At 37.5% G+C, this 288,358-nt stretch overlaps 3 protein-coding genes across 4 annotated transcripts; 1 reads left to right on the top strand and 2 right to left on the bottom strand.

Moving 5' to 3' along the window:
* Positions 1-63,688: 63,688 nt before the first annotated feature.
* On the top strand, positions 63,689-81,903 carry ZSWIM2 (zinc finger SWIM-type containing 2). Its single transcript, XM_037136826.2, is given in 12 exon segments — positions 63,689-63,909; positions 65,464-65,540; positions 67,645-67,685; positions 73,525-73,735; positions 74,781-75,032; positions 77,961-78,045; positions 78,433-78,542; positions 79,629-79,782; positions 81,127-81,590; positions 81,592-81,735; positions 81,737-81,781; positions 81,783-81,903. Coding segments are annotated over 12 exon segments (1,869 nt in total). The 5' UTR covers positions 63,689-63,744.
* Positions 81,904-116,005: 34,102 nt separating this feature from the next.
* Positions 116,006-186,070, bottom strand: FAM171B (family with sequence similarity 171 member B). Its single transcript, XM_037136827.2, has 8 exons — positions 185,722-186,070; positions 143,963-144,196; positions 139,779-139,871; positions 135,888-136,046; positions 131,909-132,079; positions 125,847-125,963; positions 120,977-121,100; positions 116,006-120,752 (listed from the first exon to the last, which is right to left on the bottom strand). The coding sequence occupies exons 1-8, from the start codon at positions 185,942-185,944 to the stop codon at positions 119,411-119,413; spliced, it is 2,463 nt and encodes an 820-aa protein (XP_036992722.2). The 5' UTR covers positions 185,945-186,070; the 3' UTR covers positions 116,006-119,410.
* A 7,106-nt stretch (positions 186,071-193,176) lies between these two features.
* On the bottom strand, positions 193,177-277,105 carry ITGAV (integrin subunit alpha V). 2 transcript variants are annotated; one of them, XM_037136822.2, is made up of 30 exons: positions 276,677-277,105; positions 266,574-266,704; positions 248,494-248,585; positions 247,402-247,516; positions 242,200-242,261; positions 240,066-240,111; positions 237,263-237,388; positions 236,325-236,369; positions 235,192-235,235; positions 235,045-235,101; positions 232,868-232,920; positions 232,266-232,468; positions 227,804-227,995; positions 225,254-225,299; positions 223,667-223,774; positions 221,657-221,715; positions 220,052-220,206; positions 214,300-214,437; positions 209,449-209,516; positions 208,638-208,785; positions 208,002-208,094; positions 205,929-206,008; positions 205,483-205,563; positions 204,886-204,991; positions 204,143-204,301; positions 203,405-203,518; positions 198,043-198,156; positions 197,844-197,951; positions 197,109-197,231; positions 193,177-196,856 (listed from the first exon to the last, which is right to left on the bottom strand). In XM_037136822.2, exons 1-30 carry the CDS (start codon positions 276,859-276,861, stop codon positions 196,761-196,763), a joined length of 3,147 nt encoding a protein of 1,048 aa, XP_036992717.2. In that variant the 5' UTR covers positions 276,862-277,105; the 3' UTR covers positions 193,177-196,760. The 2 variants fall into 2 exon arrangements, with proteins under 2 accessions (XP_036992717.2, XP_036992718.2); XM_037136823.2 differs by having other exon boundaries at positions 266,574-266,701.
* Between the last annotated feature and the right edge of the window lie 11,253 nt (positions 277,106-288,358).

The following is a 288,358-nucleotide window of genomic DNA, read 5'->3' as shown; positions in this document are numbered from 1 at the left end:
TTCTTTTTAAAACAATATGTTTGCCCTGGCCAGTGTGGCTCAATTGGTTGGAGCATTGTCCCATAAACTGAAGTGACCCAGTTCGATTCCCGATTCCCATCAGGGCACGAGCCTGGTTTGGAGAACTGGACACTGGTCAGGGCACCTGTGAGACAACAGATCCATGCTTCTCTCATATCGGTATTTCTCTGTCTCTCTCCCCTTCCCCCCCCCAAACTATCAATAAGCATGCCCTCAGGTAAAGACAAAAAAAGTTGCATTTGTAAATGTATGTACACATACATAATGAAAATACTTTGAATAACAAATATCAAGATGTAAATGACAGCTATGTATGATTTGAAAGTTGAATGATTATTTTCTTTTTTGTTTATGCTTTTATAAAAATTGCTTTCTTCAAAGAGAAAACACTGAGTTTACATTGGGAAAAATCAAACAAATGCAAGCACAGTCTATGCTTTGAAAAAGCAAATGTTCCTATATTGGATTATATATCTAAGTTATTTTCCTTTCTAATCTTTTATCATTCTAAGATAATTAAAATACTTTAACATTCATCAACCAAGAGTCAATTATAAGATATCTTTATTTTTAGAGCACAATATCTAAAATCCAAAGATTATTGAAAGATAAACTTATACAAGTATTTTAAGTACTTTTGATATATGAATTTCTTATTAATGAGGCAAGCTTTTCAAATTATATCCTGTAAAACATATCTAAATTTTCCCCATTCTTTTGTCTTTTTCTTCTCTCTCCTTCTTTTATCTCTTCTCTACCTTTCTACAACTTTATTCCAAAATTGTCCCATGTTTCATTAAGCCCTCAATGAATTTCTAAACTTATGGTACACAGAGATCCCTGAAATTGTGGTATTTTTATGCTAGCAAATTGAGGATAATAAAACACTTAATTATGCCTCCCTATGAAAATGGGAATTTAATAACATTTTCACTTTCTCTTTAAATATTCACATTATTATATATTTTTCATAACTATAATGGATTTCTTTAGAGTAGCTTTCCAAAAGCATTTTGTATCCAGTAATTACGTACTCTCACAGAGCATGACATAGTTCCTATTTAATGCAAGCTTCTTAATGAAAAGTTATATTAGTATTACCATATGTGACTATAATAACTAGACATTTGCTATATACCAAATGATTTGATTTACCTTCATCGCGCGTTTAATCTTCCTTACCCCATGTTTGTTTTTCTTAAGAGAGAGAGAGAGAGGAAGGGAGGGAGGGAGGAAGAGAGGGAGATAAAAACTGAGGTGGGAGAGAAATATCAATTGGTTGCCAAATCAGGATGATGCTCAACCAACTGAGCTGCATCAGCCGGGGCTTCCCTACTCCATCTTAAAGATAAAAACGCTGGGGCTTTGAACAATTTCACAATTTGCTTGAATTGAATATTTGAATAATAAAAGGGTCATGTGAGAGGTTCACAGTATATTGTAAGATTATTTTTTTAAATAACACTATAACCTCGGTTTCTATAATAAAAATTGTCAGAATTCCTTTCAGGGCTCTACTTGGGAATAAAAGAAAATGCTAAATGCTCAAACTTTACAACTTGAATGTATACCAAACAAGCCATTCTCAGTAGATTTTGCTCCCTATTTTTGAATAAAACTTTGACAGAGAGTGAACTTCATTCACAAATAAGTATTGGTAATTTTATGTCGACTTAACCCATATCTTAAAATAAGAATGAAAAGTCTGGAATGATTTGCTTTTCTCTCACCAACAGTGCTGCCAAAGCTGTCAAGGTTAGTGAGAAAGGGTGGGGAGTTACTTGGAAATGCAAGGAGGAGTCGGACATACATGTTAACTGTTATGCTTCATAACAATGTCAGTTTCATGTAGTTTAAATTACCTAGAAAACTACCGGAGTGGAGTATGACCCAGAGGGAGGGGCGAACCACCTGAGATTAGGAAAGAGGCACGGAAAGATTTCCACACACTCCAAATCTCTCATGGGCACAGTCTATAAATTATGATTATATTTAGATTGGTAGTTTCCTCTTCTACAATGAAATTCTCCCAGCAGAATAATTGCACCAGTTTTTCCCATTTTCATGTCAATGGCTTCATGGGGGGCTAAGATGGGAAACCTGGGAAACGAGTGTGATAAAATAAGGAGGAGAATATTCATAATTGAGAACAGTTGATAGGAGGAGATTATTAGTGATAAAAGTGGTAAGTTATGAAGAACTAAAGGACTTGGTAATTCGGGGAGGGAGAGTGGAGAGACCCAGGAATAACAAGATAAGTTTGATAAGACAGGTTGAGAAGATAAGTGAAATTGTATCAAAGTCAAATATCTGCCACAGGCAATCTTGCCTAGGGCCCTGGTGTTAGCCCTCTCATTTTACCCCAATATCAAAAAACCTCTCTTTCCTGGCTGGTGTGGCTCAGTGGACTGACTTCTGGCCTGCAAACCAAAGGGTCACTGGTTCAATTCCCAGTCAGAGTACATGCCTGGATTGTGGGTCAGGTTCGCAGTAGGGGGTCTATGAGAGGCAACCACACATTGGTGTTTCTCTCCCTCTCTTTCTCCCTCTGACTAAAGTAAATTTAAAAAACCCCACAACCTCTAACTCTCTGTCCCAGTTGTTTATTCTCAAAGAATTTTTCTGACTATGTCTCTTCCTCCTCTAAATAATTAATATTTATTATTAGTTTTTCTCATGGGCAATACTACCATTCGATTTTCACAACTGTTGCCTTGTACACAAGTGGGAGCTGGAACACCAGAATATCAGGATAGGAAAGCCAGGGCTCTGGTAGCTGCAAGGGAGGAGCAGTCACTCTCCTAAGAGCACTGCGGGGTCCAAACCACAGTGACTAACAGCCAAGGCCCCAGAGAAAAGCTAAGCAAAGGCCAAACAGGAAGTCATCGATCCTAGTGGGAAGGACAGAAAAAGAAACTGCCGAAATCTGTGGGCTCCAAGGAGATCAAAAAGTTCACAGTGGAGAGTGATCCAGGGTCAGAGATTTGAGATCAAGCCTAAAGGAACAAAGCTGACACAGTCAAAAAGGTCCAACTTGGTCTGGCCACTTAGTTACTGTTGCATTGGTTTTGCTTTGCTTCTTCCATCAGACTTCCAAGGAGTGTTCCACTGAAAATTTCCACACTTCTTTCTGTAACGATGAGGAAGCAGCAGCTGAGCAGCCTTCAGAAGCCACTAACACAGACAACGAACCTAAATCGAGAACAAACCATGAATGTCATCGACACCAAGCTTACTCTGACCTAGTTTTGGGATATATAAATCTCTGCAATTTCTCATCACCTTTTTTTCCCAGAATCACAAAATTGTCCTTTTAATAACTATATAACTGCCAAAAAATCATGCCATAGTCTTTTGTCTTCTTTCAGCCCAGCCCATGTTTCCTCTTCCCCAGTAAGAGTTTACATTACCCGATTGGATAAAAATCCCCCCATCAGTATAAGACACAGAGGTAGGAAATTAGGGACGATGGCACTGAAATAAAGACTCAGGTGATGTTAACAGAGAAATCCCAAAGAGCAATCTATTTATGTAATCCCTTTATTTTACAAAGGAAGAATTTAAGGGAAATGAAGGCGCTGTGGTTAAACTGCAAGTCTCTTGGCCCCTGCATTTTAAAAAAATTGTCGCTTGGGAAGCTGTTTTAAAATCTTAGTTATCAAAAATAATTTTCACCAAAAATGTTAGTTAAGTGCATAAAGTCAAAATGGAGGACATTTTCTAGTTTAAAAAAGTGATGGAGCTAATGGTACCCCCCAAGTAGGGGTCCATATTACTTATTATGCTGCAAGAGGCCAGACACATCCACCATTTGTTTTACTTGTGTTTGAAAGTTACTTCTCAAAATATAGACAGGTACGCGGCAACAGCAATATGATGGAACCAGGAGAGAGATTTGTACCTTCACCTGACTGAAGAGCAGAGAGAGAGACTTTACATGTCCAATGGCATGACAGCTAACCAGGGGAGGAACCGGAACCAGAACACAGGTCACCGCCCTGTCCTGACTTGTCACTTTTACCTCTCCTGAGGGTAGTCACAGATGTGCTAAGACAGAGACATAGATGCTGCTCATATTAATATAATGCCACAGAAAACTAAGGGAAAAATTATTAGGAAAATCAAGTGTTTCTTTGATCTTTTTTTTCCAAGCAAGTTCTAGGACTAAGTTACTCAGGTAGGTAGACTGATTTAAAACTTACAGGGCTGTTCCCCAAAGCTGAGTAATCCTGCACAAAATGGGGCAGGGGAGGGACACAAGGGCTTTAGCTGTGGGGGGGGGGGGGGGCGGTTCCCAATTGTCTCATCCCTAATGCAGGAGCAGACAGAGCAACTGATGTCCAACAAAGAAAAAAATACTTTTGAAATTACACCAAATACTTTAAATCATCTCACTCACTCCAAATTGTAGCTGCCTCCAAGTGTAAATGCCACAATTATCTTAAGGATCCAGGATATCTGAATCATAAAGGTCTGCTCAGCATTTCTTTCGCTGTAGGAAACTGTAAAATTCCACGGACGCACTATACAATGTGGCTCTTATTTAGAAAAGGAAGAGAAACTGAAGACGTGAGACAATATATTATTTGTTTTTAGTGTTTCTTACACTCAAATTATTTGACTTCAGGCTGCAAGAAGCAAAGAGAGATAACCACATATAAAGCTCCTCCTAAACTTCAAAACTCTGCAGGAGTTTGAAGACTGACATAGGATGTCTGCTGGCTTTGATAAGAAACTGTGAAAGAAAGGACAGAGCCTTAGGAAGTGGAAAGAAACATAAAAGTGTATTCATTACCCAACTTAGTCAAATTATGATAAAGAACAGCTGCCTTGTTTGTGTAAGAAGAAAGCTAAAATTCCTAACTACGGAGCACAAATCTTTGTTACAGCAGCAATCTCAGTTTTAATAACAAGTAGACATTCTTTTTTAAAGAACACTTTTATCAGTCTTGAAAATGTATAAACCTTTCTGTCATGGATATTGCTACATAGTCGTTGTGAGAATAAATCATTTGTGGGACAAGCTACCTAAAAAATGTGAGTATTTTATTATAAAGAACTTTCTTTCAACTGAACTTTCACCAGAGGTTATGCGGAGTGTACACTTCAAAACCTGTTTCTCTTTGGTGGGAGCTAGAGGCAACTCACAACCTAGCTGTCTAGGGCTCGGAATTCATTCCCAACCCACTTCTTAATCTGTTAAAAATGTTTATTGAACAGCTACTGTGGACCCATATTGCTTGTTATATAAAGAAAAAAAAGGTGTCTCTCTCAGTTCTGATCTCTAAAGCTTTCGCTGTAGTTCTGAATTCCTCTACACTTCACTCTTCATTGATAAGCAAGTAAGGAAGTGAGCAGCAGGATATGTTTATCCAGAGAGCCCTTGTAAATTATTTCGAGCTGGGCCAGTTTTCTTTCATATTTATAGCTTAAGACAGCAGCCTAAAATAAAGTGAAGGTTTTGCTAAACCCTGCATGTTTGATTTGTACAAAGAGGAAATAATCCACAATTCTAAAATCAAACCATGTAACTGGCAATTTTTTACTTTACTTGATTGGATTAGAAAGTTGTACATTATTTTATTTATTATAAAATAGTTTATTTGATTGCATTGCTTTCATATTTTGATTACTTCTTTGAACTTTATAACTATCAAAGTTTTAAGAACATAAGATTTATGTATCCTTACTAAATAAGCACAAGAAAAGCTCAATATGTCATTTAATATAGATAGATGTAAGTTTTTCATTTTAAATTTTAATTTTTACAGTATAACTTTAATAGAAAATTTTGAAATATAATTAAAAGTATACCTTTTAAAAGCAAGTTATCTACCTAGCTTAAGCTGCTTGACTTTTCAGAATTTGAACTAAGTTTTTGGTTTAACTTAAATATTGAATCAGTTTCTCTAACTAAAAATGGTATGGAATTATATTTCAACTTAAAACACTGACATAACAATCATATTATTAATGTATTAACCTGGAAATACATTTTCACATTAACTATTGTAGTCAGATGTATTTAGTTTAAAACTTTTAGTTAAACAATAGAATCAAAAGAAAATTAGAGTAGATTTGAGTACTACGAGTAAGTTTCGCTTCATTTTTTAAAAGTAGATAGTAGAAACACAGGCATGTGTTGCTTAGCGATGGGGATACACCATGAAAACGGCATCAGTTCTGTGGTGCAAACATCGTGGAGGGCACTCATCCAAACCGAGGCAGTGCAGCCTATCACACACCTGGCAACGTGGTGTAGCCTGTTGTTCCTAGGCAGAAAACTTGTACAGCATGCCACCGCACTTAATATGTGGGCAATTATTAAACGATGGTAATTATTTATGAATTGAAACATGTCTAAACACCAAAAGGGTGCAGTTAAAACACCGTAACAGGGCTTTTATATGACTGCAGCACTGTAGGTTTGTTTATACCTCCAGCACTACAAGCATCTGAGTGATATGTTATGCTCCAATGATACGATGCCCTTGACTTCACTAGGTGATAGGAATTTTTTTAACTTCATTATAATCTCATGGATCATCATCATATATGTGGTCTATCACTGACTGGAACAACATTATGGGGTGCATGAATTTATAAAAACAGTCTTCTCCATAAGAAAGACACTTTTGGATTAGTGAGACTAACAAGTGTTTGTTTCACCATTTTTACCCATATTTCCTGACTTAAAAAAAAAAAACTATCAGCCCTGGCTAGTATAGCTCAGTGGATTGAGTACTGGACTGAGAAGCAAAGGGTTACTGGTTTGATTCCCAGTCAGGGCACATGCCTGGGTTGAGGCCAGGTCCTCAGTATAGGGCAAGCAAGAGGCAACCACACATTGCTATTTCTCTCCCTCTCTTTCTCCCTCCCTTCCCTTCTCTGTAAATATGAATAAATAAAATCTTTTTAAAAACTATCAGAAGAGAAATAGGGTATATTTGGTTTGGAAGAGCAAAAAAATCAGTACTAGAGTTATCAATACATGGCTCTGGAAGGAAGGCACCAAATCATGGCGATAATATGAAGTCTCAAGATGATAAGAAAGACTTCAAGGAGTAAAAGAGGAAGAACTCTTGGGGATCAATTGCATCAAAGAAAAGCTCTATAGATTGAGTCCATTTTTTAGGGAGCTGGAAAGTACTCACATAGATCTATGCCCAAATAGACTTCAGTTCTGGTTCTGTCTCAAAGCAGTTCTGGTTTTCCAGAGGAATTTAGGCCTCTCAGTTACTCTCAGGGGCAAGGAGGCTTCCATTGCACTGTCTGACTTAGGGATGTATCTGCGATCTTCGATTTCCCTTGCTTGTTCCCTTAAAGTTCATGTTTAAGTCTTTTAACCATTTTGAGTTTATTCTTTTTTAAAAGATTTTATTTATTTATTTTTAGAGAGAAGGGGAAAGAGAGAGAAAGAAAAAAATTGATATGAGAGAGAAACATCAATCAGTTGCCTTTTGTAAGTGCCCCGATCAGGGAACGAACTGACAACCTGGGCGTGTGCCCTGACTGGGAATCAAACCAGCAACCTGTTGCCTTGTGGAATGATGCTCAACCACCTGAGCCACGCTGGTCAGGTCTCGAGTTTATTCTTCTGTATGGTGTAAGTTGGTGGTCTAGCTTCACTTTTGTTTTTTTACATGTACCTGTACAATTTTTTTAGCATCATTTACTAAAGAGACTATCTTTAACTTCATTGTACACTTTTGCCTCCTTTGTCAATTAATTAACTATAAAGGCATAGATTTATCTTGGGACTCTCTATTCTGTTTCATCCATCTATATGCCTTCTCTCATGCCAGTACCAGGATGTTTTGATTTCCAGTGGCCTTATAGTATAGTTTGATATCAGGTAATCTGATACCTCAAAATGTATTTTTTTTCAAGATTTTTGACATTATTTGGGGTCTTTTTTGGTTCCATATAAGTTTTTGGAATATTTGTTCTAGATCTGTGAAATATGCATTGGTATTTTAATAGGAATTTCATTGAATGTATAGATTGCTTTGCTAGTATGGATATTGTAATGATGCTGAATCTTGTATTGGAGAAGATACCATCTAGTTGTGGGTCTAATGCAGATAATTTTCATTGTTTTGGAGGAAAGTAATACGATTTGATAGACAAGTAGCAAGTCATTCATAGATAAGAAACAGGAGAATATTTGGTGTTCATGATTTAGAAGAGTGACTGTTCCTCCCACTTAAAGCAGAGAAACACTGGTTTCTTTAATGCCCTTCCATCCAAATCTGTTCTTCTGGCTAAAACATTTCCCACTCCATTAACTTTCCCAAGTATATGACTCTCAGATCAAAGTGATGACATGTCTGATTGAACACCTTAAATAAAATCCTGAAATCTGATTACACAAACTGAAGTTGCCAATCAGAAAAATACAGTTTTATCCAATTAAACATGAAGCCCATCAGCTAGCAAGTTTCCAGCAAATACATAAAGCATAAGAATGATTAACCATTCTAGTAACAGTTAAAATGTCTCTAATTCTGAAACATGCTGAGAACTGCACAGCAAATTCTTGTGAAAAACCACAAAAACTTCATGTGAGAACCCAAGGAAACAGAGCCACGTGTTGTACGAGGCCAGATAAAGAGGGAATATTTGTTTTGGTTTATTTCTATATTCATTTGAGACCTGAAAAAGTTAACCCTGCCTCAAGCTTTAAGTTCATTCATCCTTCCCATGGCCCTGTGTACAAGATTGCTCTAACCAATAGTAGGCCGTTACCTAGCAACATTTGAGTAATAGACAAAAAATATATAATTATATTATATTATTTATTTATATTACATTTATTATATATTATATTATATTACATTATATTCCAGAAGCTTTTGCATTGTGTTTAGATAAGCATCTGGATGTGAAAACAGTGGGAAGATAGTGGTTTTCCAAGCTGGGAGAAAGACTGAAGGACGAGGACTCGCTAGAGGAAGTTAAAGGACACCACGTAAACGGGGACACGTGCAGATGTTGCTCTCGATAGGACGCAGCAGCAAAGCAGTGAGGTCTCGGAATCTCAAGTCTGTTTTCTACTCAGATAAGGTACTGCTTCATTCTCAAATTTGACATATTGCTTTAAAAGTATCTTGCATATTTCAATCTGATTTAAGCAAACTAAGTGTATTAAAATACTTTGCAAACTGAGTGAAAAGTATGCTCAGCATTTTAAAAATACTCTCTCATTAAAAACAAGACTAATGAACTATAAAGACTTTCAGATTTTGTCGTTATTAAAATCAAATATGGACCTGGAACATAAAGCCTGTTAAATTGTGCTTTACCTTAGGGGTCCTCAACCCCAGCCACAGATGAGTGCGCTTGTTAAGAATCAGGCCGCGCTGCAGGAGGTGAGCAGCAGGGAACCAGTGACCCAGTCCCTGATGCCAGAAAGGTTGGGGACCACTGCTTTCACTCCCCAAAAAATGGCACACATAAAGTCGCAAAATAACATTATTTATGCAGAAAATCGTTTCTGAACAGAAAAGTGGAAAACTATTGTCTATTTAGCATCCACTTTCTCCCTAAAAATTCACAACACTCATCCAGACATTAAATTTTTAAAGCCACAAGATGATGTGTGTGTGTTAACAATTTATCTTATTTTGATACAAACTATATTTAATAGGACTACGTAAAAGCAGTCTTTTCTATCATTAGATACAGGATAAATCATGATTTTTAAATCAACTCTTTAAAAGAATTTTAATAAATCACTGAAGAATTAGGACTTAAACTTCATAACATTTAAGACTTTAAATCATCTTGACCTTTAAAAATGATCTAACATCAGATAATTTACCTTATTTATTCATTGCTGAGATATAACACTCTCTTGGAGGAAAATGTTTTCGAGATCAAGGCCCAAGCTTCCAAAGGGTATAAAGTAGAAGTAGTTTTTAAAAACTTATTTCTGAGATGTTTAATTAAATCAAAAACAGCTTTAATTTTCCTCATGTTATACCTAAGTTACAATGGTCATGGAAATGCTTTATGGAAAAATATAAGTTACTCAGTCAAAACATGTATAAATCAAAATTCAAATAAACCATCATTTAAAATAAACATGAAACTTCACTTTAGAGTGTGAATTAAATATTATAATAAATTTTCAAATGAGCATGAAGAAGTTAACCACTCACAAAAATTTTGATGTCCAACATCTATAAAAAAGCATAGCTCATGGCTATAAACTTTTATCATTTAGTGTAAAAGTGAATGGCTATTTTCCTCATGGGTTAAATATGCAGCGTGACTTTTACCAATGTATGGGCCTATTCATAAACCACATGGCATGAAAAACAAGTGAACAGAAACAAACAAAAAAAGGATTATTTTTGAGTTTACAAAATTGACACATTTTAGCACTTTTAGAGAGTGTCAGTTTTGTTTCCCTAATACCTCTATACACACATGATTTTGTAGTTTGCTTCATGCTCAGGTTAAAATTTACTCATCATAAAGCATCTTCAAAGATGATGGTCCTGAGCTTAGAATTTATAGAAAAAAACACTATTTATTGTTAAACTTTCCAAATATAATTACAGAAAGATGTCTGCAATAAATATACCCTAAGTGAATAACAGTTGCACTTATAATTTCAGTGCCCTCACTGGGAGTTGAACCAGTGACCCTTTGGTTCATAGGCCAGCACTCAATCCACTGAGTCACACGACCCCGGACTCAGATTTTCTTCTTAAAATGGGAATTACTAGATCATGTTTGTATGCTCTGAAGACAATTCAGAAGGAAGTATAAGGCTGACGGTGTGAGAGTAAGTAACATAAAGTACAGAGAAACTATTTAAATTATCTCCTGAAAACCTTTTAGAACATGGAAATTTCTTTGGGCATGTTAAACTTATGTGTGTCTATTCTATTTATAAAGAAAATAGATCATGTCTCACCTTTAACAGGAAGCTAAACAACAAAACAAACAAGCAAGCAGAATAAAAACAAAGACACTGAAATAGAGAACAAGGGGACAGTGACCAGAGGGGAGAAGGAAAGGAATTTAAGGGGAAAAAAGGGGAGGAATTTGGAGGAACAAATAGGAAGGACACAGGGACGAGAACTGGGGTGGAAATGGGAGGGAGGTGGGGAGCACGGGGTGGGGGGGCTGGGATGGGAGAAACAGGCAAAAAACTGTACTTGAAAAATAACTAAATAAAATTATTGAGAAAAAAAAGAAAATAGATCATGGATTGGAATTTGTTTACAAAGTCACCTATATCTAAGGAACTGTTCTAGAAACTAGTGAGATGTAGATGAATAAAGTTGGTGCCTCAAGAAGCTTACATTCAGTAAATTGATGCAGCCACAAGGGAAAATATAGGAGGGGTCCTCAAGAAATTAAGAATAGAATTACCAAATCATCTAGCAATTACACTTTTGGACATTTATCTGATCAAAATAAAAACACAGACTCAACAACCTAAGTGTTCACCAATGGACGAATAAAGAAAATGTGGTGTATGTATATATAATGGGTTATTAATAAGCCATGAAAAGAAGAAACCTTGTCATTTGCAACAACCTGGGTGGACCTTGAAGGCATTATGTAAGTGAAATACCAGAGGGAGAAAGGCAAATACCATATGATTTCACTTATATGTGGAATCACGAAAAAAATAGTGAGCTCATAGTTACAGAGAACAGACTGGTGGTGGCCAGAGGCGAGGGTGGAGGGTGAGTGAAATGGGTTAAGAGTCAAAACCACAAACTTCCAGTTACAAAATAAATAATTCATGAGAAAGTAATGTACACCATGGTGACTGCAGTTAGTAACATAGTATCGCACATTTGAAAGTTGCTCAAAGAGTGAATTTTAAAATTTTTCATCACAAGAAAAAAATTTCATAATTATGTATGGTGATGGATGTTAACTAGACTTATTGTGGTGATCATTCCACAATATATATGAATCTCAAGTAATTATGTTGTACATCTGAAACTAATATGTTACATGTCAATTATACCACAAAAATGCTATTTAAGGGTAACATGCATTTTAACATTAAATATTACTATAACAAATAAGATATCTTGAGGGGAAAAATTTTAAGCTTACGTGCAACACAAATACATAAAAATAATCATGGAGCACAAGTTCTATTATATTTAATCAGAAATATGTAAGCCCTGGCTGGTGTAGCTCAGTGGATTGAGCGCAGGCCTGCTAACCAGACAATCGCGGTTCGATTCCCAGTCAGGGCACATACAGGGGTTGCAGGCCGGTTTCCTGAAGGCCAGTTCCCAGCAGGGGATGCACAAAAGGCAACCATACATTGATGTTTCTCTCCCTCTCTCCTTCCCTTCCCCTCTAAAGATAAATAAATAAAAATCTTTAAAAAAAGAAATATGTAATAAAATGTAAAAGAGGAAACAAAGAGACATCATAAGAACAAAAACAAGACAAACAATTCCATGGACCAAAAGCAGACAGTGGCATCTCGGAACTGGAATCATGCAGTGTAAAAAGCACTGGCGTGTCTTTTGTAAGATGCTGAGACTCACTAAAGGGGGGGCTAGAGCAGGGCTCCCCTGCCATTAGTGAAAGGGGGATTTACAAAAAGGTGGGCTGCTGGAGCAGAGGAGGGAACCCAGACTTGGCAGTGCCAGCAGAAATTGAGGGGAAGCCATCCAGTCACTCTACAGTGTAGATCCGTGATGTCTCCAACATTGCTGAGGAGCAAAAGCCCGAAATGCCGTTATATATGATCCCAATCAGAACCCAGAGCTGGGTGGGTCCATGGGAACAGCCCCACCTGTACCCAGGGGAGGTGGAGGGGGCAAGGTGGACAGGCCGTAAACGTGCAGGAACCTTGTTTTCTTCCATCTGCCCTTTTATTTTGATTTTTCTCCTTCGATTCAAACTGGCCTCACCTGACTCACCCACCTTCCTCTCCCTCACTTAAGGATTAAGCACTCAGGACAATGAGGTTCTGGCCAGCATCCAAAAGTTTTAGAAACAAAACCTTGGGCTGTTGACCCCAGAGTTTCCATCAAACTACAGGTGACATCTAGGCCTCAGTTGTGTTTCAGCTTCAGAACAAGAAGCAACACCATTGCTGACATCAAGACCAGATACAATGATCTACTAACCAGCCTCTATCCTAGCACTGACCAATCAGTGGAGACCATGACCCTGACCATTACCCTAACTCTTTAGTCACCATGATTAATGATTTCCCCCTACATACTCCATCCCCTAGAAGCCACTAGAGAGCCAGGTCTTTGATCATGAGCTACCTACCCATAATTCCAGACAGGGTGCCATTTCCTTAATAAATCCTTACTTTCTTAGCTGCAAACTCCTGTTCGTGTCTTATTTTGCTTTTATGTACACAGGCTGATGGACCGCTTCAGCCATCCTGACAGGTGCGAGGCGTCATCTAATTGTGGTTTCGGTTTGCATTTTACTAGGGACCTTGAGCATCCTTTCATACAGCTGTTCGTATGCCATTTGTATGTCTTCTTTGAAGGAATGTCTTTTCAATCTTTGGCCCATTTTTTAATCAGCACATTAGTTTTACTTTGCTGTCAAGTTGTAGAAATTCCTTACATATTTTGGAGAGTAAGCCCTTACCAGACATATGGTGTGCAGAGATTTTCCCCCCTTCCTTAGCTGCCTTTTAGCACTCACATGCTCATTGCAGCACCATTTGCAATAGCCAAGATTTGAAGACAATATAAATGCCCATCAATATGTAAATGGATAAAGAAAATATACATATGATGGAATTCTATTTGGTCATTTAAAATAAAAGAAGGAAATTCTGCAATATGCAACATGGATGGAACTTGAAGACGTTATGCCAAATGCAATAAGCCAGTCAAGGAAAGACAAATACCGCATGATCCTGCTTGTATGAAATATCTAAAATAATCAAATTACAGAATCAAAGAATGGCATATCGGCTTCTGTGGAGCTTGAGGCATAAAATTTCAGTTAAGCAGGGCGAATGTGCTCTAAAGATCTGCTGTGCAAACATTGGAGCTCCAGTCCACAATTGTGTACTTGAAAAATTTGTTAGGAAGGTAGGCCTCATGTTGTGTTCTTACCACAACAAAATAAAGCAAAAACAAAGAATACAGCTATTTAAAACAAAAAGTAGGCAATAATAAAAGAATCCCAATGGACTTAAGAAAAATAACCAGCTAGAAAAAATGGATACTGGAAATGAAAACACTGAAAAAAATCCCAGTGACAGAACAAACTGTAGATTGCATTCAAAGAGAGCAGAGGCAGATTAGAAGGCAGTTCACGAGGTCTTGCCATTGGTCACAATATCTAACCTAGTTATTTAAACCACCACTTCTCTGTGAGCAGCTTTCCCCAAACTTTCTTATATTACTTAGCCCAAGACAAGGCAAATTTAGCTTTCTTCACGTGAAAACCAAAAAATATTATGTATGAAAAAATAGATTTCAATAAATTACACATGCCATCTTTCTTTTCATCCCTAAGTCATCCCCAGTAAGCAATTACCCTGACTCACCCAAACCATGCAATACAAATAAGGGGGGATTGAAGCAAGGAAGGAAAATTGCGGTGAAATAAAAAAAGAATTTATTTTATGAAGATATGCAATTTCTTTGGTTCCTCTACTGAATCATTGGTATATTAAAGACAGTAAGCACACAGAGGATTTTTAGGGCAGTGAAAATATTCTCTATGATAGTGTAATGCTGGATATATGTCATTATTTATTTGTCTAAACTCAGTAAATAAACAACAGCAAGATTGAAACTCAAAGTAAACCATGGATTTTGAGTGATTATGAAGTGTCAATAAAGGTCCATCTTTGGTAAAGGAGAAAGCAATCTACCATTCTGATGAGTGATGCTGAGACTGAGGGAGAGTATACATGTGTGGGGTAAGCAGTATGTGAGGTGTCTGTGTACCTCCTCACCTTCATTGTAATCCTAGAACTGCTCTAAAAAAAAGTCTGAAAAATGAGGACTGTAAAAAAACTCACTTTACATGGCTAGAAATTCTGTTTCTTTTAAGGAGATAGATAGATGATATAGACAGATATAGATAGATATAGAGGATATAGATTAGATAGATAGATAGATAGATAGATAGATAGATAGATAGATAGATAGATAGATAATGTGATTTCACCCTAGAAAATGTTTAAATGTGCAGGCCAAGGTTTATTTGTAGAAGGAAAAACCATCAATTGTATAAGATCTCTGACTAGTAGGAAAATAAAAAAGAGTAAACAGGTCATTATCTTCTTTGTGTCATTGCAGAATTCGTAATACTGGCACATGGCAATTATGCTTATTGTCATATTAACAATTCACTCTTGTTTTTTATCACCAATAAGAGATACTGATGATTCTGCATTTTTATTTAAACCTAAAAATGACAAGTTGGGAATTGCTTATAATAAATTTGGCCATAAAAAATTTAGTATTCATACTTCCATTGCATGAGAACTGTGTTCCATTCATCCACTTCAATAATATCTTAATTTGAACGGAAAAATGTAAGCCAAAGTATGGATTAGTTCTGTGTTAGCAAACGTTTTTTTCTTTCTGCAACAGAGAAATGTCAAACTACAATGCTATACTACAAGAGTGGTCTCTCGTAGTATCAATTCAAATGTTGAGTTTTAGAAGTATTTCAACTGACAAGCAGTGTTGAAAAGCATTAATTCTCCTATCAAATTATTATAATAAAGTATTTTCATAATTGATTTCTTCAGTGGGTCAGAATTAGAAGCTTCATGTTATTTGAGGTTAGAGGTGAGATAATTATGCTAAGATTTCACATTGAGAAATAAGTGGGGCTGGACGTGCAACAAGAGAGGGCGTGCTCTGGAGCTCCATTACCCAACTCCCTGGAGAAATCAAGCAATCCAATAGCCTCATCTAAGATAATTGCCGCACTGGAGTCTCTGCCCAGAAGTTTTATTCCCACACTCGTAGGGTGTGCCCTCTTGGAACAGAACGTATGCAAGCAAATGGCAGAAATAGCACCAGGAATCCCTTTCACAAAAATTTCTATGGTAGGAAGGAAGACAAGTCTGATGAAAGTGTTACTAGAATCTCAAATGCAAATACATGACTGCACTAAGTAACTGCAAGCAAATTGTCAATATAATTTCAGAGACTGAAAGCAAAATATTTTCAAATATTTTTGTAGTAGTAGATACAAGGAGTAATCAGTGATTATATGAGCAATATATAAAGAAGTCCTAATACAGAAGCAATTAATTCTAGGAACAAAGGTACTACAAGAGCTGTAAAAAGGTCTGGAGTTGTTTTAGACTAAAGTCATTAAAAACAGGATTGAATTTGTAAACAGTTCCACGTCACTTATCAAAACATAAGAATTACAAATGTCATGCTGGTTATACAGTTTCAGTAAAAATTATATGAAACAAGTGAAGATATGCAGTTTTTAAGGCAGAAAATTTTGATTGGGAAAAGCAGTGAAGCAGAAGCCATTTGGATTCTGATCCAGCTGCGTCACTTAAATGTCTACATCCCATCCTAAGCTACAAAGCATATTTTTCTCTTAGCTTTTTGCCATAAAATACACTAAATATTGTCCTATAATTTTAATGCAAAATTCACAATCAGGAAACCAATTACAATGTGATAGTGGATGCTTGTTTTGTAAGTGCAGCAGTTTCTGATGAGTAATAAACATCACAACATTAAACTAAGTAATAAATATCAGTTAATAAACTGTTGACTAAATAGACATGTAAATGAATAATTGTTGTCCTCTTTCTGCCCCTCCCCATTTAGCAATCTGTTCTCCAGCAAGATCAAAGGGCATCTAATTCCCCTCACAACCCAAGCTGTTCCACCCTGTGGTTCCTTCCCCTTCTTCGTCTGGTTATCTCCCACTCCTCATTTAATAAACCACTGGAACACTAGCTACTCCTAGAAGTTTTCACCAAATCCTTCTCCCTGGGCTCACAAAATATCCTGTGAGAAATATTTAGAATTGAACTTAAGAGGACATAATATTATAAATCATGTTTCTTTTCCCAGCACTTGTCTCATGCTGAGCACACAGAAGGTGCCCAATAGCTGTTAGGTAATAAATGAATGAATAATTCTAATTCAAATGTCATATGTCACTTATTTGAGGAAAGAAATCCATCTGTGCTGTCACAGTGGTGAGATTTTGTTCTTTTTATAGCCAAGTAATATCCCATTGTATGTATGTGCCATAACTATTTTTAATTCTCACCCAAGGATATGTTTATTGATTTTAAAGAAAGTAGTAGGAGAGACAAAAATAGAGAGAAGTGTCAATGCAAGAAAGAAACATCAGTGTGCTGCTTCCTGAACACACCCCAACCAGGTATTGAACCTACAACTCAGGTATGTGCCCAGACTGGGAATTGAAAGTGCAACCTTTCCGGTGTATGGGAAGAAACTCCAAACAACTGAATCACCTGGCCAGGGCTGTAGCACAACTTCTTCATCCACTCATGAATAAATGGACACTTGAGTTGCATACATAGTTCAGGTATTGTATGTAAGGCCACAATGAACACAGGGGTACCCACAAGTGTATATCTTTCAAGTTAGTGTTTTGGGTTTCTTTGGATACATAGTAATCAAAACACCATGGTACTGGCATAAAAACAGACATAAAGATCAATGGAACAGAATAGAGAGCCCAGAAATTAACCCACACCTTTATAGTCAATTAATACTGGACAGAGGAGGCAAAAACATCCAGTAGAATAAAGAGTCTATTCAATAAATGGTGTTGAGAAAATTGGACAGATACATGCAAAAAATGAGACTAGAATACCTTCTTACATCATATGCAAGAATGAACACAAATGAATTAAAGACTTAAATGTAAAATTCAACGTCATAAAAATCCTAGAAGAAAATAGGCAGTAAAATCTCAAACATTTCTCTTAGTACTATTTTTTCTAGTATATCTCCCTGGGCAAGGGAATAGGAAAAAATAGTGGGACTACATCAAACCAAAAAGCCTTTGTAGAGCAAAGGAAACCATCAACAAAATAAAAAGATAACCTACCCAATGGAAGAAAATATCCCCTAATGATACATCTGGTAAGGGCTTAATATCCAAAACTTATAATTAACTTACATAATTCAACAGCCAAAAAAATTTTCAATTTAAAAAATGGGCAAAGGATCTGAATAAACACTTCTCCAAAGAGGACATAGAGATAGCCAATAGATATGAAAATATGCTCAACATCACTAATCCTCAGAGAAATGCAAATGAAAACCATAATCTGATACCACCTCACACCTGACTCACATCTTCAAAAATAGGTCTGTGGGTGTTGACTTATCACGGTCAAATGACATGAAAAGTTTTGCATTTCCGTTTTGGTCAGTATTTTCTGAATAATTTATCTTTGATGTAATTATATCACTTAAAACAAGATAATTTTAAGGTGCTGTAAAAAAAGGGCAATACATTAAAGTACTGCTGTTAGATATTTAATGTCTTTTATGTAACAAATATGTGAATGTGATCTTTGTTTATCTGCTCTGCTACAATTATTCCAGTTGCTACACTGATAACCTAGACACAGATTAAGATATACATAAAATACTATTAAATATTTTAGTATATTTTATTGATTATGCTATTACCATTGTTCCATTATTTTCTTCCCTTTATCCCCCTTTGGCCTGCATCCCCCTCCTTCCAGTAGTCCCCCCACCTTAGCTCACGTCCATAGGTTGTACATATCAGTTCTTTGGCTTCTCCATTTCCTATACTATTCTTAACCACCCCCTGTCTATTTTGTGCCTACTAATTATGCCTCTTATTCCCTATACATTTTCCCCCATTCACCACCTCTTCCTCCCCCTCCCCCGCCCCACTGATAATCCTTCACGTGATCTCCATTTCTCTGTTCCTCTTCTAGTTGTTTGCTTAGTTTTTGTTTTTGTTTTTTAGGTTTAGTTGTTGATAGTTGTGAATTTGTTGTCATTTTACTGTTCATAATTTTCAATCCTTTTTCTTAGATAAGTCCCTTTAACATTTCATATAATAAGGTCTTAGTGACGATGAACTCCTTTAACTTTACCTTATCTGGTTTGGAACTATTTTGACATTACTTAATTGTGAGCTACTAACATTTGAAATGTCTGTATATATGTATACAAACATGCTACAGTGATAAGCATAGAAATAACAGACCTCATGATGTATTTTCTTATGGATGTAAAAGAATGCATGATTCTTCTAGTAAATCTAAATGTAATAGAAATTTCTTTCCTAACATAACATAATATTAGTAAAGGAATTTTACTATATACTTAATAAATATATTTTTGCAATACAATTTTAAAGAACATAAATTAATCAGCTGAATGAATTTGTTCAATACTTTTAAAGTATTTTTAGCATATATTACATACAAGGCACTGGAGTAAATACTAGAAATAGAAAAATGTAAATATTATCATTTAAAATTATTTATGTTCTCAAAATGTTTATAATTCATAGAAATTTTATTTTTGGTCTTATCATATAAAGAATTATGATTGCAGATTCGGTTCCCCAGGGCACTTAAGGAAAGCAATCAATAGATGTTTCTCACTTGCAATGATGTTTCTTGCCTTCTCTTTCTCCCTTCTTTGCCCTCCCTCTAAAAATCAAAAATAAAATAAAATATAAAAGAGAGTTAAACAGAGAGTAAAGAGTTTGCAATTTATTTTGTAACAAATTTTAAATTGACAATCTTTTGTGAGCTTTTGTCCAGTGCAAATCTAAAAGTAACATGGAGACAAGTTCGAAGGGGACAAGACCAACGAGGAGACACTGCACCTGTTCAATAATACAGTAAGGAAGACCTGTGGCTATGGAATTAAATAATGTATTAAACATGGGAAGACTGTGACCTACTAAAACTATTTTTTATCACTGTATGCTATTGAATGGACCAAAAATGTTTTAATTTCTCATTAAGGATATTTTATCTGGCAAGATCTTTTGCACCTACAGTACTTTGACTTTACCTGTATCACAGGACTTAATGCTGTATTTTAATTATATATTTATAGGTCTGTCAGCTCAGCTCAATCACAACTCCCCTGTGAGCATGAGCTGGATCCAAATCATCTTGGAGTCCCCAGTGCTTAACGTGTGACTGCAAGAAAGCAGTAAGTCACTGTAAAAATGTTGTACAGGGTATTGTTTATTTACACAGTGTTGTCTCTATGAGAAACCAAAGGAGAAATACCATTTGCTCTCAAAATCATAAATATTTCTGCTTTTTTAGAGAAACTGAGTTATTTTTATCTTATAAGGGATAAAGATTCTGTTTGTATTTCCTTCTTTCCCACTGGCTGCTAGAAAAATGAAAAAACAACGTATACTCACCAATAATAAGTGTATCGAATGCCAGGGCATTTATTTTGTATAAAATACTCAAGTCCTGTTTCCATCATATTTTTGTTTCCTTATTTCTACTTGCTTCATCTATTCTATCATAGTAACTCCGAGTTGTTTTTTTCTTCTTGAATTATTTATACTTATGTAAGTTACCTTTAATTCTTTTTTGAACAAAAGATTAAACTAATTATGGTGTTCAACAAATATCTTTTCAAAAATTGAAGAATGAAATACACTACTGAATTTAAAGTCATATTGAATTTGCATGTATACTTTTTTCATTCTTTTCCCTTACATTAGGTAAACTCTTATGTATTCTTTAATACAAGTTCAATAACATGAATTATAGATAAAACAAAAACTAAGTGCTACTCTATATAGCTACTTATACAGCTACTCTATATAAGTATTCTGTTCTATACATATAATATAGTTTATGTAATGAAACTTTTTCCACAAGATAATAATATAAATTCAGCAATTCATTTAATATAATGAGGCCTTAGAATTATAGTATTAAAATAAATGCAACTTGTTTTCTTCCATGTAATATAACTGTGATATAACTACTCTGAGGTTATATATTCAAAGTAATTTCTCTTGAGTTTTTATTACAAATAACTTAGTATTCATACTTTCATAAGTTAAAGCCACATGAGAGAGAGAAAAAAAGTACAACAGTGTGGGAAACTTTAGCAGCAGTGGGTGGAGTGGGGAAGTACTGTATTGCTTCAGGATTCCCAGAAGTTTACATGGAATTAGCTGACACGTTTAATAGCTAAGGTATTAAAAACAGTAACAAGTGCTTATTTTTTAGATCATAGTTTCTACTGTAAAATTAAAGTTTAAAGATTGAAAAATAGGCAGCAAAATTCTTAGGAGAGATTTAAGTATAACTGACTTGTTGCCAAAGTCCACATTTTTATTGAACAGTTTTCATAAATATTCCAAAGAACAAAATTCCTAGGTTATTTACTATCTGTATATTTCACCAAAAAATGAGAAAGGATTTATATATTACACTACGTAACTCATCTTATGTTAGTAAGTATCTTGTTCCCCACATGGCATTCTTAGCTTATATTAACACTGAAAAATGTGTTTTAGCATTATAACATCTGTCACATATTCATAAAGCAGAGCTTAGGGGTGACCCATGCAATTTAAATAACTACAAGATACTTGGGTACTTTTATAGCTAAGACTTGGAAGAAGCAATCCACACAGGAAATTATATTTATTCTATGTAAGAATATAAAACAAACATTCTTGTGATCTGAGCACACACACTCTGAAGAGGATATTGTACAAATTATTGTCTTAAGAGCTTTTGCAGAGGTCAGGAATGTTGCACTTTCCACAGGAAATATTTTAAACTTTTACTCCCAAAACTACCTAACAATCTATGGAGCAGGAAAGCACATGAAATGATTGAGTGCACTAAGCACATAGCTTCTTGAAGAAAACAATAAAATGAGAAAACAGTACATTGTCATAGGTTACAAGCCTCTTAGGAAAGGAATTTCAGATTTTCTTCTAAAAGATTTTTTTTACTTTTGCAACATATTTTCTTGTTCTGTTACATCATTATCCAAAAAATAACTTTGCTTGCAATCATTTAAATGTTGACAGGTTAATATCTAATTCAGACATACTAATAAGATATATAAAACTTACATTCAGATCTTTCCAGATGCAAAATGATCCTTGATTAAATAAAGATTCTAATATTCTTATGAATTTAGCTTTCATTATTTGGATACAATGTCATGTCAGTTCAAAATTAAAAACTGATAAAGGAGTTCCTATATCAATTAGAGAAAAAGAAAAATCATTTTATCATTCAGGGGGATTCTTTCACACAATTTATTTTAGGAAAATTTTGAAAATATGAAATATTTAGCAGAGTTCTTGCTCCCTCTTGTGACAAATAAATGAAATGTAAGTGCTACATTAAGAGTTTCAACAGTAATTTAATGACATTTCCCAAACCTAGCTAGGTTATAAATGTTCATTAAAATTAATTTAATATCAAATATTATACACATTCAAAAAGAATTTACTGAAAGAATTCATCATAACTAATGAAAATGTAACAATATCAAAAATTTACTTTTTTGTGTTTTTCTTTTTATTTCAAAATACATGTTTTAAGTGTCTAAATTTCTTAGTAAATAAAACTAGAGCCCTGATAGGTGTGGCTCAGTGGATTGAGTGCCAGCTTGTGAACCAAAGGGTCATCAGGTCAATTCCCAGTCAGGGCACATGTCTGGGCTGTGGGCCAGGTCCCCAGTAGGGGGGCATGCAAGAGGCAACCACACATTGATGTTTCTCTCCCTCTGTTTTTCCCTCCCTTCCCCTCCCTCTAAAAATAAGTAAATAAAATACTTAAAAATAAAAATAAAACAAGAGTACAAGAGAAAAAGTAAACAATGCAATCTTAACTAATATGACTTTAGCCGAGGTCCACATTTTTAATAATTTGCTTCCACAGATACTTTTATTTTGATATGGTCAAAGAGGATGGTAGGAGTAAAGTACAACTGTCCTGAAAACATCAAAGGGCCCAAATTCAGAAGTGTTCTCATCTATGTTCTCATCTACAGAGACATGGAGCAGCAGCATAACTTTCCTTTCAGGTTCTCAGAGGTCACTTTGAGACAAACTAGTTAAAACTATTCTTAGTTAAAATATAAGGAGGTTCAAACTTGTCTTAGATTTACTCTTCCTTATTCAACAGCACCGCTCCTAAACCTTAGTGTTGAGACTTTTTCTTCCTCTTTTTTCAAGAATTCAAAGTTCTCTAGAGGCCTAGGACTTGAATGTATGCTTAATCTTCACCTTAGTCAAGTCCTGTATTCCTCCCTTTCACGGCACAACAGACATGTCAAAAGTTTTTAAGGCTCTCTCTCCATTCTTCTCATGACTGATTCTCAGTGTACTGTTACCTTAGAGAAAAAAATATATATATAAACACATACTAATTGAAGCTAAAATGTAAATATTTGCCTTTCACATCTTATATTCACATTTAACAGGGGGGTCCTGGAGATATAATTCTTTAACTCAAAATAATATAGTTTATAGGCATCATTGTAAAAGAAGCAAAAATATTGAACACCTACTTTATCAGGTACTATATTTGATACTTTGTATACATTATCCCTTTTAACCTTCATGATATCCCTGTGATGAAACTTAGATTATCTCCTATTTATAGCTAAAAAAATGACAACTTAAGAAGTAACTCACCCAAGATTACATGGTTTGTGGTGGATCCAAGTTACACACCCAGTTCTATCTACTTCCAAATTTATGCTGTTTACTTTTAGCAGATAAAGACATATTTTCATCCCAGAATATTTTTCAGGTGATTTTCAGACATCAAATAAATGTTGTTGCCTAATGATCTTCTTGGTGAGTTATGAATCATGCTCAGTGCATCAAATTTTAAAAATCCTCAAAATTAAACATATGAATATGAGATCATTTAACTCATTTTCACTTGAGTCCCAGGATTGTCATTATCATTATTTATAGGCCTTTAGTGGCTATTCTATTGCATTATGAAATTCTGTGGCATTCTAGCCAAACTTCACTATATATCATTAAAAGCATTTGATGAAAAGAAAGTAAATGGATTAACCAAAGAACATGTATACATTACTCATAGACACAGACAACAATGTGGTGATGGCCAGAAGGAAGGGGAGCTGGGGCTGGATAGAGGTGGGCCAAGGCAGGGAGGGAAAGGGGACATCTGTAATAGTTTCAACAATAAAAATAAAAGAAAGAGGCCCTGGCTGGTGTGGCTCAGTGGATTGAGCACGGGCCTGTGAACCAGACAATCGAGGTTCGATTCCCAGTCAGGGCACATACTGGGGTTGCAGGCAGGTTCCCTGCAGGCCAGTTCCCAGCAGGGGACGCATGAAAGGCAACCATACATTGATGTTTCTCTCCCTCTCTCCTTCCCTTACCCTCTAAAGATAAATAAATAAAAACAAAACCTTTAAAAAAATAAAAGAAAGAAAGCATTGAATATTCCCTTGAATTTATCCAACCATTATTTGCCAATATCTATTATGATTAAAATGTGTTATAGATTATATTAGATTATGACCTAGTGTAATGGTGAATATGATTGTCATGGTCCTTTACATGGTCCCTCAGTTTAGTGTGCAATACTTATAAGAAAAAAAAACTTTCAAAGCAGTGAGATACATGCTTTGAGAGAAGTAGAAGAGCAAGGTAGAATGCAGCAAAGTAGAATGTCAGTCACTAGTCCCAGAGATGATTATATAATGGCCTCCCAGGGCAAATAATGCCAAACTAAGCCAATGAAAGAGGAAAGGAAAAAATGTTCCAGACAGACAGAACACTGTGGAAAGTGGACAGAGTTTTAAAAAATAGAAAGATAGCAGACGGATTGTAGAGGGCTTTTAAATTCAGCAACTTGGACTTTAGCACATCATCTAAGTTGTATTGAGTAGAACCTATTTCTATTGTAGAAATGTTGCTAAACCCTCAGATCAAATATGTCACTTTTTCTGATTCCAAGTCAGAGAAATTAGCTCCAAGTACATTTCTGGTTATTTGTGGAAAAGAGCACTCTGGATAAAGGACAGGAGTGTTGGGTTATGGTGGCTGTTACGTTTTTTATCATCAAATAGCCCACTGGCTCCTTTCTGATTTATATATGTATTTCAGTCTCTTGTGAATTCAGTCAATGTGAGTCACTGAACACATCTGGCTTATTGTAAGGTATTGACAAGACTGAGTCTCTGAGTCTGGTAAGCTAGATCAGAGTGAAATCATCAATATTATAATTATTCTTTGTCTAGCCTCTTGGCCTCTTGAAATTTAACCAGCTGGCTTCCCCAGTCTCAATACTTCCAAGCCTCCATGATAGAGTTCTCTATTTATAAGAAGAGATTAGATATGACACAATTAATAGATAGTCTCTTCTTTTATCAATCAAGATATGTCAGTGTAATTGACATATGAACACTATAGTCAAACATTTGCATTAAGACTTTCTTTGTCCCATGATTCATTTGCATAGAAAAGGTCAGAAGAAATTACCCTAAATGCAGATTGATGTTTTATTGAAACAATGCCTTTACAATAAATATTGTTTTCTAAAAATTAAAACATTTTTATTATGATGGAGGAAAAAAGGAGACAATATAGTGTATTGAAGCAAATGTTTAAGGATACTACTATTTTAATAGTAGTATCACATATATTCTGGGATGAATAAATCCTTCCTTGCCCAGCATTTTTCCTCCCTTGGTTGGGAGGCATAAGGGGCATAGAGGAACCAACACAGGACCAAGAAAGAATGAGAAGCAAATGACACTTTATTAATATGAGAGCAAGCAAAGGATCACTTAATACTCTGCTGTACTTACAAAGTCAAGAATAAGACCCATGAGTAGGCTGGGCAATCTATTTCCCCTATCATGATCTTCATTTTCCACCCTCTTCATTCACACAAACATGAATATAAAATTAGGATCTTACCATTTTCTGGACAGCTATAGCGATAAAGAAAGTTGAGAAAAGCAGGAGTGGCCATGGTTGCAATTATTGCACGACTTCATAAGGTGGAAAACAATGAAGGGCAGGGTCTAAGCTTATGGTACAAGGACACTTCCCCACATAACTGTGCCCAGACAGCGTGTGGGAGTGATGTCAATGGTCAAAGGTGCTGGGTGGGTTAGGGAGAATGTACAGGCAGGGTTAACACAGAGTGGATGAGTTGAAAAACTCCCATAAGGCTACAGTGTAAAAGGGAAAATTGCAGGCTTTGGTATCAGACAAACCTGGGGACACTATTAGTGCATGGTTAATTAGTTTTATGATTTCTATATGATCTTCATTTCTAATTTGTGAACTGTGAATAGTAATTTATATTAAGAGTATTATGAGAATTAAACAAATGACTAAAAATAGTGACTGGCACAGAGTAGGTACTCAATAAAGGATGGCTATTATTATTAAATATTATAGGAAATTTGTTTGCAGGTTATACATACTTTGTTTAAGGAAAGTTTATATAAAATATAAAGAGCCAGATCCCTTTAATGTATTGTGCTTAGTAATCATTTATTTAATATTTTCATCTATACTAAAAAGATTTTTAAAATATTTTACACAATGCCCTGGTCAGTGTGGCTCACTTCGTTGGAGTGTCATCCAAGTACTGAAAGTTTGGGGGTTCATTTCCTGGTCAGGACCCATCCATGGATTGCTGTTGGTTCCATCCCTGGTCCAGGCACACATGAGAAGGCAGCCAACAGATGTTTCTCACATTAATGTTTCTCTCTCTCCCTCTTCCGTTCTCTCAGGAAGAAATGAGAGCTTCCTGTCAAGATGACGATGTAGACAGACATGGCTCACCTCTTCTCACAACCACATCAAAATTACAACTAAAATATGGAACAACCATCACTCAGAAACATCAGAAATCTAGTTGAACGGAAGTGTGACAACTACAGAATTGAAGAAACCACATTCATCCAGACTGGTAGGAGTGGCACAAATGAGGAATGGGCTGGTCCCACACCCATGTGGAAAAAAATTCAGGGGCGATATCTCAGGAGTGTGGAGTCCTAGACCCATAGCAGGCCCCACAGCCTAGGATTCCAGTGCCAGGAAGATGAGTCTTCACAACTTCTGGATGTGAAAACCAGTGGGGATTGAGTCGGCAGAGAGGCTGCTGGAGCCCTAAGCAGTTCCTCTTGGGGAACCCACACACAGACTCACCTACTCAGACTCACTCCTTCTGAGCTCCAGTACTGGGGTGGCAGATTGAAAGGCACCAGTGGCATACAAGGAGAGAATGAAGTGTCTGGCATCAGAACAAGCAGAGACCATTGTCCTTTTGCTGAGCCCTCCACGCATTGAGCCAGTAAGCTTGTGTCATATTAGAGACTCCATCGACCTGGCTAACACTGTGCGATTCATCTTGGAAATCCACAGAGGCTCTACCCCACCCAACTTATGGGCCCACCCAAGCTGCTTTTCCACAAGCATGGCTGGCCTTGGCTCCTAAATACTATCAAACAAGCAACAGATGGCCTCAGTGAGCCCCAGGCTCAGCACTAGCAGCAGTCTACCTAGATTCACAGTTTGGCTTCATCTGAAAAATCTTCAAGCACAGCACAAGTAACAGACATCTCAGATTGCTTTATGGCTCAAGCAGGGTGGTCCCAGGGAAAACACAGGAGGGGGCTGACCTTGGTCTGCACCACATGGGAAACCTCAGGGCCAGCACACCCAGTGGACAGCTACAGACCATGTTAGGGCACCGCCACCCTGCCCCTGCACAGCTGATCCTCCACAGAGGGTAGAGGTTAGTGGTCAGTGGTCACAGGAGTCCTTGCAGCTGAATGGCCTGGGTAAATCCCTCCCACTGATCTGCCAACAGCAAACAAGGCTCAACTATTAGTAGATGGTGTACTCAGCCCACACAAAAGGTACGCCTCAAGTATGCAGCTTGGGTGATAGGGGAAGCTGTGCCACTGAACCCTACAGGACACCTACTACATTAGGCCACACTACCAAGACACGGAGACAAAGCAAGCTGTACCTACTACATAGAAACAAACACAGGGAGACTGCCAACACAAAGAGGCAAAGAAATAAGGCCCAAATGAAAGAACAGATCAACACTCCAGAAAAAGAGCTAAACAAAAATGGAGATAAGCAATCTATCAGATGCAGATTTTAAAACATTTTTTATAAGAATGCTCAAGGAACTTAGTGAGGACCTCAGCAGCATAAAAAAGACCCAGTCAGAAACAAAGGATACATTAATTTAAATAAAGAATAATTCACAGGGAAACAACAGCAGAATGGATGAAGCCAAGAATCTAATCAATGATTTGGAACATAAGGAAGCAAAAAACACCACTTAGAATAAGAAGAAAAAAGAATCCAAAATAATGAGGATAGCATAAGCAGCCTCTGGGACAACTTTAGAGGTCCAATATTTGCCTCATGGTGGTGCCAGAAGGAGAAGAGAAAGAGCAAGAAATTGGAAATATATCTAAAAAACTACTGAAGGAAAACTTTCCTAATTTGGCAAAGGAAATAGACATGCAAGTCCAGGAAGTGCTAAGAATCCCAATAATAATAGCTGCAAAGAGGCCCACTCCAAGACACATCGTTATTAAAAGGCTAAAGATTAAAGATAAAGAGAGACTCTTAAAATCAAGAGAAAAGAAGTTAGTTGCCAGAAGGTTGACACATAGGAGGGGAGAATGGTTGAAAAGGTGAGGGGATTAAGAAAAAATTGATAGTTACAGAGTAGCCATGGAGATGTAAAGTGCAGGATAGGAAATGGAATAGCCAAAGAACTTGTACGCCTGAACCATGGACATGAACTGTGGTGGGGGTATTGACTAAGGGAATAGGGGGCACTAGGTAAAGGGGGTACAGGGGAAAAACCAGAACAACTGTAATGGCATAATCAATAAAATATAATTAACAAAAAATTTTAAAAAGGAATGAAAAAATGTCCTTGGGTGAGTGTAAAAAATATATACATATATACATATATACATATATATTAAAGAAAAATATTTCAAGTAAGAATAATATTATTTCTACCACTTGCTATCAAAATCATCTAAACTAATAAGAATTTCATTTCTAATTATCTAAGGACTGAATTGTTTTCTCACATACATCCATTTCTATCAATACTTAAGAGTTTCTAAGACCATTTTGGGAAAATCAATTTAGAATATACTAAAGGCATGTTAAATATGCATTTGGGTAAATACTATATTAATCTTAGTCACAAAATCACTTATTTCTTTGTAAGGAAAATATATATAAGCCATCTTCATTTTCTAAAAATTAATTTTATTCAACATGGTCATATATCCCTTGGGATTTAGTCATGCCAAAGGTTGCACAGCATCAGATTATTTCATCACAAAATTGTGAAATGAAAATTTGTTCTGCCAAAGTTCTTGGTAGACAGTAAATGGCAAAATTCAATAAGCTCTTACTAATGTATGTCCTTAGTAGCTTATTTTTAAGACAGTAGTACAAGAATTCACTATGTGATTAAACGTAAGTAAGACTTAATTTACAGTTAAATATTACCTACCTTTCAGTCTTCTTCATTTAAATTTATTTTTATTGGGGTATAATTCATTTAAAAACTGTACTATAAGTTTAAGGTATACGACATATTGATTTCATACATTTATATATTGTAATATGATTACCACCATAGCTTTAGTTAAGAATGCAGTTTCTGTTTTGTGGTGGAAACAAGATCTAATCTCATAGTAACTTTGAGGTTATAATATAGTATTGTTGTTCATAATTGTTAGGCTGTACATTAGATCTCCAGGACTTATTTATCTACTAGTTTAAGTATATACCCTTAAACAACATGTCCCCAATTGCTACACCTCCAACCTCTGGTAACCACCATTCTACTCTCTGTTTCTATGAGTTTGGCTTTTTTAGATTCCATATATAAATGGTTTCACACTTGTATGTCCTTCCTTGCCTGACATTTCATTTAACATAAAGCCTTCTAGGTCCATCCATGTTGTCACAGATGGCAGGATTTCCTTCTTCCTCATATGTGTAATAATATATACACATATACATATCAGCATCTATCGCATCTTTATTCATTCACGTTGACTGTTTTTATGCCTTGGCAATTGTGAAAATGCAGCAATAAATGTCGGAGTGCAAATATGGCTTCAATATCCTACTTTCATTTCCTTTAGTATATTCCCAGAAATAGAATTGCTGGATAATATAGTAGTTCTATGTTTAATTTTTTGAGAAAGCTCCACACTGTTTTTATAGTGGCTGCACCAATTTACATTTCCACCAACAATGTACAAGAGGTGCATTTTTTCCATATCCTCATGAACATTTAACTCTTGTCCTTGCCATGATAGCCATTATACCAGGTATGAAGTTGCATCTCATTGTGGTTTTGATTTGCCTTTCCCTGATGATTCATGTTGAGCATCTTTTTTATATACTGTTGGTCATTTGGAAGAGTTGTATAAGTTCTTTACATATGTTTGATAGTAACCCCTTATTTAATATATGGTTTTAAATATTCTCTCCTTTTATGTAGGTTGCCTTCTTATTTTGATGATTGTTTCCTTTGCTGTGCTTTTTGGTTTGGTGTAGCACCACTTGTTAATTTTTGCTTTTGTTGTTTGTGCTTTTGGTGTCACCTACAAAAAATATCATTGCCCACACCAATGTCAAGGAGTTTCTTCTATATTTTCTTCTAAGAGTTTTGTGGCATCAGGTCTTCTTTTTAAGTCTTTGATTCATTTCAAATTAATGTTTGTAAGTGGTGTAAGAAAGAGTTCAATTTCATTTTTCTGCATGCTATTATCCAGTTTTTCCTGCATAATTTGTTTAAAAAAAGTACCCTTTCCACATGGAGAGTTCTTGGCTCCCTTGTCAAATATGAGTTGGGCATGTATGTAGGGATTTGTTTCTGGGCTCTCATTTTGGTTCCATTGTTCTATCAGTCTCTTTTTAAGCCAGCACAATACTGTTTTAATTATTGCATTGTAGTGAATTTAAAACCAGTATGTGTTATGCTTCTGGCTTTGTTATTCCTTCTCATGATTTCTTTGCTTATTTAGAGTATTTTATTATTCCATACAAATTTCAGGAATTTTTATAGAGATTACATGAAATCTATTGATAGCTTTGGGTAATATAAATTTTTTCACACTATTAATTCTTCCAATCCATGAACATGGAATATCTTTCTATTTATTCATGTCTTCAGTTTCTTTCATTAAGGTCTCATAGTTGTTGTATTATAAATCCTTCACTTCTTTGATTAAATTTATCACTATGATTTTTGGCTTTGGTTTAAATGAGATATAATTGGCATATAAAATTGTATTAGTTTTAGTTGTGTAACTTAGTGATTTATATGAATCATTAAGTGATACCACTATAAACTATTCATATATATACATATATGCATATATATGAACTTACCACAATAAGTTAAGTGATCCATCACCACACATAGTTACACATTTTTTCTTATAACTTTTAATATCAACTCTCTTAGCAACTTTCAAATATATAATACAGTATTGTTAACTATAGTTACCATATTATACTTTATATACCAGCACTTACTTATCCTACAACTGAGGGTGTGCAACTTTTGACCATGTTCACTTATTTTTCCCATTCCTCAAGCCATGCCTCTGATGACCATCAATCTGTTCTCTATAAGTTCAGGGATTTTTTCATTCCACATATAAGTGATATCACACAGTATTCATCATTCTGTGTCTGGCTTATATCACTTCAGGTTTCATCCATATTGTAAACAGCAGGATTTTCTTTATTTTTGTTGCTACACAATAATATTCCATTTTGGTCAAAAAACATTGTTTGATATTATTTTAATCCTATTAAACTTAAGACTTGTTTTCTAACCTAATATTTCATCTATCCTGGAGAATATGAATTCTCTCCAGTGGTCTGTTAGGTCTATTAGTCTAAAATGTCATTTAAACCCAGTGTTTATTGATTTTCTTTCTGGATGAGCTATCTATTGATGAAAGTGGAATGACAAGTTGCCCTACTCTTACCATATTGCTATTTATTCATTTACATTTGTTAATATTTGTTTTATATATATGCTTTTATATCCCATCTATGGGGTTCTTAAAGCTGAAGTGGGTCTCTTATAGGCAGTATATAGTTCGATATATTTTTAAAATCCATTCAGCCAGTCTATGTCTTTTGTTTAATGAATTTAGTCCATTTATATTTAAAATAATTATTGATAGAATTGACTTATTCACATTTTGTTAACTGTTTTCTGACTGTAGCGTAATATCTTTGTTCATTTCTTCTTTTCATCTCCTCCTTTGTGAGTTGTTTTTCTGAAATGATATGCTTAGATACTTGCCCTTTATCTTTTTTGTATCTGCTATTGGTTTTTGTTTTGTGGTTATTATAAGACTTACATAAAACATCTTATAGCTACAACCATCTATATTAGGTAGATAAGTTCAGTTTATATACATTCAAAGCTCTAAGTTTTTACTCTTCCAATTTCATGTTTTTGATATCACAATTTATATCTTATCTTGTGCCTCTATTAACATTATTATAGTTCTAACTATTTTTACTTCTTTTATCTTTTAAATTTTATACTAGATGTATCAGTGATTAATCCACCACCATTGTAACACTTAGAATTTCTATATTTAACTTTACTAGTGAGACATACTTTCAGATATTCTCCTGTTACAAATTAGCAGTCTTATTTCAGCTTTAAAAAGTTTCTTTAACATTTTTTGTAAGGCCAATGGTGCCAAATTCTTTCAGCTTCTGAATAGTTGGAAGACTCCTTTTATTTCCCTGAAGGACATGTATAGTATTCTCAGTCATTGGGTTTATTTTTCTTTCAGACTTTGAATATATAATACTACTCCCTTCTGGGTTCCAATGTTTCTGCTGAAAAAAAATCTGCTGTTGATCTTATAAGGGTGACCTTGTATGGTAATAAGTTGTTTTTCCTTCACTGCTTTTAAGATTCTATCATTGTCCTTAACTTTTGATGATTTAATTATAATGTATCTAGGCATGAGTCTCTTTGAGTTCATCTTATTTGAGTCTCCTGGATTTCCTGGATCTGGATATCTGATTCTCTCCCCAGGTTAGGCATGTTTTTAGTCCTATTTCTTCAAAAAAGTTTTCTTCTTTCACTTTCTGTTTCACTTTCTATTCTCTTCCTGGGATACCTATAATGCAAACATTGGCCCACTTGATATTGTCCCATATGTCCCTTAAGCTATATGCATTCTTTTTTTTCTTCTTTTTTTGCTCACTCTGATTGAGTGGGCAAGGCCACTGCCTTGCCTTTAAGTTCCCTGATGCTTTCTTCTGCATTATCTAATCTGATACTGAACCCTTCTGGTGTGTTTTTTAATTCAGTTATTGTATTCTTCAGCACTGTGACTTCTGTTTGGGACTCTCTTACATTTTCTGTCTTTGTTGAAATTTGCACTTTGTACTTACACTGTCCCCTGGAAATTGGTGAGCATCTTTATGATCATTATTTCAAAGTTTTTATCAGGTAAATCACTTATCTCCATTTCATTGTGGTCTTTTTCTGAGGTTTTATCTTATTCTTTAATTTGAAACATATTCCTTCATACCTTTATTTTCCTTGATTGTCTTGGTGTTGATTTCAATGCATTAGATAAAACAACCACTTCTCTCCCAGTCTTGTGGAAGTGACCTTGTATAGGAGATTAACCTTATTATTCAACCCCTGCTTGAGCAGTTGTTTCTCAATTTTTTTGAGCATCCAGGAAGCCTACTATTTTCTTAGTGATTCCCACGAGTTAAGGGCAGGCCAAGACCTGTCAGTGTTCCAAAGGAGGAGGTTGGTTAGTGCCTAGATTTTAGGCTTTTTGGAAGGCAGACCTTCAGGCATCTTTTAAAGTGTCCAAATATGTCTCTTTCAGGGAATGCTGGGGAATGAGCCTTTATGTTTGCTCCTTCTGTACTGAGTCCTGGGGAGGTAGCCAGTAAGAACCGTTTTTTTTTTGTTTGTTTGTTTGTTTGTTTGTTTGTTTGTTTTGATACCATACTGTTGAACCCATGAGCAAAAAAGCCTTGCTGTCCACCAGAGCCAAGTTATCAAAGAATGTTTCCTCTGGGTAGTAGATACAAAGGGGAGGTACCAGACATGTATGTATACAAGCTCCTTTCTTGGAGACACCGTGGCACAGCAGAGGGAAGGTAGAAAGATGATATCTGCTGGCCTCTCTGGCATCTGGAGAAGATTATAGTCAGCCCCCAGATACACACTTAATTAGAAACTTGCCACTGGGCCAAAGCCATGAATATAAGCCAATAGGCTCTTTCACAGAAAGAGTAGAGATGTGTCTCTGTGTGCTACCTTTGTGCTGTGCCCTAAGGAAATAGCTTGTTCAGAACAGTTTCTCTGTTTGTTATAATCCTATGGAACCCATAAGAATAAGCCCTGCTGGCCACCAAAGCCAAATGATTACAGGGCATCCCCTGGGTGGCAGCTAGTGATCAAGAAGTGTCTCCTTGGAACTTAACCGGAACACCAGATATGGGCACATGCTCCTTTCTGGCAGATTAAAACCTGGGGTGAGTCAGAGGAAAAACATTAAAATGGTGCCCACCAGTCTGCACACTTTCTGAAGAGTATTGCAGTCAGCCCATAGACATGTGTTGTGTTAGAGGCCAGCCCCTCAGGTCAAAGCTTGAATGATAAGAAAATACACCTCCTTCATGGTAAGAGTGGGCACCTTTCAGTCTACTCTCTCTGTGGTGAACCCTGAGGTAGGTGAATCTATGTATTTTTTAAGAGCCATTTCTCAGATCACTATAGTCTTGTGGATCTCATGGACACAAGCCCATTGGTTTTGAAAGCTGAGTATTTTGAAGACCCATCTCTTAGTTGGAAGTCTTAAACATTACACTACCACATATGGTCCAAACCATTCACTCTCAGGGCCAGGCTGAGAGCTGTAAATTCCTTCCCATTTGTGTGTCACCATGCCACAGATGGGTTTATGGCAAGAGTTTTCTCAACCTCTTTTACCTGTTTTGATGTTGTTTTTTTTTCTTATTCACCTGATGTGTAGGAGTTGCTCAGTTAGATCCTGGATTTCCTTCAGAGGGAACTGTTTCATACGTTACTGTAGATTCAGTGTGTACATGGGAGGAAGTGAGTTCAGGAATATTCTGTGTTGCAAACTTGATTTGGAGCTATTTTTTTATGCTATTAGGAATGGGATAGTTTTCTTAATTTTTTTCCAGATGTTTCATTGTGTATAGAAATGCAACTGATTTTTGTACGTTGATTTTGTATCCTATAACTCTACTGATTCATTTATTAGTTATATTTTTTGGTTGAGTCTTTAGGAATTTTTGTACATAAGATTATATAATCTGAAAATAATGACAATTTTACATTTTCCTTTTCAATTAGGATCTTTATTATTTTATTTGGTGTCTTGCCTAATTGCTGTAGCTAAAACTTTGCATATTACTGTATATTGATAAGTCAAAGTGGTAAGAATGAGTACCTTTGTCTGGTTCCTGAACTTAGAAAAGATTTCAATTTTTCACCCTTGAATATAGTGTTAGCTGTGGATTTTTCCTAAATGACTTTTATTATAGTGAGGTATATATATTTCTTTTATACTTAATTTTTTGAGTTTTTAATCTTAAAAGAATGTTAAGTTTTTGTCAAATGCTTTTTCTGTATTCATTGACAAGATCATATGACATTTATACCTTATTCTATTAATGTGGTATATCATATCTATTGACTTTTCTGTGTTGAATCATTCTTGCATCCCAAGGATAAATCTCAATTAGTCAAGATGTATAATTCTATTTTTAAGATTTTATTTATTCATTTTTAGAGACAGGAGAAGGAAGGGAGAAAAAATGGGAGAGAAACACTGATAAGTGAAACATCAATCAGCTGCCTCTCACATATCCCTAACTGGCCCACAACCCAGGCATGTGTCCTAACCAGGAATCAAACTGGTGACCTTTGGGTTCATAGACTGGTGCTCATTCCATTGAAGCTTACAAGCCACAGATCAAGGTGTATATAATTCTTATAATATGTTGTTGCATCCAGTTTTCCAATATTTAGTTGAGAATTTTTGCATCTAAATCAATCAGGGATATTGATCTATAATATCCTTTTCTTATAGTGTTTTATTTGGTTTTATAGTCAATGTAACCTTGGCCTCATAAGTTGAGTTTGGAAGTATTCTCCTCTCTTCAGTTATTTGGAAGAGTTTCAGAAGTATCATCATTAATTCTTCTTTAAATGTTTGATAGACAATTCAACATGAAGCCATTTGGTCCTGAGGTTTTCTGTATCTGATTATCATTTTGCTCACTGTACTCATTAGTTGTCTACTTAGATGGTCTCTCTCTTGCTGATGCACTTGGTATTTTGTATAAGTCTAGGAATTCATTTATTGCTTTTAGGTTATCCAGTTCTTTGGCATATAATTTTTATAGCATTCTGTTATAATCCTATATTTCTGTAATATCAGTAGTAATTATCATCTTTCATTTTTCATTCTGAGTCCTTTTCCCTTTTTTCTTAGTCATTCTAGCTAAAATTTTGTTGATATTTTTGAAACACCAAGCCTTAGTTTGTTGTTTTTTTTCTTCTACTGTTTTTCTAGTTTCTGCTCTGATCTTCATTATTTTCATACTTCTGCTAACCTTAGCCTTTGTTTGTTCTTCTTTTTTTAGTTTGAGTTGTAAAGTTGAGTGTTTAGTTGAAATCTTTCTGTTTCTTAATATACTCATTTACCATAACAAACTATCCTCTCAGAATTGCTTTTGCAGCATACCATAAGTTTCTGTTTTGTTTTAATATATTTTTATTTTTATTTTGGTTTCTTCTTTGACTTATTGGTTGTTCCAGAGTGTTTTGTTTAATTTCCACGTATTTGTACATTTTTCAGCTTTTCGTTTGTTGATAATTCTTTGTTTCACATCATTGAGGTTGGAAAAGTTATTTGGTATAATTTCAATCTTCTTAAATTTGCTAAGACATATTTGATGTGCTATTATATGACCTTAAGAATATTCCATGTTCACTTGAAAAGAGTGTTTACTCTGCTGCTATTGGATGAAATATTCTAGAAATTTTTGTTAGGTCTATTTGGTCTAATGGATAGTTCAAGTTCAATGTTCCCTTATTGATTTTCAGCCTGGGTCCTCCATCCATTGCTAAAAGTAGTGTATTAAAGTCCACTACTATGATTGTATTGTTGTCTATTTCTCCCATCAGACATTCCTTGGTGATACCAGTACATATTTATGTGTACATATTTATGATTGTTATATGTTCTTATATATAAACCCCTTTATATTGATACAATGACCTTTGTCTCATTACTGTTTTTGGCTTATTCTATTTTGAATAGTATTAGTATAGTTATCTTACTTCTTTTTTTTTTTTTTGGTTACCACATGTATGGAATATCTTTTTCCGTCCCTTCACTTTGAGCCTATATGTGTCCTTAGAGCTGAAGTTAGTCTCTTAAGAACAGCTTATAATTGTTTTTTTATTTTTTAAGCTATCCAGTCATTGTTCCTTTTGATTTTGAATTCAATCCATTTTCATTTAGAGTTATTTTTGATTTATAAGGAATTACTTATACCATCTTATTAATTATGTTCTGGTTGTTTTGTATTTTATTTCTTTTTCTCACTGTTTTGCCCTACCTTTGTAAATTGCTAATTTGCCATAGTGATATGCTGTTCCCCCATCCTGTGTCTTTTATAAAAGTAGTCTAAATTTTTGCTTTGTGGTTACCATGTGGCTTACAAAACAGTGTATTTAAGTTGATAGCATCTTAACTTCGATTTCCTACAAAAGTTTCATGCTATTTCTCCCCTTTATAATTTTATGTTATTATTAATCTTTTTCAATTGTGTATTTGATAACAAATTATAGTAACTATAATTATTTTTAATACTCTTCCCCTTTAACTTATATATTATAATTAGTAGTTAATCATTCTGTTCCAGAATTAGAGTTTTCTGTAGTCTGACTATAAATTTACCTTTGTTATTGTGTGGTATACTTTCATGTCACTAATTAGTGTATTTTCATTTCAGCCTAAAAAACTCCTTTCAGCATTTCTTGCAAGACAGGCTTAATGCTGATGAACTTCTTCAGTTTTTATTAGTTTGTGAAAATACATTTCTCCTTTATGCCTGGAGAATACCTTTGTTGTATAAAGTATTCTTATGTGGCAATTTTGTCTTTTGACATTTTGAATGTCATTCCATTCTCTCCTGACCTGCATGTTTCTTCTGAGAAATCTGCAGATAGCCTCTTGAAGGAGCCATTGTAGATTTTAATAGTTTTTTTTCCCTGGCTGCTTTTAGGATTCCCCATTTTATCTTTGATTCTTGACAGTTCCATTATGTGTCTTAGAGAAAACCTTTTTACATTGATAAAACAGGGTAATCTGTTAGTTTTGTGAACTTGAATGTCCAAGTCTTTCACCAGATTTAGGATTTTCTCAGCTCTTATTTCTTTAAATAAATTTACTGCCCCTTTCTCCCTCTCTTCTCCTTCTGGAAGGCACCATATTCTAATATTATTTTAAATAGAGTCCCATACATTATTTAGGCTTTCCTTGGCCTTTCTTTTTTACCTTTCTTTCTTCTTCTTCTTCCTTTGTTGTGGTGGTTGTGGTTGTTCTCTGACTGGGTTATGTCAAAATTCCTGTTCTCTGGTTCACTTATCTTACTTTCCACTTGCTCTACTCTGGAGCAGATGATCTTTATTGAATATTTTATTCATTAAATTCTTAACCTCCAGGTTTTCTGTTTGGCTCTTTATGGTTTCTGTCTTTTGGGTAAATATCTTATTTTGCATTGTGTTTATGCATTATTTTCCTGATTTTATTGATGTGTCCTTCTGAGTTATCTTGTAGCTCATCGAGTTTCTTCAAAACTGCTATTTTTAATTCTTTATCAACCAGACCTCAAAATTCCATGCTTTGGAGCTCAATTATTGAATAATTCTTATCTTTTTGTGATGATTTTATTTCTTTGATGTTTTATTTTCATTGTAGTACTACATTGTTGTATTTGAGGTATTCGATACCTCCTTAAATCTTTTCTAATTGCCTTCAGGTTAGGTACATTGCTTATAGATGCACTGCATCTACAAGCTAGGATTTCTTCTGACTTCTGAATTTTTCAGAAGGTAACACTTTAGTGATTCTGGTAGATAATTCTGGAAAATGCTATAATCAGTGGAAGAGGACAGACACAGATCACATATTCTATGATTCCAGGTACACTATATAAAACATCCAGAAAAGGCAAAACCAGATTGGTGGTCCTACCAGCAGGCGGTAGAAAGGAATGGGGAGGGACTGCTTAGTGGGCACAGGGTTTCTTTTGGGGGTGATGAACATGCTTTGGAACGAGATAGAGGTGATGGTTGTACGACATTGTAAATGTATTAAATGCCGCTAAATTTGACACTTGAAATGGTTTTAAAAAAGAATGTAGTATTAGTGTTTTTTTATAATTATAATACTCAATGCTCTGATAAGTATCTATAAAATTTTAAATTAAAAACTAATATTACAGAAATGTAGACTTCTTTAAACGGTCAGCTAAGTTTAAGATTCATTGATCTAAGTCTATTTATATAACACTTGCCGTTACAGTTTTAAGAGAAAGTCAAACATATTTCAAACTATCTGACAACTGTCATTTAAATATCATTTACCAAGAAAATACGCCCCCCCCCAAAGAGTAAGTCCTGTTTTCATATTTAGGGTGAACAGATCAGGTTACCAATGAATTTCAAGGATTATTTCTAAAGTTTCTCAGGGTAGGAGTGGGGGAAAAATAGTGTAGCATTGACCCACACCCGCACCCATCAGACCTAAGAGCTCTGAGTGTAAGCACTCCACCCACAGACAGCTGCATGACCCAATTTAAGCATGTGATCTTGAGAGGGAGCAGCTGGGAAAAAACAGAGTCAGGGATTGCACAATCCTCAGGAGGCTTTTCCACAGTGCTCCCCAGCTTGTCTGAGACACCCTGGATCTGGCTCTTGGACATGCTGAAAGGGCTTTCCTTGAACTGCACAAAGCCAGAAGCAGGGCCCTTCTAGCAGCCAATTGATTCTCCTGGGTCAGTTGACCCAAGTTCAACAGCCTTGTAACATCTGGACTTCAACAGAGACTTTTCTTCTCTTTGTTGTTGTGTCCAGCATCAGCCCGATACAAAGCTAAACTGGCTAAATAATATTCTTTCTTTAATATTTCCATGTGAGTTTTCTAAATAAAAATAAGACAGCATTTGTTTTTAATCAAACTGTCGTAGTTGGCTTCTCTTTTCTTTATAGTGTGGTTTTACAAGAAAAAAATTCTTATGAAAAAGATATTAAATGCATTTATTCAATAGTAACTTATTTGAAAACTTGTCCATAAATAAGAAAAATGGAGTTCCTCAATAATAAAAATCTGATAAGGTGAACAGAAAGTTAGAGATATAAATAAGACTTTTAAAAACATTATTATTTCTCATGAAGATGAGAAATGACCTTTTATTCTATATTATACTTTATGAAAAAAGATATTCAATAGCTTCAGTGTATTTGATTTTTTAAAAATCTGGTTGGCAAGTCCTCTCTTTTAAACAGAAAGATCTGGGGGAGGAGAGAAAGAAACAAAAAAAAGGAAGAAAAAAGAGTGAGGAAGTGTGAAGTAATACTATAATTTCCTTTTGTTAGTGTCAGAAGACATATAGGAATGTTCTTGGGAATGATGCAAGCACTCTCATAAACAGTGGTATGCACTAGGACTTTCCGTTCGGCTCTTCACTGGCAATCGTCAAAGAGGACACTTAATCAATGTATTACTATTAGAAATGTTCTGGAGTTCTGAGAGAAAAGATGTACAACTAGCATAGTTTTTCAAACACACACAAAAAATATATAGATATTACATATGGGTCTGATGTGGTTTATAACACATCAAAACCCAAAAATGAATTTCACTACTCTGTTTTTTCTGTAAAATTTTTACCTATTAATCTATTAACATATTAACTTACTCAGTACTATTATTTCCTTATTACTTATTTGCTTATTGTCCAAACATTACTTTTCTCTGCCTGTACTTTGGCTGAGGACCCGCCAGAATAATTCTGTTCCAACTGATGCCTGAATGATAGATATTTTAAGCCTCTTCAGCAGTACAACCTCTTCCTGTTGGAATCAAAACTGGAAATGGCTCCTGTATTTGTACAAAACCATGACACTTCCTACTCAACCCCATTAACTATTCCCTGGAAATAGTTAACTTAATATTTGATATTTAGATACTTTATACTGAGAGCATGTGCAGTACATTAGGCCTGCTAAATCCAGTAGTCGAGCCGCATGACATAGGTCTCCCTGATCACGGCCATAAAAGGACACAAGATCTAGGGAGGCATTGTCCCTGAGGTTACTAGAAGACTTGAAATAATCCAACAAAGAGAGATATTTGTACATCCCATAGAACTGTTCACTGAATAAATGAACTGTGACTTGTTCAATCAATGAAACAGTAAGTATCCGTTAAAACTGAAGCCTATGAATAACACAAAATCCTAAAATACATATGATCTATTAACCTTCTACAAAGTGATATTTAACATTATAAATAGACATGCATTTGTACATTTACACAGACACATTTCTCTGCAACCTTGAAAACATGCACATGGAGAGCAAATGAATTCAGAATGTTCACAGTGGCTGTGAACATTTACAATCTCTTTCTAAAAGAAGAGTTTTAGAAACTATTGTGCTAAACAGATCAACTTTTAAACAAATCCACCATGACATATAAAACTACATAGGCAGATATCTCTAGAATATATCCACCATGACTGAGATAACTCTTTAAAACTACATGCGTACCCTAATTACAGTATATAAAATAAAATCCCTGAATGAGTTCTTGAGTTTTCAAAAGGTATAAATTCTTTATTCATGACAAAACTTTAGCCACAAAATATAAATCCTCTTTTCTTTTTACGTAAGAGAATACAATTGGAATTTTTATCATGCAAGACAAATTGGAACCATTTTTAAATTATCAAGAAAACTGTGTATGTTTTGTGAAATGATGTTATTCCCTAACATAACTGTTTTAATTTAACTGTAACTTTCCTATTTTTAAAAAATGGAGTCATCATTCCAAAAAGAGAAAGAAAAAATAACTGCTTTTCATACAGCTTTTTTTAGATGTTTAAGAATCCTGAGTACTTTTTTGCTGAAATCTAATCACATATCTCTAGATCTGTCTGTAATATTATTAGCATAATATTCTCTCAGCACAGCTCTACCAGCTTTTAACCTACCTGACACTTTTCCTGTATTTGTGCTCTGTTTAAAACCAGCAAGCCCACAGCTTCCCGTGTGATGGTAATAACACATGCCTGGCTTTGTTGTTGGATGCTGGAGTGAAAGGGAAGGCAATGCCCTTTAACCTGTGTAAAGTAGAATAAAGCTTATCAGATCCTCCCCAGATATCATTAAAGGAAATGGGCTGAGAAGGCTGCCTTTGGTAGGAAACATATATTTGAGAAAACTGTCATCGCTAATCTTTTTTGTCATGGCACTAGAAAATCACTTTTGTAAATTTTAAGACAATGTAAATCGTACCAAGATAAACTGAAGAAAGTAACAAGAAAAGCAAAACAAGCAATAAATTGTCCTCTTGCAATCACTATGGCAAATGCTCTTTGCCAAAAACAAAATTTATCTCCTATGATTATTGGAAATTGAGTCTAAAGCCCAGTAAGTGTTTAAAGGGTAAGGAAGTAGTGCACATTTTTATAAACTTGTTTATATAACCCAAACATGTTTTACTTACATTTAAGTTGCAATGCATCTCTTCCTATGTTTCTTCAGTCTCCCAGGAGATTCCACTAGGCAGAATATTGACAGTAGTGCATTGAAATCCCCTTGCTTCCAACTCATCTCCACCTTCACATACAAAAAAAAAACTATTAAACCGAACAAAGTTAGTAACATTGCGGGATACAAATTAACATGTAAAATTATGTTTCTGTACACTAATAGCAAGCAATCTGAAAGAAAATTAAGGGAACAATTCTATTTACCATAATATCAAAAGGAAAAGGATAAATACTTAGGAGCAAACTTAGTAAGGCAGGAGCAGAAGATTTATATAGATGAAAATTACAAATCATTGCTAAAAGAAATTTAAGAAGACAAATAAATAGAAAGACATCCAATGTTCATAGATTGGAAGACATAATACTATTAAAACATCCATACTACTTAAAGCAGTATCAGTGACATCCTTTCTAAAATTCCAATGGCATTTTTACAGATATAGAAAAAATCCTAAAAGTCATGTGGAACCACAAAGAACCCCAAATAGTAAACTAATCTTGAGAAAGAAGTATACAGCTGGAAATCTCACACCTATTGATTTTAAAATAAATTACAAAGCTCAAGTAATCAAAACAGCATGGCACTGGCATAAAGACAGGCCAAAGATCAGTGTAACAAAATACAAAGCCTGGAAATAAATCCATGCATATACACTCAACTGAGCATCAAGAAGGGTGCTAAGAATGCACAAAGCTGAAAAGACAGAATCTTCAACAAATGATGTTGGAAAACTAAATGTCTACATTCAAAAGAATGAAATTGTTCCCTTATCTTACAACATACATATCAACTCCTAATAAATTAAAGACATAAACATAATACCTGAAACTATAAAAAACCTAAAACAAAACACTGGGGAACATCTTCATGACATTGGTCTTGGCAGTGATTTTTTGCATATGACACCAAAATCACAGTCAACAAAAGCAAAAACAGGCAAGTAGGACTATATCACCCTAACAAGCTTCTGCCCAGCAAAGGAAACAATCAATAAAGTGAAAAGGCAACCTGTGAAATAAAAGAAAATATTTGCAAACTATCTATCTGATATAGGGTTTATTACCAAACCATATAGGGAACTCCTACAATTCAATAAGAATACATTTAAGTAATTCAATTTTTTAAATGGGCAAAAGACTTGAATAGATATTCCACCAAAGAAGACAAGAATGGCCAACAGGTATATAAAAATGTGCATCACTTTTCATCAGGGAAATTCAAATAAAAACCACAATGAGATAACACCTACCATTCAAATGGCTATCATCAAAACAAAGAGAGAGTGAAAGAAAAATGTGGGGGAAGGGAAGGAGGGAGGAAAAAAGGAAAGGAGGGAGGAGAAGGAAGGAAGAAAGGAAGGAAGGAAGGAAGGAAGGAAGGAAGGAAGGAAGGAAGGAAGGAAGGAAGGAAGGAAGGAAGGAAGGAAATGTGTTGACAAGAATATGGATAGATTGAAAACCTTGTGCACTGTTGGTAGGCATGTAAAATTATGTAGCCACTATGGAAGACAATATGGAAGTTCCTCAAAAATTAAAAATATGTAAGTACTATATGATCCAGCAATCCTACTTCTGGGTCTTTATGCAAAAGAATTAAAATGAGGATCAAAAAGAATGAAAACAAAAGCTAAGCAAATAACCAGAACAGGAACAGAATCAGAGAAATGGACATCACATGAAGGATTTTCAATAGGGAGCAGGGAGGGAGGAATAGCATGGAAAAGGTAGAAGGAAGAAGAAACATAATTAATAGGCATAAAATAGATGGGGAGAGATAAAAATTGTATAGGAAACAGAGGACTCAAAGATCTCATATGTACAACCCATGGATGTGAACTAAGTGGGGGGAATCCTGGAGGTTTGGGGGGCAGGGCAGAGGAGGGCCAAAGGGGGGAAATTGGGAAAACTGTGAGAGCATAATCAATTAAAAATAATTTTAAAATAAATAAAATAAAGATCATAAAAAGGTAACTGTACTTCCATGTTCATTATAGCATTGTTCACAATAGCTAAGTTATAGAAATAACCTAAATGTTCATCAACAGATGAGTGGATATTAAAAATATGGTATGCACATACAATGGAATATGATTCAGCTATAAAGATAAGAAAACCCTGTCATCTGCTACAACATAGATGAATGTTGAAACATTATTCTAAGTGAAATAAGCCAGTCGCAGAACAAATACTGTACGATACTATTTATTTGAGATGGCTAGAGCAGAAAGTGGAGTAGCGGTCGCAAGTGGCTGGGGAGCTAGAGATGTGAAGTTGTTGTTCAGTGGGTATAATGTTGCAGTCATGCAAGATGAAAAAGTTCTCGAGATCTTATGTGCAACATTGTACACATAGTCATCAATACTGTACTATACACTTAAATTTTTTGTTAAGAAGGTAAAAAATATGTGTAGCCCATAAATCTCTTTGCTTGGTGATATGGTTGAAGTCCAAAGATATAATTCAAAGAATAATCATTAGACTAGCATTTGTACAAACTTGTTCATTCTTTTTCTTAGAAAGAGTTAGTCCTATAAGATATAACTCTCTCTTGTCATCTGATGTATAGCACTGAACATATTTTTACCATTTTCTTGTGTCAAATAATAGTGCAACCCTTTTTATTGGAAACACCCTAAAATTGACACATCACTCCACTCCAGCCTCTTGGATTCCAGAACAATTGAAAATTCTGAGTGAAATCTAACACATTCATACCCAGAATTTCTAGATTTTCAACATGATCAGGTTACTTATCAATCCATATTATTTCCATATTTGCATTGTTTCTGTGATCTGTATCTCTTACCTTCGGGCAGAGATGACTTTTTTTTAAAACACCACCCTGTCTGATATTTTGCATGCTGTGTAAATAGTGTCAAGACCCTGTTGGTAAACCTCTCTGCAGTCTCTACTCTCAGCTCATGGTTTTCTAACATTTAGTAAAGTTTTTTTGTGTGTGTTTAAGGAACAAACATAGCTCATGTTTTAGTGGGGGTTAGGGTTAAGGGTGAAAACAAAGGTATACTGTGAATCTCACAGTACCCCACAGCCTGAGGAACACATATTATAGAAAAAAACACACCTAGAAACTGAAAAGTTATTAATATCTGGTTGCTTTCCATATCTCTGCTTCTCTCACTGCTTAGGAATGTGAGCCCTTGTTTTACCATCTGTGACTTTGGATAAAATACTTAGTATATCTAGTTCTTATGCTCCGCATCTGAAAAATAGAAACAAAAAGTACATTTCTTTTTTTTTTTTTAATTTTATTTAGTTATTTTTCAAGTACAGTTTTTTGTCTATTTTTCCCATCCCAGCCTCCCCTGCCCCTTGCTCCCCCACCTCCCTCCCATTTCCCTCCCCCCCCTTAGTTCTCGTCCCTGTGTCCTTCCTATTTGTTCCTCCAAATCCCTCCCCCTTTTTCCCCTTAACTTCCCTTCCTTCTCCCCTCTGGTCACTATCCCCTTGTTCTCTATTTCAGTGTCTTTGTTTTTTGGGGTTTTTTTTTCTGCTTACTTGTTTGTTTTGTTGTTTAGCTTCCTGTTAAAGGTGAGATCATATGGTATTTGTCTTTCAGCATCTGGCCTATTTCACAGTACATTTCTAATCAAGATAAGATGACATTATAGATGTAAAGTTCTTAGAATAATACTTATAGTATGCATATAATTATGTACCCCATGTGTATAAGCTATCATATTTTTATGTCTTCTTTGTTCTTTGTCTACACTGAATCCATTGGACTCAACATTGCTGCTGCCCAAACTCTACAATCGCCATTACCTGGTTCTTCTCCCCTATTGGTACATTGTCCTATTTGAGCCATGACACAAACAATACGACTAATACTGAGTCAGCTATCACTGTTGCCCACAACCAGGACTTTGAGACATGAAGGGTAACCCTGTCTAGGAGCTATGAGCAATCATGCCAAATTCACACATGCAGTAGAAATGCCCCAGACACTCTATAAATGACATATTTGTGTTAAGTCTCTGGTCACATTTACAGTCATTTTTCTGCTTCTGTTTCCAACAAATCAGTGGCACTTATAGGGCTAGAATCAAAGAATCAAAATGTACTGATTTCTATGAGAACTTTTTCCTCTACCCTATGCTTCTAAACAACTATTATATACCTTTATTTCATCTTTCTGATCACTGATTTTCTCAGCTCTATATTGTGGTTTGTATAGATTAGTGTTTCTCAAACTCTCATGCAGACAGCAAATGGTGGCTCACAGCTCAACACTCTCCTATGGACTATGCTACAGACGAGATGCACAATGGATCACGAGCAATCCCTGGTACTTTCTCTGTCACTTCACCCCTTTTCCTCTAACTAAATACACACACACACACACACACACACACACACACACACACACACAAATCAGTAGGTAAGTCAGGGCACTTGAAACAACAAATAAATGGTCTCTAAAACCTCTTTTGTTCCAAGAGTTACAATGCTATGTAGGCTCAAGGCAAATTCAAAAAAGATCCTATAGGCAATATAAATAACATAAATTTCTCCAGTAATCTTATTACATTAAATGAACAATGATTTGGGTAAGTATTCTCAAGAATTAGTGTCTTCTATGCACTGGAAAAACACCAAAGTGGTTGTCTCTTAGACTTGTTGAAAGGCTAACAAAATCACAAAATTGTTTTTGATCTATTAACATTTGCAGACTTATAAAATATTGACAGACATATAAAGCTTATTATTCAACCTCAAACCAAGCCTACTTTTTTATTATCACTAATTTAATTTTTTATAATTCATGGAACATCTTACATATAAAAGAATAATTCATTTCTAACATCTTTCTAGTTTATTTTTGAGTTGTAGTTGTGTATGGCTAATTCCTTGAGTCAAAAACTTTAGCCTTCTTTACAAAAGAGTTAGATATAAAATAGACTCAAATCTAAAATTATCTTCCAAGTTATTAGGATATAAATGTTTTATTAACAAAAATATTCCATAGTTGTATATTATTCCAATATTTCTGCAGGGCCCATTTCCCTCTCAGACTATTCCCAGTGGCCACATCTCTATGTTGATGGCAGAGAAAACAATTCTCTAAACACAGGATTTTTTGTACAGCAGCTGCAAAATTACAAAGATCTTGGTTTGCAATAAGTTTGACCCAAGTTATTAATAGTAAGTAATATATATTTAATAGATTCTAGATAAAAATATGGGTTTGACTAAAAATAATTTTCATTCATTTTCTATTTTGTTTTAAAGATATTATGTTCCTTCAATTCTCCAAAGTAAATATTCTGTTTTTATTTTAGGATTATATGTGTCCAAAATAATAAAATGTATCAGTTAAACAACTCCATATTAGCCATTATGAGACCTCAATAATGGGCAGCAGGGGCAATGCATTTCTATTGAGACTTAAAGTATTCTGGGTAATTCTCCCATTTTTTATAGGATAACCTGAAAATCATGTTAAAATCTGACTCTAGAAGAGAATTGCAGTATTCTAAACAATAAACAATATAGTTTTTACAGTTCAGAGACTAGTCCAGAAGGCACTGGAACAGGCCTAGTCAGTAGATCCCAGGGCAAATCATACAACTGTAAAATTATAATCATTTCAGTGAACTGATAGGTTGGAATCCCTCAGGAAAATATTTAGGTGCCAACCCATTTCACATACAGCATGAAGATATCTAGAAAGTAGTAGAGATTTTCTAATTATAGTCATTGGGATTCTAAAACTGGAAGCCCAAAATTCCAACTTGAACTGGCTTTTAGACTGGATGATACTTTCTCATCAAGGAGTGCCATAAACTGCAAATAACATAATAAAATGTCTTAAACAACAAATGCATTCAATTATCTCTCATAATAAGTAAACAGCAGATGAGCAAATTCAAGCTTTGCTGACAAGCCAATGATAAAATTCTGGAACTTGATCTATACTGCTTTCCTGGAGGCCTCTCCTTCATGTTTGCAAGATGGCCACCATGGCTGAAGATATCATTTTTCTCAAAGCAGGAATCTGGAAAGGGGAGAGAGTAAGCAGTGACACTAGAGTATGATAAATTTGTGTTCCTCCTTCCTTTTTATAACAGAGGAAAAAGTCTTTCCTATGTGTTCTCCAACAAATTTTTCCTTACTTCTTATTTGTCTCAGCAGAGTCATGTGGCCATTCCTAGATGCTAAGGATTATGGGAAAAGATCTACTTGGCTAAGGAAAATGTGATTGTCATGATTGGCTCAGACTCTTTTGAGTCTGCACAAATAAATTTGGGGTTCCATTAGCATTAAAGGTGAGTGAGTCTCAGCAAAAACTTTTAAAAAGGAATAAACTACTGATACATGTAATAACATGGATGAACCTCAAAGACATTATGCCAGAGAGTAGCCATGATTCAATTTATGAAAATTTTAAGAAGGCAAAAGTATGGGGACAGAAATCAGATCTGGGTTTTCAGGGACCGTAGTTGGGGGAACAGGATCGACTACAAAGAGGCATGAAAGAGATTTTTTCAGAAAATAGCAATGTTCTTTTTCTTAATTGTGGTGATAGTTAAACTATTACCTAAATTTGTCAAAATTCATAGAATTGTATATCTAAAGGGTTACTACTATATATGTAAATTATACTTGAATAAACAAAATAGGTTTCTCTTATCAAGGCAATTAGCAGTATATATTGTAACTCCCTCTGTAACTATTTCTCCCTGAGATTCTTAGCATATTCTGAAACTCCACATGTACACTTAGAATTAAATCAAAAACTTTTAAGACCCTACCCCAAAAGAGGCCTAGGCCTCAAAGATCACTTTATTAAAGACTAGTTAATTAAGGGGGAAACATGTAAGTAAGCTAGGTGTACCAGAAAGTATCTGGAATAATCTTAGCATTATTTTAGCCAAAATCTATTGTATTTCCCATGGTGAGGAACATGTGGAGTTAGATTTGGCCAGAAAATATTCATTTGGCTGCACCGTCTGTGCCTAGCATTCAGAATCAAAGATGGTTGATTAATACAAAAATGTGATGATCAACTACACATAATAGCAATCATATTTATATAGAAATTTCCTCCATAGAAAACCTTATTTTAATTGTAAGGTGTTAGACTCTCTATACTTCTTGATTCATATCATTAATACTTAGTTCAAGAAAGTAAAATACAAAATACTAAATATTTTCTTGCACTAGTTAATGTTGTTAAAACATACATTTTTGATGTGGATGGTGCTTCTCAATTAACAACCAAAGTCATACTGAATAAAATTCTAGCCATATTTGTAAATGAGTATTAGCCATTGGTCTAATGCTTAAATCCAAAACAGTGTCAATACAATAAGAATTGAACGGAGCAATCACTAAAACCAGGCAACAGTCCTAACAGTGTCATAAATTACTTCCCCTACATTATTCCTCTTGGTGTGGTGCACGTGGTAGTGTTTTTATCAACACAATACTAAGTACACACAATAGATAGTCTGAAAATAATCTGATAAATCCCATTATTTCTATGATTTAAAAATCCAGATGTTTAAAATCACATAGACAAAATATTCAAATCCTTGATATTTATTCTTCATTTTATCTAAATGTTTTGATGTTTTAGGGGGAAAAAACAGAGTTAGAAATAACAGGACCAAAATGAACCAAATAGAATTTTTATTCTGAGTAAATTTTGAGAAATAGTTGGTAGGCATTTGAATGAATATTTGTGCTTGTTGAGCAATGAAGAATTTCCAATATCAATTTGAAAATTTGAATAGTGATTTGCATCCATTCCCTTAATGGAATGAATGTCCTTGAGAGGACATTTAGTGGTCAAGAGCACTACATTAGTGGAGCTTTAAATGTGCAGCGGCTCCCACCAAGTTTCCCAGGATAGCCTTTGGTGGGATATGGGTTTCCTAGTGGAAAATTCAAACATAATACCTTTATAAACACAGAAGTTCTGCTGAGTAACCAAACCTAACCTCTCAAACAAAGCATTTCTATTAAAATAACTTGTTTGGCACATCATTAGGGTCAGACTATTATTAGTTCAAGGCAAACAGATGTCTTCCTGGATGAAATTCAAACCAGGCATCTTTCTTTCTTTTTTTTTTTTTTTTTGGCATGAGAGTGATTGCTAAATTATACTTTTTCCAGTTCAGTAAGTTTTTAGCGTTAGAAATAGAGGCAATTTGCAATTCTATTTGACTTGAATTTCTAATCTACTCTTTTACAGTGGATACAAATATTTAGTTCTCTAAAAAAGAAAATAGTAAAGCCTATGTTTTCTAAAAATGTAAATATATTGGCCAATGACATAAACAGCTCAAAATCAAAATATTTATGGTCCCTTTGAGAACATCAATATCAATTCTTTTAAAAACAAAAATATGTTAATATTTCCAAAATGTGCATAGTAATGTCAAAAACTAAAGCTACCCCCAACAGAACCACTATTTGTGAAGGACTTTAAAATGAATTAAACACATAAAAGAAAAAATGCAACTTTATCTTTTATATAGCAGCAGAAATCCTCTTTCCCCCCTTTCCCTATGTTAATGAAGACACATTTTAACAATGTTTTTCATCGTGAAAGTAATTTTTAATATTTACTCTATTTCAGTTAGTACATCTAAAAGTTAAAAGAACTGTTGCAGTGGGCACAATTGTTCCATTATACAATCTCACCTGCTTCCTTTCAATAATTAAGTCCTCCCGAGTTTTAGCTCAACACATGTTTGCGCAGCTGGATATGGTATTTCCCAGCCTCCTTCACCACCAGGAATGGTCATATGACTATGTTCTGGCCGGCGGGATGTGAACAGGAGCGACGTGTGTCAGTTCTGGACCGTCTCCTTCAACAAATTTGCTTCCTCTTTCCTTCTTCCTCTCTGTCCTCCTTCCCCTGACCTGTGGACTGCTTCCAAGGAGCTAGCTTGAGCACTAGGAATCAAAAACAACAAAGCAGAAGGAACCTCAATTTCTGACTGACTTTAAAAAGAAAAGCCACCTACATTCACTGAACTGCTTACAATACCTACCTACCTTTAGAATGTTTTTAGAGATTCTCGTCTGAGCCACTGTGTATTTATTTTACTTTTGTTTAGCCTGTTTGATGCACTAATTTTTGTAATATGGTTAATTAGTACAAATATAATGTGAAAATGTTTTAGAGGTCATATTACTTTGTCTGCTGTCTAGTTAGGGGAATTTCCAACCCATATGGTTCAGGTAGGGATGACTTTTCTACAGGGATACAAAAAAAAACAGATCTGGTCACTCAGAGTATTGCATTGTGCTGACCATCATGAATTTTTCATGGCTGCATGTACAACCCATGCCAGAACCATGAAAACACCCCAACAGTTAAAATTATCAGCAAAAGACCCATCTTCTACTACAGAGCTTGAAGGTAATAAGTACCAACGAAGCCTGAATTCTTGAATCCCCTTGGATATCAAGTGGGAAAAATCTACCTAGAAGTATATGTAACACAAAAGAAAACCCACCCAAGAGAGGAGGAAAGAGGAGGTCTTGATGATCTTATTTAAGCTCCTGCATCCAGCTGCGCTAAAGCTGCTTGTACCTGGAGACTCCGGCTGTACTGGGCCAATAAATTCCCACTTTTGTTTAAAACCAATTAGGCTTGGATTTTTATAATTTGCAATTAAATAACTCAACTAAAATAACTATTAATGATACTCGTTTTAATTGACAGAAACATCATGAAGCCTTTTCACCTAAAAATTGTTCTTAACTTCAAAATCATCCTTATGCTCCCAAGAATGTCAGCTGGAGATTGTTACTAGTCGTATTTTACATGATCATTCTGTCACAAGTTAAATCTGTGACATTTTCAACTCCGGATGCCAACTCTGATTAATCATATTGGCCTACTATTTCTCTGCTATCATCCAAACAGGCAAATACTTTTTACTCTCACACATATTGCCATAAACAAATAATTTAATTAGTTTATGGAATGTAATTTCATAGCATTGTCATTTGAATTATACTTTTCTGTACTATGTTACACCTCTACCCCTTATTTTAGCTAATAAAAATGTGAGATTTATTTAAAAGAGAACTTTAAATTCAATTATATAAATATATAACTGGAACCTATTACTATTTCATTCTATATAATAGAGTGAAGAAATAATCTATAAATTTAAATAGGCTTTATTAAATTTCCCAACTCTACTTTGTCCTACTGATTGAGAACTCGGGAGTCTTGGCTGCCTCTAATCATTGTCAATTCATTCAAGGGAGAGTATTTGACTACCCTATGTCAGGAAGGATTCTAAACCCTGAAAATACTGCATTGAAGGAAATAGTCAAGCTCTTATTCCCTAAGAGGTGAGTTTTCTTAGATATATTGATGTCTTCACACCACCTGATAGGAGGGATCTTTTCAGGATTCATCTAATTACAGTTATTGTCTCAAATGCCTTTCTCAAAGTCATGAATGCTGAGGACAAAGTAGTCACAGAAGCTGGCTCCACTGAACAGCTAACATCACCTGAGCCCTCTGTCTGCATCTACAAAGAACGTTCAAACCTGGAGCCTGTAATCCCATTCTGTTGCTGTTTCTCCAATTCATCAAAGAGTTCAGGCCTCTTAGTTGCCTTTCCTTTCATATGCTCTTATTCTTGTAACACCTAACACTTCCTCACTCCTAACGACCCATGTTCTTCTCTTTCCAGACACGTTCCTTTGTACCAGATGGAATTCTTTTTTATTGTTTGGTTTGTTTTTAAATTAGTTTATGTAACAATAAATATTATTTTATGTTAGAAGACAGTATTAAGCATGGATTTAATTCCTTCGTTGTTGTTATTGTTGTTAGTATAAATACTGAGAAAAGTTTTCACATAACAATGTGGGATGGGACAGATGGGGAAGGAAGTTTTGGTATTTACAATGAAACTTGACTATTTGAACTTCTGTGCCAAAAATCACATATTGATCTATTATCAAAAACTATGTTTAATTATCTATCAACTCCTATAATCACTTGGAAAGCAAAGAATTAGAAACATAAGAAATTTATAATTCTCAAATATCTTTGTGTATCAAATGCCTTTAAAAGGATTTGTTTCTGAGCTATTAGAGACGAAATTCCTTTTGCTTGGTTCCCCAGTGATTTCCACATCCTGTGCTGATGAACATCCAGAAGACGATGATTTTGTTTTCTAAAGTGAGAGAAGTATGGTTGCAAAAAGAAGACAAGCATAACGTTTTAACCAAAGTTCTCGGGATGACAAACATTAGAAAAGAATGCATATTGGAGCTGGGGATCTGGACTTTGGCTCTTAAAATTGTTCCAGGCCCACGTACTTTGTGAAGTCTTTGTGGACTTCGAGAGCTGCATGTGTCTTAGTTTGAAGACTGCACATCCACTGCCCCATAAAATCCCACTGTTCGGTCAGCTGACTTTAACAAACATGGAGGACCAGGTTCTCTTGCTCCCTTTCTCTAAATATTCATATTCCATCAAATATAGTCCACAGCCTATCTTCACTCTTCGCTTTCTCACTTTCTTAGTTCTCAATTACACTGTAAACAGTAATTCATTCTCATAACTCTGCTAAACCAGCTCATTTAACAGTCACTGAAAATTTCCTAATTTACAAATTCATGAACTTCTATTGCTCAAATGGCTAGATTTCTTTCATCATTGGACCCTGGAGACCACACCGTTTTTTCATGATATTCACTGCTCTTTACGTCTACCACTTTATTCCTTCCTTTCCAGCTTGCTTTTCAAGATCCTTTTTTAATGTCAGTTCTAAAGTGTTGTTCTGTAAGGTTTCTGCCATAGGCTTTTTTCTGTCCCCATTGAAGAGCCCTGCTGGATGATGTAATCCACTTCTCTGCCTCCTCCAACATTATGACAACTTCTGTATCTCCAGCTCAAACATGTCCACTCAATGAATGCGCTTTAGAAGCAGCTCCCTCCCGGGAGACGGCTTTACTTTGCTGTCTGCTTACACTGCTTCAGAATTGCAAACTCTGAACTCATCTTTCCTGTACTACTTGTGATTCTTCCTAGACCAACAAGTGTTCAGGAATGCCACCACCAAGCCTTCTAACGTGGAAAACGCCAAGAGCTTCTCAATTTCTCGGCCTTCTGCTTCCAAAAGTGACCAAGTCTTATTTATCGATCAATTCTCTTACATATATATCTTCTCTATTTGCTTATTCTTTTAACAAATATTTATTGCATACCTATTATGTTTCAAATACTATTCTAATAATAATGAACAAAAGCTAAAGCTAGACATTTTCTGCTATTTTTAGATGTGTGTAGACTTACAGATATATACATGTATATATATACATATGTATATGTGTGTACATACATATGTATATAGCCTCATCTTAGAGTTGTACCAGATGAAATTTCTTCAATCTAAATTTTTAAAAGATTGGTTTGCAAAAATAAAAGGATTTTTAAAGATATCAATTTACCTAACATTCTCTATATTCTTTTCCCACAGTATAGAATAAATTTATTGTCCCCAAATTACTATAGTTTATATTCTTTGATATTGGCTTTTTATTATGTAATTCATTGATATTGTGAGTAAATCAGACTGAAAGTAAGACTTTTACTATGAAAAGTAGCATAAAGGAGTGGAATTTCCTGCGAATTCTGAAGAAAATTTTTAAAGAAATCACAAGACTATAACCATAAATTACCTAATTAATAATGAAAGATTTAGAATCCTTCATTAAAATGAGACTAGATTGCCACTATCTTCCTACCCACCCCCCACAGCAGAAAACATTAATATTTTGAGCACATTTTTAAGTGACCAATTGGTACACTTCAATGAATTTTTATGTATTGTTATATAAAAAATACTCATCGTGTCCTTTTTTCCTTTACAATGTAGTAACAATTGTATTAAGCAAACTGACTAAAACTCTGTGTACTAAGGAAAACAGAACTCGGTACAAAATAACTCACAAATATTTAGCTTTTTCTGGCCTCTGAAGACACGACCTACAGTGTGTGTTCATTGTTTATGTAGGATGAAGCTCAAGTTCCCGTGAATCGGGGTCAACACAAAGGCAAAACCAATGATGCTGCACTGGGTAGTCAGAGGGCAAAAAGTAAGCTGAAAATATCTAACTTATAAATTACCCATCATTGTCTATTAACAAGGAAGACTTGTCACTTGGCATGACACTAGGCTCATTGATTATTGCTCATATCCTTTAAAGCATATTTATAAGGTAGGTAACAGAAAAGGAAAATGTGGTGCTTTTGATCTTCTCTAATAGCCATATTTCTTTCATACCTGCTGAAGAAAAAAGTCACTGACTGAAAACCCAAAATACAGATGCAGGAAACATCCTCATTACTGTCATTCCTGTATGTAACTGTTTTCTTTTTCTAGTCCCTTGCTGTAGAGTAGCTTAACTAATTTAAGCAACTGACATTAATTCGAATAGGTAAAACAAAAATGAACATTTGAGTAGACAATGATTACTATACTACATGAGCTGATTACATTATTAAATCTAAACTTCTCATCTTCATCTTTAGAAAGATAAACAAAAACGTGTTTGTGAACAAGCAATGATTTAATCAGTGTTCACCCAGTTATTCACAGTGCTATGCTGACACCTAGTGGAGTGAAAGAGGTTCGAGTGCCGCCAAGGAATTTACGTGTTTAGGCTTTTCACATTTAAATTAACCAGCGGACTAAATAATACACACGTGTGTGCGTGTGCAGTACATGTATCATAAACACGTGGCAAAGGATAATAAATTACTTGAAAGCAGATACTATTGGATCTCAATGATACCTCACCAAACTATAAAAATTAGATTTAATTAATCTTTTAAATAAACTTAATGTTGATTGAGACATAAAATGGTCTCTGCTCCCTCTATAGCCATTTTTCCTTTCTCAGAGGCTATTTTAAATTATTCTAGTTAATGATTTCATTTTTATGCCTACATCGCCAAACAACATCCTGTTTTTCTATTTACTTCCCACCATGGAGTTTAAAGGTTTGATTTTTTCTCACCATATCCCACCATACATATTCGATCTTCCCATCCGCTCACTTTCACCAAAGAGTTCCACCAGACTTTTAGATAGGTCATTACTCAATATGTTAAAATATCACAAATATGTAAATGTCGATGAGAAGGAAGCCATGTAGTAAACTGTGATTATGTTTTGCATTTCTGTACAATATTTTTACTACTAGAACTAATCTTTGTTATGGAAATGTGTTTTATTTGTTTTCCTCTAAGCCTGGGTTCCCTAGAAAACAGAGCCTAAGGTATTTTACCTGGGAGCGAAAACCCAGGGATGCAGGAATAAAGGAAAGCAGAAATGGACAGAAACATACAAGACAGTATAAGCAAATGTGAGGGATTAAATTATTAAACTGATCTCCACTTGGCATCAAGCACAGCTGATTGCTCCATCTTGCAGGACCATCTTCAGAGTCTGTTTCAAGACGGTCTGGAGTTGGGGCAAAGAAATAATTTATCACCAGTTTCCTTCTCCATTGTTGACCTCTCCATGGATGATAAATTCCCAGCATTTTTGAGCTCCAGTTGTACTGGTTTGCCTGTGGTTTTATACAGTTTGGTATTAAAAGTCCTGCTTCCCAGGCACACCACTCAGACCCTGGAAAATCAGGACAGTTGGTCACCTGAACACCTTACACCTAACGACAACAGGTCAGCTTGAGGAATGGAAGACCAAGACTGACGCACTGTCGGGTTGGACCCACATAAGGAAACAAGGAAGGACCTAAAACCCGCCAAGAGTTGTGACCAAGATAACCTGAGGGGGCTAAGAGGTCTGACCCAGTTTGTTTCTTAATTTCCTTTCTGGCGGTTAGCCAGAACCTGCTCTCTTCTTCTTGTGGCACCCAGCATTCCTTGCCACCTGGTCCCCCCCATCTTCAAGGCCAACAAGAGAATCATGCTTCATTTGTGACTTTTTCTTCTGCCACCAGCCAAAGAAAATTCTCTGCTTTTAAAGGATTTGTGTGATTAAATTAGGAATGACCCAAATCAGCTCTTTTTAATTAATTGAATCAACTGATAGTAACCTTAATTACAGCTGCTCAATCTATAGTGCCAGGTAACATGATATTCACAGTGGAGGGAATTACATAAGGACAAAGGTCATTGGGGTCATTCTTAGAATTTTGCATATCTCGGCTCTCACTAGCTCTTATCAGTGTCAGAGGTTCAAACTTTTTGAACTTTTTATTTCCATAGGCTCTTCAAACGAAAGAGAAACTAACATTATGTACTCAGTCTGGCATTTTAAACCAAAAGTTCTACTCATACTCACAGTATGTTACAAATTTACATAACACTTGGATGTGCAAAAATTCTAACTATGTTTGATCCAATCACCTTTGCTAGCCAACCTCCCTTGATCACAAGAAAAAGAAAAAAAACTTAGTAAATTCTAAGTTTAGTCTAATTTAATAATTAAAATATTCTTAGATAAATGGTGCCTATAGCCAAAGAGAAATTACACTGGACAGAGTTAAACAGGCAAAAAAGACTTCATTCAAGATGACTGCAGCAGGGAAGAGAGATTGGCTTAAGGGTACTGAAACAAAAGGTGTGAGTTTTGAAGCCTGCTGAGAGCTAATGGAAAAGTACTGGGGGTTAATGAGAGTTTTGTGTTTGCTAGTTAGTGATTATCACAGTTAGATTCCACACAGTCGGGACCCACACTGCCACAAAGACTGGGAAACAAAAGCAGTAACTTTTTTGATGATTCCATTTCCAAGAGATGGCTCCCAGGTTATTGCATAAAAACATTATTAGGTAGTAAAACAGGCAAGAGACCGGAAGAAGATTTCTATCTCAAAGGGGAAAAGAAAGAATTTACAATTGAAACTTTTCTAAAGTAAATACTCTAAGAAAAGGGAGGTCAGGAACATAAAGTCAGGAAGCAACCTGTCTAAAGTTTAGTCAAGTTTGGAGGGTATGGAAGATGGTGGCAAGATAATTGGGAGTTGAACCCACTTACTCATGCACCCAATTGGGACACCTCGCCGATCTTCCAAGGAATGGAATGAACAGCTAACAGAATCCCAGCTGATATGAAGTTTGGAAGCCAAAGGTTGCAGAAGACAATTACATATTTCTAATCATATTATTGTTATTCCAAATCCCACAAAGCACCCTACCCTGGTCTTAATTCGTTCTGCTATCTTCCCGATCTTTATTACTGTTGCGGTTAACTTTATACTCACACACTATGCCAAGTTTCTATCCCTCACTTTCACTGTATCTCACCATCTAACCCCACATAAGTGCTCTGCTTTCTAAAGTCAGCTCGTATTCTTTTTCCCTTCTAATAAATGTCTTATTTCTTTTTTCACTTTTTATAAAAAGTGGCTAGTTGGGTGAGATATCACAGTTATTGTTGTACTTCTCCAAAGGACCTCCTACATGTTCTCTACCTGTTAGCACTTTAAATTCCATAGAACACTGTCCCGCTACCTAATTCCACTTCATCTTCACCCTGCAGCTGATCACATATAAGACAAGGTGGGAATTGTGAGTACCAGTAAACCCACTGGAGAAGAGAAACCACCAACACAGGAGTCACCAACAGGTAAAGCCCAAGTATGACAAGAGAGCCCACACACATGGAAGAAAGGGCAACCCTAGAGCACCCAGACAAGGAGATGAAAGAGACCACACCACTGAATCCAAAAAAATTCCTACAACAGAATTTCACCCTACAGAAGACAGCTGTCAAAGCAGAGCACTGAGAATCACAGAAACAAAATAAAAGAGTCACCTAAAATGTGGAGACAAAGAAAAAAAACTGCAATCAAAAGGAATGGAAGACTCCCCAGTAAAAGAGCTAAATGAAATGGAGGCAAGCAAACTCTCAGATATAGAATTAAAAAGAATGGTGATAAGGATGTTCAAGGAACTCACTGACAACTACAAGGAACTGAGTGGGAACTACTACAGTATGAAAAAGGAAATAGGAACTACAAACAAGAACCAGGAGGAAATGAAGAATATAATATCTAAAATTAAAAAAGACACTTGAAGGAATTATAAGCAAACTGAATGAAGCAGAGGACTGATTAGTGAGTTGGAAGACAAGGTAGAAAGAAACACCCAGACAGAGCAGCTGCACAAAAAACAACTTAAAAATATGAAGACAGCTTAAGGGAACTGCAGGACAACATGAAATTCAACAATATTCTATAATAGGAATACCAGAAAGAGAAGAAAAAGAGCAAGGAGTAGAAACTCTGAAAAAATAATGACAGAGAACTTCCCAGACCTGAAGAGGGGAAAAGCTAAGCAAGTTCAGCAAGCACAGAGAGTGCCAATCAAGATGAATCCAAAGAGGCCTCCTCCAAGACATAGCAATATTAAAACGCCAAGTTTTGAAGACAAAGAGAGAATCTTAGAGGCAGCAAGGGAGAAACGGAGTAATATACAAGGGAACTCCAACAAGGCTAGTGGCTGATTTCTCAACAGAAACACTAAAAGCCAGGAGGGAATGGCAAAAAAATATTCCAAGTAATGAAAAGCAAAGGCCTGCAACCAAGACTGCTCTACTCAGCAAGGCTCTCAATTAAAATGGAAGGTGAAATAAGGAGCTTCCCAGACAAAAGAAGGCTAGAAGTATACACTTCCACCAAACCAGCACTGCAACAGATGCTAAAGGGATTGCTTTAAGAAGAGGAAGAAAAAGAGCAAAAGAGAGAGAGGAACACAGGTACAAGGGGGTAAATGAATTAGTAACTATCAATAATAACCTTAAATGTTAGTAGATTAAATGCTCCAATCAAAATACATAGGGTAGCTAAATGGGTAAGAAAACACGACCTGCACATATGCTGCCCACCAGAGACCCACCTCAGAACAAAAAGACCTACACAGACTGAAAGTAAAGAGCAGGAATAAAAATCTAGTGCCACAATACTTGTATCAGACGAAGTAGACTTCAAAACAAAGGCCATAAAAAGAGATACAGAAGGATACTTCATTATACACAAGGGAAGAATTCATTCAGAGGACATAAATATTATAAACATATATGTACTCGACATAAAAGCACCCAAATACACAAGGAAAATCTTGAGTTTATCAATGACTTGTTTCTAGCGCTAACTAAACCCTTTCCTCTTTTCTGAGGCAATCTGCTTCTGAATGTGACTTGGAGGGGAACACTGCAAATTTAAGGGAGAATTTAATTCCCTGATTTAATATTTGCAAAATATTACCCCTGTCACACATTCTTAAGAAATGAAGCAAACATATGGGATAGTCACCTGGCTTTTGAAATGTTTTTAAAGACTTAACTGACAGACACAAAAACAAATGTCTTACTACTAGACTGAAGTTCTGTCTAACAATCTGTGCTTTCTCTTTTTAATTTTCATGAAAGCATGAACATTGCTACTGTTATCATCACCTAAAATGGAATTTATAAACCTGTATTCAGTTTACATGACTATTGTCTTAAACATGTAACCTTTCTGAAAATGGTGTTTGTCACTTACACATGGAGTATCATTGTCTAATTATAATAAGTAAAACACAAGTTTTATCAGCTATTTACTATTCTTTATTTTTTAAAGCTATCTTCAAGGTAATCTTAAATAACTATATATCATATATAATGTCTATGGAGATATAGAATACATATGGAGGGAGGGAGGGATGTGGGAAGCACAGGGGCAGTGGGCTGGGGTGGGAGTAAAAAACAGAAAACTATACTTGAACAATTAAATAAATAAATTTTTAAAAATACACATGGAGATATATGTTTTTATGTGTGTATGTATATACACATACACACAACGTACGAGGTCTGTCCAGAAGATATCTGTTCAGCCATATAATATGAAAAATAGATTTATTGAAAAAGATACAGGACAAATTGTACATAAGACAATGATGCCTCAGTCCCTTTCAATGTAGGCACATTGGGGCCTCACACAGTTCTCCCAATCGCCATCAGCTGCCTTCTCGTATTTTCCTGAATCTCATCAATGGTCTGAAATCTCTTCCCTTTTAGAGATGGTTTTACTTTTGGGAAAAGCCAGAAGTCCCAGAGCACCAAATCTGGGTTGTAGGGCGCCCAAGTCACCTGGGTGATTTGATATTTCACAAAAAGATGTGATACATGAGTGGGCAGGTTGTGTCGACGAAGCTTCCAATCACCAGTTGCCCATAGCTGCAGCCTTCTGAATGATCAGAATAGTTTCCACCGAAGAATGTTCAAGCTTAACACAAAATTTGATGCAGATTCGTTGCTCTACTTGCTCGATCATTTTGAATACAATAACCACGCAGTGCACATGCTCACTCAGCGGCGCCTGCTACCCCCACTGACTAGTACAGTAAAGTCGTCATTGTTCACACATGCTCATTCCAGTCCACTCTCTTTGGCTGCCAAGTTACATCAATGTTGTGCAAACTGTTCTCATTGTGTTAATAATGGCTGGACTTTTTCTGGACAGACTGGATGCATGGAGAGAGAAAGAGAGAGGGAGGGAATGATGGTTGAATAAAGTGCCTTCACTCTGAAACTTTTTCACCTTGATATAGAGAAAGTGTAGATTGTCACTAATTTATTTTGAAGTTTTTAAATTATATCTATTAATAAAGAAACTAAGTAACTTCAATTTATATTCTTTTGATTTTGATATGATTTTTTCCCAAATGTATAATGTTTTACTTTAACACCTAGCACTACTAAATTGATGGTAAATTTGGGAGAATGGTAATAGGTATGTTAGTTGTTACTAGTCAGAATAAGAGAGTAGAAATGAGATTTAGTAAATTAAAACCATAGACCTAGGATTGGATGGTGCTTATTTGGATATCTCGTGTGAAAGCTGCCATTTCCAACATCTTCTTTCATTTCATGGCCTTCTCTTTATATACTCCAGTCGTAGTTTCCTCCCCTGATAAAATGGGACAAATATCCTCCATCTTTATGTCACCAAGTGGCTATCTCCTGATTTCAATTTCATAGACAGATTCCGGTAATATAGCCTCTTTGCTCCTACTTTATTACAGCTCTCTCTCTCTAGAACGTGGTGACAAAGCTCATAGCCAATTTGAACACTGGGACAAAGTTGCATACTTTGAAAACCTTAAGGGACTTGTAGATTTAGAAGGCAAACGGTCAGTGGATCCCGAACCTCCCTTCCCAAAACCCGTTCTTACCCAAACACGCAGTACAGACCACACACACACACACACACACACACACACACACACCCCACCTGCACACATCCGGATTTACGGATCGTGCTTCACAGGTTAGATTCCTGTCTTCCTCACCTTTGATCTTTCCCAGCAACTGCTCAGATTATGCACATAATGAGCAACCGGGAAATGTTTGTGGAATTTTGTTGAACGTTCTGGGTTTTCTAATAAAGATAAGAAACAGGATAATTGTAGCATTCAGAGCCCAAACTGTAACCGGGTGGTGCGAGTGTCCTAATACAATTCAAGAGCGCTGCCTGTGAAAAACCAGCAAAAGGAACGCAGGGATTTGACAGCTACGCCTCCGGCGGCCAGCTTTCACACCAACCAGCTGATTGGTGGAAATACTACTCAGTCAAGAGCGTCCTTTCAGGAAGGAGCGGAGGCGGGTGCAAACCCAGCAATCCACACCAGCCCACACCACGCTCGCTTGCCAAAGCGAGACGCAAGGCACGCCGGGACACCACTGAGCCCCACCTCCGTCACCAAGGCAACCGGCGGGCCGCGGTAGTCCCGGGAGCGGCGGGTGGCTCCGTGGCTCTCTCCCCCGCCGCCAACGCCCGCACTCAGCCACGATGCTCCACAGCGACCCGACCGTCTCTAAAAAGAGAAAACACTTGAACCACCGCCTCAGGGGGCAACAGCGCTTGGCGCTGAGCAGCAACATCTACCTCCTAAGAGAGACTGGCCCCACCGGCTTCCTGCTGAGAGAGGAGGAGCCGGAGAACGGGGATTTTCGAGTAACTACCGCCCCCGTCTGCGTCCGGCCTCGCCCAGCCCACCGGCCTCCCGCCCTTGAGTCCCCCCAGGTTCACCCGCATCCATCTGTCCTCGCAGTGCTTGCTGCTACCCTCTGCCACCCCCTCGCCCGGCGAGTGTTCCAGACTGTAAAGATGCGCGTACTGCCGAGGGAACTAGTATTTGTTAGACAAGCGTCATTATTGGAGCTTAGGGGTGGCTCCCAATTGCATCCAGCTCTTGTAAGATGATGGCTCTTTGGGCTTGAAAAAGTGAGACGTTTCCTAGGAATATACGGTTTGCGTACGTTCAGGGATTCATTGTTAGCAGACCTTAGCCCTGTGACTGAAACAAACGAGGATTCTACGATCTGCATACCGTATATATATTTGCTAAATATTGCAAATCGGTTTTTCTTTAGTCACTCTGAGGCTGTAAGACTCCAAAGTATTTAAATGGTGGTGCCTTGGGAAAATCTTAATGATTTTTTATTATATAAAATTTATATAATAAATTTATTATATAAGTAAATCTATATAAATTTATTTTATAAATATATATTTTATATTATGAACGTATAATTATATTTATATAGAATAATTATTTTATTATATAAATGATCGTGTTTATTATTTATTTAAATAATTTAAATAAATTTATTTAAATAATTTATTGTTTAAATAATTTAATTTAAAATTATTCTTTTTAATTTTGCTGGAAGACCACAGATATTTTCAAATATTAGCATATCCTACTTTCGCGACTCAAAAATCAGCCACTGCACTGACCCTCAGTAGTTGTCTTGGAAATCTGTTAACTCAGTGTTGTGCATTTTAAGTAGAGTACAGGTCACTAACCTGTGCTTATTTACCCATCCTTTTATCACTCTGTTGCTTACAACATGGCATTTAATACATGTTTTTAGCCAGGGTACACTTGGTGAACAAAATTATTCTCCTTTAATAAAATTAAATAAACACCAAGTCAAGTGCACAAAAAAAGAATCCAAAATCTAAAAAAAAAAATGTCTTTAGCTTCACTGCAAGGTAAAATTTCCTCTTAGTAAAAAATAATTATAGAGGGAAGGAAATTTAAGGGGGAAGGGGGGAGGGATTTGGGGGAACAAATGTGAGGGACGCAGGGACGAGGGCTGGGGGGTGGGGGGGAGGTGGGGAGCGCGGGACGGGGTGGGGCTTGGATGGGAGAAATAGACAAAAAACTACTTAAAAAATAACTAAATTTAAAAAATTAGAAAAAAATAATTATAGATTTTTAAAGCTTTTAAAAGTAGATTTCTTTCCACTTAAGTACAGATCTTTTAAAAACAATCTTCACTGATAATGAAGGTGTTAACCAAGGCAAAGAATATGTTAATTGCAAAATCAGCCTGGTGTAGAGAAATAAGATGTCCTTCTGTATGATATTCTATGTTTCAGAGTTATCTAAACTAAATTACTTCTTGAAATATCTTTTAATCTAATTATCTATTAATTTAGTTTTACTCCAACTCTAAAAATTAACTGGAGTTTTTAAAAGTATGCATTTTTCTTTTAAAGGTTTTTCTAGGAAATCCCCATGTTTGTAACTGTTCCACATTTCAGAAAAAAGGGGAGCTTTGTAAGCATATATGCTGGTAAGTGACTTTGTAATGCGGATCTTCCACAAAGTAACATCTTAGTATATTACATGTTTTTCCTTTTTCATGGTTTGAGTACTGCAACATTAAAGAAATTTGGTGCTGGGAAAATAAAAAGGTAATGTGATCATAGCTTATCAATATACTTTAGGGTATTTTAAGTAAGATTTAAGTTGAAAAACATACTGTCACATCTACATGTTTTGAATGTTAATGTTTTAATAAGAAAAATCAGTTTTAGGTTCTTATTATGTACAAACGTGAAATCTAACTTATAAGACAGGAAAAATCTCCCTGATTGACATCATTGATAAGTATGTGGTTTGTTATATATATATTTTTAATTTCTTGTTTTCCTTTTCAATAAATATTTGACTATTTATTGAAGATAGAGTCTTTCAAGATAGAAGTAGGACTTCACCGAAGACTAGTTCTGTCAAATCTGAAATTTTTCCTGTAGTGTCAGAATCTATCTGTAAGGGAATCCCAAAAATTAAAGAAAAAATAACTATTTGCATTTAGTGTAACTCAGTTCATTTTGTTTACCTACTATACTTATACCAACAACTCATTAATTATACTCCTACAGAATGTGTATGATTGATATTTGAGAGAAAAAATGAAATAAGAAATTAAGAAAATAGTGTGTATCTCATATTTCCAGTGCTTTTGTTTACAGGTTAAAAATCTGTAGTAAGTAATAATAATCTGTAATCTGTTATTTCTTGTGCTTTTATTTACCAAATTATTTGTTTTATCAGCTTCTACTGAGTGCCTACTAATGTAAGTTATTTACTCAAGTTAGCATAAAGATATAAAATATGGTCCTTTCAAAACTTGCAATTTGGTTTCATTATTATACTTAAAATAGGTTTTCCCCATTTTTATCTGATGCCAGCTGCCTCAGGGCAAGGGCACCCTGCTCTGTTATTTACGTGATGGAAATCATTTCTTCCTGTATGTTAACTATGAACTAGATGGACATACAGTCCGAGTATTTAATATACTAAAATATACTTAATATAGTTGTAAGAATTCAATATATTGGGTTGCCCAAAGGGTCCATTTAGTTTTTTCTGTAAAATAAAAGACACATTTTTCATTTTCACCAATAACTTTATTGATTTGGATATTTTGAGTAGGGCAACTGTCTCCTTCATGGGGTAATGTTGATTGTTCTCAGTCGATTTTAATTTGATCGTTGTCAATTTCAATTGGTCTTCCCAAAAGTGGAGCATCATCTAGTGAGAAATCTCCAGCACAAAACTATTCAAACCACTTTTGACACATTCCATCAGTCACAGCACCTTCTCCATACACTTCATAAATCTTTTTTTGCATTTCACTTGTGTATTTACCTTTCTTGAAATAATAAAGCATAATATGCCCAAAATGTTGCTTATTTTCTTCCATTTTTAATAGTTAAATGGCTACACAAATTCACTAATTTTGATGTTTTCTTAAATGCATGCTAATATGACAGCTGTCACAATAAAATCTAACAAATTTTTTTCAAGTGAAGTTAAAGACAACCAAGTGCTACTTTAGCCATCTTAGAAAATCAAAGTTTTTGGCCAGCCCAATATATTTCCTACATTTAAAAAATAGCCATATTCTATTTTTTGGCCATATTCTAATTGGTGATGTTTGAAAATATTTCTCTCATACATAATAATGGTTTATATAAGAAAGCAATCACTACTCTATCCAGAAAAGTGTTCCATTTCTAGGAGTAGGAGACTTCAGAGAAAGTTCAGGGAAGAACTATGAACACCTGACTCCCTTGCCAGCCTCTCTCTGTGGAGGACTTTATGTCATGAAGGAATACATGGGCTCCCCCTGGCAGAAGCTCTTTACTGTAAATGTCTTTTGTTTCACTTATCATACTTTTTTTGCATATGCTTATTTTAAGGCGTGAATTTAACTACTGCTATAATAGAAAACTGATGAGAGTTTTGAGTTTATCCATGCACATTCAGCAGTACAAATTCTCTAATGTCATTCTTACTCTGAAATTAAAATGGAAAAAAAACCTTTTGTGGTTATATCAGAAATAAATGTTTTCTTTGTTGTTATTTTGTTTTTCTCCTGTGAATTTTAGGGTCTTGTTGAAAAAATTCAAGCTTCCAAAGAATCATGAATGTAAGTTATATGTGCTTTTATTTATTTTACTAATTTGAAGTTAGTAAATTTAATAATTTGTATTTAGATATATTCTAAATTTAGACAGTTATTTTTCTAGACAACTGTCTATAACCCAGTTTGTTACAATTAAGACAGCTGGAACATTTTTCTTCCCATTTAATGAAAAAAAGTAACTTCATATGGCATTTTCAAATTCAAAGGCACTTAATTTTTAAAAAGCGGTGAAACAATGGCCAATTATTCAGTAGAAAAAAATTCTCTCAGGGGTTCTAAGCAAAAATTCACAGTTTCCTGTATTAAGTTATTTTAACTATGAGAAAAATAAGTTTTAGATACCAGAAATAGACCATTAACATGACACATAATTTCATTCAAAATGAAATGTTTACTGTCTGAAGTTTTTATGCAAAAAAATATACATATTTTAAAGGAAAATAGTTTTTATGTTGGTACTGAAATTGAGTTTGAAATCAGACATAGAGTTGTATAACTTAAAATTCTAGAGCCCTCAAAAATAAAAAAAGAGCCCTGGCTGGTGTAGCTCAGTGGATTGAGCACGGGCCTGTGAAGCAAAGGGTCGCCGGTTCGATTCCCAGTCAGGGCACATGCCTGGGTTGCAGGCCAGGTCCCAAAAGGGGGACACAAGAGAGGCAACCACACAATGATGTTTCTCTCCCACTCTTTCTCTTTCCCTTCCCCTCTCTCTAAAAATAAATAAATAAAATATTTTTAAATGAGTTAGTAAATTTCTTTAAAAAATAAAATAAGATATATTTTTAGTACAAGTTATTTAAATTTTTATACTTTATATTTAAGATACTGTCACTATAAAAGTGTTCCCTACAGTCAATGAGTTATTTGACCTATACTATACTCATAGAAGAACTGTAACAGCATTTTTAATGTATTAATAAATGTTCATAATGTACGTAAAGCATTAAAGTGATAATCAGTTTTCATTTCTCTTAATTCAAAGAGTATCAGTTCTATTTACCCCCAGCTATTATATAAGTACAATCACTGTAGCTATTTAAAAGTTATACTAGATAATAAATTAATAGTAGTATTCCACAGGGATTTTTCTTTTTTTAATTTTTATTGAATTTATTGGGGTGACTTTGGTTAATAAAATTACATAGGTTTCAGGTGTACAGTTCTATAACACATCTGTATATTGTGTGTTCCCCATCCTAAGTCTCCTTCCATCACCATTTATCCCCGATTTACCTTCTTTTACCTGCCCCCAACCCCTTTCTCTCTGGGAATCGCCATACTGTTGTTGTCTGTACCTATGAGTTTTTTCTTTGCTTAATGCCTTCACTTTTCACCCAAACACCCAATCCCCCTCTCTTCTCACAGCTGTCACTCTGTTCTCTGTATCTATGAGTCTGTTTATATTTAGTTTGTTACTTTGTTTTGTTTATGAGATTATATGTCTCAGTGAAATCATATGATACTTGTCTTTCTCTAACTGGCTAATTTCACTTAGCATAATACTCTCAGTGTTCATTCTTGCAGTCACAAAAGGTGAGATTTCCTTCTTTTTTATAACTGAGTAGTAAGTATTCTATTGTAAATGTACCACAGCTTTTTTGTCCATTTATCTACTGATGGGCACCTGGGCTGCTTCCAGATCCTGGTTGTTGTAAATAATGCTATAATGAACATAACAGTATATCTATTTTTTCTGGTTGGTGTTTTGGAATTCTTAGGATATTATATTCCCACAAGTAGGATTGCTGGGGCAAACTCAGTTCCATTTTTAATTTTTTGAGGTAACTCCGTGCTGCTTTCCACAGTGGCTGTACCAGTCTGCATTCCCACCAACAGTGCATAAGGGTTCATTTTTCTTCACAGCCTCACCAACACTTGTTTGTTGATTTGCTGATGATAGCCATTCTGACAGGTGTGAGGTGCTATCTCATTGTGGTTTTAATTTTCATTTCTCTGATGATTAGTGACATTGAGCATCTTTTCATATACCTATAGGCTATCCGTGTGTCCTCATTGGAGAAGCATCTATTCAGGTCCTTTGTCCACTTTTAAATTAAATTTTATTTTATTTTTGCTGTTGAATTTTATAAATTCTTTATAAATTTTGGATATTAACCCCTTATCAGATGTGTCATGAATATGTTTTCCCATTCAGTGGGCTGTCTTTCCATTTTGTTGATGATTTCCTTTGCTGTACAAAACGTTTTTAGTTTGATGTAGTCCTATTTGTTTATTTTTTTCTTTGAATTCCTTGACTGAGGATATATATCAGGAAAAAATATTGCTACAAGAAATGCCCACGATTTTCCTGCCTATGTTTTCTTCTAGAATTCTTATGGTTTTGAGTCTAACATTTAAGTCCTTAATCCATTCTGAGTTTACTCTTGTGTGTGGCATAAGAAGGTGATCTAGTTTTATTTTTCTGCATGTATCTTTCCAATTTTCCCAACATCCTGTATTGAATAAACTGTCTTTAGTTCGTTGTATGTTTTTGCCTCCTCTGCCAAATATTAATTGACTATGAGGGTGTGGGTTTATTTGAGGGCTCTCTAATCTGTTCCACTGGCCTGTTTTTATGCTGTGTTGATTACTATGGCCTTGTAGTATAGTTTGATATTGGGTAGTGTGATTTTGTGGTAAGACCTACAAAAATGAATACACGGGAATTTTATATCAGTTTGAACACTGAGTATTCTTCCCCATCACCCAACAAATTATTTCCCAGAAAAACCTAGCTATATTATCTAGTAATGTCTTCTAAATGTCTAGCAAAAACCATCTGTTTCTTTTTAAATTAAATATTTGTAGATAAAATAAAAACTGTATTGAAAGAAAGTTTTTACAATCCCCACCACAAATATATAATATTTTTATTTTTTTATTTTCCTTTTTGACTTTGTATTTCTGTAAACCTAATAGTCTGTGGGAATTCTGTTTCCTGCTTTTTGTTTCTACTTGTTATTTTCTTTGTAAATGAAGCTTTTTATTCTTTCAGTTATTTCTTTAGCCTAAAATCTCATTAATTGGATCTCAGAGCAAAAGTATTAATTTTTACCGAGGTATAATTAACATATAATACTAGTTTCTGGTATATAATGATTCAATGTTGTATATATGTAGCAAAATTATTACTACAATACATCTAGTTAATATCCATCACCACATATAGTTATAAATTTTTTTCTTGTGATAAAGAATTTTAAGATATACTTTCTTAGCAATTCTCAAATACACAATACAATATTATTAGCTGTAGTCACCATGAATTATATATTTTATAACTGGACATTTGTACCTTTTGACCACCTTCATCAATTTCTCCCACCTCCCAGCCTCTGCTTTTGGCAACCACCAATCTGTTCTCTGTGTCTGTAAGTTCAGGTTTTTAGGTTTTTGTGGGGTTTTTTAAGTGTTAATACTTTTAAGTATGCTACACATATGTATTGCCAAGTTGGCCTTTAAAATACTTTTGCTGATTTACAATTTTGGCAATATATCAATTTTCTGCTAGTTTTATATGTTTTCTGTTAGTTACACATATAATGAAAGAAATAAACAACATATTTAAGTCTCCAAAAAAATTAAAGATACATAGAAATATTTTGAAGTGGTAATTTCTATAATACAGGAAAAATAATGTAGTCACACAAAGTGGGAATAAAATACCAGACACAAGTACCAGATGCATAGTAATCTATTCATACTTAGTAAATTAAATAAGAAAATGGTTTCCATTTTCCCATGCACCTAACATAGAAGATTAAGATGCTTTGAAATAATTTCTAAAGTACAAAAAGAAATACCATAAGCAAATAAAATATAACATTCTATGTATTTATTATTCTTATTCATTAAGTTGTATTTTGTATCTTCACCTTATTCTTATTTTAACTCACCATTTCTTGATATTAATGGAATTGAGTATCTTCTATTGTATTCTTTTACTGTTTGTACTTCATGTATGATTAGGGTGAACTTTGGCTTGTTTATTTATTGGGAGAACTACAAACTCTTACTAGATACAGCAGTTACCCCTCTTTGCAAATATTTTCCTAATATCGTAATTCTTTTTATATGGTTTTCTTAAATGTTGTTATACATACGGATTTTTTGAGTTCTTGAATCTGATCATTCTACCTGTTGTATATATTGCCTCAATACTTTGAAAGCTTTCCTTCTTCCATAGTATTGATAAGTAGTCTTTTGGAGGGTTTTTTTCTACTCGTTTCCTTTTTATTTTTATCCTTTATTATGGTATCCACATGTAGTTGTGTTAGTATAAGTTGGAGGTTGGTATTGGTTTGAATTAGTTAAATTTTTTCCATATGGCTTCCCAGTTACCTTAATATCGGTTACTTAGTAGTCTTTCTTTTCATCCTTGTTTCATAGTGGCTATCATTCAGTGAATTCTGTTACTTATTGTTTTATAATAAGTTGTGATATCTCCTAAAACTAGCTGCCTTGCTCTTCTCTTTAAAAGAATATTCTTTCATAGTCCCATACATTATTTTTTTCCAAATTAATTTGAAAAGAGTTTGTTTCTCTCTTTTATTCCCCAATTCATGCTGTACCATGTAGAACAGTTTGTGACCAACTTCTCCCATGAATTTCTATGTTTCATTGTTTCTTCTGACTTACAGAATCTTTGTTCTCAAAAGCACAATCTTTCGTGCTTCATTTTCCTCCCCATTTTTTTAAGGAGCAGACGTTGCAGTGCCTGTGACAGATAGCCCTCATTCTCCAAAGTGATTGTTAATTAAGGTCTGATACCCGCCTACATCCCACCAGCTACCCTCCTCAGACAGGGAACAGAGATTTCTGCATTGAAATATAACGGTTGTTTTCAGTATTTTCAATGTTTGAGAGTTACCAGGAAATGAAGCTTTTTCATTATCTTGCAAATAATTTAAATCTATATGTATTAAAGAATGTATTGGTCCCCTTGATTCAATATCATAACTCAAGGGACCGATAACAGCTGGCATTTAAATTACGGTGTGTTTAGGAGAGGGAAAGGAAAAGACGCATAAGGATAGGCGAGAAAATGAAGGAATCTGGGATGCCCTGATCAAAACTATATGCACTTAGAATACAATTTCTTATAAACACAGCAGGATAGAGAAAATTCAGAATTCAAAGAATGTGCATCCCAAGGGTACAGGCAATACAGGTTCTAATAGATTGTCCTGAGGAATATTTAGTAAAACTGTGTGGGATGTGGTGGTCAACACACTCTTTTAGGGGCATAAAAATGAGACAAGAGAAAGGGCACAATTACCTGAGTCTTGCTCTCCTATTATTTATTAATCTAACAAGTACTAATTACATTAATATTACTCAGGTACCCCTACTTCCCTTTATGTATCCACGCCCTGTTCCTTTTGATGTTTCTGAATGTTGATAAAATACTTGTTCATGGAAAAGTGAACAGGTCAAAATGTAAGACATAATTGTAACACCAATCCAAGGATGAACACTATCACATTATCATAAAATTAATAATTCAAAATCCTTATAATGCACTAGTTGAATTGACCATTTTTAGTGACAAAAATGAGGTAATTTCCATCCTTTTTATAAAAGACTCTTTTCTGACCATTTAGCTCTGAAAGGACTACAAAAAAAGTGGTAAAGTTGAGTGTAATAATTCAACCAAAACTGTCTTTCTGATATTTGAAAGAAAATGTTAACTTTCAGCATAAATTGTTACACTTATGTATCTTTTTTTTTTGCTTCCCTTGTTTCCTTGTGTTTGTCTTTTTTTTTTGCTTTGGGTTCTATTGTGAGGTTTTTTCTCTTTAATTTAGCTACTGAATTTTAATACTTTGGGATTTTTCACTAGATGCACTGAAGTTAGGTCTCATGGAAGGGGAAATCAATGACTTGCTTCAGGGAATACATCAAGTTAAAGTTCCCCAGGAAATAGAAAATGATGAAAACTCACATATCGAAGAAGGTGGATATGTTAAACAGAAGGAAATTGACTCTGATGATATCTGCTCTATTTGTCAAGAATTACTTTTAGAGAAAAGGCTTCCTGTCACTTTTTGCAGGTGATTTTTTAAAAATAAAACTTATGAAAAATTCTAATCTAATTTTTGTAATTTATTCTGTTACGAGACATGTTGATAGAGAAACAGTATATATTTAAACAACTATGTTTAATTGGTCTTCTTTTGCTTCCTAATGTATACTTTTTGAGAGGTCCTGTTCTTACTTTAAATATTCCTGGGCTACATTTTAAAAGGGCAAAAATTAAAACATAATTCCACTTTATTCCTCTTCTTACTTGAAGTTTATTAAAATGGAATAATTTTTACATTTTTGTTTTGATACATGAACACATGCCATGGTATAGAATAGTTACAAAGAGTTTTTGAAAGTAAAGATTGTTTTACTTTAAATGATAAAAATTGTTTTCATTGTTTCTGAACTCTATTTTTAAACTCAAACCATTCAAAACTTCACATAGATGGTTATTCAGAGTGTCATAGTCAAATATTCAATGTACTTGGACTTACAAAATTTGGGCAGCTGTTTGCTTTTGAACTTTTTTATTCTTCTTTTTATTCCTAATCATTTGCCAAAATTTTCATCCACATCATAATGTTTTGTATGACTGTTTTTATTGTATATTTAAAATGTATTAACTATTTCCCCAAATAGTCTTTCTCTTGGTAGATATTTATTGGGTGCTACCACATATTGTATGATTTCTCAAAAAAATTAGGTGATGCCCCGCCTTCAGTGATGCTTTTTATTTAGAAAGCAATGAGTATTGTTATAATGTTCTTTTTTGTTGAGATTATTGCATTCTCACTGTACAAATGAAAAGTACTTTAGTGCTGAAATTTTTTTACCACAGTTTTATTGGAATGGGGGGATTTGTTTGAAATTCTGATGTACTAAATTAAATTAATTATGATAGATTAGGTATACAAGAGAAGATAGGCCATGTGTTTACATATGTAATCAAGCTATATCTAGAAAATCAGAATGTATTTTTATGGGAGGTAAAGATAATAGCAGAGAAAATTTTATTTATGAAATACATACAACTTTGCATTTACAAATGGTAATATTGTTTAATTTTAACAGGCTTGGCTGTGGCAATAATATGCATATAAAATGCATGAAGATCTTCGCTAATTATCAGGATACAATATCAAACACTTCTATGTTGAAATGTCCTCTGTGTAGGAAAGAGTTTGCACCATTAAAACTTATTTTGGAGGAATTCAGAAACTCCAGCAAACTTGTGGCTGCAGCTGAGAAAGAGCAACTGGACAAACAACTTGGAATTCCCTGTAATAACTGTAAACAATTTCCAATTGAGGGAAAGTGTTATAAGTAAGTGTCATCAGTACAATTATGAGGGAGTATTTTTTTTTAACTTTAGGAAACTTTGAGCATCAGAGTACCATTCATCTAGCCTGCCTTCTTCCTTTCCTCCTTTATATAGTGTGTTTCCCTTTATTGCTGGGCATTTATTTAGGATTTCTAGTCTAGTGGTTTATGTCATCCCAGTACCTCAGATCATCGATTGTTTTATTTTCTTCACTTACACAAGGCTATTGGCTTCACACTCCTGCCCAGACTGAGAGTCTGAAGTAGTATCCTGCTTGGAAGTTCCAGACACAGGCTTTGTGACTTTGTCCTAGATGAATTTCCAGACTCAGAGCTTTGCTAGGTAGACTGCTCACCCTCTGTAACTTCCTTCGAACTACCAATTAGATCATTGCCAAAATCACTGCCTAGGTTTGAGCCAGAAGGATATTGACTAGATTGACTGAATATTTAATCAAGTTCCCCTGTTCCAAATAACAGCAGGTGCATTATTTTGTTTCCTTTTTTGTCTTATACCTCAACAATATATTTATTAGAGAAAGCAGTTTCCATTACTTTCACGAATAATCCCCAAAGTTCCCCACAGTTGCCACATAAAACATCATTAATTGCTCTGCTTGGGAAATTGTTTTTTCTTAATTAAAATTTTAAGTTAACTGTGTGTTAAGAAGAAAATATTTTATTTCAAGCTTAACTATTCTGCTAAAATACATCAGTTTACTTTTCAGTCTTCCTGGAATTACATAATGAGTCCGGTAAATACATTTTTAAACCGTCTCATAAAACCATGAAGCTGTTTTTATCCCCCTAACCTTTCTCCTTTGAACTCTTCTAGTCTTTTTTCTCTCCATGTGTCACATAGAAGAAAATTAACTACAGCATCATTAGCAAAAGTCTTTATTGGAAAGCAGCTGGCCTGAGAAGTCTGCAAAGGAATATTTTACTTGAGGAGGAAGGGCAGAGTGTTTATATGGGTTTAACAGGAGGTGTTCAGCTAGTTTTAGAAAGGTTGGTTAAAGGGGTTTTAGAAACAGGAAAGACTCATATCTGGCATTAGAAGCCATTGTTTGAGTGATTTAATTGTTTCAAGAAGGGTGGATCAGAACAATAAGGAGCTAAGGTTACAGGCAGAAAACTGAATGTTCAAAGGAACAGCTGTAGGGGATAAGGACATACGAAAGCCACAGCGTAACCCTGTCCATCTTTCTAGTAATATGTTCCTCAAGTGGTTAATGTGTGGTTTTGGTAGATGGTTTTAAATCTTGCTTTTGAGTATTTTGTTAGTGACTATGTGTATATTCCTCTGTCACTCTGAGCTGACTGCTCCTTCTGTTCTCATCATAGATGATTTTTCTTACAACCCCTCAATACAGGCTTTCCCCACTGTTCGCTCTCTGTCTGATGCTGTCTACACTCTCCTTCCAGAGTAACTTCTCTTGGGTTTGACTCAGAGTTATTCACTTCTGTCTCAATCCTCTGTTACAAATTAAAGAATAAATTTCTAACATTTTTGACTTCACTAACTTCCATTTCCTCAAATACTAACATATCAGTCACTGGCCTAAAAAACCTATCGCCAGTAGTTTTTGGAGTAGGAGACAAGATAAACTGGAAGGCTTTTCAGGTCCTTCTTAGGGTTTTACGTTATAGCTGCTTATCTTTTCAGAAGCTAATACCATAATATCATAGATATGTGAAAACATCAAAATGCTTAACTTTTGGTAGCCCAGCATAATTGTGTTGTTGAATTAATTGTACTATTGCTCTGATTTGATTAATGTTAATTGTTAAGAATCTTCCCTATATGTATAAACAGTAATGATGAATAAATTAGCACTTGCTACTTCTAAGATGACTGAAAGACATAGTTTCCCACATTTCTCATGGAAATCATCTTCTAAAGTTTAAGTAACTTAAAAAAGAAAATAAGCTTATTTGCTCAGAATATTACTTTATTGGTGAATATTGCTACAAGTAAATTAGAATTCTCTGCTGTGGCAAAATTTTTATAAGTGATACAAATCTGCAAGTGAACTTTATGGAAAGTGAAGTTCGTTTAAAATATGTCAATAATTTTTATTGAAAACCTTTTATGTATATTTATACCTCCTTCCATTTCGTGAAGAGAGAGGATATAATACAATTCCTGTTTTCAAGAAGTTTCCTGCTAAGTATAACTCTAGCTAGCATTCATGAAACAATTGGAAAACACTGGATAATTAAATGATAGAATACCTAAAAGACTGCTAGTTCCATGGGAATTTAGAGAAACAGATAAATGAAAACTGAGGTACCCCAGGAAGACATTATGGAAGAGATATGTGGTAGGCAAAATAGTGCCCTCCAAAATATGTCTCCATCCTAATGCCCAGAACCTGTAGGTTTGCTTACACGTTGTAGGGCAGTTAAGATTTCAAATGGAATTACGGTTGCTAACCATCTGACCTTGAGGTCAATTATCCCAGATTACCTGGCCCTAGTATAATCCCAAGGAGTCTTACAAGTGGAAGAAGATCAAGAAGAGAGTCCGAGAGAAATGTAACTATGAAAGAAAGTCACAAAGAGATGCTGTATTGCTTGCTTTGAAGATGAAGATAAGCTAAGAAGGTGGGCAGCCTCTAGAAGATGAAAAGGACAAGGAAAGAGATCTGTCTAGAGCATCCCAAAAATGCAACTTTGCAAACCCTTTGATTTCAGCCCATTGAGACCCATGTCAGACTTCTATTTCACAAAACAGGAAAATAATAGGTACTGTTTGAGCTGCTAAATGTGTTGTAACTTGTTCCAGTAGCAATAGGAAACTAATACAGTGTGAGGCATTCAGGATGGGTTTTGTCATATCTGCAGAGTCCCCAGGAAATTTCAGCCAGAATTTTTCATCAAAAACCATTAAAATAATTTGATTCTTTCATGTATGTTTTGCATTTTTAGGTGTACCAAATGTACAGAATATCATTTATGCCAGAAATGTTTTGATAGCTGCTGCCATCTTTCTCACTCATTTACATTTCGTGAGGTACAGTATGCATTTTGAATTTCATATAGTATTTGTCCTATTGTAAAATAAATCTGAGAATAATAAGAACATGTCACACTCTGGAATAGAGCTGAGTGAATTTTAATAAAAACTGAAGACCATAATTTGGGAGAAACTCTTTTTCATAAGGATGTATAAGACAGCCAGTTCTTATATTTGTAATTTATAAAATCCAACACAATAACAAACATGATAATATTATACATAAATCATAAGCCATTAAGCTTGAAGATTCCTTTTTTAAGACTTCAACATCACCAATTGACTTACCACATCACGGTATTGATATGCAGCCTATTAATTTTAATCCATGAAATAAACATTTTTATGATTTGCAAAGTAACATTTCCTTTTTACCCATCACAGAAGAGAAACCAAAGATGGAAATCAGTAGAAAAAAGATCAGATCAAATTGTAAATATAGATATTAAAAATGATGTGGAAGAAAAGATGCCACACTATCAAGAAAAGCAAGGGTGAGATTCTAAGTGAAATTTATATTTCTTGTAGGACTGGGATGTTTATGTAATTTCATTCATTTCCTTATTCAACAAATATGAATTTAGCACTTGTTATGTACTAGGTGACATTACTGTGTGCAAGTGAAGAGCAAGGCTCTGCAGTCAGGCCGCTTAAACTCCAGCCTGCACAAGCACAGGCTGGCTGTGTGACCCTTGGGCTAGTCCCTCACTTCTCTCTGCCATATTTTCTTCATCCTTGTAGGGGGAATAATTCTAAAACCAGCCTCCCAGGGACTTTGTGAGATAAATTAATACACACAGTAAATATTCAAATAATGTTATCTATAATTATTATTAATTGTACCAGAAATTCTACTGGGTATTAGGGAAATAGCAATTTCCTCAATAATTAATGATCATCTTAATAAATGGAAAATTAAAACTGACAAGTGATAAAAAGAAAAAATAGATGGGGATTTGAGTTTTGCTTTGAAATAACTGGCTTCTCGGGGAAGGACGTCTCTCCTGCCTCGTTCCCTCTCTCCTCCACCCCCTTGGAGGAAGAGTACTAAGCAGATTGATTGTATTTTAGAGCACAGATTGGACTGTTTGCTAGTGGACAGGCTTCAGACCTGATCCACCAATTTATCTTAGTGAACTGGAATATTTAACATGGCTTACTCTGTGCCTTCCTATCAGCTGACAGAGTAGATTGGGTTGTATTTTTCTAAAAAAGTTAAAATTTAAAAAACTTACCTGTTGGCTCAGACTGTAGTAATTTGAGTATGTGGTTCTCATCAAAATTCTTTTGTTGTTTCATTTACATTAAAAAGCACAAATCAGAATTTTCAGGTTAGTATTTTTATTTGAAATGACTAAATTTTTTTCTTTAAGAAGGTAATGTTAAAGTTGGGTCCATCGTGTTCAGGATCAATAACAATAGATTTTTTAAAAACTTTATATGTGTGAGATGTACTATCTTCAGAAGAAAACATTGGGTTTATATGCATTGTTTAAATGGAGGCTGTTACCTGGGCTGTTGATTACTTCCTGGTCTGTAATCACATCTGAACATTCATGTGTCTGCTTATTCTCATTCAGCCAGGTTTACACCCCGAAACAGGCGGTGAAGTCCCTGCCTCTTTTAGTGATCACCAGAAGCAGCGTGCTGCTCGCTCCAGGCTACCAGTGTCGGCTTTGTCTGAAGGCGTTTTGTCCTGGTCAATATATAAGGTTGCTCCCGTGTACTCACAAGGTAGAAGTCAGGTTTTACTTTGACTTTCCCTATAGGGCCAGTTTTCCCAAATAAAGTGACAAAGCCTTTCACTTTTCAGTTGTGTTACTTGCAGATGTTCAGACTGCACGGTGGGTGTGTAGAGGAGCTGCAGCAGAGACTGCTGAAAAGGCAGCTTCGCCCCCTAAGCATGGATCCCTGCTGATGAGGACCCGTTTCCGTATACACACACTGTCTGGGAAGGATAATGGCCCTTTAAGTTAGAGTCTTTTGTCTACTTTAGTTATCTGCAAAAAGGAAAGGCTTATAGAATACAAATTTTTAATGTATTTTTGTGATTCTTTAGATGAAACATGCTTAATTTAACATCATTTAATATTTTAAATGAACTGACTGGAATCAAAGTCTATGTTGCTCAGTCACTGTGCAGTTGGTAACCAGGTTTTCTCTGAAATAAGCTTATTTCTTTTTAAATTTTACTTTTCAATTACAGTTTACATTCAGTATTACTTTTGTATTAGTTTCCAGTGTGCAGCATAGTGGTTAAATAGTGGTTAAACAATCATATACTTTACAAAGTGACTCCTCTCTTGATATCCCAGTACCCCTCTGGCACCACGCATAGTGAACAAAATATTATTGACTGTGTTCCCTCTTTACATCCCCACAAGTGTTTTGTAATGACCAATATAGAAAGAAACACACTCATAGATGCAGAGAACAGACTGATGGTCGCCAGAAGGGAGGGGCACGGCTGGGGGGCTGGGTGACAAAGGTGAGGGAAGTAAGAAGTACAAATTGGTGACATGAAGTTGTTTCAATCAATAATAGCTATAGAGTCACCCTTAGCTGAAATGTCTGATAATCTTTCTTCCCAATAATGTGATTGATTTTATATCTTACCATCATCAGGTAATTTTCAACTTGAGTTGGTTATGACTTTTTTATTATTTAATAATTTTTATTTATTAGATAGAGACAGTAAAATTAATGACTTGAATAAGTAATTTTCAGTGAAATTACAAAAATCATATTATAGAAGGCTTTCTTTCCATTTTAATGTTGAAAATGGACATCCTAATATGGGTATATTATATTTTATGAAAGTAAAATACTTATAATACTATAACCACATTCATAATGGTTTTGTCATTTTATTTTCAAGAAACTTATAACCCATAACCAATAACATATTTAAGTGAACCTCTTCAAAATATTTTCATAAAACTAGATAAATTATAGTTACCTTCCATTGTTGCTAGTTTGATAGTAACACAATAATGTAACAGGAAAATTTATATATGTAACATATATTATAAACAAGATAGTTATACCCCTGATTAACTTACAACCTTTTCTTTTAAGTTTCATAGGAAATGTATTGATGGTTGGTTATTCTACAAGTGCAATTCATGCCCTCTTGATGGACAAGTTATATATAATCCTTTAATCTGGAGAAATTCAGCAGTGAATGGATGCATATCTCATTCTGATTCAAACACAGACATCAGTCATCTGTCAAAACAGGAAGAATCAAGACTTTTTGTTCCTGGTACTGGATTAGTCTTAAAGCAAAATAGACGTGGAATTTTACCTAACATCCATCAGCGTAATTCTGCAATGTCGAATACACCTCAAAGTTCCACAGATACCTATCAGAATATAACAACAGATGATCCACACTCTATCAAATTAGATGATTCAAATTTAAGAAAATTAATATATGAATATAAAATTAGCCAACATTTCCCCAGGTATCTTCAAGATTTGCCCACTAGAAATGTTGGGAGAATATTATCTCAAACATTTTTTCCTTCTATTGCTCCCAAGCATGTGTCCCAGTGGAAGAGAAAGCACATGTATCAAAGGAAAATACCACACTGGTCAAAGCCAGAAGATGACCGAAGGCGGTAAACACATTAACCACAATTTAAAGAAGATTCGTGGTACTAAAATGAAAGAGTAAAATAGGAGACCCAGTGATTGCAGAAGATTTAAGTTTTATTGTCAATTGGAATACAACTAAGTTTGACTAAAAAACATGATAATTGTATGGGGAAAAAATGTCATCTATCAAGAAGATCTTTATCTCATCCTTTAAATAAAAAAATTCAGCTATATTTAACATTGGAAGGAGTTTAGTTCTGAAAATATACTTTAGACTAACATCAGAATTTTCTAATATTTGGATATTGAACATAAAATATTTTATTTGTAGAACAGAAAACATTATGTAATTTTGACAAATGTATATAAAATTCTTTGTTGTCATTTTGCTTACCTGTCTACACTTAAAGGAAATTAGTCTACTCCTTATAAGACTTAAGGCATTAGGCGTCTTGATGAGTATGTTCAGTATGTTACTAATTATGAATAATTTTTAGAACTTTTATATCTGAGTTTACACTGATTAAAATTGTTATTGCTTCATTTCAGGAAATATATTTTCCTTGCATTGAATCATTGTTTTTCAAACATTCCACCTGATAACATATAATGGGATTCTTTCCATGTACTTGTGTAATTTTTGCATTTTCTTATAGTCATAATCATATAGGTATAACATGGGAGGGAGTAATCAGGGGAGGGAGGTGGGGAATCAGGAGAGGAAAAGGCAGACAGCATACTTGAACAACAATAAAATCTAAAAAATGGGGAAAATTAAAAATAAAAACAAATTTTAAAAAATAAAAAAAAATAATCACAATAAACTTATAAGTAAATCCAGATGATAGTTTTCTTTTTTATTTTCTTAAAGTAGTTCTCTTATACATGAAATAAAAATAAAATATACCCATAATACCATAAGTTATGCACATTTATAGTGGCTTTTGAGTACTAGCAAATTTCCTAATACAATCAATATTAAAGGATCTATGTTTTAAAAAACAGCTCTATTTCCAAGATAATTAACCATTGTTTTATAATGTTCACTTTATAAAGGAGAGTTAACATACCCTTATGGCAAAAATATAAATGTGTATTTTTGCCTTATCCATGGAATGAGAACTCTTTGTGATCCTCTTTTTTCACTGAAATAGAAAGGATGCACTCACCACACCAATGTATCTGAGGACGTGTTGGTCTCTAGTGAAAACATCACATCTGACATGGCCACTGCAGTTGAGATTACCACTTCACTGAGTTTGTGGTTTTGACAGTCTGCTGTCCTCTTTCCAAGATCCGTCTGGTTTTTGAAGGGCCACAGTGGTGAATTAAATGAATACCTGATATGGACCAACAACTGTGCAACCTATAGATTCTCAAGGGTGACACTAATTTCTACCATTCTCCTTGGAATGGAATATTATTTTAGATTTATTTCTTGGATGAGTTTGGGGAACAGTTTTAGGGGCTTCCATGTGGGTTTGATTGCCCTTGTCCCAAAAGCCAAGAAGTCGGTGTGGGACTTGTATTAATTATTCAGTATATTATTCTCAGTTATACTTTCAGAGGCTGGGGAAATAATTGCTAGGCATCTGAAGAAATAGTGTATCTATCACAAGCCAGATGTTTCTCAGGATTCCATTTATTACTTGGCTCCCATTGGCCCCAATTCTAATAGACCATAATAGTGCTTCAACTTTCTGGGTATCACTGCCAATTCAGACTGGGTCCAACAGTGCTCAAAATGTTTGCCTAGTCCCCTACCCCCAATACATAGTATTAGGGTAGTGAATTTACTGAGTGACCAATTTACTGAGGACTTTTCCAATTTCAAAAAAAAAAAGTCCCATGTGTCAAGAAGTACCTTAGTTCTGGGAAAACTGGGATATTGGCCACTCTCGTGGTTACCCAAGTGAATGAAATTTGAGGAAGGAGTGGGGAAATGATTACAAAGTACATTTGCTGTGCTATTGCAATTTATTTCCTATTAGGGACTTGGCCTGCTCTTCAGTCAATAAATTGAAAACTATCTCAGGTCCAGAAACTTACAACTGCATTGTGAATTTTTTAATTAAAAAAAGTTTTTTATTATTACAATTTTTTATTATTTTTCAAGCACAGTTTCCTGCCTTTTCCCCCCACTCCTCCCCACCATCCCAGCCTGCATTATGACTTTTAATAGGACAATTTCCTTGGCCTCCTGGTCATTTGTTTTTTGAAAATATCTTATTTATTTTTAGGCAGAGGGGAAAGGAGGGAGAAGAGGGGAGAAAGAAACGTCAGTGTGTGGGCACTGCTTCCGTGCTCCCCCCTGGGGACCCAGCCCACAACCTAGGCACAGGCCCTGACTGGGAATTGAGCCAGTGACCCTCTGGTTCACAGGCTCGTGCTTAACTCACTGAGCCACACCAGCCAGGACCCTTATAGTGGTACAAGCTGAGTGGGATATCCTTATTGGGTTCCCATCTGTTACGCCCCTAGTGACTGTTTGATTAACCATCTTCATCTCGCTTCAGGCCTCCTAACGGCTGCTACTCTAACCCTGCCCCTTATTACTATAATTTCATCCACCTGGATTTGGCAATTAAGTGCCACCACCTGCCCTTTATTTGGGACCAATTATCCTCGTGTATATCACTAAGCCTAGTAAAAAATATCCTCTCCTACTGTCAGCCCAGGGTTACAGAAGAGAGCCACCACTGAGCTTTTAGTGATTCTGGTGCCTCTCAACAGGACATTGTTTATGGCTTTTGTAAATGGTGTGTTTTAAAGGCTTTCCCATTGGACATAATTTGGTGAGGCTCCTGGCCTAAAAAAGTATGTTCACTCCAGCATGCTGGCTTCCATGACTTTTTAAATCCTTTGGTCTGCTGTCTGCCTTGGAATTCTGGTATCTCACCTTCACTTAACATGGACCATTGTTCTTCCATATCTCTAAGAGTCATCTCAATAGTGAGCGTGTACCTTCATTTGGATGGTTCTCACCAGCCATGTTCTCAACCAGCTGTTAAATCCAGTATCACTGGGATGCTTCCAAGTCAATAAACCCTTCCCAGTCCAATCATATTTTCTGGTCCCCTTCATTAAGCACTCTCAGAATTCAGACCCGCAGATTCTCTTCCCGGATCTGCCAATACATAATAACTAGGTCTTGCAGCTTCTTTAGAACATTAGGCCTCATGAGCAGTAGCATATGCCTGACTGAGTTATGCTGTGATTTAATCTAGTTGTAGGCCTAGTTGCCATAACACAGGGTGAAGGCAGGTCCTGAAGGCGGGCACATGACTTGGGAGAGGATTCTGTAGTACTGTCTTGAGACCAGTCGAGGACGCACAGGTTCACACAGGATTCCGGCAGATGGAAGGAAGTTCCGGGGAGCCACTGGAATAGTTAACATGCCTTTCTTCTGGGGTGGGGTAATCCACGCATGCCACAGCCGTGTGTGGCACTGTGGGGAAGTCCCAACTCCCGTATATACTAAGTGCACGCATAACCGGTAGGGTGCCAATACTGACCTTCAAGTTGTACAACAGAGCTTCATTTTACGCATGTGGGCCCATACTCAAGGTTATATGAACACTGCTAAGTTTTATTTGTCTGGACAGCCAGGCGAGGGAGCCTGACCGACTCCATTTTCCCAACAAGTATCTTTGAGCAAAGGGAATGGGTAAGCTCGCCCCTAAGCAAAAAGGTCAGCTCACTTGAACATTTTCAGAGAGTTCAGAAGAGTCCAGGTGTTCAAAATATTCAGGATCCATTAGCCTGATACACTAAGGTTGTGGGTTCACTCCCCAGTCAGGGCTCATACAAGAATCAACCAGTGAATGCATAAATAAGTGGAACAACAAACTGATGTTTTTCTCTAACTCTCTCTAAAGATCAATCAATAAATGTGGAGGGCCATACATCCAGATGCTCTCTTCCCCAATATTAGGATCCTGTTTTTTCTTTCAACAGGCCCTGATCTTGTTATAGCTAACCTGCCTTGATTAGGTATTTAACCTTAACTGGAGCTTTATCCCTCTTTTCGCTCCTAGGCCTCAGCTTTCTCTGTCTTCCTGCTGTAGGGGAGCATTTTTATAAGTTAGCATGAAGGACTGTTGGCTTTCTTGTTTGATGTTCAATTGCCCACACCTCCTCATGACCTTTTTCTAGGGGAGCATGGTCCCCACTGCCCTTATCGCTTCCCCAGTACTTCTCAAAGTTCTGATACTTTACACCAGCTAAGGCTGGTGTAAACACAGACCCCCTTTCTCACCATTGTAACTCACCAATGAGGAGAGTTTTAATAATTTGACATAAACCTATGCCTGAGGGTGTCTGTGTTTCACTTACAATAACAGGGTTCTTATTGCCACCTGGGCTGAACGTGATCCATCTTCCAAACCCCACTGTATCACCTACTTTCTCATACCCCTTCCATTACCAAAAGATACACATTATTTGTTCCAAAGGCAGATGCTTAAATAGAATTTGGTGTGTAAGGTATTTGTTAAGCATTAACACCTGTGCAAAGGAGGAACGTGATCCTGTCTTTATTGAAATTATGGTGTTTTATTCATCATCTTACTTGACCTTGGTCCCACTTCCCTGGGAAAGAAAACCAAAATTGGCAGAAGGAGAAGTAGAACAGGGTGAAGGCCATCCCAGGGATGGGATGTGTGCTTCTGACCTGGGCGGTGCTCTGTGGCTGGGGCAGACCAAAGAAGCTGACAGCTGTAGACCCTCAAAGTGTTGATCGCACGCCCACCAGCAGCTGAAGTCACAAGTGCTTCCTTGGCCAATCCCAACAACACATCACCTATTTAAGCATAGCTGGGGGTTGTTATTGAGTTAAAAACTTTGAGGGGGTAACCGGTAACAGCAAGGAGGAAAAAAGTCTAAAATAATTCTTTTTGTGATAAATATTACTTGGATAAATGAACCAATATCTGGGTGTTTTGCTTGGATATTTGGGAAACCACACTTCCCAGCCCCGATGTGGTCAGGTAGAATTCTGTGACTAACTCAGGTGAATGAAAGGAGAGGAAAAGTGAAGGTTGGCACTTGCAGCCGGACATGGTGAGAAGCTCCTGCACCTTCCAGTTTCTCTTTCCCAGCCCAGGACTTGGAAAGCCACATGGTGCGGCAACAAAAGAGCAGGGCCTCCAGTAGCTTAAGGTAAGCACGAAAATGTAAGTTGTGAGCTCAGAAGAGATTTGGGCCGAAAATATAAATTTAGGACTCATAAGCATGTTGAACAGAAACTATGTAAATAGATAATATCAACCGAGGGGTGAATGCAGAGTAAATGGCGGACACTGGACAGAGATCTGAAGAGCTTTAATATTTAAAACTCAGGAGAAGATGCTAGCCAAGGAGGTCAAGAAAGTGAGAAATGTTTTAATTTGAGATGTAACAATATTTAATGATTCTACCTTCTCTGTAACTCTTTTGAAGACTAAATGAAATTACTTCATTAGAATATAAAGTACTTGGGTGAAAGGACTTTGTCATCTTCTTTGTGCATATGCTCATCATAGAGTCCTTGACGTATGTGGATGTTCTGCCATATCTGTTGAACTTTTGAATAATGAAGACAAGTGTTCATTGAAGAGGGGACATATTTTAATGTGGTATTAGAAAAATAAAGAAAGAAAATGTAGTTAACTTGCAAGAATTGGTCAAGTAAGATCAGGACTGAAGAGTGAATGCATCCATGACTTTAGCCAGGAGAGTTTCAATCGAGTGCTGGGGGCAAACTCCAGATCGGATTCAGATGAGGGGGGAGGGAGTGCAGGCGAGGATATGGAACCAGGGAGCACACATGACGTTAGAAGGGAGATTATGGGTGAGAAGGGGGATGAAAGTAGTTAGAAGGGGGTGCTTGTTTGGGGGATATTTTTAAAAACTGGGACTTGAACATATTTAAGTGTCATTGAAAGCCGGTGTGTGCGATAACTGGTAATAACAGAATGATGTAGAGCACATGTGGCAGGACAAACCTACAGGAGGATGCAGGGATGCAACCACCGTAGCAGGAGGAAGAAAGGGGAAGGAAGGCAGAGCTAGGCAGGCTCGAGTCTCTGCCGGCAGGAGGTGGTGAAGTTGCAGTCTGTGTCAGCAGAGAGCAAACGGAGAATAGAGGCGTTTGGGAAAAGATTAGACGGACTTACTTTCTTCAAAGAAATGGAAAGTGAACCAAGCAGTGAAACATGATGGAAGTTTAGACAGTTTTAAAATTCATTTCAGTTTGTTGGCTCTGTATGTGTATAATGTTACCAATCTGACTTACTTGAGGGATTTTTTTAGCTGCAAAAAGCAATCTATGAGCAACCATAGAGAAGCTGGAGAGTTGAATTCCTTTATAGTTGGAATTTTGATAGGCAATTTCAATGGAAGGAAAATGAGCAAGAAAGTTTGGGGCCTGGACAGGAAGACGTTAAAGAGTTGCTCAGTCTAAACTAGATTAGAAGAGAACATAGGAGGAGGCTGATGCAATGGCAAAGTAAATGTGTAAACAAATCAGAGGATAAGGATCGGTCTTACAAGGGTACTTAGGCAGGCAAGCTGCCAAACAGGAAGCTGGATCAGAGAAAGTCATGGCTGAAGAAGTGATTTCAGAGGTGGGTCAGCCTCATAAACATTAATGTCCTTCTTGACAACAGGAGTTAGGGAGGAAAGGTGGTAAACTTGTTGCTGAAAGTCGTCAGGAAGGGAGTGCCTACAAAGTCTACAGAGGAGGAGGAGGTATAAAGGGAGAGGCACAAAGAAATTGTAAAGCCCTCAAGAGAACTGGCATTTTATGAGAATGCTGGCAGCTGTGACCTGAAAATGGGAACAAGGAGTAGGAAGAAAACTGATCCCAACCCTCAGTCTTGTCACAAGGGCAGTACGAGAAAATATGTTTTTCTGATAGGGTGCAGGAAAGTGGAGTCCTTAAAAGGAGAAACGCAGGTTAAGGCAAGAGGGGAGGCAGGTAATGAAATATTCTATGAAAAAGTCACAGGGGTAGGGAGCTCATAGTAGTGGAATCAGACCTCCAGAGAAAAAATGTAGGAGAGTGGTTGGGCAGAAAAGCAAGTTGTTACAGGAGAAGAAAATATAAAATAGAATAGAGATAAGAATGAGAGGCAACCAGATGGGACTTGAGAAGTGAGCAAGGATAGGACTTTGAGGCAGAGCATTAAGAGCTTTAGCTGCTGCTCGGTTTTGGCCAGGTGGAGAGACTCACAGGTGAATGTGAGTTTCAGCACTTTATACTCCTCACCCTCAATCAGTGGCAAGTTCATGAGGCTGGGTGCTATTGAATAAAATTCTGTGTTCTCTTTATTTCCCTTAATGGTCCCTTCATCAGAATAACAGGTGAAGAGCTGAAAGAAATTTTGGGGGATTTTGCTTTCTTTACCTTTAGTAGAAGAATGAAGTTTAAAGGGTTTTAATGTCACCCAAAATGAGGAGCCAAAATTAGAGGGGAAAAAAGTACACATTTTCTAGCTACTAGAAAATGACCCTCCCTTTACCTTCCCCTCTTTCTCTCTCTCTCTCAATCTCTCTGTATTGATGGGGTACTCTTGGGTTGGTCAGAATGTCCGTTACACTTTTTCTGTAAAATAAGACATTTTTCATATTTATTTTATTGATAATTTATTTCACCAATAATTTTATTGATTTGGACATTTTCAGTATGTCGGCAATCTCCTGCTATTGGCTTCTAGTGGGTAGAGGCCAGGGGTGCTGCTAAACATCTTCCAATGCATAAGACAGGCCCACAGCAAAGAATTATTTCAACAAGAAACTTTGCGAACTACTTTTGACATGTTCGATCAGTCACAGCACCTTCTCCATACACTGCACAAATCTTTTTTTTTGCATCAATTGACTTTTTGCCTTTCTTGAAATAATAAAGCATACTATGCCAAAATGTTGCATATCTTCTTCAATCTTCAATATTTAAAAGGCTGCATAAAAATTCACCAATTTTGAAAAGTTTTAAATGCACACTGATATGACAGCTGTCACAATACAGTCTAACAAAATTGTTTCAGATGAGGTTAAAGACAACTAAGTACTACATTGGGTAGCAGCTAGGAATGAGTGGCCAGAGGAGAAATAAAGGCAGGGCCCTCACCATTACAATCTAACAAAGAACGTAATACAGGAGGCTAGAAGCAAAAGGAAAACATATCTCACTGATTAACTCAGCAGTCCTGAGCTCAGTTTGATAAGATTTCCAGGTGTCCCAAGTATTACAAACAAAACATCTCAGGAGGAGGGAAGAGTCCTTGGGGCTCTGCTGAGGAAGGGGGCTTTTGTAACACTGTCAGTAAGACAAAGAGCCTTTACTAAGTTCGAAAAAAAGCTTTGCAGTGTGCATTATTCCCAGAATTAGAAGGGGGAAAAGGAGAGGTACCTCTAGAAATCAGATAAGGTATATAACCCCTGAACCCCAGACTATAACCTGAATAGTCTGTGTACTTAGATTAGCTAAGTACCCACTTGTAGCCTCCGCTCAAGTATATAAAACAAACTTACTAACAGCTTTATTTCCTCTGTATATGGGGCATTTAGACTAGCTGGGTGCCTTCTTGCAGCTTTGTGCTCATGTGTGTTTCATAATGAAACTTGCTATTTCATTTCCACTGTCGTGTGTCTTGGAGCCAGACAAGAACCAAGACAGGGGAGGAGGACCTCCTGACTCAGGTCTCCTGTTGGTAACACTACTTAGAGCCACATTATGGAAAAAGCTAATGAAATTCCAGGTCAACCCAATACTGTTATCCCATTTTAAACTTATCTTTTTTATTATGGCTAAAGAATATTTTCTGGACATTATGAAGTAAGAATGTTGTTCTTAACAGTAGCATTATATATAAGTACATTAACTTGTATTTATAGAGTAAGGATTATACTAAGCAAATACCTTTATGAGTAGCATCATGATTAATTTGTACATATATAATGTGTGTTGCTTGTACATATGGTAATAAATATTTTATTCAAAGAAGCCATTATGATGAAATATTCAGAGGTACATGCTGGCAGGAACATTTCCAAAAGCAATTAGAAGGTTAAAAACGGATGGAACTGTTTTTTCTAAGAGATGACTGCTGTGAAACAAGTCCTGCTTCAGTTTTATGTTCTTTGAGGAGGATAACCATTTTTTTAGTTAAAATGTCATTATTATTGGGAAAATGACTGATCTCTCTGGGGTGGAGTGAGCATTTTTCAAGCTTGACTAGGAAACATTGATTCATAGAAAAGGCAATTTGGCATATGGCAAAGGCTTAAATCACTAGAGAGACTGTAGTGTTCGAAAGAGGACTTCAGTGAGTAAATAAGTTGTACTGTTTTGTGGCCAATCTGTTTCATCACTGAAATTCATTTCCAAGATGTATGCTTGTCCAAATATTTGAAATCCTGAGAGTAAGTACTGGAAGATAACAGTAAAGATCAAATTGTGTTTAGACATCACTTTAATACAGTAGTTAGATGCTAGCTCGACTATCACCTTCATGGTACAAAGGAGCAAGGTAGCAAAGAAAATGAAATATTCTAAGTGGTTGCTTTTATTTGAAAAATGTCAGTAATGGAATAGAGGTATGTTCCAGTGATATTTCAATGGTATCTCAATAAGGCAATCAATGTATACTGACAAAAATTCCCTTTTCCAAAATATACCACCATATGAGTTATAACTTTAGGAGAAACATGTGCAAGCCAGAAGTGATCAAATAGGGTGTTTTTTATTTTTATTCTCTATAAACCAACCAAAATATAATTGTTGTTATTTAAAAGTTTCACATACCCATGTTACTGATAATTTAAAATAACAACAATTTGCTTCTTACTTGCTTTTCTCATTATTATGGATAGTTATTTTAAAATGCTAAAATTTTAAATGTTTAGTACAGAACAAAAATAGAATAAGATAGTCATGGTCATGCTTTCAATGCAAATTTTCATAAAATTAGTTATTTTGAAGAAAAGTAAAAATGATTAAAGTACCTCGATCCTGAGTATTTCCAATTTTTTGTAATACAATTTACATCATTACTTTAAAGTAAAAATAATGAGGCCATTATAAATGACACATAGATTTTTAAAATTAATATGGTGCTAGAACTGATTTGTATTCTTCTGTTTATAAGAAAACTTCTTTCAAAAAATATAATTTAAAAAAATCTGTTCTTGATTTTACTATATAGACTATAGGGGTACACAAACACACAAAGAATATGATATTGATTATTCTCAAAAGTAATATTTTTAACCATCGATGGATTATTTTGACCATAGTTTTAAAATACAGAGCTGGCAAAAGTAGTTTACAGTTATAGTACAATAAATAATACATGAAAAATACTGTTTCACATACCTACAACTATAAACCTACTTTTGTCCACTCCTGTATGTTACTTTATATTGTAAACTATGTAAAATTCACCCAAATTTCCCAAGTAATATGTACTTTATCTGATGTATAAAGTGTTCTAAAATTAAATTTGAAAAATATCATAAGTACATATATTCTCTATCTTTCCAAATACCTTCGTTATATGAAAGGATGATATGAAAATGACAGTACTGATTTTCTAGAAGCCAGAGAGTCCTACACTTGAATAAGAAATTATTACATAATTTAATGGAAGAGAATGTTGTGTTGAGAAAAAAATGACCCAAAGAACATTTTAAAGTGTCTTTAATATTCTGTATGAAAATTTAGCTATATAATTTCTAGTATTTCTCCATACAATGCACTAAAAATTAACTTTCTTTTTTTTTTAAGTGTGCTCTTTTTTAAATTTTATTTACTTATCTTTAGAGGGGAAGGGAAGGAGAGAGAGAGAAATATCCATGTATGGTTGCCTCTTGTGTGTCCCCTGCTGGGAACTGGCCTGCAACCCAGGCATGTGCCCTGACTGGGAATCGAACCACTGTTGTTTGGTTCACAGGCCCACGTTCAGTCCACTGAGCTATACCAGCGAGGGTTTAAGATTAACTTTCTTTATTAGCTTTATTGAGATATAATTGACAAATAAAGTTGTGAAATATTTAATGTGTATTTACATTGTGATGATGGCTGTACAAATACATTGTGAAATATTCCACCCATCTGGTGACATATATTTTATATATGATATATTTTTTAGTTCTTTCTTAGTAAAGTTTAATTCTATAACAGTGTTATCAACTGCAGACACCATAACATGTTACTCTTTAGGAGCCTCCATACTGGTTTCCATAGCAGCACCGATCTACAATCCCACCAGTAGTGCACAAGGGTTCCTTTTCCTCCGTAGCTCACCCACATGTTTTATGTCTTGCCTTTTTGATACTAGCTATTATAGTAGGTGTAAGGTGATCTCCCATTGTGATTCTGATTTGCATTTCCCTAATTAGTGAGGATAAGCACCTTCTCAGATACCTGTTGGCCATCTCTGTGTCTTCTTTGGAAAATGCCCATTCTTTTTACTGGATTGTTTGGGGGATTTTCTACTGAGTTGTGTGAGTTCTTTATATATTTGGATATTAACCCCTTGCAGATTTATGATTTACAAATATTTTCCCCCATCCCTTGGTTGCTTTTTAATTTTGGTGATTGTTTCCTTTGGTGTTCAAAAGCTTTTTAGTTTGATGTAGTCTCACTTAGTTTTGCTTCTGTTGCCTTTGCTTTTGGTGTCAGATCCAAAAAGAATAATTGCCAAGACTAACATCAAGGAGCTTACCACCTATGTTTTCTTCTAGAAGTTTTATAATCTCAGGTTGTACATTTAAGTCTTAGAAATATTTTCAGTTGATTTTATATATATAGTGTAAGATAGCAGTTCATTTTTATTGCATTGCATGTACTGTCTTGTTTTCCCAACACCATTATTTAAAAAACTATCCTCCGCTTATGGTATATTCTTGGCTCCTTTGTCATGGATTAATTTGTTTTAATTTATTTCTGGTCTCTCTATTCTGGTCTATTGCTATCTGTGTCTGCTTTTATGCTAATGCCATACTGTCTTGATAGCTACTCATATAGCTTTGTAATAGTTTCAGAAAAAAAGTGTGATGCTGCCAGCTTTATTGTTTTTTCTCAAGATTGCTTTGGCTTCAGGGTTTTTTGTGGCTTTTATACAAATTTTAGTATTGTTCTATTTCTATAAAAACTGCCATTGGAATTTTTATGATAAAAATAAGATAAATTTTTATTAAAAAACACATAGTAGGTATTACAGAAATAGCAATTACTCACACTAAACATTTTTAAAATATTGTATTTTCTAAATAATTGAAACTGAGTCAATTTAGAAAGTACATTAAAGAACACACAGAATTACATTTATCTTTCTATTGTTACAGAGATTTGATGAAATTAGTCTTAAAATTTAGTATCAAAATATTCTCTTGATATAGGGTCAAATGATGTGTTTTTGACCTGGCTGAAAATATTATAAAATATTTTCAAGGTTTAATATTTTCTACTTGTAAAATAAATCAGGTGCTGAAATATAGTCAATATTTACTGATCTGACATAAACAGTGCCCTGTACTAGATATTCAAAGATAAAATAAAAAGCTTTTTGTCTGTTAATGCTTTCAAGTAGTAATTTTTATACTGAATTCAGACTTCAAACCTTTTTTATGGTTTTTGCCAATGTGTATAACACTTGTAATTTTCATAATCACTTTGCAGTTAAAAAAAATTGGCTTTTAATATTCAATAAAAGAGAATCAGCCAATAGTTATTAAATTGTGCTTTCTAAAGTTGTTCCTTTGTTTAGCAAGATTTGTAAAATGAAAGGGGACTAGAAAAGAAGAAGCAGAGTGAAGGAATAGATTCAGATATACCAATGTTAAGAAAGAGCAAGGTTTGTTTATTTGTTTGTTTTACAGGGTAATGTTATATTTCCTTCTTCCTGTCCTATCCTATGTCACTGTAGTCCCTTGAAATGGAGAATATTGAGGAAAGATGGGTGATGCCCAAATAATGTTCTCTGGGCAGGGGCTAGGGAAGCAGCCATGGAACTCTATAGCATTTCTAGAGAAAATGAGTTGATGTCCATTAACCCCCAATCAATAAAACTTCAAGGACTGCTTGGAGGAGGTGCTGGGAAATGTTGAGGGTCTGGGAAATTATTCCCTTAAAACTATCAAGATCTAAGAATTCTGTAAAGTCTTTAAGACCTAGTATGAAAACCTAAGCTAACTTGTTTATCATCTAATCTGTATCTCCTCTTTCTATAGCTTTGTAATATGGTTTGGAATAAGTGTGATGCCTTCTAGCTTTGTAATATGGTTTGGAATAAGTGTGGTGCCTTCAACTTTGTTCTTTCTCAAGATTGCTTTGGCTATTCATGGTCTTTGTGGTTGCATTTAAGGCTTAGCATTGTTTGTTCTATTTCAGAGAAAAATGCTATTGGAATTTTGATAGGGATTGCATTGAACCTGTAGAATGCTTTGGGTAGCACAGACATTTTAACAATATTCTTCCTATTCACAAGCACATTTATTTCATTTATTTGTGTCTTCAATTATTTTATCAATGTCTTATAGTTTTCAATATACAAGTCTTTTAATCTCCTTAGCTAAATTTATTTCTAGGTATTTTATTCTTTTTTCTTATGCCATTGTAAATGGGATTTTTCTCTTAATTTCTTTGAGACATCATTATTAGTTTAAAGAAACACAATGTTTTTTGTATATTGATTTTTAATTCTGTAATTTTACTGAATTTATTTACTAGTTCTAATAATATTTTGGGGTCTCTAGGGTTTTTTATAAATAATATCATGTCACTTGCAAATTATTATAGTTTTACTTCTTTCTTTCCAATCTGGATGTCTTTTACTTCTTTGTCTTGCCCTATTATTCTGGCCAGTACTTTCAACACCATGTTGAATAAAAGTAGTGAGAGTGAGCAGTCTTGTCTTTTCCTGATATGAGAAGAAAAGCCTGCAGCTGTGCACAATTGAGTGTGATGTTACCTGTGGGCTTTTCATGTATGGGCTTTATTATGTTGAGGTGGTTGCCCTTATACCCACTTTGTTGAGAATTTTTATCATAAAAGCATGTTGTATCTTGTCAAATACTTTTTTTGCAACTATTGAGATGATGATATGATTTTTCTCCTTCATTTTGTTAATGTGGTGTATCATGCTAATTGATTTGCAGAAGTTGAACCATACTTGCATCCCTGTAAAAAACTCAACTTGTTCCTGATGTATAATATTTTTGAAGGTATTGTGGTGTTTGTTTTGCTAGTATTTTTGGAGGATTTTTGCATCTATGTTCATCAGCAATACTGGCCTGTAACTTACTTTTATTATGTTTTCCTTGCTTAGATTTTGTGTCAGGGTAATGATGGCCTTATAAAATGGGTTAGAAAGTATTTCATCCTCTTCAGTATTTTGGAAGAGTTCAAAAGGATAGGAACTAAATCTTCTTTAAATATTTGGTAGAATTCACCAGAGAAGCTTCCCAGCCCTGGACTTTTACTTGGGGGGAGGTTTTTGACCACTGTTTCAGTTTCCTTGATAGTGATTTGTCTTTTTGGATTTTCTAATTCTTCATGACTCAGTTTAGAAGGTTGTGTGATGTTGTCCATTTCTTCTAGGTTGTCCAATTTGATAGCTAAAAGCTTGTCAATATTGTTTATCTTTTCAAAGAACCAGCTCTACAATTTATTAATTTTTCTATTGTCCTTTTTTTCTGTTTTATTTATTTCTGCTGTAATTTTTATTTTTCTCTTCCTTTACTGAGTATTGGCTTCATTTATTCTTATTTTTCCTACTTCCTTAAGGTATAATGTTAGATTGTTCACCTGAGATTTTTGTTTCTTGAGGTACACCTGCATTGGTTAAACTCCTCTCTTAGTACTCCTTTTGCTTTATTCAAACATTTTTGTATGCCAAAATTTTATTTTCATTTGTCTGTGTTCTTCTTTTGAGTTCTTCTTTTATTTCATCAATTGTTTATCAGCATGTTATTTAAGTTCTTTTGATTTTTTTTTTCAGTTTACTTCTTGCAGTTGATTTCTACTTTGTTATGGTTGTGGTAAAAAATGATGCTTGACATGATTTCTATCTCGTTAAATTTATTGAGACTTGTTTTTGTCTATCTTTGAGAATGTTTCACGTGCCCTTGAAAAGAATGTTTATTCTGTTACTTTGGGGTGGAAAGTTCTGGAAATATTTATCAAGCTCAACTGCTTTAATGTGTCACTTAAGGTTGATGTCTTCTTGTTGACTGTTTGAATGATCTATCCATTGGTATCAGTGGGGTTGTAAAGGTTTCTATTATCTGTTGCTGTCTTTTTAAATCTCTAGTACTGTTAATAATTGCTATATATATTTTGGTGCTCCATATGTTATGGTTTCTTTTCATAAATATTTTTTAAATTGACTTTATTGGGGATAAGATTGATTAATAAAATTATATAGGTTTCAGTTGCACAACTTTATAATATTTCTCCCATGTATTGTGTGTTCACCACCCAAACTCAGGTCTCCTTCCATCACTATTTGTTCCTATATTACATTCTTCTACCTCCCCTCACCTCCCTTTCCCTTAGGTAATCACTCTACTGTTCCCTGTATCTGTAGTTTGTTTATTTTTATTAATCCCCTCATCTTTTTCACTTAGCTTCCCCGAATCCGCCCCCTGTGACAGCTCTCAGTCTGTTCTCTGTATCAGTCTGTTCCTATATTGTCAGTGTATTTTGTTCATTAGATTTCACATATGAGTAAAATCATATGGTGCTTGTCCTTCTTTGACTAGCTTATTTCATTTAGCATAATACTCCCCCCATCAATCAATACAGTCCCAAAGAGTAACATTTTCTCCCCCACCCCCCCTTTTTTTTTTTACAGTGGAGTAGTATTCCATTGTGTAAATGTATGACAGCTTTTTCCACTCATCTATGGATGGACACTTGGACTGCTTCCAAATCTTGGCTGTTGTAAACAATGGGATAATGAACATAGGGGTGCATATACTCGTTTGAATTAGTGTTCCAGGGTTCCTCAGATATATTTCCAGAAGTGAAATCACTAGGTCATAAGGCAGCCCCATTTTTCAGTTTTGAGGTAACTCCATACTGCTTTCCACAGTGGCTGCACCAATCAGCATTTCTACCCACAGTGCATGAGGGATTCCTTTTCTCCACATTGTCATCAGCATTTGTTTGCTGATTTATTGAAGACAGCCATTCTGACATCTGTGAGGTGATACCCCAGTGTGATTTCTATTTACATTTCCCTGATTATTAGTGATGCTGAGCATAATTTCATATGTCTATTGATCATCTGTATGTCCTTTTTGGAAAAGTGTCTATTCAGGTCCTTTGCCCACTTTTTAACTGGGTTGTTTGTTTGTTTTTGGTGTTGAATTTTATAAGTTCTTTATAAATTTTGGATATTAACCCCTCACCAGACATATCATTAGTGAATATATTCTCCCATTTTGTCTTTTTATTTTGTGTTTTCATTTTGTGGATGGTTTTGTTTTCTGTTCAAAACATTTTAGTTTGATGTAGTCCCATATGTTGATTTATTTTCTTTTGTTTCCCTTGCTCAAGGAGATATAACAGGAAAAAATATTACTAAGAGAAATCTCTGAGATTTTACTGCCTGTTTTCTTTCAAAATTTTTATAGTTTTGAGTCTAACATTTAAGTCTCTAATCCATTTTTGAATTTATTCTCGTGTGTGGTTTAAAAAGATAGTCTAGTTACATGTTTTTGCAGGTACCTGTCTGATTTTTCAACACTATTTATTGAATAGACTATCATTACACTGTGGTATGTTTTTGCTTCCTTTGTCCAATATGAACTGACCATAAAGATGTGGGGGTTTTTCTGGGCTCTCTATTCTGTTCCATGGATCTGTATGCCTCTTTTTATGCAAGTACCATGCTGTTATGATTACAATGGCTTTGTAGCATAGTTTGATATCAGGTAGCATGAATCCTCTAACTTGGTTCTTCTTTCTCACATTGCTGTTGTATTCAGGGTCTTTTGTGGTTCCATATAAATTTTTGGAATATTTGTTCTTATTCTGTGAAATACACCTTTGATATCATGATAGGACTTGAGTTGAATCTATAGATTGCTTTGGGTAATATAGACATTTTAATGATAATTATTTTTATCCATGAACACAGCGTATGCTTCCACTTATTAGTATTTTTCTTCAATTTCTTTTTTCAGTGTCTTAATCTTTAGTTAAATTTATTCCTCAGGATTTTATATTTTTGATGCAATTATATATTACATTGCTTTCTTAGTTTCCCTTTCTGATAGTTCATTATTGGCATATAAAAATACAACTGATTTCTGGATATTTATTTTTTATCCTGCTATTTTACTGAATTTATCAGTTCTAGTAGTATTTTGGTGGAATATTTAGGGTTCTCTATATACAGTATCATGTAATTGGCAAATAGTTTTACTTCATCCTTTCCAATGTAGATGTCTTTTATTTCTTCTTGTCTAATTGATGTGGCTAGGACTTCCAGTCACATGTTGAATAAGAGTGGTGAAAGCAGACATCCTTGTCTTGTTCCTGATCTTAAGAGAAATGCTTGTGAAGCCATCTGGTCCTGGACTTTTATTTGTTGGGAGTTTTTTATTACTGCTACAGTTTCACCCATTGTAATCTATATATTCAGATTCTCTGATTCTTCCTGATTTAGTTTTAGAAGATTATATGTTTCTAGCAATTTATCCAATTTGTCCAGATTGTCCCATTTAGTTCTTCATAATATTTTCTTACAGTCCTTTGTATTTCTTTGGTGTCTGTGGTCGCTTTTTTATTTCTGATTGTATTTATGTTGGTCCTCTCTTTTTCTTGATGGATCTGGCTAAATGTTTGTCAATCTTGTTTATACTTCCAAAGAAACAGCTCTTGGTTTCATTGATCTTTTGTATTGTTTTTTAGATTCTATTTTGTTTATTTATGCTCTGATCTTTATTATTTCCTTTCTTCTTTTGTTCTATTTTTATGTCTTTTTTATGGAAAGCCCCATTTATTATTTTAAAATGTTCATTTTATTATAACAAATCTTTTTTCTCTTGGTACCTTTTTTGACTTGAAGCATATTTTATCTAAATATGGCTATACCTGCCTTTCACTGGAGACCATTTGTCTGAAGTATCATCCTATACTCCTTCACTTAAGCCTATGTTGTTTTTTTGCAGATATAATGATATCTTTAATTGATGAGATTTTACAATTTTCCTGTGTTTCTTAGAAACACACTTAAGAAGTACTACTTTTTACAGTATTCACACAACTAAAATGTGAACATATGTTTCATTTAAAAGAGGTATTTTTTTTAATATTAAATTTTATTTAGTTACTTTTCAAGTACATTTTTTTAAATCTATTTCTCCCATCCCACCCGCCCCCCGCCCGGTCTCCCCCCTCTCTCCCATTCCCCCCCCCCCCAGTCCTCATCTCTGTGTCTTTCATACTTGTTCCTCAAAATCCCTCCCCCTTTTTCCCCTTAAGTTCCCTTCCCTCTCCCCCTCTGGTCGCTGCCCACTTGTTCTCTATTTCAGTGTCTTTGTTTTTATTCTGTTTGCTTGTTTGTTTTATTCTTTAGCTTCCTGTCAAAGGTGAGATCATATGGTATTTGTCCTTCAATGCCTGGCCTATTTCACTCAGCATAATGCTTTCCAGTTCCATCCATGTTGTTGCAAAAGGTAGTAGCTCCTTCTTTCTCTCTGCTGCATAGAATACCATTGTGTATATGTACCACAATTTTTTGATCCATTCATTTACTGATGGGCACCTAGGTTGCTTCCAACTCTTGGCTATTGTAAATTGTGCTGCTATGAACATTGTGGTGCATAGGTTCTTTGAAATTGATGTTTTAGGATTCTTGGGGTATAATCCTAGCAGTGGAATTGCTGGGTCAAAAGGCAGGTCAATTTTTATTTTTCTGAGAAAATTCCATACTGTTTTCCATAATGGTTGTACCAGTCTGCAATCCCACCAACAGTGAACTAAGGACCCCTTTTCCCCAAACCCTCTCCAACATTTGTTGTTTGTTGCGTTGTCTATTATAGCCATCCTGACTGGTGTAAAGTGGTATCTCATTGTGGTTTTAATTTGCATCTCTCTGATAGCTAACGATATTGAGCATCTCTTCATGTGTCTCTGGATATTCTGTATGTCCTCTTTAGAGAAGTGTCTGTTCAAGTCTTTTTCCCATTTTTTAATTGACTCCACTCCTAGAGTGGAGTCGTGTAAGTTCTTTGTATATTTTGGAGATTAAACCTTTGTCTGAGGTATCATTGGCAAATATGTTTTCCCGTACAGTTGGTTGTCTTTTTAATTTAATACTGTTTTCTTTTGCCATGCAGAAGCTTTTAATTTTGATGAGATCCCATTTGTTTATTCTTTCCTTTATATTCCTTGCTCTAGGGGACATATCCGTAAAAATGTTGCTGCATGGAATATCTGAGATTTTCTTGCCAATGTTCTCCTCTAGGACTTTAATGGTGTCATGGCTTATATTTAAGTCTTTTATCCACCTTGAATTTATTTTGGTGTATGGTGTAAGTTGGTGCTCAAGTTTCATTTTTTTGCACGTAGCTGTCCAGTTCTCCCAACACCATTTGCTGAAGAGGCTATCTTTACTCCATTTTATGTTACTGCCCCCTTTGTCGAATATTAATTGACTGTAGAGGTTTGGGTTGATTTCTGGGCTCTCTGTTCTGTTCCATTGGTCTATGTGCCTGTTTTTATGCCAGTACCAGGCTGTTTTGATTACAGTGGCTTTGTAATACAGTTTGATATCAGGTATTGTGATCCCTCCTACTTTGTTCTTCTTTCTCAAAAGAGCAGCTGCTATTCGGGCTCGTTTATGATTCCATATAAATTTTTGAAGTGTTTGTTCTATGTCTGTGAAATACGCCATTGGTACTTTAATAGGTATTGCATTGAATCTGTATATTGCTTTGGGTAGTATGGACATTTTGATGATGTTAATTCTTCCAATCCTTGAACACGGTATATGTTTCCATTTGTTTGTGTCTTCCCTGATTTCTTTCTTCAGTGCTGTGTAGTTTTCTGCATACAGGTCTTTTACCTCTTTGGTTAGGTTTATTCCCAGATATTTTATTTTTCTTTTTGCTATATCGAATGGGATTTTTTCCTTGATTTCTGCTTCTGCTGATTCATTGTTTGTATACAAAAATGCCTTTGATTTCTGGATATTAACTTTGTATCCTGCTGTTTTGCCAAATTCATTAATTAGTTTGAGCAGTTTTTGGGTAGAGTCTATAGGATTTTCCATGTACACTATCATGTCATCTGCAAACAGTGACAGTTTTGTTTCCTCCTTTCCTATTTGGATGCCTTTTATTTCCTTTTCCTGCCTGATCGCTGTGGCCAAAACTTCTAATACTATATTGAATAGAAGTGGTGAAAGTGGACATCCTTGTCTTGTTCCTGATCTTAGTGGAAAAGCTCTTAGTTTTTGCCCATTGAGTATGATATTGGCTGTAGGTCTCTCATAAATGGCCTTTATTATATTGAGGAATGCTCCCTCTATTCCCATTTTGCTGAGTGTTTTTATCATAAATGGGTGTTGTACCTTATCGAAAGCTTTTTCTGCGTCTATTGATATGATCATGTGGTTTTTGTCTTTGCTTTTGTTTATGTGATGAATTACATTTACTGTTTTGCGAATGTTGAACCATCCTTGCATCCCTGGGATGAATCCCACTTGGTCATGGTGTATAATCTTTTTGATATATTGTTGGATGCGATTTGCCAATATTTTGTTGAGGATTTTAGTGTCTATGTTCATCAGCGATATTGGCCTGAAGTTTTCTTTCTTTGTTGTATCTCTATCTGGTTTTGGAATTAGGATGATGCTGGCTTCATAAAAGGAGTTTGGGAGTTTTCCATCCTTTTGGATTTTTTGGAATAGTCTGTGAAGAATGGGGGTTAGCTCTTCCTTAAATGCTTTGTAGAATTCTCCTGTGAATCCATCTGGTCCGGGGCTTTTGTGTGATGGGAGTTTTTTTATTACTGCTTCGATTTCTTTTGCTGTTATTGGTGTATTCAGGTGTTCTACTTCTTTTTCATTGAGTTTTGGGGAGATTATATTTTTCTAGAAATGTGTCCATTTCCCCTAGGTTCTCAAATTTCTTGGCATACAGTTCTTCATAGTAATTTCTTACAATCCTCTCTATTTCTGTGGTATCAGTTGTAATCTCTCCTCTTTCATTTCTGATTGTGTTTATTTGTGTCCGTTCCCTTCTTTTCTTGATGAGCCTACTTAAAGGCTTGTCTATTTTGTTTATTTTTTCAAAGAACCAACTCCTGGATTCATTGATCTTTAGAATTGTACTTTTAGTTTCTATGTCATTTAGTTCTGCTCTGATCTTAGTTATTTCCTTCCTTCTACTTGCTTTGGGCTGTTTTTGTTGTTGTTCCTCGAGTTCTTGCAGGCGTAGAGTAAGGTCATTTGTTTGAAATGCTTCTGTTTTTTTTAGGTAGGCCTGTATTGCTATAAACTTCCCTCTCAGGACTGCCTTGGCTGTATCCCATAAGTTTTGGGTTGTTGTGAGATCATTTTCATTTGTTTCCAGAAACTTTTTGATTTCTTCCCTAATTTCATTCTTGACCCATTCATTGTTTAATAGCATACCGTTCAGTCTCCATGATTTTGGGTGTTTTGGGTTTTTTCCTTTAGGGTTGGTTTCCAGTTTCAGTCCCTTATGGTCAGAGAAAATGCTTGGTATGATTTCAATATTCTTGAATTTGTTGAGGCTTGTTTTGTGCCCTATCATGTGGTCTATCTTTGAGAATGTTCCATGTGCATTTGAAAAGAATGTGTATTTAGCTTCTTTGGGGTGAAGAGCTCTGTATATATCAGTTAGGTCCATTTCATCAAGGGTGTTGTTTAATGCTGCAATGTCTTTGTTGATATTTTGTTTGGAAGATCTGTCCATTTTTGATAGTGGGGTGTTAAAATCCCCCACTATAATTGTGTTGCTGTCTATATCTTTCTTGAATTCCTCTAAGATTTTCCTTATATATTTTGGTGCTCCTATGTTGGGTGCATATATATTTATGATGTTAATGTCTTCTTGGTGGATTCTTCCCTTGAGTATTATGAAGTGACCTTCTGGGTCACTCTTTATGGCTCTTTTTTTGAAGTCTATTTTGTCTGATATGAGAATTGCTACCCCAGCTTTTTTTTCTTGTCCATTTGCTTGGAAAATTTGTTTCCATCCTTTCACTTTTAGTCTGTGATGGTCTTTTGTCCTGATGTGGGTCTCTTGTAGGCAGCATATGTGTGGGTCATACTTTCTTATCCATGACGCTATTCTGTGTCTTTTGATTGGAGCATTTAATCCATTTACATTTAAGGTTATTATTGATAGGTACTTATTCATTGCCATTTTTGTACCTGTGTTCCTCTCTGTCTGTCTCTTTTCCTTCCTTTCCTTAAAGCAGACCTTTTAGTATTTCTTGTAGAGCTGGCTTGGTGGCAGCAAATTCTTTTAGACTTCTTTTGTCTTGGAAGCTCTTTATTTGGCCTTCTATCTTGATTGAGAGCCTTGCTGGGTAAAGTAGCCTTGGTTGTAGGCCTCTGTTTCTCATTACTTGGAATATTTCTTGCCAATCTCTTCTTGCTTGGAGTGTTTCCTTATGAGAAGTCATAAGGAACTTCTCATAAGTTCTTCTCAGTGCTTCCACTGAGAAGTCAGTGGCTAACCTTATTGGGATGCCCTTGTATGTTATTTCTTTTTTCTCCCTTGCTGCCTTTAAGATTCTCTCTTTGTCTTGGAAGTTTGCCATTTTGATGATGATGTGTCTTGAAGTGGGCCTCTTTGGGTTCCTCTTGAATGGGACTCTGTGTGATTCCTGGATTTGTGTGACTTTTTCTTTTGTCAAATTAGGGAAATTTTCTCTCATTACTCTTTCGAATATGTTTTCTATCCCTTGTTCTTCTTCTTCTCCTTCTGGTATTCCTATTATTCGGATATTATTATGTTTCATATTGTCTTGCATTTCTCTTAATCTCTCTTCATTCTTTCTGAGCCTCTTTTCCCTTTCCTGTTCTTTCTGTGAGATGCTTTCTACTTTGTCCTCCAATTCACTAATCCGATCTTCTGTTTCATCCACCCTATTTTTAATGCTTTCCACTGTGTTTTTTAATTCAGAAATTGTATTCTTCATTTCTTCTTGGCCCTTGCTAATAATTTCCATTTCCTTTTTCATGTTGATATAGTTCACAGTGAGATCATTGTAGCTTCCCTGTAGTTTCTGGTAGCTGATTGTGAGCTCTGTGAACTTCCTGATAACCAGTGCTTTGAATTCAGTATCTGATAGTTGATTTGCCTCTATTTCATCTAACATTCTTTCTGAGGATTCCTCCTTTCCTTTCATTTGTGGATTCTTTGTCTTCCCATTGTTTGTGAGACTCTTCTTGTTAGCCTCAGCTTCTTAGATTAATCTGTTTTGACACCCTGGGTTTATGGTATGAACTTTTGTGGTGGAATGCCTGTGAATTTCAATGGTGCAGCCTCTTTTGGTTATCCTGTTGTTCTCTGCTTCCACCTACTCAAATATGCAGCAACTTGTGGCTTCTCTCCTACTACAATGTGCAATTTGTCTCTCTGACTCTACTATTGGGAGGCCTCTTCTATGGGTCCAGCTCTGGTCTTTTCATATTTTCAAGTTGATTGTGACTCTTGTGGGTAAAAGAAAGAAATGTTAAGGAAAGAAATAAAAGGAAGAAAGAAAAAAATGGTAGGGGAATGGAAGAAAGAGCAATAAGTTTAGAAAGAGAAAAAAAAAGAAAAAAAAAAACAGAAAATCCGGGAAAAGAGGACAAAAGTATGGAAAGATGAAACAGTAATAAAGTTTAAAAGAAATAACAGATTACTTTAAAAAAGCAAAAAGATAAAGAAAAGGAATGGAGAAGGAAGAAAGGTAAATAAAAAAAAGAAAGGATAAAAATAAAATAAAGTAAAAAAAACAAACAAAATACAAAAAACACACAAACAAAAAGAATCTCCCGAAAATAACATCTGAAAGGAAATGTCACTTGTTGGCTTCAACAAACTAGCCGAACCGGTTTTTCTGGTTGCAGTTGGCTGAGGGTGGATTGTTGTGATTTTTTTTCAGCCAGCCCCTCTCAGGATCCAAACACTTGGCGCCTCTCCCCCAGCTCCCTACAATGGGGAACTAGGACTTTCTCGCAGCGCTCCCCTCCCAGGGGTTACTGCCATAGTCTGGTTTGCTGTGTTTGCAGGCACCTGCACCGGCCTAGTTGCCTGGTTCCCTCGGGATTGAGCACAGGCCTGCCCCCGTTCCGTTGGGAAGCCCCAGACCCTCTGCCCAATCCTGGGTTTGCTGCCAAGCTGGGTGTGAAGCAGACCAGGCTGCCGTGTCTACTGGATTCAGAGCCCCAGGCTGCACCTCTGAGTTCTCCTGGGCTGGCAACCACAGAGTCTTTGGTTGGGGCCCTTTGTCCTCTGCACCCTCTCTGTAAACTCTATCAAACAAGTCTCTCCTGGCCCCCCACCTTGCTTGGCCAGAAAGGGAGGGGGTTGAGGGTCTCAGCTCTTTTCTCAGGACCCCTCAGCGCCCCGGGCTTCCAGATAGTCTGAGGGGGGTAGACTGGAAGCTGGGAGCCGATCTGAGGACTGGGCGCCGACCTAGAAACTCTGTGTGCTTGTCATGGCACGCTGCGTGGTATGTATCCCTTCTGCTCCTGTTTGTCTGGGTCCCCTGGCCAACCTCTGGCAAAAAAAAAACCTAGGGATGTAGCAGCACCGTGCCGGGTGCTGGACCCAGAACTGTGTGCAAGCTGAAATCTCTGCTCCCCTCTGGTTGGGTCTCTTGGCCGGTCCGGGCCCAAAAATCTTAGGGAGGGAGCTTTCTGGGCGCTGAACGTTGACCTAGGCGCCCTCAGGCACTTGCCCAGACACACTGCGTGTGGAGTGACTAGTTCCCCAAATTGCCGCGCAGGCTGAAATTTCTTCCACACCTCTTTGCCTGGGCCACTCGGCCTGCCCGGCAGAAAAATCCAAGGGAGGGAGCCGTCCGGGCGCTGAAGGCTGCCCCAGGAGCCGTTTGGCTCTGGCCACAGGGCGCTGGTTCCCCTACCCTGCACCGGCTGTTTCTCCCTGCTCCGTCCCAGAGACTACTGTACCGCTGCTGTCTCCCTACCGTCTGGTTCCTCCGTGACCGATGAGGTTTCCGGTCTCTTATTTTCATATATGCTTGGCAACTGCTGGCTTGCTGGCCTCACCTCCTCCGATTGGATAGGTTTCTGTCTCTTTTGTACTAGGAACTGGTATCTGCTCCGTCCTAGTCCACCGCCATCTTCACATATTTTTCTAAAAGAGGTATTTCAATTAAATGTCATTTTCTTATATATTGATCCATGGATATGGAATATCTATTTATTTATATGTTTGTTTTTGGAGCTGAGATGGGTCTCAGAAAGGCAACAGTTGGTTGTATCTTTTTTATTCATCCATCCAGCTACTCTGTGCCTTTTTTTTTTTGGTGAACTCAGTTCATTTATATTTGGAGGCATTATTGATATACAATGACTTAATACTGCCATTTTAACTTTTGTTTTCTGATTGCTGTGTATCACCATAAATTCTTTACCCCTGTCTGTCTGCTATTTTAGTTTGGTGGTTTTCTATTATATTTTTCTCCCTTTATTTTTTAAAAAATATTTTGTTTCTCAGCTCTAAATTTCTGTCTTGTGATTGTAACATTAGATTTATATAAAATGTGTCATAGATAAATTAGTCTTTTTTCTTTTGGTAGCATCATATCTTCATTTACCTATCCATCCATGCATTACATCTCTCCTTTTCTATTTTTGTTATCACAAGTTATTCCTTTTTATGTTGTGTTTGTTACCAAATTGAAGTAGCTGTAGTTATTTTTAATGCTTTTTCTCTTGAAAAATATTTTGAAAGTTTTGAGTTCTTGTGTCTTTTGTTTCAGACAGAATAGCTCCTTTTAATGTTTCTAGTAATGCAAGTCTAATGGTGATAAATTCCCTCAGCTTTGTGTTTGTGAAAGCATTGATTTCTCCTTCAGATATAAATAAGTTTGCTGGAGATACTACTTTGGGCTAGTGGTTTCTATCTTTTAATATTTTGCATATATCATTTCACTCACTCCTAGACTGTGACATTTCTCTCGATATAGCTGAGGAAGACCTTACGAGGTTTTCTTCATAGGTTACTATCATTTTTCCCTGGCTGTCTTGAGAATTTTCTTTATTATTAACTTTTGACAATTTTAATGTGCCTTGGAGAAGGCCTTTTTACATTGAGATAATTAAGTGTTCTATTAGCTTCTTGGACTTGAACGTCTAGCTCCTTCCTTATGTTTGGTGAGTTTCACTGATTATTTCTTTGAATAGGTTCTCTGTTCCCTTCTCCCTCTCTTCTTCTTAGGGGATACTATTAAACTTATATTGTTCTTTCTAGTGGAGTCAGATTATTCTTGTAGAATTTTCATTTTCTAAAATTCTTAGTTCCCTTTCCTCTTCCACCTAAATCATTTCTGTCTTTGAGCTCACTAATTCTCTCTTCACATGGTCTGCTCCACTTCCAATGCTTTCTAATATAGTCTGCATCTTATTTATTTAATTCCACAGCTCCAGAATTTTCATTTAGTTCTTTTTTTATAGTTTCAATCTCTTTTTTAAAATTCCCCCATTGTCATTTTTATTCCTGAGTTCATTGAGCTGCCTTTCTGTGTTGTCCTGTAGCTCATTGAGTTTCTTCATGGTTGTTATTGTCAAGCCTCTGTTATTTAGATAACATTCCTTCATGACTTTGAGTTTGGCTTCAGAGAATTGTCTCTTTCCATGTTACGATGTTACCTTGGTTGTTCACAGTTCTTAATAGTTTGTTCCACTGCTGGCACATTAGAAGTAATGAACACCTTTCTTTTATGTAACATTTTAATTTTAACAATTTAGCAAGTCGATCATTAGCATTATTTCTTCCAGAGATGGTGTTATAGCCCAAGATTTTGTTTTCACTTACCTGCACTACTTGTTCCTCTGATGTCACCATGGAGAGGTGTTAATGTGTGGGGGCTACATCCTGACTCCTGCATCACTGCTGCATTTACTGGGGCCATGGGCTTAGCCATGGCAGCCAGAGAACTGCATCTGCAGGCACTATCCCTGTTCGTTGTCCCATCCTGACTCCCTACATGTTCCAATACACCTACCTTCAGATGTGCCAATGTATGGATGTCTCAGGCATCCTAGTGTGTTCCTCTGGGGAACCTTTGTTGGGTTTTAGATATCTGACGAGATGCAGATTTAGTGGGAGATACAAGGGATTTTCTCACTGTGCCATGATAAGGGCATCGCTCCTAGATACGTACATTTTAAAACCTTTACTTTGGGCTTTCGAGAAAGTGTTGGTTTCAAGAAGTAAATTAAAGACTACAGAAATAAATTTGATACAACTGTTCAGAAAACCAATGAACTACTCATCATGCTATTGAATCTCTGTTCCAAGGGACAAAGAGGGTCCTTATCCTCAAGAAGCTTACCTACTAGGGAAGGGAGTTAAGTAGACAACCTAGATCATTTCAGAGAGTGAGAATAAATAGAAAAAATAAGATCAGGATAATATGATAGGAAGTGCCAAGGGATAGGAGGTCAGAAGCCAATTTAGATGGGGTAAAAGAAGGTCTCAGGAATGTAGCAGCAACCTGAATAAGAATGATCAGAACCAGGAAGAAGTGTTCCAAAGAGGTAAAGGCAAATGTAACATCCCAAGACTGGAAACACCTTAAAAATGTGGAAAAAAAATTTTTAGGTGTGCTTAGGATATACTATTCCAGTGTGGGGGGACAATGGTAGGAACCCACTTACATTAGAGATTAGATTTCCAGATCTAGTTAATCGAAATCACCTGTAGCTTCTAATAAACACATTTTTTGGGTTCACCTATTCAGAATATCTGGAAGCAGTACCCAAAACATTAAAAAAATTCCTTACATGGCACAGCTACCAAGTTTGAAGAGAACTGACAAAACCTTAAGGCTCAGAAGATGGAATATAATGTGTTTACCTTAAAAATAAAAAGCCAGAATGAGGCAAGCAGCATTTAATTGAGATCAAAGAATAGCTATTTGAAAAATACCAATTTAGGCAACAACCCAAATAATGTTCTGATCTTGGGGTAAATGCAAAGGGTGTCTATGAAGAAGGGAAGGAAAATAATTACCTGAATAGAAGGAAAGAATTTATATAGGTGCTAATAAACTAAGGAAAGCATTTATTTCTATGGGTACAAATAAGTTATTCTTTAGCCATACACACCGGTGCTAATTCTAAAGAATGTCCTTAATTTCAGTCCTGTAGACAGAACGTCTGCTTTCCTGTTCGTTTTACAAACTGTCATTTGGAAGACAATGCTGCTCTGGCCCAGTCCAGGGGTGATTTTGCCCAGTTCAAACATTCCAAAGTTTCAAGCAGTAAGACATTAAATGAGGTTCTTCTGGAATGGCCGCCCTGACTTCATTTTAAAATGGCTTCACTTACCAATTCTTGCAGATGCTATGCATGAAGATATTATCTATAAACATAAGTTAACCTCACTACCTTGTTTAGAAAAATGTTTTTCTGCTGCAGACTACATAAAATATTCTCTAGGTGTCATCTAGACCACATTAAAGTAGAATAACAATCTCTGAATTAAAAGGGCAAGAGAGAAAAGAGTTCAAATTACTGAAAGAAAGAAATAAAGTGGACTGAAACTAAGGAAATTTGATTCCTGTCAGATTTTGGCTTCTCATTGTCTTTGTGGCCTGGGATGAGCCACTGACACTCTCTAACCTGCATTTCTTCATAAATAAGAGGATCTCTCGATTTTCTTTTGGTCCTTAAACTCTAGGCTTCCCTGCTGCTGGATTCATTCTTCCCTCACCTTACCTGGGGGCATCACTTCACCAACTGCCCCAATGCTTTCTCCTCATGTGTACTGGCACAGGGCAGCAATCTGATCGTGCAAAGAGGTGTTTGTGTCCCCTTGCTGCAGACACTCCCAAACTTCACCAGTGACCCTGTTGTCCCCCAATCCAAGCTTCTCAGAGGTACCAATACCATTCCAGGAGGTGAAGTGAGGGGATAGCTCTCTTCATCAATACAGCTCCTGCACAGGTAGGACACTTCTCTGTTTCCTGGTCCTCCTCCTGCACAGTGAGATGGAGGGAGGTTGCGAGGAGGTTTACACCCACTCTGCCGAAAGGGAGGCTCCCAGCAAACACACTTCAAAGGGATTGTTGTCTCTAATAACTGCGCATTTTTGCACTTAAAACACGTGCTTTTGTGTGTGTGTGTGTTTTTTAATGGACTTGAGTCTTCAGGCTTACAGGAAAGCTACTTAAATCTCAGGCTATTCTTACATGTTGTAGAATACATTCAAAATGTCAGTGAAGAGATCAAGAAGAAAATCAGTTTCTGAAAATTACTTTTTCTGAAGGGAAATAGATAATTACTTTGAAATTGCACGACTTACACCTTAGATTAATACAAATTTAGGGAAACAACTATGGGGGTGGTGTTTAAAATAACCCAGTTTCCTTTGATTCATGAATCACTAGATAATAGGCCCATAAAAACCCTCATCTGCGTGCCTGTTCAGCAATTATTGCTAAATCGTTTTATGGAGCAGAGCAGTTATATTGACTTATACGAGACTTAATATAAAGTATGGGAGGCAATCTATGCATGTGAGCAGCAGAGCCGTACTACCCCAGTCTTTTTAAATACCCTAAATAATTGTAGTGATTCCGTCTTTCCCCAGTGGTCCTGATTTGTCATCAGCTATTTCAGCACAATAATGGCCTCAAGGAGAACTCTGGCATCTGGAGGCTACTTTTTGATCCTTGACTCTCAGTGATACCCATGCTCCTGTGCAGTGACAATAATTATCTTTTTAAGTGGAGATAATCCCAATGGTTAACAAGGTTAAGTCACAAAAATACCCCTTGTAAATTAATTGAGCTCATCAAATGTAATCTCATAGGATGATAACTAGTATTTGCTTAGCCTGTGCTTTTTTTCTATACCACTTTAGGTCTTACACTAGCCATGTAAGGGAGGTATTGTTATGACAATTGTCAGACCTATATAATATGAGGAAACTAAGTTTACTAGGAATGTGAAGTGCCATGACCTGAACCCAGGTCATCTGACTTTTGTTCCCATTTGTCAAATATTTATTGAAAGTCTATTTTGTGAAACTGCATTATAGAAAAAAATAATTAGTAATGAGGGAAGAAATTAACATAAAATAATTATAACTTATTTTAAAATAAGATTCTATTTACAAAAATTAAATTTATACCCAATGTGATGTAGAGAAAGTCACGTTTATGAAACTTAAAAGGAGACATTAAAATTACTCTCTTTTTATTCAACTTAAATATATACATATTATCCTATTTGTAAAGTTTGATACTCAGATAGAATAGCTAGCCTTGGCTGCTGTGGCTCAGTAGATTGAGTGCCAGCCTGTGAACCAAATGGTGGCTGATTCAATCCCCAGTCAGAGCACCGACTGGGTTGTTGGCCAGGTCCCCAGTTGGGGGCATCTGAGAGGCAACCACACATTGATGCTTCTCTCCCTTTCTCCCTCCCTTCCTCTCTCTCTAAAAATAATAAAGTCTTTTTTTAAAGATTTTTAAAATTATTTGTTACACAATAATTTAATGACACTAATAGAAATCTTTTCTCACCCTACATACTCTTTCTGGGTCATCTCATCCACCTGTAGCTTCAAACAACCATCTAGAAATGCCCAAATTTCTATTGACTGCATGAGATCGAACATCTGATATTACCCTAATAGCCATCCAAGATTGATTCCAATGATGCCTTGCAGATCCTTATAACTGGGACTCTCCAAAAGAAAAGAACAGATTCCTTTCAATCCTTCCTCCAGTCCCCTAGTTAATCCAATAATCAATAATAAACACTAAGTGAAAAATTAATAATGAGGCACACTCTCCCTCCTAGGGGCATGCCCACGCTTTTCTTCCCTCTCAGGTGCGCATCTTCTAAATTGTAAGGGTCCCCATGGACTTGCAACCTGGGGAGCGATCAGCAGCCGCAACTTGTCCTGAGCTAACCCCCTGAACCTGTCTCCAAGGCCCTTTCCCCCTGACTTTCCGGTGAGCCAGAGGAGCCCACAGAGGCTCATTTCTCTCCTACGACATTTCTAGGGAGCCAAAGCATCCCTGCACAGGCCTTCTTCTGTTGCTTCTTCTAACCTAAGCCCTTTCTTGTTTCACTGTCCCCAGCTTTAATAAATGTACTCTCAAAATTAAAAAATGGTAATTAATGAGAATAAAAATATCTGTAAAAGTACCCATTAATAAACATTAAGGTATTTAATGGACACAAATCTCTCAGAAGTTATCTGAGAGATAACTTCTGAATTAGGAAACAAGGTTTCAAAATAGTATTTACTACAGAATACTGTATATTAGAGATAAATTTATTAAGCTGAATAAATTTAAAAATACCTTCTATGTAAAACAAAACAGTATTATTTTCTAGGCTGAAATATGGGAATATATAAAACAAAAATTATTTTGAGATAGCTACTCCATATTTCTTAATAGCCACAGTGATGCTTCTCAATACAGTATTTAGGAAAGGTTTTTAACTAAGTTGCTCAAGTATAATAAGCCCAAAGACTCCTGGGAATGTAATTACCTGGTTTGTTTTGAATCAAACTGTCTGCTGTTAGTCTAGTGTTTTAATAAGGTCTACAAGGATTGGAACCAGTCGACACATGAATTATGAAACTCCTAGTAAACCTGATGAAAAAAAAGACTAAATCATTTGGGACATTGGAGTATCCCGCAGGACTGTGGAATATCATTTATAACCACAGGAAGCACAGGTTTGAAAACTAGGAAATGCAGGGTTCAAACAGGAAAGGTTTTGTCAAATGAAAAAAACACCATATGCTTTTCAACGTGTGAGCTTTCCAACAGAAATAAGAAGATATTCATCTATTATAGCAAACAAAGTATTACCGTAATATTTTGAAAAACAACATGTGTGATCTTTAAGCTTAGCTATTTTAGAAAGAAAATAGTTATCACAATGTTTTCCCTAAGAAATGTGCTACATATTTATTGTTAAATAAATTTATTGGGGTGGCATTTGTTAATGGGGTAATGTAGGTTTCAGGTGTACATTTCTATGATACATGATCTGTATATTGCATTATGTGCCCACCACCCATAATCAAATCATCTTCTGTTTTCATGCATTTGGTCCCTTTTACCCTCTACCACCCCATCCCCCTCCCCTCTGTCAAAACTACAATGAGATACCACCTCACACCTGTTAGAATGGCCATCATCAACAAGACAGGTAACAAGCGTTGGAGGGGTTATGGAGAAAAAGGAACCCTCACTCACTGCTGGTGGGAGTGTGAGTTGGTATAGACACTATGGAGAATAGTATGGAGGATCTTCAAAAAACTAATAGTTATCGTATGTCCCAGCAACCCCTTTTCTGGATATCTACCCCCCCAAATACTTGAAAACATCTATTTGCAGATATATGCACCCCTACATTCGTTACATATATATTTAATGAAAATGTGTTTCCATCATTTATAGTTGAGTTTATTAGCATTTTTGGTATTTAGCATTACAAACTGTGATTGATTTCTAGTGGAACTAGTTTTTTCTCTAGTGAAACTCTGAAAATATTTTTATGAAGAAAACAAATACTTAACTCAATGGACAGAGTCCACAGTCCCAAAATAAAGCTTATAATAAGGGGAAAAGATAAGAATGAAGTCAAGGAAATTCTTATATTAATGGAGCAACCAAATCTAAGACTAAGACAATAGGGCAGATTTCTCCAAAGAAATTAACTCCATACCTGATTTAGAAAGAATTTACAGATGGAATTAAGCTGCCTCACTGTATATCTATTTATAGTGTACCTATTTTTTTTAAAAAAAGGCCAAAAGGTTATTTTATGAAGCCTAGATAAAGCACCACTGTGGGCTAGTTTTAACATTTTCCCAGCATGTAGTTCAAAGAGTCCCTGACTGTCATAATAATGAAAGCATTGAGAGGTGAATTACTTTTGATAAGCATTAAAATACCTAACTCTATTCAACTACCTTTGCTATAGTTCTTACATATTAGTCATCTCATATTTTCCTTCTGAGATGAGAATGTGATGACCAGCTTGTGAAAATCATGTTTGGAAACTAAGTTTCTGATTATGATTTATAAAACATTTCTATTACAATCAGTTCCATGCATGACTCTTCCAGAGGCTGCACCATTTCTGTTAAGACTCCCAACTCTCCTAGGTGGAGAACAGCCCCTGAAGCAAAGGCGGCCACAGCCTGGCTTGGACTTGGCAGGGATCCAAATGGAAGTCTATACTTTAATGCCAGTGTTTGGAGTTGTGGGGTCAGGTGGAGAGGGGTGTCATAATCTCCACTGTACTTGTAAGTGGATTCAGAGCACAGATTCCATTAGAACTGATCAAAATAATATGGCATTTCTAGTACCATATTAATTTATATAAGCTATGCAAAATGTCTTAAAACATGGCACCCAGGATAATGATTCTAGAGATATTTTAAAGCCCCAAATGCAAATTGTCTGAACATAAGCAGAAGGGCTCTTAAAGAAGATCTAACATTCTAAGTAGAAATAGCCTTCTCTGTCATTTCATCTTAGGTTTAAAGTCCAAAGAATATTTTTCAAAGGTGCGAAGGAGATACTGGATCATATTCTCACTTAGGTGTTTTGGGAATTGCAATTTATTTTACATTCTATCACACTATCTTTTTTAAAAGATTTTATTTATCTTTAGAGGGGAAGGGAAGGAGAGAGGGAAAGAAATATCAGTGTATGGTTGCCTCTTGTACATTCCCTGCTGGGAACTGGTCTGCAACCCAGGCATGTGGCCTGACTGGGAATCCAACCGTGATCCTTTGGTTTGCAGTCCCGTGCTCAATCCACTGAGCTACACCAGCCAGGGCTCTATCACACTATCTTAAGAAGTCTTCTCATTGAAGGAAAATATGTCTACACTCAGCTTTAGCAGTAAAAATGTGAACTTCGGAGAACATGACATGCAAAGAGAAATCAAGTTAAACTATATAAATAAAGGGTATTCAAATATATGTTTGTTTGACTATAGGGAGTATAATAAATGAAAAAGTAATGATTGAATGTTAGATTAAATGACAGTTTAGAAGGGAATAGTTTGTAGTTTACCAAAAGCAAATAATGCACCAGTACATTTTCAGATTTATTTTATCTTTAATGAACTATGTTTAACATTTTACAAATCTTCAAATTATTACAGTTTTCAGCAGTAAATATAGTAGTAATGGCAATAAATATACACTGAAATGTGACATTCCTCTGAGGAAAGAATATAAAAGATACAAACACTTGGAAACAGAGGGCAAAATGTCAATGCTACATCTGAGATAAAAATTAACACAGTCAAATTCTTTACCAAGCCAGTACATGGGAAGTAACTCATTCCCTACAAACGACTATGTAAGTTTGAGCTTCACCTTTCTGGGAAGTTTTGAGGGATATTATTTGACCCACAGATACCTAAAGCTCTACACTATGTGCTGATACCAGAAGACTCAAATACAAAGGAAGTGGCCTGCAAACGACAGCCAAAGCAAGGATGTGCTTTTCTTCCTCAGCATGTGTGACCTTCTTGGTGCGCCGTGTGTTCTAAAAGGGGCGATCCCTATACACCTGCCCAAATGTCATAAAAATTGATTTTATAAAGTCTCAGGATCTGAATATGTATTCAAAAATACATAGAGCTGTGCTTTAGGAAACGAATCCATCAGTTAATTGAGGGATAATTTTGCTTTTAAGGTATATGCAAAATATATACAAAGGATCCACAAATGTTAACAATTTGCGGCCAAAATTTTCTACGTATACATTTGCAAAAAACTGGGTTGGTTTTCAATTTACAAATTTAAGAAAGTTGTAAATATTGTCGTTTTATTATCACTTGGGTTAAGAAAAAGTAGATGGCTTCAGCTTTTTAACAGGAAATTTGTGAACTACACACACACCAGAAGTTACATATTTTTAATCATTAGAAAAGATAAATTGCCTATACTTCCCAATTGAGAACAGAATGTGCAGTGTATAAAAAATAAGGTTTTATTCTGCAACCAAAAAATGTATTTCTAGAAAAGCCCTTGGGGATACAGCTCCTCATCTCCTTTACAGAACAGAGTGGCACCCCGAATGGTACACCCTTATAGCAACATGTGCATTCCGTTACTAAGCCAAGAGAGAAAACATTTTTACTTAAAGGTGGGAGAAATATACATTTAAAATATTGAAGTACAACACTTCACCATGTGTCAACATAAACTGGATTCAAAAAGGAATTAAATACACAAAAGAAAGAGATAAATGCTACTTGCATGCAAAATTCATTATTCCAACGTGAAACACCAGGTCTGTCTGTATATCTTTAAAAGAAACTGCACGTCTGCTTAATTTGGCTAACAAAAAAAATGTACATTTAAGAAAGATGTTATCATATCCTTCTAATAAAGCAAGTCTGTATCAAAGGCACTTCAGCAGAGCACTAACTCCTTAACCTTTTCCAAGACATTTCATTTATGCCGCTTTTAATGCATCTTTCTGTATAAGACCAATTAAGAAGTTTCCTCTAATTTTGAGCCTTATCACTATACCCCATACAAATTAATGTACACCTAGTTATTACCAAAACTTCTATCTCTTATATGAATTGGGGTAAAAAATAGCAAACTTTTACCTTGGTCTTTAAGTGCTTTGGGTTTATACAGAAAGGTAGCAGTATCATCTGACAGGTTAGATGCTTCAGAAGTGGTTACAGGAAAAACATTGGCTGAAGTCTATTATCTGGAGAAAAAAAGACTGTAGTCTTTCATTGTATATCACTTTATAACTTGACTAAAGCTAATGTGGCTAATTTCGGTTCTTTCAACTTATGTGCCTTGGGGTCTTTATGTTGCTCTCATGTTGATTAGTAGGGGATGAGAAATAAGCAATTTCATTTCATTCCCCCCCCAAGGGAAAGGGGAATCTGCTTCAGACATTTGCCTTCATGGGTTTTAAGAAAAAATGGGGTGAATTTACTTTAATTAACAAAGAGATTTATTTTTAGGGCATATGAATAATAATTCAGAGTTGAAGACACTTGTAATTAAAAGCAGCTGTTGAATGTGTTCACACTGAATTATTTGCTATGATGAAAATATGGATATATTACTTCCAAAACTGGGGGAAGGGAAGAATGTTGCAAAGGCTGTAAGTGATTTAAGAGAAAAACTTTTACTTTTCCCATAAAATTGAAACTGTTTTTCTCAAACATCTTTTATGAATGTTAACAGAAAAAAATCTATACAGATACCTAATATCCTAAAGGTATATTTGAGTCTCAGGGAAATGGCATTTATTAGCTCAAAATTTAAGAAAAGACTGAAATGTGTATTTCCTTTAACTCCAGATATTGTTCGTTTTTTAACATTCATAAGCAACTACCTGGTTTTAAATCAAGTTTAATAGCATTTCAATGCCAGAATTTTTTAAAAATAGAAGACATGTCTTAAAACTGATTTTAGTTTACATGTATCAGTGAATAAAATTAAAGACCAGGGTTTCTATTGTTTTATTTTCCAGATTACATGGAGTGAAGTTTTTTGGTTCAGGTTTTTTTTTTTAAGATTTTATTTACTTATTGTTAGAGAGGAAGACATGGAGAAAGACAAGGGGAAAAACATTGATTAGTTGCCTCTCGCACACCCCCAATCAAGGACCTAGCCTGCAGCCCAGGTATGTGCCTGATGGGGAATCAAACCAGTGCCCTTTGTTTGGGTTTGCAGGACAACGCCCAACCCACTAAGCCACACCAGTCAGCCCAGATTGGTGTAAAGTTTTCCTTGACAGCTAAGCTCACCTTACTTTTGAGGAAAAGAGAAAATTTTAAGTAAAAATTTAATATCAGAGCATTCATTTCTCAGATTTCCAAGTAACAAATTATCGCCTTACCATTTATTTTATGAAATTATGTCCGAAAACAACAAAATTTCTGGAGTTTCCCTCTCTAACAAACCAAGTAGCTTCTTGCCCATCTTAGATGTATATGGGATTTACTTTGGGGCTGGTACACTATGCATGCTGTTTATAGCAAAAAAAAAAAAAGTTTGGTTTTTAAACTCTAGAATTACATTAATACAGAAATTTATCAAGTTATTTTCAAGAATAGGCAGGGGGGAACATAACAGTACTATCACAAGAATATGATGCCTGAAGAACACAGTTTCATTTTTAAATGTTTCACAGGGGCGGTAGTCATCAAAGCAGATGCTATGCTTTTCAATGGAAGAAACTTTAGGCGTACGCATTACACAGTGTTATTCTTAAGTGTCAGGGCTGAGTTGGCTGACTGAGCAACATTTTCAGATGACTAGCATCTTGAAGCTATTTGACATTTTGAACTCCTGGATACTTCAAATTTAGCACCCAAAATCAATAGAGTAGGTCAGAAAAAGCATTCCTTAGTATCTTTCTCTCTCATTACTGAATTACCATTTTACTGTTTACTCTGCTTGAGACATGTCCAGGGACCATTGGATTGCTCAGTCTCACCTTCTTAAGAAGTTCATACTGCAATTTACAACAAGAAGCAAGAATAAACAGCACAAGAGAGCAGATAAACAACCATCCTTGATGTTAATTTATGGGGATCAGTGGACGTTCCTCTCGCTTCTTCCAGATATTAGTTTTGCTATCTCTTTTGGCTAGTGGTGGTCGGCCCCTTTTTTTAGTGGGGGATGTATTGGCTTCGTAATCTTCACCAGTGCTTTTCCTGCCTGGGGACTGTTCCCTAGGGTGCTCCACGATAGCTCCACTCCCTCCATCTAGAATGTGCCTTAAAGCTGGGTCCTCGGGCGAGCAGACAGTGGTTCCGCTCTCACTACTGCTCAGGTCTAAATCTTCTAAGTAAAGAATCTTAGGCTGATGCATGCTTTTGATGAACGTTTTCTCCCTCTCGAGTTTTCTACTTGAGTGATGCTCATTCATGTCCACCCCAGAGTCCAGACTCGTGTCATTGCTCTGGGTTCTCTTGCCCTTTTTCAGGTCTATGAAGGAATGCCTCACCTGTGCAACTGGCTTTCCATCAAGAGATACAAACCAGGCTCTGGGGTGAGGGGAGGGTTTTCCTTTGGACAGCTCCAGGAGGGTCTGTTCTGAAATTCCTTGAAGCTCTGATGAAAAGGGAGTCATTACAACAGCTTCGTTTAGTGTTCCGGGAACAGAAACAGATTCTAGTAAGCTGTTGGAATAGCGGCTCCAGTCTGAAGTTTGGGATGGCAAGCTCTGTTGACCTTCCAGGGGGATGTTCTCTTCCCTGGCATCTGGAGGCTGTGTGTGAGAATGCACTGGCATTTTGGGCAAGGTCTGTGTGAAGTTCTCTCTATTAACCGGTTCCATCAACTGGCCATAGACTAGCTGACCCTTTCTTGGCAAAGTAGCTGACTTGGCAGCATGTAGCTGCTCTGGAGTGGAGAAAAGGTCAGATGTCTGAAGGATGGCAATAGGCTGGCTGTAAATATGCATCAGCTGTTCAGGAATGTGGGAACGCCCGTACACCTCTTCACTGCCTGTGAGATACCTCTTTTCTTCTTGAGCATCACCTAGGGAAGATAGATTGTTGCTAATATGTTTAGGCTTTGTGGACCCTATGCTGGACTCCAAAGACTGTGTTGGGTTTCTTGAGTAATTATTTTGACTGGCTGACAGAAATGAAACATCTTCACTGTAGATTTTAAAATTGTCCCGAGTTTTTACCATGGAAACTCTTTCTTCTGCTTCTGCCTTTGCTGGTTCCTTTTTCTGTGGGCTGTAAGAGGAGTTTTTGGCATTGAATAACTGCGACTTGTCCTCGGCTTTTAGCGCAACTTTGACTGAACTGATGTGATTGATGTGTGTTGTTGAAGTTGTCTGGTCTCTCTTGAGGACTTCAAGTTTAGTGATATTTCTTTCTCGTTTCTGCGGAGCACCACACTTATCCCTGGAGTAGAGGAAAAGACAAACCATGTTTACAAGGTGAGCTCTAGAAGGTTCATTTAAATATTCATCCTACAATATGTACATTAGATAGACAATGCTGTTAGAATATAACCATTCTTAATTTAATCTACATATTTGAAAGAGTAACCCATTGATTTCTACAAAAAACTTTGTAATACACAGAACATACTGGCATGATAGCTTTTTGGGCTTATACTTTCTCACCTGCAATAACAAAGAAGCACAGCAAAAAATCCAATGACAATGACTATTGTTCCTCCTAATATGGCTGTGAGAAACACTGTGTGGTAGGCAGTGATGTCCTTTGGGTCTCCATTTATACCCGAACCTAAATGGTTCAATATAAACAAACACAAAGAAAACATGCTTTAGATCAAATTTCCAACTGTGCCCTATCCTGGGAGAAGCAGGTTGCATACGTGTACAAACTTGTACTGTTTGCTCCCCTCCAAAGGCAAGCTTCCTGTGGGCAGAGAATACCTTCTCGACCCTTTGGGCTTAATCAGCTGACTTGCTGTGCCTGGTGATATGTGAGCACCTTAAATGAGTTTATGTGATATGGCCCATCCCTCCTAGAGGATCTTAGAAGGTCCTCTTAATATGCAAACAGTGCATCCTGGGGTGTTGGTAGTCCTTCAACCTAGGTTCCAGAATGAGAAAAAATGTTGAACTGAACAAAGCCAAGGGCAACAGTCTTGAAACATAAGCAACAAATACATGCCTGCCATTGTTAGCCATTGAGATTGCAGATTTCTTTGTGACAGCAGCAATGGCTATTATAGACACTGGTACCAAGATGCTGAAATGTCGTTATAACAAAACCTTAAAATATGTGACGCTGGCTTCAGGCCCCCCAGTGAGCAGTGAGGAAATGGTTTCAGTAGGCAGTAAAAATGGTTACCCAAGTTATGTAGCAGCAAAATATGTGGTGGCATAAACTGGGAGAAAATACTTCCAATTAATTTGAGCTTTGTGCAAAGAGGTTTTGTGATAAAACACCAGTAGAGAGTCTGGACTGTTACTAGCTGCATTCAATTTAAAAGTTTTTAAAAAATAAATTCAAAATAGAATGTGCCAAAGTAAGCAGGGATGAAAGGACTAGAGAGAATCCAAAAATTCTGAGACTTGAAGAGTTAAAGGTTGCAATTCCTTCAGCCCAGGCTGTAGAGTAAGAAGATGCCATGGTCCCAGTTGGCCTAGCCCAGCACAGGCACAGCTGACCCACCAGACCCCTCTGAGAGCACGAATAGAGACAGCGCTGCTGTGAGAAGCTTGGCTGCAGTAAAAGCTGACGAATACTCTCAAATGACAAGTGTAGGCTACTAAGACTCTACATGAACATCAATGGACTGGGCAACTAATCTCGAGGTAATCTTTTCGGTATCACTAAGACTTCATTTTGTTAAGCAACATACGTAACCACCCCACTGATCAGTATTACATAGACTGTAATATGGTCTCAGAATGCAGAGGTGATGAGGACGGTGAGACAAGGGTGTGCTGGTCATCTCTGCCAAGAGGAAACCTCCAGAATGAGACTCCCACCTCTACCAAGGACACTGGAAGGGAGAGAGGGTCATCTGCTAGATTGTGCAGCATCTAATTTAACAAAAGTAAAGTAACAGTAAAAGGATTGGGAGAAGCAGCAATGTGGATATGCACACAGGCTTTGGAAATGAAATCCTGGCCTCACCATTTATGTCTGTGTGGTCTTCAGCAAGTTCCATTTCTTTGTATCTCAGTTCATATCTATCCTACCTAACCCACGTGGGTTGTTTGGGATTAAATAATATTTATAGAACACTTAGAACAGTGCTTATCGCATGCATAAGCACACAGTAAGTGTTGACTATACTGCACAGTTGTGTAACTTCAAGGTTTTGTACAAATAAGCACTCCAGACTGGTCATACTTTCATATATGGTTACTACTAATAAAGTATCATATCTAACAGACAACCAACTACAACAGTACATAATATGAAATTTCTTCAAACAGAAAGAAATAAGAATAACAATTACGTCTGTAGATTCTTAGTGAGGATTCAGAGCTGCAAAGGAGTAAAGCTTGATTATAAGTGGATAATATTCAGCTTTTGCTCCAAAGACTATGAGTGTTCATTTACACACACAAAAAAAACAATGCTAGCAATTTTCACTTCACAGGAGTCCAATAAAACTCACGTTTGGAAATAGGAAGCTGATACTATTGGGTTTGTCGCAAATCCTATATGTACAATGAGAGCAAAAAACTATGGATCTGCATGTGTGTGTGTATGCCTAGAAGGGATTAGAAAGGCAGAAAATTACAGTATATTTTAGAAATTCAAATACATTTGAAAATGAATATTGAAGAACAATAAGTACTTGTTTATTAAACTCTGTAACTACCTACATACTTACCAAGAACAATCTATAAAAAATAATTTCTTCCACTTAATATTTTTCAAGGAATTCTAGAATTCTACTTATTTTTAAAAATAGACATATTAACAAATTTACTGCTAAAGCAGCTCCAGCACAGTAACTAGCCCATCATGGGACCAGTTTTGATTTCACAGTAACACTCACATCCTGAAATGTTTTGGGATATTAGGGATCATCATACACAACACCCACCATTTAGAAACAAGAAAACTAATACGCTAGAATGGGTAAGTACCTGTTTCAAACTCACCCAGTTAGTTACTGGCAAAGCCAAAGCTATAATCAAGTTATCCATATTTCTAGGATAGTGTTCCTTAGATTGTGATAATGCTTGCAGAGTAAAAGCATCCCTAGAAAGCATTTATTCAAACTAAATGGGAATCCCACACTTCTGTTTTACTACTCTGATTCACATAAATCTTTTGCAACATATAAGCTGAAACAAAACTTTAACCTATTTTAGAAAATTATTCAGCTTTTATAATTTGTAAAGTCATATCTATAAATTAGTTGTTTCAGAAATATGTTTAGTGGAAGGTACACTTCTCAATAAAACTCAAATGCTCCTTAGGCTATGTTTATTAGAAATGAAATAACTTGGATTTGGTTGAGTTGAAGTATTACATTAAATATTAATTGTGCTTTTTCATCAATATTTCATTATAGTTGCAAATCTAGAATGGGACAAGGCCAGAGAGCTAGCAAACTGTGTGATATTTCATATCATACAGAATAAAAGTAACCACCCTCTGGTTTCTGAATAAATAATCTCATAACTACTAAGTTCAAAACAGAGAACATCCCTTCTGATTACATATAGTTAGTGGTTTATATTTCTCATATTGGAATACTAAATATTGTCTTCATTAAAAAGTCTTGTTAGTTGCACAGTTTAAAATTCAAAGGTTGTCAACAAAAAAGAAAAATTAAAAACTATTTTTTACAAAATTTTTCAGAAAAATTGTGAGAGTCTTCAAATTAATAGACAGCTGTAGTAAGTTAGCTGAGAGAAATGTATGCAAACATCCTCCACATCCTGGATCAGCATGTGCACTGGGACTGTCTCTGACCAGCACAAAACCGCCAGGTCGCAGCTGCCTCTCAGCTGGGAGCCAAGACACTCGACCCAAAGAAGTAATTCTGCGACACATGACTGGAGATGACACAGGCATTCAACTTCCATACTCTCCCAAAACTTCACTGAACAGGCACTGAAAGTTTTGCTTTGTTGGCTTTTGTAGATTACAAACCCTCAAGTTAAAGGAAAATGAGGTATTAAAGGGACTTATCTAAGAAAAAGGAGATTAAAAAGAGGTATTAAAGGGACTTATCTAAGAAAAAGGAGATTAAAAAGATGAACAGTGAAAGGACAGCAAACTCACAGTTATTAACAACCACACCTAAAACAAAAGCAAATTAAGAGGACAGCTAGATCAGGAGCAGAACCACAGAAATGAAGATCACATGGAGGGTTAGCAACAGTGGAGTGGGAGAAGGAGAAGGGGGGAGAAGGTACAGAAAATAAGTATCATAGACAGTAGATAGAAAATAGGGGGAGGGCAAGAATAGTATGGGAAACATAGAATCTAAAGAACTTGAGACACGTGGTCATAAACTAAAGGGGGTAATGGTGGGGGAAATAGAACAACTGTAATGGCATAATTAATAAAATATATTTTAAAAAATAAAGGAAGATGAGGTAAGGGACAAGAGCAATAAGAACGCTGGAAAGTTGACTTAGCAAAGTCGGCAGCAGGGAAGGACAAGAAGCAACTCACTTTACACCTGCAAGCGTCCCAAAGGCCCACAGTGCAAAACCAGACTATAACACAGCAAACTAGAGGATTTTTCATAGAAAACTTAATGAATAAACTATGCAATGTTTGAGTATTTTGAGAGTTACACAACTTGGATAAATGTAGAATTTCCTTAGGTACAAATGTTAAATCTAGAAAAATGAACAGATCATCCCTAGTGCACAATTCTTGGGTTGTGTCCACTTCTGTTCCTGTCAGGCCAGGCTTCATTTGGGGTATCACTTTTCTGATCTTGGGAACAGTCTGGGGACCCTATTATTCAGCAGCCCTTCCTCCATTAGGGAGCATGCTCACAATCCAAGTCTGGGGCAAGCAAAGTCTGCATCTCAAGAATAGTCAGGAACAGTGTGAGGAAAGGACTGCAAAGGGGTGGAGTCAGGTGTCAGGCAGCAGAAGCCTTGTTAAGGGGCCCCCGGGGATTTCTGCCTGCCGTTTAGACTCTGCTACTACAGCCTTCCTAGCATCCTGTGAACTCCCTGCATCCTAACATCATTTTAATTATCCAAAATCTGTTCCTGCTTCTTGTATCCAAATACTCTAATCTGGGTAGAATTTTTTTAAGTAAACTAAGAAAAGAAAATACTTGATTTGAACCAACTTCATCAATATCTGATAAAGTAACCAATATTTTATCAGATATTATATCTGTAAGAGACCTTAGAGTTCATGGAGCCTAATCCTAAAGCTGAGATCAAGAGACTGGACGCTTTTTCCGGTGTCATCCAGCAGGTCAGTGGCAGTGCTTATCATCGAGGTGTGTTACCCTCACCCCCACGATGACTACTTGGGTTGTTGTTGTTTTAAATTACTTCTTGTTTCACTTTTACAAACCTCTCGTTCCTGGAAGTGGAGCTGCTATCCAGTAGCCCAAATGTGGTGCATTGTATGTCCAAATTAAATGATTATTATATTCCTTGACCATTCCCCGGCCATGATTTATCCAAGTACCTAAAAAGAAAGATAAATATAACTGCTCGGTGTTTTTATTTACATCTCTGTAGTGCTGATAGTCACCTGTAGACTACTTTGAGGACATTTTCAAAGATTATGGAAACTGTAGCAATATATTACCAAGGGATAATATATACATCATATATTACATGATAATATAGCACATATGATAATACGATATAAAATAATTTGAATGATTTTATAACTATAAGAAATTCATTATAAATAAATTAAGATTGTAGACATATTTAAGGAAATCATGACTCTCCAAATAATGTTTAAATTGTGCCTACTGAGATATATTTGAAGGATGTGAGTAGTGAAATCCAACTTTATCAAGGGGTCATTATTTGTTACCTGTTCTGGACTTCTGATGAAACAGTTATAGTGTATACAATGTATATAAATGTTGCACATGTGATAAATCAAAAAATTTTGTCACTGGAAGGTCCATTAGACACAAAGACCTTTACCAGCAGGAACAATAAAAATTCAAGACTCGAAGCAGATATTCTTTAAGTATTTTAAAAACAAGTCTCTCATTCAACGTATTAGGAAACTGAGGCCCAAATAAGGTGTTTGTTCAAAAATCACACTGCTGGAAAGTGGGCTAAAAATCCAGGTCTTACAGCTCTCAGTCCAATGATTTACAATAGTACACTACTGTGATACGGTGATTCACAGTAAGAAATACATATTTGTATAGCTTAGTCTCCAGTCCTGGCACAAGAGCTCTTAAAACCCTTGGAATTTCTGAAGTGATAAGACCCATAAAGGTGAAAAGAGTGTCTTTTGTTATTTATATCAACCTGCTTTCAACAACACTTGAGTCTGTGATGAGGTAGTATTTGAAAAGTCTCTGTGGCTCGGGGGCTGGTTATCAAGAACACAACCCAGCGATTTGAGGGGTTGGACCTTTGAGCCTACCACACACACACCTCCAGAGACGGAACAGGGACTTGAGACTGAGTTCAATCACCAATGGTCTATAATTTAACCAGTATTCCTACATATGAAGCCTCCATAAAAATCCCTGAGCGACAGGGTAACGAGAGCGGAATTGGTGAATACATCAAGCTGCTGGAGGGATGAGGTACTCAGAGGAGAGGCAATGGAAGCTCTGCGCCTCTTCTTCTATACCTGGCTGTTCCTTAGTTATATTCTTTTATAATAAATCGTTAATCTAATAAGTAAACTGGTTTCCTGTAAGCTGCTCTAGCAAAGTATTGAACTGAAGGAGAGTGTCATGGGACCATCCAGTTTATAGCCGATTAGTCAGAAGCACAGGTCACAAATGGACTTGTGATTGGCATCTGAGGAGGAAGGACAGTCCTGCGGGACTAAGGCCCTACTTAACCTGTGGGCTCAGATGCAAACTCCAAACGGATGGTGTCTGAACTGAGTTGTAAGATACTCAGCTGGTTTCTGAGAACTGCCCAGGGCAGGAGAAACAGACACCCCCCACATTTGATGAGCAGAAGTGAGTACTGAGCATAGAACAGACTGTTGAAAGTAAACAAAAAGGTTTTCCCAGTGGATGAGAAAGGGGCACTGTAATACATCATAAATTCCTAACTGGGCAGGCACAGTGGGTAGTCATATCCCCAAGCCTATAACTTCTTCACTGAAAGGCTTTTAAGAAAACCCTGCCCATTGTTTCTGTTCCTCTAGTTTCACACACCTTTGAAATGCAAAAAAGAAAAAAAATGTACTGTGCATTCAAAGCACAACCATCGTCAGGAAAGCGCATAATACAGTAATCCAACCCCTGCCTTGCTTCCTCCCACCCTCTCATTACTCCAAATGCATAAAAGAAACTGCAAACTGTTCTCTGCAGCATCTGAGACCTCACTCCCAGGCAACTGTAGTCCATTTTGACTCAAATGAACTCACAAAATTTTCTACAGGTTTGGACATTTCTCAGGTTGTCATTTACTTGGCGCAGTACAGCCGGATTCCCAAGAAGCCCACCAGCCAGGAGCAGCCTGCAGACCCAGGCCCAGTGCTAGGTAGGAGCAGGAGCCCATTATGCCCCACCAACTTCCTACTTCATGTCCAGTGAACTTGGGGAGACCTCTCTAAAAATCCTGAGTCTCCCTGCTTTAAATAGCAGGTCCATGACTTTATTTGAGTTGTTCTTAGAAAGTCCTCAGGGTGGAAAAGGGTTGAAATAACCCAAGGAAAGGAGAAGAAAAATGTGTTGTCTGAACAAAACCAAGGCTGGTTAAATGAGAGAATAAACTATTTCTGAAAGGGAAAGGACACTGGCTTCTCCGATGCAAATAGCCAACAGGGTGATGACAGTTGTTGTAGATCCCCGGACCCAGAGTAGTGGAGATGGGTGTGGCGAGGCATCCAGTGTGGTAACACAGCTGATCCCGGAGAAGCCTTCCAGAGCCCTGGGGAAAAGGGCAGGGTGCCCCGGAGTGGGTTCACCCCGAGAGAGGGGCCCAACCAAGCCTTGGAAAGCAGGGAAGTTCTGGTGGTGTCACATGAGCTCTTGATGACCCTTGCTCAGGCATTCTTAGATGACTAAGAATCTATGTAAGGCTACCTGAGGAAAAATTTCCTTAGGGAGTGAAGCAGCCCTGTAGGGATATTCATTGGCCCATCTAGAGATGTGCACACATGCACATAAAGGCTGGCTTTCTCTAGATGTTTGTTCGGACTCTACAGATCTTAAAATGAACATGGGAAATTGTGCCTTCAAGGCTGACAAGCCTACAACAGCCAGCCTCCCATTAACATTGATGCAGGAAGGTGGCTGAGATGAGGATCCTTAGATACTTCTGAGTTAATCCTCTGTGAGGACAACTGGAAAAATCAGGCTACAAAATTAGGCACGGTGTATGGAAAACATTCCATGGGTGTCTCAACACTACCAAAAAATATTTAGACAAGTGGATCGATCTCTGCTGCTTGCTATTGAGACATCAACCCAATTCTTTGAGGTGTCAGAAGTGGCTCTTTATTTTAAGAGGGGGAAGGTCATTTGGAATTTGACTTGTCAAGGACAGATATAAATTGTAAGTGCCTCCCAAACAAAATCTGGATCTAACCATTCCTTTATAAAAATCTAGTGAGTTTTCTGATGGCTGAAAGTTCTCTGTCTATGTTTGTGTGTCTACATACTGGTAGGTATGTTGTAAATGTGAAATAGCTTTCTCCCTCAGGATAATATCACTAAAGTTAATTCAAAAAAGCAAGAGCTTCTAAGGATTGGGTATTCTAGATTTCTCAGAAATATAGAAACTAACGCAAGGTAATTTTTCAAGTTCATGTGATCTAAGATTAATCCTTAGTACATAAAAGCTAGTTTGACTTTGTTGGTTTATGTAAAACTGACCTTTCTTTACTTTCCCTGGGTTTTACAAAAGTAAGTCCCTGTTAACAATCGAATTTGCTGTCCATGAACTATTTCTGGAGGTTATAAAATGTCTCCATAAATCTGTCAAGCTAAAGAATGTTAATTGCTTACTTCTTAGTTTTCATTAGATATTGGGGTTGGGGTTTTAAGGATTAAAATCTCAAAATATGTAGAAACAACTCTCATTGTTCCAGTATGGCCCATGGAATATCTCAAAAGACTGGTCTTTTATTTTAAATTTTATGGGAAGCATTGTAAAATAAGCAATGAAAGACTCCTAGGTGGTGTTGGATGAGTAAGCAATGCTGGTGAATTAAGTGCACAGTCAGTCGGGGCTGTGGGAAACCAAGACGGCCACCCAGTCCTTTCCCAGTTCTCTGGCAAAACCTCATTTTTTCCCCTCAGTTTTTTCAAGGTGGGGATTGGACTACAGAATAGTTAAGACTATGTTTTCTTTTTTAAAAAAATTCTCACCCTAGGATACGTTTTTAGTGACTTTAGAGACAGATAAACATTGATGTGAAAAAGAAACAATCGGTTGCCTTCCATTTGCACCCCATCTGGGGATTGTGCTTTGACAGGGAATCAAACCTGCAACCTTTCGGTGGAAGGGAACTTTGCTCCACCCAACTGAACCATCCAGCCAGAGCTCTGTGCTTTCTTAAGGGTTGTCACATACTAGGAGGAGGGGTCTGAAAGAGGGCATTTCAAAGATGTGTTAACCTAAATGTACATAAACCATGGATGGGGCTTGCTTAAGGCAAAGGTAAGACTTTTACTAATGAGGTTATAGGTTGCAGACTGCTCTGCCTGGTTTCAGGAATTGTAACTCTCTGACTCCCTGTGGCCACAGGATGAGTAGTGACCTTTGCAATGCAAGCTGCTGGAGACAAAGCTTGTCTCTGGTAGCAAATGCTGCCTCAGTTTCCTCCCTGTCCCCAAAGCTTGGTCAGAAGTCAATGACAGGTAAGACCCCTCACAGCGGGGGGCAACCTAGGCCAGAAACCATCAGTTGGGAGGCCTTCATGGAAGGACTGGGGGGGCAACAAAGAGCAATGGACTCTCGCCCCCCAGCTTTGTCAAAGCCCGAGTCACCGAGTCGCCGTGTTCTCTGAGAGAAGCGCTTCCTGGCTCTAATCCCCTTAAGCCTGAATACCTGATGTGGAGAGGTGCAGCTCCTTGCCTTGCTAGAGTGTGTCCTGGGGGAAAATCTGGCACCACAAAGACTTCCTGATAAACCTGGGAAATCTGCTCTGCTAAGAGTGCTTTCATTCATAAGAACTGGGTTCTAAAACTCTGTTTCTGACAGACTCCGACTCAGCCCTCAGATTTCTTTGAAATGTTATCTACTGTTTGATCCTTGCCACCCTGTATTCCTGTGTATTACAACCCAATAAAAGCTCCTGGAGAAAGGGGCTCGAGGCCTTTTTTCCCTGAGAAACTGGCCACTGATCAAGGCCTTTTTCCTCTGGGAAACTGGCCACCTCTCCTTTCCAAGCAGACCATGTCTCAGTCATGTTTACTCTCATCTGTGGCACATGGGGGGACTTGCAAGGAAAGTTGCCCCCACAGTTATATGCCTTGGGGCATGGCTGCCCAGTGAGGAGTTTATGATGACATCACCTTTTAAGGTTACTTTCCATAGAATCTCTTTAGTGCCCACACTATCTACCTTTCTTGTTACTGTGAAATCTCATTTCAAATCTCCTTTGAGGATCAACTGCTCCCTATTCTTTGTCCACACAGTTAGTTTTGAGCTCCATTCCCTCCCCACGCCTGTGACCTAAGCCTCAATAAATCTGTGCATCTCACTGGCTGACCACAAGGGCTTCTTGGTTTCCAGGTGAGGTATGAGAAAAATCAAGTCCTGGGAAACTTTGTAGGCCAATCACATCCTTTTATGGAGCAGGTGGCAGCCTTAACTTAAAGACTCCCACCTTATTTACATTAAAATACAAAAACAAAACCAAAGGAAGCAGAGGAGGAAAAAGTAATTCCAGCAGCCATTTTGGAGGCTAAATTCAGGAAATAAAATTGGTGCCTAAAATTTTTTTTGAAAAACAACCACTTTTTATATATCTCTTAATAACAATTATTGATTTTCTCATCTGCTTTAACCAAGCTTTTAGATATGAGTTCATACTGCTTATCAAAACACCCATAAGAGTAGAAATCATTTAAAAAATTTGTTTATGCTCAAAATATTAGGGAATTAAAAAAAAAACCAGGATAGTCCATAAATAACACTGTTTGTTAATACAACACACTGACATAATTTTCTGCAGAGTTGTATTACAGTAATCAAAGTGGGGTAAATTTTAGCAGTTGACAAAGTACTTAAAATTGTAACATTACTGATTTAATGCTCTACTAAAGATAAAATATTCAAATATAAGTGATATATTTTAATGTTTGCAATAAGGCATATTGAATTATTTTATTCTATATTAAAATATAGAAATTTCATTTGTCAACTATACCACAATAAAACTGAAAAAATAAAAACACAGATACATTCCTAAGAGCGAACATTCAAAAGAAAAATATTCAGAGTATTTGTATCTAGCTCACATACCTGTGTTCATATCAAATGTCCAGGCAGGTATGTGGTCCCCTGCACTCATACCATTTGTATGTAGAAGGGGGAGAGAAATTTGAATAGATCCATCCACCTTCAATTCTTTTCCTCCAGAATATATCTTCACACATATTGCAGCAAGAGGACTCAATTCAATACTTTCAAAACCTAAAAAAATGTTTATTAAACTCTTATGTAAAACACAGGTTGTAGTTACATATTAATAACAAATTATTATTGGCCTATAATATCTAGTTTCTGTAGTTCACCCAGGGCTATCCATTTTAATATCAAATCAATGCTAAATCCTCATTAAATATTTTTAAAATATAATTTAAAAAATGTATCATATACTAATATAGGATATATTTATGTAACATTGACACATCTATCCTTAAATATATAAGTCTGGAGATCTAATTCTCTGAGTCATCTGAGTTAAGGTCAATGGAGTCTAATTCATTGTTTTTAAAAACCTACAAAACCAGCAACAACAACAAAAAACACATCTTACTAGTAGAGCTGAATAAAGAGTCTACCATACCATATCATCAATGCAAATATTGGTCGGAAACATCTGTCTCTCCTTTTCTTAAAATCATCTATTTCAAGAACTGGAACCAACAGACTATACTCAAAATCGCTTGTTGTAAAAAGCATTCTTATTTAAAATGCAATTTTTAATACATAAGTTTGACAAACAAAATCACTATGCAATGTTGTTAGCTGATAAAATTAATAGTCCTTGATATATATATAATTAATGCTATATTTAAAAAGTTAATATAAACTTAGACTTCAAAATTAATATTGCAATATTATTTAGACTTCAAACTTGAAAACTAGGGGAAAGTAGGTTAGTAGGAGATTTCATGATTCTGTTTTGCCTAAAGTTTTAAAAATGTGGCTATACTACTTATAGGATACCTTCCTCAATATCAGGAGCTTCCTCTACATTTTTTATTACTTAAGAAACAAAAGCAAAAAAAAAAGCCTTTGTTTTTCTTTTGAAATATCAGTAATGTCAAAGTTATAATATACACCAGAATATTTACAATGAATAAAATAATGTAGTTATAAATGTTAAAATTATAAATTTTCTACAAATAATTTGATAATTTCAGATTTTCCAAGTAATTTACTAACACACAAATACTTGAATAAAGTATACTTATTATATATTATTTGGTCCTTGTGGCTAAACTTTTGATTCTATGGCTTAAAAACTAAAGTCTTTGCTCATGCATTTAACAAATATTTACCTCACCTACTAAGACCAGCAACGCATCTAGACCCTAAGATACAGTCCACACATGACCTCCCAGGTTGCCTGCAATATTTTTTCCACAGTTTTCATTACTATTGAAAATCCTTTTTTTCCCTTTCTTTACTCATTGTCAGTTTTAGCCTTCATGCTTGATAGAAGATACTATCAGTGCTTTAAGGAAAATCTGAAGAGTCATATAATTGGATGGTCAGGAAGGTCACTTCTGAGAAGAGGATATTTGAGCTCTGGCCAAAAGAGAAGGCGCCATCCCTGCAAACACCTCAGGGCACAGCTTTCTAGGCAAAAGCAAAGCCCCCAAATCAGAAAAGGGAGGAAGGGGAGGAGGGGGGATGGGAAAGAGGAAGCCAAGGGCTGGAGGGCAGAGAGAGGAGTGGGCCACTGAAAGCAATTCTCATTATTGCACATCACCTTGTGTTTATCAGATATCCAACAAGGTGACTACTGGTTTACTGAGAAATTTCAGTTTAAATATAAGAAAATTTGTTTTTATAAACTGTATGAAACATAAATCATAAGATGGGCAAAGTAATACCATACGAATTTTGCAGACCAGTACACTGGTTAGCAATCCAATGTAAGCACAAAGTCTTATGTAATTTGTAAGTAATTATAATCGCTTACATCAAACTATCATTTGTAAGGCTGGCTGGCTTTCTGAAACAACTGCTGTTAATCCTGCCCCCCCCCCCAGCTCTATGCAGTCAGTAACCCCAGACACCAAAGGCAGCTACAGATGCTGAGAGACAGAGCCCACTACTTGGAATAAGGACAACTCTGAGAAAGAAAAAAAGGAAGAATGATATAAAGGAGGTGGGAGTTGGGGTAGGGGGGGAGAGGCCAAAATACAATGAAAGGAGGAAGCTTTTATTTTTTAAAAAAATCCTTTCATATGCACAGAACTCTAGAACTGTACAATCCACTACAGCAGCGACCCACAGCAGGTCACAATTAAATTTAAGTGACGTGAGTAGTGCAGTTTCTCAGTGCTGGTTATACATCAGGAGCTCAACAGCCACATGTGCCTACTGGCTACCACACTGGACAGAAGAGAGGAACAATCCTGTCTGACAGCACTGCTCCAGAATTTTGAAAATGTCAACATTCTCGGGATAATTGAAACACTGAATGAATAGTCTCAAAAGTAGGTGGTAGAATATTGGGTGGCAGAGCACATGAGGATCCCTTCCACTGAATCTAATGAGTCTTATCCATAAAACCCTTCCAGTGCAACATGAGCTTCATTTGCACCATTCTTGCCAATGCATTTATTTTGAGCATCCTATCATTTATATCTGGAAAATCTCAGCAGGTGTCTCTGATTGGCTTGTTCAAGAAACAGACCGTGAGCTGTGCCCCAAAGAGGGAGTACCGGAGTAACACAGGACAGGAGGAAAGAAAGAAGGCAGGGAGCCAGCACAGGATGTGCTAGTGAGCAGGTTACCTCTGTGGCAACCCCAGCTCATTCTCACTGGGCAGAATCTGGCTCAGTACCAAATCAAGGCAAAATAATTGGTAGATACAAAATAGACAGGGAGGGGGATGTTAGGAACACTACAGAAATGGAGAAGTCAAAGAATGTATATGCATGACCCATGGACATGAACTAAGTGGGGGGGGGCATTACTGGAGGGAAGGGGGGTACCAGGCAGAGGGGGGCAAAGGGAAAAACACTGAGATAACTGTAATAGCATAATCAATAAAAATACTTAAAGAATCAAGGCAAAGAAATTGGACTATTTATATACTCTCATCTGTTGTTTGTTGAGACCTGCAGCCTGCTTCCTGAACCAGGGAAGGCCCTGCGGCAGTCACAGGGAGGCGCTAGGAGGCATGGGCAGCTGGCAAGGGCACTGAGAGCATCAGCTACAGTGGGTTCAAAAAACCAACAAACCTCCAAACATAACCAAAACATCTATAGGCCCTTAGTACTCTAATTTCCAATGGTTTCCCAAATGAAATGAATCAAAACTGTGACATACCTAAAGCCATCAAAATTACAGATTGTCTGAGGTGATTCTCAACAGTGGAGTTTTGGTTATGTTGAAACAAGTGGTAAAATTGGTGGAACCAGAGCAGATGTATTCATAGTATAGATGTTATTCATAGGTGTATTGTTAAATTGAATGTGAAATTCCCTCGTTCCCTTAACTGGTAGATCATGGAAGTCTTATATAAATATATCAGTGCTGTTACGTAAGGAATAGATATGTTTTACTCATAGGGAATAGTAAATATATATATAAAAAAATACAATTGTTTACTTCGATCTACACATTTTTTATACTTAGTAATTATTGACACTTCTGATCAAGTTGATAAGAATGAATAGAAGGTCAAATTATAAGAAGATGTGTGTGAATTTCTTTAAATCAAATTCCTGTTTTTAAATGTATTTTTCATTGGCAAAGTTAAATAATCTACTATTGTGTAATTATTATTTTATACCTTTATTAAACTCCTTTAGATAAAAGTATCCAGTAAATTAAATTTTCATTAATTTGAAATAATGCATGTGCTGAAGACTATTGTATAATCTTTCACTGCTTATACATATTTTAACAAAATTTATGTTGCAAAATGACATGGATCCTGTAAAGCTTAAATGACTATCCAGCCTAAAACTGTTTGATGAGAGATCTATGCACTATTTCTTATACATAATTACACTATGTAAAAATGAGACAATACCTGATTTATTAAGAGTAATCCCAGATGTATACAGAAAATTGTCCACTCTCAAAAACTGCTGTAGAACTGTAAGATAGCCTGTAACGTTGCTGATGTGATGGTCGTCTGGCAGCTGAATCAAGGCTTTTGAAAACTGAACACTTGGTTGAGATTTGGCATCTGAAAGGAAAAACCCTCATTACAAACAGATAGAGCAAATTCATTATTAAGCACAATATCACTGGCCAGGGCAGTTTACTCTAAAGGGAGCAGTTATAATTATTTCTACACATTCCAACATCTCATATAACCACTATTTTAAATTTGGAATTGAAAAAAAGTTAGAAATTTGCCTTTTTTAGATAACACATGAAAACTTTATCCTTGATTCTGCTGTCCAGAAATTCTCCACCCTTTTGGGGGTTTCATGGTGGGGAACCACATACATGAGAGTTCATTTCTATTATGGGAGTAGAGTGAAGGGTGCAAACCAGAATGGGATGAAACCAATCAAAAGCATCTCATATTCTCTTAGACATTTTGATTTGTTCAGGGATGGGTGCTGTGACAACCACAATGACTGAGATGCAATGCAAGTTTTGCTTGGATTTCTAAGGTAAAAAAGACTTGCTTTTTCTTCCTTGGACTTTATATAATCAGATATACGTCCACGAGTTGCAAAAGCCATCTTTTGACCAAAAATGAGAGAGCTGGTTTGAAGACTGAGACAATATTTAAAAAATGAAGAGTTAAGAAATAAAGAAAAGTAGTTCTCAATTATTTCAACAGAAGCCCTGATCAAGCCGTGTCTAAAGCTGGTCTGTCTCTTATACCTCTCAATTATCTGAACAATTAATAAGTGCCACCTTTGGGCTTAAGCTGATATAGCATCGGGCTTTCAACAATTGCAAGAGAAAGTGGCTTTGCTGAGATTGAGTCATTTACTTAAGTGGGTAGATTCTACTATCAGATAACTAAACATGCATTAAAGGTCTTCTGAATGCCAGGCACTTTACAAATGTTATCTCACATTAATTAACTTTGAATAAACTATCCTCCAATGTAATTTACGAAGTCAAAATTCTGGCAATATTGATATTTCTGTAATCAACATATTTAATAATTCAAAGGTCAACTCAAATCATTAAAACTCTAAATTATTACACATCAGCTTTTGCTTTGGACTTTTTATGGATCACTGATAAACAGAGAAGGAATCAGTTAAAATTAGTAGGATAAAAAAAAGTATTGGTTTTTAAAGTGCCACATGACAATAAGTAATAAATGAAATAATGTAAGATCATTCTCAAATCAATGTACAGTTTACTTCTATATGAAGCTAGAAAAATATTAACACTTGGTAAATAAACAGCTAAGGGACATAATGACAAACAGTCCATTTATGAGATATCAAAGCTGCTTGGCTAAGCTGTTTGAGGGCACAATCCAATGCCTTCTGATAGGTACCATTTACAACTTACTTGTACATTGTGTGGCTTAAATTATGTTGAAAATCCAAACTTCATGCAACTGACAACACGTTCACTAACGGAAATGTCTAGTTGAACTTCTCTAAGGTTTTGCACTTTCCTGAAGTTCCCAACTTCTTCTCGTTTCATTGCCAATATATTGACACACTTTCACTATACAAACTGAACACCTTCCTGATAAAATCTTGGAAGGAAAAAAATGTTTTATGGAAGTAAGGATGTGTAAAATTTCTAAGGGATGAGTTAACATCATCAGAAACATCCATCCTTTCCAGCTTGGCCTTACCAATACGTCAATTCTCAGGGAAATAAAACAGTAAAAAGAGGTAACCTGAGAATTCAAGAGGGCTCAGTGTTCTCATGGGTACATGCCAAAGCATGGGCAATATAATCCAGACCTATGAGAGCTCCCTACCGCTTGGTACAGCAGCAAAGGAGTGGCACACAGACATGCTCACAACTGATCCACTACATGTATTCCAGCAGACATTACAATTGGAACAGGGCTGAAGAGGCCAATAAGCAGGAGGAATGTGTCAAAACAATACCAGAAGCCCTGGCTGGCGTAGCTCAGTGGATTGAGTGTGAGCCTGCGAACCAGAGTTATCGTGGTTCGATTTCCAGTCAGGGCACATGCCTAGGTTTCCGGCCAGTTCCCAGCAGGGAACACATGAGAGGCGGCCATACATTGATATTTCTCTCCCACTCTTTCTCCTTCCCTTCCTCTCTCTCGAAAAATAAATAAATAAATAAAATATTAAAAAAAAAAAAACAATACCAGAACAAAAAACTGCAAATTTCACAAAGGCCTACGGTGCATAAAATGTTTGGATTGACAGAGTCCAAATGGCTTGGATTGAAAAAGTCCATATGGTTTTTTTCCATAAAATAAAAGATACATTTTTCATTTTCACCAATAACTTTATTGATTTGGATACTTTGAATATGTCAGCTATCTCCTCCATGGTATAACATTGTTTATTCTCAATTAATGGCTCCATTTGATCACTATCAACTCCAACTGGTCTACCCCATCAAGGAGCATCATTCAGAGAAAAATCTCCAGCCCGAAACTTCACAAACCACTTTTCGCATATTCAACTAGTCACAGCTCCTTCTTCATACACTGCACGAATCATTTTTTGCATTCAGTTGCATTTCTACCTTTCTTGAAATCCTACAGCATAATATGTTAAAATTGTCGCTTCTCTTTTTCACCTTCAATATTAAAATGGCTGCACAAAAATTCAATTTTGATTTTTAAAAAAATATACACTAATAATGACAGCTGTCACAATACAATCTAAAAAACTTTTTGAATGGAATTAAAGACGACTAAGCATTACTAGAGCCATCTTATGGCATAAACTGAACAAACTTTTTGGCCAACCCAATAGCTTCTCTCTGCATGTATGTAGTTCTTTCTTACTGTTCATCCTTTTACACACAACTCTTTATCTACCCATTCTGCCACGCACCAGCAAACCTGAGATCAAAATTTTCCCAAATGCTTTAGCATTTCAAGAATAAGAGATTCCACTGCAAGTCTTAGTTTAATTTTTTCCCAAATAATAGTACTAGTTTTTTTTAATGCTTTAGGAATAAATAAGATAGCTTCTGAAAATGAAGAGAACTTCCAAAACAGTACTTTTTACCATGACTCTCTTATAAATTCTATTTTGAGGATTTACTGCCTTTACCAACTGTTCCTATATTATGCTTTAATCCTAAACATTAATTCCCCAATACAAAATAAATTGTCATTTATAGAGATTTTACATAATATGCAGTAAGAGTTAAAAAAAATGCTGGGTTTTCCCGTAAGGACTAGTTAGGAGAAGGTGAGGATGAAACTATCATCTTCATGGCTGTCAAAGCAAAACTGGAGGACACAGCTTAAACCAGACCCCACATAAGGCTTCCTGTATCCTTCCCCTTGGGATATGCAAGTGGGCAAATCATGTATGCAGGGCAGAGACTTAACTGCCTGGCCTTGGGTCCTTCCCACCCAAACAGCAAGATTAATGCCACAGAGAAGAACGAAGGTGACCTGCAAATTAGAAAGCCCCAAAGGACTGAGCTCCTTTACTAATTCAACCAACCGCCAAAGCCCAGTGACAGATATGATTTGGAAAGAAGTTCAGAAGCCCTTTCCAGTATTTCCAAAAGTCTAATGAATGTCCTCATCTGGGGGCTAAAATAGTAGAGAATGATCCCCGCTACACACAAAAAAATCATACAGTTGAATAGTGAAAAAAGACTTTAGTTCAGATCAACTTATAATCAGTACTGACCATCCTTGATCAACTTCGATTTTTCCTACATTATAATCAAGATTGACTCATTAGTGAAGAAGTACCATTTATGTAATAACCACTTAAAGTGCTTACTTACTAGCTGAGTAAAAAGTGTTTATACTTACCAGCTAATTTTCCAGTAATTAAAACCGTGTCTTCAAATAGCCATATATTTGCTTGGCTTTGTGGGAACAGTGAAAGTGTAATTGATGAATATACTGTGAAATATAGCACAATTAAGAGAGTTTATTAAACATGGTGGGTGGGACATATATAGTTCTGTTCCAGCAGGCCCTAAAAAGAGTGGGGAAAAAACAAACTGTGCGGCAAAAAAAAAAAAGATGAATGTAAAATATGATGGAGGAAAAAAAGGATCACAAAATAATGCTAAGATTAGACATCTCTATTTTATTTTACTCACTTTTTTTCTATTTCATACAGTAGTTTGCTAAGGTGACTAATAACACACTCTAACTATCCCCAGACTTATGGTTAAGTTAAATACTTGAACAACTTTCTGCTATTTTCTCTATATATTGTTACTTACTTCCCTCTTACAATTTTTAAAAACATTTTTCTTGGCCCCATGATTCAAGGTTCTCTAAAATAGAGACTTATATCCACGCTTCTTTTTTAAGGTCCCCTGTGAATGTACAGTGCTCTTCTTCACACGATGGTTTGCTAACCAGGCTCTGAGCTGGCAAAGGATGAAACCGTTTAACACACACAGTGATTCCTAGGAGTAGTAACTCAGATGGGGCTGAACCCCCCTGTAAGAGTAGGCACCTGAAGTAACTTGTGAGATGAGAAAGTGCAGATCGCCAGGAGGCTAATAATTATTTCAAGATCAGCACCAAGAAGCTGGGACAAAAGACGGTCATTTTGTAAGCAAGGACAAATCAAATAAGCTTATCTATCCCACCTAGAAGAATAAGTTTTGAGGAGTTACACAAAGCACAAATTCTCACCCTCTCTCTCTCTCCTGCACTTAAAGTTTATAGAAATAACGTAATATTCCTAAATCATTTGAAAGGATAAAACACATTGAATGGGGAAACTTTTAATATTTTAAAATATTTCCAAGAGCTCTAATGAAAAAGACAAGATAAAATAGCAAAAAGTATAGAATGATGTATGATGGACATTAAATGAAATACACTTCTCTTCTTCAATGGGAAAAGAGGAGTAACTACCAAATAAAAGTGTAATTTCAGTTCAGAATACATTAACATTTAGACTGATTAATGGACTCATTAGACTGGAAAGGAGGTAAGAGGCAGGAACTTGGATGTGGAGATGAATCTAATTAGGACACCATCCCCTGTTTGGATACTTTCTCGGTCATAGGCAGCTTAAAGGGGGGCCGCTCTGGCAGACTTTTCAGGCTAGCAAACCTGAGAGGAATCTTTCTTAATCTCATTAAAACTTACTTTCAGATTTCTTTTCACTTAAAAAAAAATTCTGATTATAAAAGGGCTGTCTATCCCCTGTGAAGTGGAGGAATACAGAAAAGGGTGAGAAGGGAATGATGGCTGTCACATCACCACCACCGAGACAACCCTCGGTCACAGTTAGCACATCTCCTTCTGGATCTTCCTGTGATTTTTTTAAAAATAGGAGCACGGTATTGTATACAGAATACTCTCATTGTGCTTTTTCACTGAAGATAATATAATAAGCATTTCTGTCCCTCAACAGAACTTTGCTAACATTTTCAAGGTTGCATATTTCATTTCTTGAAGTAAAAGATCTACTTAACCACTACACTAATACTGTAAATTCAGATTGTTTACATTCTCATTATTATTACAAAACTCTTATTTAAATCAACATCCTTGTGCATGAATATCTGACAACTTTATTTGTATGTCTGTTTTTAGGATATATTATTAGCAGTGCAATATTGGGTCAAAGATTACAGATTTTGAAGTCATTAACACACACATTTCAAATGTGTTATCCAGATAATTTTGTTGATTTGTCCTTCCATTAACAGTGTTTGAGAATTCTGATCCTACCTCACTCAATCAGTACTGAGTATGTTTACTTTCTAAACTTTTCTAAGATAAAAATTCTAAGATAAAAAATCTAAGAAGTGTGTATTTTTTAAAAGATTTTATGTATTTAGTCTAAGAGAGAGGGGAAGGGAGGGAAAAAGAGGGAGAAAAAAATCAATGTGTGCCTCTTAGCACCCCCTAATGGGGACCTGGCCCAAAACCCAGACATGGGCCCTGACTGGGAATTGAACCAGTGACCCTTTGGTTCATAGGCTGGTGCTCAATACACTAAGCCACACCAGCCAGGGCTAGAAATGTGTGTTTCTTTGGTGTACAAGTGTTAGACTATCAGGTGACAAAAATACATTTGTCACATTTACTAATCATTGAAACTTCTTGTTTTAAATTTCATAGGTCCTGATTTTGTCCATTTACCTTTTTTAGATAGGGTCTTGGTGTTTTGCTTTTTTACTGATTTGTATGAGTTTTTTGCATATGAAGAATATCACCCCTTATTGTTTTGTATATTGTCCTACTTTCTTGTTTGCCTTTAACTCATTTTTGATGTACAGCTGCTTTTTAAAAACACTTTTCTACTTTTTATGGTCAAATCTACTTTTATGAAATTTCTCATTGTTTTTAAGTTTAATCAGATCATCCTAATAAAAATCAGATCATTTATTATTTTCTTATATTTAATATGATCCAGTTTTCCACATTGGAACTCTGAGCAAAATATTTTGGAATACAGATTCAAACTAATTTACTCCAGAAACTTCACTAAAATATCCCAATACTCTTTATTGAATATTCAGCCTTTTCTCAATGATTTATAATGGTACCTTATTACAGGTTACTTTCTTTTAATACATACTAGTATTTGATTTGTACCATAGTATAATATTATATGGCTTTAATTTTGTAGCTATATATTTTATTTTATAATACAATATTATAATTTATAATAGTTTAGTTATCTGGAATTACAGATTGCCTCTAGTAAATCTTCTTTTAAAGCAAGATTCCCAATATGAGTAGGTAAAGGTGTGGTACCTTCACAAGCAAATGCTACTCAGCCATCATGAGTGACATCTTCCCATCTGTGACAGAAAACATGGATGGACCTAGAGGGCATTATGCTAAGTGAAATGAGTCAAGACAGAGACAGACAACTGCCAAATGATTTCACTCACATGTGGAATCTAAAGAACAGACTAAACAAAGAAAAAAATGGAAGCAGACACATAGGTATAAAAAAACAAATCGGTTGCCAGATTGAGGGGGGAGGTGGGGAGGGAGAGGGGTTGGGGGCTGGGTGAAAAAGGGGAAGGGATTAAGAAGTACAAATTGGCAGTTACAAAATAGTCATGGGGATTTTAAGTACAACATAGGGAATATAAGAAATAATATTGGAATAATTATTTATGATGTCAGATGAATACTAGAATTTATCAGGGAGACCATTTTATATATTATATGACTGACTAACCCCTATACTGTACACCTGAAACTAATATAAAGTAATATTAAATGTCAACTGTAATTGAGAATCAAAATTAAAAAAAGAGTAATTATAGCAAGGAAAAAGTAAAACAGGTTTCCCAGAAATTTTTACACATTTACTCTTCAGTATTTATTATTTTTTAAAAATTTGGACTCACATTCAAAAACTATTTTGCCAAGTTTTGAAAAAATTCATTATTTTTCCTAACTAGTTTTTACTTCTGGTACTTAACAACATGCATCATTGTACCAATGCTAATTTTGCAATCAGTAACTTTGCTGAAATTCCACTATTAATTTCTACTAGTGGCACAACCACAGCTTCATAGCCAGGCTCCCTGAATCCATTGTTAATGTGCTGTTGGCCTATTGATTATATACACTGTTAATTAAATTCAGTTTCCAAATAACTTACACTTACTGTGCTCAAGAATCTACAATCATAACTGCCTTACTATTTGGCACATAAATCTAAACTGTGTGTCCCACCTATCAAGAACATCCTTTCATGAACATCCTTTCATCACCTGTCCCCACTTTACCCGGCTCGCCCTGCTTCCCAGTAATCCCTGGGGTGTGGGATTTGCACACACGCTTTATACCGGGGCTTTGCTCAGAATTCCTCCAAGCCTCTGTAGGAGCAAAAAGGGCCCTAATGTTTTCTTCAAACTGACACTCCTTTCTAACCTACTTTATATAGACTTCACATAGATATTCTCATTTTCAGTTGACCAGAGTAAGAGATTCCCACAGCAAAGAAAAAAAAATCGTGTCCACTCAGTGGAGGGAAACATGGCTCAGGTGCTTACTTGGCATTCTTCCGGTCTTCCAGGGCAGGGGTGTTAGCACGTAGCCATCTTTGTAAGCAATGATGGTTAAGCTGAGTCCTAGTTTATAGGGTACTCTAATCAGCACTGCTCCATTGTTTCTAGTTACTGTCGAATTGGTCTTTGTGTAGTTTACAAACACTTCTACAACGGCTTGACTCAGGTACTGGCGACTGATGATGTCATTCACCTGGACTTTCAGCATAAATACAGACACTGGAAGAGAAAAAGGCCAGAAATGCCAGCATGTTAGATCCCAGAATACATGTCACTATAATATAAATGCCTTTTAGACATCTGAGTAATGGTACAAAACTGTTGTTACTTTAGGAAATACACATGTAAAGATGAATCAATAGAGGTGTAAAAAATTCCAACAAGTTCATTATTCTTAATACAACTGAATAAATTGAATTTATTATTAAGGCATGAAATTATTACTCCAATTTTTTCTGCCAATTAAAAGAAGAAAGAGCAGTGAATAATGGAAAGACATGGGTTCTCTCTTCAGGAAAGTACATTTTTACTATGCCTTACTAATTCTAATCCTATCGAGTTATACAGATTTAACATTAAATCAAAATTCCGTCAAAATTCTTAGGATAAAATGGCATCGAAACAATTCCATTACTGCATGGTCAGCTTCTTTATTTTGTTCTGTTGCCTAGAAAGCAGGAGGTATTTTTCAGGTCCAAACACGTGAAACATCAAACAAGAATCTTTCCCTAAATAATAAAAAAACATTATCCATTAAATATATGATAAAACAGTAACATAATAGATTATAGAAAATGAAAAAGTAAAGCGTCTTTCTACTTAAACCTCCAGCCTTACTCTCAAGTACTAATCTCAACAATGTGTTCATAGGTTTACCAGTGACAACTTTGTCTAACTTTGATAAAGAACTTGTATCACCACGGAAATGCCTTTGCAAGCCAGCACCACAACACCTCTGACAAAGATGCCTTCTCTCCCACTAAAAATGGGCCTTGGAGCCAATGGAGCTCCAACTCTGACATTTCTTAGGTACATGACCTTGTTAAGTCACCTCCCTAAGTCCATTTGCTTGTCTGTAAAATTGTGAGCACAGTGACTACTTTACAAAGTAAATAAAATGAAATAATGCAAATAATGTGCTCAGCACAGTGTTCAGTTGTCATTTAATATCATTATTAATAATACAAATTATTACTTCACGATTGGAAGCCGCTTCACAAGCACTAGAGCACATCAGTAGAAATGCCTCGTAAGGATGGATTATGGTGCTACACATTTGCACGCAAGACATTTTTACTCAAAATAAATTTTAGCAAGATCAGGTTAAAAAAAATATGCCAGCCACTACTGATTGAGCTACAGTAGTATCACTACCAAGTTGCTCTTACGCCTTATCTACTTTAACTTTGTTGAAATAAACTAGACTTTAAATTGCATGTTAAATACAAATACTGGTAACAATTGCCCGGTGCTAGTAAGAAACAATCCTGAAAGTTAGACAAGGGCTCTGCTTCTTTCAAGAATCTAAAATGAGTTTCAATGTTATCCAAGTATAATTCTTTCTGTATTCAGACACAATCATTTTCAGTGTATTTCTTCTTATATATAATAATAATTATAACCACAGTAAGAACTAAAATATGTTGTGGTTAAAGAGCCAGGCATTGTTATTTTTTTAAATGCATCATTCCATTTACCCTTCAAAATACCTGCATTAGAGGCACTACCATTTTCCTCATCTGTTGGGAAGTGTGGGTCAGTGAGGTTTGTAAGTCAGTATGGCCAACTCACAGTAACTGGAGGAGACAGGCAAAGCTTGTGCTCCTAAACCATGGCGCTGCCGTTGCCTCATTACAGTCTTAAAAGCAACTCTAGTGCCAGTTCAGACTGTGGGAAGAATTAATTGGGAAAAGGAAAACAAGGGGAGGATTATATTCTAAACAGTCATACCTTAAAATGAGGTTCCATTAGTCTGTCTGAAAAAAATGTTACTTTCCAGGACAATAATCTTGTATATATTCACATGTTAATATACAGAATAGATTACAAGGCAAAATATAAATAACTGAAGTTTATCTACATCTCTGCTTTCTCAGAATTTTAACAACAGACAGCTTTGTGGGAGGTTAAATTATTTGTGAGGAGTCATTACTATCACTACTTTTAATACACGCATTCGAAAGCATCAGGTACTAAAAGGTCAAGTAAGCCTTTTCTTAATTTCCACTATTCCTCATATTATTTAAATATTTTCTCATCATATCAGCAGTTTGGCACATTACTATGACTTCACTAAAATCAATAAAATCACTGATTTTGTCATTTAAAGTCAAAATGTGAAAAGGGCCAGGAATAAATACATGTTGCTGGTGCCAAAGAACATATCATCCTGTATATTATCACACTGCACACACACACACACACAAAAACCCTGAATGTCCCTTTGTAAAATACCGAACATCAAGTCATTTGGCCAATGAAGAAATGAGAGCTCCGACAGGTGATGCAAAAGGGCTCCAAGTCTCATGGACACCAAAAGGCCGTGTCAACCTCCCAAAGTCCCGGTGAGTGACTCCAAAGTCCTCTTTATACCATGTTACATACGATGAGTCTTGGGGGTCACACTACTAAAAATAATTCAAAGAATGTATGATTGTAATCATCACTGAAACTTCAATTCATATATGATAACGGCAATTAAAAAGGGGAGCAATTGTATTCCCATATACACACTGATGCTAAACCATGGTTTTAAACTCCAATGGGAAATACAACTCTTGAGTAGAAAATAGAAGTCTGCAATACATATAACATGATGGCTCCCAGACCAAATGTACCGCAGTAGGTCCACTTAGGACAGTAAACAATGTACGTGTAGAGGACAAGTAATTGCTGCTCAATTCAAAATGTTCCCCCAGCCACATGCTCCTAATTCCCTAGACAAAATTTATTGAGCCACTGGTAGAAAGCATTGACTAATGTGAGTCAGATAGATTTTGTCTGTCAGGACCTTGAAATGTGACTAAAGAAACACAGAGGCAAACAGAAAATTGAAAACAAACAACAACAACAAAGAGGCAGAGAGGCTCATTGTTGGTGGAGCTGAGCCATCTTAGACAGTCGAGTTCCTACCCACTAGGCAGCCAGCATTTCCCCGGTCCCTCTCCTTCCACAGGCTGGGCTGTGCGGCCCCACCTGCTGACCCCTGAGCTCTATCCCAAGCCCTCCCAAAAGTCCCTTCATCTGTTGTAGACAGAGTCGGATTCTGTTGCCCTCTTCCAAAGCAAGAACTTTAATGATAGTGTACGACTGTAAATCTAGGATATTTACTGGGCTACTCTCTTACAAGAGAGGACAAAGGAAGGAAGGATAATGTTACGTACCAAGAAATATCATCTATGCGATGAAGATGGCACATAACTAAAAGATAAGGGAATCGGGATTCCCTATTAAAATTTGATAATGAGTCTTATTTAAACTAAATGTACTTACAATGGCTGCTTCAACAGCATGTTCAGAAACGGAACTCAGAATTTTTATTAATCCATTTGCTACAGAGACTAATTTCAAAAATTCTAAGAGCCTTTGGGTTTGTGGACAAATTCCAGTATGTAGTAAGATCTTAAATTCATCTTTTAAAAAATTCTGCACAGTCCATCTGTTTCATCCTTGCAAAAGTACCATTGCCAAAGTAAGACACACTCAAACCTCTTGATGTTCTGAAACTGCTTGATTTATAAAATGTTCTCTAAAAGGTTTCTTAATCCACAATGTATTTTTCACATGCAATATTATTCATATCATAAATTTGATGAGAAAATGAATATCAAGGTCAGAAAAAACTATTTGCAAAGGTCAAATCTTGGCTACCAAAATCAATCTTCATCTCTGAGGAGATCCTCTGTATCTGTACTTTAGAGCAGAGGTCCCCACCCCTGGGCTGTGACCTGTGCTGGTCTGTGCCTGTTAGTAACCAGGCCATGAGCCTGTAAGGAACTGGGCTTGTGAGGAACCGGGCCAGTGCTCACCTGAGCTCTGCCTCCTGCCCACCTCTTCCTTGGAAAGACTGGTCTGTGGTGCCAAAAAGGTTGGGGACCACTGCCTTACAGCACCGTGTAAGGTTAGCACACAATGAAGGCCTCACCAGGAGCATCTTCCTGCCTCAAACTGGAAAAAAAACTATTGATATGAGTGATACACATACCACATTCAGGACTAGAAATTTTATACAATACAACCATGAAAGTGTCCAGGTTCATCTTAATACAAGTGTGCAAGACACTTTCCCTGATTTATTGCAAGGAAACTGAGGCAACAATTGCACAGTTAAGAAAGAACCCTGCCTGATGTGGTCCTGTGGATTGAGTGCTGCCTGTGAACCAAAAGGTCTCCGGTTCTATTCCCAGTCACCGCACATGCCTGGGTTGTGGGACAGGCCCACTAGAGGGCATGTGGGAGGCAACTGATTGATGTTTCCCTTTCTTTCCCCCTCCCTTTCCCTATCTCTAAAAATAAATAAAATCTTTTAAAAAATGTATTTAGGGGGACAGCGACCAGAGGGGGGAGGGGAGGGAATTTCAGGGGAAAGAGGGGAAGGATTTACAGGAACTAGTATAAAGAACACATGGAAAACAACTAGGGGGGCGGAAATGGGAGGGAGGTGGGGAGCACTGGGGGAGTGGGCTGGGATGGGAGTAAAAAACAGAAAACTGTACTTGAACAATAATTAAATTAATAAAAAAAATATATTTAGAAAAAGAAAGATATCAATCAGCAGGGTTAACAGATGGATTCATCTGACTGTGAGCCATAAGTGTTTTATCCACACATCTCTCATTGAGAACCTTAGGAATTCGGTGTTCATCATCATTCACTGGCTTACTTGTCTCCTACAGCCTCCCAGCCAGTGCCAGGAAGGACGTGCTCCTTCATGGACTCTCCAGGTCACTCACCCTCCTTCCACAACCTGGTCTGTGAGGCACCCCCCACCCAACAAGCGGCAGCAAAAATAGCATTAAAACAAGACAAAACCAAAAACTTCAACGGAAAGCCTGGTCAAAACAATTGAAGAGGCTCAAACAACTCTTTTCCTCCAAATAAAAGAAAAGTTACAAAGAATTACTTGCCCATGACTTAAAATAGGATGATTAGGACTTCCCTGATGTCAAGTGTGACCAGGCAAACAAGGCTGGCGGCCAGAAGCAAAACACGTCCATAATGATCCCCCTACTGGTTCTCCTCTCCAGCAAGAATACGTTGGCACTTTGGGCACATTCTGTGATTAAATACATGATTTTCCAACCAGAGATGCTCTTGTTTCCATATTCTACTCACTCCTTTCCATTGTATTTTCAGCTTTCTATGCACATATTATTTTCCTTGTCACTTAATTATAATCATTATGTCTTGCCCACACAATCTTCTTTTCAATATGTCACCATTGGTTTTAAAATGGTTCTATATCAAATGATTTCAACTGCACCCTTAGAAAACATATAATCTAAATGTTGAGAGAAATAAGTAACAATAAAATACACATCCATGACCATGGGCCTGAAGTTACTGGGAAAGATTTAAGTATCTAGCATGTAATTACAAATGCTGTTAAGTAGTGAGAATCACTAAAATTCAAAAGGTAATAATAAATACATATAAAGAAATGTTCTTCAAAATAGCTCGGCAGAACCAACAATATAGTACGGTTTTGCCACAGGATACAGACAGGTAATTCAAAGTGCAGGAGAGGTTTAAAAATATTGCTAACATTTTATTTGGATGATGGCATCTAGAGCTTGAAGTGGGGTGAGCTATAAATTACAATCTCACTTCCTTTCAAAAGAATTTGACATCATCTTATTATGAAGCTACCATTATGCAGGTTTCAACTGTGCCCATGGAGAAACCACTATTTTCAGACTTCCTACAATAACTAGTCTTTTTTCCATTGTGTTTCAAGTTCTACAATAATTTTATTTTATATACAACAAATATTTTCCTCTCTAGAAATATTCTAACAATACAGTAAGTGTTTAAAGCTTTATAAACACATAACAGGTCAAATTTTTAAATCTAAAATATTTCAAAAATAAGTGAATTCAAAAAACTATATTGAGGTTTATGCATTCTAATAATATCTGGAAAAAATGAAGAGCACAAAAATACAGTGGAAGGAAATGGTTGGGAACAATTTGAAATGTTCAGCTACACGAATTCACTCAATAAAATGTTTATTGACTGTCTACTGTTGGCCAGATCTGCAATGGCTAGATATTAGGGGACACAAACATTAATAAGACATAGTCTTAACTTGAGGAAGTTCTGAGAAAGCAACGTGTGAAAAAATATAATTATCTGCTGCTACCATAAGAGAGATTTTTCATATTTAACATTTTTTATTGTTGTTCAAGTACAGTTTTCTGCCTTCCCCCCACCCTTCCCCACCCCCTCATAAAGGAGGTTTTTAAAAAACAATATTGAATAACAGACAAGAGAAGAATTTTCTATAGCACCTAATACAGTCTGCCATGAAATTATGTACAAATTAATACAGAATTAAATGTTTAACAATTCCTACAACAAATATCAATCTCAAAGAGAGATGCCTACACTCCCATGCTCAGTGTAGCTTTATCTGCAATAGCAAAATAGATATGGAAACAACCTAAATGTCCACCAGTGGATGAAGAGATAAAGAAAACATGGTGTGCACACAGAATGGATATTATTCAGCCCTGAAAAGAGGAAAATGCTGACATGTGCAACAACATGGATGTACTTGGAGAACATTATACTAAGTGGCATAAGCCGGACAGAAAGACAAACAACATATGATCTGACTCATATGTAGAATCTAAAATAGTCAAACTAAGAGAAGCAGAATGGTGATTGCCAGGGGCTGGGGGAGGAGGCAAGTGGAGAGTTGGTGATCAAAGGGTATGAAGTTTCAGTTATGCAAGATGTATAAGTGCTGGAGACCCACACAGCATAGTGCAGGTTGCTAATAACCCTGTATTATCCACTTAAACTTTCCTAAGAGGGTAGATCTTACTTAATTGTTCTTACCACAGAATAAATAATAATACAGAGAGGAAGAAACTTTGGGAGGTGATGGATATGCCTCTATGGCCTTGATGATGGTGATGCTTTCACACATGTGTACTTATCCCTAAAGTTATAGACATTATGTATGTACAGCTTTTTACATGTCAATCATATGCCAATAAAGTGGTTTTCAAAAAATAAGTATCCGCCCTGGCTGGTGTGGCTCAGTGGATTCAGTGCCAGCCTGCAAATCAAAGGGTGGCACATTTCATTCCCAGTCAGGGCACGTGCCCGGGCTACAGGCCAGGTCCCCAGTAGGGGGCACATGAGAGGCAACCACACATTGATGTTTCTCTCCATCTCTTTCTTCCTCCTTTCCCCACTCTAAAAATAAATAAATGAAACCTTAAAAAAACAAAAATTAACAAAGTAAGTATAAAAAATGTGGATCTAATGGACTTTAGAATCAGTTCACGACATTATTATTTGAACAGGGAGAATACCAACATTTTGAGTTCAGATCTCCAAAGGTCCTGCCCATTTACTCTCTTCTGTTTTTTCATATCTGATTTGATGGTAAGAACCCAAAAGATGCCAAATTTCTGGCTATCACCCAAATCAGGCTTTGCTGGGGTCATTCAGAGGCCTAGTGCGCTCTTCACCTACCATTTTCATACGCTATTCAAGCACAGTAACCTTTGTTGAGAGCTAGCTATACAAATATCTTAAGATGTAAACAGAAAACATATAGTTCCAAATTTAAACATCTATATATTTAAAACCTTTAGTAGAGACATAACAATCATGATTTCACTATGAGAATATTCGATCAATTCCCAACTCATTAGCTTTGCATTCAAAATCTAAAATCCGGCCACCATCTCCCTTTCTAGCCTTAGCTAATTGTACTCTAATGATGGCCTGCTGGCCAACTCTGACCCACTGCCTATTTTTGTAAATAAAGTTTTATTGGGACACTGCCACATCATTCATTTGTGTATTGCTGTAAGAGCAGAGTTGATAGTTGCTTCAGAGACCATGTGGTCTATAAAGACAAATTACTTACTACCTGACACTTCACAGAAAAAAATCTGCTGATCTCTGCTCTATACCAGTACATACAACAGTCACTGGTCATCACATAAGACCAACCCACTTTCTGCTATACTATTTCTCCCTTTCTTTTATCCAAAAAAGGTATTTTTCAATCTTTATCTGTCAAAATCCTAATCCATCCTTCAAAGTCTAGCTCAAATGTGCCCTCTTCAAATAAATCTGCCCTTACCCCAGTCAGATGGAGTCTTCTTTTCTGTATTGACTGGTCTAACAGCACATCATATATGCTAGTATGCGTTCACTTTTCTGTGTATTTGTCTCCTCTCTCCATAAAAGCAAGCTTCCCCATAGCCAATATTGCTTCAAACTCAGCCTGTGTTTTACAGAGTTTCATAAGGGGTTTAGTACGCAGGTACCAGATGAATGGAAAGCAGAGAGGAAGAAGGGAAGGAAGAAGAGATGGGCAGGAAAAGAAGAGAGAGGGAAGAAACGAAGGGAGAGAGGTAGAGAAAAGAAAATAGAAGTGGCTGAGCACCCTGAGGATATCCACTGTAGGATATCCACTTGAAGCTACGGACAGTTTTCTAACCCCAGTATTCATGGGGCTAGAGGTTGAGATTAATCCCACAATTGCCAGTGAGAAACAAATGATCATATCCATCACGACAACAAATAAATACTAAGATTCCCTTTACTTTTAGAAATTAATATGACTTTTCCTTCTTTTTCATAAGAATATTTAACTTGGAGGTTTTGACTACAGAATACATAATTAGCAAAATTTGCAAAGTAAATACAATGTAGCTGTGTTACAGCAAAGATTAAATTTTAAAAATATACTTTTATGATTACCAAACAATGCTAATAAAGCCACTTTACAATTCTTTCTCCCAGGGTACCAGCACAATCTCCTATTTAATAGGAAGGAAGGCTGAAGGTCTAGAAAAGAATGAGGACAAAAAGGAGCTTATAAAGAAAAAGGACCACATTATTCTACATTCTGTAAAGCAGAGTGGAAAGAGCTTCAACAGTGTGATCTTTACAGCATTTCAAACATGGACACACAGCCTCCGTCTTTTAAAGGAACAAAAAGTGCTGAACTAAAGGGGAAAAAACACAGCAAAGTAGAAAAGGCTCCTTTTCACTGGTCAAGCACCAGATTGAATCCAAAATTCTTACTGGCTTTTGAGTTTATAAGAAAAAAAATCCGTGCCTGTTTGAAACAAAAATTAACTTATTTGCAGTATGTCAAATCTAAGAAGATGAAGATAAAATAAGGACATGGTCTCAAGAGGTGAAAAATGTAATGGTGCAAATAAAATACGTATTTTCTCCAGGAGGACTAACAAGCTTAAATGAGTGTGAGTCCCCAAAACAAATGAAATGAATAACGTACAGAGAGTCCTTACAACTTAAGAATGAATTCATTGCAGTCAACTCAATAGGGTACAAGTGAGAGAGCCAAGCCATCAGTATTTGGACTGTTTCTTCCTACCTACCCAAAGGACCCTTTTTCCTCCACAGACACAAATCAGACTCGCTCCTAAAATATAACGTCCAAGCTCACTCAACAGGCATTTATCATTCTCATTTCTATCTTCCCAGTTTTTTATCCTGCCTTGGAATCCCTTACAATTATTCATTCATTCACTCACAAATTTACTCAACATACACGTATTACTCTCTATATATGTAGGCACAAAATATGGAGCAACAGAAGAATCTACAGCCCAATGAGGGAAAGTTAAGGGGCACTTTTTAATTTAAGTGTTTGAAAATGCATTGGTCCTGGCTGCCAAGGAAGTACTGGGCACCTAATTCAGACTAAAGTGGATGAGAGGGCTGCTCTGTGGAGGAAAAGTTTTGAAGGAGGGGGATCGGGGAGGGCTGAATGGTTTAGGGTACAGTTCCCTAAAACCCGGACTTCTGTCACTGATATTCACCTTTATGACTCAACTCGGACATCACCTCCACACTGAGACCTTCTTGGGGTCACCACGCCCAGTTCCTGGCACGGGGGTGTCCTGCTGGGTAAGAGGAACTAGGTTTCCCCTTCCTTTGTATGATACATCGTAGCTCAACCCTGTGTTATCAGGGTTATGCTTGACATCACACCTGAGAAACTAAATACTGAAAGAATTGGGATTTTATTTTCTGAGGGAATTCAGGAACATTTTTAGAAGACTGAGGAAAGAACAGTGAGGTTAAGAAGAGTATGTGAAGATTGCCAAAAACAGAAACCAGTGAGCTGACAAAACGTGAGATACAGGTCTCCCCCTTGGAGGAAAAATGGGAAGGTTGCATTTCGTCCAGGAAAAGCATGCTAACGGCCATCGCCATTGTCCCTCGAGAATGTCCTTGTCTGATGTCACTGTACCTGGGCTCTCCCTCCCCTCTATCCTCTCCTTCCTCCCCTCTATCCTCTCCTTCCTCCCCTCTATCCTCTCCTTCCTCCCCTCTATCCTCTCCTTCCTCCCCTCTATCCTCTCCTTCCTCCCCTCTATCCTCTCCTTCCTCCCCTCTATCCTCTCCATTGCCCCTGGGTACCTTCCTTGAGCACGCCAGGCACGTTCCCACCTCTGGGTCTTCCCACAGGCTATTCCTTCTCCCTAAAATTATCTTCCCCAGATGTCCAAGTGCCTTACTCCCTCACTTCCTTACAATCTTTGTAAAAATTGTAACACTTCTAACTCCTACCCTCCCAAGCCTCCTTATCTGAAGTTTCAGGGGTCCCAAGACCACTTTTAAGTTTGATGATTCACCAGAAAGTCTCATGCCACTCACAACTAAGGTTTATCACAGCAAAGAATGAAGAGTGAAAACAACAGGCAAAATAAACACCTCAGTTAAGCCCAGACAGGTCAGGCACGGGGTTCCAAGTTCTTCCTCTTCTGGAAAAGTACAGGACACAAGTTCTCTCTCAGGTGCAGGGACACATGCAAGGTGTCTCTTTGCAAAAAGGGGGCGAAGGGAGGAAGCCAACAGAGTCTAAGGTCCAAGGCTGGCATGGGGGCGCTGGTCACACAGACCCATTCCTGGTAGGTAACCAGCCGTGGTAACTGAAGAATAGGTACACCAGGATGTGGAGCATGAACTTGCTAAGCAATCCTAACAGGCTAGAATAGCATGCCTCATGGCTCGAGTATATAAAACACCATCATTCATGAGTAACATAAAGAACATTCCTAGAGCCACGACCCCAGGGGCTGGCCAAGGGGCAATCACGGTTCCAGGCTCCCCTGGAGACAGGTAAACTGGGCAACCAAACCTGCTGTGTTAGCACTCCCTGCACAACCTGATCTATTTTTCCCATACTACATTTTTTACACACTATATAATTTACTCATTGTGTCCATTTTCTGTTTACTGAAATGAAGTCATGCTTTTTCCACTTGTTACTGCACCCTCAAAATGTCCATTTCTATGAATATCTTTGACTGAATGATTGACTTACTAAATGAATTGCTTATTCTGCTACCATTAAGTGAGACCACTGGCTCCAAATCACTTAACAACTGACAGGGAGGATGCTAATATATAAAATGAAGTAGATAAGCCCCAAAGTAGAGGGCGGTACAAGGGGAAGATGTGTAAGCAACCATTCCTGTGCAGAGAACATTTGTGGGTTATGCACTTTAGGCAAAGTAAATTCTTTGTTTTCTTTACCACTTATTTAACAGATACATTCATTCTTATGATGTTGAGAAAGAACTTCGAACAACAGGATTAGGGGAATCCCTGTTGCTTTTCCTTGGAAACACAATTACATGTATGAAGATTAAGTTCTATCAGTCATTACCCAACTTTAAATAATTAATTGGAAAAATATTATGTAGTACGTTACCAAGGAATCAAATTGAAGTTCTTAATAAAAATGGAAACAAGTGATAACATAAACACTGCTATAAAGGAAAAAGCTCCATTTGGGAAAATAGTAAAGAAAAGTTTAAATATAAAGTTCTTACAAAATCTATTTTACACAAAATTTGGTATTTTGGTGTGGATTGCTATTTTTTTAAGGTTTTATTTATCTTTAGAGGGAAAGGGAAGGAGAGAGGGAGAGAAATAGCAATGTGTGGTTGCCTCTCATGTGTCCCCTACTGGGAACTGGCCTGCAACCCAGGCATGTGCGCTGACAGGCATGTGCGCTTCCATCCTTTGGTTCACAGGCCCGGGCTCCATCCACTGAGCTACACCAGCCAGGGCTTGATTGCTATTTTAAAGGAGTAATCCCTTGAGAATGTTTGAGCAGTACAAGTTGTCCCCCCTTGGTATTTCAAACGTATTGATGATGGTACAATACATGGGAGTGACAAGACCTCTTTTGGAGAACCACCACTGAATGGTCCTCTCAAGTGAATTTAACTCTGGAAATCATGTTAGGTGTTGACTCGAGCACTGTACCCCCTTGGGGATGAATTAAGCATGTATTACTCAAACTGGACTCCATGTGCTCTAGCCTCCTTTGCACCGTAATGGCTTGATGTCCTTAGGGAGTCCCAACTTAGCATAATGGATGGATGAATCTGGAGAGAACTATGGCATCCAGGCAAAAGTAGAGTCGAGCTACTGCTCTTTATATAATATCTTGGAAAGGATTGAGAATACCAAACTGAAAATGTCCCACAGAATATTTTCCACCAAGTTTCTAGAAAAGATATATAGCCCCAAATAGCAAATAACTATAAAGTGTGATTACCATTTTGAGCTACACAACTCTAAACCAAAGGACCTGGGTAAGAAAGAACTCCTTGTGGGAGTCCATGTTAACCCACTTCTCCAGAATGGGCTTTCAGGCAGGGTCGACGTCACCAACTGAGATGACCAATAGCAGCCTCCATCTTCTACCAAGAGACATGTCCACGGTACCGTTCATTCTCATTCCAAATTCCAAGATCTTAGAAGTTGAGCAATGCCTACCAAATATATACCATTAAGTAACTAGCAAATACGTTTTTTTTTTAAATGATTACTAAGTTGCTGGAAGTTGTTGTTTGGCCACAAACAAAAAAGTATTGATAAACTAAAAGGGCTATAAACCAAGATGTTTGGGAACTTCTATGTTTGGGCAGTCATTTTATGCTTCACTTTTATCACACGCCTATTATACTCAAAATCTGTATTAGTCACTATGAGAAATACTAAGAAATTCCAAATGGAAAGAGTGATAGAAACAAGAAAAGTGCATAAAACTTCTTTGAAGGATCAGAAAACTATATGATTAAATTATACTGGTTAACAATGTTAAGCAAGAAATGAGTCATATGTAGATTCTTAGTGTACATCTTCCTAAAAAGTGCTGGATTTCTTTATTGTCTTAGCAAGAATATTTCAGAAAAATTTTCTTTGGGAAAAAAACACATTTAGCATCATAAACACCAGTGTTTCATTATTTTCTCAATGCATGACTGATTGCATGAATGAACAAATAAGTATTAAATTAAATATTTACAAAACCTCGACCTCAAGATTACCAAGTTACATAATGTGTTACCACTGTTCCTTTTTCCAGTATGCTCAACTCTCTTGGCCTAGGGCACAGGTTCTCAAGCCTCTATACACGTTAAAATCACCAAGGGAACTTTTGCTATATTTCCAGGTCTCACTGGGAATTAGCCTAAGTAAATCACTTGGAATTAGCCCTAGTAATTCCAAATCCATTGCGGATGGGGTCCGGGGGAAACACATTACCAAAAGGTCCTACATAGTTTTTAGTGCATAGCCAAGGTTGAGAAACGCTGACCTATGATAAAAATAAGTATATCCTAAGGGAGTGGGAATATGACCTGAAGTCATTCTCTTGAGTTCAACTGTTCTGTTTATTTTAATCTAAAAAACAAATTAAAGTACGTATCTTTGCTTGAAATGGGCATGCACATTGCTCTAAGACGTGCTCTGTTCCCTCTGTCACTCACTCTTAGAGGCACAAGCACCCAGTGAATCGGAGATGCAGGATGCTGACCGGAAAGAAAGCTGACCTTGGTAATTAATAATGATCATGATAATGATTTTTAGTGTTTTTACTCAGTGATAGCTACCATTTTATAGTCATTTATTTCTATCTCCCTCTCATATGCAAAGTACCTGGTTACCTCAAGGTTTGGTTTCACTGAGTATTTTTCACTGGTTCTTTTAATATTCTATATATAACGTTTAGAAAAATACAAAAAAAATTGAGGAAGATAAATATTTTCTAGTTTCTCAAAGTGACTTGGATTTTATCCAGTATGTTTTAAAAAGTGGATTTATAAAATGAAGATCACATAGTATGTTTGTGTAGAACTGTGTATGTGTTTATGCAAACATGAAGTAAGGTGTGAAGGAAACCAGGTACAATGCACACAGTGAGCATGCGTTATAGGCAGCCAGGAAAACAGAAGACAAGCCAATAAAGAATGATAAAAGCTTTGTCTTTTGGTCAAGATTATATTGTAAACATGTATTTTTCAAAATTATAAGATTTCATTATTAAAAATATTCTATGGATTGTTATTATTTTACTATTCTATTGGTGCATGTTTAGTCATTTCTAATTTTTCACATTTGCAAACAATGCTTTAATTAAAAGTCCAGGTATATAACGAGTGGGCAAAAGTAGGTTTGCAGCTGTTTATATGGAAAAGACAGCAATTAATAAGTAATCATACAAGAATAAATTCTGTGTTTCCTGTACTCACAACTGCAAACCTACTATTGCCCCCCTTTGCGTATCTTCATCTGAGTTTTCAGTTACTATTTCCTTGAGAAGAGAAATAATAGGTCAAAGGCATAAACTGCTTAGAGCTTCTCGATACGTATTACACTAAAATGCTTTCCAGAATGTGATACCAATGTATACTGTAAACAAGAGAATATCCGTAATTGATGTTACTGTAGTCGATATATCAACATGACTACTCCCATCTCCCCAGGGAGTTCATATGAAAAACAATATACAGTAACATTTTGAAAGCATTCTATTTCCCCTTAATTTTACCTTTCATTCCCACCGTTTTCATTTTTTTTTCCTTCATGCCCTTTGGATAGGTTGAGAGAGCCTCTTAGAAAGACAACTAAATCCAAAAACAACAGACTGACAAAAAAAAAGCCCAATACATACTATTTAGTTGTTTTGGGATTGCATGGGTGAATTCATGGACTTTATTCACAGAACAATAAAGTAAAAGGGACTTCATAAAACCTCCATTTTCCCTTTTAGAGAAGGCTTTCTTTCTCTTTGTTCCTTCTACATGCAAAGAATGTTTAAATCAATGCAGAGAAAAACAGACCTTATTTAGAACCTGCCAGACATGCTTCAGCATGTCTTTTAGAAAGGGATTGAAATCCACTGTCAGCATTTCATTTAAGCAGATAAGACCCACCCTGCTGGGAAAGTGGTTGCATTTACGCAGAGTGGGTCCCAGCATTTTCCCCTACGCTTCTGTGACACCTTAGTAGAAAGTGCAGCATTTTCCCCTGTAGTTAAACATATGAAAAGAATACTGACCAGTAAGTAGGGGCTAGAAGATCAAGTGCCTAAAGTATTAGCACAGAATGAACACACCAGAGCATGAATGGGATGCAGCTTACTGTTAGCAGCTTCCAACATATCGCCAGGCCGGGAAATCTGAAGCAAAATGAATCATTCATGAATTTATTTTTTTAGTAAAAAAAACCATGAAATTGAAAAATCCCAGAGCACAGAAGCAGATAGGACAACACATATGCAGTATACCTTTTGTATGAAATAACGGTTCAGAGGCAATGCCGCAGTTATTTTTTAAAATCCTAGTATCAATTAAATTCGCCTCAACATTTATTAAATACTGACCAGGCACCAGGTAAAGTGCCAGGTGCAGTGGGAGCATATATCGTAAATTCTGTGTATTCAACACCTTCTTTGTGTCAGAAATTATGCTATGCTAAACATTTATGTTATGCTATTATATTAAGTGTTACCCAATTTCAGGTCTGAAGTAGTTGAAAACCTAGTGGGAAAAGCATACAGAAATGATATGAACGAGCTATTATGGGTATACAGAAAATGGAAATATGAATTCTAAGTTAAGGAATGTGGGATATTTTCATGTATGAATTACACTGAAGTAGCAAAAGCAGATACATTTTAAAATACAGAGTTGAGGCAAGGACACCTCAGGAGAGCATGAGAAAGGACACCAAGGTTTAAAAAAAGGCAATAAATTCCATATGAAGGCAACGATAGACAGTTGTAACAAGAAAGAAAAAATCTGGGCACGATGGGCGAAGAGTCAATTTCATTGCATCCTCTATGTAATGAAAGGGTGAGCCGTGGGTAACAAGGCCTTTTTAAGAGAAGTATAAAAAGACATCTCTGGGAGCAATTTGTCAAATGGATTTAGATAGTGAGAAACTGCAGGTATCCATAGAAATAGTTTAGCATCAAGTAAAGAAAGTCAAAATTAGAGCAGAGGCAGTGTCAAAGAAAAGATCAGAAGCAAAAACATTTAGGATTTGGCAAATGACGTGATAGGGGCAATGAGGGAAATTTTAAATGTGAGATGGTTGAGCTTCAACGACTAGAACAGAAGTAATATTCTTTTATTTAACAATTATTTAATGACTACCTACTAATTGCAGATTAAGGTGATTGGCACTGACAGTCAGCCAAACACAAGGCTGCGCGAGTCACTACTCTGTGGACTGAAGAAAGCAGACCGCAGGTGCATCAGCAGGCCTCTGCCACTGACAGCCAAGACTGCTTCCTTGGGCAGGTTCGAAGCCTTTACAAGAAGCTTGCTTATTTCAATGAAGCTCAACCATGTCAATAAATACTTTGGCATGAAACACAAATTACATATATATAATAGAATAGAATAATTAACAAATTAACTAAAAAGTCATAGAGTGAATTCGATTAAGTGATCCATATTTATAAATTGTCCCTTAAGAAAAAATTATTTGTTTTTATTATTTCTGTTAGGCAAAGATATTAATCATACAGTGTAACCTTTATCTGACCTAGAACAGCCTGGAAGAAAAGGACGTCTAGGCCAAATCAGAAATTATGAGTGTTAAATATTAACTATGCAATTAACAGTGTTCGAAGCGTCTTCTGTACATTAAGTCATCTCAAGTCTCACGAACCCATTTTAAGTACTACTCTCCCCAATTAAAAGTGAGGAAATAGGATTCCAAAAAGAACTTGCTCAAGGTCCCACTGCTGGAAAGTAGTGAAGACAGTGTGACTGACGCTCAACTGAAAATGTGACTTTTTCTCAAACAGAGGAACTGATGGAATCCTCTGTGGCATCAGCCGTGACAGGATTTCAGAACGCGAGATGGACTTTGTGTGTAAGTCTTCTCCTGTATCAAGTAATGCTAAAAGCTGTATAGAGGCAAATTTACTACAGAACCAAATACACTGCTTTTTTCCACCCCAAATGTGAATACAAGTGTCTCTGAAGAAGCTACATAATGGTCCAATTTCTGAAGTACTTAACCCTGAAAAATCACACATGAAAAAATAAAATGAGTTCTCACGCTCCTCAGACAGTTCTATAACTATGAGACTAGGCAGCCACGGAAACAGGCTTTAAATATGCGTAACCAACATATGGCAGTGCTATACAGCCCTGGGACCACAAAACTTGGATAACACTTATTCAGTCCATCAACCCTTGACAACCTGCCTCAGTGAACTCACTGCTGTAAAGCAGCTGATCAGTGACAAACACTGCCGAGCATCAGCCAATGGGAATGGACTCACTCCAGTAACGGTGCCTCTGGGTCCTAACCAAACAGCAAGTCTCACCTAAGAAGCCGCTTCTTCTGCTGGTGTCACCCCCCCCCACCTCTGAAAGTACCCCAATGCCCTGAACTCAGCACTTTCCCAAAACCCTGTGTAAGGTCCGTCTGCTGCTCTGCGGAGGGAAACTGTGCCTCCCCAGCATAGCAATATCAAGGGAGCAACAAATTCAGCACGTTAGTTTTTGTTTCAGAGAGCAAATGGTGGTCTCATCCCCAAAACCATGCTGGTTCAGGCCCTAGCATATGCTAAACACTTTATTTTTTACATTAATAATTTTGATAACATTCTTCCAGGACTAGTACTGCATCCTTCACACCATTAGTAGGTATGACATGACTAGAAATACCATTTTCTTTGTGGATCATTTTCATTTGGAATGTCTTGAAAGCAACATTACTTCATAAACAAAGTAATTTAAGAGAACCAAATTACATATTTAAATAAAAATTATGATGTACCAAATACAAATAACTGTAAAGACTGAATAACAAGTAGAGGTGTGAATTAAAGTTTCTAACATTTCTTGAGAACTAAAGAATAAATATATACAGGCTTTGCAGGATTTTTAAAAAGATTTAAGTGATTTTTATCTCCGAAGATATAAAGTACAGCCTAGGGGATATAATCCATGATATTATAATACCTATGTGTGGTGTCAGGAGGACACTAGACCTATCGGGGGAATTGCTTCCTGAGTCATACAACTGTCTAACCACTGTGCATACTCCTGAACCTAATGTAATATTGAATGTAAAAATTTGAAATATTTCATCTCATACCTCTAACTCACAACTGACACAAAAATAAATTCCATACAAATGAAACACAAATGAACTGAAAAAACACTTTAGAATTAAGTGCAGAATTAAAAAAAAATAATTTAGAATTATTTTTTTAATTACATCCAATTAGGAGAGGAACTTTTAAGCCAGAACATAAATGTAATGATTCATAATTTTTGCTACGTTAAAATACAAAAAAATTTCTAAGAAAAGACCTGAAAAAACAATATTTAAGACAAGCTAGTCACTGGGAAAGGAGTCTACAAAACATATACACTACAAAGATTACTACTTAGAAAATATAAAGAACAAAAAAAATCAATAGGGAAAATAAAGACTTCCCCAGAGAAAAGCAGACAATGCATAAAAAATGACAACTCATAGAAAAGGACCATGGAAGAGAAAATACAGAAAATAATGTTGGACACTGGGGAAGGAAATATACTTTTTCATCCTACCCTTAGATAGTTTTTTGGCTGGATTTGTAATCAAAATGACAAAAGGCAGGATAACAAGAAAAAATCATTATCTTAATATGTGCACACAGGGAATTCACATAAGTATGAAAATTCCAAAGACAGAGGTAGAATGAGGTACATATGCCATTCTGGAAGGGAAGTAGGAGTCTGAAACTTCAAAGGGAAGTATGGCAATTTACAAGACGTTTGCTGGGCCATCCGGAAACAACAGAACACAGGGAAGACTTTTATCAAATGGGCCTTGCTAGGTTCCTCCCTCTCACACACCAGTTCACACTACACCATAGTTGTCTCTGATGACAGTTCCCTTCCTAGAGCAGGTCACCTATCTAATATCATTTAGGCAGTTGGAGGAAGGTCAAGGGTTTCTCCTGGGTCTTTTATTTCTTAAAAGTAATCACCTTAAAATAATCAACACCCCTAAAGGCATATGAAGTCCATCCAGAAAATATCAAGCCATTGTTATTATAATGAGAACAGTTTGAGTGATGTTGATGTTACCTGGCAGCCGAGGAGAGTGGACCGGAATGTGTGAACAATGATGACTTCACTGTACTAGTCAGTGGGGCCTGTAGACACCATTGAGTGAGCAGGTGTACTGTGCGACCATCACATTCAAAATGACTGAGCAAGTAAAGCAACAAATTTGCATCAAGTTTTGTATTACTCTTGAACATTCACTATGGAAACCATTCGTATGATTTAGAAGACCACAGCTATGGGCAATGTGGTGACTGGCAGCTTCATCATCACAGCACGCCGGCTCATGCATCATGTCTCGTGCAAAGTTTTTTGGTAAAACATCAAATCACCCTGGTGCCTCAGGCCCCCTACAGCCCAAAGTTGGCCTGGGTTTTCCCAAAACTAAAATCACCTTTGAAAGAGAAGAGATTTCGTATTGTCAATGAGATTCAGGAAAATACAACGGGATGGCTGAAGGTGATTGGGAGAACTATGTGAGGTCCCAAGGTGCCTGCTTTAAAGGGGACTGAGGTGTCATTGTTGTATGTTCAATGTTTCTTATATCTTGTATCTTCTTCAATAAATGTCTCTTATTTTTCATAGTACATGGCTGGATACATTCTGGGCAAACTCTGCTCCCTCTCAACACTTATCTACAACCAGAGAAATGCAAATTCTATAGCCGCTTTTGATAGTAACTTGTACACACCTAGAAACACTGAAAATGTAGACACCATATAACTCGGCAATACCATTTCTCTGTAAGAGAAATTCTTAGACATGTCGAAAAGGAGTCATACCTACTGGATTGATTGTTGCACACTGCATAACAACGAAATGCTGGATAACCCCCAACTGTCCATCAGTTTGGCTTATTTATACAATGGAATGTTACACAGTCACAAAATTGAATTAATGAGATGTGAATGTATCAACACAGGAGGTCCCCCAAGCATAACAATGAATGAAAAAACCAAATCCCAAAAGGGTATTATAACATGTACATACTCCTATTACAGTTTTTTTTAACAGAAAGATTGACACCAATTTTAGGACAGTAATTAATTCTGGGTGAGAAGAAAAATGGAAGAGAAGAGAGTTTGATTCTATCTTTAATCTTTATTCCTTAAAAAGAGGGACAGAAATCTGAAGCAAACAGAGATAAAAGCTAATATTTGATTAATTTCAGTGATAAGTATTTGGTGTCTATTATACAGACTACATTTCTATATGTTTAGAATCTTCCATAATTAGGATGAAAAAATATTAAATGAGAACAGAGTTCCGGCCAAGATGGAGGCATAGGTGGGAATACTATGCCTCCTCCCACAACCAAGTTTAAAGACAACAAAGTTTTAGTAACAAAAATGCAGCCAAAACACAGAAAATTGAACTGTATGGAAGTCCGGCATCAATGAACTGTCCATCCAGACCAGTAAGAGGGGCGGAGCCAGCGGCAGGGCAGGGTCAGGCAAGAAAGATCAGCCAGACCAACCCAGGAGCACAGGAGTGCAGGTGGTGGGCTGTTGGCAGTTGGTGGATCCCAGGTGTGGGGTGGCAGTGGGTGGACCCAGTGAGGGTGCAAAGGAGTCACACATTCGCACGAGCGCAGATAAACCAAGTGAAAGAGCGAGCAGTAAGACAGACTGCTCAGGCCAGGGCCTCATCGATGGGAATTAGAGCCTGAAAGCACCAATTGGAAAGACTTTCAGGGTCAAGGTGCTGGGAGAAGCTCCCGGGCTCACAGAGAGCCTGTTGGAGAGACCCACAGGGTCCTAGAGGGTGCACAAGCCCACACACCCAGGAGCTGGCACCAGAAGGGCCCAATTTGCTTGCGGGAAGCAGCAGAGGGGATGCCATTGCCCCCTCTCTGACCCCACCCCCACATACAGCATCACAACCCAGCGACTGGGTCACCCCACCCTGGTGAACACCTAAGGCTCCACCCCTCATATATAACAGGTGCAACCTGACCAAAACATGGCTCAAGAACAGCTCAAATCCCCAGAGCCAATAAATCTAAGTGACCAAGAAATAGCTAACCTTTCAGATGCACAGTTCAAAACACTGATGATCAGGATGCTCACAGAATTGGTTGATTTTAGTCACAAATTAGAGGAACATATGAAGGCTACACTAAGTGAAATGAAGGGAAATGCACAGGAACCCAATAGTAATGGAAAGGAAACTGGGACCCAAATCAAGGGAGTGGACCAAAAGGGAAGAAAAAATGACCAAACAGAAAAGAATGAAGAAACAAGAATTCAAAAAAATGAGGAGAGGCTTAGGAACCTCCAGGACATCTTTAAACATTCCAACATCTGAATTATAGGGGTACCAGAAGGGGGAAAGGAACAGCCATCAGTGGAAACCTTATTTGAACAAATAATAAAGGAGAACTTCCTCAATCTGGCAAAGGAAATAGACTTCCAGGAAATCCAGAAAGCTCAGAGAGTCCCAAAGAAGTTGGACCCAAGAAAGAACACACCAAAGCACATCATAATTACATTAGCCAAGATTAAAATGAAGGAGAGAATCCTAGAAGCAGCAAGAGATAAGGGGACAGTCACCTACAAAGGATTTACCATCAGACTGTCAGCTGATTTCTCAAAAGAGACCTTACAGGCAAGAAGGGGCTGGAAAGAGGTATTCCAAGTCATGAAATCCAAAGACCTACATCCGAGATTGCTCTATCCAGCAAAGCTTTCATTTTAGAATGGAAGGACAGATAAAGTGCTTCTCGGATAAGATCAAATTCAAGGAGTTCATCATCACCAAGCCCTTATTTTATGAAATGTTAAAGGGACTTACCTAAGAAAAAGAAGATAAAAATGATGAACAGTGAAAGGACAGCAAACTCACAGTTATTAACGACCACACCAAAAACAAAAGCAAACTAAGAGGACAGCTAGATCAGGAGCAGAAGCATAGAAATGGAGATCACATGGAGGGTTAGCAACAGAGGAGTGCGAGGAGGATAAGGGACGAGAAGGTACAGAGAATAAGTAGCATAGACAGTGGGGAGAAAATAGGGGGAGGGCAAGAGTAGTATGGGAAATATAGAATCTAAAGAACTTGTGACACATGGACATAAACTAAAGGGGGGGAATGGTGGGGGAGGGGTGTGCAGTGTAGAGGGGAATGAAGGGGGAATGGGACAACTGTAATAGCATAATCAATAAAATATATTTAAATTTTTTAAAACTTTTTAACACTTTGCTTTTATGTAAAGAAATTGCTATAATAAAAGTGGAAAGTCATTCCAAATGCAAAGACCTTGATGTCATGGAAATTCTTTAGCTTACCATTATGTCAAAAAAGGCAACACTAACCAAGATAATTGCTCCTGTAATCATTTAGAAAAGAAAGGCCTTGGAGGAATTCAAAGAGGCTATTATTAGCTATAGGAGACAATCCCCTGATTCATAAAATAGCAAATGGCAAGAAGTAGCATAATCATTGCACACAGATAATATTTGGCACTCTCAGGATGATCCACTGATAGTATGAACAAAATTGAAAATGTAATAAAAATGGGAAATTTTATTCCTATAGTAAATATGTGAGTAATATAAAAATATAAACCAGAATCTTAATTTCTATTTCCTGCCTTAAACTCTACCACCCAGCCTTCCATTTAGAGACACTCAGAAAAAAGAAAGTCTCCTTATTCCTTCTCAGCCGCTCTCTTTTTTGTAGATTATAAACCTGTGCTGGTTAACAAGCAGGTAATTAAGCCATAACTCAGTCCCTAAATAAATGAAAATTTGTCTCTCCTTACATCATGTTACAGCACTCGGAAACTCTAATGGGCACACTGTGCTATCCTGTCTTATATTTATACATTTATGCTGTATAAATATATACATTTATACATTTACTTATACTGTTTATACAGTATTATACATTTATTTATACTTACATACATTTATGCTGTCTGTGCCTATAACCATTAGGTATCTTGAGAGTGAAAACTTGCTCTTTGAAGTTTCTTCAAAAAGTCAGAGACTCTGTATGTCAAACATTCATCTGCACTTGCTATACTGAATTTAAGCATATACATGCCCATCGCTAGTTGACCATTTGAATAATTTTCCACCTTAGAATTTCAGTATACCATAATATTAATTACTAACTTTATAGAATAAGAAATTACCACCTCTAAAGTAAGTTTTTCTAATTCCTTCTCTTATGACAAAGCCTGAGAGGAAAGCGTAAACTGCTTTAGGTTAAAAAGTCATGACAGAGGTCGAATCTTAATTCAGCCATCAATTTAGACACAGCTGCTTTATTGGCCTTTGCCACATATGTCAGTGAATTCCACCTAACCAATCAAGAAGCACACATCTGGCCATCCATCCAACCATTCAGGAAGCAGCTACTGTGATCCCGATATGAGTCCAGGTCGAGGCAGACTTCCCCACATTTGCCAGGCTCTAAAAGCATAAAGCAAAAAAGACCTATTAGACATGGCTGAAGCCTTTGTTTTCAGTTACATTCAGAGTGGACTAAAAATAATTCCTCAACAACTTGCACTGATTTATTTTTGTCCTACCAACTTTTGAAACCTTCTTCTGTTTGCTTGTTTATACTTTAATTTGGACAGAACCTGTATTGTGATGAGAAATTTTTAGTAAACAGCTCATGAATTCAATTGGGCTGTTACAATTCATGACTTTTTCTCCTGTTTCCTACGTAGAGAAATAAAAATGACAAATAATTTCTGAACATTTTTCTCTTAATGGGTAGTTTATAATTCAATTCCATTCTTTCGTTCCATCTTTAAAAAAAAACTCCTTAAAGTATTGTTATGCTTGTGAATACTGTTAGCATTAGACAATTTTAAACTGGTTAGACACAGCAGCCATACCAATCTGAAAATTCAAGCAGCCTGGCATTTTACAGAACACAATCCTCTAAATCTAATCAATATGATAATCAATCAGCTGCCTCCATTAGGCTGTGAATGTCCTTCTCTGAGCAGTAGTAACCGCAGTACTAGAAAGAAATAATTTACTACTCCTCTGAGGTATGTTCTCAAAAATAAGTAAGATTTCATCTGCTTTGAAACTTGAAACGAGTGTTTCAAGACACACCATTTTAACGGACAGATAGTTCTCGCCAGCACAATGCCAAGCCTGGCAAAGAGGAGAAGAGCTGCAAAACATTCTTGTTTTTCCCTAAAGAAATGCTCTTTTCAATACAAAGTTTTCCAAAAGGACCAGAGTCAGTATTCGTTGGCCTATGTGTATGCTGAGAATATTTGAGCTCATGTTAAGATTTTCTAAACAAAAAACAAAAGATTAACAAAAACTACTGTTTCAATTCAGCCTTTCTTAGAGGCCAATCATCTTCTCAGCAAAACAAAAGGAATCAATATAATAGTGAAAACCTGGAGCTCACAATACACCATTCCAAATTTTTGGCTTGCAAATAGAGTTCATCTGCTTGCTTGCTTTAGCTGATGTTCCAAAGACAATATTGTTTCTAGGTTGTTTTAAAAAGAAAAACAGTAATTTTATTCCAGAAGATGCTTTATATGCCATATTACATAAACTTTTATGTACTTCTTAGAATTAATTTACAGAAAATACAAAACAATGAAAACAAATCCAGCCTCATTTACTAGAAAGTTGTAAAACTGGAGTGTTACCTTTTCTGTCTACCTGGATCGCCTTTACTAACCTAATATCAGAATATAAATGAAGACAATATTCCTACTTCTAAAATATTTAGTACATGAAATATTGTCTCTAATGGTAACAATAATTTATAAATATCTGTTAAGTTACTTTCACATACATCAACTCTAATACTTAGCAATTTTGCAAGGTAAGTCCCGATTTCTCTGTCTCAGAGGGAGTTTAATGAGCATGCCCAAGAACACAGTTAAGAAGAGACCAGATTTTGAAGTCCAGTTGCCCAAATCCCATGCTCTAGCCACCAAACCACGCAGCCCTATATGACTCTTCCCTGGTGAAGACATCGACCACAAAAGAGCCCGATGTGGTCGGGCACAGAGGGCACAGAGACCGAAACCAGGGTTCTGCCCTGACCAAGCATACCTGAGCCCTCCTCGCTTTACAACCCGTCCCACGGCCCCTCGGTCCACCCCTCCAGGCAGCCACACTGGCCTCTGTACATGTTTGTAATGCACCCAGGCCTTCCCTCTGCAACATCACTGTCATGAACTACCATTCAGCCAGTCACCAAGTATTTTAAGTTTCAAGAAAATAGTTTGACTGCCCTCATTTATGATGCTTTTGGTGGCAAAGAGAACTTTTATTTGATAATTATTGAGGGCCAATTAATTAAATGCACTTGTTTGCAATGTAGTTTTAGAAATTTGTTTTTAAAAGTAAGAGGCCCTGGGGCAGTATTTTGAGGAGAAAAAAGGTTCCTGTGTGGAATCCTAAACTTCTAAATCAGTACCGTAAGTGACAGGAAAGATGGAGGTGAGGAAAAAAGGGAAGCAGGTGTGAGAGGCGTGAGATGATCATCCTGGACCAAAAGGTGGCAAAACTAAGTGCTAATGAGGGGCAAAAAATAAAGGCAGGTGTGGGAAGAAACAAAAATGCAGAAAAGGGAAATGACCCCAAAAGTGCTCCAGGTTTATACTATCAATATCATGACTGACAGTTCTCAATCTTAAAGCATCATAAAGCATTATTCAACTCATCATCTTCCAATTCATTTTAATACATCATCATGTGTCCCAAACTCATAAATCTAAGAACATTTTTTAATTCACATGAATTTTGAACTACCTATTATGTATCTAGTATTGTGATAAACATGAGGATTAAGTACATAAATAACACAAGATACTTAGTTCCTTAGATATTTCTCTTAACATATACAATCATGACATGTTATGAACCAACATGGTTTACTGAGCAATTACTAAGTGTTAGGCATTTGGGAATGTGAAATGGGTGAATGAATACATTTGGGCTCTGGAGGAATTCAGACACTCATGAGAGACAAAGTAAACACAGCAGGAACAATGACAGACTAACAAAAAAACATATTATCAAGGACTGAATAATCACATAAAGATTATAACATCTAGTAAGAGAAAGATAACTGTGGACCGGAACAGCTCCCAGGAGAAAGTGGAGCAGCGCTGGCTTCTGCTGGAGTTAGGGACAGACAAGAGGTAGGGCAGTTCCAGTCGGGAGAGAGAAGTATCCACACATTTAAAATTTGCTTGGAATTAGGACTTAGTTTAGAAAATAACCTATTGAGCAAGTTAAGACTTTTGGGTTGAACAGAAATCCAACCAGAATTTGCTGAGGCAAAAACAAAAATTTATCAGCTCATGAAACACAACCATCCAACTGAATCTTGGAAATGGTTGGGAACAGGAACCCCATCTCCGCACCCTGGCTTCCCCGCCTCTGCTCGAAGGTTGCAGGCTTTGCCCACGTGGAACGTTGATGACAACGTTCATGTTTCATCTTACCGTTTCCACGAGCAAATATGGGTGGATGAGGGTGGCATAAACAAAGGACAGGGAAAAGAGGCACCAGAAAACTAAATATATACACATCCGCCATAAAAGTTACACGTAAAGAGATGACCAATGGGCAATGACCCAGGATTGGTGGGAAGTGACAAAAACCAAAACAAATGGAAAGCCTGTCAGAACCTCCTATTACACAGAGCAATGTAGCTAAAATGCTACCTTTATACAAAAGTCAGTCACCACAACCTGGCGGACATGTTAATTTGCACAAACATCAATAAAACATTATTTGCACAAACATAACAAGCCAATAAAAGTAAAACCTTAAGAATTTGCCACATAAATCTATAAAATTCATTTATTCATACATGACTTGAAGTTCTACACATTTTCCTCATTTTTATACAGCTCATTAAAAAGCTGTAAATAATTGTGTTTTACCATTTGAAAGGCATTACTTGCTCACAGAAAGTTACTCAGATTTCCAGAGGGCATGCAGAAGCTTGCAGGGATGAGAAGTCGAGATGAATACCACTACAGGTCAATTGGTTCTGCAATATGGTTTGTGTGCACAGAAAGACTGAGACAGAAATAAAGCAAACATAACAAAATTTTAACACCACCGCATCTCAGTATAAGATATATGAATATTCCTTATACTACCTTCAATGTTTGGTGTATTTCAAAGAACTCCTTGAAAAAGGTTGGAGACTGACAGAAGACTTTGAATTTCAATGACAATATGAAAGCTTAAGGAAAGAAAGGCAATTGCAGTAAGGGTATGGTTTGAGTTAGAGGGAAGAAAAAATGGGGAGACCTAATACATCAGTGTAACAGTCCAAACAGATGGAGTGGGGGATAGAATAAAGAAACTGTCAAAATAAAACAAAGAATGAACACTAAAAGACTGATGGATATTTTCAACAGCCAAGTGAGTGACAGGTTGAGTGTGGGGAAGGGAGGAAACAGACTCAGTGATGATTGCAGGTTTTCCAGGTCGGGCGATTGGATAAAGGACAGAAACAGATGCAGTCCAGAGTGGGAGCAGATCTGTTGGGTTAAAACAATGCCTTTCGTTGAATAGATTTACACATTGCCTCGCCCATGTAAATACAGTTTGCGTTGTGCACGGTGGCGTTTGTGGTTTAATATCCTCCCGAGTCTTTGGAAGCCTAAAAAACAACACACCACCCAAGTACCCAGAGAGGTGAGCAGGCTGGGGCCAGAACCGGAGGGAGAACAGCCAGTCAGCCCATATGTTCCCCCTGTTAAGCCACCTGTTCCAGTGTCTCCGTTCCTCTAGCCTGGAAGATTTACAGAACTTCAGACATTTTAAAAAGTACAAAAACTACATGGCAGGGTGCTTTAAAGGGAAAGAGCAAATTTTGACTGTATCCACAAAAGTGCGTTAATGTATATAGCTCAACGTGAAGGGGACACCCTTTCTGATGCGTTGGTCATTTTTGGCTAACTGCCCTCTTGCTCTAAATACATCTCTAGATTAACCTTAATGGAGAAAAGCTTCATAACTACCTAACATTTCTATCTATTCATTTTCATAAACATTCTGATTTAACAGAAAAGCAGTCAACGGCTATGTGCCATTACATATTTTGGAACTCTCCATTCAGAGGGTACAACCACAACTGTTAACAAAATATATTTTTTAATCACTCACTCCCATGTGGTGGGGTGTGGAAGTGAACTCTGGGGTCGCTGAACGGGGAAGTAGAGAAGACAAGTTGTCTCTGGGGAAATGGCCATCAGGCTGGCACAGAGGGTGGGGGAGAGAGGCTACAGGAGACATTGAGACACAACTGGCCTGTGTCGTCTTCGTGTTGAGGACTGAGAAGAAAACAGCACAATCTGGTCATCGTGGCGGTGTCACAAGTTTTAATGGCACAGGAAATAATTTTTGTGCATATCAGTGTAAAGACAAAAGGTTCCAATTGCTAGCTTACGGTAGATCTAAGTTGATAGAAATCAGGGCTTGTGTTGGAATACTGAATTCAATTGCTTTATTTAAGTAAGAAAGGAGGGTCTTCAAGAAATGTATGTGGAAGAAGCTACATATTTTTTCTTTTCTAACAATACAGAATGATGAGCCATGAAAGGAAGAAATATAAGGAATTCTAGAGAATACTTAACCTTAGGCAAAGAGAATATATTGTTTTCACAGAAAGAAATAAAAAATAGATTTAGAGCAAAAATAAGAAAAATTGTATCATTCTTCTTTTCTACGTTCATCACTTGCAGGATGCTTTCCTCCAGGGAAAAGGCCAAATTACTTTCCTCTAAAGCCACATTTCCGCAGTGTCCCATCCAGCCCTCTAATACAGAGCGCTCATTGCACTCGATTATCATCTGCGGTCTCTTTATCTATGTCCACACTGGGAGTTCTCTGCAATCTGTGATGATGAAGTGCCTGGCAAATAGTACCCAATGAGTTTTGTTTAAAAAAAGAAAAAAATGAACGAAATACATCACTGCAGGGTTTTTGTATATTATCTTCAGCTCCATATATAGACCAATACATGTTGTGTTGAATTTGAATAAATAACAGTTCCTCTTTCCTGCCTTACAACAGGCATCGTTCTTGGTCCAAAACCTATTGGGCCACTTTACTCCAAAACTCCTACAGCCCTTTCCTTACATAATACCCTTTTCAAACGTACACTCTCTAGAGAAGCCAGCTCAAGTTTGGAAAGAAAGAAAGATATTCACTTGCACAAATATTTATCTATATAGAGCCGTTCACTTTCTCATTCAATAACTATTTATATAGGCATTCAGCCCCAAGCAAACATTAGTGTGCCTGCCCTCATCTGGACTCCTATCTAGAGAAGACAAATATGGAAATATGGAATAAGTACCTATCTACAGATCAATTACAGACCTTGAGCAAGTGAAAGGTGCTTATGGGAGTATATAATTGATAATCTAGCACAGATTGGAAAATCAAAGACCACTTGCATAGAAGAGGTGGCCTTGAAGCTAATATCTGAAGTGTGAATGCAGTTAACCATGTGAATGGAGTGTGTGTGCACACATGTGTGTTTTGGATCATGGAAGTATTACGAGCAGAGAAATCTGTGTAAAGACCCTTAGATATAAAGCTTATCACATTCAAAGTAAGAGAAATGGTGCACAGTGATGAAGAAGGAGAGAAGTTGGAGCTGAGACTGGGGTGGCGAATCATGCAAAGCCTTACAGGTCATCTTCTGACCTTCAAGCCCAGGCTGGTGTGGTTCAGTGGATTGAGTGTAGGCCTTTGAACCAAAGGGTTTCTGATTTGAGTCCCAGTCAGGGCACATGCCTGGGTAGTGGGCCAGGTCCCCAGTGGGGGACACATGAGAGGCAACCAACCACACATTGATGTTTCTCTCCCACTTTTTCTCCTTCCTGTCCCCTCTCTCTAAAAATAAATAAATAAAATCTTTAAAAAAAAAAAAAGACCTTTACTTTGTTCTCAATGTCACAGGAAGCCTGACCAGATTTGTACTTAAAAATAAAACAATCACTCTAGGGAGAGGTGGAAAATCCCCATAGTTGCTCTGAGGAATTCGGATTTTAGAGTTAATATTGATAACCTGAACTCAAGCATATGAGTGATGTGAGCTACAGCAGGGGCACTGAGATGGAGGAAGATAACAGGTGAGTAATACTTATGAGATAGACTGGCTGCGGTCTGACCACTGAACAGATGGAGAGGAAGGCAGAGGAAGTGGCAAGGACGGCACCCTCGACCCTCCTTTCTTGGCCAGTGGGGCACTTTATTGGTTTTTAAAAACAATAAGGAAGATTTTTTAATACTGTTAGGGAAGTGGGAAATCAAGACCCAAGTCTTAGACATTTTAAACTGAAATACCTGTGATAAAGTCATCATAAAGATGTCAAGATAACTGGTAGATATTTTCAGGAGCAAGCTCTGGGGAGTCTTAACATATAGATGGTATTTAAAGCAACCAGAGTGGCTGAGATCACCTCGTTAGAGGGGAGTGGGAAGAGCCAGAGAATGTTAAAGGAAATGGAAAAATAAACCTTTTTGGTACTTTTAAGTTTTACAATATGAAGATATTTTAATAACCTATACATTATACTAATGATCTATATATTACACTATCAAATATCCCATGGTTGTAATATTAAGTTTTAAATACCATTATTGTAAAGCAGGTTATTCAATACGTATAGGCTTGATGCATTATTGATACGGAATATTAACAGGAAAGAAAGGACAGTGAGTTCAGTCGCCATATTTTCACCTGCCTTTGTCTCTACGTCGCTGGATCCATGATGGGCCCCACACACTGTCACTGCGCAGAGTCCCAGTCTGTGGGCCAGTCCTTACATACAGGACACCGGGCACACTAAGACTTGGATTTGTCAAGGATGCCTAAATGTTTTCCACCTTCAGGTCTGTGCCCCATGCTGTTCTCTGAAGCTACAGCCTTCCAAGTCTCAACACATGCTATTATTTATCTTTGGAACATCAGAGTGTATTGAAATACAAATTTCTCCATTGGGATTTTCAAATGAAAGGAAAAATTCTGCAAGACAAGGCTAGTTCTCAAAACAAAGAAATCCTTCACTCTGCTATTTGCTCTTCCAGTGTAATCAGTTATTAATGAAACCAGGGGAGGTATAGATCAAAAGGGTGAGGAAAATATGGGTTTCGCTGAGTTCAGAGGTGATATTATTAATTCCAAAACTTTGGAACAGCACTGGTGATGAAAATAACAAGTTCAAAGGCAGACTTAAGTTGCTGTAGTCTGAAATCACTATTTTGCCCCCCAAACTGTTTAAAGGCCAAAGATTAAGACTTGTTTCAGCAGGTGTGGGATGGCTTAGGTTTTTATACATGTCTTCTTTGGAAATTAATAACAACCAGGGCAGGCCCTTTATCTGCTAAGATCGACTGAGGTTTATGGTCAGACCTGGGGGGATTAGATGACTCACAGAATCATGAGAGCCCTCATTAAGGTTATTAACTTCATCTCAGTAACCCTACTCTTCAGTGGAAAACAAGGAGCCAAGATGCAGAGTTTCTGCATTGACTGCCAAAAATTTCTGAACAGAGGGTTTTTTCAGGTATTAAGTATCCCTCCAGTTTGTTATATAATGAAACCTGGATATAAACCAATTCAAAGTCATGTGATTTATCAAAAGATATTGATCGTGCACTGAGGGCTATTCTACAAACAGAATGAAAAAGCCAAAGGATGAAAGAACTGGCCAAGGTGCCTACCACGCACTCAGTTCTTTTGAGGGTTGCCGTCTGGCAGGATGGTGATGTTACTGCCACGCTTACTCATTTTACCCATCACACATGCACAAGAACAGAAACACTTCATATGTTAAAACACAGAAACATTATTTGAGTTTGAATACTTTTGGTCTTATTGAGTTCACTTACAAAAGCCTAATTAACCAAAGCAGATTTTATTAACTGTTTGGGTGGGGGTTGGGTAGGTGGTCAAAGGATTCCTTTGAAACTGTTACAGATGCTCTGAACACTAGATAATTGCAGGTTGCATAACTAATTTCAGGTGCTCGTGAACCCCCTACACCCTTCCATTGGCTTCCTAGAATCTCTGCTGTATCAGGTGCAAGGGAGGATGACTCCCTCACACATACAGCAGGGGAAAAAGATTCCCCACTTGCGAGTACTTTCCGCCCCTGTTGGGAACTGCCCTACCTGGTTTCAGGAGCTGTAAATCGGCCATGGCTACGGCTGCGTGAGCGACTTTCGGACCATAAGCCACTAAGGAGACAAAGCTTATCTCCCTGCAGGAGCACTGCTTTTGCTCCTTTTTCCATAACTGGGCCCCTATGCTTGACCAGTTAGCCAGTGATGGGTAATATTCCCCAAGGTGGGAATGACCTTAGACAGGCATGATCACATGGGGGCCCCAAGGAAGGACTTGGGGGGCTATGGAGAAAGGGGGTGATGGACCCTTGCCCCTGGGCTTTGAGGAAGCCTGACTCTCTTGAGTCCTTGGGAAGTCTCTGAAAATTCCTTGGCTATCTGCCTCCTCTGTCTGACTTAAGCCTGAAACAATGACAGAGGGTGGTGCAGTCCTGTGCTGGAAAGGGCAGGCTCCCTGGGTGATCTGGCCTGAGAAAGGATATGTAAAATCCTGTGAAGCCTACTTTGCTAAGAAGGCTCTCAATTAAATGATGAAGGCCCAAGCAGGAAATGAGTTTGTTTCCCAAAGTTTTGTAGCCTTTTAGCTGATAGACCCTGACTTAGATGAAGCCCTAATAGTTCTTTGTATGCTATCTACTATTTGATCCTTACTGCCTGACAATGATTAATAAGTTGTACCTGAACTCCTGTGCAAAAAAAATAAAAGCCTGTCTAGGCAAGGGTGTGCGGCTCTCTCCCCTAGAAAGAGTGGCCTGCCCCTTTTTCTCCACAGGACTCGGTAGTCTGCGTGAATCTGTCTCGAATTCCATCCATAATGCCATGGGCACTGCAGGCTGGTGCATGAGTCACTTCCCCGTGAATGTCCTTGACCTCCTCTGACACTGGTCACAGCAAGTTATCCTAACTCTCTCTCCTTTTCTCCAGAGCTTCCAAAGTCTTCACCTCCTACATCTTCACCTCCTAGATTTATTAGTAAGCTTCAGTGATTCACAAGAAAATTTTACTATTAGAAATACTATGATACAGAAGCAATTTTTTAAAAATACCTTCTTTTAACTCTTCTGACAGGAAAACTTGAATAAGTATGCAAAGCTTCAATTATAGAAAAGCTCATTCATTCATCATAGTTAAATTTGCTGTGAAGAAAATCATCAGAGTATCCTTAACTAACAGTTTTGTGAGACTTTGAAACTGCCAGGTGGTACCATATTGCTTTTATGATGTGGGTACGTCATACACTCTTCAAACAGCGGCAGGGCAAACCACTAAGGAAAAGGTCATTTCTACTCATTCTAGTTCCAAGAAGAGTCTGTGATTCCCAAACAGCTTATTATATTCTGTGTTGTGAAAACTTTTGTTTTTTAATTGTGACATATTTTAATTTATAGCATTGCTCATTATAAATAGCATTAGATTAGTTGTTTAACAGATTATCATCAAATATTTTTATTACATATGATTATGAATGAGAGTTAAACTTGGATTAATATAAAGAAACACTGAAATCTTGGGGAAGTATTAAATAATAGCTTTTCTGCGAAAAGTCCAGTAATAACACAACTGTATTATAAACTAGACTTTGGGAAGTACTTATTTTATGAAGATAACTTATTTGCCTTTACATGCAAATATCTGGAATACACCAATTATTTAAATATAAGTAGATTTTTTTAACCTCAGGTGCACAAACTGAATTATCATAATCCATGTTTCATGACACACTGTTATTGATCCATGCATGGTTCATTTTACTTAGTAAAAGAGTTAAACAAATCCTACTATACTCATTATTCCTGGTGACATTTTTCCCTTATGCAAAAGTGTGGCCTCCCTCTGTTTGATTTTTACAGTAAATGGACTGACAGCTTAATTTCTGTTCTTTCAAAAACACAGGGGAGCAGGCAAGAGTGGAATCAGTATCAACATACAGTCACAAAAACCAGGACTTTGAAGCTGCTACTTAACTCCTGTTTACAGTTAACCCAACACGACAAAAACAAATCATCCACCCGCCCACCTTGTTTCTGTGTGTCACGTTCCTTGTACAAAAGCAAGCCAAGGAATAAATTGGTAGGAATAAAACCATGGACACTGGTTCTATCTTATTTCAGAAAGGTTAAAGGATATGGACTTCCATAACATCCCCGGAGCACTTAGCCCAGAGGTAAGCCAGGGGCTCACGACATAAGCACCGGGTTGAGGCTGGACATTTCTTCCAGCCTCTCCCAGTCACCTAAAGCCCAACTAGCATTTACATCCACAAGTACAAACTGCTGTGGGCTTAGTTATGTAAAGGCTCTAAATTTCAATGAAACTAACAAGTGCATTAAAATATATAGTTTATAAAAATATTTCTATACTGAACAAAAACAAAAATAAAAGACAATGCCTGATAATACTGGCAATTTTTTAAATTTTAATTATTCCCTAAATTGTTATGATAGAGAAACACGCTTGAGGAAAAACACATCAAATAGCAACTTAAATCTCACTTACATATAAATGAAATTAATTTTAAGTCTTAATTTCTACACAAGACATAGAACCTCCTGGAAAGTTTAACAGGCATTATCAACTCGAGATTTCAGACTTGTAATACCATCACTGAAGCATTTTACAGTCTCGGTTCACTAGGTCATCAAGGTGGATTTGACATGTTAGCAACGATTACCATTTCCTTGACACCCTCAACCCTACAGGAAATGGCACTCGGAATCACTCCCTCATTTCAGGCCCAGTGAACTGCCCTTCATGCTCACAGGCACCATCACCCTGTGTTTAAGAACACTGCCTAGTCCTGATGGCACACAGTCATAAAAGGAAAAGAACTTACGCACAGAATCTGATATGTTTTCTACATAAATACTGGGCTTACACAGAAGGCAAATTAAAGACACATCCCCAAACAGAATCTTCAAAGTAAACAGCAAGCTATTTTCTTAAGCTTATGTTGTATTTCATTACAACACATAGCTTTTTCATAGTTTTAGAATTTTCCAAGTAAATATGCCAAAGCACACTTTTTACCAATAACAGAGAGAAAATATTATACCCATTTCCTAACTAAAGCAATTTGGACAAAAGGAAATTTTAAAACACATTACACTAAGCCAAGTGAATGAATGACCACAATACTGTAGCTAACCTAGTCAAACAGAACGTTGAAAGAGAATCAAGTTCAATATTTATATACTTTGGGGGAAGAGTTTTGTTTCACAAAAATATTTGGTAGTTTCTGTTCCGTCACATTAAGAACATGGAGAAACTACCACTAAAACAAACTGGACTGAAATTCAACACAATGGCATGTGTTTTTCAACTTGTAATCGACACCAAGAAATAGCTCCCTTTGGTTATTAAAATCCTGGAAAGAAATCATAATTACCCCATCTGGGAATATGGCCTTTAAAGTATGAGTACTTTAGATAGGACGATTGATTTCTAATCCCGCTTTTCCTACTGATTTTCAAATTTCTTGACCAAAACAAAACAAATGTTTTCATGGATGGGAGATTTCAATCAGGTTTATTTAAATCAATTTATTTGAATTCAATAAAAATATTCAGTAATAATCTACATCAAATTTCATTATTTTAAATTCAGTTTCACTAAGTGAGGTAGGTTCTACCTATATAGAACATGAAGAATAATTTTTTAATCTCAAATGTGTACCACTTGGTCCAGCAATTCCATTTCAAAAAGCAACTCCCATTGCACTCAGGAACATATGGCCACTTGAAGATCTGTACAAGAAAAAAGCAGCTCCACTTACAATACCTAAAACTTGAACAACCCAAATACCCATCAACAGAAGTGGTACACCAAACAGCAGTAATTCATATAATGAAATACTACCCAGCAGTAGAAAGGACTAAACTACTACACACACAACCACCTATGGAAATTAGAATGAGCTACAGAAGGTAGACAAAAAATAGTACATGCTCTATGATTTCATTGTATAAAGTAGAAAATTCAAATTAATCCATTACGAAAATATCAGAGAGTTGTCTCTGGGTAAGAGGCAGGAATTGCCTGGCAAGGGGACATGAGGGAACTTTCTAAGAGGATGTAAAAGTTCTGGGTCTTGACAGGGGGGATGGTTACACGTTTATATCCATTTGTCAAAACAGTACAATTAAAGTGTGCACATTTCAATGTATTTTTACCTCAAAGAAAAAAACAGAAGCCTGCAGAATGGAAATGAGTGGAGGTGTGGATAAAAAAAATACGGCAGAGTTTAATCTTTGTTAAAGCTGGGTGATGAGTATGGCTTTTTAAATACAATTTTATTTACTTTCTATATATTTGACATTTTCCAAAATAAAAAGCTAAAAAATATATATCGGTGAAATGCACAACTGACAATTTTTATACCATAAAAAATATACCTCTCTAAAACTTTCTCTGTCTGCAGAGGATACTGACTGAAATCCGTGGAGACCTCTTTGTGCCCGAGCTTCACAAGGAGAATTTGAAATGGAGCTCATTATTTCTCCTGCGCCCCTTGCTCCCCACCCCCACGTGCCTCCCATCTAATGGGCCATCAGAGTGAATGTGATATGCTTGTCTCAGCTATCACCGGCTCCCAAATTAATTCTTCCCTGGGCCCTCCAATATGTATTTCTAACAAATACTGTTACCGGGGGAGAATTCAGAGTTGCTGCATACTCTTGAGAAAACAACTGATTTCATAAATCTCAACCTTATCTTTATTCTCACTACTCTCTAAAAAATGGTGTTTAATAAGTTAATGAGAAAATAAGAATTTACTGATTTTAGATCCAGGTTTTAAATCTCATATTCAAAAATAAAATAAAATCTCATATTCGATTTTTTTAACTTCATGTTCTTATTTCTCAGCAGCCAGAGAGACACTGGTTTTCAGTATAATAAAATGCAGAAATGACTAACCAGGGTCAATGGTTAGTTTCTCTACTAGAAGCTGATACGCTCCGCACATAACAGGAGCTGCACGTCTTATTAGTTTTCTAGATTTTGCCCGAGGAAAGTCCTTTAGTTTTTCACATAACATGTCCAAAGAATCAGAAACGCCATACAGAGGCAAAGAATAAACTCCATCATAATCACAGCTATTTAAAGATAAGTTAACACCCTCCTGGGTCATAAGAGGATTAGAAGTACACATGGGTACAGAAGCTTCTTGAGAGAACCTAGTAATAGGACTCAGGTATTGGTATCAACCAGTTCTTGACAGCATAAGATAAACACTCAAATTAGCTAATATTAAAAATCCAAAATGAATATATTTTATAACCTCTACTTACAAATATTTCTAACATTTTTTAAAAAATATTTATTTATTTATTTATCTTTAGAGGGGAAGGAGAGAGGGAGAGAAACATCAATGTGTGGTTGCCTCTAGTGCGCCCCCTGCTGGGAACTGGCCTGCAAGGAACTGGCCTGCAATCCAGGCATGTGCCCCGACTGGGAATTGAACCTCAATCCTCTGGTTCACAGACCTGAGCTCAGTCCACTGAGCTATACCAGCCAGGGCTCTAACATTTTTTTAATTTTGTATATCTCCTGTGCTAAATTCCAGTAAAGAATTTCACGAGATGTTACATCAAAGATTCAGTGAAAGTTACTTTTGTTCGTTCATTCATTCATTCAACAAACCTCTGCTTGCCTATGCATACCAATGCTCGTCTAGGTGTTAGAAACACATAATAGCCCTGGCTGGTGTAGCTCAATAGACTGAGCATGGGCCTGCAAAGCAAAGGGTCGATTCCCAGTTGGGGCACATGCCTGAGTTGTGGGCCAGGTCCCCAGTGCGAGGCACGCATTAATGTTTCTCTCCCTCTTTCTCCTTCCGTTCCCCTCTCTCTAAAAATAAATAAATAAATCTTTAAAAATAAAAAAAGAAACACATAATACCTGATACAATGATGACTGACTATAACAGTGAACAAAACTATGCTTACATTCTAGTAAGGGGAGACGGGCTTCCGAGAAGAGCTGAGGACCAAGGACACTGAGTGCCATGGGGGAAGACTCATTACAAAAGGTCGCACAGATGACTAATTTCACACAGCTGGTCAGAAAAGCCTTCTTTGTTATAGTGACGCCTGAGCAAACCTGAAGGCTGTAAAGTTCCAGAATTCATGGCAGAGAAAATGGCAAAGGCCCCATGCCAGAGACCACCTGCAAAGTCAGAAAGTGGAGCCAGTGTGGCTACTATGCAGGGAAGGGAGGGAGAAGCTGTGGGGGATGGGAAGGGGAGGGGCAGGCAGGGGATCTGGGCATCTAGTGTGAGAAAGATGGAAAGCCACTATAGACTGTGAGCAGAAATGATCCCAGTGTTTTAAAAAGATCATTCTGTGTGAGAAGAATAGACAGGAGAAGAACTAAGGCTAACGCAGGAAGACCAGTTCAATTTCGAGATCACGATGCCCTCAGAGGAATATTTTCACTTCATTTGTTTGTAGGTCTTGTTTCATGATACCACGTGGCACTCCAATAATTAAAATGGCAATCAGCTGACTGTTCTCTTGCTTGCCACTGGCTTGGGAGCTAGAGTTTTTGAGGGAAAGTAAAAGTCATCACACGTTACTTTTCAGGCTCTACGCTGATCTTTTGGATTGTGGTTCCTTTATCCAATGTAATCTAATAGGTAAACAGGACAAAAACTGCTAGTTTCCCAAACATTCACCATCTTCAAAAATATTTCCTCACAAATAAATATTTTAATGTACACACTATTTATAAAAGATTTCATATTACTGCAGTTATTCAAAACCCTCATCACACATATCCATACTGTAGTAGTCAAAACCATTTAACGAACATTCCTGAAAGATAAATAAAAATAAAAATATAAGGCAAACCATAACATCCACCAACATTCCTTGGCTTCTCTCACGGTTAATTAATGAAATTACTGCCGTAAGGAAGACAGTCTCCAAATCACTCTCCTACCTCCAACCTCCCAAAGTTTGGCAAACACGACAGCAGCCTTGCCCCAACCATGCTGTTAGCACTTTGAGTCCTAAAATCCTAAGTAGATGGGTGCAACCCCTGTGGAAAGCGGTATGGAGTTTCCTCAAAAAAATTAAAAATGAAACTGTCCTATGACCCAGCAATTCCACTTCTGGGAATATATCCAAAGAAAACTGAAACACTAATTTGACAGAATATATTAATCCATTTGCTCATTACAGAGTTAGCTACAACAGCCAAGATTTGGAAGCAGTCCAAGTGCCCATCAGTAGATGAGTGGATGAAAAAGCTGTGGTACATATACAAATGGAAGGCTACTTGCCCATAAAAAGGAAGGAAATCTTACCCTTTGCAACAGCATGGATGGACCTGGAGATTATTGGACTAAGTCAAATAAACCAGTCAGAGAAAGACAAGTACCCTATGATTTCATTCATTTGTGGAATCTAATGAACAAAATAAATTAACAAACAAAACAGAAATAGGCCCATAGGTACAGAAAACACTGACAACTGTCAAAGGAAAGGAGTTTGGGGTGCTGGGTGAAAAAGAAGGAATTATGCAAAAAAAAAAATCTTGATGGACACAAACCACAATTTGGTGACTATCTGAGGGAAAATGGGTGTGGGGAGCGATAAGAGGCTAAAGCTGGGATAAATGGTGATGGAAGAAGACTTGATTTGGGGTGGTGAACACACACTATACTAATGATGTATACTATAGAACTAAACACCTGAAAACTATATAGCTTTATTAACCAATGTCACCCCAATAATTCAGTTAAAAAATAAACTAAAAAAAAAACCCCACCATACACGACGTACTTTTCAGGACTTGAAACCACACGTGAATGTTAATTGCTTTAAGAAGGTGTCAGAAACACGTGTTTTCCTGCGCACTTTAGTGATTTCATTCTTCGCTCAGAGCACGCTGATAAATTAAATCATCCTGGCTGCGTCATGAATCACAGCTGGCATGTCTGAATATTGCTCTTTGATGATGAACAAGCAGTGTAAAATAAGATGCTGATTCCACTCTTTAAAATCTCATTTTCAGCATCCTGTATGTTACTAGTCAGAATTTTTAAATAAATCAAATGTTACAGTTCACTTTGGTTTTGCAAAAACCGCAGTCCTTTTACTAAGAAAATGATGGCTCTTTTGCTTCCCAAACACCAGGCAGTATCTACACTAGGGAAGGGAACTGGGGTGGGGGTGGGGAAAGGCTTTTAAAATGGATAATCCAGCTATTTGCTTAGGGTGGGGATTGAATGGGGTAGCATGAAGCAGGAACTAAGGGACCTTTACGACCACGTATACTATAGCCTACTTCCTCACCCTCACTGAACAGTGTCAAGAATTTGCCTCATTAAGTTCCACTAACAAGTAAGGAGATTCCCCTCTCTGGGGGCAGGCTTTGCTGTACTAACATCACTACGGACTTCATCTTATCTGTCCCCCTCTCCCATTACAAAGTCCCATTTCATTTTGTTTTGTGTTTTTTGTTGTTGTTGTTTTTTTTTTTACATCTTATACTGAAGGCATTCTTGCAAACTGCCTTAAGCCCTTTCCGGGTAAGAAGAGATAGAAATAAATCAAGATTTCTTTCTCCACGTCTAAATTTAAATATAGCAGACAGGCGGAGCGAGATGGTGAAAAGAGGTACGTGGGCGTTTATTACAAAATTTTTCAGTCTCTAGGAGAGAAAAGGATAAGAACAGAATACTAAGGGGGTCTGGGAGCCGTGAGCGTTGTGTGTGCGTGTGTGTGTGTGTGTGTGTACAGTCAGGGCGGAGGGAGGACTGAGGAGCGGGAGAAAAAGACACCCGTGGACGCAGTCGCTCACCCCCTCTGCCCTCTCCCCACCCCACTGCAGAGCGCGAGGCTTCCCCAGAAAGCTCTTCAGCCACAGGGCAGATTCTCGAAACTAGGCAGAGCCCGAGTCCTGGGCAGGGAGGTTGGGATGGGCAGGGAGAGGCAATCGGAAGCTATCCGGTCCGGAAGGGGCGAGGTGGCCGGCGATGCCAGAGAAGCTCGCCCGCCCAGAGGGCAGGGCAGGGCCGGGACGCGGGACCCACCTGGAACGGTGACGCTGGAGGATGCCCCAGGCACCTCTGGCCTCTCCTCCTCAGTCTCCTCCCGCTGCCGTTGCTGCTGCTGCTGCTGCTGCTGCTGGATGAGGCTGAGATCCGAGCGGCTGAGCTCGGCTCTGGCCGCGGCGTGGACGAGCCGCGCCTTCAGCAGCACAGCCGCCAGGCCCAGGAGCAGGGCGCACGGGACGCGCCGGCCGAGCCTCGCCATGGCCGAGAGCCAGAGGGCCGCGGAGGCATATTGCGGGGCTCCCGGCGGCGACCGGCGCCAGGGCTGCGGGCTGCGGCAGAGCCCGCCCGTTCGCTCCCCCTCGCGTCGTCTGCCTCGCTCACCCGCACCGGCAGGAGGAGGAGGAGGCTGGAGGCGGAGGGGAAGCCGGGGCAGGAGGAGGGGGAGTTCTCGTCCTCGCGCACGTGACGCGTGGGGCGGAGCGGGCCAGCCCAGAACCCTGCGCCCCTTCCCGCTTCACCTGCGGCCCCGCTGCTCCGGGGAGGGGACGCTGTCCCTGCGGTGCCGGGGCGCTGCGCCCGGGGCGGGGGGCTGGGTGGAGTGGCCTCCGAGGGGAAGAGAGAAAGGAGAACTTTTCTGGGGGCTGTTAGGCCATCATATCCTCCAGCCCTTCCTGAGCCAGGGAAATTTTGTAGAAAATGGAATATAATTACCCCCACCCCCAACATATTCCAAAGTAGAGGAATACGTTGTACGTTGATTACCCTCCTACAAATCTTAACGCCGATAGAAAAGCCAGGGTCTGTTAAGACTGTAGACTTGACTGCCTCACAGCCACCACTGATTAGGAATTAAACTGCAGCTCTCCAGATTTTTACTCAAGTTCAAATTTTTGCTCAAATAGAATTTTTCTATATAAAATATTCTTAATTACATTTTGTCTAATTGTAGCTGATACTTTTCATTTGTTCGAGAAGTATTTTACTAAATGAGTACTAGGTGCTTACCACGTGCCAGCATTTGGTCAGGTGTTTGGAATAAGCAAGATCCAATCCTTGCATTCTAGGAGCTTACAACCTGTTAGGGCAGTGGAACGACCCTAATTCAGCGCGGTGGTTGCCGCCGGAGAAACAGTACAATGTGCGGAGATCGCAAAGGATTGGAAGAAATGGACTATGCGGTGTACAGAAGGGGCTGTGAAATACTGCGGGGTGTGGGGTTTAAAAAAGAATGCGCTCCACGCAGAGAAGGGAGTGAGCAGGTCTACTAACTAAAAAGGGCTGGGTGTGCATGCATGTGGTCTGCATGCATGCAAAGCCCAGAGGGGCTTAGAAAACAGTGAGCAATGATTGTGACAGAGTGTCTGTTTTTGACTGAAAAAGGAGAGTGGAGATGGGGTCATTCAAAAAATAATAGTAAACACTTCTATAGCAATTACTGCATGCCAGGCACCCTTCAAGCACTTTATACATGTAAACTCTTGTAATAATCTTGGGTGCTACATAAGGAAATTGAAATTTACAATGCAAGCGATTATGAGGTAGTGAAATTAATCAGGGAAGAGAATTGCTACTAGTATGCATTTTAGAAGGATCACTTTCCTATCAGTACAGAGGATGGATTACAGAAGAATACTTTAGAAAAGGTCAGTTTAGAGGTGTTTGTAAAAATCCATGAGGAGATGCCAAAGGTTTGTGAGGCTGGGAAGAAGAAAGAAGAAGGACGTTCAGTATTTAAGGCTAGAATCAACAAAGATTGTTGTTTGGTCTGGGAAGGGAGGAAAGAGATAGATATATCTGGTATGACACCCAAATTACCAGATTGAGATTCTGAGTGGCTGTTAATGACATTATCAAGATTAAGTGATAATACAGACTGCAGAATAAGTAACAAACTAAGCCTTGTTCATTTGTTATCTCTGCATTTAGAGCGCCCCTGTGACGCATTGTATAAGGTCATTGTGATCTAACTGTGACATCACAGCATCATGTACAATCATAGTTGATTCAGCTGATTTGACTGAATGGACGGTACCTTTCTACCCTCGCCATTCTTACGAGTTCCTCTCGATGTTCCCACTTTGCTGGAGAAGAACCAACTTCCCAGTAGAAGGAGATTATTCTTTATCAAGGGTGTGGAAATAGTGCCTATGTAACCATAAAGTAAAATAATAATAATAATAGGCTTTTTAGGTACTTTAGCTTATTGTATCCTCAGAGCAATCATACAAATTAGCTTCATTATCTTAATTAGCAAAGAGAAACACTGAAGATCAGAGAGGCTACTGATTCACCCAGGGATACACTAATTATGTGTAATTTTACCCTTCTACCCAACTTCAAAGTTTTACAATAGCTTGTTAAGCGCTTTTTATACCCAGTAAACTATGTGGGCAGAGTTATTTGGGAAATAAATGCCGGAGTGAGACCCTCACACTGAGCCCCAGTGCCGCCGGGGCTTTGCCTGGCCTCTGCAAGCAGGGGTGCTGTGGGGGAGGCTGGATGTAGAAAGCCTTCATTAGTCCCATCAAGCTGTTTTTGTTTCGTTTTCTTCCAATTTACCCCTACTGCTGGGGAGAAGGAGAAAAATGGAAATGGTTCCCGAGACCGGACTGGCAGATCCACAGGAAAGGAATGCCACCAGGGTTTCTGTCGTCCTGCTGTGTGGTGGCCAAGTCAGTGCTCACGTATCGGCCGCTGACCTTCTGCAGGCGAGCCACTGATTCTGTGGCCCCCAGAAGAGGGTGGACAGCAAACCCTTCAATATCCTGGACTGCTGAGGGACAATTTTGTCAGTCAAGATGGGTTTTAGGTGGTTTTTAAATGCTCCATTGCTCCTGTAGCTTATGCTTCATTTCTGGGCCATGGGCAAAAGCCATAGTATCTGATGCAATAAGGCACAGCAGTTGGTGAATCAAAAAAGTTGGTAAGAGGCATAAAAATCAATATATCTTACATATTTCCCTACACCTTTATCTTTGATTCTATGCCCCCTCTATGAGTTTGCGTGACATCTCACATTTCCCCTTAGTACTCCATTTAAAATTGGTATTTACGCGCCTATATCCTCACTAGTGTAGGTTCCCCCAGGGCCAGAGCCATCATGTTCACAGCTGTGTCCCCAGCTCCTCCTACAATGTCTAACACTATTGAATGGGTCGGTGAAATCAGTAAGTCAATTTTAAGAGGAAGAACTGTTGGTTCTGGAGGAGGGCGCTGGAATCAGTGTTCTGGTGTACACAGCTCACACCACTCACAGTCGAGTGACTTACCAGAACTCAGGTTTTTTAAAAGATTTTATTTAATTCTGGAGAGTGAGGGAGAGAGAATGAACCCCCCTACTGGGGACCTGCCTGCCCCAGGCATATGCCCCTACTGGGAATCAAACTGGCAACCCTTCGGTTCAAAGGCTAGTGCTCAGTCCACTGAGCCACGCCAGCCAGGGCTCCAGGCCTGTATTTTCAACTGGATAGTGGGAGAAACTGAAGCACCGAAAGGCGGTAACAAAATGAAATAATGTGAAATCCTTAAGTTTCTTGCTATGGGAACTGTTTGGTAAATGGCAGCTGCTACTCTCTTTCGGAAATGTTACATATGGTTATTCTGTTTTACTTACATACCTTTTATAATGTATATAAAGTTTCATGTCACGTGGAGTCCATTCTCATTCTTCTTGGTAATTATGTTCTGTAAAGTCACTGTGCGTACTAACTTAGCAAACACTGAGCTGCTGCTCCCAAGAGGAATACAGTGAGGTTCCTCTGGTCACAACGTTTTCATCAGCCCTTCAACACGTAACCTTGCTGTGCATGTGTTCCTATTTAAAGACACCTTATTTATTCTATGTTCTTGGTTCGTTAACATTGAGCTCACAGCCACCAGCACTGCGACTCATGCCTGAAAGAAGCTTATCCAGCACACGTTTTCTCTGGAAGGCGCACGCTCGCCTTCCTTAGGGACCCCAGACCTGAGCACTACAAAATTGGGGGTCATTTTAAACAGCAAAATCACCAACGGAAACTGTAAAACTGGGAAAAAGAACTGTCATTAAATAAACCATAAGGACACTTGCATCTACAGAGACAGTTGGAAGGGAGGGCTTTACCTCGTTTGAACTCATCTGGGGATGTGCATGTCGGCAGCGCAAAGTTTTCACTGCTCTGCACATTTCGGGAATAACTGTGAAAGTACTGATTTGGGGGTTTCAAATATATTTTAGCAAATGGGCAAACTCAGAAATATGGAATCATGAATAATGAGGATCAGCTTCCTATATGTGTTGATATATATGGTAAGAAAAATTGGATAAAATCTTTTGGTATAGGTAAGAAAGATTGGATAAAATAATATAGAAAAGCCAAATAATTCTGGGAAAAAATATAAATGTTACCAAAAATTAAGAATCTACCCCTGCACTTTCGGCTCCAGGCCTGCCCCAGTGCCAGGCTGGCTCCAAACTCCTCCCACCCCTGAAGGCCCCAGGCCCAGACTAGCACTGTGGGCCCAGTCTTCAGGGCGACCCCCATGGTCCCAAACCTCAGGCCCCTGTGCAAGAGCCACCCCCGTGGCTTTAGGCTCCAGACCCTCCCCAGCACCAGACCAGCACTCACAGATCCAGACTCCAGAGAATCCAGGGTCAAGGACTGCCTCCATGGACTCAGGGTCCAGGCCAACCTCCACCAACATTGGCAAATCAATCAATGTGATCTACCACATTAACAAAATAAAGGATAAAAATCATATGATCATCTCAAGACATGCTGAAAAATATTTGACAAGATTCAACATCCTTTAATGATTTAAAAAAACACCTCTCAATGAGTTAAGTATGAAAGGAATGTATTTCAACAGAATAAAGGCCAAATACGGCAATTGCACAACTAACATCATACTCAGTAATGAAAGCGTTTCTTCTAAGATCAGAAACAAGACAAAGATGCCCACTCCCACCACCTCCATTAAACGTAGTACTAGAGTCCTAGCTACAGCAATTAGGAAAGAGGGAGAGAGAAGGGAAGGAGAGAGGGGAAGGGTGTCGAAATCCGAGAGAAAGTATTACAAAATGGTTTGTTTGTATTGTAGATGACATGATCTTACATACAAAAATCTTAAATGATTCCACCAAAACTGTTAGAACTAATCAACAAATACAGTAGAAATGCAGGATACAAAATGAACATACAAAATTAGTTGGTTTTACACACTATCAATGAACTATGTGAAATTAAGAAAATCCCATTTACAATAACATTGAAAGAAAAACCTTAGGAGAACAATCTGTACACTGATAACTATAAAACACTGATGAAAGTAATTAAAGAAGACACAGATAGATGGAAAACTATCCCTTGTTCATTGATTAGAAGAATGAATATTGTTAAAATGCCCATACTCCCCAAAGCCATCTATAGATTCTGCTCTGGCCCTCCGAGCAGTCAACTGGAGCTCGACCACCTACCTAGAACAAATGGGTTGGGGGGACAAGAGGCGCGAAGAATGGCAGCAAGACAAAAAATTCTGATCAAGCTGCAAACTTTATTTTTCCGAACTGGGTATGTATATGTATATATATATATATATATATATATATATATATATATATATATATATGGAGGGAGAGGAAGGAGATTAGGTTGCTTGCTATTGGCTAGCTTGAGACAAAGGAGGGCCCGCTTATTGGTTACTTGGGTGCAACTGGTACTCGTGGAAACCTCATGTGCCTGTAGCTGATTGGCTTGTGGAGCGCACGGGTTCCTGTAATCAACGCAATGTTTTTAGCTAGAAGCCAGGTGTAAGGTTCCCAACAAGATTCAATGCAATCCCTATCAAAATTCCAATGGCATTTTTCACAGAAATAGAAAAATGCACAGAAAAAAAGCAATCCTGAAAGTGATAGAAAACCACACACACACACACACACACACACACAAATGTGAGTAGCCAAAGCAATCTTGAGCAAAAGAACAAAGCTGGGAATAGTACACTACCTGACTTCAAAATACAACCCAAAGCTCTAGTAGTCAAAACAGCATGGTAATGGTATAAAAATAAGCATACAGACTAGTGGAACCAGAAATACACCCACACATTGATGGTCAATTAATCTTTAGTAGCCACTGGAAATCAGAGATCCACAAGTTTCACGTGAATAGTGTATCTGCAGAAATACTGCCAGTTTGGTATGTAACAGACAGATTACAAAAGAAAAAGCAGGTTGGACCCACAAAATTTTACCAATACTCAGCTGCAAATGTGCTCTATCATGGAGAAAAATATGCCTTGGTGTGGAGCCATGAGCCACCGAGAATTATTCACAGAATTATTTGAAACCAAATGGAGTTTGCCCAGCCGAATTTTAACGTTGTTTGGGATCAGTGACTTCTCCTTTTCCTTCTTTAAATCAGAACGTCTGTGACTGTTACCGTATGCCTCTCCCAGCATGTTATGTTGGGAGCAAGTAACTTGTTTCTTTCGTTTCACAGCTCCACATATCAAGAGGAACTGCACCCCAGGACAGACCATAACCCAAGTCTTACCCATACCGAATTTAGATGATGGGATTGGAGACATTCCAGTTGAGCAGATAAGCCCCTTCCAATGGAATTTCCAGGGGTTTGGCATAAATAATGTTTTCTCTCATCATCCTGTTTGGAGCTCACTGAGCTTCAGAAATTGTAGGCTGCTATTTTTTATCAAATTTGGAAGCTTTTTGGCTTCCAATATTTTGTCTGACCCATTTTCTCTCTCCTCTCTTAAGACTCCTTTTGTACCTAGTTAGATTGTCCTATGGGTTGTTAAGACTCTTTTGTAATTTATTTAAACCTCATTTTTATTAAGAAGTGTATCATACATATGAAAACGTATATAGGACATATAGATTTAAAGAATAACTAAAAACAATCTAGGTGCCCACAAGCTTGGGAAATTTTATTGTTTTGCCATTACGATTTACCCCCTTATATCCTCTTCCACCTCCACCTGCCTCTCACCCACGCCCCCTGCAATCACCACCCTATTGTGTGTGTCCATGAGACCTTTTCTTTTCTGCTCCACCCCTCCACCTCCAACCCCTACCCTGAACCCAGAGCTGTCAGCCTGACACTTCACCCTTTGTGAACAGCACAGATGAACCTGGAGAGCATTATGAGGAGTGAAACAAGCCAGTGAGAGAAAGACAAATAGCATATGATCTCACTCATATGTGGAATCTAACAAATGAACTGAACTAACAAGCAAGACAGAGACAGACTCAGAGATTATTTTTTAATTCCTTCCCTCCTCTGAGCTTCAGTTTGGATGAATCCTAATAATCTACTGAACACAATGCTTTTGTGTCTTCTTTTTCAAATAACTAACATTCTTAAGAATTCAGACATTTAGAGAGGCATGTCATCTCACTGAAGTCATCTTTTTGGTGCATCATTGTTTGCTCATGTGAATTAAAAACAAAACAAAACAGTATCATATAAGGCAAGTATAGTCTCTACACAAAAGTGGCAGTGTATGCTCAAGTTTATTGTACAGTCACAAGTTACACTTTGGGCACTAAGTAGAACATTGTACCAGTTTCCACAAATTCAAATCAAGTTAGCAAATGACATGTTTTAGAGCACATTCATTTTATGTCTCACCCAATGTGGGTGATCAGAAGAGAAGCTAAATAAAGAAAATCTATGTTACTTAGGTAGCAAGCTAAATTGATATACAGTTTCTAAGTTACTTCAAGAGATTTAAAAGTGTTTCAAAACTAGTACAGAACAGTTCATGTCCAACTTGAAATAAAATGTAGCATGTACCTTTTAGGAGTAAATAACTTCATGTGTATATCCATGGTACAATAGAATAGTCACTTCTTCCTGCTAATAAAATATGAATAAATCTCAATTTAGTTTAGGCTTACTAAATGAATAATGCCTTGGAAATTATCTGGGTTTGGTTACATTGTTATATTGCACTTGAGAACAATGACAACAAAAGTGAAAGATTCGGTACCTCTCGAGGAAATTCATTATATTTCAGAAACTACAATGAAATACAATCATTTGTGCAAGTTGCACATCCACAGGTTCATCATTCCAACTAGCCTGCTGACAAGTTAAAGGGATAACTCTCCAAAACACTGAGTATGAAGTCATTTCATTCACCATTTTTGATCCCGAATATCAGTTTTCAAATTTTATATTTTCTCTTAGATATTAAGCTACAACATAAACAAGCTATCCAAGAGCACAAACAAGGTGGCATTGAGACAGGCCATGGTCACACACAGGTGTTCCAAGACGGACTCGGTCTTCACCATGTTTGGCACTACACTCTGCAACACAGGGATGTCTGTCCACCAGCTTACGTACGAACTCTGCCTGCTGGTCGCATACACTCTACTGCTGCATAAATCTCTCCCTCCAGGTCATGACTCACTATTAAAAGTCTTCCATGGCCCTATTAAAGAAGCCAGGACAGTCTCTTTTCCTAATACTTAAATTTTCTCTTTATATAAATATAAGGGTTAATGAGAATTTACTATGACTAAGTAGTTTCATAACACAGGTACAGTTGTGGCACAAACATGTGGATTGTTTTACACTTCAGAATTAAGAACTCAGCAGAATTATAATAATAATTAGTCAGAATTATAATAATAATTATAAGAGAAGGGTATAGGAAAGAATGTAAGAATGTCTCTCACACAAATGTTTTTCACAATATCAATTCTCAAATAAATGCCTATATAAGAAATCAACAACAGTATCAATATTTCTTACCAATGTCAAATGCTTTAAATATTTTCTATCGCACTTCTGTATTTTTAAACTGAATTACATTTTAAGTATTTTATACCCAAAACATATTAATTTTCAATAAATCACACAATAGTACCTAAAATATTTGAAAGTTAAAAGTTTTTATAGGGTTATTTTTTGACATTTCAACCAAATATATTCACATGCTACTTTAGGGTTAAAAGAATCCAAACATCCTACTTTCCCTCTAAAAGTAGGCTTTCAAAAGTATACTTCTACCATGTGATGTTTTTAGAGATGTACATTTTTCATTAAAAACATATTATTGCCTAAGGCTACAATTCATAAAGGCAATTTAAAACATCATGTTAAATTCCAGTGAAAACATCCTATCTCCTATACAAGACTTGAACCTCGAAATAAAGGCCATAACAGAATAGATTGTGCAATTGCAAACTTTTTTGCAGAAGAGTAAATTTCTGTCCAATAAGAATCTTCAGGAATGACTGCCAGTCCGTGGGAAAACAGAGAAGGTGTAAGTCATCACAGAACGACTTAGCAACTGCCTGGTGGGAGGTCTTAGGGTACTTTTTTCTTAACAACATTTTATATTTAATGGTTATTGCATGTGACTATGACCTCTTTGACTACTAAAAAAAATCTATATAATAAAATCTATTAATTTTGAAATTCACTAAAGCTAAATACAGGGTCTTGTCAAGGTTCTCACCTAATGCGCCCCTATTTTATGACTACAGTCATTTGTGTAGGGAATTATAACACAAGATGTGGCAAGATAAATTTCAATTATTTAAGGGAAATATTTATCATTGACTAATGAGAGCTGTTAAAAAGCTATTAAACTCTCAATTTCTTATGCATAACATGATGAAATTGCACAAAAGTAGTTGTAATTAACAGTCATCCCTAGGCTCGGAAGGACTGTGAATAAATCACACATTCCTCTAAAAACTCATCACCCTACAGACATATAAAAATACAATTTGCCACCTGTGCAGCTTTTATTTAAGAAGTTCTAGAAAAGTAATTTATGGTAATAAACCTAAGAAAGTTTTAAAAGTTTCCAATAAATTGAACTGCTTATAAAAAGTACTTTTTAAAAGTTATTTTGACAGCTGAGACTGGTTTTACATATTACACTTTGCTCAGAATGAGGTAATATCCATATATGTGGTGTTATGCTATTGCTACCTTAAGAATTTCAATTCCAAGGATTTCTCATGGGGTGTTGGGGCTGGATGCAGATTCCTAAAGGTATAAGGATTCCGCATTGATCTTGACCTGTTATCAGTTAACAGTTGTGGAACTATATTTAAAAAAAAACATATATAGGAAGAAAATAAATTAACCTCAACTAAAAACTCTTGCTCTAATCTAAAAACATACTATTAATAAACAACTCTATCAAAGAACTATGCATGTAGTTTTTTAAAATTTAAAATTCAAATGCTTATGTTTTTGTATTATAAATGGCCAGACTAATACAATGGAACAAATGTACTTTGGAAATGCATTTTCAACTCCATATGGCTTTAAGCATCACGATGTTTAGCTGAAATTAAGCTATTACACAAAAGAGGCATTTCTGATTTAAGAACTAATTTTTTAGTATAGGTTCACTTAAAAGATTTGGAATACAGCTTAAACTTAAATAATTAAAATGTAATAAATGGGTTATGGATTAAATAAATAAAAATTTAATAGCATGTACCCAAACATCATATTAAAACGAAATAACTATACCTATCTATTACAGGAAAGAATTTTGGTGGAGTCAGTTTTTTTTTAAGTTTGCCATATAGGTAACATTAAAATGCAAGTTCACGGAACTATAAAGTCTTTAGTAACCTGAAAACTCAACTGTAGTGTGATGTGTAGTAACATTAAGTACCTGTACAAAAGATGTCGGTGCTATAAGGTCCAAGCATGAATTGCTTTAGATCAATAACAATAAAAACAACAACAAACAAAATCCAACATACAAACCAGAAACAGGAATTATAGGAGGTACTATTTTACACAAAGTGGTAATTGAGGCACTACCTATCTTATGTACATTAAAGTAAACTATCACTTCAAATTTTATTATGTAAGTACCTAAAAACACAAGTCAGTGAATGTGTATTAAATGTACGTCTGAACTAAAATTTCTAAAGAAGAAGTTGACAGATGTTGCCCCCCCTTTTGTGGTTAATACCAATGGGCACCGTCAGCAGTAAAGTCTTATAGTTTCAGTCCTCACGAAGGAAAATGAACTCTATGGCGTTGGCAATTCTAATGGGTCAGGATGTCATCACATGACTTAAAAAATCACAGTTAAGTTTCTGAGTTCCCTTCACCATTTTCATGAGGTTGAAGCTGTTCCCTTTCTTGTTCTTCCTGAGGTGGTCGAACACGTTTAAAAAAGCCCATCTGTCAGTTAAAGAAAAACTAACATTATTGCCTTATCAGCAAAGAACATGAAAGATACTCTCAGTGACTATATTATCACCAAGAAAATGTCTTCCTTCAAATAATATGTCATCCTCATCATGCATCATCATCATCAAAGATCCCTTTCCTCCTTCCCTTCCTTCTTTTCCATTCCTCCTTCTTTCTTGCCCTCCCTTCCCCCTTTCTTCCTGCTTCCTCCTCCCTCCCTCTCTTCCTAAGTCCATTACTTACCCTGTGCATCACAAACACCAAAACAGCCAGTAACAACAATCCTGCTAGAACTGCTAAAATTATTACCCACACAGGCACAGGCATGGGTGCAGGCTGAATGCCCCAGGTGACATTAGTAGTAACCTGTTGGGGGAAAAGAAGGTTTTGCATTTTAAAAATAGTTCACTGACTTATTCAACAACTACCTGAATGCCTACTACTTTTTATTTCAGTGACATTTACATTATTTCTTTTCCTTGCATTTATTATACACATCTGGCATTGATAGCAGACCCACCCACACACACATAAAACTCCCAACAACCGGTGAACTTCTCATCACCTGTGAAATTATTCCCATATAGTTCAATCCAGCTTAGGGATTGAACTATATGAAAGTTTATTGGACCAAGACATGTTGGTCCAATTTTCAATCCTCAAGTTAAAGACCTTTAAAATGCCTTCTCTTCTTGCAGTTAATTTCCAGCTTTCTAACTTACTGAGAGGTTTCCAAAAACTTCCCTCCATGAAATTCAGTAAATACAAAGAATCTCTTACATAGGACAAGATGGTAAAATAAAAGCTCTACCTTTAATAATTCTGAGATGAGGGAGTAAAATAATATTAAATTATAATACTGTCAAATAACTCTTAATTAAATTATCAAAATAGTTAAATTGCCATTATTTAAAATACATTAACACTATGACATTAAACTGAGTACATTTATTCCATTTCCCCAAATCAATGACTTACTAATGTGGAGTTGAAGATATCCTCAATGGGAAGGTTCTTATAAGGAAACTCAATGACATTAAATGAAGCAGATGACTTCAGAGAGTATGAGTGATTCTGGTTTTCCTTCTGTATGGAAGTAACGGTGAAATGATTTCCTAAATGTAAGACTTTGTTTCTTTGGAAACAAGGGTAAAGTTGACTAAGTCTGACCACTCACGTTCATAAAGGTCTCGGTCCAGAGCAGAGACTTCACGTACAGGATCGCGCTCTTCCCTCTGTCCAGCCGCCCGACCTGGCAGACGATCTTTGAGCACTCGGCGACTCCACAACCCTGCCCAAACATGAGGTTTACTGATGAGAGAAGGGCGTCCTGCCATCTCTTCAACATTGGAAAATCAGACATTTTACTCATTTCATGTGAAGGCCAAAGCGATGACCCAGATTATTTTGCCTTGTAGAACAATGTTTAAAATGAACAGGCTTACATTAAAGTCAGTGAGTGATTTTTGTAAAACATGAGTTGGTTTTAATGTCATTTGTTATAGAAGAATAAGATCTATTATATTAAAAGTTTTATTTTTATGGTTTGAACTCATTCTTCTGAGAATCTATCATTAGATTCTCAACACTCTGGGCCAACCCAGAACATGGTGACTTTAGTAAGACATAAAAATTAGACCATACTATCCCCATTAAAAAGAAAAACAGTGAATCTTTAACAGTTATTTCATGTGAAAATCAAGTCACATGAGGATAGTCTTTGGTACATTCAGTCTTTTTATCATTAACTTGAAGGCAGGCAGCCAAAACTAACGAATACTCACACCTGTGTGCTGGCTAACCTGCATTAGACGTGTCCCATGCACAGAGCTCCCAACGGTGGCATCTAGTACGTGGAGCCTCCAGTTCATGACCAGGAATAGGAGCAAGCTTTCCTGACCTGATAAAGGGCATCTATGAAAAGTCTACGGCTAACACTATACTTACCGGTCAAAGAATGGATACTTTCCCCTAAGATGAGGAACAAGACAAAGATGCCCACTGACACTTGTATACAACATTGGTCAAAAGGCTCTACCAGTGCTACGAGGCAAGAAAAAAATTAAATAAAAGGCACCCAGATTGGAAAGGAAAAAGTGAAGCTATCTCTATTCATAGGTGACAGGATCTTATACATATAAAACACTATAGAATCCATAATAATACTATTAGAGCTACTAAACAAGTACAGAAGATGTAAAGAATACAAGATTAATATGCATATGAATTTCTATAGCACTAAAAAATCTGAAAATGAAATTAACTAACTGAAATTAAGAAGTTTAAGATAGCATCAAAGATAATAAAATCTGTAAAGAAATTTAACCAAGGAAGCACAAGACTTATACACTGAACATCTCAAAATATTTTTGAAAGAAATTAAAGGAGACATAAATTAACATGAAGGTATCTTGTGTTCATGATCTGAAAGAGCTAAGATAACAATATTCCTAAATTGGCAGATCTAATAAAATCTTTGTCAAAAATCCAACTACCTTTTTTGTAGAAATGGACAAGCTGATCCAAAAATTCAAATGAATATTTATATGAATATAAATTTATAAGGGACTCCGAATAACCAAAACAACCTTGACAAAGAAGAAAATGTTGACAACACACACTCTGCAATTTCAAAACTTACTGAGGAGCTACAATGTTCAAGTGATTTGGCACTGGCACAAGGATACATATGTAGATCAATAAAACAGAACTGAGAGCCCAGAAATAAATCCATACATTTATGGCCAATTCATTTTCAACAGGCTGCCAAGACCATTTAAGGGAGAAAGAGATGTTGACATAAGAGCTAAAAGTGTAAGACTTAGAAAATGTAGGTGTAAATCTTCAGGACCTTGGGTTTGGCAATGGTTTCTTAAATACGACAGCAAATGTACCAGCAACAAAGGAAGAAATGAGACTTGAGAAATGTGGACTTCTTCAAATTAAGAAAAAACTGCATCAAAGGGTACAAAAATTTTGCATCGAAAAAGTGAAAAGACAACTTACATACACAATGAGAGAAAAGACATCTCTCAAAAGAAGATAAACAAATGGAAAGATGCTCAATATCATTAGTCATTAGGGAATACAAATAAAACAATGAGATACTAGTTCACACTGATGAGCCTGACTGTAAAATATGTTTTTAAAAGTCAACAGGAAGTGATAGCAAGGATGGGGAGATACTGGAATGGTGGTTATACATTGCCAGTTGGGAATGAAATGCCTTCTGACCCAGCGATCCCACTTCTCGGAGTGTACCTGAAGAGACGTGATACACTAATTCAGGACAATATATGCACCCCTGTGTTCACTGTCATGTTATTTACAATCATCATGACTTGGAAGTACTCAAGTGCCCGTCAGTAGTAGAGTGGATAAAATAACTATGGTACATTTACACAATGGAATACTACACAGCAGAAAGAAAGGAGCTCCTACCCTTAACAACATCACAGATGGACTTGGAGAACATTATGCTAAGTGAAATAAGCCAGTCAGAGAAAGACAAATACCACATGATTTCACTTACCTGTGGAATCTAATAAATAAACTGATCTAACAAGCAAAACAGAGACAGACTCACAGACAGCAAGGCTGAAAGCTCTGGGGAAGGGTGGGATTTGGGGGTGTGAAGGGGTTGAGAAAAAAGGAAAAAGAACTCATTGAAATGGACAACAGGGTGGTGATTGTGGGGGGCGAGGGGGTGGGTGGAGATGATAGAGGGTATGGGAGGATCAATGATGATAAAAAATACAATATAATGAACTATTAAAAAGGACTGAAGTAACAATACATGCTACAACACAGTGAACCTCAAAAACATCACACTAAATCAAAGAAGCCAAACACAAAGGGCCACATGCTACATGATTTTATTTACACAAAATGTCCAGAAGAGACCTATCCTTAGAGACAGAGCGCAGGTTAGTAGTTGCCAGGGGCTGGAGGTAGCGGAAATGGGTAGTTTAACAGGTACAGCATTTCTTTTTGAAGTGATGAAATGTTGTAGAATTTGATAATGATGGTGGTTACACAATGTGAATACACCAAAAATCACTAAATTGTACAGTTCTGAAAAATGGTGACTTTTATGTTATTTAAGTTTTATCTCAATTTTTTCAAAGGTGAATTCTGTAGGAGGATAAAGAGTACAGAGTCCAAAGGGAGGTGGGGGTAGAAAGCAATCTCTGTTTCACATGGGTTGGCCCAGAATGGCCTGTTGTGCTCTGTCAGTTACGGACAGTAGAAGGAGACCAACAAGTGAGCTGCAGGGGTATCTGGGCGAAGAGCAGTGCAGGAAGACAGGAGAAAAAAATTCAAATCCTGGCAGTAGAAACATGGATGGGGCTGTCTGTCTAAGGAAAGATGAGATATCAAAATGGGAGGAGCAGAGTAAGAAGAGGAAAAGGCCTAGGGCACAAGAGCCTCTATCACCTTGGGCTTAAAGGCTTTGCAGGTTCTGGTGTTCTGAGATAGGTGGGAAGGCCCTGATGTGACCTATGGCTTCTGTGGATCGCTGTGGCTTCTGTGTGGCAAATAAACTGCAGTGAGGAAGAGGGCAAAACACAGACTCCAACTAGAGGTTTGGCAATAGTCCTGGTGAGAGAGGATGGTGACCTGTTAGGTTGTGGCAGTGGCAGATCTGGTGAAAGGGACCAGATTCTGGGTATTTTAAAAATAGATATTGACAGAATTTGCTGATATACAGGATGTGAAGTTTAAGAGAAAGATAGGAGTCAAGCATGATGCCCAGGTTTTAGACAGAGAATGAACTTGATATCACTAAAATGTGGAACACTACAGAAAGAGTAGATTGGGAAAAGTCAAGGTTATGTTCTTAGAATTAAGTTTAAGACGCCTATTAACTATTAAGAGGAATTCCAGCAGGAGGTTGAAAAACGGAGTCTGGCGTTCAATACAGAGGATCAGGCTGGAAATATAAATCGAAGTCACGTACACAGAGGCAGTATTTACAGCAAGAGTGCGTGAGACCACCAAGTTCAGCACTGTGTGACAGAACCTTTGACAATGATTAGATCATCAGTACAGAGATACCTGCATTTCCAAAGTAGTGGCCACATGTGGCTACTGAACCCCTGCAATGTGGCTGGCGTCTATAACACAGGACAGCACAGATCTAATGAATAAATGTAGGTAGTGCAGATAAGAAATGTAAGCCCTAAAATACTCTAAAGGCCTGGAAATGGAGATTAGGAAGTAACCAGTTGTGGTAGGCAGAGAACCAGAAGAGAGCAGTGTTCTAGAAGGGAATGAGAAGTGCTTCCCAAAGGAAGAGGTGATTTATTGTGCAAAATCACCAAGCAGTTACCATCAGCAAGGAACTAAGGAGGACCATGGAGTTTGCTAATGCGAAAGTAACTGGTGACTACTACTGCTGAAGATAAACACTTTACCAGATTCTCTCCTAGCTGATGGTTTGCAGAACTATTAAATTTCAAAAACTTAACTGATAAGCTACTTTATAACACTAGTATCATTATATAGGCTGCCTCAACAAAAGTTAATCATATACATATGTGCACATATATGCCAGCAACAAATGAGTGAAGTAGACAAAATCCTAAGAAACCCGAAACACCAATCAGAAAGAATATAAGCACCTCTATGTTCACTGCAGCATTATTTACAATAGCCAAGATCTGGAAATAGCCCAAGAGTCCATCAGTAGATGAGTGGATAAAAAAGCAGTGGTACATTTACACAGTGGAATATAGTACGTGGCTATAAAAAGGAAAGAACTCTTACCCTTTGCAACAGCAATGGATGGACCTGAAGATTATTATGCTAAAGTAAAAGAAGCTCATCAGAGAAAGACAAATACCATATAATCTCACTTAATGTGGAAACTAATGCACAAAATAAAGCAAGGAACAAAATGGAACCGGAGGTATGGATACATGGAACAGACCTCAGAGAGGAGTGAGGCGGGAAAGGGCCAGATGAAAGAGGTGAGGAGATCAGCCGAAGAACATAGACGCACAACACACACACACACACACACACACACACACACACACACACAGACAACAGTGTGATGGTAGCCAGAGCTATGGGGAGGCGGGGCCTGGTGCAGGTCAGCAAAGGAGGGGGAGGAGTTGGGGGACATCTGTCAAAGTGTCAACAATTAAAAAAAATAATAAAATGAAAAAAGTTAATCATAATGTGAATTATTCTTGCAATGTATTTTTGTTGAGGTCCCCGGGATTTTCCTGCAGTATTGACTGAAGTCTCAAAGATTAAGGTGAGACCAGGAGAGAGGCCAGTTAAAGGACTGCAGTCAGAACAAAATGTTGGACTGTAAAATATGTTTGTTACCAATCTACAAAGATAGATCGTTTGAAGAAAATCTGGCATTAATTTGACTAGGAACAAGTAAAGTTAAGAGAACTGAATGGTATAAAAATATATGTAGCTCTTTCAAGCACAGCTGTTGTTATTTTCGAAATGTACTTTGGCATCAGTTCTATAATCACATGTTTTTAAACGTTTAAAGCGCTTGTCGAGATGACACTTACCAAAGTGTGAATCCCTCCTTCACTCTGGGTGAGATCCCGCTTAGTGACGAGGTGGTTCCGGCCACCTTGCCCAGCCAGGGTGTCATTCTTCTCCGTTGTTTGTGAACTTGAAACCTAGGATTACATTAAGAAGCTGGTGGTAAACAATAACGGCAAACATTTTACATCGACATTTTCCCATAAACTGTCATAAGAAATTAAAACAGTGACTAAAAAATTTGATATAACAGAAAACCCACCACTTAATATATGTGGTAAAAAGCAGAGAAAATAAATATGAGCCCCGAATATGTAAAAACAAAAGTTATCCATGCCCAGCCATGATTTTCCTCCCTTTGCATAGTCTAGAGGAGAAACTGATAAAACATACTGATAAAGCCCGAAATTCACAGGATACATCTGTGAGAAATGTCAATCATGAGTATATATGTTTTGTTTTGTTTACTTAACTTTCTGTAGTTCAAACTGTGCAAGGTATGTGCTAGGGTGGAGATGACTATATCCTCAAGTACACAGATTCCACTGAATCCCACAGAAATATGTGGTTCACCAGGACTTCATAGAATCAATCCTTACTCGTTACAGAAATAAACCATTTAATCCTTAGTGTACTGGTCACAAACTAAAATATTTTTGCAGAATGGATTTATGGATTAAAATAGTTGTTTTGTTTCATGCATTTCTTTTTCCAATTTAGGGGGGAAAGAACATCATGAAGAGCTGCTATTAAGCCATTACCTTAATTCTCAAAGGGTTGATCTCCACATCTGAAGTGCAGTTCATTGGCCCATCAATGTCGTACTGGAGGATGTACAGCAAGGTGCTATTGTTGTACTTGTAAGGCCACTGAAGATTTAGCATTGCCTTGCTGAAGGAACTCGGACCGTTGTTTCTCAGCTAATGAGAAAAAGCAAATGTGAGTCCTTTGGGCAAAAATTGATGTTACAATCCTTCCCCTAGATCAGCTTGAGGGATCATTATCAACAGTATTTGACACAGCAGAGTTTCCATAGTTGCTCTAACATGACAGAATGACCGTTACCAGGCAAAAGAAATCAAACTCAGTACGTGCCTCAAGCGCACGGCAGTCTGTGTTAGGGTGAAAGTATAAACAAAGGAAGAAAATATGAAAAGTTATTGAGGAAAGATGGTGTAGAAAATTTTCTTCCCATGGAAACAAAACTTTGATGATCTGCTATAGGTGTTTTCAGTTTTACTAAAAACTGAAATGACCTACTGCTTTTATTCAAGTAGAACTAGTTGATTTTAAACAACAATTTGTATGAACTGCTTTCTTTAAGTTACTTGTCTAGTAAAAATGAACTTGTATATAATAGGGGGAAATTCAAAGATCTCTCTGGTACATAAACTATGTATAGTTTATGTAAAAATTAAATAGACCTGTCTTTTAAAAGAAGCCTATCTGCTCCTCTCTTTGTTGACTTCCTGCCAGGTAGCCGTTAAACCCAAGAATCGCAAACCTCATAGATGTGCTGAATAACTGGTCCAACGTCTTCTTCAGTCTCGGGGTTCTCCTTGTGCTCCCAATTTGGAATCGGAAGAAAGATGTGATCAGGACTTGAGACTCTAAACAATGACCAAAGAAAACCTACCATGAATATCAAAATGGTACAGTCAGTTCATTTCCTAGAGTACTCTGTATCCAAATGAATAAAAGCTGAACTAATTTTAAAAAAGCACTACACAGTTAAAAGGAAAAACCTACATGTGTACACACACACACACACACACACACACACCTATTTATTGATAATCTTTGTAACGGGAGAATCGATGTCAATTTGCATAAAAGTTCAATACACGTACTTTGCACCAGCTGTTGTCATGTATGGTTTATTTCCAGAGGATAACCAAATAAATGCTTGGGGCTTTGGAACATACACCTAGAACATGCTTTCTACAGAATCTATTGCTCTACTAAAACCATCACATTAAACATGAAGTGCCCACTATCCAAAAGTAGCTATGGGGCCTAGCAGTTACTTTAAACAAGTAACTACTTTTTAAAGTAGTTTAAATCATGAGAAAGAGATACTCCCCTGGGTAATCATACTGACCCTCTTATCTCAACAGCAGCTAAAACAGCAAGGTCAACTCTGTAAGATACAACTGGGCTTACTTTGTCAAAAAGATTGGAGCTGAAAAAGAAAAAATATATATATTTAGAAATGAATTGAACACAATCATCAAAATTATACAGAGGCAAATGGAGTGACACTAAAAAAAGACAAATTAAAAACAAAGAAATACAAAAATTAATAAAATAATTATTTCCATTAGCATTTAATTCCAAGAAGATGGTCAAGTTTCATTTAACTTTAAATTTTGTTTCATAAACTCAAAACTGACAAAATTATTCTTATGACATAAGCAATGAATTAAAAATGGCATATCAAGTACCGAAATGTTAGTCAATTCTATTCCATTTTAAAATAATGTTGCATGACCCATTTATGACAAATATTTTAATAGTTACTATAAATGAAAAAGGCTGCGTTTATACCTTTGGATTTGTAAATCGAACTTCACAGAAGTGTCCATCTCCGACTGCTGGTGAACACTGAAGCGCAGGCCTGCCAAGAGCTGAAGGGAGAGGAAAAGACGGTCGTGTTAAAACAGTGTCTAGCCCTGGCTGGCATAGCTCAGTGGATTGAGTGCGGGCCTGTGAACCAGAGTATCATGGTTCGATTCCCAGTCAGGGCACATGCCTCGGTTGCAGGCCAGTTCCCAGCAAGGGACGCATAAGAGGCAACCATACATTGACATTTCTCTCCCACTCTTTCTCCTTCCCTTCCCCTCTCTCAGAAAATAAATAAATAAAATATTTAAAAAAAAAAAAACAGTGTCTAATTAGTGACATTTCCAACCCAATGTCCAAACAGAAAAGAATGTCCTAAACAGGGATCTTCTGAGCTTCCAATAAACTTAAAATATTCTAACAAAGATAATTAAATCAGATCTATCGAATCCCTTTTAAGATATCTGGGCCATTATATAATGGAGTCTATTTAACAGCAATTATTAATTATATCTCCTTATAATATTCATTATCTTCCAAAAAATGCAAAAGTAAGTGTTTGTTGATTCAATGTAAATAAACAATTGCACACAATGACTTGGTTACTGGAAGCCAACAACTGAACTTGCGCTAACAGAGCAGGGAGGAGAAAACGGGTGGCGTGTAAGAGAGAGAATGTGACTAAAGTCTAAATAGGACCAGAACCAGGATTTTTCCCTGCCGCTCACTACTCCATCAACACCAAGCATCCTAACTACTACAGGTGGAAAACTGTTACTTTAAAGAGAACAACTGAGTTACAGGATAAGGGAAAGCAGGCTTCTGGGCTCATATAAATAACATATAAAAAGGCATTTCCGGGGACTTCAAACTGCCTCCCACTTTACAAAGCCTGGAATTGGCCACTTGAAATAACTTGGAATCATGCATAAGGAATGAGCTATGAGTGGAGAAGCTGGAGAGAATGAGAATATAAAAAATAAAAAATATGTTCCACTTGTTAATGAAACATTGTGTTAAATTATATGTAGAAAAATGCAATTCTGGACTTCTAGATGGAGGCATAGTTACCAATATCCAGGTCGACTGAAAAAAGTAACAAAGAATATACTGCTATTTTTCCTTGATACTAAGAATTCTATGAGGAATACGGAGTAGAGCAAAAGTAGGTTTACAGTTGTGAGTATGCAAAACACTGAGTTTATCCTTGCATTATTTGTTAATTGTTGTATTTTCCATACAAATAAGTGTAAACCTATTTTTGCCCCACCCTGTATTTTGTTTACTTTTTGGAGGACTGGAGAAGTGACCCGTGGAGTGCTTCTCTCAAGCTCCTGGGCTAACTTCCCCCAGACCTGAAGGGAAACCTGATTCAACCACGTGCTTGCTGCTCCTTGATCCTGTCCGGGACAACCAGGAAGGCTTCAAGTTAATGAGAAATTCTATCTCACCTGAGAATGACAGTCTTGGCATTTGTCCAAGTAGCCTTGAATATTCATTAAAGCATTCGTTTAAAATAGTGAAGTTACTACTTCAGTCCTTAAACCACATTTTCATCCATTTACCAAGATGAAGGGAATGTACACACCAATTTATTGAATACAGTGTAATAGCACAACCCATTATTTTAGCTCAAACTAAATAAAACACTGCACTCTAAATTAAAACCAATTTAAAGTTCCTATTTTAAAGTGTTTATTAAAAAATTAGATGGACAAACCCATCAAAAAAACGTGCTACTTTCTTGAGAGGATAAAAAAAGCCATTTAATTAAAATGTCTTACTTCATCCTGCCTGGTGTGGCTAAGTGGACTGAGCCTCATCAGCCTGCAAACCAAAGGGTTGCCGGTCTGATTCCCAGTCAGGGCACATGCCTGGGTTGCGGGCCAGGTCCCCAGTGGGGGTTTGCAAGAGGCAACCGGTCAATGTTTCTCTCACATATGGATTTGTCTCCCTCTCTTTCTCCCTCCCTTCCCCATCTCTAAAAATAGATAAATAAAATCCTAATAAAAATGAAAAAAAAAAAAAAAAAAAAAAAAAAGAAATAAAATGTCTTACTTGAGTTCCAGCCTTCATTGGGTTTCCAAGGTCACATACCACCTGGCGGGTGTGGTTTTCTGTCTTAAATGCACAGGAAAGTCTTGCTAAGGCCTTTGACAGACAAAAAAAAAGATTAAAAGGAAAATTAATTAATTACCAAAAAAAATTTTTTTAAGCAGAAGCCATAAGACTAAAAAGTTCCTAGACAATGTCATGCACTTGGATATTTAAGTTTCTTGATTTACAAAGCAAATGCATCCATATGAGTAAATGGTGGGGTAAGATACGGTGGAAGCCAGAATTGTGTACAACTGCCACATACAAATGCAAAAGTATTTCTGAAAGATCCCTGGAGGATTTAGATACATAACCATATTACCTCTGACAAATAATTTGATGGACAGGCTTAGACACTTTATCTATCTGACCTTGTTTCAGGCCCTTAGCTAGCAATTTTTAAAATGTCATTACCAATGCATTATCCAAAGTATTAGGCTTGAAAGGACTTACACAAGACAGGCACTCTACTGTCTAGCAATTCAACCTTAGGTAGAATGGCTAAGCTTGCTCTAATACTGGGGGGGGGGGGGGAGTTCATTAATATTAATGAGACCTATGAGTGTGTTTCGATTTTTAAAGAGGCAGCTTGCTTACTTCACTATTGCGGACAACCCCGATGAAATCAGCCTGAGGTGGGATGGAGACAATGAGCTCAGCTTCATAGGCACCTTCTCCTTGGTTCTGAGCCTTAACGATCAATGTCAGAGGGTTGTCATCCCCAACGTAGATCTTCTTTTGATCTCTACAAGTGAATACAAATTCAGTCAATGAGAGGAGGACGGCATGGGGATAGGGCAACTGTTCAAAGAAACGAGATAAATACACAGATAGCGCTGACACGTTCAACAGTGTCTCCAGATATTTTAAGACTATTTCACAGCTCAGTAGAAAACTGGAAATAGCACACTGGGTGCAAATGCAATGCTTCTCTAAGTGACAGAACATGTGGATGCCACTAGTACATCACTGTCATTCACATCTATTACTAAAGCAATTTTGTATTTCTTGTTATATAATTGTTCTTTGACTTCTTCCCCAAAACGGAATTAATCATCTGTCATGATTCCCACAAAATTCTTTATTACTTATGCACTATATAAATGGTCATCAAACTCCTTTAGTTAGGAGTATATCAATAATGAAATGTACCTTTAAGAGGATATAATGTTGCTTTGTTAACACTACTCAGTGAAGAATGGGAATAGGTCTGTCAACTATGCAATTAATGAAAACACAGTATATTTTCTAAAGCTCCAATATTAACAGTTTTACTATTATAAAAATTATGTATTATACTCTAACATAACTAATTCTCCTTAAGATATACTATTAGTCTGAGTACAAAAACGAGTATCTTCCATTTAAATTTCTTATTATACTGCTTATTATTTGGAGCAAACCTTACCTGTCTACAGAAACTTCTAGTTTGGGCTTACAGACATTGTCTTCACCACAATCAAGGAGAATATGAGCCTAGGGAAAAAAAGCAATTTATTTTTCCTCCATGAAAAAAAACACCAATACATGTCACACATGCACACAAACATATATTTATATAAATTCATCAACTTATTTGCATACCTAATGGGAAAAGGAATCCTGCCAACTTAAACAGGTCAGTAAATAGTCAAGCATGATAAGTAAGAAAACAATTCCTAGGACAGAACGGAATCAGCTGGAACCTTTCAGTTCTATCTCAAAGTAAGCTCTTATGACTTTGGAATGAAGTGTCACGTAGAAGAGAAAGCAACAGTCGAGAAATGAGGGTTCGGATGCTGCTAAGTTTTGTGGTCCCGGGCAACATAAACTCCCTTAAGAGCTTCTCATCACAGACTACGCCTCTGCCAACATTGTGGGAATGTGGCTACAGAGTTTGACAGAAAAAGGAGTTGTGGATATTACAGCGATTCAGACACCAAATGAAAGGGAACAGAAATTGGGCAAAATAAATCCAGCATATGCATGGCCACATGGAAAGAGATGAAGGAGAAAGATCCAGACCCATTCAAGTTAGCCCATCCAGAAGAGATATAGTAAGCAAAACCCCGAATTTCTCCTCTCAATCTGGTCATGAGAGTGTGCCAGCTGAGCAGCATGGAAAACCCAAAAGAGAGGAACAGTGGGAGGAAGCAGAAGAGGTTAAGGAGGGTTTGAAAGAATATAAAAATTAAGAAAAGAGAAAAAAATGAAGTCATTTTTGGTTTGTCTATTGTTGACATCCACAGGGTTTCAGGTCCAAAGGCAGACAGAAAGAGAGAAAAAGATTTAAAGAGGAAAAATAATGAAAGGCTACCTTGAAAAAGGAAAAAAAAAGATGACTATATGTTTCCAAGTTACTACAAGGAATATACAGCTACCCAGAATAAAATGATATGATAGACAGTAAATATCAATTTAATTGGGGATGTAACCCAGTAGTACAAGGTCTGTGCAGGACGTATCCAGACATATAACATGCAAAATAGAGACATTTATTGAAGAAGATACAAGAAACAAGAAACATTGTACACAGGACAATGATGCCTCAGCCTTCTTCAAAGTAGGCACCTTGGGACCTCACACAGTTCTCCCAATTGCAGTCGGCTGCCCCATCATATTTTCTATAATCTTATCAATGGTCTAAAAACTCTTCCTTCTCAAAAGTGATTTTAGTTTTGGGAAAAGCCAGAAGTCACAGGGCATCAAATCTGGGCTGTAAGGGGGCTGAGTCGCCTTGGTGATTTGATGTCTCTCCAAAAAACTCTGTACAAGATGTGATGCATAAGCACACACATTGTTGTGATGAAGCTGCCAGTCACCAGGTGCCCAGAGCTGTGGCCTCTGAGTCACCTGAATCATTTCCATGGAGGAATGAATGTTCAAGCTTAACACAAAATCTGATGCAAATTCATTGCTGTACTTGTTCAGTCATTTTGAATGTGATGAGCACACAATACACCTGCTCACTCAATGGTGTCTGTCTACCATCCCCCACTGACTAGTACAGTGAAGTCGTCATTGTTCTCTCATGCACACTCCAGTCCACTCTTCTCGGCTGCCAGGTTACACTCATGTAGTACAAACTGTTTTAGTTATATTAACAGTAGCTGGACTTTTTCCACACAGACCTCATGTATGTAAGCTAATTCAGTGACCTAAATGTAAGCAGTTTCTGTGCACTTCAAGAAGAGGGGTAAGGGGCAGAACCATTAGAAGAACTTTGTGGTAATTTTGTAAGTCATACCAAATACAATTACTGCTAAATTTCATTCAAAAATGAAGTGTGGATTTTGTACTCTTAAGAAACTCAGAATTATGAGTATCTGAAGTTTGGAATAAGAAATATATATAAAATATTAATAAACTGTGGTACAAGGATATTTGGCTATCACTCTACACTGAAGACAAAGGATTTGGCTGACACTGGTGCAGCTAAAGTATTAAAATATACTATTAAGAAAGATAGTTTTGGAAATGGAAAAGCACAGGGCAATGTCTTCCATTTACTAAGAATTAAATCTCTACAGTTATATACTTAACATCTTGCAGAGAGTAAGAATTTAACACATATTTGAATAAATACATGACAGGTGAGAGGAAAAAGCTAATCTCTCTGCAGAAAGCACTAAACCTCTAACTCCAAAATATTAGGATGCAGAAAAAACGAAACTCCAGAGCTACCCTGTCCAGTACAGTAGCCACTAGTGAGTCACACGTGGCTTTTGAGCACTTGAAATGTGCCTAGTGTGACTAAGACATTAATTTTTAAATGTATTTAAATTTAAATGAAAAACTGACACTTGATTCTGTTACTAAAAATCTTTTAGTATGTTTAGAACAACTTGGGTGTGTGAACCTACTTTCTCAACTGCAAATTATATGAATTCAAAATACAGAAAAAATGTTTGTGGTGAAGATTTAGCATTTGAATTTAGGTGTGCTGTAAGCATGTAATACACTCTGGATTTTGATGATAGTAAAAAAAAACTGTGTGAAGAATGTTAAATATTTCACTGATAATTGTTAAATTGATTACATACTCAAATGATAATATTTTGGATATTGTCATGGAGTGTTTTGTGTTCCCTCAAAATTCTTATGTTGAAGTCCAGAATGTGACTTACATTTGGAGATATGGTCTTTCACAAGGTAATTAAGTTAAATCACATCATTGGGGTAGGAGGACCTAATACGACTGGAGCTTTATGAGGAGACTGGGGCACTGACAAACACACAGGGAACAACCATGCGAAGACACAGGGACAAGGTGGCCATCTGCATGCCATGGGGAGAGGCTTGGAAGGAGCCAATCCTGCCAACACCCTGATCTTGGATTTCATGCCTCCATGACTGTATGAAAATTAATTTCTCTTATTCAACCCATCCATTCTGTAGTCATTTTTTAGGACAGTCCTAGCAAACTAATACAGATACATCATTAACTAATTCTGCCAGTTTTCTACCTTTTAAAAAAATGTTGCTGCCCAATCAATTTAAAATGACAGATGTGGCCCTGGCTTGTGTAGCTCAGTGGATTGAGCATGGGCCTGAGAACCAAAGGATGGAGGTTCGATTCCCAGTCAGGGCACATGCCTGGGTTGCAGGCCAGTTCCCAGCAGGGGACACACAAGAGGGAACCCTACATTGATATTTCTTTCCCTCTCTCCTTTCCTTCTCCTCTAAAGATAAATAAATAAAATCTTTTAAAAAATGACAAATGTGGCTCATGTTATCCTTTTATTGGATGGCAGGACTGTATAGAGAGCACAGTAAACAAGTCTGTAATGTGACCAGAGAAATAAAGGACCCATTTTAAAAGAAGTAAATATTAAGAATGGTGGGTGGCCCTGGCTGGTGTAGCTCAGTGGATTGAGCACAGGTCTGCGAACCAGAGGATCGCGGTTCAATTCCCAGTCAGGGCACATGCCTGGGTTACAAGCCAGTTCCCTGCAGGCCAGTTCCCAGCAGGGGACGCACTAGAGGCAACCATACATTGATGTTTCTCTCCCCCTCTCCTTCCCCTCTAAAGATAAATAAATATTAAAAAAAAAAAAAAAGAATGGTGGGTGGATAATTAACATAGAAATGAGAGTAAATAATAAAAATCCAAATGCAGATGGAAAAATGCTTAAAGATGAATAGTGTTATGGTTAAGATAAATGAGAGATACAAAGAAAAAAAACATTCAAATAATGAAGAACAAGAGTAAGAGGAGGAAAAAAGAAAGCCAAATATTATTAAAGTTAGTATTTCTCTTACTCAATTACCTGGCTTCAAAACTGTATTGCTATTAAAGAGATGGTTGATCTCAGCAAGTTAATCAAATGTAATGTTAACATTGATAAATGATTTTCAAAAATTCTAAAACTCTAAATAGAAAATAATTTGATGCCAAATCAAAACACATAATGTAAAAGTACAAGAGACAATTAACTTTTAAAAATGTATAAAACTAAATGCCAGACTCTAAAAGGCTTAGATATTCATTATTAAATTATTAAGATAATATTGTTGATCCACTAAAAATAAAAAATATAAAGGATATAATCTCACACATGACTATGTTTGTTTTATATAAATGGGCAATAGAAAGTGACATATATATTATTTGCAAAATAAAATATAAAACACATTGTTAAAATATACAAACCACAAAAGGCTTTAAAATGTATTTTAATTTGTCTTATACTTCTACCAAATATAGTTTTCTCAAATTACACACAAAGAAGAGTGTTAGACAAAGAAATAACAACCAAAATTGAGTGTAAAGCCTACAAGAGAAAAAAATGTTAATCTAAAAATATGAACGTGTAACAAGAGGAAGAAATAGGAAACACAATCACAATATTTGAATACATGTGTTTTACATAAAATTTTCTAAAATACTGTAACAGTTTCTATGACATTTTATATATTTGGTTTTATTAAAATAATTCATGTACTATACATATATGTGCATTTTATTATTGAAATGTAAATCAAAGATAAGACAGATATAAAACTTGTTTAGCAAAATAACAAAATACTAAAATACAATATAAATAAATTGGCATTTTGTTGTTCCCCTTGAATTATTGACTTTTTTATGCGACCTCGTCTTCCCACATCACTAACAGCTAAGTGGCTTTAAATATCTCTACCCTAAAAGTCCAGATTCCTTCCCCACTGACTTCGACAGAAATCCCGACATTATAAAAGCAATCCCTTATGATATTTTAAAATATGAATTGCAACACCACAACAAAAACTAAAGTATGGAAGCAGTGATAAAGTGTACCTGTCGGCTGACGTTGGCGGGAGTGAACTGGTTAAGGACGGGCTGCAAGCCTGTTGCGTCAGCAGCTGTTCTGTAATCCAACCGATACTCCATAAAAACAGTGATTGGAGTGAGTTTGTCTCTAAATTCAGACTCATCCTAGAAATGAAAAAGCTTCAAATGAGTGATGACATCAAGCTATGATACCAAACTCTCTGGAGAAACAGCTGTATCATTCAGCTTGACCCATTACTACCAAAGCTCTCTATAAAACTACGTGCATAAGAATAGAGTATCCAGAAAGATTATCATTATTCATTGAGAACATTTAATCAGTTGTTTTACAGTGTAATATTTGATCACACAAAAATATAGGGGGCCTATAAATAAAATGAGCACTCAAACGCACGCTCCGTATTATAACTGGAACATTCCTGACGTCGTTTAAGGTACCAATGTGCCCCTTTTCACCGTCTGCCTTCCTTCTCTGATGTAACTGCTAACCTGAATTTTAGGTTCACCATTAACTTGTGTGCTCTCAGCAGTTTTATTACAGTGTATGTGTCTCGACAATGTGTTCATCAGTTTGCTTTTCCTGTTTATTTTAAAATGAGATCATATATATTTTATGTTATTTGCTCCCCTCTGTTCAATACTCAAGATTCATCCATGCTGTTGCATGTGGCTGAGGTTAAGTCTTACCATTGAGTAATATTTCATCACATAACAAATCCGAAATTTATTTGCCCATTCTCCTTCAAAGGTTATTTGGATGGTTTGGTGCTCAAAACTAACAAAACAAGTTAGTTTTGTCTTTTAAATAAACTGTTAGAACTTTATTAGCTTAGTAATTTTGCACCTATGTCTTTGTGTAAGACTGGCATGAAATTTTGTTTCCTCTTTTATCTGTAGTTTTCAATGGCTAATTTTGTAGAATTTCCCTTTAATTTTTTTCTTAATCTTTCAATTCAGGTCAATAGCATTTAAGACTATATGTGTTTGCCTTTACATTCTAGTAAACTGACATCCCACGCCATTTCTTTTTCTTTTCTTTTTTTAAATATATATTGAGTTTATTGGGGTGATATTGGTTAGTGAATTTATATAGCTTTCAGGTATATAATTCAGTAATATACCTGAATTCACCACCCCAAGCCAAGACTCCTTCTGTCACCATTTATCCCCCCCCTTTATCCTCTTCTACCTCCGCCCACCCCCTATCCATCTGGTAACCACCATGCTGTGGTCTGTGTATATCGGGTTTATTTCTTAATCTCTTCTTCCTCAACAAGCACCTCACTCCCTCCTCTCTGACATCTGTCAGTCTGTTCTCTGTATCTATGAGCCTGTTTCAATAGTTTGTTATTTTGTTCATTAGATTCCAAATTATGAGTGAAATCATATGCTACTTGTCTTTCTTTGACTGGCTCATTTCACTTAGCATAATACTCTCCAGGTGCATCCGTGCTATTCCAAAAGGTGAGATTTCTTTATTTTTTTATGCTCGTGTGGTATTCTAAGCTGTAAATTTACCACAGCTCTTTCATCCACCCACCTCTGGATGGTACTTGGGCTATTCCAAATATTAGCAATTATAAATAGCGCTATAATAAATATAGGGCTGAGTATATTCTCCTGAATTAGTGTCTCTGGTTCCTTTGGATATATTCCCAGAAGTAGAATCAATGGACCATAAGGCAGTTCCGTTTTTAATTTTTTGAGGTATCTCCACACTGCCTCCACAGTGGCTGCACCAGTCTGCATTCCCGCCAACAGCGCATGAGGGTTCCCCTTTCTCCACATCCTCGCCAGCATTTGTTGATTTACTGATGACAGCTATTCTAACAGCTGTGAGGTGATACCTCATTGTGGTTTCAGTTTGCATCTCTCTGATGATTAATGACGTTGAGCATCGTTTCATATGTCTATTGGCCATCTGTATGTCCTATTTGGAGAAGTGTCTAGACACTTCTCCATGAGCAATGTCCTTTGCTCGTTTTGTAATTGGATTGTTTCTTTTTCTGGTATTGAGTTGTGTAAATACTTTATACATTTTGGATACTAACCACTTACTAAATGTATCATTGGCGAATATGTTCTCCTGTTCAGTGGGCTGTCTTCTCATGTTATTGGTTTCCTTTGCTGTGCAAAAACTTCTTAGTTTGATATAGTGCCATTGGTTTATTTTTTATTTTTTCCCTTGCTTGAGGAAATATATCAAATATATACATAATTTATGATATATACATACACACACACATATATACACACATACCATGTCCTAAATTGTACTGCCTATGTTTTCTTCTAGGATTTTTATGGTTTCAAGTCTAACATTTAAGCCTTTAATCCACTTTGGGTTTATTCTTGTGTGTAGGCTGTCATAGCTCTCACTGAACCCCCTGAACTCTGTATCTGATAAACTGCTTGCCTCCATTTTACTGAGCTCTTTTTTCTGGAGATTTCGCCTGTTCTTTCATTTGGGGAATGTTTCTCTGTCTCCCCACTTTGGCTGCCTCTTTGTGTTTGTTTCTATGTATTAGGTAGGTCTACTATGTCTCCCAATCTTGGTAGGATCGTTTCACACAGTAGGTGTCCTGTGGGATCCTGTGGTGTCTCCTTGGTCACCTGTACTGAGTGCTCCAGGGATACTCCTTGCGGGGGTTACGTGGGCCTTCCTGTTGTAAATGAGACTTCATTGCTACTGCCTCATTCGTGCCTGGGAATGACCCTCAAACTGGCTCTGAGGATCAACCCTGACCACATGTACAAACTGCTGAGTGGGTGCTGACCACACAAAGCAGAATTTGCCTCAGCAGGTTCTGGTGCCTGCCTTTGGATAGGCCAAAGTGAAGCTAATTGGATCCTGCTCTGATGTTGTCTAGCCACTGTTGTTGTGTTGGTTCTGGGGCCTCTTGGGATGGACTCTGGTGCTGACCAATGTCAGACATTGCCTGTGACTGGCCCTGGGCAACCTGTTGGAAGCTACATATCAGTCCAGTTTGTGGTTGCCTCTGCTGCACCTGGGTGTGTGCACAAAGGACCAAGCAGCTTATGGAGCCTGGGTTGAACAGCTTTGGGCCCGGGAGCAGGTCATCAAATGTCCCAAGGCATCCTGAGATCCACCTCTGCCTGCCTGCATATGCTGGCTGCCTATTAGGCTCAGTCACTGAAAGAGCCTCTGGCAGTACTCGATTTGCATGAGGTGGGTTCTCAGTGAGTCACCAGGTACGGGAGAGTGGTGTTCACCAACCTGATAGAGATTCAAAGTTGATGACATTGCTGAGTCTGACACCACTCAGCAAATGTCCTAGGATGTACCAAGTCTAGCTGCTACCTGCTTGGTGACAGCACACCTGTGTTGTGAGGTGGTGCCCCAGAAAATCCTCAGGGTGACTTCAGCAGATTTCACCAGGCCCATACAGACCAAGATTTGCCTGAATGAAGGGAAGGCCCTGCACTAGTTGGGCATGCGAGAGTAAAATGCCCTATCCTAGAGCCACACAACTCAGCCTGTCCCAGATTCTTCCAGGAGACCCATCTCAGCAGAGTAGGGCCACTGGGACTTGAGAGGATGGGGCCAGTCGACCTCCCATTAGGGGCGGTGCTGATCAGGTTTAGGAGGAGGCAGGGGGAGTGGCCTCTGCCCCAGAGCCACATAACGCAGTTTGTACCAGCTTCTGCCTAGAATTCAATGGGTTGGAATCAGTTGGAAGGGTGGGGCCACTGGGAGTCAGGGGAGTGGGGCTAGCAGATGTCCTGTGAGGGGAAGGCAGCAGTCTGTTTCATGGGAAAGGTGAGGGAAATGGCCCCAACCCCAAAGCCTCATCTCAGTCACTGAAACCCCCTGAGTTTACCCAGACCCCTACGCCCCTGTCCAGGCAGCTGACTCCTCAGCAGGGCACGAGCTCTGCAGGGTGGGACTACAGGAGTCCAGAGCATGGGGCTACTGCATTCCCCAACACTGACACCCTAAAAGAGAGATTTCTCCATGGAAGACAGATGACATCTGTTGACTGGGAGTGTGACTCAGCTCAGGGATCCTGACCACGGTCCCTTCACCTCTCTCTGCAGAACCACAAACCCCTGTCTCTCCTCACACAACTCTATTTCATTCCACCCTCCCTCTGCCGGAGCCCAGGGTGAGTGGCGGGAACCAGGTTTTGTGCATTCGCCCTTTAAGAGAGTGCCCGAGGATTTTCACAGCCAGATGTAACGTGGGCTCCTTTCCCAGCACTGGTGCTGTGGGCTGGGAAGTTGGGCTTGGGGATGAGACTCCACACTTCTCAAGGGGGACTCCTGAGCTGAGCTATCCCTCCAGAATCTCAGCTGCCTGTGAAAGGAGGAAGACTCTTTTCACAACTCCACCCTTCCTACCAGTGTTGATGTGGCTTCTTCTGTAAATCCTTGGTTTTAAGATTTCTCGACTTGGGGTGGTGAACAAACACAGCACACTATACAGGTGATGTATTACAGAACTGTACATCCTTATATATAATTTTACTAGCCAACGTCACCTCCAATAAACTCAATAAAAAAGAAAAAAGGACTCTCTTTAGCTAATCTTCGGTTGGTTGTTCAGGTTGCTCCCTTTATACTTTAGCTGTAATGCCAGTCAAGTCCTGGGAAGAGGCAAGTGTAATGTCCACCTACTGTGTGACCATCTTGGATCCCCACACATTTTGATATACAGTATTTTCATTATGGTTCACTTCTAGGTAAATTTCCATTATGAACTCTTCTTTAATCCAGGTGATTTAAAATTACAGTTCCTACTTCCCAATTTATCTTTTTGTTATTGATTTCTAAAAATTGCACTGTGATCAAACAGCATATTTTCTACGGTACCAACTTTTTAAAATTTGTTTAAACCTCTTTATGACCTATAAATAATCATTTTTATAGTCTCCAATTGCTAGATGCTAAGTTCCATGCAGTTCTGTTAAATCAAGCCTGTTAGTGATGTATTCTTCTAAATCTTTCCTAATATTTTGGTCTTTTTTTTTTAGAACTTTCATCATTTACTGCTTTAAATATTTTACACAAATTTATATCCTGTAACTGATAATTCCAACATCTCAAGCCTCAAACATTAATGTTTGTTGGTTTTTCTAATAGCTTATATTTAGCTTTAAAAAAATAAATTTAAATGAACTTAACCTGCAGAAATCATTGGCGCCGTACTGGAGTGTTATGGAGAGGCTCTGCATTTAACTTTGCTGAAGTCAGGTTGCACCTTCATTCCTGAAACACTTCAGCCTCTACAAGTGCGCAGACCTAAAGCAGGAGGCCCGGACCCCTGGCTGGCAGAAGGGCCCAGGCAAGTCTGAACGCCTGTGCTGGTGTTGCAATTACTGCTCACCCTCTGGCCTGGCTCCACCCTACACCCCCCAGTTACCCTGGATCACACATTTGTTTACACCTCACAAGTAAGGTTTAGCCAATGAAGTTTTTTAATTGGTTGCTCATTTGGGGGACCCTAGACATTTCTTGTACCGTCTTGAGAGTCCTGCAGTTATTGAGAAATACATTTGTCATAATTTATTCAGTAGCATTATCGTGGGAAGACTATTTGAACTATCTAGTCTACCAGGAATAGGAGTCCATTACTCAGATTTGACATTTTAAAAAGCCACACTTCCTCAAGACTATTTTTATGTGCTTTCCTATTGATTTAATACCTGAAAATGTAGAGAATGTGAAAACCATTTGGATACAAAGAACAAACAATAAGTAAAAAAACAATACAACAGATCAGAGAAATAGCTCTTACCCGCAGATAAGCTATCAGTTCCTCACACTGCGTCTGGCCCCCCCGGGAAATGGTCATGTTCTTGGAGTGACCTGGGGACCTGTTATGGAGAAACAGTGCTCGTCGAATTGCTCCTTTTTGCTTGAGTTTATCCAAAAGAAGTTCCACCTGGAAATCTATACAAACCAAAGGATTTACAACCAACATAATCTTTATGGACACCTACCTGTCCTAGATATCACGAGTTTTCAGGTAAACTGAGGTTTCTATTCTTCTATGAAATTGGCTCCTAATTCATTAAGCATATCTATACATTGTAGTGAGAACACAACATATTAATTCTGAATAAATGTTTAATAATTAATTAATCCAACTGTCTCCAAAGTATTGTCATATTAATTCAGACAACAGATAATGATGGTAGTAAAACAGCTACCAGATAGAGAATTTCTCTTCTGCATTAAATTATTAAGCTGAGAGGAGGAAGTTCAGAGCATGAAATATATGTAAATTGAGACTTTAGACACTAATGCAAAGTAGCAGGACCCTTGATGCGTGTGACTAAGAAATATTTACAATATGCATGCACACCACCATATTAAACACAATGAATGAACAGCTACCATATCAAAGCGTGACATAATCTGTCCCTGATGAAGCAAGTGACCAAATATAGTTGTTTGGGTCTAGAATCACCTTCAAGTGAATGTGCTGCAATAGTCTGAAGTGCAGTTGTTAGGCTCACTACGTCTAAGATCCAGGGCTTTAAGTAGTTTCTTCAGAAGAGGTAAGAGTGCAGATCTTTAAACTCACAAATCTTTCAAGTCTCTCTAAATGTTGAACTTCATGTCAAATTTGGGTGAAAACCCAGGATTATTTTGCTTCCAGTTCTGTTCCACCCACCCACACTGCCTTCCTTGCTGTTTCTCAAACACAGAAAGCACACTCTTACCTCCTGAAACTGCCGTTTCCTCTGTAAAATACTCCTCCAGACACCGTCTAGCTCCTCCTTCCCTTGCCACACTGAACTTTCAAACAGCAACGCACGTACAAAAGATTCAGTCCTCTTCCCCTGCTACATTATTACACCTTAGCACCTGGCACTCACATACTGACAGTCTTGGCAACAATTACTGACCTCCACCTTGCTCTCAGAACCACATAAACCATGTTTTGGAAATGAAGAGTCTGGGCTTGCTATCTGCATCAACCTTAGTGCCAAAACTTTGTCTCCTTCTTCTCACTATTTCTAACCATCTCTCTTCCAGAGATCGCCGGGCACTTCTCCAAGACATAAAATATAAAGTTCTCAGTAGATCATCTACTTATAAACAATGATACTCATTCCCCTCAAGCTCATTTTTCTCACAACTTTGTACACATATTTACAATCTGGTGGGCTGGTTTGTTCACAATGCCAATAAATAAATGTATTATTTCTGAATTGGGTTAAGAGTTTCCAAGAAAGTAATTACATTACAATACTAAATGGCTTGGAATGTAAACACTCAAATAAAAAACAATATTAACAACTATTTGAGTAACTACTCAAATATCCTAAAACATTTTTAAGTGTTGTGTATTCAGCATCACCAAAATAACACAATTTTTCCACAGAACACTTACTAAGTTTTGTAGGAAGTGCTCCTTTGCCATCTGCCTTTAAGCAAAACCTGACGTTAAAACTGTAGAAAATAAAAAAAAATACAAATCCTATAATTCAGTTTAGACATTTTAAATATCACAAAATCTTACATTTCTCATACAGTTTATACTGTGAAACTTTATATCTTTCTCCATGTCTTAATACTATATTTATAATGTGAAACTATACAGAATAGTCTAATTCATCTTTCAGTAACTTAAGCTCACATCCTTTCATAGGACCTCAATGAGAGGAAAAACAAATTCCCAAGCTTCCTCTTGAGTTCTTAGAAGCTGTTAACCTCAATGAGGGAAAGGACAGTCCAAATTTAAAATAATGTCCCATTTAATAAAAAGCCCCACCAAAGCTTCCTTTCACCAGCAAACTCCTTTAGGACAGTGTTTTTCACAATTCACTAACATGTCCTGGAAATCAGTTTGACGGGTTGTGTCCAGCATAATAAAGAAAAACTAATTACATAAATAAAATTGACTCAGGCATCAAGGCTAAGATTTCATGAAACTTTTCTTTCAATTATATACATGTATATACTGGATTATAATGCAAAATATATTTTATATTATGTGTCATAATCAAAAACATACAAAAACTACTGCTTCAGTATACTGAAAGCCTTCAAATTATTAGCATAATTATAAGCATCTTATTAGAACCTTCACAGGGACTTCCTAGGGTGAGTGAAGGTAAGAAAAGCAGAAAATCTTAAAAGTCAAAAATCTTGAAAGCAACTTTACTACCAATGAGTAGAAATGAAAAGCAATATTACAGAATTTTTTTTAAATAAAGATTTTATTTATTTGTCTTTAGAGAGGAAGGGAAGGAGAGAGGGAGAGAAATATCAATGTGTGGTTGCCTCTCGTGAGTCCCCTGCTGGGAACTGGCCTGCAGCCCAGGCATGTGCCCTGACTGGGAATCGAACCACGATCATGTGGTTTGCAGGCCCACACTCAATCCACTGAGCTACACCAGCCAGGGCATATTACAGAATTTTTAATACAATCGAATGAAAGAAATGAAATTTTGAAAGTGATTTAATAACTATAATATGAATTCAAACCCAAAATTAGGAAAAATATTTTTTCATTAGCTCTTTTGAAACAAAATTTTCCCAGCCTCCAGTCATTCTACTTTCATCTGTAAGCCTCTATTTTTCTGTGTGCCAGGAACTCGAATACTGTTTCCCAAAGTGGGTTACTCATGATGATTAATAGTATATGGGTCAAAATTTTTCATTACTAAGATTATATTTATTTTGACGTGTATGAGAAAGATACTTGTTTCTTCATTTTATTTTAAAATGTTTTAAAGAAAACATAGGTCAATTTAAAGAAAAACATCTTAAGAAAATTATAAATACAGGTAGAATACAAATATAGAAAAATCATACAATAGGTGGGGGGATAAGAGCAACACTGTGTTTCTTCCCTCTCCTCCTCCTGATATAATAAAAATTCTCAGCAAGAGTAGCTAAAAATAATGGGGACCTGAAAAACACTGGACTATTGAAAAAATTCACACATTAAATTGACAAAAAATACTTTTTCTTTAGAAACTAGTAAGGAGAAAAGTAGAAGACTGGTGTATTAGAGCAAAATAATATTTTTCATACAGCTACTCACAGATATTAAGTGTGAAAAAGATCATATCTTTTAAAATTCAAATTGTTCATGGACTTTTTAGAATTAAATATAAATAAGTCCTGAGATCTTATTAACTTTTCCTTCTTTCTGAATATATTCATAAGTATATATCATTTTTTAAAACTTTACACTAGTTTTTAGCATATTTCCGAAGCTTTCTTCATATTTCTGTATAAAGAAATACATTTCTGTAATTTAATCTATGACATAAAAACAGAGTACACCCATACTTTAGCAGTATTTCAGTCCCCCAACCCTCATTTTTAACTGTTTTTGTAATAACTGAACCAATAATCAAAATAATAACTATCATTAAACTAATACTCTTACCAGGAAACTTTCAGATCTGTCCCAGGCAATGGGCAGGTTTTATTGTCTTGATTTAAAATGCTAGGGTACACTTCAAGGCCGGCATTCACAGTGATAACTGGTCTGGCTCTGTTAGAGAGAAAGAGAGAGAGTGTGTGTTTGAAAGACAGGGAGGCAAAGACAGAGAGGGAGAAAAGGGGAAGGGAGGGGAAGGGAAGGAGGGAGGGAGGGAAGGAGGAGGGGAAGGGTGGGAGGCAGAAACGAACAGAGAGGAAATAAGGAAAGAAAAATTAAAAAGCTATTTTTAAAAAGTTACACTGATCTAGGCATTTTAGGTTCATATTCACTGCAGATGTAGTGCAGTGTTTACTGAAGCACTGTTCACAAAAGCAAAAAGAAAAGAAACAACTTAGAGTGACCAACTGTCCCAGTGTTCCCGGGACTGCCCTGATTTTAACACTGAAAGTCCCATGACCTGTTAAATTCCTCAGTTCCAAGCAAATGGGGATAATTAGTCATATATCTGGACTCTGTCCATCAAAGCGGAATGGTTAAACGCATCATGGGATATGTATCCGATACAATGCAATACAGCAGGGAAGGCAAGTGCCATAAATCCACCAATCCGCCTGTGTTGTTATGGACCATCTCTAAGATCCAAGATACGATCGTGGTGTGACCAGGAAAAGACCCACAATGTACACAGGATGCACACACACAATTTTTTAATGCATAGAACATTTCTACTAGGATATACTAATAAACTAGTGTGAGAAGAGATTTCTATTGTGTGCCCTTTTTACATTATTTATTTACTATGTGTATGTATATACTATGTGCACTTTGTTAATGGCTGTTGAAAACTGAAACAATAAATTAAAACTTTTCCAAAGTTCAGGTGCAGAAATTTAAAAATACACTAGGCTCAGGACAGTATGCTTGTCCAATCACAGTAAACCCTGGAATCTGTACAAAAACACTCCATTCCCAACAGCCACAATCTCGCTGACCCATCACCAACTCTGTTACACAGTTCCAACGTCAGTGTTCCTACTATGGAACACTGTATGAACATGGCCCATAGGTGAGTAAACACTGAATCTACTTGGGATGCCAGATGATAGGTTTAAGCATGAGTAATTGATGGATTAAAAAAGAATAACTGGGTGTCTGTATAAAGCTGGGAAACACGGTTATGTGGATTTACACACTGCTTTGAAAAATAATTATTTTGGAAGTCATTACATACTGCCTTTTCAGTCACAGAACTCGGTGGCACAAACACCACGTTAATTTCTTATCTCTCAGAGGAAAATGTGAACTCCTGTAATTTTTTAAGAGGAATTTAAAATGTAAGAGAATATCTCTAGACACAATTTCAAAAACAAAGAGGGAAATTCTAAATGGTTTTGAAATAAAAAATTACAACTTTCTTTACTTTGGGGTCTCCTTGTACAAATACTATTTGCCTGCAGTAAATCTTAAATTGAAAGAACAAACAAACTTTACCATTACTTCCAGAAAATTAAACTAAAATTCAAATACTGGGACTTAACTATAAAACTTTCAAATAATTCACAATAGTACAGGATATGGAAACATGCTCACCTGTATAACACAGCTCTGTCTACACCAAAAGCTCCTACAATTAAGTCTTAAAAGAGAGTAGAAAAAATGTTAATAATGATGATTTTTTAAAATTCACATACCATTCTATAAAACTTTCAATAAATACAATATTTAGACATAGTCTCAAAACTTTCTCCGTTAGGTTGTTTAAGATAACCTCTAAAAGGCTAAAATATGAAATTCAAAATAAAGCTATCATCAATGGCAAACATTCACATAAAACTAGTACTTCATTTAGGTAGACAAAAATCCTTTTCATGGATACTAAGTAAAAATCTGCAATGATGGGAAGTATAGCCCTCACACACACGTACACCAAAGGAAAAGTCCATATAGATACTTGTGGATTTTACAATTTTACTGGAAAACTCCTTTTTAAAAATTTTTCTCTATTTAAAAAACAAAACGAAATGAAAAAGCACATTACATGTATTTAGAATAATAGGAGATAGCACTCAAATCAACAAAAACAGAATGCATTAGTTTTTATATGTGACAGGTAATAAGAATGATTCCCAATTAGAAATAGAGGAATCAGAGCTCCATCTCACAGTATAACCATGCTCAATTTGATCAACCCTACCTAGGCCGAAAAGTACATGAAAAAAACATAAAGACAGGCAGACTGTATTACATCAAAATCAAGAATTTACGTATCCCCCAAAAGTAAATGTGACGAACTAAGAAATACACAGGGTGTGCAAAAGTAGGTTTATAGTTGTGAGTACATGAAACACACAGTTCACTCTTGTATTATTTTTTACTAATTATTGTATTATTTTCCACACAAACGACTGTAAACCTACTTCTGCCAACCCATGTATATGAGTTAAGGAGTTAATATCTTCAATATTTAAGACACTGCTACAAGTTTAAAAAAATGAATGAATGAAAGTAAAATATCCCAATAGCAACAGAGAAAAAAAGAGATGTAAAAAAGAAAGTCACAAAAGTAAATATATGCAAATAAACCAAAATGCTTACCCTCACTAACAATCAAAAACTATAAAATGAGATAATGTTTTCCACGTATCATATAAAGTAACATTAAAAGGAACAAAAGCCCTGGCTGGTGTGGCTCAGTGGATTGAGCACCAGGCTGTGAACTGAAAAGCTGCCGGTTTGACTCCCAGTCAGGACATATGCCTGGGTAGAGGGCCAGGTCCGCAGACGGGCGCTCCTGAGAGGCAACCAGTCACTGTAACCTCTCACAATGATGTTTCTCTCCCTCTCTGTCTCCCTCCCTCTCCCCTCTCTAAAAGTAAATAAGTAAAATCTTTAAAAAATAATAAAACAAAATCAAAGAAACAAAAGGTGACACCTAATATGGGCACAAATGTGCAAAAATTACCACTCATTTACTGCTGGCAAGTGTTTTAAAAAGTTGCAAAAACCTTTGGAGTGGGAATGTGATTTGACAATGTATATCAACAAACTTAAAAAAAAACAGTGCTTAGCTTTGATATAGCAATTCTAACACTTTGTTCTAAGGAAATAATCAGATACATGCAGCAGACTTATACACAAGAATATAAATGCCCCACAATAAGGTTAAATAATATATGATACAGCCATGTGAGAAAATGGAAAACATAAAGTTCAAGTCTTTGAAGAAAAATAACTTGAGGAAACATTTCTGGTAAGTTAAGTGAATTAAATGTACTAACAGTACATGAAGTATAATTCTGTTTTGTTAAAAATGTATATGACTGCACTGAAAGAGACTGTAAAATATGTGCTGCAGTATTTTCTAAAAGTTCTATCCTTCTATTGCACTTATTCAAAAACATTCTTGAATTAACACTGACATAGGTAAGAATCAACTCCCTGTCTTATTTCTAAAAACACTTTTGCATATTGAGCTCATTTTAACTGCTTCGACAACAGTGGAGTCTAAATTGTCTGCACTGCATTTCATTTAAAGGATAGACCCATTATGATCCTAGGTTCGTTATAATATGCCAAAGTATATATGAGCCAGGAAAAAACACACTTTCTGTACTGAAAGTGGGGAACCAGTGGGGAAGGTTGGGCAAATTACCTTTCTCCCTCTTTTCTCATCCAGAAAATGGTATAATAATGAGCTGAGCTAGCTTATATTCTCTCCACAAGCCTTATTCAGACAATTAGGTAATATATTTTTAAATCACAATGATTAGTCAAGTCCACAAAAATTTAGATTACTGAAAATCAAAAAAAGGATAACATTAAAAAACTAAGAATGAGCATTTAGCTTTTGTTTATAACTTCTACAATATTTTTCTCTGACATTCCATCACAGACCTCAAAACAATAGAAGAAACTCAGAGAATGTGTTTTTTTTTTTTATTGGAAACGCCCAGGAAATAGAGCTGTGTTTAGCTCATATCCCTTTCAGTAATCAGAACAGCACCTTGAACAACAGTAGGGGCTTAAACTGTACTTGAATTATTGAATTGAAATAATGTATAACATAAATCAAGAGCACAGTGACTATCTGCTACTAGGACTGAGAAATCTACGAAGCTCTGTGCATTTCTAGGGAAGTACCTGGATATCCGTTTTTGTCTATATCGGTGGCTCCTTTCATTGAATAGCCAAAGCTTGGTGGCATGCTCTGGGCAGCCCACTTCCCTTCGAGGATCTGAGACGGCACTGCGTTCAAGCCTGTTGATCTTCCATTGAAAATATAGACGATTCCTTTTTTATCTTCACCCCCATAGGGAGCAGCAATTGCAATATCTGCAGAGAAAAAGGAAAAAGAGATGGGGGGGAAGGGATGGTGAGAAGGAAGAAAGAGAAGAAGGGGAAGGAGGAGAAAGGAAGGTGACAAGAAGGATGGAAAGAAGGATGTCTTAGTACTTATTATTTATGTGAAGATCTTAATATTTATAGGACCCATTTATCAAGATTAATATTGATTCAAAGTTCAGTAACGACATATTCTTTATACAAAAGCGACAATCCAATTCAAGGAAATTCAAGTAGAACTGTACATGAATTGGAAAGTACATTAATTGGAGCCAGCTATTCTGGGCCTGACTTTGGACAAATCAGTTAACCTTTCTGGACCTTAAATACCTCACCCTTAAATGGAGGGGAGGGTGATATGTCAAAACATTCCTCTAAAGTTCATTCTAGCTTTCAACATTCTAGTTAATTTAGTTGGGCATGGTGAGGGGTTGTTTTTTTTGAAACAGAAGTCAATCTGACTCAGAAACTTCAAAGTTAGGAATTCACAATCTTGCTCAACTTACATTGAAATAAACAAATAAAAAGTTTGAAATTCTTTTAAAAAGAAAAGAAATACCCAATGGTCACTATGAAGTTTCCCGACTCTAAAATATTTTACCAGCATGTCCACTTCCCGCAGCCCCTGCTGGTACCACTCTGGACCACCCCTGGTCTGGGTCCCAAAAGCAGACCACGTGGCTTCCCTCTGCGACTCTTGCTCCTATGATCCATTCTCCTCAAGCTGCCACACTTCAACATTATGTAACCTTCCTTCTTAAGAGTCCTTCGATTCTTTCCCAAAGCTTTAAATGCTACCTGGTTTTTCGATTCAATCCTGCCTCCCTCCAATTCTCACCCTCACTCACTCTTCCTACCAATCCTAGCCTTTTTCTTAAACACACCAAGCTAGTTCCCATCTCTGGGTTTATACTTGCAATTCCCTTCTGCCTTAACAGCTCTTGCTCCAGAGTCTGCCAAGCTTCTCCCTCCAGTTTGTCCAAATCATAGACCAAATGCCATCTTGTCAGGCAGGTCCTTCCTGGCCACACTAAGAAGCCCTGCCTTCTCGCCTCTCAATCACACTCTCTTATCATATGACCTTGCCCTTTTGTTGTTTTAAACCCTCAGCCTTTTCACTACCTGAATTCATCCACTGTGTGTCTACTCGATGGCTCTTCCCCAAAAAAGTTTCATGGGAGCAAGACGTGTCCATCTTGCCTGTGACAGTCCTTATGCACCAGCCCTTCCAAACGCCTCCGCTTACTTAATACCCCCAAAGTTTGCAGCCTCCTCCATGCAGCACCCCGAGACAACCAAGATGACCTGATCATTCATCTTTTGTATAAGACCATGAGGCCCAGGAATAGGCCCAGCACTGTGGTGATTACAGTCTAGTATTTACTCATTTACATAAAAGTTGCCCATGTTGATGCTAAATTCCCTAAGGACATGGATGGGCTCTAATTTGTCCTCTCGTTTCTGGCACCTAGAACAGTTGCGGGCTTGCAGTTAGCACCAACTAAGAATTTTTTATCCTTAAAAAAGTTGTATTAAATTATGTAAGTAATATTTACATTATCCTTGTTCGAGTTTCAAAAGATGAGCATAACTCTAAAATTGATGTAAGCCTTAAGAAAGTAGTCATTAAAAGTACAATTTTCCAACAGAAGATGGCTCTAGTGTTAAAATATTGTTACAAGAAAAATGATCTTTCACTTTTCTAAGACTCCCACTATTTTATACATTCTAATCATCTTCTCTCCTGGCCGGCATCGGTCTAGACTGGAGAGTCCTGTTTTTTCATGCAACCAGTTTCTCTCTTTAATCATTTAAGCTGCTCTTTTCTCTCTCTTTTTTCTTCTTTCATTCTGCCTTTCGGGGGGGGGGGGGGGGGTATTGAGAGAAACTGCTCATCACTGCGGAAACTAACTTTCTTGTTTTGTTCTCAGTACCCCTCTGGATGATGCCTGGGGCTTCCCTGGTGGGTGCAGGTGGAAAGGGAGGAATTACGGGAACACAAAGGGTTAATGCCATCAGGTTGGAACAAAGAAAAGATCCAGGTTAGAAGTGACAGTTCATTTTATATGTATAAACTATAGCTACATACAGAATATATGTATTTGACATAAACACAGCTCAGACAAGTTTCCACTAAAGACACTGTCATTCACTATCTCCTACATGGGACAATAAGACCCCAGAAGAAGCCCTGGGAGAACAACATCCTCCTGTATGGCAGCGATTTTCAACTGGGGTGCCGCATGAATCTCTCAAACACGTACGACCTAACTACTGAGTCAGGGCATCCACCTCTTTTCCTTTGTCAAATGAAAAAACAAAGGACAACAACCAACACAACAATACCCATCCTGTGTGGATGAATAAAAAGTATACCTATGTTTTGGTCAGGTCAGCACAAAACCTGTTTTTGGTGTGTTGCAGAGTTTTAGTAGTTTATATGTGCCATGAGATGACAAGGGCTGAAAATTGATGCTCTATGGTGTCTAGCTCTAGAAGTTAAACCTCTCTGTAAAACAGTTGTTAAACTTCTATATGTGTTTGCTATTTTTAACTGTTGTGCTCACAGATGATACATTTTAATAAAAAACCAGAAAGCAGGATGAGGTTTCGGCCAGATCACTGCATTAAGGAAAGCCTCTTTGAAGCGGCTGGGACACCCTGAGACAAGGCGATGGCGAACGTGCCCAGGCTCCCCCGGACACCTGGAAGCAGAGGCCCAGTGAGAGCCAAGAACCCACTTTATTCCAGATACAACCCCACAGCCAGCCCTATGCTTCCTAGATAGTTTTTGTTATCAAAAAGTAAAGATTCGGTGTGTTCTATAGTATTCTTCTCAAGTTCGAGTTTGAACTTTATATACCAGCATTCCATTTGATTTTTTTTTAAGATTTTATTTGTTTATCTTTAGAGGGGAAGGGAAGGAGAGAGGGAGAGAAACATCAATGTATGGCTGTCTTTCGTGCATCCCCTGCTGGGAAATGGCCTGCAGGGAACCGGACTGCAACCCAGGCATGTGCCCTGACTGGGAATCAAACCGCGATTGTCTGGTTTGCAGGCCCAGGCTCAATCCACTGAGCTACACCAGTCAGGGCTCCCATTTGATTTACATTATGGTGTCATGATAGTAAAAAATTAGGACTCTATTCTAGGAAGCAAAGTGTCCCTTTGAGTAGTTTTTCCCTAACATTGAAAACTTCAGGGTTAACCTTCCAGGTGGCACTTCCAGGGCATGACATAAATAACCCAGAAGCAGCGGTGGAGTCTTGAGGCTGAACCAATGTTTTCCTTTTCCACTACTTCTTGGGAGATAAGTCCTCTGTATTTTCTGAAGTTTTTTTTTCTCAATTTTTTAAAAAGATTTTATTTATTTATCTTTAGAGGGGAAGGGAAGGAGAGAGGGAGAGAAACATCAATGTATGGTTGCCTTTTGTGCGTCCCCTGCTGGGAACTGGCCTGCAGGGAACCTGCCTGCAACCCTGGCATGTGCCCTGACTGGGAATCGAACCTCGACTGTCTGGTTCGCAGGCCCGCGCTCAATTTTTTTTCTCAATTTATAACTTTCCTTAAATTTAATGGGCATACCCCTCTATATTGTCGATGACACAAACTAACAATTCAACTCTCTACTCTGGGAGTTTTAGAAATGCTTTTAATAGTATTCTTTAAAAAAAATCTTGGTAATGTGTAATCTGTATTTCATTCTATAACAAAGCCAACTTAGTTTTTTTAAAATATCTACAGCTATTAATTAAATTATTAAATGGCACTACTATAAAACCATGAGCTTATTTATTTTACTTGCCCTCATGAAGACAGACATAACTTCCCTCAAAGTATTATGGACAGTCACAACAAAGTTAGAGCTTGCGGTATGCATTACAGGCAGCACTGCCTGGGCAGGGCAACCTGCCTGGGAGCTTACTTTACACTTGTACCCAAATGGACAGCAGAGGGCGCTGTCGCCATGCGGGAGATATAATCACGAGCACAACAGGGCTCCAAGCCAAGGCAAGTTCCTTTCAGACCAACTATTGCAACACTTGATTGTGAGGCTGCTTGAATGATAACTCATGAAAATCAACTTTTTAAATGTCTGCTGTTATTTTTAATAAAGAAGAGCCACTTGACACTTAACCTAGTGTGTCACTAACTGTCACTCAAATTCTCTCCAAGAAAGAGGACTGCCCATGGGAGTACAGGACTTTTCCAAGTGGACACAGAAAATCGGGGACATGCAGCTGCTGGACTTTGATCTCACCGTTGAAGCCGTCCTGGTCCAGGTCTCCCAGAGGTGCTATGGCACTGCCAAACCGTGCAAAGACTTCAAACCCATTCAGTTTGGTCGTCTGGAAGTCTCCCGAAGCTCTTTGCAGAGACACCGAGACCTGCCCCACCTCCTGGAGTTTGCCATCTGAACCACGATCCATGAACAGAGGTGCGCCAATAAACACATCTGCATGACTAACAGAACAGAATTGTTTTCATGAAAGCAAGACCAAATTCCATCTGACTGTTAATAATTACTTCCTTATTAAAATTCCACTCCCTCTTTCCACACCTCCCATAGCCACACTGAAAGCATAAAATGGTCATTTCAAACTTGAACATTCCTTCAACTCTTTCAAAACTATGCATAATTCATAAAATTACTTGATTCCTTCATTATTATCAAAGCTATTGAAACAAATAATGGAAAACATAGAGGTTTTCTAGATTTCATGGTAAGGTTGCTTCAAATTGGTTCCTTGAATTGAAAAACTAGTAGGAAAGGGACAGAGAAACAAGAAGAAATGTTTAGTTTTAGCAAAGTGTTCATAAACATGCGAGGAAAACTTTCTGGAAACATTTTTTAAAACTTACTCATCCCCATTAATGTCAGTGGCAGCGACAGAAAATCCAAAATATGCAGCCATCTGGATAAGAAGAAAAAGAAATGCCTATGTTTCTTCCAACTAGTTTAACAATTGATATTTGTAGTGTATTTATCAAGTAAAAAAGGTTTTTTTCTCTGCATATAGTACTTCAGTCTAAGTTTCTTCATTGTTCATCTTACCAACACAATGACAATCAGGTAATAAGGCTTATTTTCCTAGATTTATGAGCAAAACATATCCTATGGATGTCACTTCAGTGACCTAAACACATACCATTTAAGTCCAAGTAAGTGAACGCTCCTTCCCAGGCCTAATCTATTACATCCCTTCTTCTCCATTATCCAGAAAACACCAGATGCACACAAACTATCAGAAAGACATTCAGTCCCAGACAAATGTTTTACCTGAATCCGAGAGGCTATCAATGGATGTCTACGCAGTAGAGGTAACAGACAATAATGACCCGTAGGTCATAATCAGCTCTCCCTATATGAAACTATTTCAACTTTAAAGAAATTACAATCCCACCAACAGTGAACTAACAAGTGGGCAGCGACCAGAGGGGAGAGGGAAGGGAACTTAAGGGGAAAAAGGGGGAGGGATTTTGAGGAACAAGTATGAAAGACACAGAGATGAGGACTGGGGGGGGGAATGGGAGGGAGGGGGGAGACCGGGCGGGGGGGGGGGAGAGAAAAAAAAATGTACTTGAAAAGTAACTAAATTAAAAAAAAAAAAAAGAAATTACTGTTTGGAAAGACAGGGAATAGAACTCATCTCTGTCTCACATTTGAATTGCTTACATGCCAGTGGTTTTGCTTTTGAATTACACACAGTACAAATGCGCTTGGGTTTATCAGGGGCTCATTAAGCAGAGGGAGAAGGAATGTCCTCTCCCCGCCACAGCAGACCACTGGTCATCCCAGACAGAGCAGCCTGGCCGAAAACACATGGAAAAGAGGAAAGTTCTAAAGAGAACCCACCATGCAGAGCAAAACTAGGAGAGATGACAAATTAAAGATGAACTAATCCAAAACAGCAGAGTTAGTAAAACTTCCGAAATTTGATTAGCAGACAGACCAGGAAGGAATGATTAGGGAGATTCCCACATTATGTATTTTGGGTCGATACACTGTAATTGAGAAAATGAAAGACACATTCTATATCCCAGTACAAGACAAGAGAATGAATAATAAAGTGTATTGCATTTGGGGTACCATGTCGATGTGATGACTGAAATTTAACAGAATATATACTTGAGCCTTATTCTCTCAGGGTGGCCTGAAAGTGTAAGGAAAGGATGCCTTTTTCCAAGGCAAGTTTTGTCCTGGGCACTATGACTGACATGCTTTCGTTTGGCTCTGACCACAGCCTCATGAGGAAGTTACCAGTATCCCTGTTTTTACACATGAGACATGGGATTTACAGTGGTAACCCCCTTGTCCAGGGCAATATTACTGAGTACGGAGAGTCCAGGTCTGTCCTAATGGTCCTAAAGCAAAGCCCAAGTTTTCCCCCACAAATAGCTGAGGAGGATCAGGGACTGCCTGCAGGCAATGCTCCTAAAGCTAAAGAAGTCACCAGAGCGCAAAGAGATACCCACGCGTGCCTGTCATAACACAACCCTCTGCATCCACCTGACTGCCCCACAAACGGGAAGAGGTTGCTGGAGACCTTGCGTCTAGTTCCTCATCCTGTCGATGCTCTTGCAAAGCCCACCATCTCCACTGAACAAGAAGTGGGCCTGAACCCCTGATCTGGAAACCGGAAGTGTTTTTCCTCTGGTACTAATGAACTTTTCCTCTATCATTCTTAACTTATTTAATAAAATTGCATCTAATAAATGAGAAGTCTTAGATCATTTCTGAAAGGAGAAGTGAATGCCATCAGCAAAAAGAAAGGAAATTTTTGGCTTTGTGTGTAAGCGATTTGATTTTGTATTTCCTTTTAAAAAAACCCATAAAAGTATTTGCTTAAACAAATTACTTTGGTTAAAACAAATATGAAATATTTCAAGCCTAGTTTATATCCATAATATTGAATATTGAACCAATATTTATTATACATTGACTATTAAGCCACTAGGATATTGCCAAGGAAAATTCTAAGACATTAAGAAATGCTGATATTAGGATGTTAAGTGAAAAAAATCATTTTAAAGCATACCTGCTCACCAGTAAAATTGTGTAGAGATGACATGTTTTTCCCATCATAAATATAAACCTGTGCAGGAAAAACAAAAGTATATGAGATATAAGAAAATATAAGATAACCCAGAGATTTTTTTCGAAAACACTTTTTTAACTTTCCTACCATTCCTAAAGTCCTCGCTGCTCTTGGAACTCCTGAAACAAAGTCTGAAAAGAAAAAAATTTAATTACTCGTTTGAAAAATAAAAGTTTAATCCCTACCTGAGGACATTTTACCATAGCTTTTTAGAAAGACAGGAAGGGAGAGAGACAAACATCAGTGGGAGAGAGGACCATCCGCTGGTCGCCCGGTGTGTACGTGACTGGACGGCGGATGAGAGACTGTACCCTGAGTATGTGCCCTGACCAGGACTCAAACCTGCAAGCTTACAGTTGCAGACGACATTCCCACCAACCAAGCCACAGGGGCCAGGGCACGCCATTTCTTTTTTAATTACTCATTTCTAAGACCAATATTAGAAATTGCAGAAGAAAGGGGACAGGTCAGAAAGATTTAAGTTTTGTTTCAAAAGATATTAGAAGACTTTTAAAAATTAGTATCCAATGATAAATAACAACAGTACATTTTTAACTACAAAAGTAAATATCTACAAAATAGAAAGATCGTGAGGATCCTCAAATAGATGCCTGTGTGCCCTCGAGGCATTTCTAATCTGGTTAAAAAGAACAGATAAGATAAGTGATCTTGGAAGGAAAAGCTATATTGACAGTCATGGAAACCAACATAGAACAAATGAAATAGGGTGGAGGTGGCAGTTACACAGAAATCTGATCAAAATCAGGTCAAGTCTATGATTTCGCAATTGAGCTCTAAAGGATGATGGACAGAGAAAGGGCAGGGTAACAACCTTACTGGCAGAGCCCCAAGAGACAGTTATAAACTATGCAGAAAGAAGAAAGAAACTAAGTCTCTCCAAGAGGACTGAGTCGACAGAATGCGGTGAGGAAGGCACTACTAAAGATATAACAGAAAATGCTGAGAAAAGAGCAGATGGGGAAGAGACTGAGGCCCCCAGCACTGGCTCACTTTCAGCCACTACTGAGGAAGAAGTTTAATGCAGATGCAGCTCATGCCAGCGTAAGGATGGCCCCCTCACTTCTCCTGTTACATTCCATGACAATGGTTTGACAATGGTTTTACAACGCTTTAACTTCTGAAACTTTCAATGCCACTAGTTTCAAAAGCTTAGGCTCAATTTTTAGAAAAGGGTTAAATATAGTTCAAGCACATCATACCGTCTATGCCATCACCATTGAAATCGCCGACAGCCACGGAGTAACCTAAACAGGGAACCAAAGGTGAAATAACATCAGGGTCGGACCTGGTAGCTTCGCACATTCGCTGACTCTGCTGTCTTGGAGGATACCTGCACGGAATCCCTCTAACTTTGTCCTCTAGGGGCACGACATTCATATGTGTATGATAAATATGTCTTAAAGAAAATAACTGAGCTAAATGCTCAGAGTATAGCTCTGAAAGAAAAATAATATGTTTATCAACTTTACAAAGGAGCTACTTATTGAAAAACAAGGAAAATCTGTGATTCGTCATAAAGTAGTAACAAAAGATTTTCTTAATCAGCAAAGTACTACTTCTTTCAAGTGCACTTGGTTTAATGAATAAGAGAAATTTAAAAAGAGAACAAAAGTTAATAAATCCTAAAGAACAAAACCACAGTTTAATACAGTCAACAATAAAAGTCCAGGACTGTCTCGTCCTGAATCTCAAAACAGCAGGTTATACTGAGTAAAACAAATGACCAACAAAAGTTGTAAGTGAGTGACTTCGCCAAGTTATTTTGCCTCTCTGCCTGAGTTTCTTTATATACAATGAAAATAATAACTGTACTCTCTCATACACTTCTTCTGAGAATTAAATAAGTTAACACCAAAAAGTACCGAGTACAATACCCAGAGTACAGCAAGCACATCTTAAAGGTTATCTATTATATCTATTACTATCACCATGGTACAAATAATGATGCTCTTAAATTTCAGTTACTGAACTATGATAAACCTAAGTCCTCATTAACAATTTGAAGTTGTATGTTCCTTATGTGTAAGAAAAAAATCCTTTATCTATTTTACATAAAAGATTTTTCTGTTTAAAGCAACAACAAAGGACAAATCTACCCCCACTCCAGAAAATGAATCCACATTTGGGTGTTACCTACCCAAATAACTGTCATCAAAAACAGCTTGTGCAGTCCGAGTTGCTAGCTGGTTATTATAGGTGATGCTGTAAACTTTGGGGTCATATTTGGAGACAATTTCTGCCACTTGATCTGATATGAGTTGACCTGGAAAAAATATACATATATAAATATATAAAATAACTTTCTTATGGGAACTTTGTGATGCAGATGATGGATGGCTCTTGCAAGAAAGAAAATAGCATTAAATATTAGTATTTCTAACTATCAGCCTTAAATAACTTCTTTGTAATACTAAATCAAAAATTTGATATTATTTTTAATTATTTCTATTCAGCTGAGTACCTCAAATTGGTCTCTGCTAATAAAGCACAAATTTCTAAATAGAGAATGTCTTAATTCACTAAAGAAATCAATCTTAAATAAATGGAATAATAAAACCAAGGTCTGTTTCTAAGCCAAATTCATAAAAACTTGAAAAATCAACTGTAGTAATTAAATATTTTTACCTTAATAATAAAAAATGATTGGTTCAATTGATTTTTTTTCTATACCAAATTATCTGGACACCTTTATGAAGTAGCCTGAATGGGATGAATTCCTTTCTCTTCACAATCTGAATTAATTAGGGGGACAAGAAATCTAGCCAACTATACAAAAACCAGACTGACCTCTGCCCTAGGAAAGGTTAATTGGTTTATTAAGTGCCATCTCCATAACATGAGAAAAATAATCATTTCTGCTGTTTTAGAACGAAATTCATGCATAGTTAGCAACTTCAGTCCTGTTCCAACTCGTCCAGCCACGTGCGTGGAGTCCACGGGGCAGAAACACGTTCTGTCTGGCTCCCCACTTGACCCCTCTGTGCCTCACAGCACCCAGCACACAGAGGGAATTCATTAAATACTTTTTTGAAGCAAAGAACACAGGGAAATCCATCCTCTCTTTGCAACAAAACATCATTGTCACCTTCTCTGTTCTTACAGCGACAACTCTTGAGATCTGTGGGAAAATTCACTCTAACATAATTATTCAAGGTGAACCCTGATTTTACTCTGATGAAAACAACATTTTCTCTGCCCAATCACTGAATCTTTTAGTTACATACTATATACCATTTATAATGAAACTCCAATGAACATAATATTAATAGTATCTATATCTGTCCAAATTTATAGTAACTAGGAATGGATAGATTGTGCAATACTCAAGGTATTAAAAGAACAAGTGATTTAAATATGTTCACAGCTATGTCTCTTGAAAAGGCAGAGTTAACAAGCAGCTCTGACTGAGAACCACAAAATCTATCTTTGGTTCCCACACACACTGAGGGGACACTTCCCTCCAATGAACGCCACACCTGGCCGTGAAGAAGAAAAACGAGTCCACATTGTACACCTACTAACATAATTATTCTTATTTATTTTCTCACATGGGATTTGAACTATTTTTGTTTTCGTTGTAAAAGTCAAGCATAATTTTCCTAAATCATTCCAATTTCCAAGAGCTGTATAATTCACAGAAATTCACATGTTGTAGTTTTAGTTAATGTCTCTCATACTGATCCTGGTCTTGGCCTAATTTTTTTTTTCATTCTCTCCTTTGCCATCACTCTCAACTTTTCAGTGATTCTTATTCCTCATTCCTTCTCAGTCTCCTTTCACCCTATTTTCCTTCAGGAAATTTCTTACTTTAGCTTCCTTTTCTATAAAGCAAAAGTATGGGTGTCCTTACAAAGAAGCAAGTAAGGAAAGCCTGGTGTAGAATGCGGAAGTAAAATTCAGTATCAGAAAGTACTTTCAAATCAGTATTCAGAGGTTTCCCTGTTCTTCCACATACTGATAATGCCGGATTATCAGGATACCAAGAAACAAGAGTTGCAACCTTGTACACAGCACTTGTTAGCAAAAAATAAGCCTGAGAATATATTAAATAAATAAACATGTGTATCTAAGCAGATTCAGTTACTTATTTTCAAACTACCAGCAAGTAATGGTCTGTTATACTTTATTCAAATGGTGATTTTATTAAGACTTCCCAGAATGACTGAAGAATGTAGTGTTTCTTACCCAATGATGAGTAAGAACAGGGTCACATCGATCAGCAATACCATATATTCTTTTGAAACTTAGTAAGAAATCATTCTTGATGCCAATGATTAATGAGAAAGCAACCACTTAAATATTCCCACGAGCATATTCCAAATACTTTAGACCACGAGTTTTCAGCTGCAATTCACCTGTGACAGGTAAAGCTCCACACACTTCCTAAGGCTTATTACGTCGTGGCCCCGGAGCACAGAGAGCAGTCTGGCCCCCAAACAATGGAGTGAATTATTTCTGATCACTTCACAATTTACTTTTAAAGTACTCAGGGTATTTTCTACTAGGAGGATATGTCATATGTTATATATTATGGTATGTATTTTATATATAAAATACTACATATAAGTATTATAATAGTCTAGTGACTTTACATCTAAATTGTATTTTGCTATTTCTTTAAAATAATTTGAAAAATCTCATAGGCACATTGTAAGACAGAAGAGTCTTTTTTTTTAAGATTTAATTAATTTATTTTTAGAGGGAGGGGAAGGGAGGAAGAAAGAAAGAGAAAGAACCACACATCAATGTGTGGTTGCCTCTCACATGGCCCCCACTGGGGACCTGGACCTCAACCCAGACACGTGCCTTGACTGGGAATAGAACTGGCAACCCCCTGGTTCGAAGGTGGGTGGCTCAATCCACTGAGCTACACCAACCAGGGCAAGACAGGTAGTCTTAAACACCGTCATCACTGGGTAATTTAAACAACATTAACCTACCTTGCCAATAAAAGCTACCAGGACCACCAAGAAGTACTCTGTCAGCCTAAATTAAATCAAACAACAAAAAGATACATATTTAAAAGCAGGTAGCTTTAAAAACTGAAAGTAATATAATAGACAATATAAAAGCTACATATATATATACACACATACATGATTATAACATATACATTTATATTAAAGCAAACAAAATCATAAATCTCAAACTCATCTAGCTCAGTTCCAGTTATGTTCATTGTACCTTTTGTAAAATACAGTAAAATAAAATAAAAATAAAAGTGGAAAGTTATGATATATTCTTTTGATATGGATCTCGGCTGTTTCACAAATTTGGTACTGAGTACTTCCTGCAAAAAATTATAGGGCTACCAATAAGGGGGAAAAGTCCCTCCTTAATACTGTATGTTACATTTGTGACTACATATGCAAACTTCATTCCTAACAATCACTACAAATTTTTCATCTATAGAGAAATTTTTAGTGTCCTGCAGCTCAAAACAGGAGTGAAGTTAAAAGGTAAATTTTTTAGGGTATATTATATATAAAAATTACACTTCACTAACATTTCTTTTATCTCTAACAAACTATGTACCTAATTCCAAGTATTTAGTGTTTAAGCATAATATTTTAGATTATGCTAGAGGTTAGAAAAATTACCTCCCTGTTCAAATGTTCATATAGCCCTTTCAAGCTTTCAACAATTTCCTGCCCTGGCTATGGAATAGAGACTTCTAAGTTGTCTGCTTTAAAAGATTCCTTTTTTTTCAGAAATGAGTTGAAGAAAGTAAATGGTTAATTTAGCAATGACTCTTCACCATGTGAGAATATTTCTAGGGTTACAGTTTTACAGGTATATGTATAGAAAACATCAACACTTTTTAAAAAATACAGTACCTATCTGAAAATACAGGGTCCAGCACAATGAGTGTGATTGGTAGGGTACATGGATGTCTTGCACCAGATGGACAGCAATTTGAACATTTCACCTAAAATGTCCTGTGTGCTTGAGTGTGATATTATGTTACAGTGTTATGTTACAGAATAGCATGCTTACGATTTTGTAACAAAAGATTTTTATGTTCTAAAAAAAGGGCATTATTTGTGTTGGACCCTGTATATCGTGCAAGTTTAAACCTAATATTTAACATTATCTCTGTTTTGCTTCCTTAAATTTTGAATTATGAATTTCACAATGACTAAATTAAAATCAATTACTCAGTAAGGAGAGCTAACTAGAACTATCAAGACTTAGTTTAAATTTTTTTAATAAAAAATAAAAATTTTTAAATGCTTTACTAGTTTTTCTGAATCATATGATTATAGTTGCTATTATTTTAATAAATTTAAGGCATTCTTTACATTTTCTAAGAAAGCCACATTAAACTTTCCAAAGAAGCTATTTTTAATCAACCTAGTTTTGAGAATTCTCTAAGAAGTAATTAATATTCTCAATTTGATACTCTCAATTTGATATTCTCAAAGTGTTCACACGTCCCACCAAAAAAATTACACATACAAAATTACATAAAGGAAAGTAGTCAAGAAATTTTTCCTTTGAAAATGTAAATGCAATTTTCATTTTGGAAAACTAGATAAAAACTATCAACTCAGGAAAGCATATTAGCTTAGTTAAAAACACACAGAGTCCTGAGTATAAGGTCGATTATATTAAATTGCTTTAGTTTTACTGGGTGCCTGTAGGCAGACGTTAGATGGCAAATATGCGTGCCTCTCAGCTTTTACATAACTACACTCTAATTTTGTAACAAAGCTCCCATTGATAACTTTTGTAAAAACTCAACTTTAACCAAAACCAAAACCCTTTAATATTCCAGAAATTAATCTAACTGGCCATTCTGATATTAAGTCATAACCATTTTCTATCATCCACTGACAAGATCTTCTACTGGCCTCCATCCCCATTGTCATGTCAATTTCAACAAAGCAACATCTAGGGAAAAGAATTAGGTAATGCAAAGAACATCAAAATGCATGGGTCATTTTCATTAGCTGTTTTCATAAAACAAGTAACAGTTACAGAGAAGCTGAAGTATTGACCAATTTTTAACCATGATTTAGACAATAAGGTAGATTGGAATCTTATTTAGTCTAGTCTTAAATGAGAACTTACTTTAGTAAAATCAATGCTGAATCCTCCTTGACAAAATCCCTGTCCATCAGCATCAATGTTTTCTAAAATAAAAAGATTGGAAATATACACAAGCCCAAAAAACAAACAAACAACACAAAATAAGAGAAATATCTGACATCACTGCAATCATAAGATACTGTACTAGTTTCTGGGAGTTTTCATTCACTCAGGCACTCAGGGAGTTATCGCATTCTAAACAAGTTAAGTAAGCATGTTATCAGCTCCATTTTCTCAGACATGGCAACACAGAGAGAGATTCAAGTCACCAGGGAACAGAAAGAACACCCAAGAGAGTAAATTTCAAACCTTATTTTTGACCACAAACCACAGCAAGATTATATTTTATATCACAGCCCTGAACAACAGCATATACACATATAAATAAAATAATTTCACAAAATAATATACTGTAATATTTTGTATTATATTTCATTCCATTTTTTTTAAATTACCCATTATGACCCACTGTTTTGATTTTATAAAACAATGATGAGTTGTGATCCGTGAGTTAAAAACTCTAATTTAAAATTCCTATTTCTTACTATTATTATATCCTAGTTTTAGGTCTTTATGCCAGTAAAGAGATACATACGTCCCTAGTACATATATTTCCTATGTACATTTTTATTTTTATTTTATTTATTTTTTAAAGATTTTATTTATTTATCTTTAGGAGGGAAGAGAGGAAGAGAGGGAGAGAAATATCAATGTGTGGTTGCCTCTCATGTGTCCCCTGCTGGGACCTGGCCTGCAGCCCAGGCATGTGCCCTGACTGGGAATCGAGCCTCGATCCTTTGGTTCACAGACCCGCGCTCAATCCACTGAGCTACACCAGCCAGGGTCCTATGTACATTTTTATAGTCAACAACAATAACAAAAACAAAATTATTTAAGAAACATAATTCAGAGCTCCAGGAGATAGCCAGAACCTAAAAACGTCCTGAGAAAAGCAAATATGAACCTACCCTCACAGCACATTTAGTACCGGGGTCTCATAAAAGTGAACATCTCTGAACATGAGACTTCCAAGTATTTCCAAATGATAGTAGACTCGGTCATTCTACCCTTTCATAGTTACCCCTTTTTTGTAGTTCTCACAGAAAGAGATAATTTCTGGACAACTGGTCAATCGATTAAAAGAAAATTTAACCATGAATAATACTGTACCTAGAATAGAGGTAAGGATAAACCTGAAGATTCTCCCTTGTTTTATTTTAATAACAAGGAAGAATGAAAAACCCTACTCTTCAGTTATCAAGAAATTTTTTCTTTATTTTTCAATTACAATTGATATACAGTATTACATTAGTTTCAGGTGTACAACGATGATTAGACAATCACCTTAGAACGTGGTCATTCTGATAATATCAAGGAATTCTTGTAGCCAATGTTACAGTATAAAAATAATTATGCTACAGTCTTACTGTATTTGCCACCCAAATACAGGAACCGAAAAACTATTTTAAGTCATTAGGACAACTTGCAAGAATTTCTGTCAAATACTCCCATCAAAAATTTTGAACCCATTTTATAAACTTGGGAACTGCCGCAAGATTACACAGCTAATACCTAAATTCAGAGGTTTTTTTAAAGAAAATACCCTCAGGAGTGTAATGCTATCCCAGTGTAAATTTTTCTAACCAAGAGGGACTGGGAAAACGCAGGGCTGGGGTTTCCAGTGTCTCGTGAACTCATGCTAAGGAATTCTGCTCTGACCTCAAGCCAGCCACTGATTTCCTTTATTCAAGTTGCATCTGGGGAACTATCTCAGGCTATTTATAAAGACATCCTTTTCTTATTATCGTACAGTACAATTACATGCTCTATATGGTTCCCCAGAACATCTAACACTACACTACTCTCCTTTACACTTTTCTTCACAGGTACACATTAAACAGAGTGTTTATGACAATGTTAAGAATTTTATGTTGACTATAGCCTACTGCACTGAAGGCCTTTCTTTTTACTTCTATGGACTGTTAATATCCCTCCTGCTTCTTAAGCCTGCTGTTAAGAATAATAGTATTATTGATTTTATAGTAATACTGTGATTGAATGACATAATAATATTATTGATTATGACAGTAAGAGCAACTAACAGTTATCAAACCCCTTTCTGTGAGCCTGGTACTTACTATTCTACAGCATTTTCCTTGGCATTATCTTTTAAAATCTTTACAGCAACCCTATGAAAAATACTATTATTATTCACAATTTTCAGAGAAGATAAGTAAGGCTCAAGGAAATGAAGTACTTGACCATGGTTAAACTAGTAGTAAATAAAAAAGCACAGATCTGAGCCTAGGTATGTCTATACCAGCAGGCTGCAATACCTCAAATCAATAATGTATTTGTAATTCCCAGAGGAGCAATCAAGGAAAAGGAAAAGCCAACTAGAAATTAAAATGAAGAAAAATCTGTGTATGAGTCAGAAAGAAACAAAAGACTCAGTCTGAGCAAGGAATTGAAAGAGTGTTTAGGTTAGAACAGCAAGACACTTGCCCAGTGTATAATGCCAAGAGCAGTCATCCAGTTATAAAAAGAAAAAGGCAAATATAATTAGTAATAAGGTAAGTTTCTTATAGACAGTGAAGTTAGATGCCCATAGGGTCTACATGGGTTATGTTAAAAACAAAAGCAAACCAATAACAACCCCCCAAACGACCACCACCAAAACAAGCAAAGGAAAGGTATCAAGACTTTGGCAGTGCACCTCTCCCTACAAAGCTAGTGTCCCCACGTAAAATCGATAACTGGGTTGCATGATGTATTGAAGAATGAAGAAGACACAAGATACTAAATTCATACCTCAGAAGTCTTTTGTGCAAAACAACGTTTTCCCAACGATGAAACAAAGGCCCACAGAGGTCAAGTGCATCACCTGCAGCTACGGGTAGACTGTCGGCAGATTACGAGGCTGTAACCCAAGTTCTCAGATTCCCACTTGTGAGCATTTTTATCAGGCACGTTGCCCCAGTAACTGGGTCCTGTAGGTAGTAGCTCAATGTCCAGAAGTTGGGTGGGAAATTGTGCACAACGATCAAGGGATCCAGACTGCCAAGTTCAATGGCAAGAGAGGCATTTACTTCGCTGTTTTGAGGTGGTTATTTATACTTTTTCTAAGATTTGAGGTTTTGTTATTTAGATCAGGGATCAGCAAACCTTTTCTGTAAAGGGCCAGACAGTAATTACTTTAGGCTTAGTGGCTGCCTAGGCTCTGGGGTGACACTCAACTGCCCCTCTGCAGACAGCATGTAAGAAGTGGGTACAGCCTTGCTCCAGTAAAGTCTCCTCTGCAACGAGGGGCTCGCAGGACACCGTTTGCTGACCGGACTTGGATGTTAAATACATCAGAAAATAAGGGTTTAGAATATTTTATCATTTTTGTGCCTAAATCAAATAAAAATGAATGCATTACATGACAGATGGGTCATGCACACGCTGCCTTATTCCTTCAAATACATGGTGAGAAAGGAACTATTTATTACTGAAGAGACGAAATAACAAAACTACTAGATTAATGTGGCAGTATATCCACAGGGAAAATCATCAGAATGCTGGTTAGCAGAAGGGTTCATGCACTTATACATCAGGAATTATCCGACCCTGTTCTCGTGAAAGCAGGATGTATGCTTTGTAGAAAAATTGTGCTTAATACAGAGGCAACTGAACTGGAAAACACTTTCTATGGTTAGTAATACAGGAGAAAAATTCCTTTGGAATAAAACAGACCTGGCTCAAATCCTCATGAGACCACCTGATACTGTTAAGACACAGGGAAAAAAAATCCCTTCCCCTGTCTGAATCTCAATCCCCACATCTGTCACAGGGGCATAAGGGTGACTGTGTGTGCGTGTGCCGTGTAAATAAGTTACAGACCTGGCACACGAGAGCTAGCTCACTCTTCATAGATATTACCTTCTCACAATAGGAGCCATACAGAAATTTAAAACACAAATTCCATCCTCACATTTCCCACGCACCACAAAGACGACAGTGCTAAGACCAAAACACCAGCATGAAGGTGATACAGACGGCACCCAGCACGAGGGTAGAACCGCCAGCCCCTCTGTCCGGTGCAGGGAGTGCCTGCTAGCCTATCCGGACGATGCCATTCTGGGAGGGATCATTCTTCTGATGTCCACCTCTCAGTTACAAGTAGGGTCATGGTGGTAGGCTAGAAATGACTGTTTCATGAAATCATTTGCCATTTCTTGGAGGGTCAACTGTTTAGAATTTTGAGAACTGAGTAGTTTCATGGGTCATTTAACCTGGAAAAAAATAATCTAGCAGTAAAAGTCTTACATGTTGTACTTATCCGGTGACCAATGGAACATAAAAAATAGTGGCCTAAAAAGTGCTCTAGGTGTAAACACCACACTGAATTTCAATAAGCTACTCTTATGTACCTAGTGTAAGGAGAAGCTGGAGTGATGGCCCATTAAACAAAGGTGAGAAGGCAGGAAGACCTGTGACTCTCTGAGGGAAAAGGATGGATACAGAGTTTGGAAAAGGATAATCAAAGCTTAAAACCATCTTTAATCACACTATCGATTTCACTTGAAACTTCAAACAATACTCAAGAAAAGTGTGAGATCTTTTATTTTAAATTATCAAAGAGGGGTAAGCTTGATAAGGGATTGATAAAGAAATTCTAATAAAAGCAAGGAAATTCAGACTCAGTATCCTGAGCTCCATGATTTACCTTCCAATATGAATTCTGACATGTTAAGACAAAATTTTTATTTTTGACATCATTATGAATATAAAACTCTATTATAAAGTTCTGAAATTTCAGTATCCATCAAAATCACTTCATAAAATGGGTTTAAAATGCAGGCACCCAGGCCTTGACCTACTGACTCAAAATCTTTAACATTTCTGTTAGAAAAGCTCAATGGAGCATCTTTTGACTGAAAGTGACTAAAAATACAGGTTTCCAAAAATGCGTACCAATTATTAGTAACCGAGAAAGAGGAAAATTAGTTCTTGGTGAGACAAGCTTACTGACTTCACGTGTAATTACTTTACACTAAAAGGACTGCTTTCATTTCGCTGCCATCAAACATCACAGTATGTTAATAAAAATTAATACCTACCCGTACACTCACACACACTCACATTTTTAACAGACTAGGCTTCCCAACCCTCTTAAAAGCTGGATCAGCCTCCTATACATACTCGATCGGCAGGGGGCATACTCAACAGTCCTCGTTCCATCCTGAAGAAAGCACGTCCCAACGGGCTCTCTCTCCTGTTTCATTTCAGTCCTCCAGTGGTACAGTGGGGCGCAGGCCTGCAATCAAAGGAGGCAGTCCAAGAATAAAAGTCCTCTGAAAAAACTAGTGTTTCAGACAATCCAGACCTCAGAGGAATAATCCTCAGGTTTGAAGATTATGGCACACAGGAAGTACAGGGTGGGGCGAAGTAGGTTTAGAGTTGTCCGTATGGAAAATAATATAAAATTAGTAAGTAATAATATAGGAACAAACTCTGTGTTTTGCTTACTCAGAACTGTAAACCTGCTTTTGCCCCCTACCCCACCCTCTGTATGTACAGTCGTGGCAAAATAAAAACTGGGTAAAAGGTCTAGTTAGAGAATATGGGGCCCAAAGCAGAGCCCAGGGGACACCCTGACATTAGAACCTGAGCAGAAGAGGCGCCATTAAAGGAGATTGCAAAGGGGTAACCAGCAAGATGGGAGAAAAGCAGGAGAGTACAGTGTCCCAGAAGCCAAGGGAGGAAAATTATTTCAAAAAGAGCGGGGCAACTGACCTTGCCGAGCCGTGCTGAGGAGGCAATAAAAATAAGGACCAGTGGATTTCAGCAGCCGGAAAGTCAAGGGTGACCGTGCCTGTGCCTATCTGAGCCTGACTGGAATGGCCGGGAAGAAAATGTGCAGCGAAGATGTAGCGATGGTTACTATTGAAAACACTTTCTAAGTTACTGAAAAGAGGAGCAAGGGTTTGGGGCCATGACACAGGGGGAGATGCGGCAAAGAGCAGGTTGTATTAACCTGAATGAATAGAAACAAACTGATGGGAACTATGAAGTGAGGTGGGAGGAAAGAAAATGTGGGGATGAAGGCGGAAAGTCGAAACCCAGCCTGTGAAGAGTAAGAGAGACAGGGTGGACTTTGATCAGAGCTACTTTATCTCATTGTACCCTGTGCCCCTGAGCACACTCAGATTTACTATCAGCTTTTAAAAATAAAACTTTGTTTTCATATAAATCGACTAAACTCACCTATGAGTAAGTATCCAAAAGACTTACCAAAATTTTATCCTGCTTTGACCTCACAGATGCTCCAAACCACTGGTGGGACTTAAATTCCAATGGGTCATCCTTGGCAAAATCTCTGTTGCCTAAAAAAAAATATTGTGAGGGGTGAGAAACAAAATATATAACCGATGTATAATCGTTTATTTATATTCAGCCAGGTTTAAGAATAGTGTAGCTTTGATAAATCAAATACCACATTGGCTATTTATCTCATATACTTTTCAACTGATCAGAGAAATAAAATACAAGATGACACCGAAATGTCTTAGGGTTTTTATTAACTTCATTGGTTACCATAATGGAGAGGTGAAAATGTAATAGCAATTCAAGTTTTTCCAGTTGCTAAACTGTAACATAATTTACTATTAAACAAATACTTATGATTCCTACTGTACTCCCAGAAGTTCTTTCTGTGGCACAAAGGTGTTTACAAAAACAAAAGGCTATGAAACTCCAGTGTAGAACACCAGCAGTAAAAGACCAAAGTCAAAGACCAAGATGGCGCCAATGACATTGTAATATGAGAATCAGAATCCAGGAGATGTGATGTGGCTTGCAGGAAAAAGAATGAGGTTTGGAATTAGAAATGCAAACATTTCTTTTTCAGGCTACATTATGGAGAACATTATTTCCAAAGTACCAGGTATTCATGTAAAGCACTGTTAAAAAAAAAAGAAAGAAAAAATACAGAAATATCTGCATCTAGTATTTTGGTCAGAAGAGACTAATAATTTTTAAACTCTGGTTCCACTCCAAATCTTATTACAATAATCATTCTTTATAAGTATACTGGACAAATATAGCAGACGCGTGTCAATTCAAGAATGCAGGCCAACATGTAAATATCATCGAAAGGTTTGGTTAAATCTGTTCCCTGAAGCTCACCCATCTAAGGTAATACTATGATTATTCAATTCCATGTTGAAGACTTAATACTAAATGAAGAGTTAGAAATATAAATGATGAATGAAAATTTCAATAATGCCAGCTGTCTTATATTCAAGGTGAAGGGTGAAACCTTGTTTATCGTAATGCTCTTTAAACCTTTTCATTGTTTCAAGTTTTTTTAATGTGTCAATTTCCAAAGGGTTCCCTGTATCCATATTCCAAACACCATTGTTCTTTGTCAGTGGTCACAAAGGCACCATTTTATAACTAAAAGAAAGGAAGTGGAAAATGGAACAGCTAACATAATATATACCCTTCACCATGAAAATCAAGGTTTCCCAACAATGGCTGGCTTGCCTCTGAAGCCTGTGTTCACCACGCTGTCTCCACGTAAAACCGTACACACACATCAGTGACCTACAGATCAGCAAACAGTCCATGAAATCCCTTATCTCCCATCCTTCCACAGTTAGGTTAAAGGCACATAACTAGTTCTTGTCCATAAGCTACTAACACAAGTTGCAGTTCAAGTTCAAATCTGCTCTCAGTTCAAGACAATTTAAGAGTGGATATGAGTTGACTAATTCTCATGAAAATGCAAATAAAAGCCACAAAAGATATCATTTCATTCCACTTAGGACGGCTATTATCACACAAAAAAAAGTAAATGGAAAGATGTTGAGAAAAAGACACCCTTGTGTAGTCAGTGGGAATGTAATTGGTACAGCCATTGTGGAAAGATATATAGGTTACTCAAGATAAATCATATGATCCAGCAATCTAAACACAGAACTAACATATGATCCAGCAATCCCACTTCTAGATATATATCCAAAGAAAAGAAAATCAATGTCTTGAAGGGATATCCACACTTCCAATATTCACAATAATAGCCAAGACATGGAAGCAACCTAAATGTCTATTGATGGGTGAGTAAAAGAAAATATGAGGATACACAATGGGAGTGGAGTAGGTAGAAGGTACACTCACCTCCTCCCAGGACCAAACTGGAATTAGAACTAAAATACATAACACACAACAAGAATAACCAACTGAAAATTAGCTGAACAGAACTCTTACATCTAAGGATTTATAGAGGCAGTCACATCAAAACTGGTAGGAAGGATGGAAACACAAAAAGGAATGGCCCCCTCTCCCATGGGCAGTGGCTGAGATGCCAGAGGGATATCTCAGCTGCAAAGGTTCCCCCTGAGGAGTGTGGGGTCTTAAGCCCGCACTGGGCTCCCTATCCCAAGAGCATCGGAGCCACGAAGAGGCACCTACTTAACATCTGGCTGTGAAAATCAGTGGGGATTCTGTCTACCAGGGAGGGAAGAAAGTTTGCTAGAGACACAGTGCCCACTTAAACAGCCAACACACAGAACCTCACTTACACCTGCTCATCCTGGGCTCTAGCAAAGGAAAGGCAGAGCAGACTAAAGTCACGTGAGGAGAGACTGGGGTTTGTACCTCTGGGGAGAGAGCTAAAGAGACAGCCAGCAGGATCCCCGTGCTGAGTCCCTCTCCCACACCACAGACACCATCTTTCTCGGGTGGAACTAAGGTTCACAAGTAGCATATCCAAAGGGAGACCTCAGCAGGCACCAGAATCTGCTGAGGCAAGTTCTACTCTGTGTGGCCAGCATCTGCCTGCACAGCAGCTTATATGATATGGCTGGGGTCAATCCTCAGTCAGCCAGCTTGACGGAGAATCCCAGGCGCCAATGAGCCAACAGCAATCAAGACTCAATTACAACAGGAGGCCTCACAAAACCCCACAAGAGACCTTCCTGGAGTATCCAGCACAGGATCAAGGAGACTGTGTCACTGGGTCCCACAGGACACCTACTACATGAGGCAACCCTACCAAGACTGGGATAGTAGCATATCTACCTAACACACAGATACAAATGGGGAGACAAAGAAACACGCCTCGAGTGAAAGAACAGGAGAAATCTCCAGAAAAAGAGGTACATGAAACAGAGGCAAGCAATTTACCAAATACAGAACTCCAAAAAATGGTTATCAGGGTGCTCATGGAACTAAGTGAGAACTTCAAAAGCATGAAAAACAACAAAGAAACATGAAAAAGAACCAGTCAGATATGAAGAATAAAACACCTGAAATTAAAAATAAACTAGAGGAATAAACAGGAGGGAGGATGAAGCAAAGGAAAGAATCAGCAATGTGGAAGGCAAGGTAGCAGAAAACATCCAATCAGAAAAACAAAATGAAAAAAGAATTTTTAAAAATAAAAACAGTCTAAGGAACCTTTGGAACAGCACGAAGTGTAACAACATCTGCATCACAGGGGCACCAGAAAGAGAATAGAGAGAGCAAGGGATCAAGAACCTAGTTGAAGAAATAATGACCAAAAACATTTCTAACCTGGTGAGGGAAAAAGATACACAAGTTCAAGAGTTCCACACAAGGTGGACCAACATCACCCTAATAAATTCAATTAAAAAATTTTAAAACAATATGTAGTATATACATCCATGGGAATATTATTCAGCCATAAGAAAGGAACCTTCCAGCTGAGACAACGTGACTGGATCTGCAGGACACTGTGAAATAAGCCAGGCACAGCACCGTCAAGTAGCATGTGCTTCTGATTTCTACCATGTTCTGTGTTCTATTTTTTAAAAGAATTGAAAACATCCCATCCCATAATACTTATGGCTATCTGCCTTTGTGGACATCAGGTTTAACTTAAGCTAGAAAATGTGACAAAAAATAAGTACAAATTTTACATATCTTTTTGCTGCTAATTTTATCATGAAGTATTGTGGAGCCCAGAAACCTATAGTTCTTTCCACATGGCAAGCTGGTTGCCAACAGTATTTAATGAAAATAAAGGGGCACCAATCAAAGGTGAAAAAACATTAGACAATATGACTCTTTCTGATAATAAAAAAATACATTTGAAAAATCTGGAGTTTTATTAAAACTTATATATGTCCTGAAACAAGGATGTCTTAAAGCATCATGCAATTAAATGTGTTTTCAATTACATTCCCAAACAAAACAAGTCAAATAAATATATTTGGATACAAGGCACTGGCATACAATGGAATCCAAACTTACGTCAAAAGTCTTTTTAAAAACATATGTATCACCCATTGCTTTGAATGCCTTCTGCTTCAACAAGGTCATAACCTCAAATCACTGTTTTCAAGAAGGTTGCTCAGTAGGAAGTTCCTTTTTTTTTTTACCACTAAGAGCTTTTCCCCTAAAGATTAAGTCCTAATGTGCTTGATTGAACATTAGGCAGAAGTTTTACTTAGGGGAAGTGTGAACAGAGGTGGGTGGGGGAAAAAGAAAAGGAAAGCTTGCTCTCCAAATAAACTGACAACTTCATTCATGTCCTGGCTGAAACTGGCAGCTACTCAGGGTCACATGAGTGAAGTAAATATTCTGAGTCACAGCCCTGAAGTCACCACTTCTAGTAATGCCGGAACTCCACAAGCTGTTGTGGAGCATGTCACCAAGCTCAGAAGGGAAACTGGGTACAGACCACTACAGAAATTCCAGAGCAGGAGGAAATACTGCCTCAGGCAACAGTCAAGAAGGAACAAAAATTTCTGTCCATAATTCTGTAAAACACCTTGGAATATTTGCTCTGATCTTCCAAATAAATTAAAGCGTATTTCAAATAATGGGGAAAATGAGAAGAAATGTCCCATACTCTATAAATGAACATCATACTCTATACTCTCACTTCCAAAAATATGGAGAATGCTGACAGAGAAATTTGAAGTTAATTAGCAAGTAAATCACTGGACCCTCGAAGATTTAATGTCTATTTTTGTGGTCTTTTAATTTTGTAAATTGCACTTTATCAGATTCCCTTGATTGTAACCTACGGGACAGAACCCTACAGAGCAGAGCAATTGTGATGGCTTTAGATTCAGTCAGCTCTTCTCATTTCCTTGGAGTGTTTCAAAACACACTCTCGAATATTCAACTTGCTGGAGAATTATGGGAATGTTTATTTTTAGAACAGAGTTACCTTATTACCCTAAAGCTAAATTTTTGTTTCTTCTTTTCCAGCCTAAAGAGTATCCTTTGGAGCAACAAGATGATGTCATCTTTTTTGAAAAGGCCAAAGTCAAGAAGAATGCCAACGTGACAGAAAATATTTGTAAGTTACCTGTGCTTTTAGTCATTCAGTTCCCATTCCTCACTATATGACTCTACAAAAAATGAAATAACTCAGGTCCTCAAAGAGCTTATTTACTGTCCCCCAAAGTGACTATTAAAACAGTGTAATGTATAGCATGGTGACTAGAGTTACTAACACTGTATAGCTAGAGAGTAAATGTTAATATTTTGTACCACAAGAAATTAATTCTAACTATGTATGGTGACGAATGTTCACTAGACTTACTACAGTGATCATTTTGTAATATATACAAATATCAAATTATTGCTGTACATCTGAAACTAATGTTACATGTCAATTATACATACATAAAAAACACACCACCACCTCACATTCATCCCTTCATAAAACAATCTGCAGAGTTTCTTACGCAGCTTCTTTACATCACACATTACTTTTGCTCAGTCACACTTCTTATTTTTTGCCTGAAACACAAACCTCCCAATACTGCTTATTTCTTTACCTGAAAATTAACATGTCGGAGAAGGAAACATCTTTGATTATTCATTTAAATAAATAAATCATGGGTAACTTCTATGTCTAAATAAATGCCAGGAATACAGCAGTAGGTGAGACAGATAAGGGCCCTGCTATCAAGGCAGAGAAATGATAATTATATAAAATTATTTCAGAGAGTCAAAAATGCTATAAAAGAAGCTGGAGAGAAAATGATGAAAAGGGAGTGAGACAGTTGCTGGTATCACGTGTCTGTACCCTAGTGACAATGTGAGATTATGTACTTCATTGGTTCAAAGCTGCAAGTATTCAGATATTAACATCTTTGAAATGAATGTATATTACAGTTGGAGGGGACATAATTTGCACATTTTTAATAGTACATAAATAGTACAATTTAACATCAATGGCACCCCTACATTTACAGTCAACTAATTTTTGACAAGAAGCCAAGAAAATAGTCTGTTGGACTTCTGGCCAAGATGGTGGTGTAAGCAGACACACTTCACCTCCTTGCACAGCTACAAGGAGGATCATGGCTGACCTCAAAACAAAAACACCCAGAACTTCTAGAAAACCGAACTGTATGAAAAGTCCAACGACCAAGGATTTAAAGAAGTCACATTCATCCAGACGGGTAGGAAGGGTGGAGAGGGCATGGTGTGGTGGTGACGAGGTCCCGCAGTCACACGTGGTGGGTAAATATCGGGAGGCACGCCACGGGAGCAGGCCCAGCCCGAGGAATAAGAGAACAGGAACAAACCTTCCTGATCTTGGGTAGTTTTTTTCTTGAACGACTCAAGGGGAAAAAAATTAAATATAGATGAAGAATAGATATTTCTCGAAAGGAGATACACGGATGTCTACTAAGTACATGAACATGTGCTCAACATCATTATCACAGCGCAGTAATACCACTTCATACTCACTAGGATGACTGTCATCGTAATTTTTTAAAAAGACATAAAATAACAAGTGTTCGGAAGGACGTAGAGAAACTGAAACAATCATATATTGTTAGTAGGAATGTAGGATCGTACAGCCACTTTTTACAATAATTTGGCAGTTTCTTTAAAAGTGAAACAGAGTTACTGCGCGACCCAGCCACTCCACCCCACGGTATCTATCCGGGAGAAATGAAAACACGTCCTTACGAAGACCTGCGCGTCAATGGGCACAGCAGCACTACTCACCATGGCCAGTAAGTGGGAACAGCCCAAATGTGCACTCACTGGTGAGAGGACAAACAAGGGTTCCCGGAACACTACTGAGCAATGAAAAAGGAACAGAGCACTCACAACACGAGTGACCTGCCAGACACAAGAGAGTGCACACTGTGTTCTGCTCATATGAATATCCAAAAGAGAGAACTATATAGACACAGGAAAGTATATTTGCCATTGCTTAGGGTTTGGGATGCAAATGGGGAGCGGCTGACAATGACCATGAGGTTTCACTTTAGTGTATGGAAATGCTCTGGAATTAGATTTATGGTAAGTTGTACCTCACTGAAGCTTGTGAGAAAACAAGTGACAAACCCGTCAGGTGGTCAGGGGGCTGCAACGCCGCACAGAAATGTGTGTATGTAATAAAGACTTGTTCAAAATTAACAGAACATAACAGGAGGGTAACAGACCAAGAATAAGACTAGATAACACAAAACAAAATAGACCAAGAAGAGCTAACGAGAAAAGACTTAACCTTACTAGAAATCGGAAGTGCACCTTAAAACCAGATAAATGTTTCCCCTTACAGACTAAGAAGGGTGCTTTCATGTTCGAGTTGGAAACAAGCCGTATCCATTTTCCTACATGGCAAACACATATCAAAAGTATGTTAAAAACACATCCTTTTGACTTCTGAATTTCACTTTTAGAAATGGATTTTAAATAACTAAAATTCAAACAAAGACTTATTTAACAAGGATGTTCAAGGCATTTTTAAGTAATTTAAAAAAACAGCAAAATACCCAACACAATAGGAGATGGAATGAGTAGATTATAATTTTATGTACTTCTACACACAGAGACATACACACACATAGGCACAGGCCAAAGGCACACACACAAACATGTTACACACACAAACAAAGATATATCCTACAGCCCCTGGTTTCCAGCGTGGTGGGGCCGGGAGGTTCCTATTTCCCCTTTTGCCTCTCAGTGTTTTCTCATTTTTTAAGTTAATAATCCTTCAGTATTTGTACCATGTTTTAAAAGGGGGGGGGACAGTAGTGTGCATATGTTTCCATTAATTCTCACACACAAATTCGTTAGGAACCTCCATACCCCCTTCTTAATTAACTTTATGTTTATATTTCATCTCCCCCATACAGAGGAGTTGTAGTTCCCAAAATTCGAGAATGTGGAAATTGAAAAAGCTCCACCCAGCAATTTTTATAAGCATTTTCCTTCCTGTTTTTCAATTCCTTGTCTTAAGAGTCAAACTATTAAAAGTGTATATTGCAAACAACAATTCACTAAAAAATCAAAATTCTGTATTACTGAAAAAATGTAAGTAAATCATTTCTTTTGACTTAATTAAAAAAATAGTTCCTTAATTAAGAAATTCCAACAGTGGTTAGATGTTTGTGTTAATGAAAGGGTGATCTGATTTGTGAACTTCAGTGTCTCTAAAATGTCTTTAGAAGAGTAACTGTTGATGGAAAATGACAATAAAGATGTCATTGTCCAAATGACAATGAAGATGTCCCTAACTCCAAAATGTTCGCAGTCACAGATTACTGAAACACGAACCATTTGTGAATATAAATGTAGATTCTAAAACCATAACCTATGAAAACGAGGAAGTGTTTCTAATTTCTGTACAGCTGCCCCAGAAACACCCTTTATATGAAATTAGATATAATTTTTTCCCAAAAGCAAACAAGAAGAGTCAGAGAAGTAGAGCCAGAACAAAACACGATGCAGTTCATTTCCCTGGGATCAGAATTTGTTTACTCATTGAGCTGCCACCACCAGAGGGGACAGAGAAAGGACACTGGCGGACCCTTCCCCAAGGAAGTCTGACGGGAGCCGGCAGAGCACAGGCCCTTTGAAAACCCCCTCGGCCTGATCAATGCTGGTCTGTTCCCTCCAGTGACGAGAAGGAAATGGTCCTGAAAGCATCTAACATTTTAAAACAAAAACTCTTTGCTGAAGATTTTTTTTTAAGCCAAGTCAGTGTTAAGTCTTTACAAAGTGGGTATGGGTCAGTCAAAGTGGCCAGGGAAGAGGCTTTGAAGGATATGAATTCAGTTTGGGGAAAACATTTAAAGTGTTAAAACTGTCACCTGGTAATAAAGAATGTGGACTAATTGATTTCTAGGTTGCCTACCAGCTCTCCAATTGCATCTTTCTGTTACAGAGGATAACAGATATATCTGCAGAAACGGTTTCATTAAGAAGAAAATTTCTTAGTTCTATAAAAACTTATATTAACAAAAGAAGGGAGACTATGGTTCTGTGTTTTTAAGTGTCTAATTTGCAGGACTGTTGCAATGTTGCAACTGCAGAAATATCTAGACACAACTCTGAAAGACAGACAATTCACCAAGAGGACCAAGTCATACTTCAGAAGCTGTTTTAGAGTTTGCCTAATTGTTTTAATGGCAATGAGTTGGAAACTATGTGGCACAGAGGCTCGAGAGTAGCTGCATATTTCCTATTTTCTATTAAATACAAAGTGTTGTTAATACCCAGAAAATACTCCAAAACATTTTTCTTGACCAGAGAACTGGCCTGGCCAGGGTTTGTCCATAGGCTAGAGCCAAGCCCTTCTGGGAACTAGTGGTCAAGTATTCCAGCAAGCCAGTTTGGGTGGGTGGGGGAGTAACCTGACTTCTGACCTTCTCTAGGACAGACATTACTGGTGAAAGGTGACATCCATTCACAGGACGTGGAAAGCAGAAGCATCTCCTCTTTTTAAGGGACATACTTAACCATCACACCAGCAGGCCCGGGCCTTTGCCAGGCCAGCTGTTGCCTGTTCTGCCCTCTCCGGGCAGATTGTCAGTCTACTGTTTTTCAGAAAGACTCAGTATTGAGAAAACAGGTCACAATCAGTGTGTTAGTAACATCCACTCCTAGAAAAGGAAAGCATGTTGCAAGGACAGGATTTTCCCCATACCTTCATGGACATCACCTCATTTCACTCACATGACATCCCTGAGGCATAGGTATTACATGTATGAGACAAATGGGAAAAATTAAGGCTGGCAAATTTTGTCCCTTGCCCAAGGTCACATCTACTGAGTGTCAGAGCATGAATCTGAACAGACACCTTCTAAATCTAATTTGCATTCCTCATAATCACAGAGTCAAAGCAAAAAGAACGAGGGCGGGGACAAGGCCTGCTTACATAAGCATGGTTTTCACCCTAAGGAAACTTGCAGTATAACCAACACTAAACGGCAGAACAGAGAAAAGGGCCCCATGGCAATAGAATAACGCCCCCCCCATGACCCACCTGCTGCCCAGAGACGTCCAAGTCCTAATCCCTAGAACCTTACATGTGACTTTACATGGTAAAAGAGACTTTGCAGATGTAATTAAATTAAGGACCTCGAAATGAAAGATGACTCTAGATTATCTCATCAGGCCCAATGCGATCACCACAGGGAGGCAGTGGAGGGAGTGTCCGATGATGCAGGCTTTCTCAAGACGGGGATGGCAGCCCCTGCTGTGCGTTAAGACAGAGGAAAGGGCCACACGCCAAGGAATGTGAGTGGCCTCGAGAAATTGGAAAAGGCATGAAACCAGATCCTTCCCCAGAGCATCCAGAAGGAACCCGGCACAAGGAGACACCTTGGAGACACCTTGATTTTGGCCCATTGAGACCCATTGTGGACACCTGATGTCCTGCGCTAAAGGTCATCAATGTGTGTTGTTTTTAAGCCAAGTTTATAGTCACTTATTACAACAACTGTAAGAAAGTAATTCAGGCATGAAGACAAAATTGAAATAACAGACCACCCCACACCTGCTACACGAATATCCTCAACATTACTTTGCATCCTGACGTAATACCGTTTGCAGTATATTTACTTCCTAAAACACAAAGATCATTCATCCTAAAACTAAATCACATGTTAACTTTTGCTCACGGTGTACTCTTCCACACCCACATTCAGACAAACTAAGTGTGTTCTCTACCTATCAATCATCTTGGTGTAAAATAAACAAATCTTATCCCAAAATGATCCCTTCATTTTCCTAATTCCACAGTTCTTCAAAGGTCATCTGATTCTGTCAATTTAGGGAAACACTGGTTTTCAGCCATTATGCAAACCTTGGTTAAAACTACAAATTGGGTGAAGTTATGAGATAAAAGGCTTTAAAAATCCAAGAGCCCTGGCTGGTGTAGCTCAGTGGATTGAGCACGGGCCTGCGAACCAGACAATCATGGTCTGATTCCCAGTCGGGGCACATGCCTGGGTTGCAGACCACTTCCCAGCAGGGGACTCATGAGAGGCAATCATACATTGATGTTTCTCTCCCTCTCTCCTTCCCTTCCCCTCTAAAGGTAAATAAATAAAATATTTTAAAAATAATAATAAAAATCCAAGAGGGCAACTATTGTATCAATGCAAATTGTAATATTTCAGTAACTACCCAAATACATAAAATAAGACGGTAAGCCTTCCTTTCACATCCTAGGTGTGGCTTTGTATACATATTATGTCAAGGAAATTAGCAGAAAAAAGAAAAATAAGGAAGACATGCTGGAAAGAAAGCTAAGAGAGCATGATTTGCAGTTAACTCCCACAAATCCAAGAGAGAGATTTAGACTGAGGTTTCCTTTTATTCCTGTAGGCTCACTAACACATATGTATAATTCAAAAAGTCAAAGCAGCAAGTAAGTTTGCCATCTTGGATTAAACTTTCTAGTAAATTAAATTTTTCATCACAGACATTTTCCCTTAATTATTTAAAAGGCATGTCTCCAATATTTTAAAGATACCCATATGATAGTATTATACTTTACATAGTTATACCAAAATTAATGACTAGGAAAATTAGCAGACTATATACACTGTAATGTTCATGTCAAATCTACTTAGCATGGCCAGAAACCAAAGAGCCAAGACCTACCCACAGAGCTCTAGATCCTTTTTTTCAAGGATTTTATTCATTTATTTAGAGAAGAGGGAAGGGAAGGAAAAAGAGAAGGAGAGAGACATCAATGTGTAACTGCCCCTCCGGTGGCCCACAACCCAGGCATGTGCCTGAATGGGAATTGAAACCAGCGACCCTTTGGTTTGCAGGCCAGCACTCAATCCACTGAGCTATACCAGCCAGGCCTAGATCCTTTTATTTTTAATACAGTGCTCTATGTGTGTTAAGCTTTACAGTAAATTTATTTGGTTAGACTGCTAGTTTGGAGTATCTTTTTAAAATCCATTTAGAACTTTCCTTAGCTTACTTCCATCTTCATTTCTTTTTTTGGTCTTATTTATTCATTATTAGAATTATTGGGACAACACTGGTTGTTGAAATTATATAGGTGTCAGGAATCCAATTCTATTAACATAGCACTGGTATAATGTATTGTGTGTTCACCACCCCAAGTCCAGCTGCATTTCCTATCATACCCATACTACCCTTGCCATGCCCTTATAAAACCTGTATGGGAAGTCCTCATGCAAAGTTTGTTGGCAAGTTCTAGGACTCAGCTAAACGGCACATAACGAAACCAATTTTACCATAGCCTACCTGATATAAACAAGAGTTAAGTTTCTATGTGGGTCGTCCCCAGACAGTTAAATAATGTCCAGTTGCCTCCTTCATTTTGGTATAAATCTTTTTGTCTCTACTGCCCAGAATTAAAGTAAAATAAAATTACATTGGTTTTCCAAACATATTTTTGAAACCTTCCCTTGTCTCCCACTACCCAAAATCATGCCCTGGGGTAGAAAGAAACGTACACGGTACAAATTCATCTTTCCTCTTTAAAGAGCTAAGAAACCAAGTGTGATGCTACTTTAAAATCAAAATCCAGACTTCCTTCCTTGGCCTCTACTACACGTCTTAATGTATGTAACAAACCACAATACAATGGCCTTCTAATAAATTACATACACGGCCTAATATCTAAGGTGCATCTTTGGTAAAGTAAGATTACTCTATTTTTTACTCAGTAATAGATATACATTGTATTCATAAAGGATTCTTTCTATTACCTGGTTTTGCAAACAAAGAGAAAAAGGTACCCTATTATTCCTTTTTTTTTCTTCTGAAGGATCCTAGGCTTTAGTTCCCTGTACAAGCTCATAATCTATCATTTCTTAGCTGTGGGAGATAAGAGGCTTGACTTTCAAAGGTGTAAGACTTAGACCCAGCCAGTCAGATACTACGAAAAAAGCTTTGAGTCCCCAGCAAGTGATGCAGAGAGGCAGGGATGAGAATTCTCGTGATGTTGTTCCCCAGTTAGCAGTACCGAGTCCAGCAGCAGTAAACCCGGCACTAACGGTTCCTCTCTCTGTTAGCATCTCTTGGTTCCTGCTCATTTTTCAGGCAACTGGTGAGTTACCAATACACTTCCAGTAAATTCCTGTTCAGCTAAATTTAGCCAGAGTCTATATATTTATTACTTTTCATGAAGAACCCAACACCTGCATAGAATATATACACATGTGCAATCCAAACGTTACATAATACTGAGCAGAAATAAACTTGTTCCCTGCCTTGCAGAGCTTACAATCTAGCCAGGAAAACATGCATATCATAAGCAAAAGGAAAAGAAAAACAAAAGAAAGAAAACCAATATAAACTGCAGCATAATGAAGAAAAAGAGCTGTGCTTAGCACACTAAGGCTGCTTGTGGACCAGAAGTTGACCTACAGGCAGGTGGAGGGGAAAAGACTCTTCATGATATTTAACAACCACCATTTAAAGGAACCTTACTATAACGAATTTTATTATGGTTCTGCAGTTAGCTGAATTCTTTAGAAAAAAAAAAAACTGTTCTGTTTTTTTCTAAAGAGAAACAGCCCAAGAAAGAAATGAGCTTAAAGTACTTCATACAGTTACAAACTTCAAATGTTGACCCCGCCACCAACGGCGGGCTTCTCATGGCTCAACTACACTTTCAGACTCACCAGCTACCAAAGGCCACACGTGTAGCACCAGTCTATTCAGAGGATGTAGGACAGAACCACACATACCCCTCAATACGAGTCCTTATATGAACTTTCCTGGGTGGCGGTGCACACAGCTGTCCAGAGCTCTTCTCTTTGCCTCACCAGATGACAGCTCAGATATGAAGAAACGAGATCAGGCGGGGACAGAAGTGACCCTGGCTCAAAGCCTCACGCCACCCTGGAATGACATCTCTTGGGATGATTCTATAGCTTAGCTTTAGGGTCTTGCGAAGACCATGCCAGGGATCAGAGTCACGGTACTCAAGGAACCCCAAAGCCACAACATTCTCATCAGATACGTATCGCCTATTTATGGTTTTCCCCAGTCGAAACACAATTTACCAACCAGAAGCCATTTTTGGCATGAGCAGTACTATCTAAATAGCTGCTTAGCCATTCATGACCCTGTAAAATAGAACGAGAAACTTAACAGAAGATCAACTTGGCATGTAGAATTGGAAAGGCTTTTAATAACCATTTCCCAACAGCTGATTTGATAATATACAATTGTAACATCCCTATATGGATTATTCAGTTAGGTTGCATTGTGCTGGAGTCACAAGCTACCCCGGTATCCAGTAATCAATAACAAAAGATTATTTTGTACACATACATTGTGGGTCAGTGAGAGTCTATGCTTCACGTCTGCCTCACTTTGGGACCCAGGCCAAAGGAGGACCTATCATTAAACTATCACTAATCAGAGTCATACTCCAACTCTTATACTCTTCTGCTCATGTTTAATCGGCTAGAAAAAGTCACATGGGCATACCTAAGTTCAAGGGCTTTCCCAGAAGTTTTAGAAACATGATATGGGTGAATAGCTGTAACAGCTATCATATGAATCAGAACTAATTTAAATAAAGTTATTTGATACATTTTCTTTCTCAAATTAAAAAGAATGCAACCCCTTAAAACATGAATGTCTCTTCTGAACTCAGAAACAATAAAGCAGACAAACCAATCAATTTTAACTCCTCCTTATCAGCCCAAGAATGTAGTATAGACTATAAAAAAGGCACATAATTTTCCAAAAGAACACTGGAAAAATGACAGAGCCTGTGTTTGAAGCCAGGTCTGTGTGACTCCAAGGCCCATTTCCTTTCCACGGCATCACGGTGTGGAGCAACCACGAGTGAGTGAAGAACAGTCCAAGGGCAAACTCCACAAGAGAGTATCAGAAGCTTCCCCTCTCTCTAGAAAGAGAGGAAGAAATACAGGACTGAAAGATGCAAAAGTTCTCTCCGCTACTATGAGACAGATGGGAACATATGGGTAGAATCTGAGCAGGACTGTTATGATGTGCATATTTTAAAAGGATCACTCTGGTGCCGCAGAGAACAAACGATCACAGCATCCAGGGCAGAGCAATGAGGAAAGAACTGGAAAGAACAGTGAGGTGTGTGGGCGCCCTGCCAACTGCCTCTCGGGTCTCCTGTCCAGGGTTCTCCAGCCTACTCTTTGCACAGGATGCTGACCAGTGGGAAATGCACTGCTGCCCAGGGGCTCCCAAGTGGATTCAGCCAGAGAGGACGAGGTACAAAGGGCCAAAAGGAGGAAGGAAAGTGAGGTCAGGGTTTTATTCCCCTGCCGTTCCCTTCAGCCCCTCTGGGCTGGCTACTGCTCTCTGACAGAGCCACAGCTCCTGTCAAGTGGCTCTCTCCACCGAATGCTCTGTCTAGGCAGCTGCTCCTTTCCAGAGCTCTGGACCTCCCTTCAGGCCCAGAGGTCAAATTTTAGCTAGTGCCTGGGCACTGCTAATCCGAAGGACCCTGCACAATCCTTGGTCAATGGTCCTTTTACTAAAAGCTCCTCAAACGATCCCAGTTTCAGGGTGCCGCCTCTTTTCTGGCAGCACCCTCACTAATTCAGGAGTCAAGGGCAACAGTCCAGGTGAGAGACAATGGTGGCTCGGAGCAGGCTGTTAGTAGCAGAATGACGAGTAGCGGTGGATTTCTTACTTGCTGACAAATGTAATGTCAAGCATAAGCCCAGATTTTGACCTAAGTAACCAAAAGGATAGAGTGTTGTCCACTGAGATTCATTTCTTAAATCCACGAATCAACAGAAAATATGTGCAAATATATTAAGAGTAGCTCGTAGGAAGCAGAACATTATGGCTTACAGATGCAAAAGTGCTTAGTCTTAATGTAAATTAAGGGATGCAAATTAATATGACAACATAAAATAGAATATCACATTACATATATTATATACATATACAAGACATAATCATATTATAACACTATAAAATTGACAAAGATAAAATATATGCCGCCCTAGCTGGTACGACTTAGTGGACCAAGCACCGGCCTTCGAACAAAAAGGTCACTGGTTCGATTCCCAGTCAGGGTACATGCCTGGGTTGTGGGCCAGGTTCCCCAGTTAGGGGCACATGACAGGCAACCAATCAATGTATCTCTCGCACACAGATGCTTCTCTCCCTCCCTCCCTCCTCTTCCTCTCTCTCTAAAGAGTAAATAAATAAAATCTTTTTTTTTTAAATGCTGATAATTGGCATTGGTACCGGCATCACAAAACATAGGTGTATAAACGTTAGTTAAGAATAATTTGTAGTTATCTACCAAAACTTTAATGTACACATGCGGGGTATTTTGATCTAAAAACCCCCTGCTGGGACTTTATCCTACACACACACTCACACAAACACCGCACATGGGCTTTTCACTACAGCAGTAGTTAGAGCAACAACAGACTGAAAACAATCCAAGTGCCTATCAATAAGAAATATGAGTAAAATAAACTGGGCTACATATACCACACAGTATTATCAGTAATTTGCAAACAATGAGGTAAATCAATATATATCAATATGGAAAGATCTATGGTCGGTATGGGATAAAAGTGGGGGAAGTCAGAAACCTAACAGTATATTTAGTATATTCTTATTTGTGAGTTGCCCTTTTGTATGAATAAGAAAATTCTAGAAGGATCAAAAAAATTGTTTAGAATGATTGCCTTTGAGCAGGCTAACGTGAGACAGTCCTATTTTTCACCATATACCCTTTTGGACTGCTTGGATTTTTTTTATGCCAAGTGCACGCATATTTTTTAATTAAAAAAAAATAGGATATAAAGCCAAACTTCAAAAAAGAGCAGAATAAATTATCTGGCACTGCACAAAAACCTATGGTGTTGACATCAGAAACCTATCCGAACAGTTCAAACTATCAAAACTGAACTACAGTTTCATCTTCTTAGTAATCACATTTCGTTAGAAGAGACAAATGCCCTGACCTCGCCTATTCTCCAGCACAGGTCTTTCTCTATCTGTGGTAAACCTGAGCCCATTTACATACTTTTGGGGTTTTCCAAATGTCAGCCATACATGGAAAAAACCACAGGTTTTAATGTAGATGGTCTGAAATGGAAAAAAGCAAACACGTGACCTGATTCCTATGAGAGCTGGTTTAATGAGTGTCAGTGATCACAGTGCTGAATGGAACAGTCCACATCATAATTCCTGTTTAACTGATGCTATAATTCCCAGAACGAATATATTTTAGAACTAACAGGAAGTAACAATACGGAAAAAAGAATTAACTTTCTGTAGGCTTATCTGAAAATAGTCTATCAAAGCCAGCAAAGCAGAATCCCTAAAAAAACTGTAAAACTCTTGCACCCGGAGAATTGCCGCACTATTTCTTTGAGGTTTCTCTAAACTGTCACAAATATACATTAACGTACCAATCCTATATAAATGTATACAGGACTGTATCTTTTATTTCACCAATCTGAATGTAAATTTAAGTTATTTCTTATTTCTCATCTTCCTTATGCTATTTTTCTCCTTACTATTACAATCATGCCTGACACTAAAATTTGTCCCTACAGATAAAATTCTAATGTTAGCAGAACCATACCACATTGTTTTCCCAATAAATTTTGGATAAGAATATTTGTTAAGCCAACGCCATCTACTATAATGCAAAAGATTCCCCAACTGGTTTTGGTGGCACAACCAAGCCTTCAATATATTCACCATTAGAGAGATGACCTTCTAGAGTCGTCAGTGAGTCATGCTTCAATCCCGCCCACAGAAAACGGACTAAAAAAAACCTTACTGTATCTAAGACCTCCCTCTTCTCAGAAGAGGTGCAAAAACAATTCAACAGATTCTCCCCAGATTTCCGCAGACTGTCGTGATCGGCCTAAAGTTGAAGACATTCAAAGCCGTGGAAATGCAATGTATCTTTAATGCTTTTACATGCCATACAATCAGGGGGAAATCATATAATAAATCATTTGTCTTTCTGTAACTTTCTCTAGGGATCTGAAGTGCTATGAATTATTTTATTAAGTTTTTACATTTAAACGGAAGCAAGTGCTTTCAAAAATTAAATGACACTAAAAAAAGTCAAATGACAAATTTAGAAAAGAGGTCATTGCATCAACATCTACCTGTTGCATCAAATTCAATTGGCTGGCACCTGCGGTGTGAAGACCAATCACACTTGAGGACTTGCCCTCCTTCCACAATCCCAGGCTGGGTAGTGTTTGCTTTGGGTGCGCCCACCAGAAGAAACATCCTGCTAAAATACAAAAGGGAAGATGAGATTTTAAAAATGGCGCAAAGCATAAACAATGACTCAGGAAGAGCAACAGTTCTCTTGATATTATCCACAAAAATACAGGCTGGGGCAAAAGTAGGTTTACATTTGTCCGTATGATAAATAATACAATCATTAATAAGTAATGATACAAGAATAAACTGTTTTTCATGTATTCACAACTGTAAACATACTTTTGCCTTGTCCTGTATTTTTTAAAAACTTTCCACCGAGGGCATAATGTTCATTATTCATCTGGAGCTCTCTAATTTATATACATTATTCAATATAGTTTATTCATGCTAAGAACATAAGGCAACTTCATTTCAGGGTTCCATGTCATTTAAAAATGTATGCAGGTCAAATTTAAATAGGTACAGCTTATTATATGTCGATTATATCACATCAGAGCTGTTACAAATGTACACTGGCTGGGGTCATGGAAGTTTTAATTTTTGTTTGTGTGTGTGTGTGTGTGTGTTTGCTATACACTTTCTATATCCTGACTGTTAACAGGAAAAAATGATTCTAAATAAACAATTCTGAAGCATGGTAGTTCTAAATATTATCATTGTTCCATGTGTAAAACTTGTTTTATAACTATTGTACTTCAATTTTTTTAAATAGTGACTAACACATTTCTCCTCAAAACATTAACCTAATTAATCCCTAGCCAAAGAATCGGATCATTATTGAAATTTATTATCAGGGTAAAATTATAGGAAGACAAAGTAATCAGGAGTCAAATTTTTAAGTAAAAGTGATCTTGTCTTCAGTCCTTTACTACTGTGGAGAACAGAAGGCGCTTTACAATAATATGACAAGTTCAGGGACCAAAACAAAGCCTCCCAGGGTGATGTGACCGTAAATTCCTTACTGGGCAGGTCACGTGGGCAGCCACACCCCAGTCATACAACTGCTTTAGTAAAAGGTTCATGCGTCCCTTAAGCAAGGGCTGTCCCGTGTTCTGTGCATCCAGCATAACACACCTTTGAAATGCCTCTTCTCAGACCCCTGAAAATGGAAGTCAGCCTCAAGAGAACAGTCTTGTGAACTACCCCGCAATCCTTGCTTTCTCCCACCTTCATGTCATACTCTTCCTCATTTCCCTGCTTAACTCAAAAGGCACAAAAAGGGCTGCAAACTGCCATTCTGGGAAGCAGTTTACTCGGTCTGCTGAGATCTCGCTTCCATGTGGCTCCTGTTTGGCTCAAGTAAATATAAAAATTCTCTTCAGGTTTGGATGTTCTTACTTGGGCAATCTTAAATATGGAATGTGTCCATTTGAACTTTTATTTTTCAATTTCATTTCTTGTGTGTGTTATCTGCCAAGTCATGTGTCGAGTGTTCGAGAGCTGGCTGCAGGAACTGCTGCATTACGAATATCCTGCTGTCTGACGCTAATGTGCAAACTCTATATTCAAAATACACAAAACTCCCAACAAAACCACACCCTCTGTAATAAAGCTTTATGCAGTCATACTTGGCATCAGTGAAACACCAAGGCTCGCACTCTCTCTTCACAGCGAAGTGACTCTGGGTAAGATATCGATTTAGTTCTCATTCAGCAAAAACGTTCCAAAATAAAAAATTTGACTATGAATAAGAGAGCCCTCACCCCCCCCAACTGCCATTAATAAGAAGGCAGCTCAATGTCTTCACACCCTTCTTTTCTACAGCAGAGCTGAGTAACAGCTTAATTTTGTGTATATGTGAATTTTTTCATTTCAGCAGGTAAAAAATGTACCACAAAACGTACCCTCTTCATGTGAATTGAATTATTTTTAAGTGTAACATGGGGAAAAAAAGAAACATTTCAGACAAGTGTGCTTTCAGGGGCTACATGTAAAAAGGAGGAGAAACATTTCTGCAACAGTCGTAATAAACGTGAGTCAAGCACAGCTCTGCATATGATTTTGGTGTTGTGGATAACAGCCAGGTTCCAGGAGATCGGGATGGGAGAGCTGGTTCTCAGAATATCTAAAAGCCTACAAGCGGCCCTGGCCAACGTGGCTCAGTTGGCGCATCGTCTGACTGTGGTTTCTTTCTGCTCGAGTCACGGCACAAGCCTAGCTAGGCTGCAGGTTCAGTTCCGGGTAAGGGTGTGCATGCACCATACGTGTGACAACCAGTAATGTCTGTCTCTCTCTCGTTAATGTTTCTCTCCTTCTCTCTCCCCCTCCTTTTCCTTCTAATGTCAATGAGCACGTCCTCAGGTAAGGTTAAAAAAAAAAACCTACAAGCGAAATTCATTTCTGGTGTCATCACATACCATGTTACACAATCCTCTACAATTTTTTATCAAAGTTATTCTCCCACTTTGCAATAAATTACTTCCTTGAATGTAGAGGAATCTAATTCATCTTTGTACCTGACACATAATAAGCACTCAAGAAAAATACTTTAAGCTGACAGCTGAGTAGCAAAGTAAATTTGATAGCTGTAGGTATTACACTTCAAATAGCCAGATATAAATAAGCCATTTCTACCACCCCAACCTCTTTAGCATGTGAAGAAACCATCTTCTAATAAACATCGATTATTTAAATTACGTGTAAAATTCCTTTATTTTGGATTTCAGATACTTTCTCCACTTGGCACTGTAAGACAGAGAGGGCTGAGAAGTTAACAGGGGGCTGAGTTCTGAATGAGAACTGCAGCATGAGTCCCTCACCTGGCAGCCCGAGTGCCCTGGGTGAGACCAAGAATAAGGCTGCTGCTTTTCATCAGACCATTTGCACATCAGAGGCATGAAATGGTGGTAGTCAGATGTACTAATACGGGTGTTCATCAAGTTTTCCCAAGCATACCTTCGTGTGCAGTCTTGCACATTGGGAAAACGCTGCAGAAGTGGGAGACTAATATAACATAAAAGGAATGTGTGAGCACTGTCCGTTCCTAAATGCCGGGTTAATGCGGGGAAAGAAGCTGAGGAATAAAGTTCTTTGTCTAAAATGTCAACATGTGAAGTTAGAGGATTACAAAGTTGTTAAAACAGAAAAATGGAGAGATGGAGAAAGCAGAATTACCTTAGAAAATGTTAAAGTCTTAAGAGGGAGTTGTGCAGAGAAAAATTAAGTATTTGTGTAGCACAAAGGCTATAGGATGGTGAAAGGCGCTCTCTGAAAAGTTGAAGAAACATAAAAACAACACATCACAGAACACAAAAGCCTATTAATGTGTTGGGAGGGTGCATTTTGTCATGTGTTGTTTGAACACAATAACAAACCAAAAAGCCTCTTAATAAAACACTTCATAGAAAATTAAATAATTGTTACTTGAAATTCATCCAAGAATATCTAATGAATGAATGTCTACAATAATTTAATGAGGGAAATGAAAGTGACCAACCAGGAAAAAAATGTTTGCAATATGAGCAGTATTGTCTAAGGGACAACGTTTGGGACTGAAGGTCCCTATTACTGGATAAATTGACTGAAGAAGTCATTTAAAATATATGCATCTCAGTCCCCGATATCTCAGTTCAACGGAGATAACAATGCCGACTGTAATTACCTAAAAAAATGAATTTCAGAATGTGGATAGTACATTAAAAGCATGCTTAGAAAATCTGAAAGCACCATAAATAAATGTTGGGAACCGCTCTGCCTGGTTTCAGACATTGTAACTACCTCCCATGGCAAAGGATGAGTGAGTGACCTCTGGAATGTGAGCCACTTAGGAGACAAAGCTTGTCTCAGGTAGCAAACCGCTGCTTCTGCTTACTCCCCTGCCCCCAAAGCATGCTCCTAAGAGGAGGGGCAACCTAAGCCAGCCACGGTCACTTGGGAGGCCATCATGGAAGGACTGGGGGGGGCCTGCCACAGAGAGGGAGCGATGGACCCTGCCCCCCCCCGCCCCCCGGCTATTCTGACGTAGCCCAAGTCCCCAAGTCCTCAGGGAGAAGTGCTTCCTGGCTCTAATCCACTTAAGCCTAAAAGCCTATGATGCAGGAGGCCGTACAGCTCCTTACCTTGCTAGAGCAGTCTCTGGGTAAATCAGGCATAAGAAAGAATTCCTAAAAGTCCTGTAAAACCTGCTTTGCTAAGAGTGTTTTCATTCATATGTTTAGGGTCCAAGCAGGAAATGAGTATGTCTCCCAAAGTTTCTGCAACCCCCTTTCCTGACAGACACTGACTCAGACTAAGCCCTTGGATTTCTTTGAAATGTTACCTACTGTTTGATCCTTGCCGCCCTGTATTCCTGTGTATTACAACCCAATAAAAACTGTTGAGGAAGGGGCTCCTGGCCTTTCTCCTCTGAGAGATTGGCCACCTCTCCTCCCCAAGCAGATCCTACCTTGGTAGTGTTACTTTCATCTGTGGTGGACGGTGGGGACTTGTGGGCAAAGTTGCCCCCACACATAAACACAAGAGATAATGTCATGAGAACTAAAAACAATTAATAAAATACTCCCTAATAACAGGGGAAATATAATAGTTAAAATCTATTTTTACTGTATTTTTCCATTGCCATTTATCCCCTCAGACCCTCTTCCACCTGCCCAAATCACTACCCTATTGTCTGTGTCCTTGAGTTCTCTATTTTTTTCTTTTTTGTTCTATCCCTGAATCTTCCACCTCCCCACAAAGCTGTCAGCCTCCTCTCTATGAGTCTGTCTATATTTTAAAATCTATTTTTTAAAGAGCTTTTCTTTCCTTGGCTTTCTCAAAGGGCCATTAATTAACTCAAATGCAAAATCTCAAGGAGAAAGGAAGAAGGGTAGGAAGTAGTTGGCTTGCAGCATTTCCTGACAGTGAGAGAAAGCTTGGGGAAGATAGATACTCACGGTTAGCTGAGGCTGACAGAGATTTCACTAATTAGCCTCGGCAATCTGAAGCTCAGCAATTTAGTTTCCTGTGTGTGCAACTTTCTCCTGACAGACGACCGTGCCCTCCAAAAGAGTATGCCCCAACAACAGTAGCATGGTCCCCACTCTCCCCATTCTTCTTAAAAGACTTGAGACATTTCCATGAAATGAGTTCGAAATTCAGATGTATATACACAAGCATGCCAAGAAATTCTAAAAGATAAAGGGCAAAGTGTGTGCTTACGGTGTGGGCAGAGGAGTAGGAGCAGACAGAGGGAGGGAGGGGAGAGGGAGATGGGAAAAGAGGGAGAGAGGGGAAAGAGAGAGAAGGACCCAGGCCAGAGGATGAGGGAAACTAACCAGGAGGATGCCCTCAGGGTGTACTTGCTACCCAAAGGATTACTTTAAGGGCAGCTGCTTCGGGGAATGTGACCTTGACTACCAAGGAGAGGCAACCAGCCAAACAATGACAAGCACATTTTTTAAACCCTCCAAATGAACTCATCTGGCTGCTTTCAGCACTGACTCCTCTCTCCAAGATTAAGTATGTTTAATATATTTGGCTGACTCTGGGTTGACCAATGAGCTTCCACCAAAAGGGACTTCTGAAAAGTTATGTTATAGTTTATTTTAAAAAGTATATAAAAGTTTAGAACTGAGTGTTACTTCAGAGCTATTTGATTTTCATTTTAAAAAATGCTACAGAGTCAGTCTATTTATGATGTAAAACAGATGCACTAACTATAAACTGTATATATTTTCCCTTCTCTTTTATAATGTCCTATAAACCTTGGGCCTTAGTTTGGAATAATCAACACAGGAATTAATTTCTAAATAATAAGGCTATACGCTATGCATGTATATTGTTTATGGCAAGAAAAAAAGGATATAGCCAAAACCACACTGAAGTTCCTGAAAATAAGCTGGTGTCATTTTGTAGAGTTTTGAAGATGATTACAATGGTGAGGAGAGAAATGGGACACGTGTTTTTATTTATTTATTTACTTACTTATTAATTCTTTAATCCTTACCCCAGGAAGATGTTTTATTGATTTTAGAGAGATAGGAAGGGAAGGAAAGAGAAAGAGAGAGAAACATCAATTCATTGCCTCTCAAATGTGTCTAACTGGGGATTGAACCTGCAACCTAGGCATGGTACCCTGACCAGGATCGAACCCTCAACCTTTCAGTGAATGAGGACAATGCTTCCACCAGCTGAGCAACCCGGCCAGGATGGGACATGAACTTGTAAAAGTACATGCAGACTGAGACAAATTGAAAGGGGTCTTCACCCACAGTAAGCAGTTTGGGCTCTCTGGCCACAAAGAAGCACTGTTGAGAAAATTTTAGCAGCCAAATACCAGGATCAAAAAGATGCTTCAGTAAGATAAAACCATCAGAAACATGTAAGATGTGTTGCAGGTGTGAGAGCCAAAAGGTGGGCAAAGAGATAAGGACCTGAACGCCACGGGCCACACCTGTGATGGCTGGGCTGAAATAAGGAGGTCGCAGCAGAAGTGGAAAGTGGAGATACATTAACAAGCAAGAATTTCTAAGACCTGCTGCCTGGTGACTAATCACGGGCTAATATTAGGAGAGTGCAGTTATGGAAACAAAGAAAAATGGAAAATGAGAGGGAGGAATATGAAATTATTTCCAGGGCGACAGAGAAAATGATGGCACCATTAATAGAAACAGAGGTGTAACTGACATCTCTTGGTGAGAAAGAGTTCATTTTTAGTTGCATTGACGTATGACTGTCCAGTCAAGCAGAAATGATCCACAGGCTGTTGGGGTATGAAGTTAGGGCCCTACTTTTGGATCTAAGATGCCCCCAGGGCAGCAGTTTTATTTTGAACGATCCTCAGGGGTAGCAAATAGGAAGTTAGGATTGAGAACTAACTATTCTGCAGGACCTTCTGGGACCAAGGCACACTCACCCACCCTGTGCCCTTGGGGTCGGAGAAACATGAAGTAACTGTAAATGGGCTCCAATAATGTTTCATAGGGGAAAGGGCAAGAATTCTAACCCAGTGCTACTTATTATAGCATTATTTTAAAAGAAATACATATGTGAAATGAACACTACATAATATGGTTGGAGAATAAATAAGAAAACTGTTCAACTTTCTCCCTAAAATTTTAAAATTTGAACACAAAAGTTAAATAGATTTGAATTTCACACAATGTCTCTTTTAATCATGCCCTGCCTCCTACCCCACACACCAACCCAAACAACTAAAGCCTGAAAACCCTTCTGGCCTCAGCTTCCCCGTTTGTAAGAATGAGCTCATCTGCTTCCCTGCTTCCCCTGGTGGTTTGTTCATAAAGTGAAGTAAGATAGCCTAAGTACAAGTGCCCTGTATATTATAAAATAGGTTAACTAATGTAATATATCATTATTATCATTAAACCTACGATGCAAAATTTTTAATTTCTCCAAATGTTCTCGTCAAGAAAAATATGACTTTACCTCTTGGCCCATAAATGATCTTTAAACTCTGTATAAGTGTGGCAACGTGGCCACCATAAATTAAGGCATACAGGAAAAGAAAATAAGACATGCTTATTTTTATTTGCATAATTTTTAAATCACTAGTTTTGTGACTTTTTCTTTCATACTTAAAACTTACTTCTGGAGTATTTTCTTGAGGAGTCATCTTAATATTTTTTATTAGTGCCTTATTTTTCATTTTTCTTTAGTAAACATTGATTCATTAGTTTTTCAAAACAATATTGAAATAATTCAATAATGATTTTCTATGACAAGAAAAATTAAAAGACAGAACAATTCTATAGCTTGCCATCGGCATTTAAACAATTATAGAAACTGGAACAGCAAAGAGAGACTTTATTACTGTCGATTCCTCATTAATACAGGTATTCTTTCTTTAGAAAAAAGGAATCTTAAATACTTTTTATTATGTGGATTATTTTTTCTTAGAAGTTTATAATCACACCAATTAACTACAACAATGCAGCTGGCAGTATTACAAATGGCATGCCATGTACCTTGAATTCCACTGCTTGCTACATTTTGAAGTGCCTTTTTACAAAATTAAGCATAATTTTGCATTATTCTTTGTTAAACCTGAAAAGCTTAGTGACAGAAAGCTCTGTTTATATATACTCTGTTTCTAAAAAAAATCTCAAAGTTGATTTCTATTTTTTTAGATTAGGCTATACCCAGAGTTTACTAGTTTAGCAGTAACAAAATCACTGACAATGTCAAGATATTACATGAAACCAAACCAAGGTTAATTCTACCTTACGTCTGAAGGCCCACGTGGGAGATGCTGTAAACCTGTGAGGTCATAGTATATTCAACAACTACAATGACTAATCAAAGATTAGTCATCCAGCCTCCGAACCAAAAACAGTAAATATCTCAGGCCAACAGTTCGATATTACTGCATTTCCCATAGTAAAAACACTTCAAGTTCATCCTCTTGTCCTGTATCTTTACACTACTAACCTCAAGGGGTTGCCACCAATCAAGAGCAACATTTGCAAAACACTCCATCAATTATGAAGTATATTAAGTGCTAACTCTTGCTAAGTACTAACTCTTGACACAAGACAATGCATTCTCAAAATTACTAGAATTTCTGTATAAATTAAATCTAAAAGAGCAACGCTGGGAGCAACTAAAATCGTCTGTGGCATACAGACATAAACTTAAAAATATCTGGAAACAAAAAAAGATAACAGACAGATAAAGCTGACAAATGATTGCATCAAAGAGAAGGTAGTATAAAAAAAAAGAGAAAGTCGCCAAAAGTTAATGATTACTTCGATCATTTTGGAAAATCCGTGCTCAGGTCTCACAGAAAGCCCTGAAGCTGGAAACAGCAGAGTTCACTACATAAAACAACCTCCGCTTCCACTAACTGCCTCCAACCTATTTATTCACTGTGGCAATGGTTGTCACCAAAATGACTGATATTCCACAACTTCCAGAAAGACTATGAGAAAGAATCCTGAATTCCATAACAGTCATGGAAAAATATTTAGACCACCTTCAAATGAGACGTGTATAAATTGGAAAAATGGTCCTACCTAACTACTAACCATCAAAATGATCACCCCTCTCCCCCCAAAAAAACAGCACCTTAAGACACTGAAAACAATTAGAAACCTAAGTATGTTGTTACAATTTCTAAGAACTTAGAAATTCATCCTCTTGAAAACACGATTTAAACATCAGAAGACAACCCATGAACACTTACTAAATCAGTATTTCTAATGCTAATATGGAGGTGGGTGGGGAGACCGTTGTCAGCGTAAAGTCAGAGACAACTTCTCGTCCAATAATGGCAGTAAGTCTGTTACAAATCCTATCTTTGCAACGTTGGTAATTTGAACACATAACTGAATTCTTAAATACTGCAGTGTTCAAACGACCTGTAGTGAGTAAAAACTCAGCAAACATCCTTCTTTCCGAACAATGACCTACATAATGAATCACTATAAAAAGAACAGATGAGACATTCATTTCATCTGTTCGCCCTTAAATGTGCAAAGGTCTGACATCCCAGAGATAGGGGACAATGAATTTACTATGACAGTATGGTCACTTTAGTCATCAGAATGTCTGGAAGAGTGAATGAGGAGAAACGAATCAGCCAGAAAGGCGGAAAGAGGAGGGGAAGGGCTTGTTTAGGGAAAACCAAAAGAACCCGTGTTAAATCTATGAAGCAGAAAACGGCTACCGGGAAGGCTGAGAGGTACCGGAGCAACAGAACTAGTTGGATGAAACTGACCACATCCCCACCACTGAGAGAGGCGGCGCGGAGTCCAGCCAGACCAGCCTTTGTTGATTCTCCACTTTCCCTGAGTTTTAAGCACAGGTCGGCTTCAAAGATCTCCCTCTCGGGAGAAGAGAGGAGGGAACTAGGTGGTTGGCGGGTGCCAGGGGTTGGAGGGGTTTCATCTCCCCAAATGTTTCATCCACCCAGCACCTAAACAAGCCTGTGGGGGTCGGGGAGGGGGGGGAGGTGCGGACAGACAAGTCAGCATCTCTGCCGGAGATGTCTCTCCCGGAGATAATCTCTCCCGCAGATCTCTCTCCCTCTTGGGAAATGCAGGGTGAGTGCGCGCAGTGGGGGAGGGGGTCGACTCCCCTTCCCAGAGGGGCCACTTACGAAGAAGCGCTGGGCACGAAGAAATCCACAGCGAAACCAAAGTAACTTCCTTCTGGGCCAGAGTACTCGGCAGGACCGTCCACGTCTAGATTGAAGGCTCCGCAAAGAGGCAGCAGGAATCCGGGGAGAAGGAGCAGAAGGCGGCGGGGACGAAGGCGAAGCCACTGCCGCGGCGGCGAAGCCATCGCTGAAGCGCGCGCCGGGCGCCGAGTCCCGAGCCACGGCCACCCCAGCCGGAGCGCACTGTGCCCGCGGCCCGCCGCCTGCGCGCGCGGAGACCTGCGGGCCTCCGGCTTCCCAGCAGCCCCAGACAGCGCCCGGGCGGCGGGAGGGCTGAGCTTCGCACGGCCGCAGGGGAAGTGGGGCGCAGGGCGCGGGGCGGGGGCAGCAGCGCGGGACTGCGGGAGTGAGCGCCGCACCCCCCCGCCGCCAGGGGCAGCGACGGCGGGGGGAGGAGGCAGGGGAGGAGGAGGAGCCGGGCCGGGAGGCTGAGCCGCCTTTCGGGAGGAAGTGCCGGAGGAGAGTCTTCCTCCCCTGGGGCGAGACCGATTGCACTTCCTAGCGACACCGTGTGTCCTTTGAACGGGCGTCTGTACCGAGGCCCCAGACCCTCAGAGTCCGTGTCTCAGTCGGCAGCACTCCAGGTGGTCCAAACCCGCCTGCGTTCTGAGTAGCACCAAGGACACCCCTCTTCCCCTGGTCCTGCCAGGAACTCCCGTGCGACTTTTATTTTAAAATAGGGAAAGCTTTATCGGCTTCTCCTGTTTCTGCTACTTAAAAGCCTTAGCAGGCTCTTACAAACGAAACTCCATAATTAGTGGTCGTTTTCCTCCCCATTCAATCCCACACACAAACACTGAACTTAATTATAAACTTGCAGAATGCTAGCCCAGCCTCTTCCCCGAGGAGTTGTGTTAAAGCCTAACTTGAGTGGTCCAGGAAGGACTGACAAGGCAAAGAACTGGTAAAAAAAAAAAAAAAAAAAAAAAAAATTAAATCAAGTCAGACTAGCTAAAACCTTATTTCTACTTTATCAGCTGAAATCGTATGATTTGTTATGCTCATTGATTTAGGGCATTTGTGTAGAAACACAATTTTAGAGTAGGAAGAAAGAATATGCACCCCTTTCTTAGAGAATAAGTGTCCTTGGGCTTGCTTGCCCTTGGTATATTGCACCATACCCAAAGACTAAGAGACTTCCTTGAGGTCAAGAACCTTGACCCTTTTCTTTATATTCCTAAATCTTAGCACCTTGCCAAGCAAAGAGTAAGCCATCAATAAAGTGTTGAATGAAAGAAAAAAGGAATGAATGAACACGAAATAATGAGTAAACTTGTCCAGAGAAGTGACTTTCCCATATTGTGTATCACTCACTAAGAATCTGGTGAACAAGAGACTTCAGGTCAGAATAGCGGAGTAGGTAAACCTGGTACTGGCATCATCCCACACCACATACAAATTACAACTGAATTGCAGAACCCCCATCTTTGAGGACCACATGAAATCTAGCTGGATGGAAGTCCTACAACTAATATATAGAAGCCACGTGGACACTGGTAGGAGAGAGGAAGATGCAAGGGGCTGGTCCCACACCCATGTGTATGAGATAAATATTAGGAGGGCTATCTCAGCTGTAGAGGTCCCCCCTGAGGAGTGAGGGGTCTAGAGGGAGAGGTCTCAACCCCATGCTGGGCCCCCCCAGCTCAGGGTTGCTGTGCTGGGAAGAGAAGTCTCCATAACTTCTGGCTGTTTAAACCAGTAGAGACTGTGAGTGAGTAAGACAGGGTGCTACTGGACTCTCAGGCCTTCCTCTTCAAGGGTCTGTGCACAGGCTTACACAGACTCACCTCACTCTGAGCCCCAGTACTGGGACAGAAGCTCAGAAGGTACCAGGGACATATGGGGGGGGGACTGAATTGTGTAGCTTTAGGGCAAGGCCTGAATGGACTGCTTTCTTAAGACAGAAGTCCTGGCAGAACCCATTGTTCCATTGCTTAGCCCTCCCAGTCCAGGCACAGGCAGGTACCATATCTGAGTCTCCATCAACCTGACCTACCCTGTTCCTCCTGCCCTAATAATTCCCTGACACCCCACCCTACTCAACTTGAGGGCCTACCCAAGCTGTTCCAGTAGCTTTTCCTGGTAAATAGTATGTCTATGTTTCGACTCATGCGATGGACTTTCCTAAATTCTCTCAAAGGTTCACAAACACCAAACAAGCAACATCTAGCTTCAGAGTGTCACATACTTCTTGCTAAATGACCCTAGGCCCAGCACTAATGGCAGTTGAACTCCATTCACAGCTTGCCTTCCCTGGGCCCCTCCAGGCCCAGCACAAGTGGCAGCCATCTGCAGATTGGTTTGTAGCTCATGCCAGGTGACCCTGGGCAGGGCCAGTGGCTGACCTTGGCCTGCACCTCCCAGGAGGCCCTAGAGTCAGCACACCAGGTGGCCAGCTTCATACTATGCCAGGGCACCACCTAACCACCTCCATGAACAACACACTGAGGGCACATGAAAGATTTCTCTCCCTTTCTTTCCCCTCTCTCTAAAAATAAATAAAAAATAAATAAAGTCTTTAAAAATATGAATAATAAAATCACAATAAATACATATCTATCAACAATTAATTAAAATGCAAATGGATTAAATGCTCCATTAAAAAGACATAGGATGGCCCAATGGATAAAAAAAAAAACAAGAGCCTTATACAGAATGGTCACAAGAGGCTCAATTCAGATCGAAGGACACATACAGACTGAAAGTAAAGGGATGGAAAAAAATATTTCATGAAAATGGAAACAGACAAAAAAGCTAGTGTAGCAGTACTTATATCAGACAAAATAGATTTTAAAACAAAGGCTGTAACAATAGAGGAAAAAGGACTCAGCAATTCCACTTCTGGGTATTTACTCAAAGAAACCCAAACCACTAAATCAAAAAGACATATGCATCCATATATTCGCTGTAGCACCATTTACAATAGCCAAGATATGGAAGTGACTTAAGTGCCCATCAGTAATGAATGGATAAAGAAGTGGTGCCTATATACAATAGAATATGACTCGGCCATCAAAAAGAATGAAATCGCCATTTGCAATAACTTAGATGGACCTAGAAGGTATTGTGCTGAGTGAAATAAACCAGACAGCCCTGGCTGGTGTGGATCAGTGGGTTGAGCACCAGGCTGAGATCTGAAAGGTCAGCAGTTCAATTTCTGGTCAGGGCGCATGCCTGGCCTGCTGCCAGGTAGGGGGTTTTCTCCGTCTCTTTCTCCCTCCCTTACCCTCTCTCTGGAAAACAAATAAAATATTTTAAAGAAAGTAATAAATCAAAGACAAATGCCATATGATTTCACTTATATATGGAATCTAAAAAACCAATGGACAAGCAGAATAGAAACGGACTCATAGACACAGAAAACATTTTGACTGTTGCCAGATGGAAGCGGATTGAAGAGTGAGTGAAAAGGGTGAAGAGGGTAAGACGTACAAATTGGTAGTCACTGCAGAGTCATGGGATGTAGAGAGAGTACAGCATAGAGAGTGTGGTCAGTAACATTACAGTAAGTATGTATGGGGTCAGGTGGGGTGATCGCTTCGTAAGTCATAGAATATCTAATCACTGGGCTCTACACCTGAAACTAATGTAATACTGCCCATCGACTGTAATTGAAAAACTTAAAAAGTTATTTAAATAAAGAAGTCAGTGAATGGACTGAGAGTATAAATACATTGTGTGGACCTTAAACATTTACAAGCACTAGAAGAATAAATTCAGATTGTTTTTCCAAAGTACCTATTAAAACTTAATTATAATGCATATTCATCTAAAAAGGTCTTTATTGATCCTGTGAAGCTATTTATTTATTTATTTATTTATACATGAAATGGACATGGACAACAGTGTGGTGATTGCTAGGAGGAGGGGGTAAAAGAAGACTAAATGGTAATAAAAAAAAGCACAATAAAAATTAAATTAAAAAAGGAAAGGTCTGATTTGAATGTACAGTACTTAATTGCACTATAAATTTTTATTTTTTTAATTTGACTAAGAGACATGTAGCAAAAGCTTGGGCTTGTTTTACAAGCCGTGGTCTGGAATTTGCCTGAAGGAAATTACCTTGAGAGATAGGCTATCCTTCACAAATACTGACAGGTAAATACAAAGGTACCTCTCCACCCCATCCCCACTCCAATCTGTCCAGGTAGCAAAGGCAGAAGAGGTCTACTGTTTGGCTGTACCCAGAAAGCCCTCCCACACCGCCCAATTCGTGATCCAGGACAGAAGTCCAACAGACCAGAGGAAGGGAGGGAAGAAATGAGAAGGCTGGATAAAGGAAGAAAGAAAAGCACTTGCAACACTCATGTGCCCACCGAAGGTGAAATGCACCAGAACCGCATTTCTATTAGGAGACAGTGACTCAGATCAACATAGTGCCTTAAGGCACCCAGGTTTAAAGGCATGCACCTTTGTAACAGGGTAGTCGTGCTTGAGCAGCTGTCTACCTACTGAGTGCCTTGCATATTGAGGCCGTTTATTGCAGTACGTATCCATGTACAGTATATATCAATTCAGCAAGTGTTTATTCAGAATCCACAATGTGCCGGGTACTGCAGGCATGGGAGAGGAGAAAGTGTATTTTATTCTGTGGAAACAAAGCTATGTCCTCCCTTTCCCATCTCCATGGCAGGGCCTTTAAACTATGTTGTGATGATTTTCCAACACAAAAGACCTGCATAATGTATTTACATTAAGCATCATCACTTTCTAGCAGAGAAAATAAAATATTAGATAGTGAAAAGAATCTGACTTCGTATGTCACCCTCTACGCTTCTGTTCTTTAGTTGGAATAGAATCCACTGGTTTCTCTACATTGAAATAACTGAGCTCGAATCCTGGCTTTAAGTAAAAGTTACTTGTGTGACCTTGGGCGATCACTCCAACCATTCTGTACCTCAGTTTTTTAATCTATAAAATAGAAATGATGATAGCACCTACCTCATGGAATTGAACAATACTTGCTGCCATTAATACTTCTACTACTATTAGTTTAGTGCAGTAGTCATAGCAAATTTGTATGGCTGTTACCGAACTCTCTTAGTTCTCTTAGTATCTTCCTAGGAGTTCCTTAATTAACCATAATCAAACCAAGTTTCTGCTTGGCTTTGTCTTTGCACAAAAAAGGAGCTCAGTCCAGTTACCCCAAAATAATTTAAGAATAATTTCAAATGTTTTATCTCTCAAAGAACATCAAGGGGGATTCAGTCCATAATCCACAGAAACCTTTCTGAAACCCCCTTCTCCCACACTTCATTTCCGAGCGTCAGTTCCACTCAGCCCAGCTCCACAGTGTTGGCTGCTGTGGCTTTTTTGTCTGACTCCCCAGCCCCTCCCCTCCCAGCTCGGTATTAGGGTGATCGACTTGGCCTCTCTGGCTTCACCCCCACTGCCACCCCCAGGGCTGCCTTTTCATATCTGATCTGTATTGCAACTGACTCCTAATACCTGCGCTCGATGCGTGAAAAAAGTAGAGAAGGCAAGAGACTTGTCTTCTTTCTGGGCTTTGCACTGTAATTGGCCTAACCCTTCATTGTTAGGGTTGTCCAGCTCTCTTCCCTTGATTCACTGCATTTCTCCCTCTACACAGCACCTGCATGACCTCATTCACTGTCATGCTCTTAGCTGTCACCTCTTAACCACAAACTACCTCACGAAGTAGTTTTAGCATTATTTAATTACTTGCAACTTCCTCAGAATCTATCTTTGTTCATAGGGTTCTAACTTCTTAGAAAATGTTGCCCTTCTCCTTCACCACTTCCCTCATTCTCATTCTTCTGCCACAAACAAACCTACATCATATTCTCTACCTGGCTATTTCCTGCTCTTCTTTCAGGATGTGTGGCGGACATCACCATGTCCTCCTGTCCTCTGGGAAACCTTCCGTCAGGAACCAGCCTTACTGTTTATGTATCTTCTGTGCTCAACACTGTGCTCAGTGATGGAGTTAATTCCATTGTCTGGAGTCTTCATACTAATTAACATTTTATTATTAAGTTTACTGATTATGTGCTGGCCACTGTGCTAAGAATTTTATGTATATATTAGGTCATTTATTAGTCATAAAACCCTACCAGATAAGTTCTATCAGTATTCAAATTCACAGATGAAAAGACTGATTTTCTTTGAGATTGAGCAATTTTTCCAAGGTCACAAAGGCAGTGTGGCAGAGGTGGACTTTGAATGCATGATGGTCTGACTCTAAGCTCACACTTGTTGGCACTAACTTGCCTGGTCTGGCACTTTTTAAGTGGCTGCCCAGGTGCTGGAGCTCAGAGGGAGTGAGTCTGTGTACGTGTGTGTATGGGCCCTTTAAGAAGGACTGCCTGTGAATCTGGCAGTTTCTGTCTTCCATAATCTCAGCCCCTGCTGGTTTTCACAGACAGAAATTATGGAAACTTCTCTTTCTGGCACTGGAACCCTGGACCGTGGGGCTTGGTGTGAGGCTGGGACCCCTCACTCCTTAGATGTCCCTCCGATTTCTACCTGCCACACAGTGTGGGACCAGCCTCACTGGTCTGGTGAGGGCTGTGCCTCTCTGACCAGTCTCGATGTGGCTTCTTCTTTCATTTTGGAGTTGTACAACTCCCACCCTGCTCGATTTCTGACAGTCTGAAGGATGGCTCTTCTATGGTTTGGTTGTCACTTTGATGTGACTGTGCAGGGAGGCCATCTGTGTTTACCTACACCACCATCTCGATGGCCATATTAATTACTGATATCTTCAAGCACCATAGTATTTTTTCCTAGTGAAATAATGAGCTCCTTAAAAATAGGAGCTATGTTGTATTAAAGTATGTATTCTTTGATAACACTGAACACAGTGCTGATTTTATACTTTAAAAATCACAGCGAACTGTTGATGACTTGTCTGTAAATTCCACAAGAGAAATGAACACATTGATCTCCCTGCTCCCCAGCTTTCTTGAGGTGTAATTGACAAATAAAATTGTAAAGAGCACGTTGATTTGTCCATCAGCAAATGTACAGTGCCCAACACAGTTTTTACTGAACAGGAAACCAAGAAATATTTGTTTAAGGGCAAATGAATGAATGTATGAATAAAAAAAGCTGTTGCCACCTTTATAAATTGAACACATGAAGGGAATAACTCAATAAGTATTATTTATTTATTTAATTGTTGTTCGAGTGCAGTTTTCTGTCTTTTACTCCCATCCCAGCCCACCCCCCCAGTTCAATAAGTATTCTTACACAAATGAATGAGTGAATATGTACTTTTCAAGAAGCAGAAAGGCTCAGGAACATCATTCACTTCATAACTGGCAAAGAAACAGGATTATTACTGATTTCACCTAAAATAGTGTTTCTAACATAGTGTAGCTGTTTTTCATTCCCTGTTGCAATTTGGGGCTACTGTTTGGGGTTTATGAAGGAGACAAGAACGAATCATGAATAGCAAGAAGCGTTCTGTGCATTCCTGAAGTTCTCTGCGACTCGTGAAAAAGCACCGTGCGCTCCAGAAGGCTTTCTTTACTTCAAGGACACGCCTGGTGGTTTTCAGAACTTCCCGTCAAATGATTTACATGTAAAATGTAAAAGGAAAATTATGTATTCCATTTAAGCTAATTAAAGATTACAGCATTTTCTTCCACTGTAACTACAAAGAGGATTTAATTTGTTTTAAAAGCTTCAAGAGTTGGTCTGTGCTCTGATGTGTGTTAAGAAATAAATCACATTTCTCTGTAAGGAGCTTACACCACAAGAAAATATTGGAAGAGGGTAAGGTTGACTATGTTACTCTTCTACCACTGAAAAGTCAAATGAGAGGCTTAGATATAGGAAGCAAAATATATGTGCTTTATTCAGAATTAGCAAACATTTAAAAATATGAAGTCCATCAAGAAGACAGAGAACTTTTAAAAATCGCTGTTTTGTTTATGTCATAAGCCATAAGAGAATTCTATAGCCCATGCTCTTTACTAGTACGCAATTCTGTTTCCAATATAAGTAAGTATATACAATGTGACCAGTCCAAAAAAGGCAAGTATAGCACAGGGTAGGGATAACTCTCCTGCTCTGACAGAGACCGCTTGCTACCTACCCGACATTCATTGTCTTCTTCCTGTTTGGTAATAAAAGCCCTACGTTGTGTGGTAGCAATAATATGTTTAGCTGGGGGGGGGGAACCCCCAAAACAAAAGAACTTGTATTCCTAGTTCCCTTGTAAATGACCAAAAGATGTCAGTCGGAGTTATCAGGTGGAGTTACTAGGAAAGCTCTGAGAAGTGGGCTAGTTTAACGATCAGGTCCCTTTTTCCTCTGCGGCTTCTTTATAGCTGTTTCCTGAATGAGCTGGTTGGAGCTGGAAGCCTCACTCAGTAACAGAGGTCATGATCTGAGGATGCCAAGGCTGAAAATCTGGGTTTCTGATAACCATGGACCCATTGTTCCTGTCTTGGACTGGAAACCTGAAGACTATATTATGTGACGGAAAAATATGCCTTCATCTTTCTTTAAGCAGATACTACTAGAGTTTTCAGTGATACCTTAACTCAAGTAATCCCTACTGGTACATCCACCTTAATTCCTCAAACAATAGGTTTAAATTTTGAGTACCAAACACCTGTATTCTTACCCTGCTTGGATAGAAACTGTTCTGGCTGTATGTATTGTCACTCTTCCTACTTTTTAAGTAGCTAAAACAGAACCATTGTCTGGCAGTTTTCTTGATGATACAGTGTTATTATTATCTACAGAAAGCAGGTTGGTTCACTTTTTAATGCCTATTAGGGTTTTATGTGCCCTATGAAAGCTCATTCAGCTGTTGTTATTAATATAGCAAGTATGAATGAAGTTCTGGTGAACAATATTCCTTTAGATGGGTTGGTGCCTTCACCACTTTTGTCCCATCTAAATGATTCACTTAGGGGTTTTTTAAAACTCTCCAGTCTTACTTCCTCTAAATACTTGAAGACTAATTAAAGATTTCCACCTTTCAGTCATTATGGAAATACGACCTGGAATTTTCATGAAATGTTAAGTATTTCAATTTAATAGGAAATGATTACATTCACTGAGGGGTAACAGGCAGACCTCTTGACCCCATAATTGTAACAGGTTTAGCTCATAGGAACATAAAAGAATTAAATAAAAGTTTTGGTGCATATTCAGCATTTTTGTGAAGCCTAAAGTTATCTCTACAGTTAGTTTTCTTTTTTTGAGTTTTGAACAAATAATTACTATTATGGAGATGGCTACATTAATTAATGCTCTTCTTTATGCATAAGTGAGAATCTTTAAGAAACTGAGTTAACTTTTGAATTCTAACTATTTCAGCTTAATTATTCTACTTTAGTTTATAATATCTTTATACTTAACAAAAAATTTAAACCATTACTATAGTAAAATGCTCTCTATAGAGAATAAATCTTTCCATATATCTAAACAGTCTAGGATAAATATATGGAGGAGAACTTTAAGGATGCCTAACAATTTTGTCCAACCCCAAACCAACAGGGAATGACACTGCCTGAAAGTAGTTCAGGCTAAAGTCGGTGTGCAATAGATGGGTGTTGTCTAACAGAACTTTCTGCCCCCGTGGAGATACCCTGTCCCGCTGCTGCCCCAAATGCTGGTATTAGCTACTTGTGATGACTGAGCACTTGAAATGTGGCCAGTATGACTCGGAAATTAAACTTTAAGTTTTATTTAATTTTAATAGTCCCATGTGGCTAGCGCCTCCCAAATTGGACAGCATATTTGTAAGTGGTATTTACAGAACTGAAAGGATTATATTTGATGGATTCTAAAGTCTCTTCCAAGTTTATATCACCACAGATGCAAAAATGAGTGGTTAAACTTTATTTCTTCCCCATTATCTGCTTCATTGTGCACCAAATATTCCCCGTTTTTAGTATCTAGAATTCATTTATTCGTTAGTTTAGTCACCATAGAACTACAGTGTGCCGAGTGCTATGGGGAAAAAAACCCCAGAATCTGCTCTGGCATCAACATTTCTGTCCTTCTTGATTTTCCCTCCTACTGCCTTCAATAGCCCTTCCTTTCAGGGACACCTCTCTTATCTTTGATGAGATGGCTAGGGAATAGGCTTTGGAGACCATACCTAGATGCTGAGACTTCCGAATTCACCAGAGATCTCGCTGCTTGGAAGAAGCAAAGCCACTGGAATTGGAGTCATACAGGAGCACTAAGGGTTCTGAATCAGACTCAAGTTGATCTTAAAGTGAATAATGTGATTTTAGTTGTACATGTAAGATCTGTATCTGGTGGACTGTAATTCCCACTATTGCCTTTCCCATGTTTCCCAGGATTCCCCAAGGGGCTCCAGATGACATGGAGTTTTCTGCCTCACTTGCACCTCACTTCTGCACCTGGTCTGTTCACCCAACCCTGCACATACCCTCTCTCCAGCTAAGGATCGCTTTTACACTGATTCTTCAAAGCAACCCAAGTGCAAGGTAGGCACATGTAGCAGAATTCTGGAGGAAGGCTGAGGGTGATGGCAGGGGTGTTAGGGTGCAGTGCAGTGTTAACCCTGCTCTCCAAAGCCCTGAGCATCCCTAATGTGGGAACTTCTCCTGCTTGGTCTCCTTTTCAGACTCTTGACCTCTCCTCTGTTGTCTCTGCCACCTTCACCCGACCCTCTTTTCATTTCCCCTTCTCTTTACCAGGGTCCCCACTTCTTCCTTCTGGGCAAACACCATGTCTACACTTCTCTCATGTTTTTATTCTGAGCAATCCAGGTGTCTCTTTGTTTTGCTCTGTTTTCTCTGACCATCTTTAGGCCTTATATTGCCAGACTCAAATTTTCAATCTAAGTTTAAAAAATATTTTTACCCTAAAAAAAGATTCATGCTCAAGATTTTAAAATGAAACTTTCTCTTTTTTGTATAACTATACAAAAAAGAGAATTATATGTGCCATATAATTATATTTCACTATAAGAAAAATAAGTTTCAGAGAAGACTTGGCCATGGTCATAAAACTAATGAAAGCTATTATGGGAATTAGAAGGCCAGGCTCTTGAAAAGAATTTATCTTTCATTATGTTATAGCCATAAGTGATATGGGTTAAATATTATTTTGTAAACATGTCTGAGAATCTGACAAACCACTTATATTATTGTACCCAATGGAAAATATTTTATAAGCACTAAAAAAATGGCATGACAAACATTTGGAAAACAAATCATTTCAAAATGAAAACTATATGAGTTTAAAAAGCAGTTGAAAAATATAAGCACACAATATATAATATATGCTCACTGTGGATTAATATTAACATGTCTTGTCCTCAAGGAGTTTTTCCTATATAAATCTTAGTACCTGCATCAGGGGGAAATATCCCCACATGTGGCCCAAAATTTTAGTTTCAGTCTTAATCAATTATCTCTATTATAAAACATGAAAATATTTCCCATTCTTTCTTATTGTTAGGTAAATCTGGTTTTGTTAGTTTTAAACTGTGAAAATTATTTGATCATTGGCATACTATTTTCATGGTCAAAATGCAGTGTTGGCTTAAAACTTTTTCTGTGTACTATAAATTATAAATTTATAATCTTTAGCTATTGTGAAAACTGTTAATGTAACAAGCCATTTCCTCCGTTAACCCTAGTTCTGTGGCTGTGATAGTTTGAA

This window comes from Artibeus jamaicensis, unplaced genomic scaffold (genome assembly GCF_021234435.1).
Source record: "Artibeus jamaicensis isolate MK-2021 breed Jamaican fruit bat unplaced genomic scaffold, CSHL_Jam_final contig_391, whole genome shotgun sequence".
In the NCBI taxonomy this organism is placed as follows: Eukaryota; Metazoa; Chordata; class Mammalia; order Chiroptera; family Phyllostomidae; genus Artibeus; species Artibeus jamaicensis.
The sequence above is the reverse complement of the archived record's forward strand: the minus strand, read 5'-3'. Positions and strand labels throughout refer to the sequence as shown.

Coding starts and splice junctions, on each gene's coding strand:
- FAM171B (XM_037136827.2), bottom strand. CDS start 185,944: ATGGCGAGGCTCGGCCGGCGCGTCCCGTGCGCCCTGCTCCTGGGCCTG. Junction 144,197..185,721: donor CTCCAGCGTCACCGTTCCAG/GTGGGTCCCGCG, acceptor TTTCTCTTCCAG/TGTCTGTATTTATGCTGAAA. Junction 139,872..143,962: donor GAAGACCGGAAGAATGCCAA/GTAAGCACCTGA, acceptor TATATTTCACAG/TATATTCATCAATTACACTT.
- ITGAV (XM_037136822.2), bottom strand. CDS start 276,861: ATGGCTTCGCCGCCGCGGCAGTGGCTTCGCCTTCGTCCCCGCCGCCTT. Junction 235,102..235,191: donor CAGCGAGGACTTTAGGAATG/GTAGGAAAGTTA, acceptor TTTCCTGCACAG/GTTTATATTTATGATGGGAA. Junction 204,302..204,885: donor TTATTCAGCACATCTATGAG/GTTTGCGATTCT, acceptor TTTTCTCATTAG/CTGAGAAACAACGGTCCGAG.